This window comes from Saccostrea cucullata, unplaced genomic scaffold (assembly GCF_032062105.1).
Source record: "Saccostrea cucullata isolate Sc308-1 unplaced genomic scaffold, CSIRO_AGI_Scuc_v1 ctg189, whole genome shotgun sequence".
In the NCBI taxonomy this organism is placed as follows: domain Eukaryota; kingdom Metazoa; phylum Mollusca; class Bivalvia; order Ostreida; family Ostreidae; genus Saccostrea; species Saccostrea cuccullata.
Genome location: NW_026927680.1, coordinates 59,883 through 320,104, shown reverse-complemented (window position 1 = coordinate 320,104; position 260,222 = coordinate 59,883). Strand labels below are relative to the sequence as shown.

Here is a 260,222-nt window from a genome sequence, read left to right as displayed (position 1 = left end):
CAGATTGTCCCAAAAAAAATAGGATTTGTGCTACAAGTGTGGGAAATTTGGCCATTGGGCTAATAAGTGCCCAGAGGATGAGGAGGAGGATCAACAATTCGTAAAAGATATAGAAAAAGTGAAGAAAAAGCCTCAGGAACCCAAGACTTCAGGGACACACCAGACCAAACCCTTAGTGAAAGAAGGAGACAAAAAGGAGAAAAAGGAACACAAGAGAGAGATTCCAGGCCCCAGCACTACTCACAAGAGGAAACTTCCCTGATAAGTGAACATTGAAGTATACTAGTATACTAGTATATACTTTCAAGAAAATGCACTACAACCCATTTTTTATTTTAAAAAATTGCTATATTATGAATAAAAATGTCCTATTTGGTGTGCGCCTGCTTCTTCATCGGCGAATACTTTTAAAGTAAATTTTAAATTTTGGGGATTGTTGCTAGTTTGTTAGCTTTACAGATAGTGTTTAAAATGTTTTAAGGAGTCACTGTCTAATTAGTACTGTAAACCAAGTATTGTACGCGTGCGATAAATATCCGCGAGTTCCGCGAGCAACCTCTGCTCGCGGATATTTATCGTCGCGAACCAGTTGTTCAATAATCATATTCCCATGTGGAATGATTAGAGTTATTTGCCCTTTTTTGAATACCGATCCCGACGGTTCAATAAGTAATCACGGAAGAACTTTAGTGTACTAGAAACAGTTGAAACTTAATTACAAACATTCAGAAAAATATAAAAACGAATGGCAAATCTAAAACTATTTGTCTGAAAATTATTTAAATGTCATTAATTATTTCAGCTTGTGTTATTATCGTTCATTTAGCGTCACAGTCGAGTTAGAGATAGCCTGGTTAATTACGTCTAATTATGACCCAGTCCTGCTCTGTCCAAATCATTTACAATAATTGTCCTTTGGCTATGTAGATCTAAGAAAGCATCAATTACCTAATTAGTATGAGGCACTTTTACAATTGAGTGTTTTAAATCAACTTTTGTCTCCTAGATTTTTCCCCGATTTTCATTCGAGCGTCGTGAATAATACGTAAGAAATATACTCATGGTAACATTTTACCAACTTTATAGGCGGATATGTGATTTTTAATGGACGCAACGCACAAAATGTCTTGAATAATGTGTAAACAGTACTCATGTTAGGATTTTACGTAGTTTATGGGCGGATATAAAATTTTAATTTGAAACAAAAGATACTTGTTAAAATAAAAAATGTGACCACTTGTTCGCGGAAATAAATCGTCGCGGATTAATTCTATAGCGGTCAGTCGCGAATAAAAAATGACGCGTATAATAATTGGTTTACAGTATTATATGCCAGGACATCAACAATAGTGGGAAACATGGGATAATTTGCATAAAGGGCGATGTCCCTGGCATACTATACTAACTAGACAGTGATTCCGTATATTTCCATTTCATTGTGAAATAAAATTGTAGATTTAGACTTTAAAAATGCAGACATAGATTTAAATTATACGAGGACTCACATCCCAATTTCAAAAGTACTCGCCCACTGACGTCAAATACAACGGCAGCCGCACGAGATTTTCATGCATATTTGGCCTCCGTAGCGTCAGACTCACAGACAGATGCGCACGAGATTTGTATGCATATTAGGCCTCCATAGCTCTTGACCTATTGAAACCGATAAGGCCCAGAAGAAGAAAAAGTAAATTCTGTATTTTCATTCTGAATAATATACAATTATTGCTGGTTTTTGAGGTCAATACAATGATTTAGCCATCTGAGGAGTACAATATTCACCGAGCCCGAAGGGCGAGGTGAATATTGTACTTCGAAGATGGCTAAATCATTATATTGACCGAAAAAACAGCAATAATTGTTTTATTATATGATTCACTGATAAATTGATACAGCTCATTACTTGTTTGCATTTTATTAAGTCCTAGCCAAATACAAGAGAGAAGCATAATTAAAATGTGAATAAACCTTACCAGTCGTATCAATTTGAAATGTATTTTAAATCAACTTTAGTTGCCATGAAAGAAATATATAATGTCAGTTTTTTTATAGGATAGATTTTGAAAGGAAGGAGTATTATCAGGGAAAACTGACTGCCAAAAAGTTAAAAAAAAATTGTTGTTCAGTAAAAGTGTTGGAGGGGGAGGGGTCCCTGCATCCCCTATTACCACCTTCACCAAAAATATATATTCGCTTATGTTTTGTTCACATGAAAATAAAAATCATAGTCGTTTAAATAGCTTTCTAAAACAATTTGTATCAATTTGGAATTTCCCAATCTATTTTTAGATCAATGTAGAGGAAATAAATCCTTGTATTGACCTGGAACGTCACGTGCAGGTCAATACAACGTAATATTTTTCTAACATAGTTGGATCTCAGCCAATCAGAGAGATGGAAATTATTCAATCATATAATAAAATCTGTTATTGTCTGTATTGTGTTGTTATTGTTTTCGGAAAATCCAGTTTGAACTGGCTAGGCTTTGACTGTGAATGAAAACGTGACGTTATAATCACATTCTTGACTTGCTGCCAAATCGTAGTAGCAGCGTTGAATCGTAGTAGCAGCGTAGTAAAAAGCTAGTACAGTGTAAGCGCCCCGTATTGGACATATAGGACTGTGTACTGAGTTGACCCACCTAGCCCCAGGGTTAGGGGTTAGGGTATTAGGGCTGTACTGAGTTGACCCACCTAGCCCCAGGGTTAGGGTTAGGGTTAGGGCTGTACTGAGTTGACCCACCTAGCCCCAGGGTTAGGGTTAGGGGTTAGGGTTAGGGTTAGGGCTGTACTCAGTTGACCTCCCTATCCCCCAGACCCCCAACCTGCACTCCTTTGACTCACCCAGCGGCTTAGTCAATCAGAATCCAGCCTTTTTGACCTCATTTGCATAAAAAGTGCACTCAGTTGACCCGTCTATCTAGGCCGCTTATACTACTCTCACTCCTCCATGGCACTTGATCCAACCGCTGCTGTTTTCGAGGTCCGTGTTTTCTCTTCTCCTATTTTTGTATTGTTTATGGACTTTTGATCTTGAATTCTGTTCGTTATATCCATGTGTTTCATTGAAATCAGCTTTGAATGAAATTTCATAAGCATGATTAGTTTCAAAGCACAAAATTATCCATAATCCAAAAACTTCTAGAAACACTAAGTTTTCTCCTGTAAAACTATATATTTTTTTAAGAGAAGTATTTGAAATTTGATAATAATATTGTAAACTCTTTGAAAAATCGAAATTCGGGTGAAAAATTCACGAGGAGTTTTTATCGTTGTCTGGCTGATGTTTCATTAAAGAAATGTCAACATACTGAGCACTAAGCATACTGTAGGCCTTTCAACTGCCTCTAAGGTTCGCTATTATGAATGATAACTCATTGCTGAAACTTGTTTAGAGCAGCTCCGAGGTCAATCGCATCATCTCAGGTCTTTCCGTCAGAGGTCGGAAAAACAACCTTGAATGTATTAACATCACCGAATGTTAAAAATTTATACATTTCCTGTTTATTCAAATATAGGATACACGGAGTTAGAAGTGCCTTGTATATTATATTTTAGGTAATATCATTACACTGAATAAAGTTAAACTCCTATTACACAGATGAAAGGTCCCCAGGCATTTATTTCAAAGATCGTGAAAAGGGGGAGTTGTCGTGGCGGCTTCCATATACATTCGAGGTCGTTTTTCCGCTAGTCGGAAAGGCCCGAGAAGTTGCGATTGGCGCCGAGGTATCTCACTGTTTCTACGCAAGTCAGTTTTTAGCATTTACTATGGAACGCCGTAACTGCCTTATGTGGAGAACTTTCCTTATATGCTGGTACTTCGTCATGATATGCTCGTACTTTGTCAGTATATGATGGTACTTTGTCATTATATGCTGGTACTTTGTCATTATATGCTGGTACTTTGTCATTATATGATGGTATTTTGTCATTATATGTTGGTACTTTGTCATTATATGCTGGTACTTTGTCATTATATGCTGGTACTTTGTCATTATATGATGGTACTTTGTCATTATATGCTACTACTTTGTCATTATATGCTACTACTTTATGATTATATGATGATACTTTGTCATTATATGACGATACTTCAACATTATATGAAGATAATTTTTAAATAGGTATAACATCGGGATCGGGATACCGTTAACTAGTAAACTAGTTTAAGGAGGCTCATTACACCACTTTTTGATGACGTACTACACAAAAAAAATCCTCGATTGTGTCGACCGTTTTCTAAAACATTTCACTAAAATTAGACAAAAACTAAAAAAATCTGTAAAAAATATTTATGATATCAATACCGCCATCTGGATATTTGACATCTACATTATATATAAGTGGTGCTGTATTGAAATGTAAAATAAACTGTGGATGTAATGAGCCACCTTAAGGGAAAAAATGGCGCAAAATTGTGAAAACGCGATCACATTGAAAAGCATCCTCGAGGAACTAATGATGGGTCCGCAGGTGATCGATAGATTTGTAGAAGAGAGAATAGATGTTGATAGTATTTTAAGCTTGAGCGATGAATAATTGAGCAGTTCTTAGTAACACAAATAAGAATTGGTCATTTACTCGTAAATATATATATATATATATATATATATATATATATATATATATATATATATATATATATATATATATATATATAGGAAGCGTTAAGGTGCACACACAAAAAACATGACATTATATTTTCGTCTTCATAACAATCGTCAAAGAGAGTTAAAAATACTGAATATAGTCTTTTCTCCATTCATTTGACCATGTTATTTTAGGTAGAGTGAAGACATTCTCATTCTTTTGGTAAACACTTTTTGTGTACAAAACAATGTAAGGAACCCTTTTGTGTACATAACAATACCAATGCCGAAGCAGCCTATCTGTCATTCCTATAAATGATAACCCATAAATCGGCACTTTCACACCTGAGTTACCTGTCCTTAAAACATCATCGTACAAGTCAATTACAAATAATTAAACTTTTTAATCATTTAATTAAATGTATGCATAAGTTATAATTATTATCTTTTTTGATAATTTCATGTACTTATAAATCAATCTATGAATTTTTTTTACCATATGTATAACTTGTACAACTAGTTGAAAGGCCTACATACTTAAGGGCAGAACTTATCGTCGGAAACCCACGGTCGGTCTCGCCTCTAAAGAAGTTGCTTTTATGTTGGGTTTCCGACGATGAGCAGAACTATGCTTAACGTTTCCCAGTACTTTCAGTACTTTGATTATGGAGAACCAGCCACTACATCAGAAGTAGACGCTCGGCTGTCTCCGTAAATCTCCGACCATCTCTGCTGGTCGGAGATTTACGGGTACAGCCGAGCGTCTGGTTAAACGAGACTACATGAAAATAGCCTAGTACCCGAGGCCTTCCGAGTGCAAGCACGAAGGCTAGACTGGCTTGTCTGTCTGATCCTCGATATACAGTCGTTGCCCATGGCATCCGGTTTAACCTCGCTTATATACTTACTTCACTTCCGGTGAAATGGCGGCGCCCATGAATAGAAAAGCGTGCTGAAGAAATGCAAGATTGTCGCTGTTAACGGCATAAATAAGCTCTGTGTGAAGTAAATGTAAGTGATTTCTGATCCACAGACCCAGCATAGATAAACTCTAGTTATCCTTGTATGAAGCATAGCTGGGAAAGAGATTATGATGTCAACCACGAGGCAAACAAGGTTTCCGTCAAGGTACAATGACTGTGTTACGGGACAAGAAATTGATCGTTTCATGGATGACGATTCAACTGAACCCAAAGTACATACACAGATCGATGGAAAGACAAACAATATCACTTTTAAAACACAATATTGTGATCTCTGGCAAGCAGCCATGCGTGAACATTTTGAAAAGGTTGAAACTTCAGAAACTGGAAACAAAACAGTCTTTAAAATTTTCTACGATGGGAGTAAATTCGTTAAAGTTAACTTCTACACAACAGGCAGTGTAAACATACAGGGGGCAACATGTCGCATTTTTTATGACTCATATTTTGAGGTCTTAGAGAGCAAAGTTCAAACTATGATCTCTTCGAAAAGTGAGGAGTACAGCAGCCCAAAGCAGATTATTAATATTGACGATGAGCTGTCAACCAGTGATTCAGAGACCAATCCAAAACAACTTGCTCAAGATCTCGAACTATCAACCAGTGATTCAGATACCAGTCGAAAACAACTTGCTCAAGTTCTCGAACTATCAACCAGTGATTCAGATACCAGTCCAAAACAACTTGCTCAAGATCTTGAACTATCAACCAGTGATCCAGATACCAGTCCAAAACAACTTGCTCAGGATCCCGAGAAGAGCCATGGTACATCTGACAACTCTAGAGAAAGTAAGATGAGTCATAAGGATCACATTGAGCCTAAAGATACTGAAACTGTGTGTGACAAGCATAGATGTTCTGCAAATGAAGAAATCTTAAGGAAAGTGGAAACAATAGAAATCACCCTCGTCAAGATCATTGACACTATTTCAAACCTGTGTGGAGACGTTGCGAAACAAAAATCTGTTGAGAAAATCATCAAGATTACACAACCATTGAAATGTCAGCCTGACACACATCAGAATGATTTTGAAATACAGAAGAATTTAGAACGCTCTGAGAATCGTGGCAAAGAATTACAGCATTTGCTAGAAAAGTCAGAACTGCGCTGTAAAGACCTACAGTATGAATGTGGTAACCACCTAATAAAACAGTCGCAACTTGAAAGCCAACTATCAGTTCTCCATGAGAAAATCAACTGTGCTGAAATACAACACAAACATTTATCAAAAGAGATGGACTCCATGCAGGAAGTGATCACAACAAAAAACGAGATTATTATGGATCAAGAAAGGCACATTAAAAACCTAAATAATGAGATATCAAAACTTCATGACTCTTTAATACATGAAAAAATTCATGCAAGTAGAATGGATGACTCCTTATTTGAGCAGAATGTAAATAACAGTCAGAATGATGCTGAACCACATCAGAGACGAGCTGTAAACAAACAAAATCGACCAGATCATAATGCTGAACTGCACCAAGGACGAGCTGTAAACATATCAAACAGACAAAATCTACCAGATGCTGAACCACGACAAGTTGACAACAAACCAAAGCAAGCTGTGAGAAGCCGACAGGAACAAGCAACTCGACACAGAAGAAAACAAGTTCTATTCGTCGGAACATCAAACATTAAATATGTTAGCTGTAGGTATGTAGCAGGGAAGAGATACTATGTCCATAAAGAGACCAGATACACCATTGATGATGCAACAGAGTATATACAGAACTATGACGGAGAGATGAAACCAGAAATCATTGTGTATCATCTACTATGCAACGATGTTGAAAAATCCTCAAATCCTCAGCTATTGAAAAAATGTCAACACTTAATCGACGTAACCAAAGCAAAATTTCCGTCCTGTCGACTTAAGATATCCCTTGGCTTACCCAGAGGAGATCGTGAATTCAACCTGCGAATAAATACTCTGAACATAGATCTTCAGAATCACTACAAGCGTGACAATTCCGTCTGAAGAATACTCGAATTGAATCAAGGTTTTACCAGTTTATTCATGTATACAGGTACATAACCACATGCTTCCACTCTGACGGTCCATGCACGCACTACTCATGCCGGATACACACTGACACCTGACCCACACTACGAACCATAACTCTAGCACACAAACTCTTACACACAAGTGACACAACACAAATTAGATACACTACAATACCCCCTTTTCTAAGAATAAACTTTTACACTTCTCAAAATAAATAAATTACTGAAAGAAATTATTATCCAAAATATTATATTTCCTTGCCGAGATTAGAAAACATTTACAATTTACAGTCTCAGATCTATATAGAAAACTTTCAGTCATTAACATTCACACAGAAATATTTCACAGTTCGAAGTCCTTAAGACGTTGCGGTAGTTTCCTTATACGGGTAGACCTTCTAACGCTCGGAGTTACTGGAGCCGCGGATGGAACATCATCACTATTAGCACTAGACTCAACACTCGGTTCACTAAGATCACTCGGATTCTCCGGAATATCGGACACACTTTCCGGTTCCTGATATTTTTTCACGAATTCACTATTTCGCTTCACTAACACTCCCTCTGGTGATTTAACAACACAGCTGTTTCCGGTTTTCTGTACGAGTGTATACGGTTCCACGTGATATGGTGTATCCATTTTGTCCTTGGTCGCCTTCTTCAAGAGGACTGAATCTCCTAGCTCCAAATCACACTCCTGTGCATCACGTTTTTCATCGATATAAATCTTGTTCCTGTATTTAGAATACGCATCCTTATCGCGCACTAAATAGAAAACCTCATCATAGTCGTTTTCTTGTAGATTTTCCACTTGCGGTAGCTTTGTTCTCAGCTTCCGACGGAACATCAACTCGGCAGGTGGTACTCCTGTCGTAGTATGAGGAGTCGTTCTGTATGCAAATAGATATTTGCGGATTTCGGTCTTCCAATTCTTAGACTCGGCTTGTGCAATCCGAATTCTTTTCATCAACGATCTGTTTTGTCGTTCTACCTCCCCATTTGCTGACGGATGTAACGGTGTAACTGCTCGATGCTTGATACAGTTATCTGTCAGGTAATCCTTGAATAACTTAGATCTGAACTGGGGTCCATTATCAGAAGTTATTTGTAATGGAAGTCCATGTCGACAAAACATTCCCTCCAGCAAATCAATGATTTTCTCACTTGTAATATCCTTGGTAACTTCAATCTCGTAGTATCTGCTGTAATAATCAACAACCACTAACACGTACTGTCCAGATGTTAATGGTCCAAGAATATCAATACCTAATTCTTGCCATGGCCCTGTTGGTAATGGAGTAGGACTAACTGGTTCCGGTTTCGGAAACGCACTGGTAATCTGACATCCGTGACACGATTTCACATACTTCTCCACTTCCTTGTCCATCCCAGGCCACCACACTTTAGTACGTAACTGCTGTTTCGTCCCAACGATTCCTAGATGACCCTGGTGAGCTAACTGTACACACTGCTTCCTCAGATTTCTTGGAATCACTATTCTGGATCCACGTAAAACCACGTATCCAATACAACAAAGTTCATCTCGGAATGGGTAATAATCAACACATGATTTCTCCCACTTTCCCTCTTTGATGAATTTTCGGATTCTGACAAGTTCTTCATCTCTCCTTGAAGCTTCTTCTACTTCTTGAGTCGACAGTGCCTGAGGGGTTGCCTCCCTTGCAATAAATTTCACATATTGCTCAGTGTCTTTTGAATAACTGTTTTCTACAGGTGTCTTATCCACCAAACGAGATAACGCATCTGCGATATTCTGATGTCCAGGTGAATAACGTACTTTGAAGTTGTAAGCCATAAGTTTTAATAACCATCGTTCAATTCTTGCATTTGGTCTGGATGTTCTTCCATAAATCACTTCTAGTGGCTTGTGATCTGTGACTAATTCAAAATCCACCCCGTAGAGATAGATATGGAACTTCTCGCATGCCCATACGACTGCCAAAGCTTCTTTCTCAATTGTCGAATAATTGCGTTCGGCCGCTGACAACGTACGACTGGCATAACTGATGACCCGTGTTTCACCTTTGTTGACTTGAAGTAAAACTGCTCCTAGGCCTACATTACTAGCATCTGTCACTAACTGAGTTTTTTCTGCATCTAATCTGTAATGTCCCAAAGTTTTCACATTTGACAAACAACTCTTTAAAGTGTCAAAGCTTTTCTTCTGTTCGGCTGACCAGACAAACTTCACATTTTTCTTTGTCAATCTCCTGAGCGGTTCTGCCACAGTAGCAAGATTTGGTATGTAACGAGCACTAAAGTTTACAAGTCCGAGGAAACTTTTCACTTCGGATCCATTTGTTGGTTCTTTAGCATTGAGTAACGACTTGATCCTTTCACTAGTTGGTCCAATACCATTCTTTGATAAGACGTGTCCCATGAACGTTATCTTGTTCATCCTAAATTCACACTTGTTTAGATTTAGTGTCAGACCTTTATCTTTGAGTCTCTGTAAGGCTTTGCGAAGTCGCTCATCATGTTCTGCTTTGTCACGACCATAGATTACGATATCGTCTGATATATTCTGCACTCCTTCACAGTCATGAAACACTTGCGAAATCACTTGCTGATATTTCTCTGGAGCTGATGAAATACCAAACATCAGTCTCTTATATCTGTAGAGACCTTTGTACGTAACGAATGTAGTGATCTCCCTTGACGACTCTTCCAGCTCAATTTGATGGTATCCACTTCTAAGGTCTAACTTACTAAACACCTGGCTACCATTCACCATGTAGAGTATGTCATCCACTGTCGGAATAGGATGCCGTTCACGAATAATGGCAGCATTGGCTTGTCTCATGTCGACGCACAATCTAATGTCACCATTGGGTTTCGGTACAATTATGACTGGACTGACCCACGGTGTAGGATCATTAACTCGTTCAATGATATCCTGAGACTCAAGTTCGTCCAACTGTTCTCCTACTTTATCTCGCAAACTGTATGGAATTCTGTACATGCTTTGAGCTACTGGCTTCACATTTTTGTCAATATGTAACTTCAACTTAAAGTCTTTGAGTTTTCCAATACCTCGAAAACACTCAGAATATTCATGAATAAAGTCAGTTGGTTGAACTGTGTTTACTCCGAGTTTCAAAACTCCCAAGTTCATAGCTGTGTCTTTGCCCAGTAACGCTGGTCCTGTACCATTTAGTACAAAGAACTCCTCTTCTCTACTATTTCCATTTTCATGAATTGATGTTTGCGCTCTGAATTTACCCAATAATTTCAACGGTTCTGTAGATCCGTAAGCAAAAAGTTTTTTTTCACACTTCTCTGAGTGACACTTGATACGGTTCTTCTTAAGATATTCCCAGAGTTCTTTATCAATAATGTTAGCTGATGCACCACTATCAATGACAAATTCTACAGGATTTCCTCCTAGACTGACTTTTACTTTGTCTGATGATGTATGTCCTGTTTTCAAACTAAACACGTATACTTCTGAGTCGGAATCCACTTCAGAATAATCCACTTTGTTAATTTTCCCACCTTTGGTTGGTTTGCCTTTTCCTGGTTTCTTTGTTAAACAACATTTAATAAAATGTCCAACTTTTCCGCACTTCCGACATTCCTTATTCCGAGCAGGACACGATACGTCCTTTGCAAAATGCCCCTCTCGTCCACAACGAAAACACTTCTTGTCCTGAAATCTGTGTTTCTGTTTGTCAGTTTTTTCACGATGTCCCTGAATTCTGTTTACTGACGCCACAATTTCAGTGTCCATATGCCTAGCCTGTGTTTCAGTCATCTCAAATGTAGCTGCTATAGTCCTCAATTGCTCTAAAGTCAAGTCTTTTCCTTTCTCTAACAACTTGGCTCTTATCTTGTGAGACCTGCACTTTTCAATCACTTGATCCCGAATTTGCTCATCCTGATTTGTGAAGTCACAATACACAGCCTGTTGTCGTAATTTTGTAATAAACTGTTCTACTGTTTCACTCTCGGTTTGCAGAATTTTCCTAAAAACATATCGTTCATACGGAACGTTAACTTTATTCTCAAAATGTTTATCTAACGTTTTTACAGCTAACGTATACACATTGTCATTGTCACCTGCTTGTTCAACATTCAATGTATAAAAAATGTCTTGAACTTCGGGTCCAGCACAGTGCAAAAGTAATGCTTTTTTTTGTTCAGCGTCACTCACCCCTTTTCCAACAGCGAAAAGCTCAAAACTTCGGTGCCACCTTTTCCATGCTTGATTTAATTGTGACGGTTCAGCATTTGGATCAAATTTCCCAACTCCGTTGAGTTCTATTAGTGTAGCCATCTTGTAGTTTTCGTTATCCTCGTCGCCAGTGAAGAATACTCGAATTGAATCAAGGTTTTACCAGTTTATTCATGTATACAGGTACATAACCACATGCTTCCACTCTGACGGTCCATGCACGCACTACTCATGCCGGATACACACTGACACCTGACCCACACTACGAACCATAACTCTAGCACACAAACTCTTACACACAAGTGACACAACACAAATTAGATACACTACACCGTCGTTCTTTGTGACAACAGCAATTTATTCTACAGAGGCATGCCACTCAGAGGCATCTTGCGTGACCAGAAGCACTTGTCCAAACAAGGTGTTTTCCTTTTCTCCGAGAATCTCCGAGAAGAACTTGATTGTCTAGAATAATGCGAAAACTTTTAAAGATTGGAAGTTGGAATATAAATCAACTGAAATCTTCAGTTCACAATAAATCGAGAGATAAATATTTCCTTGCAGAGATTAGTAGATATGATATATTTGGTATATTAGAAACAAAACATAGTAAAGATGACCACTTTGACTTCGGTCAAGATTTTAGCTCTATTTATTACCCGCCCTAAAGAAGAAAAATATCCTATATAGGGGGGATCATAATTTTGTTGAAAAACTCTATTAAGCCAGGAATCAAAATTATCAAAAATACCAGTAGTGAAATACAGTGGATTAGATTAGCTAAGGAATTCTTTGGCTTTGAAAAGGATCTTTACATTTGTTTCACATACTTTGCCCCTTCTAATTCATCATATGTCATAAGAAACAATTTGGATGTCTTACAAATATTAGAACATAATGTCACAGAATATAGCCAAATTGGGAATATTATAATATGTGGCGATTTTAATGCAAGGACCGGGACTGAAATAGAAAACACAGATTTTGATTCTTATGTTCCAACTTCATTTGACCATGTTGATTATCATTTGCCTGTTAGATCTAGTCATGATTCTTTTGTTAATAAGAGGGGAAGAGATCTTATTGATTTTTGTATATCCCATGATTTGCATTTTTTGAATGGGAGAACTGTTGGAGATTTAAGTGGAAAGTTTACGTGTTTTCAATACAATGGTAATAGTATCGTTGACTATTGTATAATATCAAATTCACTGTCAAACAACATTTTGTATTTTATGATTCATGATCATATACCAATTCTCTCAGACCATGCAAAATTAACATGCCAGATTAAAGCCAATTTTCAGGAGTTTGGCAAAGAAAATCATGTATCGAACTCGAACATATTAATTCCATCCTCTTATATATGGAATAAAGAATCTATTATACATTTTCAAGCCGCGCTGAATAATAATGAAGTGCAAACAATGATAAAAGAATATTTGGAAGATGATTTAAACATAATTAATTATAAATCTGTCCATCCTTCAAACAGCTCTTGTAACGAGCATAAATCTGGAAGTGATCATGCATTAATGAGATTTAATGATATTATTAAAACAGCATGCAACAAATCGTTAAAGACATCCCTTAAGGTTAAAGTAGGTGTGAAAAAAGACAAAATTTATAAAAATAAAAAATGGTTTGACTATGATTTACACAAGATGAAGTTAGAATTATTAAATAAAAGTAAATTGTATTCTAAATATCCTTTTGATCCGATTATAAGAGTTCTTTCTTCAAGTATCGTAAACATTATAATAAACAATGCAAATATAAACAAAGAGAATTTAAAGCAAGTATTATGAAAAATTTAGAGACATTGCATGCGAAGGATCCAAATTCATACTGGAAATTAATCAAAGAATTAAAAGAAGACAATGACGAACAAGACCCTTCAACAAGAATATCTCATGATAAATGGATATCTCATTTTTCAAACCTACTTTCAATAGATCAGAGGTTTACTCCACAAGACTTATACTTTAGAAATCTTTGTGATCAAAGTCAAAAGAGTAAAACCTTTTCACTCCTTGATTGTAGAATTACAGAAAAAGAGATAATTGATGCAGTAACTAAACTTAAAAATAACAAGTCAGCTGGCCTTGATGGAATTAAAAATGAAATGATTAAAGCTGGATTATCCCAAATAGTAGGATGTTTGTTAAAACTATTTAATATAATTCTTTCTACAGGAGTTTATCCCTCTGATTGGAAAATTGGGTACTTAAAACCATTATATAAATGTGATGATCCATGTGACACCTCAAATTACAGAGGATTAGCAATTATGTCTTGTCTCTCCAAAGTGTTCAATAGTATATTAAATGCAAGACTTCAAACTTACCTAGATGACCATAAAATTATCAATAAATGCCAAATAGGATTTCAACCCAAGGCTAGAACATCTGATCATATGTTTGTACTGAAAACACTAATTCAAAAATATAACTCCTCTAACTCAAAATTGTACACCTGTTTTATTGACTTTTCAAAAGCGTTTGATACAGTACTTCACTCGGCCTTATTATATAGACTATCTCAGATTGATATTAAAGGTCCTTTTTACTATGTCATTAAGAGCATGTATACCTCGAATAATTTACATATTCGAATTGGTAATAAACTTACTAAAAGCTTCATCCCTGAATTAGGGGTAAGGCAGGGGGATAATTTGAGTCCAAACTTGTTTAAAATCCTTATTAATGAACTACCAGATATGTTTAACAGTGAAGATGATCAAGTATATTTGAATAATGAACCTCTTAGTTGTCTTCTCTATGCTGATGATCTTGTTTTATTATCATCTTCTCCAAAAGGCCTACAGAATTGTTTGAACAAGCTGGCCACTTTTTGTTATAAATTTTGTCTTACTGTAAATTTGAAAAAACAAAAGTTGTAATCTTTTACAAAAATGCACGACTCACAAATTTACATTTTATATATAAAGGTCATGAAATTGAGTGTACATTGTCATATAAGTATCTAGGGGTTTTATTCAATGCATCTGGTTCATTTGCTCAATGTCAGTATGATTTATATAAGCGTGGTTTGAGGGCTTTCTTTAAATTGGTAAAATGTTTTGGTAATACCAAACCAAATGCAAATATCTTGTTACATCTTTTTGATCATACTGTAAAACCTGTTGTTTTATATGGAAGTGAGATCTGGGGCACTATAAACACAGAATCTGCAGTTGTTAAAAGGACAAATTATGAAATAGAAAATTCCTTTAAAAATTTATTTAGTGATAAACTACATATCAAAGCTCTAAAATATATTTGTGGGGTTCACAAGAAAGCTTCTAACCATGCTGTTATGGGTGAATTAGGCAGACATCCATTGTATATTGAAATCTTGTATAATTGTATCAAATATTTGCAACATATTTATAAATCAGATAGTACTTTACTAGCAAGTGCACTACAAGAAAATATAATATTGAATAATAATAGAAAGAGCTGTTGGTTGAGTAGTATTCATTTTATGCTGGAACAATTAGGAATATCCTGTGACAACATCTTGGCTAAAAACCTTCCATCAATAGTTTATAATGAACTAAATAGAAGATTTACTAATATATGGCAAAATAATTTATCAGAGTGTGTTAGAAATGAAAAAGGCAAACTTCGAACATATGGATTATACAAAACAAGACTAATAAAAGAAAAATATTTTTCTATGATATCAAAACCAGAAGGTTCTTAAATGTTTTACAAACTTCCGCATTAGTTCACATAAGCTTGAAATTGAAACTGGCAGAGACAGAAATGTGCCTGCCATGGATCGAAAGTGTAAACTTTGTGCTTCAGACTCTGTAGAAGATGAAATCCATTTTATATTTGAATGTTCAACTTATAAACTATATAGGCAAGTATTCATTAATCATATAAGTGAAGAAAATAAAAATTTCTCCTCACTTTCAAATAGAAATAAATTTATATGGCTAATGTCAAATGAAAGTAGTGATATAATAAATAGTTTTGCAGAATATATATTTAAATGTTACAATAAAAGATCCAATGTTGTCTCAGGATGTTCCTGAAAGTTGAGAATGATAATTTATAATATGCAGACAAGGTAGATATCCAATAAAATTTCTGCATGATGTGGCATAATGTTTGCGTTTGTGTACTTTTATCATATATTATACATATTCATTGTTGCATATGAATTCAACTATCATTTGGATCTCTTCCTCTCTTTAGCTTTATATTTTATTTATCATTGTTTATGTTGTATTTTTCTTGAATGCCCTTCATGGGCCCAAAATTGGAAATAAATGATATTCTATTCTATTCTATTCTACTTACTGCGTGGACCTCAGGGTCCACGCAATTATTTATTTTTGCATTTAGATATAAATATTGTTGAATATTCAGAATAAATGAAATAAATGCTGCTGAATGTGTTTTGTGTTCATTACAAACATTCAATTATTGTATCGAAAAAAAACTTGTACTTTATTCATTACATCTAAGCAAATTATTCTAAAATACAAATGTATAAGATTTTCCCAATCGGAAAATTTCAGAAAGTTATATTCTTTTTAAGTCAATCAGGCACTTAGTTACAGAGGGGCCGGGGGGGGGGGTTGTTCCCCCTACTATTTTCCAGACATAACTTTTTACTATATTGAAATGTTCATTGAAAGGCCGGTCCCCCCCCCCACACACACACACATACTTTCAAAATCGATGCTAAATCACTATAGATGAATTAATTTATTACTATTTTATCATAATTAAGTCCATTTGGGTCGCCAATTAAGGTCAGACGAGACGTTCCTCAAAATCTGTTTTGTATATCTTTGTAATGTATGAAAAATATTCAAAATTTTGATAACATTCTGATTTCTAAATCAGTTTCTAAACGTTTTTAAAAAATCCAAACACTTTAAAATTTGAAATTGGAAAATTATTTTTCTTCCCCAAAGGATTATATAAGAAAAACTACCCCTGATATCTTTCAGAAATGCCTGGTAAGGTACCTCAATTTTTTGTGAGTAAACATGTTAAAGTAGCTATACTTCTATGACAAACTCTTAGAAAAATTTATCTATTATTAAGGAACGTCTCGTCTGTCCTTAAGTCCATTTGGGTTCGTTTGGGTTCATTTGGGTCCATTTGGGTAAATCTGCCAGTCTAACATAAGAACTCTTCAATGTAAGAGTCGCTTTTTGTATAACTTCCTGTTTTTATTTCTCTTTGAGTCATAAGACACTTTCACGATTTATTTTAAAATTACGATGGTCAGAAGCTAAAAATGAAATAAGAAAAGCAACTAGGATTTTATAGATTATCATTTTTTAATCGCTTAATTATTTACACCAGTGTATGTAAACATACAGGGCCTTATAATGCCGTTTGAATGTGAAAAAAACTGAGTGTATTTTCATTTGAAGTTTGCTTAATATGACGAAGTATACTCATCACCATGTTGCAGTGTTTCTGCTTACATTTTTAAGGTATCGTACATGTATATTTATTTTAAAAAGCCGCACATTTGATTTCTTGGGGGTATGAAGGAAGTAATGAGCTGATGAACTAGAAAGGACCGATACAATCAGCATATTTAAGCATTAGTTTGAATTACCTGATTGTACAGGTCCAGTACAATTTACAATTTAAGTCTTTATTCAGCTAGTAGGCTTATTGAGCTACTCAGAATAGCTTGATTTAGCTTTTTTCATACTTTTTTCTTAAATGTGAAATTACCTCAGGTAGATTCGAGATCACATGACGAAAACAATCCCTTATTTTTACTGCACCATTTGCCAAGGGTTCATGAGGAGAGTACTGAAAAGCATATCCGAATCCTTTGATTAGTGAATATGTAAAATATAAATGTCAAATAATATATATCAATAATACTGATTAAAATGAAATTTCCCCAGAAGTAATTATTGGTTTTCTGTAATCATTGATTGGATTTAAGAACCAAGGAATTGTGATAAGATAAAAGACACGGCAATTTGTCTAATTAATGATAAGCTTTTTTGTTATCTAATTCTACATGTTCTTGAATTGGGTTTTATTACTTATATTAGTTTTTAAAAGGTATTCAGTAATAGATATTTTAACTGTATGCATACATTATTTCAGCTACGCATTCTTTCATGCAACAAGGAAAACATTCAGTAATGTTAAATCTACAATATCTGATGAGTGGAGTCCATCTTATCACAACAACACCATTAACTTCACCAGGCCTGACAGGGTTAGTAAAGTGTAACTTGGCACTTCCAGATGTTGTTCTGTATTCTTAAATCTTGCCTAATTCAATTTGTCTTTGAAATGTTGTATGATACAGAATTCTGTCTATAGTATATTTTTACACTGTGTGTTTACAGATGTAAGTGTTGGCCATGGTCAAAGACCTAGAGTTTTAGTTGTAAACAGGATCAGTGCTCGAGCTGTGATTCGCCATTGTCGCCAATTGCGAATTTTTTTCAAAAGTGGCGAAAAGAAATTCGTAAGTGGCGAAAATGATATTTTTTTAGATGTACCATGTACAAAATTTGTGTAGTCCTAGTAATAGCTCCTTTGTTTATTCAATGTACACAGATAAGTCCCTTTGTTTACTTAATGCAGTAGAGGTGTGAAAACTGAAACCTACGTGTAGGAAATCATGTCTAGCTTGAACGAACACAGCTGACTAGGTAATTAGCCTGGAGCAATAAAGGGTTACAAAATTGCTTGAAATAATATAATTTGGATTAAACAAGGGGGGATATAGTGTTATTAGGAGATGAAGTTAGTAAATAAAAGATTTTTATCAACAAAATCTGGATCTATGTAGATAGGTTTTTTTTAACCGAAAATAGGGGAACATGACGAAAATTGTAAAGAATGGCTTCAAATTTTACCTATTAAAAATTGAAAAATATGCACATTATACCATAAACTGACAAAGAGTGAAAAAGGTATTGGTTTGGAAACAAAATTATCTTACTAGTAAATTACACTGAAATATTTTCAAATATATGAGCTTGCATAAACCCAGCAAGTGTTCAAGTTGTTTAAATTAAAAGTCAAGTTTTAAACCTAATTTTCATTTACTTTTTAATTATACTTCTTTCCTCATTTTTCTTAATTAATATAATGATGAAAATTTCCATTTTTAAAAAATGTCATACAAATGTATATGTTTTCTAGGTCTGTAGCCAAACCCCCCCCCATCCCCTTCCCAGGCAAAAAAAAAATATACACAAGAGGACATTTTCTGTTAAGAGTTGACTGATATCAATTCAATATCAAATTAATTTTATAATTCCAACATTTTTTTTAAATGGTTACTATCATAGGTACAATTTTAAATCAATGTCTGTGATAAAAAAAAAAAAAAAAATTGAATAACATAAAGTGCATTGCATTGTCGAGAACTCAGATGTAAGTATGCTTTTCCTTTTGTCGCAGAAAGTGGCGAAAAATATTTTCGGTCCAGTGGGAGCCCTGATTACAGGATTTACACATGTATAATATATTAGATGAAATGAGTATCTTTCCCCCCTCAGATTTGGAACACCCGTCATTTGTTTGACACAAGAAAAGATGCGGAACCATACTTAGGAATTCTAGATGCTGTGTTCATGATTTCATATGCTGTGGTAATTTTTTTTTTAATTTTACTTTCGTAGACTGAAATTTTTTCAATGCATTTTTAGGTTACCTGAGTCACTCAGGTGACCTATTCTATCTGTTTTTGTCCGTCGTCGTTCATCGGCAACTTGACGGCAAGCTGTCATAAACTTTTAAACATTTTCAGCTTCTTTTCTATAGCTAGAGCCAATGAGCCAATTTCAACCCATTTTTGCATATAACATCTATGGGTGAAGGGGAACAAAAATTATGAAATTCATGGCCCCTGCCCCCCTGGGGGCTGAGGGGCAAGGCCAGAACCACTTAAATTAATGCAATCTTTAAAAATCTTCTTTGTTACCCCTGGACATCAGGCAGTCAAACTGTTGGCATGATTATAATAAGCATTGAGTCCTCTACCAAAATTGTGATTTCATGGCCCCAGGGTCAGGGGCTCTAATGCTAGGGCTAGACTATATAGGTTATATATTGAAAATACATAAATTCTTTGAAAATCTTCTTCTCTGCTCCTGGGTATTAAGCAAACAAAGTTAATGTATAGTTATGATGAGCAAGAGTATCTCTTCCAAAATTGTGAATTTCATGACCCCAGGGTCAGGGGTTCTGGAGTTAGGACGAGGATATATAGATTATATTGTGAAAATGCATTATTTCTTTGAAAATCTTCTTTTCTGCTCCTGGGCATTAAATAAACTAACCAAGTACATAGTTATGTTGAATAAGGCTGTCTCTATTTTGAATTTCATGGCCCCAGGGTCAGGGATTCTGGTGTTAGGATGGGGTACTATTTATTATACAGTGAAAATGCATAAATTCTTTGAATATTTTCTTCTCTACTTTCTGGGTATTAAATAATCTAACCAAGTACAAAGTTATGATTAGCAGGAATGTCTTTTCCAAAATGAATTTCATGACCCCAGGGTCAGGGGTTCTGGAGTTAGGACGAGGATATATAGATTATATTGTGAAAATGCATTATTTCTTTGAAAATCTTCTTTTCTGCTCCTGGGCATTAAATAAACTAACCAAGTACATAGTTATGATGAGCAAGAGTGCGACAACCAAAATTGTGAATTTTATGGCCCCAGGGTCAGGGATTCTGGTGTTAGGATGGGGTACTATTGATTATACAGTGAAAATGCATAAATTCTTTGAATATTTTCTTTTCTACTTTCTGGGTATTAAATAATCTAACCAAGTACAAAGTTATGATTAGCAGGAATGTCTTTTCCAAAATGAATTTCATGGCCCCTGGGTCGGGAGTTCTGGTGTTAGGACGGGGATCTATTGATTATATAGTGAAAATGCATAAATTCTTTGAAAATCTATTCCTTTGCTCGTAGATATTATGCCAGTGATCTAAGTACATATTTTTGATGAAGAAAGGTTCCTTTTCCAAACTGATTAATTTCAGGGCCCCTGGGTCAGGGGTACTTGGGGGGTCACGGGTGGGGGTGGGGTACTTAGTCTGAAAGTAAATCAGTGCTTTGAAATCTGCTCTTTGGTATTAATCAATCATTTATGATGAAATAAAATTTATGATAAAATTTGAAATATGGGCTCTAGGGTTAGTGGTTCCTGTAGGGCAGTGTTCACAACTGGTGCATGGTTATAAAGTGGAAATGCATTTTCTCTTTGTTACTCTGATCTACCTCTGGGTATTAAGTAACCAAAGATAGCATGTTAAGTGTATAATTATGATAAACAATGGTACCTCTTTCAAAATTGTGAATTTCATGGCTTTTTGTTTAAAACACGAACCAAATTCAATTGCTGGAAAAATGTTACCCGGTACATGATACTCAGGTGACCTATAAGGCCTGTCGGCCTCTTGTTAAATTAAAATACACAGCCACATATAATACAACTCCTGTATAAAAACATTCAATATTGTTTTCAACAGTAACTGTATGATTCTGGAAAATTTCTGAGGAGCAATGCTTAATACTAATTACTGTTCTCTAGCTGCCTTTTACATGCACAGAAAATTGCTTGGGATCTGCAAGGCATTTCATTTTACTCTAGACATTATACAATTACAGACTCTTTTGGTGTTGAATATGGTTCTGTTATTCACCAGAAAAATATCAATATTGATTGAGGTGAAGCCTCATGTTCTCTTATTTCTTTAAACATTCATTTAATATGGTATGTTATATAATTTATCCCCTGGCTATATCTTTGTAGGGTCTCTATATAAGTGGAATGATTGGAGATAGGTAAGTTTATACACAAGAATAAATTGCTCAGAGATATCATCATAATATATTTGCATACATGGACGGAAAAATAAACAATGAACGTCTCAATTTGTACGGAGTACATATGAAACTTGAATATCCACATGATCAAGGTCTTATAGAATTAATTTACCGGTATTGGATTCAAGCCATTTTTTTCTAAAATAGATTTTACTAAAATTGTACTTTCAAATTCATGGAAGGGAAATTGATGTGAGTGACTTTGATCCATTTTTAGATTCAACATGCGGTTGGTGCTCTCTTTTGGAATGTGTTCATCAGCAGTCACAGTAAGATTACGTTAAATTCATCAATATCTATTACAATTTTTTGAAGTCAACTATTCATAATTGCTATCCATTTTCTCTTATCGGTGTGAAATACTGATGCTTAACTTTTGAATCTACTATGTTCAGAGTTTTTTTTTAAGTTGGACAACAGATTTCTACCAATTTTAATAGACAGAATGCCAATATATTTATGTATTTAATGACTTTAAGTTAGCACACTTATTGAAAGCATAAAATAATTTTTACAAACTTCTATAATAAAACAAATACACTGATATAGCCAAGAAAATGATTTTTATTGGGTCATTTTGCTTTCAAAATCTATGCATATAATATACCGATAACAACAAGTTATAAGCTTCTCACCTTATTGTGAAAATCCCCACCCCATTCCCTTTTCCAGGGCATGCATGTAATCAAATATTTTAAAAATCCCTTTTATTAAAGCCTTTACTTTGAATCTTCTATGAGAAAAATCATACCCTCTTTCTGACTGAATTTCATACACTTGCCTTACCATTTTTTTAGCTGACATTTTTCGATGACAAAAGTATTCTATTGATTTTTAGCTCACCTGAGCCGAAGGCTCAAGTGAGCTTTTCTGATCAAAATTTGTCAGTTGTCTGTCGTTGTCGTAGTCGTTGTCGTTGTCGTCTTCGTTGTCGTAAACTTTTAACATTTTCATCTTCTTCTCAAGAACCACTGGGCCAATTTTAACCAAACTTGGCACAAAGTATCCTTGGGTGAAGGGGAATCAAGTTTGTTCAAATGAAGGGCCACGCCCTTTTCCAAGGGGAGATAATTATGAATTAGAGAAAAATTAATGGCATTTTTAAAAAATCTTCTTCTCAAGAACCACTGGGCCAGGAAAGGTGAAACTTATGTGGAATCATCCTCAGGTAGTGTAGATTCAAGTTTGTTTAAATCATAACCCCGGGGGCAAGGGTGGGGCCAAAATGGCTAGGGCTGTATCAATATATCGATATATCGATACGTATCGATATTCAAGAAAAATATCGTATCGAAAAGTAACTTCCAATACGTATCGGACAGACATTTTTTCTTCAAATTCTGTTTAAAAGATGGGAATTTCAAACACCAAAGATTCTATTTTATTTTTTGAATTAAAACCTTCAATAATTGTATAATTTTTAAGGAAATAACAGTTTTTATAATTGTCACAAAATACAAAGAAAATTTTTTTTTAACATGTTGATTTTACTGTTATCAAAACTTTTAATTGAAGTGTTATTTTTAAAGACAATGAGACAAGAACTTTAAAATGGGTAATAAAACACTTAACTGATATGAAATGTATGCATTAAAATGATTTAGAAGCCTTTTCTGATGGACTTGTTTCAGAATCCAATATATCGCATATCGCTTTAAAAAATCTTGTATCGTATCGTATCGAAATTTTTGGCTCAATACACAGCCCTAAAAATGGCCGACCCAAGTTTTACATAGGAATATATAGGAAAAATCTTTAAAAATCTTCTTCTCCAGAACCACTGGGCCAGGAAAGATGAAACTCATGTGGAATCATCCTCAGGTAGTGTAGATTCAAGTTTGTTCAAATGATGACCCCCGGGGCAAGGGAGGGGCCAAAATGGCCGACCCAAGTTTTACATAGGAATATATAGGAAAAATCTTTAAAAATCTTCTTCTCAAGAACCACTGGGCCAGGAAAGATGAAACTCATGTGGAATCATCCTCAGGTAGTGTAGATTCAAGTTTGTTCAAATCATGACCCCAGGGGCTAGGATGGGGCCAAAATGGCTGACCTAAGTTTTACATAGGAATATATAGGACAATATCTTTAAAAATCTTCTTCTCAAGAACCACTGGGCCAGGAAAGATGAAACTCATGTGGAATCATCCTCAGGTAGTGCAGATTCAAATTTGTTCAAATGATGACCCCCGGGGCTAGGATGGGGCCAAAATGGCCGACCCAAGTTTAACATAGGAATATATATAGGAAAAATCCTTAAAAAATCTTCTTCTCCAGAACCACTGGGCCAGGAAAGATGAAATTCATGTGGAATCATCCTCAGGTAGTGTAGATTCAAATTTGTTCAAATGATGACCCCCAGGGCTAGGGTGGGGCCAAAATGGCCGACCTAAGTTTTACATAGGAATATATAGGAAAAATCTTTAAAAATCTTCTTCTCCAGAACCACTGGGCCAGGAAAGACGAAAATCATGTGGAATCATCCTCAGGTAGTGTAGATTCAAGTTTGTTCAAATCATGACCCCTGGGGCTAGGGAGGGGCCAAAATGGCCCACCCAAGCTTTACATAGGGATATATCTGGAAACCTTTTAAAATCTTCTTTTCAAGCACTTCAAAGCTATGATTAGTGTTATTTATGTGGAATCATCCTCAGATAGTGTAGATTCTAGTTTGTTCAAATGATGAACGCCTGGGGGGGGTTAAATTCAAGCCCACTGTGCTCAGGTGAGTGCTGTGGCCCCTGGGCCTCTTGTTTAATGAATGTTGTATATAACAATGTACATGTATATGAAATAGGTGTTTCTCTTTGGAGTGGTATTTGAGTGGGCACACTTCTACAACAAATACGTCTACGTGATCGTCTGGATTCTGAATGGCCTGCTACAGTCCATGGGTTGGCCAACGGTGGTAGCCATCATGGGAAACTGGTTTGGAAAATATAGGTATATCATGTCTTTTTTAATGTCATGTTAGATTAGTATATTTAAGGTCTTCCGTTTCCAACGGAAGACCTTCTACTGATTCTGTTGGTAAAGATTATTATTCTTTTTTTTTCTTCTACTTCCTAGACCCCAACTTTGAAGCCTCATATCTCACTCATTTCTCAATTGATTTCGCTCAAATTTTCAGAGGTACTAGAAGTTACTAAACTCTATCAGAATGCTGTCTAAAATTTCAAGAAGTCACTTCCGGTTTTGAGTTATTTCCCTTTAAAGGAAAATTTATAGGCTTTCGTTTCCAGACAAAGGCTCAGAGACGGCTAAAGCTGAAGCAGAAATTCTACTGATTTTAGATAATAGAAGGATTGAAGTTGTGCACATCGGTTTTTGTTTTTCGATTTCTTTATTCAAAATGGCGCTATATAGGGGTCAAAAATTAGAACGCTTAAAAGAGCCAAAAATTACTCATATTTTGCTTTTTATCTTCTAAACTAAAAATATTTTGTTAAAATATATAGAACATAATTTGTGCAGAATTAGAAGATCTTTCAAATGATATCTCGGAAAAAGGGCTGACCCCTAAATTTAGGGATCTAGAGGGGCCAAAAGTTTTTCCAGATATCTCAAAAAGTATTGAGAATTTGTTATACATCAAAGAAGCAAAGTTGTTGAAAATCTCGGGTAAAATCTACTGATATCATCAAAATATGTCCTTTGACGTCACTTCCGGTCAAACCGGAAGTAGTTTGAAAGTACATATTTTTGCCGTTTTTGACATGTTTGGGGGAAATATTTGTCACTGGAAGCATATTAAACTTAATTTTCCGTCCATCGACGTCACTTCCGGTCAAACAGGAAGTAGCAGAAATAGCTTACTTTTGCAATTTTCAACATAGATTTGGAAGATTTAAATCATTAGAGACATAATTTCTCTCTTTTTTTAAAATAAAAGTTACTTCCGGTCAAACAGGACGGAAGACCTACTCGTTGCTTTGCAATGAGCTTTGCTCTAGTTTTAAACAATTTTTATGCCCCCCTTCAAAGAAGGGAGGGCATATTACTTTGCTGCTGTCTGTCAGTCAGTCTGTTGGTCCATGTAGTTTCTGTTCATTTTCTTCACAACCATGACAACTGTTGCACATACTGTAATGAAATTAGGTATACAAATTTTTTAGCTAAATACCTAGGCAAATTCTGTTTTGGGTATGATTGCACCATTTTTAGCTCTTCTGAGCCCAAGGCTCAAAGAGCTAATGCTATGGCCATTTGTGCGGTGTGCGTCGTGCGGTGTGCGTTAACTTTTCAGAATATGGGCCATAACTCAAGAACCCCTTGGCCAATCATTGTCAAATTTGTCACAGGGTATCCTTGGCCCAAGGGCTACCTTTTATACTAAAACAAGGGTTGGGACCCTAAAACAAGGGGAGATAATCAGGAAAATGAAACCGAAAGTACTGGTTGCTAAAAAATCTTCTTCTCCAGAACCACATGGCAGATTTTCACCAAACTTACATACAAGGGTCAGGATATGTTGAAGATTAAAAATTGTTCAAGGCATGACCCTGGGGCAAAGGGCGTGGTCTCAAGGTCACTTCAAAGTTAACCAAAATTTTCACTTAATAAAAACGTTGATATTTTGCTTACTATAAAGACTAGGATCATCAAATCTTATAGGTTGATGCATCTTAGGACTTCACATCATGTTAACACAAAAGTAGGTCACGGTGACCTACTTTTTAAATTTTATGGGCTTTTGTTTTCAAATTGATTTGGAGGCATATTTTGGACACTTTAAGGCTTATGATCATCAAACTTTGTCAGTTGATGCATCTAAGGACCTTGAACAAGGTCAACTTATAAGTAGGTCACCATGACCTACGTTTTGAATTTTATAGCTCATCTTTTCTAAAACATTTAATTCCATTATTTCAGACACTGAGAGGTCTAGAATCACCAAATCTTGTAAGTTGATGCATCTTGAGGCCTTAAAACACTGTGACCTACTTTTTGAATTTTGCAGGCATTTGTTTTCAAATTGTTTAAAAGGCATATTTTGAATACTTTCAGACCTATGACCATCAAACTTTGTCAGTTGATGCATCTTCGGTCTTTGGAAAATGTTGACTAAAAAGTAGGTTACGGTGACCTACTTTTGACATTTTATGGCTTTATTTAAGTATCTTTGGTACTTTTTGGCTTAGAATCATCAAACTTTGTCAGTTGATACAACTTGGGTTTTCGGAGAATGTCAACCAAAAAGTAGGTCACTGTGACCTAGTTTTGACATTTTATGGCCATATTCAAGTATCTTAGGTACTTTTTGAATTAGAATCATCAAACTTTGTCAGTTGATGCAACTTGGGTTTTCGGAACATATTGTCCATAAAATAGGTCACTGTGACCTAGTTTTGAATTGTATGGCTATATTTAAGTATCCTGGGTACTTATTGGCCTAGAATTGTCAAACGTTGTCAGTTGAGGCATCTTGGGTGTTTGGAGAATGTTGACCAAAAAGTAGGTCATGGTAACCTACTTTTGACATTTTATGGCTATATTTAAGTATCTTAGGTTCTTTTTGGCTTAGAATCATCAAACTTTGTCAGTTGATGCAACTTGGGTTTTCTGAGAATGTCAACCAAAACGTAGGTTACTGTGACCTAGTTTTGACATTTTATGGCTATATTTAAGTGTCTTAGGTACTTTTTGGTTTAGAATTATCAAACATTGTCAGTTGAGGCATCATGGGTTTTTGGAGAATGTCGACCAAAAAGTAGGTCTTAGTGACCTACTTTTGATTATCTCAGATACTTATTGGCTTAGAATCATCAAACATTGACAGTTGATGCATCTTGGGTGTTCGGAAAAGGTCACGGTGACCTACTTTTGACATTTTATGGCTTTATTTTAGTATTTCTGGTACTCATTGGCTTAGAATCATCAAACTCTGATAGTTGATGCATCTTGGGTTTTTGGAGAATTTCAACTATAAGAAGGTCATAGTGACCTACTTTTGAATATATGACATACATACTGGCTTAGAACCATCAATCTTTGTCAATTAATGCATCTTGAGTCATCAGAAGTTTCAATCAAAAAGTAGGTCACCATGACCTACTTATGGTATTCTATAGCTATACTGAAATATCTTCAGTCCTAACTGGCAAAGAATCATCAAACTTTGTCAGTTCATGCATCTTAGGATACTTAGAGTTAAAGGCTTCAAATAGAAGTGATAGATTGTACAATTTATCAGAAGAGCGATTCAAGGCCCATGGGCCTCTTGTTATCAGAGTTATGCCCCTTGGATTTAGAAAAATTCCAATTATTTGCAGTTTCCGTTCATTTTCTTCGCAGAGGTTGCACATATTGAAATGAAATTTGATACACAGATTTATCAGCTGAGTGTCTAGTTCAAGTTCTGTTTTGGGTACAATCGCACCATTTTTGTCAGAGTTATGCCCCTTGGACTTGGAAAAATTCCAATTTGGGGAAGGGGGCATATTAAGTGTTTTACAAAAATCTTTTGTTTGTTACTGCAGAAATTCAGAATTATCAAATGTCTGTATAAATTTTAATATTGACACAACTGTATGAGAATAATAAAGCTCTTTTCTGTCCTAGCTCCTTAGATATACAGTAAAACTTGTTTAGTACCAACATGGATATAGCAAATTTTCCAATTGCCAATGTTATTTTTGCGTATAACAGAAAATGCTTTAAAAAAAAATCAGGTAAAAATGGTATACATATACCACAAAGTGCAAAATATGGGACAAAATCTTAAAAGATTTTTTTTAATAATGATCGAAGCATGATGATTTATAAAATTTTGGTTAATTTTTTTTGTTACATTAATTTTACATGCAACAGAGAGTAATGAAGTTGATTAAGCTGATATTTTAATGTCGTCAAACTTTCCTAAATCATTGAAATGTGTAATATCTTACAATATTTCCATTTTAAATTTTTTTCTCTGTGATACCTCTTTGAAAGTTAGCAGAGTTAATTTCTTGATAATTCCACCAGAATGTAAATTAGGCAGGTCGATAGGTCAGGAGCTAAGGAGGCCTAATATGCATGCAATTCTCGTTAGCATCTGTCTCTGTGTCTGACACTGAGGAGGCCAAATATTCATGTAATCTCATGTGGCTGTCTTTGTGTTTGATGTTAGTGGGTGAGGATTATTGAAATTGGCATGAGAGTCTTTGTGTAATTCAAATCTATTAGTCTATATTTTTAAAATCTAAATGTACAATTTTATTTCACAATGAAATGGAAATATAAGGAATCACTGTCTAGTTAGTATAGTATGCCAGGGACATCAACGATAGTGGGAAACATGGGATAATTTATGCATAATGGGCTTCGCCCGTTATGCAAATTATCCCATGTTTCCCACTATCGTTGATGCCCTGGCATACTACACTAACTAGACAGTGATTCCTTAAATAGAGTATTGATTCATCTTTAATATTTTCTGACTTTCAGTCGTGGTCTGGTACTGGGTCTTTGGAGTGCCTGTGCGTCTGTTGGTAATATTATTGGGGCGTTTCTGGTGTCTGGAGTACTGGATTACGGATATGATGTAAGAAAAAAAAACATTCATTAGACTGAAAAATGTATTATAACTATACAAGAATCAGGCACTGAAAATTAAGTTTAATATTCCCCATTGACTGATCAGCATAATAATAACTTAATAATGTATTTTAAGCAAACCCATTAAATGTATTTGTTAATGGACAAAAACATTATAAAGGGTGCTAAAAAATGATTACCATGAAGTAAAATAAGTACATTTAGTAAATGTATTTAATGGCTTTGATTTTCAGTATTACATTTGCTATAAAATTGCTGTGTGTAATATCATTACACCATTTTGAATCTGACCTTGACCTATTATAGTATGCTTTCCTGGTGACATCATCTGTTCTGTTTGCTGGGGGAGTGGTCAATTTTTTCGGTCTTGTCAGCACCCCTAAGGAAGTAGGTATGTACATTTTCACCCCTGAATCTCCCAAAAGTTCAGTGACAGGTAATATAATCAGTCTGTCTGACCTCTAGAACCTTTCAAAAAAACCTCACACCTGGCTAGTCCACCTTCATAATCTATATCTCTTTATCTTTATTTTTAGTGAAAGGTAGAGTTATTGTGTATTTCTGCAAATTTTGAATGCAACCCTACAGAATAAATACAGCATTATCACCTTTCTAACATGTTTATGCAAATAAAAATGTCTCAATACATGTTGTGTATATATATACTATTTCAGGACTTATGCTCCCTGATGAGGATGCTACCATTCATCCAAGAGAGTACTCGGTCTGTGTTAATGGGTCGGATGGAGATGGTAAATTTGAATACCTTTAACATTAGATACACTTGTACATGAAACATATGGAGATAACGAACAGTTCTCAAGATCAAAAGTCCATAAAACAATACAAAATAGGAGCAGAGCAAACATGGACCTCCAAAACATCAAAGGTGGGATCAGGTGCCACAATTAAAAAAGATGTCAGCCAGGGGTCTTTGGCAAATGACTAAGTTGAGACAACTCATAAAATGAATAGTTTGTGATTCCAAGCATGGGGGTGTAAGTATTTATGTCATTTGTCGAGAACATTTGATTAAAGCAGAGATGTAGAAATGCATGTTTATCAATCGGCAATTTTAAGGTCTTTTTTAAATCTTGACATAAAGAGAATTTTTTTTTCCCTAAATATTTTTTTACCCCTCGCTTGAAAAGTGGGGATTTATAGAGATGGGGATGTCAATATAAATTTGTGCATTATCAATTATTTTATGAACGGTGGATTAAATGTCCTTTTTGATGTATGCTAATTAATCACAGTTAAATTGCTCTTAACAGTAAACAATTTTTATGCGCCTGATTGTGCTACTATATAAGCCATTCGAGTACTATGCTTTGAAACGTATATAATTATTTGTCACTAGGGGTGCAAATTTGCTTTTAAAGTGCCAGAAAAGCAAACCATGTTTAGTATGCTTTTTTTTTTTTGTATTTTGATGCATGAATCTGTAAAATACAACTAAAACTTAAAATTTCATTGAATTAATTCCCTTTTTTACATGTATGTTGAATTCCCATATTTTTTCTCTTTACAAATGTCAAACTTTGAAATTTTTTTCATAAGCATGATTGTAACAAATTTCTTTTGCCTTCATCATTTTCATCTTTATTCTTTTTCCAAGTCTTCTTGATGCAATATGCAAGTGACATTGCCATGCTATAGCAGGAACTTTGAACATTATTTTCAGAACCCATTAATTTGCCCCATGTTTTATGCAACCAAGGTATAGTGTATATTCACATATAACAACAATGTTGATGTGAGCATGCTTTAATGTTTTAAGTTTCAAATCCCCAAATATAACACAAATATTGCTTTATTCATTCATTTGCTTACCTTTATTAAGAAGATAAACTGGAAACATCTTTGTACAAGGCATTTTTGATTTGTTTTAATATACTATATACTCGGTAATTCTTAGTTTCTGTGAATTGAACACCATGGAAATATATTCATTCTTTCCTTTTCTAATATTTCTTTTTAAGCTCATCGGGATAATTCAGAGGATCCTTAACTCTCTTATAAAATTGTGAAATGTTAGAGTGTCATCCATCTGTCTTCGATGAATTGTGTGTCTGTCTAAAAAAAATACAAAAATGATTTCTTTTACAGCTTCCGTTAAAATTTTTATAGACTAATTTTTTATTTAATTTTTTGGGGGGAGGGAAGTGGGGGGGGGGGGGTTATTTGTTTCCAAATTTTATGAATGTGTTGGAGCTAGCTATTACTAAAGATTGACTATGCTTGTTCTGATCTATGTTAGATCAATATTATTGCTCTTCTTAAGGGAATTCAAAAAGCTTCATCAGACATGAGAAAAAGAATATTACCGGTAGTAAATAGGAAATTTTGTGTGATATTAAACTTACTAGTTATAATGTTGACATTAAAACAATATGTGTTCTTGACTGTTTACAGAAATGAACAGTCACTGTACATGGCTTACAAAATGCTTTCTTTTACAGCTTTAATTGAAATTGAATATTAGCAGCTTAAATTGAGTTTCCTGAAGTTAAACATTTTTGTTTGATTTGAAACCTGCTTTATTGACCCTAAATAATGACTTGCACAGCAAATAACATGGAATGTTCTCTTTTTGCAATAATATTTTCCTTTTGCTCAAAAATGCACATTAAATGCATGTTAATCAAAATGTAAATTGCTTTTATTTTGTTATAATTATAAAAGAAAGGTTTTGTTTGATGGAGAGAGTTTCCATATTAATTAAGATTTATATCTCAGTTAAAACATGCCTACCCTTCAGAGTTCAGTTATAGTCTCTGGGTCATTCAAATGTTACTTTTTTATCAAATGGGTTACAGACATTATATACATGTATATATTTCTTATTTGAAAGTACATGTTCAAAAGAGACCAAATATTTTTAAAAATTATATCTGTCTTTTGTGACATCTAAGAATCGTGATAGATACTCAGCTATCAGAAAACGTTCAACAGAAAATGCATTTTTAAAAGAACTCATTACATTCAATATTGTACTAAGTCTTTACAAAATAATAAATTTTTTCTGTCTTTGATATCAAAAAAGGGGACAGTGATTACTTTATGATAGACATTATTCTAATTCTAAGCACTCCTATAAATTTAAACTTATTTTATTTGTAGAACATTTGATTGAAGATGATGACACATCGACACATGGGGCTGTAAACAGAGCAGAAAGTGATGAAGATGGTATTGTTGTTATTATATATTAAGTGTCATGTGTTAGATTTTAATGCGTGTTAGAACAAAAGCATCCAAACTAGGTCAATTGAAATGAAAACTATTTGTGCATATGTTAAGCTTTTGCATTACTTGCATGATGCAATTTATATATTTTATTATATAGCTAATAAATAGTCTTTAATATAATACTACCAAACATCTAGAGAATTTTAGCGTTCAATATCTTGACGTTTTCTTGAATGCTGAGTTTGAATTGCGTATAAGAGTATGCCCGAAACATTCCATATATGAGCGTTCAATATTGAACGCCCTGTTGTAAACAAAAAAGTCGTCTGGTCAAATTCTCAGACCTTATTTAAAGAAATAAAGAAAGGAAGTTGCATCTAGGTAAGATGTGTTTATTTTTACACAAAAATGAAATTATATATTAAAAATTTAGTACGTATTAGACCCATTAGAACCTAAATAAGCAAATCATAACGCTCGGTAGGGTCATCGGAATGATGCGATATTGAACATGCACTTAGAGGACAGGCATTAATTTGAATACCGATACTAAAAAATCATTAATTTGAGTTTTTTAGTTGGAATGATTATTATAAATTATGAGGAAATGTTTTAGCTATATAATAAAGGAGTTATTGAACTTATATTGGTGAATATTGGCACTCGTTGGCTATACAAATGGACTTGCAAGCTCGTGCATTTGTACAGCAAACTTGTGCCAATATTCACCAATATAAGTGCAATAACCCTATAATACGTAATGCTATTTTAACATCAAAATGTTGAATGGATAATTTATAAGATATGTCCATGTAGCATTATATCATATGAAATAGAATTAAATTTGCATTGTTGATTGATATGAGTAAATCTCAACAAAAATAATAATTAAGTCCCCTCATTTAGAAAAGAGATGTGGAAACTGAACTAGTGGTATTTTGAACTCAATACTTTGAAGTTAACTCCGGGGATATAGTTAATTACTTTATTTTAGCATGGTCTATCCTCCTTGTCTATAAAGTATGATTTATAATGACCTTTAAAACCTTGCAAGACAATTATATAATCTGACACTGTGATAAAATGGGCTTATTTGTAAAAAAAAAAAATGGTTTAATTATTAAAGTCTAAAGTGTTTTGTACAATTCAGACACAGAATTTTCTTCTCAAGGTATGGAAGTTACAAAAATAGTATCAGGTGATTGAATATTTTATCTACAATATGCATAACAATGGATATATTTCTTCAGTTGTAGATACATGTATTGCTTTTAATTAATCGATGTTATACAAGTTATGAGTTTGCATGCCTTTTGTTGTGGCTATGCAGAAAACTTGATTGTCCTGCATGGTAGACTGACTGTACTGTCTGAATCCTATCTGAATAACGATTTCAGATTTCATTTGTACAGCATGAATTGATTACAAGTGTGCACTGCATGAAACAATTACTTTTTCCAACTGCACATCTTCTGCCACTCATTTTTCAGTCTCTTCTGTCATGTATCACATGACCAAGTATTTATTCACTAAAACTTTTATTCATGATTCCTCAGCTGAAGTCCATCTCAACATTTCATTTTTGTAAATGGGGAAACATTCTTCATAAAACTACTATAAAAAAGATTAGTTCATGAACTTCAAATGATGTCAACGATTTTAAAACTGTAGATATTTGGATATATGTGAGCTAGTGAGCCATTGTTATACATTCTGATTTTGATTTCCTAGCTCCACTCCTTAAATCCACTGAGAAAGCAATCAACACCTCCAGCTCTGAGGATAGACCAGCAGCCATAGGCTTCTGTAGTGCCTTACGTCTACCAGGGGTAGCATTAGTAAGTTTCTTGTTTATATAGTGACATTCTTTTTTTATATTCAAATGTTTTATGTTCAAATAAATTGGCTGAAACCTAAATAAACACAAAATACGTCAGAACAATAGGTCCTTGTGCACTCTTCTCTTCTTCAAAATGGTGACCATGTTCATGTAGTGACGTCACAGGATATGCGCCCAAAACAGCGCATTTCAAAACCGTTCAGGTATGAAACTGAGTTTTCTGGCATTATCTCCGCTATATAAAGTGGACGGATTTTAATGAAATTTTTTTAGATATTATTTTTTAAAGAATTCTTTAACATGATAAAACATGGAGTTGCATTGCATATATCCATTAATCATTTATAAATCAAATTTTGAATTTGTTCTTTTGTTTGGTCCTCCCCCTGACTTATTATTATGTAGATGATGCATGTGAATATTGAAATATTTGTTCTTGAGCAAAAGGCTCAAGTGAGTTTTTCTGAATGAAACTCTGTTACAGTAAAACTCGTTTAGAATAGGAACACAGATATTGCAAATTCATGAATATAGCAAAGTTATCTTAGATCCCCAGCTATATAGATTTAATAATGACCAATGAAAAAAATGTTATGTTTAAAGCTCAAGTCTATGAACATACATTTTACTTTTCATTTAAATCATCAAAAAGATCTTTCATCATGCTCATGTTCCACCCTCTGCCTGAATCTTATATGGAACAGTACTTATACATATATAATGAATTAGGTATAAAGCAGTTATTTTTTAGGTCCCAGTGACTTTATTATAACCAGCAAGTTTAACTGTATTATCATTGTAAACTGTTCACATCTTCACCAGCCAGTAGGCATATTTGAACTAAACTTGAAAACTAATACTAGTGCTCTTTATTTTTTTCAGTATGCCTTAGCCTATGCCTGTTTAAAGCTAGTCAACTACTCCTTTTTCTTCTGGCTGCCCTACTACCTCCACAATAAGTACAGGTGGAAAGAGACAGTGGCTGACGATATATCTATCTGGTATGACGTGGGGGGAATCATAGGTGAGTAGAGCATGTTTCTTGTACACCCTCACCCCAACCTTTTGATCAGTAGAGCATATTTTTGTACACCCCACCCCAACCCTTTGATCAGTAGAGCATGTTTCTTGTACACCCTCACCCCATCCTTTTGATCAGTAGAGCATATTTTTGTACACCCCACCCCAACCCTTTGATCAGTAGAGCATGTTTTTTGTACACCCCACCCCAACCTTTTGATCAGTAGAGCATATTTTTGTACACCCCACCCCAGCCCTTTGCTCAGTAGAGAATGTTTTTTAGCCCCATCCCAACCCTTTGATCAGTAGAGCATATTTTTTAGCCCCACTCCCACATAGCTGATGATATATCTCTCTAGTATGACGTGAGTGGAATCAGTGATGAGCAGAAAGAAATATTCAAGATAATAAAAACCCTCCAGCATGTTTTATATTGCTATTTATTCATCCAATCACGTTGTGAATTGTTTAGGGGACGTTTGTTTTGACCAAAATATACATTTTATTTTTCAGGTGGAACAATATTTGGTTTTATATCTGTAAGTTGAAAATAAAAATCATTATTGATTTTTCTCCTTGAATAAGTAAAATTGGTTACCCTAATGAAATTCCATTAACTAAAATTCAAATAAATTTTTTGTGACATTCCTGATTCAATACTTCATACTAAATGTATGTGAAATAAAAATACTTTTCAATGCTAAGGAAAATTTTATAAGCTCACAGAAGTTAATTGATCTGTTTTGAACTGCATTACAAGCCTGTTTTTCCTTGTACAAATTCCAGATAGCTAGGAGATATATAGTTTTACTGATCTAGTTCTGAATGACTTACTTCAATCTTCTTTTTAGCAATATTGTAATGAAAAAAATAACCTACCTGGGTAATAATTTCTGATTGTAGGACAGATTCCAGCATAGGAGTGTTATAGTTATACCAATGCTGATCCTAGGCATTCCAGCTCTGTTTATCTATAGTATGTAACATGATGTTCACTTATTTTTAATTTGTCTGTTCATAACTTCCATCTTGTCTGACATAAAACATTGAAATCAAGTGTAATAAGAAGGTCAAAGTTATGGAATTCTGTTTTTGTATAGACAACAAGCAGTATTTAAGTATGGAATTATGAAACAACAAATTTATTTTCACTGCTAAACCTAGGTCATCATTCTGATTTACGCAACCTACTTATCAAGGGAAGATTGTTTCAAATCCTTCAGTACTACAAAATTTTTTACTAGATTAAATGTATATTTTTGTATTTCCCCTTTACAACAGATTCCGATTTAAGCAATACCTTGACCATGAACGGTCTGTTGATGGCGGTAGTGGGATTTTTTATTGGGGGCGTGGCTAACCTAGTCAGTGCGGCAATCTCTGCAGATCTTGGTGAGTTTAATAGCTGTACATAAAGAAAACCTTTGAGAATTGTCAAAAAGGCATAGTTATTGAATTTCATTGCATCCAATTTAAACAGTTCTCTATGTAAATTAAAACTTTCAAAGATCTTAACTAGAGTATAGACAGTTAAGTACTGTAGAACACTAAATTTTCGCGACACGTTATTTTCGCGAGATAGTCATTGACTCTTTATTAGCGAGACATAATTTTCACGAATTATTGTTTTTTTCTCTATATAATTGTAGGGAATACTTTTAAACGCGAGAATGAAATTTTCATGAGCTCATTGTCTCGCGTAATTACGCGAAAATAAAGTTCTCGCGAATAAAATGTGATTTACAGTACAGTGGACCTTCAGATATCCGGACCCCAGATATCCGGATGCTTCAGTATCCGGACGCTTTTTCGTTGGCACGGAATTTTTAAATGTTATATTGTTTTGTTTAGCTGCTGATTCAGGTATCCAGACACTTCACATATCCGGACAAATTGACTAGGAACCAAAGCGTCCGGATAAATGAGGCTCCACTGTATTTGCAAAAATAAAGATTTAATTATTAGACGATGTTATTGTTAAATTACATAGTTATTCTATAATATCTGAATCATGAGAATACTTAGGTGAAACAGATCTCTATAGATACTTGCAGAAATTATTTCCATTCACTATACATGTATAAATAAAAAATTCAAAAGCCAGTTTTATTGCTGTCTTTAGTACATATGTATTTATATTGTTTTATTCATCTTAGTTGTACAAGTGTACTTTTCAGTTTTCTCATGAAAAAGGACATGAATAAACACACCTTTTCAATGTTTTACTTGAATAAACTCACCTTTTCAATATTTTGTTAAACAGGAAAGCAGGGACCAGTTCAGGGAAACAGCGAGGCCTTAGCTACAGTGACGGGTATAATTGATGGAACAGGAAGTGTCGGGGCTGCCATTGGACAGGTTAGAATTAGGTGTTATGCAACAGTGAAAAGTTGATGTGACATTTCTTAGTTCTTTCTGAAATTGATTTTTTGTATATTTGTCATAAATGTTTCCTTGATGTATTACAACTTTTGTAATAGAGGCAGATTTAGTCAGTCAGTCTGGAGAGGGCAGGTAAAGAAGTTCTTCTTAAAGATGGCTATGTCCAAAATAATTCCTCTTTCTCATCATGGTTTTTGTCATTTCAGATTCTGGTACCTCTGATACAGGATGGTTTGGGATGGAGATCAGTGTTTTATCTGTTTATGTTGATGGTAAGTGATCGATACTGTGCTGAAAAATAATTGTGTGTCTCCTTGAATTGTAGCAATTGTAATACCAGGTGACTTTTGAAAAATGATCCAAGAAAGAGAAGCTCAATTGTTAACCTAATACATGTCAAGAGCACATGTATGTGTAGATTTACTGATTACATCAAGATACTTCATTATATTTGTATTCTATTTGTTGAATTTTTATTCTGGTGAACAAATTTCAATGGGTATTAATTAAAGATAGAATGATTTCTTAATTTCTCTCTCACATATCCAACTACTCACCCTCCAGTTTTGATTTGATTTCAGTTAAACTTGGATGGTACAAATTTAGAAAACAAAAAGATACATGTCTCTGTAAATGTTAAAGAAATTTATTTAAAGCGTATGTGCAACATTTATTCCAATTATAACAAAAAACTGTTAACAAGGAGAGCAACAGACTTGGCCAAGACTCCTGATTCATTAATTTTTCACTTTCTCTTTTTTTAATGCAGACACTTCTGACTGCCCTGTGTATTCTGCCTTTGTTTGTGAGTGAAGTGAGAGACCTGTACTCCAAGAGGAAAATCAAGTATTCATGGTTCACAGGGGCCTCTGTCTCTAACAGGAATGAGGACACTGAGGAATTGTTCAACTGACCTTGACCTATTTACAGACTGACCTTGGCACACTTAATGTGATCATAACTTGGTCTATCTACACTTTTGGTATGACCAATTGTTTTATGCATCAGCTAGCTTTTAAGAACCACACAAAGTACATAATATACTGTATGACAGTATTGAAAGGTGTCTAAAGAATGTACATTTGTTTTTGTCTTCCTGTCCGATATACTGGGCATTTGTATATACACGTAAGAAAGAGATTAACATTGCAGTTACTATTTGTGATATTTAGTTATTTACATCATCCTGAATACGATAACTTACATTAGAGAACTCTATTTCTAGACTACGCAGCCTGAATATTTACCAGTTGTTATATGGGATGCATATTATAGACCATGATGTCAAATTGTACATGTAGTATAATAGTCCATCAGATTCTATAGAACTGTTTTTCTTCATTAGATTATTTTTCTGAAAATATAACTTTTTTTCATTTTTCATTTTTTTAAAAGTATATTCTGTGGTGTAATACAGCTTTTAAGTATTCTAGTCATTTTTGTGTTGAATTTTCATTTCTATATATTATATAACATTTTATCAGCTATTTTATTGCTTATAATATTTTACACATTAAAACTTATGGGGAAATCTGGTTAGTCATTTTTATCAGAATTTTTAAGTCTTAAGTGTATGTTTGTTTTAACTTAATAGATTTAAAATAGTAACGTACATGCTAGGATTTTACTTTTCAAATTAATCAAACACATTTTTTTTCCAGTTTTGTAGTTGATGTGATTGATTGAACATATTTTATTACATATATGTATATCTTTTATTTCTTGAGATGAGTTTGTTTTAAGCAAAGAATGTATATTTTTTAATTGATGTGTAAAATAATGTTTTTCTTTCTTTTGGGAGATGGTAGGATTGAGAGATACATGTATATATCCCTTTTCTAATTGCAACATCAACTGAGTATAACTGAGTTATATTAGTATACAAATTCCATGTAATGTTTGAGAAATAAAACAGTGGATTGATTTATTTTTTTTAATTTTTCACATAAAATTGGTACATACTTTCTTAAAAGGGTTTAAATTTAATTTTTATTGATAAATTATGAATAACGTTTTGATGGTAATTGTTACATGCACACGTATGTGCATTATATCCATTTTATGTATATAATAAAATGTTTATACTAGTGTATTTTTAATCCATGAATCTGCAGGATGAATACAAAGATTTTCAATTATATTTTTAATTATGATTAAGAAATATATTCTTTTTACATTTGTTGTTAAAAAGCATGCACTTTAATTCTTTAACTTTCTGTTCATACAGGTATATTTTTGAAATTAGAGAAATTACCATTTGTGAAGTTATTTTCTGTGATAAATTTCAATATTATTGTGCCATTATACTTTAATTTATTCCTGTTTGGCATTATACATGTAGTCGGAATCCATCAAGATGTTGTCTCTGTTTATCATCAAGTTATTTTCATTGAATGTTTAGTACTGTAATTATTCTTATACATGTACAGTAATATGCATCAAGCAGATCATACAGGCCATGGAAAAAAAGGGAATAAAATAAGAGTTAAAGGAGCCTTATTCTATTTATTTAATAAATGTCAGTGAAAATACTTTAATTCTTTGAAAAATTTTTTTTCTGCTCCTGAGTATTAAACAAACTAACATAATTACGATTACCTCTTCCAAATGATATTAATTCATGGCACTAGGGTCAGGGGTTTTGGTATTAGGGTAGGGCTTTAATGTTTGAAAATCTCCTCTGCCTCTTGGTATTGATTCCACTTTCACTACTGGTATATTTAATAGCACCATGCCCTAACAACCCTCACCCTGACCAGTAGGGCCATGGACTTCACAATTTTGGAAGAGGCATTCTTGTTCATCAAAACTATAAACTTTGTTTATTTAATACCCAGGAGCAGAAGAGAAGATTTTCAAAGTATTAATACATTTTCACTATCAAATCATTAGAATCCCGCCTTAAGAGCAGAACCCCTCGTCCTTAGGCCTTGAAATTCACGTTAGGAAGAGGTACCCTTCTTCATCATAACTTTGTACATACAAGCTGTATTACATCCCCCAGGTCACTGGAGGGGGGGGGCAAGAAATTCACAATTTTTTTGTTTCCCTGCACCCATAGAGTATTAAATATACCAAAATTGGTTAAAAATATGTGTTGTGTGGTTTCAGAGAAGCTAAAAATGTTCAATTGTCAACGCACGATGCATGTCGATAAACGAAAAAGATGGTAATAGATCACCTGAATTAAAAAGGTCATAACCTACTTTTGAAATTTCAAGGTATTATCTACATACATGTGGGATACGAAGAGGCTTAGAATAGAAGTGATACTGATTGTATAACTTATCAGAAGAGCAATTTTAAGCCCGTTAGCCTCTTGTTTACTTTTCTTTTCCTCTGGTTTGTGCCTCCTTTCCATACTTTCAATGTTGCTTAATATGACCTGCGTATTGATGCATTCAAAATGAGTAAAGTAATTCATAAAAAATACGAGTTTACTAGTATTCCCAAACGTTAAACAAAACATGCAGAATATGGACTAAAAATGAACACAGGTAAATGACAGAACACGTTTTCTTTCGTATTCGAACGTTTTGAAAGAATATCAAGATTTATATTAGGATATATATGGAGAGGGTTGTTCGATGTCAAATTTTGTCCAACACTCACACACTCTAACACTGCATTTTATAGTTTTTCAAAATGTTGTGACTTTGGAGATGTGTGTAGACGTTTTTTCACTATCGACATCTGTGTTGACAGACATGATGGAAACAGTCTGAGCAATCTCACCGGCTCCACAAAACTCTTTCATGGACATGACTCCAAACTTGACCTGCTCCACCCCCATCACCACCCCCGCCTTGACCTTACTGGCAGCCTGGCTACTGGTGTCTTTGACCGTCTCTCGAAAGAGAATCACTTGACTACGGACTTTCTTTATTTTCTTCCCCAGCTTTGTTTTGACGCCTGACGTTGCTGTGGCGGTCTCACCGTCATGTGAGGAGTTTCTGTCGTCTGCTACATTTGCATCCCTCAGAAGAGGATCCGCGTCTGAATATTCGTCATCGCTGTTTTCTGTGGAAACAATCAGAGAATTGGGCTTGGTAGCCTCGTCACATTGACTCTTAGGATGTGTCTTTTTGAGCTGTGGTTGTGCACAATCACATTTGCATATGTGCACCGCGCACATCTTTATAGTTCCAATAAATATACTCAACAGAAGCACACTACCAGCGCAAACTACCCCAAAGAACACGCACATCCACTGTATCTCGAATAATTTTGTCATGGATTCCAAAACGACACTGGACGTGACATTTCCGTTTTCACTGATAAAATTACAAAAATACTTCCCCTGGAGACCATTAACAAAATTCTTAATTGTCAAGGTATTATTTTCAGAAACTGTGATGTAAGATAATTCACTGGATCTTGAGGACTTGTAGTCTATTTCTGGAATGGCTGTAATGTTAAGTTTCAGAAGGTATTGTATGTGGTACTTGGATGCTACTTTGGCGCCTTTGGATGTCACCCAGTACCCTGCCCCGTGGGTTTCTGTATGGCAATATAGAGATATCTCGGATCCAATGATAGCCACGCGAGAAGCAGAAATGTCTCCAATCAAAGGTTCGTCACATTTTAAGTCCTTGTTGCTGAGATTTAAAATTCTTGTGTCTTTAAGGCTTTTTGGATGAGAACACGTCAACAATTCTTTATTAGCTGTCGTGTTTCTGTTTGTTTTTAAATATTCTAGAAAGCCAGTAATTTCACAAGAACAGTCCAAGCGATTTCCGAAAAGTGATACATGTTCCAGTTTTCCAAAGAGAGGCAGCCATTGCTTTGGTATCGTCCATAATTTGTTGTCGCTCAAGTTAATGGATTTCAGACGAATCAAGTTTTGAAAAATATCTCCAGCAATCCAGTGCAATTGATTATTTCTCAAATTCAACTCTTCCAACATTTTCAGTTGATCAAATATACCATCTGAAAGTCCTGAAATCCTGTTAAAACTAAGATTAAGGCGTTTTAATTTTGTCAGATTTTGAAATAATGTGGCGGAAAGTTCTTCTATCTTGTTTTCGCTGAGAGAAAGGTCTTGAAGACTTTGAAGTTCATCAAATGCAGTTGAGGATATGAATGTTATATCATTGGAACTTAAGTCTAATAAATTCAATAATTTAGGATTTTTTAAATTAAAAATTATCATTCCTTGTATAGAGTTTCGACTGAGGTCTAGATTTTTAAGTCCTCCAAGAGATGCTAATATTTCATTTGGAATGGCATCCATTTCTCCAAACAAAGTTAATGATATAATTGTGTAATCTCTAGGAATATCCTTTAACAAAAATCCCTTGTAATACGCAGTACAGACTGCCTCTTTACGGATTTTATCACAGATGCAGTAATTTGGACACTCGTGGAGAGACTGTTTTGTCTCTTCTATGGATGTTTTTCTATTATTAATGTAGGCAAGATGCGATATACGTATAGTAACACAAAACTGCAGTGTAAAGAGAAGAGTTTTCATTGCGAATACTAGTATTTCACTTGGAAGGAATCTGAAAGAAAAAGTCAAGATCATTTGTTAAAGCCAACCTTTAAAATTGTTGTTTGTTAATTTTATCTTGTGAGACTCTAACAATCATTACTGTTTTGAGGTCAATGCAGTGACTTAGCCACTTCAAAGTACAATATTCACCGAGTTCGAAGGACGAAGTGACTATTGTACTTCAAGGGTAGCTAAATTATCGACTGAATCAGAAATCTCTCACGAGACTGTAGCTCTACTGGTTTGTATTGGACTTGAACTATAAGGCAGAGGCTAAAACCAGAATAATGGTCTGTTTGTGGCAAGATTTATTGCAATCGAACTAAAACTGTTGGTAGAGTAGCCTTTTGAAAGAATTTCAAAGAAATTTCAATTTTTTAGAATGTATATGGCAGCATCGTTCATCAAAATTAAAAAATGGTAAAAAGAATTGTGTACATAATGTATCTATAAAACTATATTCCTGAAAATTATGCTAGCCTATAAGAAGTCGGTTGCAAGTTAAATAACTTTTCAGAACTAAATTTATGAATTTGGAAGTTCTAAATAGATGGTTCAAGTCCAAAATAGAAATTAAACTAGAGGATCACGTACAGGTGAAAATCATGCACGTAGTACTTTTTTAAACCAATTATTTAGTATTTGCATATACACAGATGAGCCTAAATGTACCTCGTTCTTGACGATCTATTTATCCGTTTGGATTAAAAAAATGTTTAAAGTTTAAATACTATATTCATTCATGCAGTAACTACTGCGATATATTTAGCGAATTTAATATTGAAAGTATATATATATTTTTTAAAAAAATTAGATAAATCGTTCTAAATAAGATATAATAAATACTGACTTTCGATCATACCTAATCAAATCGTGTAAAAATATTCCGAATCACATGAAGACAGCTCTGCTCGTACAATCACTTCTCTTCCACTGGTTTGGCATTTGTTTATGGTATTATGATTTGACCGTGAAAAGATATTCACGTGTCTAGTACCTTTGGCCTTTATTAGTATTTTTAAATCACCTATACTTGCAGGGATTAAGTTTTGGGATAGCCTACATTAGTTGTTTTGAAGAATAGTCTACATTTAATTAAATCCTCTCAGCAGACAAATATTAACTTTTACCAATATGACTCATACCAAAAATTGTGCAGAACATTTAAAAGCGATTTCTGAACAGTCATTTAAACAATATTTATCCTGAATTCGATTTTTATCTCCCCCTTTTGATATTGATAAAATTCCCAAAGCCTAAAACTGCACCAAATAACTCCTCCGTGTCATGAAAATCAAAGCATTTATAGATATACTTACTTAACACACACAATCATTAAGATGCACTATTTGTTGCTTTGAGAATTCTTAGCCGTTCAGTGAAAAATATAATTAAAAATTGCATCAGTTTTTTTTTATATATAGCTGAACTTTTTTAAAAATGAATAGCCTAAAAATTCATGTTTGATGGTCCTAGGCCGCGAATAGAAAGGTCAAAAGAGTAGGTCATTGTGACCTAGTTTTGAATTTAAACATTAGAGTGCCGCGTGACGAATCAACTCTCAAATGGTACTGTAAACCAACTTTTATTCGCGTGTGAGAAATTTTCGCAAAGTTCGCGAGAACCTCTTCATCGCGAATATTTCTTGCCGCGAACCGGACCTTGAAGTGTATGTGTCTATTAACCACAGATCCAAAAAGGTTTGATCGCGAAAATTAATCGTCGCAAACTAGTTTATCCCTGATAAATCGCGAAATAAAGTCGTGGCGAATAAAAGTTAGTTTACAGTAATGTACAAATATTTAAGAAGGTTAAAAGACAAAGAAAAAATAAATAAACTAATATTAAATATGTGCACGAGTCAACGTCACTGTTTTTATGGTAGGTATCCCCATTAGCCTCCTATAATTCAAAATATAATTTAGCCGTTTTGGAAATGAGAAGCCACAAAATGCATGGTCACTTGAACCTTTTTGCTTGGTGCACTCCAACTCAAATAGTTTTCTGAATTAACCTGACAAGGTTTGATGATCTTCAGCTTAAATCAACAGTGGCCTGGATATTAATTTGATAAAAATTAGAAAATCCATAATGTACATATAGGTCAATATGACTTATCACTGGAGCAACTTATCTTGAGGTCCCAAGAGGGTTGGCAAAAAATACTTAAAGAGGCTGGGTGGTCGTGGCCATTTTTAGACTATTTTGATCTCCTTTAGAAGAGCTCCATATAAAGATATAATAAAATGATCAAAATTTAAAAATAAAATTTATGAAATTTTTCTTTTGCAAATGATAGTTGACAGCTTAAGATATCATATCGCAAAATTTAAGTTATATCCGGTGGTTAATAAAAAATAATTTGTTGACCCCCTAGCCTCCTTAATTCCCTGGACATGTGCAGTGGAAATAGTGGTATTTCCCAGGAATTACTCAGGGGTATTTTCTGGGAAATAACTTGGATATTCTAAATAAATGTTACTGACATTACTTTGCTGAACTGGAAATTTTATTTTCAAGTTTTCTCCTATACACGTTTTACTGGTACGTAATAGTTAACCAACCTTGACCCAAAAGAACTTGAATCATCTCTATAAATGCTTATACAGATGCAATGTAAAATCGGTATAATTCACTGTCATATAGTCCCTGCTACTTATAAATCCCATTTTATTCCAATGTGCATTCAAACACATTTACTTGAAGTAAGTATTCAATTTCTTACCAATATTTTCATGTAATTATGTAAAAATCTGATAACCAGAGGGGACCCACACAGACCTTAATACCATACCAACCCCCAGAACAAGATTTGTACAAAATTCAATCAGAACTCTCTTGGGATGTTTGCATTCAACTTATCATGAACTTGCTTTTCTTATGATTAATATTTTTTATCTTTTTATTTCATATATTCCTTAGTAAGAGTTAACAGTTGGAAGTAATTACTGTATACTGCCAAAATTGCAGGCTTTATACCCTTGTGTCATTTCTAAATTTCCTGATAGTAATAAATGCTCACAATGGATATCCTGATTAATTCTGAATTATCTCCCCTGTGCTATACGTAGTCCTTCAAGAGATAAAGATTATCAAAAGAACTCCAACCATTACATAACACCACAAATCAAATCTCTTTATAAAATTTGTTTATTGAACATCAATGAATCAAAAATACAATGAATACTTTTATGTTGGGTATGAAGTCTTAACCACTTCCTCTCTTAGTATCAAATCCATTAAGATTTGAAAACTTTTTCTCAGTGTTGGAAAGTTTGAGATAAAGTTTGTCAAGCTTACAAATGTGGAGATAAATAATACTCTGATGACCATATCTGTTTTATTGTCAGTACATCATGCTTTGTTGTACACTTTTAAGGACAGTCAATGCTGCGTTTCCTCTATCTCAGATTTTCTGGCTTTTCGTTTGAATTTTGATTTCTTTGTGGTTGCCTTCCTCACTATAAAAGAAATAATTATGAACAAGTTTTACAGAACTGTAAACACTTAGCTTATAAAACAAATTAAACCTAAAAATAAACAGATCATCTCAATGGTAAGTTAACAAAATATAAAGATTCAGACAGATTTTTTAAAATAAATTAATCTTCATTTCCCTTAAAAATTAATATGACATACAAATCTATTAATTTATGCTATGCTTTCAAGGAAAGCTGTCTGATAAATCTTGACCTATCCTATCTTACCATAGTCAGCTGCCCAGAGAGTTAATGCCAGCAGAAAACATCCCGAGGTAGCCATTATGGTGATAGTGACCGCTCCAAAGTACACCCGGTCATCTGGACTGACCACTGGTGTTGTTACTTCAGCCTGTCAAAGTAAGAATCAAGTCTTTCTTAGACTTCATGTTTAATTATTATGTAGTACTGTGAAATCACAAATTTTCATTGGGGTCTAATTTTTGTCAACATCTGGATCTGAAAAATTTCACTGTAAACTGATGGTAAGGGTGCATTGGGCTGTATACGTGTACTTATGTATTCAGAAACTATATGTACTTTTCACCTGATTGGTAGATGAGATAGGACTCTCTGTGGTGATTGGTTCAGTATGTTTTACCTGATTGGAAGATGAGATAGGACTCTCTGTGGTGATTGGTTCAGTATGTTTTACCTGATTGGAAGATGAGATAGGACTCTCAGTGGTGATTGGTTCAGTATGTTTTACCTGATTGGAAGATGAGATAGGACTCTCAGTGGTGATTGGTTCAGTATGTTTTACCTGATTGGATGATGAGATAGGACTCTCAGTGGTGATTGGTTCAGTATGTTTCACCTGATTGGATGATGAGATAGGACTCTCTGTGGTGATTGGTTCAGTATGTTTTACCTGATTGGAAGATGAGATAGGACTCTCAGTGGTGATTGGTTCAGTATGTTTTACCTGATTGGAAGATGAGATAGGACTCTCTGTGGTGATTGGTTCAGTATGTTTTACCTGATTGGAAGATGAGATAGGACTCTCAGTGGTGATTGGTTCAGTATGTTTTACCTGATTGGAAGATGAGATAGGACTCTCAGTGGTGATTGGTTCAGTATGTTTTACCTGATTGGAAGATGAGATAGGACTCTCAGTGGTGATTGGTTCAGTATGTTTCACCTGATTGGATGATGAGATAGGACTCTCTGTGGTGATTGGTTCAGTATGTTTTACCTGATTGGAAGATGAGATAGGACTCTCAGTGGTGATTGGTTCAGTATGTTTCACCTGATTGGATGATGAGATAGGACTCTCTGTGGTGATTGGTTCAGTATGTTTTACCTGATTGGTAGATGAGATAGGACTTTCAGTGGTGATTGGTTCAGTATGTTTCACCTGATTGGAAGATGAGATAGGACTCTCAGTGGTGATTGGTTCAGTATGTTTTACCTGATTGGAAGATGAGATAGGACTCTCTGTGGTGATTGGTTCAGTATGTTTTACCTGATTGGAAGATGAGATAGGACTCTCAGTGGTGATTGGTTCAGTATGTTTTACCTGATTGGAAGATGAGATAGGACTCTCAGTGGTGATTGGTTCAGTATGTTTCACCTGATTGGATGATGAGATAGGACTCTCAGTGGTGATTGGTTCAGTATGTTTTACCTGATTGGATGATGAGATAGGACTCTCAGTGGTGATTGGTTCAGTATATTTTACCTGATTGGTAGATGAGATAGGACTCTCAGTGGTGATTGGTTCAGTACTTTTACCTGATTGGTAGTTGAGATAAGACTCTCAGTGGTGATTGGTTCAGTATGTTTTACCTGATTGGTAGATGAGATAGGACTCTCAGTGGTGATTGGTTGAAAGGAGCAGGAATCCTTGGAGAATTGACTAGAACAATATTGACAGTCATGGATCTCCACAAAACAGGTTCTAACTGTGTCTAGGACCAGAGCATCGGCTTCTGAACGTGAAATCTGTGAGGCGTTGTAGATCACAAGTAGTTCTGGTCTAATGACTGCAGGTACTGTAATTGTTGTCTGAAAATGTATGTGGGGTGTTTAAAAAACTAATTTGAGTTTATGAGTTCTAAACTATTGAAGAAATTTTGCATGTAAACTATATCTGTCCAGATTTAAATTCCTTATAGTGATATCAAGAATGGAAATTAAATAAACATTAAATCAAGGTTATAGACTTTTTCTCTGAAAGGAGAATCTAAGCAGTAAATGATATTATAAACACTACATACAGTATTTATATGAAGAACTTGACTGCGAAAACAACAAATATCATAAATTTTTCCACGATTATAATATTACATTAGAAATATTAAATACATACAAAGGAGGTGTTGATGCTGTTCACTGTTGTAATTACAGGGGGAACTTTGGAGGAATCTTGATACTTCTCTGGACACAGTCTGAAGTAGAGAGGCATAAGTTAAACAGTACAGTCTACACCATAGATATATTCATTGCTACATAAATATTCTCTGGTTTAACACAGAATAAGCATAGCCCAATTCAAATTGCTCATAAAAATCACAGATTTTCTTCACCAAAATGTTCTACATTTTGTTAATTCATGAACACACAAAAATAAAGACTGAAAAGAGAATAGTGTGGAATTCCAGTCTTCAAACAATTTTCCTCATTTCAAGACAAATAACCTTCTGGCCCACTCTTTGACAGTAAATTATATTCCTTACAGTGTAAATTAAAAGCTTGAAAGAAGGGAACTAACTCTTTGAATGTATTGACTGTGTGCCCTTCTGTGGCCACTATAGGTCTGAAGTTAAGAGAAGGTTACTAACTCTTTGAATGTATTGACTGTGTGCCCTTCTGTGGCCACTATAGGTCTGAAGTTAAGAGAAGGTTACTAACTCTTTGAATGTATTGACTGTGTGCCCTTCTGTGGCCACTATAGGTCTGAAGTTAAGAGAAGGTTACTAACTCTTTGAATGTATTGACTGTGTGCCCTTCTGTGGCCACTATAGGTCTGAAGTTAAGAGAAGGTTACTACCTCTTTGAATGTATTGACTGTGTGTACTTCTGTGGCCACTATAGGTCTGAAGTTAAGAGAAGGTTACTAACTCTTTGAATGTATTGACTGTGTGCCCTTCTGTGGCCACTATAGGTCTGAAGTTAAGAGAAGGTTACTAACTCTTTGAATGTATTGACTGTGTGCCCTTCTGTGGCCACTATAGGTCTGAAGTTAAGAGAAGGTTACTAACTCTTTGAATGTATTGACTGTGTGCCCTTCTGTGGCCACTATAGGTCTGAAGTTAAGAGAAGGTTACTAACTCTTTGAATGTATTGACTGTGTGTACTTCTGTGGCCACTATAGGTCTGAAGTTAAGAGAAGGTTACTAACTCTTTGAATGTATTGACTGTGTGCCCTTCTGTGGCCACTATAGGTCTGAAGTTAAGAGAAGGTTACTAACTCTTTGAATGTATTGACTGTGTGCCCTTCTGTGGCCACTATAGGTTACTGAATGTATTGACTGTGTGCCCTTCTGTGGCCACTATAGGTCTGAAGTTAAGAGAAGGTTACTAACTCTTTGAATGTATTGACTGTGTGCCCTTCTGTGGCCACTATAGGTCTGAAGTTAAGAGAAGGTTACTAACTCTTTGAATGTATTGACTGTGTGCCCTTCTGTGGCCACTATAGGTTTGAAGTTAAGAGAAGGTTACTAACTCTTTGAATGTATTGACTGTGTGCCCTTCTGTGGCCACTATAGGTTTGAAGTTAAGAGAAGGTTACTAACTCTTTGAATGTATTGACTGAGAGCCCTACAGAGGCAAGTAAATGACTGAAGTTAAGAGAAGGTTACTAACTCTTTGAATGTATTGACTGTGTGCCCTTCTGTGGCCACTATAGGTCTGAAGTTAAGAGAAGGTTACTAACTCTTTGAATGTATTGACTGTGTGCCCTTCTGTGGCCACTATAGGTCTGAAGTTAAGAGAAGGTTACTAACTCTTTGAATGTATTGACTGTGTGCCCTTCTGTGGCCACTATAGGTCTGAAGTTAAGAGAAGGTTACTAACTCTTTGAATGTATTGACTGTGTGCCCTTCTGTGGCCACTATAGGTCTGAAGTTAAGAGAAGGTTACTAACTCTTTGAATGTATTGACTGTGTGCCCTTGTGTGCCTCTTTGAATGTATTGACTGTGTGCCATCTAACTCTTTGATGTATTGACTGTGTGCCCTTCTGTGGCCACTATAGGTCTGATTATTTTAACTCTTTGAATGTATTGACTGTGTGCCCTTCTGTGGCCACTATAGGTCTGAAGTTAAGAGAAGGTTACTAACTCTTTGAATGTATTGACTGTGTGCCATCTCCCCTGAAGTTAAGAGAAGGTTACTAAATGTAACTGTGTGTACTTCTGTGGCCACTATAGGTCTGAAGTTAAGAGAAGGTTACCTCTTTGAATGTATTGACTGTGTGCCCTTCTGTGGCCACTATAGGTCTGAAGTTAAGAGAAGGTTACTAACTCTTTGAATGACTGTGTGCCCCTGTGGCCACTATAGGTCTGAAGTTAAGAGAAGGTTGTGATGTGAACAAGTCTGTTTGATCCATGTGAGGTTAAATGACTGTGCCCCTTCTGTGGCCACTATAGGTCTGAAGTGATCAAATAGCTGTTTAATCCAGGTGAGGTTGAAATGACTCCCTGATTTTATCCACTTCCTCTGCCATGTTTACTTTACTCTGTAGTGATTTCTTCAGCTCGAATGAAAGTTTATCCTGAAAATGAATGAACTGAATTGACAATTTGAAAAAAATAAAATATTTACTGATCCATATCTGGTAATGATTATTTTAATGAAACCCATTTGATCTATGCGACATTAAATGACTGGGCCATCTCCCCTACTAAATGAACAAGTACCTATTTACCCAGGTGAGACTGAATGACTCCTACTATGTGATGTGAACAAGTACCTGTTTGATCCATGTGAGGTTAAATGACTGGACCACCTCCCCTACTAAGTGATCAAATACCTGTTTAATCCAGGTGAGGTTAAATGACTAGTCCATCTCCCCTACAATGTTAACAAGTACCTGTTTGATCCAGGACAGATTAAACGTTTGGGCCACTTCCCCCACTAGGAGAGTGTTGACCTGCTGCTGTAGATCTTGGGAGATATCTTCTCTGGTGGCCAGATGAAGGTTCTGTAAAGCTTCCAAGTCGATACTGCTAAATTTCAGGATCACATCTACACTGAAATTCAAAATGCATAGCTAGTTAATATAAGCATGTTGTCTGGATAGTCCAAGTTGTATTATTCAAAGTCAATCACCTAACACTGAAAGTGCAAGAGAAACCTTGAAGTTCCCTTTTCTTGTAAAACAATAGCTACATAAAATGAACCTAATTTCAGTATTGTGCAATATCATGAAACATTCTGTAGTATGCTTGCTAATCATACAGAGAATCTTGCTGAATTATACTGAAACAGTGCATATGTTACATCCCCAGTATTGTTTTTAAAACAGGAACATCACTGTGTTGTAAATTTCGAACACTACTATTACTCTGCAAAATGCACATTCTAATAATCACCCTGTTTTTCTATTAAAGCAGTACCTACTTTGTAGAATCCTTCTTCTTGCGGGGTGCAAACTTATTTGTCTTTGTAGAGGGACCGAATCTGAACCCCTTCGTGTAGTCTACTTCAGTATTCAGTGTGTCCACATACAGCTCCAGGTGGGGGTGTAGTGTCGTGGCATGGAGAACAATATCTGCCCCATCCTACAGACATATACACAGGTTTATATTAAGCAATTGGTGGGGTTTCATTTAAAGAGGGATTTGACTGCCAGAGAAAACTGGGAAATTATACCTCTGAATAGTTTTGTTGGAAAGTTCATTGACATTTTCCTTCAAATTGTAATGGATAGATTAAAGGTGAACTGTATGTCTTCTTCATGATACATGTTGTATAATTTTGTGTTGGTAATGTTATCTCTGATACAAAACATTTTGATACAAGTTCAAGTGTAGGACCTCTTCTCCCTCTCCTAGCATATTGCCCTACTATTGTATTGATTTTAGCAAATTTATACAGTTAAACTTTTTTAAATCTGGAAACCACTGATTCCCCACAAAATTAGTTATATTTGACTTCTCCTAACATATAGTCCTACCTCTGTTATGATTACATCCTGTACGACTTCTCCTAACATACAGTCCTACCTCTGTAATGATTACATCCTGTAGGACTTCTCCTAACATACAGTCCTACCTCTGTAATGATTACATCCTGTAGGACTTCTCCTAACATACAGTCCTACCTCTGTAATGATTACATCCTGTAGGACTTCTCTGAACATACAGTCCTACCTCTGTAATGATTACATCCTGTAGGATTTCTCCAAACATATAGTCCTACCTCTGTAATGATTACATCCTGTAGGACTTCTCCTAACATACAGTCCTACCTCTGTAATGATTACATCCTGTGGGATTTCTCCGAACATACAGTCCTACCTCTGTAATGATTACATCCTGTAGGACTTCTCCTAACATATAGTCCTACCTCTGTTATGATTACATCCTGTAGGATTTCTCCTAACATACAGTCCTACCTCTGTAATGATTACATCCTGTAGGACTTCTCCTAACATACAGTCCTACCTCTGTAATGACTACATCCTGTAGGACTTCTATTGCCTCCCCAAGCAAAGTTTCCAGTTTTTCTCTCAGATCCTGTTCTGCTTCTGTCTTCTCTGAGACATTTAATGTCTGAGTAGTATTACAGGCCACAAATAGGGGGTACACATAACTACAATAGAGAATTTCATAATTAAGTTAAGTACATTTAAATCATAATTTATAATAATTATTCATGTCAGGAATCTCCAGAAACAGGTAATCTGTTTTTGTAATGATAAAACTTTCAGGATGTGTACAAATTCTGACTTGAGTCTTTAATTGCGTCATGATCCCAGAACCTATTTATATGCAATTAATATATCCTGGTTGATTACGGATAACAAGAAAGGTTATAATTTTTACCTGCTTCCCATTAGTTTCTTTTTCTGACAAAGGTCTACATTCCAAGTTCCATTGTAAAAACATCCCAGAGATTTTCTACACTGTGAGTCTGTAGACCTGAAATACATATAATTACAAACTCCATCATTTGTTGGTATCTCAGATTTCTGTAGATCATCAAAATTTTGAGACACAACTAACTACTCTCTATTTGGTTTTTATGGTATTTATGAGCAAGATAAAATCTGGTTATGGCTTTTTTAATTGTACAGTAAACCTCGGTTATAACAAAGTCACGGGGACCTATGAATTTACTTTGCTATATCCGTAATTCATTATATCCATATAAGAAATATGTTAAATTTATATAGCTGGGGATCCAAAACAACTTCGCTATAACCGTGAATTCGCTATATCCGTGTTCGTACTAAACGAGTTTTGCTGTAAAATGTTTGCGAATATGAGGTGATTTGCAGCATCTCTTAATAATCTATTTGTAAATTTGAAGCAAGAAAAACCTCAATATTTAAAGTTACTTGTCAATGATTTCAACAGTGTATTATGAAAAAAATTAATTCCCTCTTCAAAAGTATTTTCAAATTAGTAGCAATTAAAATGTGCATACATGTATTTGAAAGGGGGTGTCATTTTTGCAATTAAAGTATACTAGAACAGTGAATTACCATATACAAACCAGGCACTTCAGAGATCACAAGATTAATTCAAAATAGCCTTTGGAACAGGAAATGACCCTTGTTGATGCAATTTTTAACCATTTTTGTCATCAAGTGAAAAGGAATTTTTATATACTTCCTCATCAATTCATATAGTGAAAATAAACAAGGGACTATCTTTAGACAAGGCCAACACTTTTCACTGTTGAATTTGAGTTCACTTAAACAATTACAGTAAAACTTGCTTTTAAGGAAGTCCTTGAGATAATTCACTTCCTTATAATACAGTTTCTTTATGCCCAAAGATAAAATTGGGACGATATGAGGGATGGAGAAAAGGGAAAACTTTCTCTTAATCGAAATTTCCCTGCATACAATTTCCTCATAAGCAAGTCTTATTGAACATCAGTGTGAACCTCCAACATGTTACTGTAAATAAAGGGTCATGACCCTCTTTGGGAAGTGAAAAAATAACTACCAGTATGTAATAATGCATCACATTTTTATGTTTCATATTGCATATATCAAACAAATATTTGTAATTCCTTACAAAAACACCTCCTTTTCTTTTTCAGAAAAGATTCATACCATAAATGTGTAATTTTTTTTCCACTTACCTATTAAAACAAGAAATAGGACAGTTTCCACCCAGGCTTTTCTGATATACCAGTTTAGTGGGATGAATTCTCCTATGTCCCAGTGATATGGAGAAAGCCTGGAGTTTTAACATCTGCTTCCATCTCTCAATCTCTTTATTTACTGAGGAATTTAAATTGTCTCTTTGAACTTTAAATATGATGTACTTCTACAAGTAAAATAACAACCCTAAAAGTCACCTTAATTATCATTTTTGTGTTATATTGCAAGTTTTTCAGCCTTCTGTATATATACCTCTACCCTCTCCCCCTTTTTTTTTTACTGCTTTGTAAATCTTTAACGTCCAGAGATCAAGATCTAAGTTTAAGGTTCCTCTCAAGAATTTTTCACTAATGGACATGCCACCACTTGGCAGTCTAAAGCTGCAAATTTTGACCTATGCTAAGCACTTATGGCCATTGGGCAGTGAGAAATTTTTTTGTGTCAACACCTACGGCGACACAGGATCTCGGTTTATACAGTCTCATCCAGAGGACCGGTTTCCACGTCCCACAGTGGGATTCAAACCCGAGACGTAAGATCAACTCCTTACTTCGCTAATCTAGAGCAGACACTTTTACCACTGCATCCTACATCAGGCAACTAAGCTTACATTATTTATGATATTTTCAAAATTATTATAATATGACCTTTTGAACCCTTACCGAAATGAAAAGTTTTTTCATTCCTTTTTAATAAAATGTAATTAAAAAGAAATATTAATAAGGCCATTCCAAGTTTTTTCTATGTTTAGCGTCCGCGTGCGCCTTGGTTTTTGACACCCAATATCAGAAAAAACAAACAAAATCAGAAAACCCGATATTGATTATTCTGGTCAAAATCTTTGAATTCTATCATGTCCTGTTAAAATCTGTCTACAATTTTTCATATTTGGTATATTTTGAGCATTTAGTACATGGATTTTGCTAAAGTGTAGATCTAGAAAGGAGAAAAAATATTTTTTTGAAATCAAACCCTTTGAGAGACGTTACTTTTATGACTATAAAGTCTGTGTTTTCTTTTTTGGTCTGTGTGTTTTTTGCGAATAGGTAGGTAGGTTTTTGAAAGATGGGTGGACGCTAAACATAGAAAAAACTTGGAATGGCCTAACTGCTTCATTTGATTCTAGATGTCAAATTTAGATTCTTAGATTAATCCTGACAATTTCTTTGGTACCAATGGTGACGATCCTAGTAATTAGACAAATTTTACTGTATAAAAATTCATTTCTAATTAGATGTACATGTATGTGAAATTTTGAAAGAATTCCCCCAACTTCCTGGTTCTGTGGAGGAGAGTGGCAGTTACTGCACACACTTTATTATGAAGGAAACTAAGGGCTTACATAAAAATTCTTATAATGAGTGACTTTCACTTCCTAATTCAAGGAATGTCCTTGAAAATGAGGATAGGATCCATCCAACCATTCAATGCACATTTGTTCAATGAATAATTTCTTACATAATTAATTGTTTGTCCAGTGAATCAGCCAAAAAATAATTAAGTTTATGACAAAATGGGAATTTCAAAATATTTCTGATAATTTAAGAAAAGGCCTTCCTGTAGCAAAGGTCAGCATATGAAAGTTTAATAAATGCTTTACTAAATGACAATCTCCTATGTCCACTCTATTAACAAAGTATTTATCTATAATTTTAATATTACAGAAAAATCTATTCAATCTGACACCTGTGCAATTCATCACTTTGTGAATTCCAACGTTAAATTTCTTTCAATTGAAATTTTTTCCATGTTTTTTTAACACTGTACAATCTGACTAGTCTGTTCCAATATAAAATTTGTCTCCCCATGCATGTTGAATTAGACAGGTTTGTTGAATTAGACACGTTTGTTGAACTAGACAGGTTTGTCAGATTAGACAAGTTTGTTGAATTAGACAGCTTTGTCGCATTAGACAGGTTTGTTGGATTAGACAGGTTTGTCGGATTAGAAAGGTTTGTCGGATTAGACAGGTTTGTTGGATTAGACAGGTTTGTTGGATTAGACAGGTTTGTCGGATTAGACAGGTTTATTGAATTAGATAGCTTTGTCGGATTAGAAAGGTTTGTTGGATTAGACAGTTTGTTGGATTAGAAAGGTTTGTCGGATTAGACAGGTTTGTCGGATTAGACAGGTTTGTCGGATTAGAAAGGTTTGTTGGATTAGACAGATTTGTTGGATTAGACAGGTTTGTTGGATTAGACAGGTTTTGTTGAATTAGACAGGTTTGTTGAATTAGACAGGTTTGTTGGATTAGACAGGTTTGTTGAATTAGACAGGTTTGTTGAACTAGACTGGTTTGTTGAATTAGACAGCTTTGTCGGATTAGACAGGTTTGTTGGATTAGACAGGTTTGTTGGATTAGAAAGGTTTGTTCGGATTAGACAGGTTTGTCGGATTAGACAGGTTTGTTGGATTAGACAGGTTTGTCAAATTAGACAGGTTTGTTGGATTAGACAGGTATGTTGGATTAGACAGGTTTGTCGGATTAGACAGGTTTGTTGAATTAGACAGCTTTGTCGGATTAGACAGGTTTGTTGGATTGGACAGGTTTGTCGGATTAGTCAGGTTTCCCTGTACCTGATCAAACCAGACATGCTGAATGTCCCTGATGGAGAAGTCGGAGGACAGCAGGCTCTGTAGATGATGGAACAGGTCCACTTTAAGCTTCCTTCTCTGTGGCAAGTCTAACTTGAAAAACTCCAGGTTTGGGAAGAGCATGGCTATCTCAATACTGAAATGACATTAAATGCTCATAACATTACTAAAGATACATGAATGTCTCTGTTTGATTACAAGGAACACACTTGATCAAAGATATACATATTTGGAAAGAACAAACATGTTCGAAACTAAAATAGGCTTTTCTGTTGTTATCACATTTTTGTAGAAGTCTATTGTTGCTAGAGAGGTGCAAAACAGCCAAACTTAACAAACATTTCCAGCAGGCATTGTAAAAGTGACAGAGTATTGCCTCTGACCTGTTAAAATCTTCTACATCCTGCCCCCTGATGTATGTGTTATTGACTACAAGTTGTAGCTGGCCTTCACTTATCCATTTTGAGATGTTGGTAAGAACGTCTAACAATGGGGCTCTTCTTGCAGTTCCTTGGACCAAGAATGTAAAACTATCTCTGAAATCCTGAAGATATATAAAGGTATCATTGATTTCTTGGAGAAAGTTCATCAGAACTTAAGGAATACTTTTATTCAAATTTTCACTCATAACTTTTGCCATTCTTAACCCCATCCTTCTTACAAGCACCCATTCAACATTTTTCAGAACTCTTACATATATGTTGCTAAATTTGAAAAAAAAAATCTGATATTTTCTAATTTTTTTCTAATGTATGATAATAATTTGAGTTTCACCTCCAAAACTGATTCAATTATGAACATTTTCTATTCTTGTGGTAGTTTTAGTAAGACAGGTCTGAGAAAATAAGAAGCCCATGGGCCTTATCACTCTTCTGAACACATTGGCTAGAGTAGCTTATAGATAAAGGTTCACAGATATACTGTATAAAGGGAAATTTTCGCCCCCGTTTTATTTTCGCCCTCTTCCTCATTGGGCGAATTTAAAACGGTGCGAATTCAAATCAAACAGCATAATTTCTTAAACCAAACTATGACTGGGCCAATTTAAAATGGGGCAAAATAGTTCGCCCATGCAAAAGGGCGAAAATAACACGGGGCGAAAATAACCCTGTATAAAGTAGGTAAACTTATTCCGTTAAGACTTACATCCCCAAGGGTAAAAGCCTGAGCCTTAGCTCCTGGAGGAAGACCTTGAATAAATTTATCCACTTCATTTTTAATGGTATCCAGACTTTTATTTCTCTCATCTATGGTCAGTTCTTCAAACTTGGCACAAGGAAATACAACTGTTACTTTTTTCCTACAACACAGTACATCACACTCAAGAACTATCAATTGAAAACTAGTATTAATAATGCACTTTGATAAACATTGCTTTTTTTTCAGTTGATGTAGACAAATGCCATACTACATGTACTTGTAGATTTCTTCAGATCTCTTCAAAGCTTGATATTTCAGAGAAAGCTTTTATTTCTATTTATCTTGAAGATATCTTTAATTTCACTATTTTGTTTTATATGTATAGCAATTCATACATATTTAATTTTTATTCTTAACAAAATCAATGACGGTGCAAAATTATATCAAACATATGATAAGGAAATATCATTTGGAGGTCTCTGAATAACTTCCTAGATTATTAATATCCATGACTAAATGTAATTCCTGGATTATTGATATGTATATGACTATATAATATTACATTGATACTAACATTTCTGGTAGAACCATATCGTCAGAGCACTGCTGAGTGGAATCAGACCAGTAACATCCCGATAGGGTGGAACATGCTGTCTCATCATGTCTGAGGTAAACATTGATATCTGTTAGCATTGTATTATAGAAAATGCAAAATACTGATCAAAATAAAGAACATGACCTTTAATCAGTATTGAAGAAATGTTAATGAAAATCTTTATTACTGCACATGTAGAATTCATTCTATTCTATGATAATAAAGCCTAAAAACTAATGCAATTTTAAAGAAGCGAAAAAAATTAACTGATGACAATTATTTGTTTAAAAAATATTAAAATATTATTGAGCATAGAAAATTCTTCTTCATCCAGTTCTCAAATACATAATGTATCTTTTTATTACATGTATATGACACCCACCTGATTTTGAGATCTTATATTCCACTTACTCATGACCTTTTTTGTTCTTAAACGAAGCTATCATCACAAGCAACAATTCCTATTAAATTCCTTCACACTTTTAACATCCCCTATGAATCAAAAGAATACTCTCTGCTCTATTCTTTTTGAAATCTTTTTAATAAATGAATAAAGAAAATCATTGTGCTAACCCTTCCCAACACTGCCTTGGACACAACTCTCCAAAGCTTCCAACAAAGAAGGTATAATTAGCAGTATACTGCACACTGAACAGGCGGATATTCAACAGTCCCTGGTGAATTATAGCTCTTAGCTGTGAATATTCTTTCCGTAAATCCCTGGGGTCACCTGGTTTCTTGGACACCATGAATTTGACTGAATTCTAGGGAAACAAGTGGCCCACGGGCCTTATAGGTCACCTGAGTATCATGTAACAACTTTCCAACAATTGAATTGGTTCATGTTTAAAATCAAAGGCCATGAAATTCAAAATTTTGAAAGAGGCACTATTGCTTATCATAACTACATGTATACACTTAGTTTGCTTACTTTGGTTACTTAATACTGGAAATTGGAATAAGAGTAACAAAGAGAAAATGCATTTCCACCTTATAACCAGTTAAGCACCCCACCCCACAGGAACCACAGACCCTGGGGGCACATATTTCAAAATTCTGGAAATTTTATCATTAATTTTATATCATCATAAATGGTTAATAATACGAAAAAGCAGATATCAAAGCATTAATTTATTTTCAGACTATGTAACCCCCACCTCAAGTACCTCTGACCCAGGGGCCCTGCAATTAACCATTTTAGAAGAGGCACCTTTCATCATCATTAATATGTACTTAGAACATTCAAATTGGCATAATACCCAAGAGCAAAGGAAAAGGTTTTCAAAGTATTGATGAATTTTCACTGTTTAATCATTAGAACCCTGCCCTGACACCAAAACTCCTGACCCTGGGACCCTGAAATTCATGAATTTAGAAGAGGCATCCTTCCTCATCATAACTATGTACATAGTTCATTGGTTTATACTCAGGAGCAGAGAAGATTTTTAAAGAATTAATGCATTTTCACTTTATGATAAATAGAGCCCCACCCTAACATTAGAGCCCCTGACCCAGAGGCCATGAAATTCACAATTTTGGAAGAGGCAGCCTTATTCAACATAACTAAATGTACTTGTTTTTTTATTTAAAACTCGGGAGCAGAGAAGAAGATGTTTAAAGAATCAATGTATTTTTACTATATGATCAATAGAGCCCCACCCTAACACCAGAACCCCCTACCCAGGGGCCATGAAATTCACAATTTTGGAAGAGGCAGCTTTATTCAACATAACTATATATTCGGTTTGTTTATTAAATACCCAGGAGCAGAGAAGAAGATTTTCAAAGAATTCATGTATTTTCACTATATAATCAATAGAGTCCCACCCTAACACCAGAACCCCTGACCCTGGGGCCAAAAAATTCACAATTTCTGTAGAGGCACTCTTGCTCATCATAACTATGTACTTAGTTAGTTTATTTAATACCTAGGAGCAAAGAAGAAGATTTTCAAAGAAATAATGCATTTTCACTACCTACTTATTTAGCCCCGCCCTAGCACTAGAACCCCTGATCCCAGGGCCATGAATTTCACAATTTTGGAAGAGGGCTCAGTGCTGATTACAATCATGCAAACAATTTGACTGCTTGATGTCCAGGAGTAAAGAAGAAGATTTTTAAAGATTGCATTAATTTTAGTGGTTTTGGCCCCACCCCTCAGGCCCCAGGGGGACAGGGACCATGAAATTCATAATTTTTGTTTCCCTTTTTTTTTGCTTTATACCAAATTTGGTTGAAATTGGTTCAGTGGTTCCTGAGAAGAAGCTAAAAATGTTCAAAAGTTTACAACCGACGTACGACTGACGACGACGGACGACGACGGACGAAAAGAGATAGCAATAGGTCACCTGAGTTTACTCAGGTGACCTAAAAAATATGAATATTTTTAAAATGTTTATTTCTACATATAATTCATAAGATGAATTTAAAAGCTGCAGGATCATGTCATATTGCAACATCTATTACTTATAGGCATTGAAATATAATGTATTTTTGAAAGACTTAGTTTCATAACTGCAATGGTGTGGAAAAAAACTGAAAACTAGTGCATGAGCACATTATGAAAATTTAAAATTGATTTTTTTCCCTTGTATCAGGTAAAAAATATTACAAAATAACAAGCTAATCAAATTTTCCAGTAGTTCACCCTATATTTTTTTTTTTTTTTTAAGATTTTTTATGACTCATACAGATGTGAAAAGAAAATAATCTGTCTCTTAAATTCTACTATAAAAGAACTTTAAACATAATACGTCTGACTCAACCATCAATAAAACCAAATTTACAGCTTTTTCCCTTTAAAATTCCTGATGAATTTGTACCAAATAAATTAAATTGAGCTCAAGCTGTTTAACAAACCTTGTGAAATTGAATATTGGATATTGTCTTGGTAACCAATGGGGCCACTGTCTCCTTGGCAATTCTCACAACTTCCCGGTTTATAGTTTTCCTGGCAGTTAAAGGGTGGCTTTGGAGAAGATCATCAGTTTCTAGTGAGACAAATTCCACATTTATTTCCATGCTGAAAAAATTAAAATCAACTTAAGTATATCTCCTTTATGCAAACCAGAGGACAATTTATACTAATATGCTTTTACTGTTTTTCTGACCATTTTTTTAACTTTGTTACCGTAAGCTCCTTTTAGTGCAGGATCAATGAATAAGGATACAAATTAAGAATTAATATAAGAAGCCTAAATGGTCACCTGAGTATAATAAAATTTTGTATAAAGGAATGGTTGAAAATAAAAAAAATTGGAAACTCAAAACGAGTCTAGAGAAACAGGATCATTTGGCATCAGTCCTCTCTTCTCTCTTTATCTATATATCCCCAAACTTGATGTTTTTCAATAAAACAAAAGAAACTCTGTTTTTATGGATAAAAGAATCTAATACTTAGTTATGTCTTCATAAGTTGTAGGTTGAGTACTGCTGTGGTATGTGTGATTTCCAATTGTTAGGACTAAGGTATGCCCCTTTTCTAGTTGATTCTTTAGGTCCCACCAGATTGCACTAACACGGTTTTGGTTTAAGATTCCTTGTATGGTGAAGTTCATCACTCGGCCTAGTAATGTGTTACTCTGCAAGAAATAAATAGAATTTCTCTCCAGTTCCTCTCATAGAAGAAATATAACATATGGTTACCTTTGCAGTTGAGATGCATTTTGGATTGGAACAACAAAATTTGATGGAATGTGCTTATCATAATAAAACAAGAGGCTCAACTGGGCCACATCACTCAACTGAGAAGTTTTGACCATGCTATTCTTAACCAGATTCCTCCCTTGTAATACTTATTGTGACCCAATCGTACGCCATGGGTCATAATTTGGACAATTTAAAATTTACACTACCCCAGGATGCTTCCACATAACGTTCAGTTTTTCTGGCCAAGTAGTTCTTGAGAAGAAGATTTTTAAAGTTTTTACCCTATATATTTCTATGTAAAAATTTGATTCCCTATTGTGGCCCCGCCCAATCCTCTGGAGTCATGATTTGAACAATTCAGAATCTACACTACCTCAGGATGCATCCCCATGACTTTCAGCTTTTTTGACCAAGAAGTTCTTGAGAAGATTTTTAAAGTTTTTTCCCCTATACATTTTTGTGTAAAACTTTGATTCCTTATTGTGGCCCTGCCCAACCCCCGGGGGTCATGACTTGAAAAATTTAGAATTTTCACTACCCCAGGATGCTTCCACACAAGTTTCAGCTTTTCTGGCCCAGTGGGTCTTGAGAAGATTTTTTAATGACCCCACCCTATTTTTGTCTTTTCTTGATTATCTCCCCTTGTGAGAGGACCTGGCCCTTAATTTTAAGAACCTAAATTCCCCTTTACCCAAGGATACTTTGTGCTAAGATTGGTTAAAATTGGCCCAGTGGTTCTTGAGAAGAAGTCGAAAATGTGAAAAGTGTACAGATGGACAGCTAGACAGACAGACGGACAGATGACGCACAAAATGTGATCAGAAAAGCTCACTTGTGCCTCCAGTTCAGGTGAGCTAAAAAGTTGATACAGATTGATGAATGTTTTCAGACATAGTACAGAGAGACATATGTTGACTCAGGTGAGCTAAAAAATTGAAGTGACCAATACCTCAACCTGTTGAAATTTTAGTACTATCCTGGTTATTATTTTTATATCTATATATCAAAGAAAAAAGTTCACATTGGTCCAATTTTGGCCCTTGAATCTCTAAAAAAAATCAGAACTACTCAGTTTTAGTTGAAAATATCTTAAATTTCACTTGGACCATTGGTGACTTTATATCAAATCAAAGGCCTGAAGGGCCTGCGAGTTGACTCGCTCGAGTCAATTGAGCTTTTTCACATCTTGGCACCATACCTTAATATATTCAGTTTATTTTGCATCTTAAGAGATTGAATATTATATGTCTGATCCATGTGTGTTAGGTTCATAAATAAAGTGTATATTGCTTTTCCTTTATATATACAGGTTGGCACTAATGGGCTTCCGTATTATTTTGACTGCACATTAGCTGAAGTGGTCAGTGTTATGGAATAATTGGGTTAAAGATTCCCACAGCAAATCTGGATTCTAAAAATAGATTTTCAACAACTAGCTGAAGCTAATGAGAGCAGCAGGTGTTTGTGTTAGGGAGTATTCTAGGTCAATTATAAATAAACTTCAGATGGAAAGATTAGATCTGCCTAACATGCTTGAACATATATTCATACGCAGTAATTGTACATCATACAGATATTTAATCAAAAATTTCTTTAAAAGCATGAAGGCATAAATAATGTTACAGTAGGAAATTGTATACAGTTTTTACCTTTTATAAATTTTATTATTTTATACAAGTTTATACAATCACTCAAATCAAAGCATTTTTTGCTAGAACTATAATATTTGGCGTATGGATCACCTTGATGAATGCGTGATAAATTTTACAGCTCTGAAACGGCTATGTCGACAGGGAGTAGCTCGCTACGCGAGCCAACTCAATAAAAATGACGTAATTTTTTTCTCTTGTCCATGTATTATGACTTCTCAAAAATGACCAAAAAATTAAACTGTTTTTTAATATTTTGCATTAAGCCCCCAATGTCTGATCTAAAATGTTTTATTATGTTATGAAAGAACTGTTTCAGAAGATTATAATTCATGAAAAAATTTTTTGGATCGTGGGGTGGGCTCATATGTTTCCCAAAAGTTGAAGATACTCAATTTCAGTATATTTCACCCATTTTCTTCAAAAATCAAGAACATTGCAGTTTCACAATGCCTGAGTTTCCAAACTTGGACTCTCAGAGGAAATTTTTTTAATTGGTATATTGACAGGGCCATTATATGGAGTTAGTGAACCTACCCCTTTATCTAACCATTTTTAAACTAAAAACAGATCTTGTTTTGTCAGCCCTTTTCACCTTTTTTAATTCAAATGAATGCAGTGACTTGTGAGACAATCTTGTCCTGTTTCTGATAGCGCCCTCTAGGTCACTTATGACCTGCTGTTCTTCTCCACTGTCAAGAGGCTGATACAGGCCCAAACAGGGGAGGTAAATACTGGCCTGGACCCTGTGTAGAATACAGTACATCAGTACAACTGCTTCATCTTAAGGAAATCACAGTTTACACACCACAAATTATGAAATACATGTAATAAAGGAACATTGTACTGATATCAATAATGATTGTATTTTATACAGTAACTGTTAGTACATATGATATTTTTGATCTATTATAAAACACTCTGCACTTTTTCCATGAAATACTGAGTTACTCTTAAAGAAGTTTATGTCAAGAAAAGACAAAATCTAATAAATATGGCTACATATACAGGGAAATTTTCGCCCCAATTTTATTTTCCCCCTATCCTCCTTTGGGCGAATTTAAAACGGGGCGAATTAAAAAAAATACAGTATAATTTCTTAAACAAAACTCCAAATGGGCGGCCAAACGGGGCAAAAATAACCCTGTGTACAGTATATAGTACGTGGGAATCAAACAATAAAGACCCACTGGGCTATGTGGGTTAATAAATATAAATTCCTAAAACCCTACAAATTCAATAAATTATGTACATGACATGTACTTCCGATATTTCAGTCTGTCTGACAAAGAAGAACCTATTTTAGCCATTTTCTCTCACCTTTCAGGTAATACAGGTGTTGTGGTACATTCTTGATACTTTTGATCCCAAATACAACCCATGCTTTCTTTGCATTCTGAAAAGCTATTGCTGCAACAAAAAAGAAAATTTATACCACTAAATATGTAGACTTTGTAATAGGATAATATTTAGTTAACATTAATGCATTTAATTTTAATAATTCAATGATATTATTTATTCTGATTTATTCCAGATGACCTTCATCATATGTTCATAAATTTGTTTGTTCAGACTGTTATGTTTTGTGTAGCTTTGTGAAATTTGAATGATATCCCCCATATTATATAAAACTGAACAATATCTTTATTAATATAAAAAAAAGGGTAAAATTAATAATTAATAATTAACCTTTCTACCGTCTTGATTTTAAATTAAATATCATTACTAAACTTATTAATAATATAATTTCTGCATTTAAATATGCGGTGCTTCAAATTATTTCACTTTTAATTAATATGATCAAAGTTTGATTTAAATATTAATTTTCTAATACATGTATATACTTAATATAGCTGTAGGAATTTTAAGAAATGCATATAAATATGATCTTTTTCTTTGTTATTTGACAAGCTTTCAAACACATTATTATATAGAACACTGACACTTGTCCTCCTAGTGACGGGTCATGTTTTACATAGATAGATAATTAAATTATGTGTCTCAGGTACATTAAAGGTGTCAGGCAGCCCAAAGCTAAATATAGCACAGAGTCATTCCCCATATTACAACATGTTTATTTAACTTTTTAGATAACAACTTTCTGATTGGCTGAACACAACTTAACCATCCAATGAAATTGACTGTAGTAAAACAGGACAGGTAAAAATACTCAGGTGTGTCATTCACAGCCAGGAACTCAGGAAGTATTTGTGAATCTTATGTGACCATAATTTGAAAACCCAGGACAGAAATAATTTTTTCAATTATCATTCAATGGATTAATAAGTGCAAAGACAAATTTATTTTGTTTTTAAAATGTGAATTTGGACCTTGAGATTATACTTATAGTCATTAGACTAAGTGTGGTTTACCTGTACAGTCATGTGAATATTGATCACAGAGCTGATAGACCTCAAGACGCTATAATTATAAACAATGCCATCAAAGAAGGACAGATTGCGAGTGTTAGCAGATATCTGGGCCACACCCACTCCTTTTGACATAGATTTTTTTGACAAAGGAGATGAGATTGTCGTCACCACCGCCAAAAAGGACAATGTGGTGGGGTGGTGGCTGGATATCTTCACCGCGTTATACCCCGAACAAACATACCGGGAGAAGAACGAGATGGTCAAAATAAAACCGGCTCCAGCAGTGACCATCAAACTGTCGCGTAAGACGGGGCTGATGAAGATCAGTGGGAAGAACCACTGGCAGTGGATGGTGGACAATTTCACGGAGGTACTGGAGACGGCTAATAACGAGAGCCAGGAGTTAGAGGACGGGATGTCCGTGATCTCCGACAACTCGGTCACCAGATATCTACAGCTGGATAAGAATGATGAAATGGTAGGGTTACAGAGAATTGTATGGGATATTATCAAATCAATCATGCATGTACCAATAATCCCACCACCAAAGTAGGTCACACTTTATTGTTCATAAAATGGTAAATTGGGTGCCAAGCTCAATGCTCAGCTTTTATGTACATGGATATAAACTGATTACTTTAAAATCCTATTTAAGTAAAGTTACATTCTCAATACATGCCTGCTATTTCCATCTCCCTGGCAGCAATTTCTTTGTAATGTTTTAAAGTTGTTTTTCTTGTGTTCAGATTGTATTATCTAGGGATGTTGTTTATAAAATTTATTATTTTATTTTTAAAGACAGTTGGTATCAGGAACATACAAATTATTTAGGTCACTGCTGTTATTAGACATTTATTTTTAAAAGTCGGGATCGGAATTAGATGCGGGTTTGGAATACTTAAAATTCATGACGTCAAACTCAAGGTGACAAGAAAAATCATGACGAGGCATGTTTCAATGTTTACCTCGCACATAACCTCGGACGTGAGAGGTGATCTTCCATCTTGCTGATTCAGTCATGTGATCTTATTTGAATTTCATTCAAATATTATACTTTTGAAATCCGAGTTACTTTGATGCACGCCCAACACTGTGTTCTTGCTTTCAAAGAATACTTACATTTGGTTGTATTTAGTACGAGGAATTGCACAAATCAAGAAACCTTTTCTAAGAACATTAGGCAGAGCGAAATATGAAATGAGTGACAAGGCAGTTTCCGGCGGAGAAATGTAGCGATCTGATGCGTATTCCTCCACCTATCACATCCGAGGTTTGAATGGAGCGAAGCGGAGTCAGCCGAGGATTGCCGATTGGGCATGTTTCGGTTAATTCTCTTGTAATAACCCACTAAATTACCAAGAAATGATTTTAAAAATGTGTTCAATCAATTTTGGAGGCAGAACTCACCGATAATATGCATACAGGAGAGAAAAGGTAAGGACAATCGACCTTGGTGGCGATTAACATGCGAGATCACGTGTTGTGAGCTTTGATCAAATTTGTAAATTAAAGCAAGAACAGAATGATTTTTTTTTTTATAAAATCAAACTGATGAATGAAGAATGCTTACTTTTATCAAGTCACTACGCAACTTACTGCGTCGTCAACTTTTGTCAATGATAACGATTCAACTTCTTGGTTTCTAAGGAGAAGGAATGCGGGTGTCAATTTGCACACTCAGCAAAATTTTCCTTGTAATGGTTTTGACAAATTTATTGAAATTAATTATAACAATTTCGATAGTTTAAAAACATTTTTTGGGGTCTATTCAAAATATTCAATTTTTTTAACCGCTCGTGAATTATTAAAAATATTGCTAAATAATTATGTTTATTTAAACAAAAACATGTATAGACCATAAATGTATATTATCCCACAAAGGGCTGATTAGTTTTTAAGGAAAAATGTTCAAATAAAAATTATATATTTCAAATGATCGAAATTAATTGCATCCTTGTCCTAAAAACATTAAATATATTGACTTCAATGTTGACAAAAAATTGACATTTTCCATACAGCTACCGTGTAACCATGTGTATACCACAAATTATTTAATTGAATAGAGTTTACCTGTATGTATATAATTATAAGTAGGTCGAAACCACTTGGGTACCCTGATAAAGGTATATAGCTTGATAAAGCTATATAGGAGAAGGGGAGTGTCTGCACATTCAGCAAATTTGTAATGAGTTACAAATCTTTATTGAAAGAATCAAAGCAGTAGTAACATTATTCAAAATACAAATTTTTATTTGGAAAAAAGATTGAATCAATATTGATTTTATCATAAAAAATAAATAACTATAAAACTAAAAGTTTAGAAATATTTGAACAGTGTTGGCTTTAAAGAAAAAACAAACATTTTATTTACAACTTATATGCAAAATACTTCTATCTATTAAATTATGTAGAATTTATTTTTTTGTTGGACCTTGGTTGTTATTCTTGTGAGAACATTGTTTACTAGGTGCAGTGTGGGTACAGATGTTACTGCAAGGCTAAATTTAATTGATTGCTTCTATCTTATAAGACATGTATAAAATCACAGGATAAAATAGTCATTTTTCCTCAAATTATGTATCTACCAAATATTTAATTAATTGAATATAAGTTAAATCTTATCAACACTCTAGTTATTTATTATACAGCAAACATTACACTAGCTATTCACACTTGAAATATTTAGCATGAGCCAAAAATTGTTCAGGTCTAAAAGCATGAGCACAAGGTCACATTAAAAAATGTCCCCATCAGATCTTTTTCTACAGGTAATCATTAATAAATCTGTCTCAATACCTGGACGCTTAACCCACGCATGCATAAATATCAAGCTAGTTTATAGCCCCATTAATTGATCATCACTAAATATTGATGACTCGGTAAATAAATGATAATGATATATCAGCTAGTCCAGTAGAAATATGGTATATGTTAATTGGTGAAATAGTTCTCTTCATCAAGTTCATTTTGTTGTTTTACAAAATATTTTTTTACCATTTTTCAACCATATAAAAAACACATGAGATATTTATAGTCACTTTCATTTTTTTTTTAGCCATAATTAATTTGAAAGTAAAATTAAATGTCCATGGTTGTTGATCAATAATATTTATTTGAATTATTTTACAGGTTCAGGACCTACTGGACATGATCCCAGAGGGAGGTGGAATCATGCAGCATGATTTCATCATGAAGCTGTGGAAGAGTCTTATTGATGATTGGTTCGGCTGTGGTGCTGTCGTCTACATAGTTACCCCGCGTATCGATGAGGAGCGCCTGTTTCAGATCTTTCTCCTGATGATTAGAAATAAAGGTACAGCTTTTGGTGCCACACTAGTCATTCCAGAGAAAGGCCCTGGAGGGGAAAAATTCAAAAAGACTCTGGAAACCACCTCACGCATGATGAAGAAAACCCGCACCCCTCGTGCACAGAAACGCTTAGTGTCGGACGTTAAAATGCAGTGGGCTCTGGAAAACTTGAGAGTTCATCACGAGAACTTTTCTACGAACTTTATTGCTGCGTATAAAGACGATGAAGCCGAAGTGCTCACGACGACCGCTCATTTCCATAAGTCTCATTTTCACACCAATCAGAAAGACAATGTGTGTTACAACAAACTCCCCACAGAGGACCTCAAGAGGAACTACCTTCTACCCCTAGGGCTCACCCTGAACTTCTGAGGTTCCGCCTCCCAGCATGTAGATATATCCATTTCATTATCATATTTTTTGAGTTCATTTTTTATCAGAGTTATACATCAATTGCAAGACAATTTGTACATATATATAATGATAATAATGTGCAATTTTGTGTTGAATCTTCATAGATAATCATTTACTGCAAGAAACCTTTAATACTTATGTTTAACAGGGTGTTTTATTGAGAACATTTTTCAAGTAATCTTAGAATTCCAGAAAGGAAGCTCAATAATCAAGTCATTTTATTCAACAAAATCCCTCCCCCTTATATTACTGTGTTTATAATCCCATCGATAGGAATGCAATGACAGTGTTCAGTTTTTGAGTTTACAAAAAAAATTTTTTTTTTTAGCATTAGAAGTCAGACAAGATGGATTTTTTAAGTTAGTGTATTCCTATATATATATATATTTTTTTTTCTTTGTGCCATCATTTTTTAAACAGGTTATGTTAAACTTTACACATGTTACAATACATCGTCAATTTGTATAATCAGTAATTTTTCAGGGACATATTGTACAGAACCATACATAAACTAATTGTAGAATGCTGGGCAAATGTTGAACTTCCTGTGATTATGTAATGGGCTTTTTAACACATCTTCGACTAGCTGCAGATCTGTAGCGTTATGGTTTAATATTTACATTTCCAATGTCTTTGTCCGAGATAAAATTACCAATTGTAAATGTAATTTATTTCCTCATGAATGTTTTGGCGCGGTTCCAAAAAAAAAACCACGTGCAGGGCGGCACAACACCTAGAGAGAAGCAGGCTTGGAGCCCGTGGATTGGCGGAATCAAAGCATGTTATAAGGAATAACTGTCAGATTTTTCAATTCATGAAGATGATCAATGGATTGGCTTGTGTGATAATTTTATGCATAAACGCCTTCGGCGTTTATGCAAATTATTACACAAGCCAATCCATTGATCACTTCATGAATTCGAAAAATAAGACAGTTATTCCTTAAATATATTGGTCTTTGACCATAATGCTACAGATCCCGTAATGCAAAAAAGGTGCAATTTACGGCGCAATATTTTTTGCGCACTTTTGGGAAAATTTCTCCACTTTCAATTAACTACCTTTCGCTCTCTAATTGTAGGCATATTATTTAACTAATCTGTATATTTTATCCATTTCCCAACCCTTTATAGTCGTCTCTATAAGTGATAAACTCGCTTGATAAAAGTTATTTGTAAGATTGCTGAAAATTCACTTCAAGCGAGTTAATTGCCTGTTGAGACAACTATAAATGTTGGGAGGTGGATAAAATATATATATTGGCTACAAAATGTGTCTAGAATTAGGGAGTGAAAGGTAGTTGATTGATCAATGCTACAAAGTGGAGAAATTCTCCCCAAAAGTGCGCAAAAAATATTGTGCCGTAAATTGCACCTTTTTTGCATTACGGGATCTGTAGCGTTATGGTCAAAGACCAAATATAAAACCATAACGCTACAGATCTGCAGCTAATCTTCGACATACTGATGCTGTAACCATACATGTAGTACACATATGCTTGTGCTTGGCTGTAACGTATGCCTTAAAGGTTGTCCAACTTAACAAATAGTGAAGACTAACCCATCTTGGATTATTGGAAGCAAAGTGAATAGGACCTGAACAAAAAATTCTTCCTTAGTCCCTTAACCCTTAAGTCATAAAATAAATAATCAGTAACATATATAGATAAGGAGTTTTATCTTGCATGACCTTACCTTATCTATAAACAGTGTACTATATGGAGAAACCCTATTGTACATAAGGTACATTGTACGTCCTTGGTTCATAAAGCATGTACTACTTAATTCAAACACTTCAACAAATGAACCTCACCTTTTAGAACAAGCTTTCGGACACAGGGAACTGAAGTGCCATGATACAGAGACACTGCTTATGGACACGTTTCTACCAAGCAGGTCCAGGGGGGTGTCTTTGAGGGACCGTAAGTTCCGTTTCAGAGCAGTGAATTTCCCTGGTGTCAGATTCCTTGTTCTCTCCAGCCAGAAAGATATTTTATCCTGGAGAAAAAGGTCAAAATGTTAAAGCAAAGCCCTGTACCTCATGTTTGATTGTAGTTCTCTACTTTATTTAAGTCTCTTTGGTAGAACATGTTACACATAATTTTATTCTAATTTAGGTTATAAACAAAGCAATAGACTGTTTATGAATTCCAAATGCCAATCACATGAAAGGGAAAAAAGTACTTGCAAAAAACTCTGTGGAAAACTCCTTAAACATGTTAAAACACCAGACACTACTCCAATATCCATGACATCAGTTCTAGAATTTCCAAACCAGTTTCTTTTTGTTTTCATGCATAAAATATCAGTTTCAGTGCTGGCATTTGTCAGACTTTTTAATTGAAATATTTTTCTAGGTTTTTTTCCATGTAACAAAGTGCATGTGCAGGGGTTTATTGTTCACATTTCTTTTTTCCCCCTCAATACTGTTTGTACATATTTTAATATCTTTGGCCTTAGTAATAGTATCCTATTACACTATGATTCTGGCACACCTCCTTATCCTTAGGATGTTACTGGGTAGACAAGATAATCAGGAAGTGACTGCCTTAATGTCACTTTATTTACTGCAATTACACCTCTTATCCTGTTTTTAGTACTGTACTTGTAGTTACAAGAGGTGACATTTATCAAAGTCTCGTCAATTTATTCAGGTACTCTCATCAAGGTCTCGTCAATTTATTAAGGTACCTGGTACTCTTTTACGCTGTCAGTAAAATTTACAAGTGACAGTCTTTTTCAATTTCTAGTTAATTCAAGTAAACCTCTTTAATTCTGTCAGAAGATGGGTGAGGGGACTTTTTAAAAAAGTTTTTAGCTAATTTCTGGTTCTACAAGAGGTGTATTCAATATTGTCAGAACTTATAAGAGATGGCTGTCCTTAAATATTACTGATTATTTTCATCTAGATAACCATCCTTGTCAAAACTTTCATTTTATACTTGGTTACTTTAAGGTTGAGAGGGTGTCTGTCAGTCTGTGACCATTTACTCAGACAGTAGAGGTTTCAGGGGGTGTCTCTGACTCTCTGTCAGTCTGCTCATCTTAATTATTTGGAGCTCTTCTCATCAGTACAATTCCTTCTGTACTCAGCTAGTTTATAAAATAATTATGTCTTCAAAAATAGTCTTCCAATAAATAACCTACTTTATTGCTGAAGTTAAAGAATTTGAAAGTATTTAAAATAAGTTTAAAGCAAGTTATTCTTAATTTTAATCGTTTTAAACCTCTAAATGCTGTGTTCCGTGGTCCAACCCCGAGACAGTGAGTCTTCTCTTCTTCCTAATGGAGGGTTCATTATCTCAAACCTCACTAGTCCTACTTAAAGAGGGTTCTTCCCAATTATAATTGTATAAATTCAAATTATACTTTTTTATTCAAGAAAAGGGGGTTGTTGAATAGCATCCATTCCGGAGTAGTTAGGTGTGTGTTGTCATAATGCAGGCTTTAAATAAAAACTTGTACCTCACTGGTATTGCTTAAAGTACCTGTCATTCTAAATTTTAACTGTAGATGTATTCAAAATTTCAAAGTTCTTTGATCATGTTAACAATGACAAAATCTGATTGCAGTAATATATTTAACTTTGTCCACTACAATATAGGTCTTGGTGGATATATATTTCTTCTTGTCAGTAGTGACAGGAATTTTCCATCCTTGTCCAGTATTTTGTACTGAGTTGGTGGTTTTAAGGATATGTTGTTGGCTTTTGATCCTAACCTGAGTTGGTAAATTTTGTCATGACAGCCCAAGCCATCGTGTTGTTTTGTCTCTCTGACAGGAAGTGACCGTCACTATCTAGCATCTGTATTGAGTAGATGGTTATAAGGATATGTTGTTGGCTTTTGATCCTACCCTGAGTTGGTTATAATTTTTGTCATGACAGCCCAGGCCATCGTGTTGTTTTGTCTCTGTCTGTGACAGGTAGTGACCGTCACTATCTAGCATCTGTACTGAGTTGGTGATTATAAGGATGTTTTGTTCTTTGATCCTACCCAGTGAGTTGTTAATTTTGTCATGACAGCCCAGGCCATCGTGTTGTTTTGTCTCTGTCTGTGATAGAAAGAGCCCATCCTTGTCAATTATCTGTACTGAGATAGTATGGATTGACAAGGTGTTGGCTGTCTTTATCCATTTTCTATACTTTAGTAAAAAAGAATATTAATTAACATAATCTTTATCTGTGATAGAAAGAGCCCGTCCTTGTCAATTATCTGTATGGATTGACAAAAAAATTGGTGTTGCAAGGTCTTACGCTATTATAGGAATTGACTGTCTTTATCCATTTTCTGTACTTAAGTGAATAAGGATTAAGTAAACATAATGCTGCAATGTCTCCATCTGCGATAGGAATCGACCGTCCCTGTCCAGCATCTGTACTGAGTGAATATAGACTGACAAGGTGTTGTGACGTCTTAATCTGTGTCAGGATTTTACCATCTTTATCCATGATCTGTACTTACAGAACGTGGATCATCTATAATGAGCATGGAATCGTATCAATGCTGGGTTTCTATGAATAACATACCAGGTTTTCTATTTGTTGTTGTTGTTTGAACTGACCCAGACAGACCCGGTGTTGTCAACATCTTAATACAGGGTCTCTATAAATAAATTCCCAATACCAGACCCAAGTGGTCAAGAGAAGGTTGTTCTTGATATGTAAATTGTACTACGTGTATATATCCAAAATTCTAAATAAAGGGGACTGTTATCTTCCTCCTTATGGAGGCTTTAATCATAACAATAACAATCTGATCGCAGTAATTAATAATTAATATTTCCTCGTCAGTAATGACAGGAATTTTCCGTCCTTGTCCAGTATTTGTACTGAGATGGTGGATATGAAGATGTGTTATAGTCTTTTATGGCACGCCAAATTCACAAAAAAATGAGCTAAACATAGTTTATGGACTGTAAACTATAATTAACTATGTTAATCTATATTTTACATCTGTAAACGGCAGTTAAGAACCGTGAACTATACTGATCCGTGAACTATACTTAACACTGAAAACAAGCATTTGCGATTGCAAAGCATAGATTATCTGATAAATACAGTATCAAAATTTGTAAACTATGGTTTACAGCTCTTACTTTACTTGATAATTTGATAAATATAGTTTCACGATTTGTGAAAGTATGATTAACAACTCTTAACCATAGTTCATGATTGTGAAACGTTAATCTATCATTATCAACAAACTCCATTGTTAACATTTTATTACAGACAGATAAACTATGATTAGCATCGTAACCTATAGTTAACAACTGTTAAATATAGTTTTACAGATGAAAACTATAGTTAACAAATTGTTAACTATAGTTCATGGTATGTAAATTGGGAAACTATATTTAGCTCATTTTTGTGAATTTGGCGTGCCATAGTCTTTTGATCCTCCCCTAAGTTGGTTAATTTTTGTCATTTTTTTTTTTTTTTTGTCTCTAACTGTGACAGGAAGTGACCATCACTATCTAGCATCTGTACTGAGTTGGTAGTTATAAAGATGTGTTGTTGGCTTTTGATCCTACCCTGGTTTGGTTAATTTTTGTCATCTTGGCCCAGGCCATCGTGTTGTTTTGTCTCTATCTGTGACAGGTAGTGACCATCACTATCTAGCATCTGTACTGAGTTGGTAGTTATAAAGATGTGTTGTTGACTTTTGATCCTACCCTGGTTTGGTTAATTTTTGTCATCTTGGCCCAGGCCATCGTGTTGTTTTGTCTCTATCTGTGACAGGTAGTGACCATCACTATCCAACATCTGTACTGAGTTGGTGGCTATAAGGATATGTTGTTGGCTTTTGATCCTACCCTGAGTTGGTTAATTTTGTCATCACAGCCCAAGCCATCGTGTTGTTTTGTCTCTGTCTGTGATAGAAAGAGCCCGTCCTTGTCAATTATCTGCACTAAGATGGTATGGATTGACAAGGTGTTGCAATGTCTTTATCTGTGACAGGAGTTGACCGTCTTTATCCATGATCTGTACTGACAGAACCTGGATCATCTTTAGCATTCTGTCCTGATGTCTGTATCTATGTTAGGTATTTTCCATTCCAGTCTAATGTGTGTACTGATGAACCTAGATTAGACATCAAGATGTTGAATTTGTCCTCACAGCCTAGACATCGGTGTTGTGGTGCCTGTGACAGGAATTCTTCATCACAGTCTTATATTTATGTCCAACATGGACTAAACATCGTGTTGTGGTGTCTGTATCTGTGTCAGGTAGTTTTCGTCTTAAATCTCTACGGTGGTAAACTAACTTGTAAGTTTACCTCAGTAGTCTCTTTAAAAGAAAGTTGTCTTTAATTTATAATTGCATATATAAAACTTAAATACAAGAATAAAGGGGACTGGAAAAGGTGCCAGATTCTTTATATGTTGTTGTCTTGTGATCATACCCACAGTAGGTGTGTGTCGTCATCTGATATACCCACAGTAGGTGTGTGTCGTCATCTGATATACCCACAGTAGGTGTGTGTCATCATCTTATATACCCACAGTAGGTGAGTGTCATCATCATAACTCTCTGGGTAATTTACCTTACAGGACCCATACTCTAAAATTCTAAAACTCGTCATGTAAATTGAGCATAATCCAGAAAAGAAGAAACAAATGGAGATGTCTGTATGAAAGTTACTCCCCTTAATATGATCTCCTGTGGACCAAAACAGAGAATTGAGCTTTATGTTAGGCCACATAAATTTAATTCTCTGGTTCTCGGATCAATTTTCTCCAAAACAGATGAGAGCAGGAGGCATTTTAAAAATCATTTTATTTGGCGATTAAGTAGATGAGGAAGGCATATTTTTAATTTGAATGTTCTGTAAAACAATGATGAAAACTCTATATATAGATATACTTTCCATGTCTGATCAATAGGACTGCTTTATCCATTGCTTATCAACGTGTAAACATCGTAGGCATTGTAGTGAGGATGGAAATTTTTTTCAGTTTCATCTCTGCATTACCCACTCTTTATGTTATCAAGAATATGATAAAGTATAGGATGTACCTATACCTCAAAACGGAAACCTGAGAACCATAATTTTAAATTTTATATAGCCTAGTATCATCCTGCAACAGGCTTCCTGAAGAACAACTCAATTTGATCTCAGTAGTCTTGTTAAAAGTCTGTTCCCAGTTTTATCTTAATTTATTAGAGTTTAACTTTGTCCTCTGTATAGCTTAAGCCAAGGTGAATAAATATTTCCTTGTATGTTGTCAGCAGTATTTTGTAGCAGGAATTCCCGTCACAGTCCAGTATATGTACTGAGTTAGTGGTCGGATATGTTGTCATGTTGCTATCCTGGCTCAGGCCATTGTTATGTCTGTATGTCTGACAGGAAGTTCCCGTCACTGTCCAGTATCTGTACTGAGTCTGGCTACATGAATAATGTTGCCACAGAAATACGAGATTAAAAAATTATATATTTAAATATTTTAACTATTTCTAACATTTCTCTCGCAGAAATACGAGATTAAAAAAATATATATTATTTCAACCATTTCTAACATGTATTAGTTAAATATATGTATATGAATATTTGTTACAAGCTTTATCTGGTGCAGGAATTTATGATTTCCTATTCTGTCTTTTTGTTGGCTCTGTGATTAAGACTCCTTGGAGTTTAAAACACATTTTCTTGAGCAAGATCCCAAATCAATTTAGGAAACTATAGAAGGTACAAAACTGAAAAGGAGGTTCCTTTAGGTTTGGTATTGTTCATTTTCTTGATTATTGTGGGCTCAGTGATTAAGACATCTTTGGAGTTGAAAACTCATCTTCTTTTGCAACTTTACTTTAAATAAGTCAAGGAGTGGTTTACTTACCCAAATCCAGTATGACGTGTTTGACGAGTTAAACGTCCAGTTACGTAGGAAATGTGATAACCATAAAAAAATTGCTAAATATGAAGTATATTTAAAATTTAACCAGCTGGCAAACTTGAAGAGGGCGTTTCTAGGCTATAGCCAGTTTGACGTCACATGGGAAATGTGATGACCATAAAATTAGCTATATTATTATATATAAAATTTTAAGTAGCTGGCACAGTGGAAGAGACAGTTACTTGTCCAAATCCAGTCTGATGACACGTGGGTAATGTGATTACCATAAAAAAATAGCTTTTACCAGTATATTAAAAAATTTTAACACCTGGCACAATGAATTTTTTTTAATACAGAGAAACATCTCTTATTTTTCATTTCTGTGATTCAATTTATCTTGAAGTGCTGAACTGAAACACATCTTTTTACAATTTTCCTACGTAGAGTAGGAAGTAGGTAGTCTTGAGCTGGTTTGATGATACATGAGAAATGTGTTACAACCAAAAAAATCAACATTTCTTATTTTCTTCTCTTAAGAGTTTCTGTGATTCTATTTACCCTGAGGTTTTTAGAACTGTCCCTATCCGGTCTGTAGATACATGTGAAATGTGATGACCAACCCATTCCTCATAAATAAAAAAAATTATTTGCTTTATCAGTAGAAATTAACAATTTTAAAAATAACTCTGGCACAAGTATTATGCATATTGCTTTGCTGCTGTCTGTTGGTCTGTCTGTCAGTCCACCATTAGTTTCCATTCCATTCATTTTCATTATCCCCCTTGTACTTAAAAAAAATCCAATAATTTGCTGTTTCTGTTCATTTTTTTTTCCAGAGGTTGCACATACTAAAATGAAATTTTCTAAACAGATTTATTATAAGAATATCTACTTCTGTTTTGGGTATGATGGGACCATTTTGGACTTAGAAAAAAATACATTTGGGGGAGGGGGGACATAAGTGTTTCAGAAACATCTCTTGTTTTTAACAGGAGTATGGTTTATGATTGAATGGTTAATCTGCATTGTGTATCTTGGAGGGAATTGTACTGACTGTTGCAGACTTAGTTTGTCCATAATCATGATACCAGTAATGCTACATGTCACAATATCAAGTCATCAAGGTCAATGTCAGAAAATTGTGTACTTTTAAATAAGCAAAACAACTTCACAATCATTTAAAGGTGCATAGACACAGATTTGAAGTTGATATGTTCAATATCTATGGACCTTTAAGGATTCTTTCTTTAATAGGTCAATGTCATTGGAATTTTTTCAAATTAGCCAAAAATAACAAATTCCCTTGTCAAGGAGAAAAGGGGTGTGCTAGAATGATTGTGCCTCATTTAAAGACAAGGTTTGAAATTTTTTTTCCCAAAATATATTTTTTTGACATATGGTCATATGATCAGCAAAGTTTACATTAATTTCCATGGATGTACATTATAACAGTGTTCTATTTTTAAAACTACTCAAAGCATTATCAACATGGTTTTAGATAACATTGATAAATAACAAGCCTCTCTCTCTCTAAACAATGCATGCACATTAAAAACTTTTTCAAGTAATATGTAACTAGTAGTACAGTATTATACTGAACCTTAGAATAATAAGCCCTAAAATTATGACTGTTTATCTTATGTTTCTGTGCGCTCAATATAATACATGTAGTACATATCATGTTTAATGAAACATTGTAAAAAGCCAAATAAAAACTTGTCCAATAAATATACATGTAAGTGTTCTGAAATATTTGAATTGATAAAACCATTAAAATTTATAATATGAATATACATGTACTAAATATGCATTGCTTTTGTCAAGTGATGTGATGCCATCTTTAAAATACATTGGTTTGCCCTTTCCAGACTTAGGATTTTGAAAAAAAAAATGGGCTGATAATAATTAAGCTAGGTAAAGATCCCCCTCCTCCCAAATTTTGAAATATACAGAATGATTTTCTTTAAAAAACTGTACACCAAAGTTTTGAGTCAAACAAGTTTTTGCCAGTTGCTTGGGGAAGGACAATTTTTTAAAGATGGCCATTTTTGCTGATGTGTAAATTATATGTCATCTATGATTGTACCTAAGACATTTTTACTGTTCGAAAAATTCTATATTTATATCATTTAGGGTATTTTGAATCACCTTTAAAGTTTACTTTTTGACATAATTTAAAAACATGGTGTTTTGGAAAATTGTTGAAACACTGTCTCTTTTTTGTGACTTGTCTGCTAAGATGAAAATTTTTGCTTGTTGTTATGATTTCCCTCCCAAAAAATTTTGCCCATTTTATTTACCCAAACACAAGTTTATATACAGATGATGTTGTTTCCTTTTAATTTCAAATTCAAATATTATCCACCTTGCAATGAGGGCAAAATTTAAAAAAGCAAAAATTTTCCAGTATATATATAGGATTCATTTTGTCAGAATCAATACTAGTAGCTACGGTACACGTATTAATTCAGGCAGAGCTTTGGAAAAATCAACTTCAAGTGATACTTAAGGTTTCACACTCAATATCCAGACATTGTCAAGATGTTAGAATTTTTATCATATAAATTGATGATATGTTTTATTTTGTTCAGCTTTTTTCCCTCCATTTTATGCATGTATACCAGTTTTTATTTTCTCATCTATAAAAAAGATGAAAGGAAGAAATATGTTTCTTTCTTAGGACCCTAGTCATGAGCTTCTTGATGCATTAAACCTTATTGTAATACATTTGTCACTTAGCAGGTGGCAGAAAATTGTATATTAAATTGATATAACATACAACTAGATCTTCTTTTATTCTTTGCTTAATGACTACATCTATTTCCATGATTAAACAGTTGATGCAGCATCCACTTGCATTTAGGTAAAATATATAAGATATAAATAATATATAGGAAAAAGCACATATAAAAAGTTTACTGTGGGAAATGAACCCTCCTGGGTGTCATGATTTGAACAATGTACAATCTACACTACCTGAGGATGATTCCATTTAAAATAGAAAAATATCACTAAACATGGCTTTGAAGTACTTGAAAAGAAGATTTTAAAAGGTTTCCCTATATATCCTTATGTACAACTTTGGTCAGCCATTTTCGGCCCAAAACTAGCCCCAGAGGTCATGATTTGCAAACTTGAATCTTCACTAACTGAGGATGATTCCACATTAGTTTTTTTCCTGGCCCAAAGGTTTTTGAGAAGAAGATTTTTAAAGTTTTTCCTATATATTCCTATGTAATACTTTGGTCAGCCATTTTGGCAATATGATTCAAACTTGAATCTACAATACCTGCCACATGAGTTTCACAGGCATAGTGGTTCTTGACTAAAGATTTTATATATTCCTTGTAAAACTTTGTAGCCCCACCCTGTTTGAATGTTAAATTAGGATAATTTCATTTAAGTTTCATGTTTCCTTTCTCAATGATTCTTAAGAAGATTTTTAAAAGATTTTTCCTAAATATTCCTATGAAAAATTTTGGTTGGCCATTTTGGCCCCACCCTAGCCCCGGGGGGTCATGATTTGAACAAACTTGAATCTACACTATCTGAGGATGATTCCACATGAGTTTCATCTTTCCTGGCCCAGTGGTTCTTGAGAAGAAGATTTTTAAAGATTTTTCCTATATATTCCTATGTAAAACTTTGGTCGGCCATTTTATATATGATTTAAGAGGATGATTCCACATGAGTTTCAAGTGGTTCTTAAGAAGAAGATTTTTAAAGATTTTTCCTATATATTCCTATGTAAAACTTTGGTCGGCCATTTTGGCCCCACCCTAGCCCCGGGGTTCATGATTTGACAAACTTGTTACACTACCTGAAAATTCCACATGAGTTTCATCTTTCCTACCCAGTGGTTCTTAAGTTTTTAAAGATTTTTCCTATATATTCCTATGTAAAACTTTGGTCATTTTGGCCCCACCCTAGCCCCGGGGTTCATGATTTGAACAAACTTGAATCTACACTACCTGAGGATGATTCCACATGAGTTTCATCTTTCCTGACCCAGTGGTTCTTAAGAAGAAGATTTTTAAAGATTTTTCCTATATATTCCTATGTAAATTTGGTCATTTTGGCCCCACCCTAGCCTTGGGGGGTCATGATTTGAACAAACTTGAATCTACACTACCTGAGGATGATTCCACATGAGTTTCATCGTTTCTGGCCCAGTGGTTCTTGAGAAGAAGATTTTTTAAAAATGCTATTAATTTTTCACTAATTCATAATCAGAAATGGCCCTTCATTTGAAGAATCCAACACCCACCAAGTTTGGTTGAAATTGGCCCTGTGGTTCTTGAGAAGAAGATGAAAATGTGAAAAGTATGAAATGGAGAATTTTAAAAAAAAAATTATAATAGAAAAATATTTTATTTTATATAGTTTAAGGTTATTAATGTAATGAAGTACAGTATAGTAAACGCACAATTTTCTCCCCATAACAAAGTGTTGCAAAAAATACTTCTAGGTCTGTTATAAAATAGATACATAAATCATTCTGTCATAGAATAAAACTGCGAAAATTACTCCTTAAGTGTTGAAATGAATGTTTACAATGTTTTCTATCTAAAATCAACTAACTTTGACATCTCAATTGCTCAGCTATTACGTCATGTAGCCGATGACACTGTGAAAATATCGCAAAAATCTTTCCTATTCCTGAAATAAATTTAATATCCAACAACAAATCATTGAATATCCTCTATGTTTCCCTTTACATCTTGAAAACAAATCATTGAAACAGTAGTCTCAGTCAATTGAAATGTTTAAAATCAGTTTTATTCATTTTTAGCTCACCTGAGCCAAAGGCGTCGTCCGTCTGTCTGTCTGTCAACTTTTCACATTTTCGACTTCTTCTCAAGAACCAATGAGCCAATTTTAACCAAACTTGGTACAAAGCATCCTTGGGTAAAGGGGAGTTTAAATTGTTAAAATATTCCAAGTCCCCTTACAAGGGTAGATAAACAAAAAATGGGTGGGGTCACTAAAAAATCTTCTCAAGAACCACAGGGCCAGGAAAGCTGAAACTTATGTGGAACCATCCTTGGGTAGTGTAGATATTAAGTTGTTAAAATCATGACCCCCGGGGAGAAATCAAAAATTTTACATAGAAATATATAGAACAAATCTTTAAAAATCTTCTTCTCAAGAACCACAGGGCCAGGAAAGCTGAAATCATTTGGCAATATTATGGAGTTTTAAGGATTTTTTACTGTTCATCATAAGTAATCAGCAATATATCAAAAAATAAACTCTCCTTTCGTTTCCCGGAAAGTTGCTAAGGCTACTTGAAAATGGGTTATGTATGCATATCCATTGCTCTTGTTGGAAAATTTCAATGTAAAGGTGATGGAGAGTTGCTGATGCAAAATTTCACTACATTACGCCTCAACAGGGTCTTACGTACCATATGCATTAAGGAAAGTCCTTGTACTGGAAGTCCAAGCTTGGCTACACTGCTCTAAGTTAGAGAAAAGTCGACCAAATTATCTGAAAAACGGGCATTGAAAAATGCCAAAGAATAATTCCTTTGCTCAAATCTCGATATTAATGAACCTAATGTATCTAGAAATTAAGCTGCAATTGATTTTTAGGGAAGTCTTGCATGTTTTTCTTGAATGGCTGGTAGGGGGGGGGGTGTTTTAACAGTCATATTTAACTTAGTAAAGTAAAAGATAAACATTTAACATTTTTATCAAATCTCTGATGATCTGAAAAGTGAGTTTAGCCTTACTTTATTCTGTTTTGAAAACATAAGGTAGAAAAATCAAACATTTGTAGATAACTGCTTGCTGCGTTTCTTTTGCGTGTCAGTATACATTTAAGAAAATCTCAATTCTAGTTTTAAGTCTTTCCATTATATTGGTTTTTATATTCTTTCAATATTTACTGTAGAATCAGCATTGTTCCTGCGGGACCAATTTTTGTAGGTCACCCTTACCCACAAATTTACTTCCCTGGAACGTTTATTTTGTTAACATATTGATTCATTAAATAATCATATTTACGAGTAACCCACGAAATTTTTTTTCAAGCATGCATGATACAGTTTACTATACTGGCAAAAAATACATCTCTGTCTACAAAATACTTTTTCCCATTATAAGATCTGCAGAGTTACCTCCCATGGCCAGAGTCCAGATATTGAAGCAGCAATGTCTGATGTTGTCTTCTTCTCCACAATTCCATGAATCACTTTTTGGATGTAATTTCTCAGAGTTAGTGCTGTTTCCAGCTCTTCTGTTAAGTTCACTTTTTTTAATGTTAGTTCAACTCTAGCACTGAAAATGAAAAGCAGATAAAGCATGAGTGCACTTTAGTACGTCATTTGGAACCTTTTCGGCTACCCATTTTAAGCTTAACATTACAATATATCGCTAAATTAATCTATGATTAATGTGCAAGCATATGCTTTTGATATTTATTTCTAGAATTTTTTGTCATACATATTTCTATAATTACAGAAAATGTAATTGAAAAGAACATGTAAAAGCCTTTTTTGAACGGGACCACTTTCGAATCTATATCCGCAAATAGGCGGAGACATTTAAACCGCATGGTTGTGGAATGTAAACATTAGAACATACGATTTTTTCACATTGCGAATTGAAATGGAGAAGAGAGAGAGATCGTGTTGATTTCATGGTGCACAATTATCAAATGATTCTAATGTTAAGGGATGGGGTAAATGTCTCGCTGTGTAGACCATAATACAGAGGCGACATAAGCCTATACATGTACTTACTAATGACACTGTCAATACATGTACCAGAATTCTTTCAAAACACCGCTAATGAAAAGCATAAAGATAAAAAAGAGACATATTATCTTCAAACCTCTCATAGTTTGAAGTTGGAAGTACGATAGATAATGTCACAACAGAGACTTAAACACAATGAATGTTTCAATGAAAGCGTTAGAGTATTGAACAGCAGAAGGTCACGTGAGAAAGGTGATTATAATATCAATCGTTGTTGCTCAGTGACCGGTTAATTTAGTAGGTATCTCGACCCTAGTTTGGGGACATTTTTTTTTTAATTAGATATGAGACGCAACTTGGCCAACATTGTCCTTTGGATATGTATAAGTTTAAGTTAAAATACATATTCTGTGCAAATAAGAAAAATGGCCAAGTTGCGGCTCGATGTAAACAAAGTCGTTGAAAACTGGTATGCACATGAATAACAATAGAAATGAGACAAAACTGTTTGAACCCTGTCTAAAAAGCTAGTGTCGTTCGGCATTATTTAATACTTCCATGTAATATAATATACCAAAACCTGCTCTTAAGACATTGTTTAATACCTATAAAACATAAATTTAATGAATTTTGGAATTTTATTTTGCGTAAAACATCGGGATCCAACTCTCATAGCTTAGGTGCACTCATTCTTTTGTCTTATATTAAACAATTTTTACCGATTTATTTTTTTGACGAAACTTCTGTATAATCCTGATGCAAGTTGGTTTAATAATTTTATTAACATTTATTGAATAGTTTTAACGAAAATTTTTCAATTATATCCCAAGTTATTTGAAATATGTACTGAAATCTATTCTTTCAGACCAGATATTATTATCCATACAGTTGTCATGTAAAATCAAATTATTCTCAGTTTTTAAATAACTTTATATACTCTGTGGGTTCTGTCCTGTTGGTAGTGTAGACAATATTTCTTGGAGAACCCCTGGAATCATTGAAGATAACATGGACAGATTCACTCAGCTCTGTCAGCCAGGTCTGGGGTACCTCTGTCTCATCAGTGGTCTCCACCTGTAAACACACTCCTCCCTACAAAGACACAAATTCAACCTGTAAAAAAATCCCTCTCTACAAATACATCAACTCAACCTGTAATCACACTCCTCCTTACAAAGACATCAACTCAACCTGTAAACAAATCCCTCTCTACAAAGACACAAACTCAACCTGTAAACACACTCCTCCCTACAAAGAACCAAACTCAACCTGTAAACACACTCCTCCCTACAAAGACATCAACTCGACCTGTAAACAAATCCCTCTCTACAAAGACACAAACTCAACCTGTAAACACACTCCTTCCTACAAAGACACAAACTCAACCTGTAAACACACTCCTTCCTACAAAGACACAAACTCAACCTGTAAACACAATCCTCCCTACAAAGACACAAACTCAACCTGTAAACACACTCCTCCCTACAAAGACATCAACTCAACCTGTAAACACACTCCTCCCTACAAAGACATCAACTCAACCTGTAAACACACTCCTCCTTACAAAGACATCAACTCAACCTGTAAACACACTCCTCCCTACAAAGACATCAACTCAACCTGTAAACACACTCCTCCCTACAAAGACATCAACTCAACCTGTAAACACACTCCTTCCTAAAATCACAAACTCAACATGTAAACACACTCCTCCCTAAAAAGACATCAACTCAACTTGTAAACACACTCCTTCCTACAAAGTCACAAACTCAACCTGTACACACATTCCTACCTACAAAGACATCAACTCAACTTGTAAACACACTCCTCCCTACAAAGACACAAACTCAACCTGTAAACACACTCATCCCTTCATGAACATCAACTCAACCTGTAAACACACTACTCCAAACAAAGTCACAAACTTAACCTGTAAACACACTCCTTCCTACAAAGACACAAACTCAACCTGTAAACACACTCCTCCCTACAAAGACATCAACTCAACCTGTAAACACACTCCTCCCTACAAAGACATCAACTCAACCTGTAAACACACTCCTTCCTAAAATCACAAACTCAACCTGTAAACACACTCCTCCCTAAAAAGACATCAACTCAACCTGTAAACACACTCCTTCCTACAAAGTCACAAACTCAACCTGTAAACACACTCCTCCCTACAAAGACATCAATTCAACTTGTAAACACACTCCTCCCTACAAACTCAACCTATAACACACTCCTCCCTACAAAAACATCAACTCAACCTGTAAACAAACTCCTCCCAACAAAGTCACAAACTCAACCTGTAAACACACTCCTCCCTACAAAGTCATCAACTCAACCTGTAAACATGCTACTCCAAACAAAGTCACAAACTTAACCTGTAAACACACTCCTTCCTACAAAGACACAAACTCAACCTGTAAACAAACTCCTCCCAACAAAGTCATCAATTCAACCTGTAAACACACTCCTCCCTACAAAGAACCAAACTCAACCTGTAAACAAACTCCTCCCTACAAAGACATAAACTCAACCTGTAAACACACTCCTCCCTACAAAGACATCAACTCAACCTGTGGACACACTCCTCTCTAGAAAGACACAAACTCAACCTGTAAACGAACCCATCTCTACTTACTAACAAACTCAAACCTGTAAACATATTCTTCTCTTCAAAGACAAACTCAACCTGTAAACACACTTCTTTTTTAAATATGTATATAGTTGGAATTGGTTACAAATTTATTTTCCATCTTTTACAATGATTTGTGAATAATTTTTCTAATTAAAAGAAGCACATACTGTGCAGTTCTTATTGGAATGATTTGCCCTTGCTTTGGAGTACTTTTTTAATCTCTTCTGAGCAGTCTGGAGAATTTGTTTACCAATCGTTTTCTTTTCTTCCACTGTAAAGCTTTTTGTTTTATTTCTACCACAAGCCAGCTTAAACTGCAACACTTTTCTAAAAATTAAAAAAAATGTAAGGGACACATGTCTATTAATAAACTCCTCAAAATGAAACTAAATGAATGAGATCTTGTTTTACGAAGACTTTGTTTCTGTACATCAGTACTCACTGGTCCTGAACACACTTCTCTGTGCAGAGAGGGAGGTTCTTGTAATGGCCGCCACTACACCAGTTACATCCCTTTGTTGCCTGACATTCTGTTGATCTAGAACTATAAATAAGCATGAGAGGGAGAATCTATAAGCATAGACTTATGTACATATTGCTAGTAAAGGGCAATAACTTGTGCTGTGGCTATCTAATCCTTATAAATTGCTTGAAATAAATTTTAACACTTGTAATTACTGCATAATGTTAGAAATTGGTGAATGATTTTGTTGAGAATTTGGAACTTTAAATACTATAATAAAGAATGCATTCTCAGAAACTCTGAAAAAGACTAGTTAAATTAAAACATGTAGATGTAACTCTTCATAACTCATGCATATAGATATGACTTACATGGCTGTACAAACAGGTTTACATGGCTGTACATTAGTCGATTTATTTTCTTTGTCTGAAGACTGCATCTGCCAGTGTTTATGGGGTCCTAAACCACACAAAAATCAAACAAGCAAAACAATTAATTATATACAGCTTTCTTCTTTATATTCCAAATTACACAAAATATTATGATTCAGTTAGCGTACCAGGGCAGGGTTTGTAGCCATCAGTTTTGTTAATTTGGTGGGTACATCTATCCATATAATTACTGAAACATGTGCAGGGGCACTGAAACATTCAAAAAGAAAGGGAAAACATTTCTACATGTAAATACAGTCAAATCTTGCAGAACTTAGAAAAATAATGAGATTGGAGAGAAGTGTTGTACACACTAAACCAACAATATGATGGTTAAGGTATATAGGACAGCTACATGTGTTACTTCCATATACCCTTGATATTAAGTAATATACTTTACCAAACACTCATTCCATCGGATAGAAAAGTATCTATAGGTTTTGCATGTCTGATATAAAAGGCAAAGAACAATTTTTTTAATTTGGAAAATGGCAGGAAGTGACATCAAAACAATATCAATGGCAATTGTTGGGACATAAAATTAACCAAGTTCAATAACCAGCATCTTTCCACTTTAAATGGCTAAAACTTAAAAAAAATTGTTTATGTACATTTTAAAAAAATGGAGTAAAGTGGTGCGAGCTATATATAATCTATGTTCCAACTTGCAGGCTTCAAGATGTGGAAATGATTCATTCAAAGAATAAATCATGCACATTCGTGACCAACAACTTTCTGTGGATTTATAGAATCTGGTTAAAACCCTCTAAGGGGTTAATAAAAAGTGAGGATTGTGAGCCAAGAACACTGTCTGTTTTTTTCCTACCTGACAAATGTTTTTCTGAAGATGGTCGCAAACAGAACATTTCTCTGTACAAGAGCAAGCTGCCTACAAAAGTACATGTACATGTAGAAAAATTTTCTTATAAAAATATGGAAACGTTCATGTAAATTAAATACATACTGTAAAAGCACAAAAATTTCGTTGTTAACAATATTCAACGAAATTAAATCCCACACGAAAATTTATTTAACTATATATTGAATAGGGTTACTTTCAAAACAACGAAATTAAATGTCCACGAAACTATTTTTGATGACAAAACAACGAAATTTTATGCCAACGAAAATTTGTGCTTCTACAGTATACAAGTATTTGAAACATAAACTATAAAACATTTAAAATTACCTCAAAGACACATATTTTGCAATGAAAATTGTTACCAACCAAAAAGGAAGAATGCAATTAAACTTTTAATTTCTTTCAAGTTAACTTGATTCTGTATACCTGTGTGGTGTGACAGGTAGACAGTGGTTTGTAGATGTGTTAACTTGATTCTGTATACCTGTGTGGTGTGACAGGTGGACAGTGGTCTGTAGATGTGTTAACTTGATTCTGTATACCTGTGTGGTGTGACAGGTGGACAGTGGTCTGTAGATGTGTTAACTTGATTCTGTATACCTGTGTGGTGTGACAGGTAGACAGTGGTTTGTAGATGTGTTAACTTGATTCTGTATACCTGTGTGGTGTGACAGGTGGACAGTGGTCTGTAGATGTGTTAACTTGATTCTGTATACCTGTGTGGTGTGACAGGTGGACAGTGGTCTGTAGATGTGTTAACTTGATTCTGTATACCTGTGTGGTGTGACAGGTGGACAGTGATCTGTAGATGTGTTAACTTGATTCTGTATACCTGTGTGGTGTGACAGGTGGACAGTGGTCTGTAGATGTGTTAACTTGATTCTGTATACCTGTGTGGTGTGACAGGTGGACAGTGGTCTGTAGATGTGTTAACTTGATTCTGTATACCTGTGTGGTGTGACAGGTGGACAGTGGTCTGTAGATGTGTTAACTTGATTCTGTATACCTGTGTGGTGTGACAGGTGGACAGTGTTCTGTAGATGTGTTAACTTGATTCTGTATACCTGTGTGGTGTGACAGGTGGACAGTGGTCTGTAGATGTGTTAACTTGATTCTGTATACCTGTGTGGTGTGACAGGTGGACAGTGATCTGTAGATGTGTTAACTTGATTCTCTATACCTGTGTGGTGTGACAGGTAGACAGTGGTTTGTAGATGTGTTAACTTGATTCTGTATACCTGTATGGTGTGACAGGTGGACAGTGGTCTGTAGATGTGTTAACTTGATTCTGTATACCTGTGTGGTGTGACAGGTGGACAGTGGTTTGTAGATGTGTTAACTTGATTTTGTATACCTGTGTGGTGTGACAGGTGGACAGTGGTTTGTAGATGTGATAACTTGATTCTGTATACCTGTGTGGTGTGACAGGTGGACAGTGGTCTGTAGATGTGTTAACTTGATTCTCTATACCTGTGTGGTGTGACAGGTGGACAGTGGTCTGTAGATGTATTAACTTGATTTTGTATACCTGTGTGGTGTGACAGGTGGACAGTGGTTTGTAGATGTGTTAACTTGATTTTGTATACCTGTGTGGTGTGACAGGTGGACAGTGGTCTGTAGATGTGTTAACTTGATTCTGTATACCTGTGTGGTGTGACAGGTGGACAGTGGTCTGTAGATGTGTTAACTTGATTCTGTATACCTGTGTGGTGTGACAGGTGGACAGTGGTCTGTAGATGTATTAACTTGATTTTGTATACCTGTGTGGTGTGACAGGTGGACAGTGGTCTGTAGATGTATTAACTTGATTTTGTATACCTGTGTGGTGTGACAGGTGGACAGTGGTCTGTAGATGTGTTAACTTGATTCTGTATACCTGTGTGGTGTGACAGGTGGATGTGTTAACTTGATTCTCTATACCTGTGTGGTGTGACAGGTGGACAGTGGTTTGTAGATGTATCAACTTGATTCTCTATACCTGTGTGGTGTGACAGGTGGACAGTGGTCTGTAGATGTGTTAACTTGATTCTGTATACCTGTGTGGTGTGACAGGTGGACAGTGGTCTGTAGATGTGTTAACTTGATTCTGTATACCTGTGTGGTGTGACAGGTGGACAGTGGTCTGTAGATGTGTTAACTTGATTCTGTATACCTGTGTGGTGTGACAGGTGGACAGTGGTCTGTAGATGTGATAACTTGATTCTGTATACCTGTGTGGTGTGACAGGTGGACAGTGATCTGTAGATGTGTTAACTTGATTCTCTATACCTGTGTGGTGTGACAGGTGGACAGTGGTCTGTAGATGTGTTAACTTGATTCTGTATACCTGTGTGGTGTGACAGGTGGACAGTGGTTTGTAGATGTGTTAACTTGATTCTGTATACCTGTGTGGTGTGACAGGTGGACAGTGGTCTGTAGATGTATTAACTTGATTTTGTATACCTGTGTGGTGTGACAGGTGGACAGTGGTCTGTAGATGTATTAACTTGATTTTGTATACCTCTATGGTGTGACTGGTGGACAGTGGTCTGTAGATGTGTTAACTTGATTCTCTATACCTGTGTGGTGTGACAGGTGGACAGTGGTCTGTAGATGTCTTAACTTGATTCTGTATACCTGTGTGGTGTGACAGGTGGACAGTGGTCTGTAGATGTGTTAACTTGATTCTGTATACCTGTGTGGTGTGACAGGTGGATGTGTTAACTTGATTCTCTATACCTGTGTGGTGTGACAGGTGGACAGTGGTTTGTAGATGTATCAACTTGATTCTCTATACCTGTGTGGTGTGACAGGTGGACAGTGGTCTGTAGATGTGTTAACTTGATTCTGTATACCTGTGTGGTGTGAAAGGTGGACAGTGGTCTGTAGATGTGTTAACTTGATTCTGTATACCTGTGTGGTGTAACAGGTGGACAGTGGTTTGTAGATGTGTTAACTTGATTCTCTATACCTGTGTGGTGTGACAGGTGGACAGTGGTCTGTAGATGTGTTAACTTGATTCTGTATACCTGTGTGGTGTGACAGGTGGACAGTGGTCTGTAGATGTGTTAACTTGATTCTGTATACCTGTGTGGTGTGACAGGTGGACAGTGATCTGTAGATGTGTTAACTTGATTCTCTATACCTGTGTGGTGTGACAGGTGGACAGTGGTCTGTAGATGTATTAACTTGATTCTCTATACCTGTGTGGTGTGACAGGTGGACAGTGATCTGTAGATGTGTTAACTTGATTCTGTATACCTGTGTGGTGTGACAGGTGGACAGTGGTCTGTAGATGTGTTAACTTGATTCTGTATACCTGTGTGGTGTGACAGGTGGACAGTGGTCTGTAGATGTGATAACTTGATTCTGTATACCTGTGTGGTGTGACAGGTGGACAGTGATCTGTAGATGTGTTAACTTGATTCTCTATACCTGTGTGGTGTGACAGGTGGACAGTGGTCTGTAGATGTGTTAACTTGATTCTCTATACCTGTGTGGTGTGACAGGTGGACAGTGGTCTGTAGATGTGTTAACTTGATTCTGTTTACCTGTGTGGTGTGACAGGTGGACAGTGGTTTGTAGATGTGTTAACTTGATTCTGTATACCTGTGTGGTGTGACAGGTGGACAGTGGTCTGTAGATGTGTTCACTTGATTCTGTATACCTGTGTGGTGTGACAGGTGGACAGTGGTCTGTAGATGTGTTCACTTGATTCTGTATACCTGTGTGGTGTGACAGGTGGACAGTGGTCTGTAGATGTGTTCACTTGATTCTGTATACCTGTGTGGTGTGACAGGTGGACAGTGGTCTGTAGATGTGTTAACTTGATTCTCTATACCTGTGTGGTGTGACAGGTGGACAGTGATCTGTAGATGTGTTAACTTGATTCTCTATACCTGTGTGGTGTGACAGGTGGACAGTGGTCTGTAGATGTGTTAACTTGATTCTGTATACCTGTGTGGTGTGACAGGTGGACAGTGGTTTGTAGATGTGTTAACTTGATTCTCTATACCTGTGTGGTGTGACAGGTGGACAGTGGTCTGTAGATGTGTTAACTTGATTCTGTATACCTGTGTGGTGTGACAGGTGGACAGTGGTTTGTAGATGTGTTAACTTGATTCTGTATACCTGTGTGGTGTGACAGGTGGACAGTGGTCTGTAGATGTGTTCACTTGATTCTGTATACCTGTGTGGTGTGACAGGTGGACAGTGATCTGTAGATGTGTTAACTTGATTCTCTATACCTGTGTGGTGTGACAGGCGGAGAGTGGTCTGTAGATGTGTTAACTTGATTCTGTATACCTGTGTGGTGTGACAGGTGGACAGTGGTTTGTAGATGTGTTAACTTGATTCTCTATACCTGTATGGTGTGACAGGTGGACAGTGGTCTGTAGATGTGTTAACTTGATTCTGTATACCTGTGTGGTGTGACAGGTGGACAGTGGTTTGTAGATGTGTTAACTTGATTCTCTATACCTGTATGGTGTGACAGGTGGACAGTGGTTTGTAGATGTGTTAACTTGATTCTCTATACCTGTGTGGTGTGACAGGTGGACAGTGGTCTGTAGATGTGATAACTTGATTCTGTATACCTGTGTGGTGTGACAGGTAGACAGTGGTCTGTAGATGTGTTAACTTGATTCTGTATACCTGTGTGGTGTGACAGGTGGACAGTGGTCTGTAGATGTGTTAACTTGATTCTGTATACCTGTGTGGTGTGACAGGTGGACAGTGGTTTGTAGATGTGTTAACTTGATTCTCTATACCTGTATGGTGTGACAGGTGGACAGTGGTCTGTAGATGTGTTAACTTGATTCTGTATACCTGTGTGGTGTGACAGGTGGACAGTGGTCTGTAGATGTGATAACTTGATTCTGTATACCTGTGTGGTGTGACAGGTGGACAGTGATCTGTAGATGTGTTAACTTGATTCTCTATACCTGTGTGGTGTGACAGGTGGACAGTGGTCTGTAGATGTGTTAACTTGATTCTGTATACCTGTGTGGTGTGACAGGTGGACAGTGGTCTGTAGATGTGTTAACTTGATTCTGTATACCTGTGTGGTGTGACAGGTGGACAGTGGTCTGTAGATGTGTTAACTTGATTCTCTATACCTGTGTGGTGTGACAGGTGGACAGTGGTCTGTAGATGTGTTAACTTGATTCTGTATACCTGTGTGGTGTGACAGGTGGACAGTGATCTGTAGATGTGTTAACTTGATTCTGTATACCTGTGTGGTGTGACAGGTGGACAGTGGTTTGTAGATGTGTTAACTTGATTCTCTATACCTGTGTGGTGTGACAGGTAGACAGTGGTTTGTAGATGTGTTAACTTGATTCTCTATACCTGTATGGTGTGACAGGTAGACAGTGGTCTGTAGATGTGTTAACTTGATTCTGTATACCTGTGTGGTGTGACAGGTGGACAGTGGTCTGTAGATGTGTTAACTTGATTCTGTATACCTGTGTGGTGTGACAGGTGGACAAGGGTTTGTTTACCTGTGTGGTATGACAGGTGGACAAGGGTTTGTTTACCTGTGTGGTGTGACAGGTGGACAAGGGTTTGTTTACCTGTGTGGTGTGACAGGTGGACAAGGGTTTGTTTACCTGGGAGGTCAACATTACCGCTACATTGCCAAAAATTTCAACTCATTACCGCTACATTTTTTTCAGATTTTCCACCGATCATTACCGCTACCTTTTTCCGGCCAAAAACAACTCATTACCGCTACATATTGAATCAGTCCAAAACAACTCATTACCGCTACATATCGATTTAGCCAGGTATGGTTCTGTATATATGAGTTCTAATCAACAGAATTCACTCACTATCTAATCAGAATGAGTATACTTATGTAAATAACTCTGTAGTCGAAATTTAATTATTTAGCTTCATCTGAACATTATGGCCACAATTGAGAAGTTTGTTACAAATTGAGGGAATGCCGGCTTACTTATCGATGGTTATAAATTTAGAAAACAACAATATGTCAAGCAAATGGCTTTCAAGGCTTTAGCAATAGTGTAAAAAAACATTTGACAAAACTTAGAACTTTATCTATATGAACAGTGCTTGATTTTCATTTTTTGTGTTTTATGAAATAAAGTTGATTTTAACAATAAAAAAAAATCCTGCTCAAAGTCCTACTTTCACCTCCCCGTGGTGAGCAGGGGAAACGGGTCTTATGCAGTAGTATCTTTATTGGTGTATACATTGCATATATTGCCACCAATATGCATTTATAGGTTGTACTGTACACGCATATGTGGCTGCCTAACGAAAGAGGCAATGTAGCGGTAATGTATACTTTTTTATGTAGCGGTAATGTAAGGTTTTTTGTAGCGGTAATGAAAATTTTGAAAATGTAGCGGTTATGATACGCACCCGATACCTGTGTGGTATGACAGGTGGACAAGGGTTTGTTTACCTGTGTGGCATGACAGGTGGACAAGGGTTTGTTTACCTGTGTGGTATGACAGGTGGACAAGGGTTTGTTTACCTGTGTGGTATGACAGGTGGACAAGGGTTTGTAGATGACAACATACAGGTTGGATCTATTGATAGGGATCAGCTTGAAGTCCAGGCACGGATCAGAAGAACCTGGATCCACCACTGATCCAGAGGTGTCCAAAGAATAACTCAGCTGGGAGTGTCCAGACAGAATATCACTGCACCAGTCTATCTAAAGTAGAAAGTGTGAATAAAAAGTCAGATTATTGAAAATTTGTCCCAAGTCTTATATTCAAAGTAAACCATTTTTTTTTTTAAATTAAATTAAACTTACATATGATTTTGTCTTCTTAACATTTTTCAAAATTAAAATTCACTGACATGTGTATACACAATTGTTTATACACATTGACATAAATTTACTAAATTCTCAGAAAAAAATAGTGAAGTAAGACAAATTTATCATGAAGTAAATTTACAGAATTATGCACATTTTTAGGTCAGTATGTTATATTTAAATGATTTCTCTAAATTCATTCCACATACTGTGAATCACTTTTTATTTGTGAGAACTTTATTTTGCGTAATTACGCGAGACAGTGTGCTTGCGAAAATTTAAAACTTGCCTATAATAGCATTCCTAAAGATTATATACAGCAAAAACCACAATTTGTGAAAATTTAATCTCGCTTATCACGAGTCAACGACTATCTCGCGAAAATAAAGTGTCGCGAAAATTTAGTGATCTACAGTATTACAAATCACAAAATTTACTATGCTGCAAATGCTCTACTCCATAAAATAGTTTAGAAAAACCACTGCAACCTGCACAATGATGTATAAATACACACATAGCAGGTGGTAGTAAAAGACTTGTACTCACCATTATAAGACCTTTCTGTAACAACCAGTTTGCCACCCAGGGTAAAACTTCAGTCAGATGGGCGGACATCTGTACTGGTCCAGCATTATCTAGCTTCATCAAGGTGCTCCTGAATGTAGAGGTCAAAGTATCAGTCAGAGGTCAAAGTAACCAGAGGTCAAAGTATCAGTCAGAGTTCAAAGTATCAGTCAGAGGTCAAAGAATTAGTCAGAGATTAAAGTAACAGTCAGAGGTCAAAATATCAGTCAGTCTGAGGTCAAAAATTCAGTCTGCGGTCAAAATATAAGTCAGAGGTCGAAGTATCAGTCAGAGGTCAAAATATCAGTCAGTCAGAGGTCGAAAAATCAGTCTGAGGTCAAAATATCAGTCAGAGGTTGAAATATCAGTCCGAGGTCAAAGTAGCAGTCACAGAGGTCAAAGTATCAGTCGGGGTCAAAGTATCAGTCAGGGTTTTGCAAAAAATATTCATACAATTACATTGTACTCTATCTACTATTAGATCTAACATACCTGCTACAATGTCAAGCCTTTTAAATACATTGTACTTTATAAAGAAAATTAAAACTTTTATGTTCCAGCATACTGTAAACCAACTTTTATTCACATGCGAGAAATTTTCGCGAGGTTAGCGAGAGCCTCGTCATTGCCAATATTTCTCGTCGCGAAATGATCCTTTTAGTCTATTTTTCTATTAAATCACTTACAAAAAAGGCTTATTCGCGAAAATTAATTGTCGCGAACTTCTTTATCCCCGGTAAATCGCGAAATAATGTCGTCGCGAATAAAAGTTGGTTTACAGTACTTTCTTGAAAAATCAAAATCCCTCTGTTTAAAGCATCAATTCATTTGAGAAGTTATTAAGTTTTCAAACTTCACTACTGTTAAATGCCAACCCTTCATCATCCATGACTATCCAAGCTGAATTATGGCTAATGTTTCTGAAGAGAGCATTGTACAGAAAAGTCATCAGATGCTGTACTGTGATGTCTGCTGCAACCACTCCATGCACCAATTTACTGAAACAGACCAGGACATATTTAATGGTAAGTCAAACCCACTTCCACTGATGATAAGAGTTTAACAAGTTATAAAATTTCCACCCAATATAAACAGTTACATCAGTGAAGTATAACCAATTTCTTTTACATTTATCTATCTTCTGGAGGTTAAATGAGGTTACAAAAGACAAACCTGTAAGTAAAATGCATGACAATTGTAAAATGTGCCATTTAGATGAATTTTATTATTTGAATACTGCATTTTTAGTCAATTTCTGCATGTATTTACGTTGTCAGATTTGATAGAAGCAGCGTTACAACTTATTCAGAGGTAAAAATAGCAACCATGAAATGAAGCATAAAGAAAATATAACTTTTACATAGCAACTCAAAGTTGCATGCATGTCTCGTTATATAATATAATATGCAAAGATCAAATCAAAACAAGAACTTAAGCACTGAAATCCTTAAGATTTTTAATTGGTGGGGGAATGATACCTTTACACTAACAATACCTGGTTTGGTGAAATGCTTTAGCCAGGGTGACGATTGACATGTTCTGGTCAGGGTGAGCAGTAAACATGTACTTGTGAGACTGACCAATGGCGGCCGTGTACCAGCGATCCTCCCGTGGATCATAAAGGATGTCAGGTACCAGGGTCCCCGGAAACACCTTAAACACACCGTTCTCTGTCCCCATGTATCTGTAAATAGAATCAACATTTGTCTAACTCTAAACATCGTCCAAAGATCATTGCTCCAAAAATCATTACACAGTAAGCACTAAGAGTACTTGAAGTCTATCAGTTCTTAATCTTAAAAAAAGCCTAAAATTCTGTTTTCATTATTTTTACAATGATGGATCATTTCAATTTAGACCTCAAGTAACATTAACTGTTTTCAAAAAGGGGAACATGCCTCATATGCCTCTTGTGTACATTATAATAAATTAATACATGTACCTCCATATAGCATCAGTTGGTATCTTCCAGTGTTGATCAATTTTGTTCATCAACAAGACATCACCAGCAACAGATTCTGTCACTCCTGAAAAACAGTAAATCAAGGATGATACAAAATGACCTACTGTAAAAGCACAAATATTCGTGGGATTAAATAGTAATTTCGTTGTTTACAATTATGGACGCATTTAAATCCCACACGAAATTTTATATGACTATATATTGAATAGGGGTACTTTCAAAACAACGAAATTAAATCCTCACGAAACTATTCTAGATGACAAAACAACAAAATTTTATCCCCATGAAAATTTGTGCTTCTACAGTAACACTTAAACACTGTTGTGAGCTGTATAGTTATATGGGCTATTGTATTTGACCTGGGTTGCTCTGTGGTTAGAACACCTGTCATACAAGGTGAAGTGAGTTCCATTCTCAGCCCAGCCATATTTTTATATTCACTTCTCCTTTCCTACCTCAAAACTTTAGGATATGTTTTTTTCATGCAATCAATCACTGCTTCTGAATTACTTTTTCTTTAATTTCTCTAACCAAAACAAAACATATTGTCAATAAGAAATCTAAAATCAATGCTCTGAAAAATTACATTTCTGTGAGAACCTTCACATATCTGTACTGAGTTATCAATTATTTTAAAATAATATTTATCTAACAGTGCTCCAAGTCACACTTGCTCTTAGGTCGCAAAATGGTATTAACACTTTTTTTTGTAACCTGTTCAGAATTTCTGGTATATATATTTCACTCGCCATAAAATAATACATTTTGTGAATAAAACTTGATAATTTAAATAAGGATATGTATTTTATATATGTCTTTATTATATCAAACATTACTTATTACTGTGACTATTAAAATTTGCTAGGTTGAATGAAATATTTTTACTGAATACATGTACCCTTATGGTTGTACAGAAGAACACAAGTAATCTGATTAAAGAAACAAAATTTTATCAAATGAAAATACAAGACAGGTGTTGAGACAGGACTTTGCCTGCTGTTTGTCATGTTTACTTACTACTACGTACCTTACCCATTGCACAGTCATTATAAATGCGGCCAAAACACTCTTTATTAGAATGATTTATTGTTATATGCAAGCAATTGACCAAATGCTTCAATAACAAAATCGGGTCTTAGAAAGTTTACGAAGTTTGGATGCCATTCTATCAGGAACATTATCTATACATGTCTCTGGTTCTATCAAACTTTGTACAGCACAATAACATTACGTGATCTAAGTCCATGCGATGCTTTTTAAAGTGTATTTAAATATATGTCTTCAAACATTTTCTTGATAGAGAATCTTTACAAATGAAATATCAATTAAATTATAATTAAAAATGGACGTAAAATTTTCAATGCTCTGAAAAATTACATTTCTGTGAACCTTCCCATATCTGTACTGAGTTATCAATTATTTTAAAATAATATTTATCTAAAGTTGTTTCCTCCTGAATAAAGGTACTGGATATTTCTATAACCTGCATGTTGAGAGAATCCTGTAGTGTTTTTGAAGGTGCTGTGGGCATCCGAGTAGCTCTTGTTTTGTTCATACATCAGGCTCTTCTCCAGGTCCCAGAAGGAGCCAGGGGCAAACTGGAAGTCAACAAATACTATATTTATTGAATAACTGTAACAACTACAATGTAAAGACTTGATCTGTATGAGCATTTTATGACATATTTCTGAAAATAGTAAATTTCTTCTTTTACTGTGTTTCTGAGCTTTAAAAACTCTCCAAATAGATTTCAAAATATACTTTATGAGTACTTAAAATAGCGGGCTTCATATTTTAGCTGCTTTGCCGCAGACGAGGATGCGTCAAATCATGAATACTGCTAACAATTCATTTATAAATAGAAAAAATGGCCCAAACATGTACACTAATTCATGATTATGCCAACAACTCCATATCCATTGATTGGGCTAAATTTTGAATATGCCTAATTATGTACACGTACAGTATGTAACTAGCAGACTTACCACTGTACATCCTGGATTGAAAATTTTAACTGGAATGACCAGTGATTTATGGTTATACCTAATATTGAAGTACTGTCTGGGATGAATAGTGGTTTATTGTACGATTAGCTGGAATGACCTTTGGTCCTACCTTTGGCTGAGATGACCTTTAGTCCTACCTTATATTGAGATGACCTTTGGTCTTACACCTTTGGTCCTACCTTTGGTGAGATGACCTTTGGTCCTACACCTTTGGTCCTACCTTATATTGAGATGACCTTTGGTCCTACACCTTAGGTCCTACCTTATATTGAGATGACCTTTGGTCCTACCTTTGGCTGAGATGACCTTTGGTCCTACCTTATATTGAGATGACCTTTGGTCCTACACCTTAAGTCCTACCTTATATTGAGATGACCTTTGGTCCTACACCTTAGGTCCTACCTTATATTGAGATGACCTTTGGTCCTACACCTTAGGTCCTACCTTTAGCTGAGAAGCCCTTTGGTCAGACACCTTTGGTCCTACCTTGATCGTGGCATTGGCTGGGATGACCAGGGCCTGGTTGCGCTCACACACCCCATTATGACCCACCACTGAGGTGTTGATAAAACCCTGTCTATGGTACAGAAAGTCAGGGAAACTCTTGGAATCTGCATTCTACAAACAAATACCTGTATAAGCAAATATTTTAAACTGGATGTAATTTTTCTTTTGTATGCAATTTAAGACCATATACTAGTAATCCATTTTCTTTATATTCATTGAAAACAAAATCATTTCTAGTGAACTTGTTTAACATGTTAATATTTAATATGTTTGATGGAATGTGTCATTTCCAAGTTTAAACTTATTTAATTCTAATAAACCATAAAACTAAACTTGTACATGTATATAGCAAAATGGATGTTAGATAAAGTTCCTAGTGGTTCAGTTTCAAAATGTTTAATGGTAATTAGTAAATTAGAGAACTTCTCACTGAACATAAAGTCATTTCCAGAATATCTATAAATTAGGCACAAACTAAACAATAGCTGTGTGAGAACTCTCATTTTTACCCCTTTTTTTCTACATGTCTATCAATTGTCACTTAAAATATTTACGTAACTTGAAGCAAAATAAGACTATCAAATGATTTTCTCCTAAGGTGAAAAACCCCTCAAATTAATTAAGTCGCTGAGTCTGCTGGGATTTGAAAACAAATTTATCTGCGCACCAGCTTGTAGGAGTGAGATGACTAATTGTCAGTAGGATATTGTACCAGGAAGTGAGACTTCACCTGCAGTGTTTTCTGTCTCGTATCGTCTTGGAATATCACTAGGACTACGGTGAAGTTACCACTGAATCCAGACAGAGGCTTGTAATAACATACTGCTGTCTTCACTACCTGCTGTACAGACTTCTGATGGAATAACACATAAAAATCACAATGAAGATTGATGCAAAGCCTCAAATCAGCTGAAAACTAAATCAAGCATTTTTTTTAAAAAGTATGTCACAAGGATAGTGCAAGATTTTCAAAGCTTGAGGGGTAAACATCAGTCTTGTTCACATTGAATACACATGTGTAATATGAAAGTCCTTGCACCCACCTATCAAAAATAAGGCCAAGGTTAGTTTTCAAAAGTGGGTCAAACTCCACGGTCAAGGTCAAAGAAAAATAATACTACCCAAATTTACCCCAAAAAAGGACTTGTCACAATGAATATATGAAAAATATTAAAGTCCAAGCACCAATCATTCAAAAGTCATGGCAAAGGTTTATATGAAGTGTGTCAAACACTAAGATTAAAGTTTAACATGTTAAAGGAAAAAAATTAATAGAAAAATATATGGTTTATGATTGGACATCATTCTTAAAGCAAGCAAAAGCATAAAATACAAGAAATACATGTAGTACCAAAAGTAAGAGACAAAAAATATAAACCGAAGGTTTTTACAACGCTTAGATCTTGATCTCTCTGCTTTAGCTGTCTGAATTTTCTCAAGCAGAGAGCTACAGTTCTGCAACTATTAAAGCAATCAATTTAATAGTTCTTTCTTTTGGGAGTTTTCTTAGAGTTGTTTACCTTGATAACCTCTTGACCTTCCATGCCATTGGTGATGTTATAAATAGCAGCAGGTGACAGCCTAGGTTCCAGTTGATCGACGGTGTAGACTTCCAGGTCCTGTCCGCCCACTGCCAGCTCAGGGTGGATATACACCACACCTATATACACACAAAATACAGGGTGGGTATACACAACACCTACACACAAATACAGGGTGAATATACACAACACCTACACAAAAATACAGGGTGAATATACAAAACACCTACTCACAAATACAGGCTGGATATACACAACACCTACACACAAATACAGGGTGAATATACACCACACCTACACACAAATACAGGCTGGATATACACCACACCTACACACAAATACAGGGTGAATATACACCACACCTACACACAAAATACAGGGGTGGATATACACCACACCTACACACAAAATACAGGGTGGATATACACGACACCTACACACAAATCAGGGTGGATATACACAAATACAGGGTGGATATACACAACACCTACACACAAATACAGGGTGGATATACACAACACCTACACACAAATACAGGGTGGATATACACAACACCTACACACAAATACAGGGTGAATATGCACAACACCTACACACAAATACAGAGTGGATATACACCACACCTACACACAAATACAGGGTGGATTTACACAACACCTACACACAAATACAGGGTGAATATACACCACACCTACACACAAATACAGGGTGAATATACACCACACCTACACACAAATACAGGCTGGATATACACCATACCTACACACAAATACAGGGTGAATATACACCACACCTACACACAAATACAGGCTGGATATACACCACACCTACACACAAATACAGGGTGAATATACACCACACCTACACACAAATACAGGCTGGATATACATCAAACCTACACACAAATACAGGGTGAATATACACCACACCTACACACAAAATACAGGATGGATATACACAACACCTACACACAAAATACAGGGGTGGATATACACAACACCTACACACAAACTACAGGGTGCATATACACAACACCTACACATAAATACAGGGTGAATATACACCACACCTACACACAAATACAGGGTGGATATACACCACACCTACACACAAAATACAGGGGTGGATATACACAACACCTACACACAAATACAGGGTAGATATACACAACACCTACACATAAATACAGGGTGGATATACACCACACCTACACACAAATACAGGGTGCATATACACAACACCTACACACAAATACAGGGTGGATTTAAGGAATCACTGTCTAGTTAGTGTAGTATGCCAGGGCATCAACGATAGTGGGAAACATGGGATAATTTGCATAACGGGCAAATATATTTCCATTTCACTGTGAAATAAAACTGTAGATTTAGACTTTTAAAATGTAGATTAATAGATTTAGATAACATGAGGACTTCCATGCCAATTTCAAGAGTCCTCACCCCACTGACGTCAAACACAAAGGCAGCCGCACAAGATTTACATGCATATTTGGCCTCCTTAGCATCAGACACAGAGACAGATGCACACGAGATTTGCATGCGTATTAGGCCTCCTTATCTCCTGACCTATCAACCTGCCTAATTTACATTCTGGCAGAATTATCAAGAAATAAACTCCCCCTAACTTTCAAAGAGTAATCACAGATAAAAAAAATTAGAAATGGAAATATTTACACAACACCTACACACAAAAGCAAATCTTAACAAAATGTTCACTTGGCAAATAATTCTTTAGAATTCAAGAAGGGAAAGCTTTATTATATTGTCTTTAAGAAACACATGTCATATATAAAGTAAAACTTGGTTATGATGAATAGAAAATTACTCAGGAAATACTTTGAATTTAGCTTCCTTATAACCTAGAATATATACTGAAAATTCCTTATTTTTCACAAGTACTTATCATCGCGAAAGACCTCTTCACCGTCAAATTGCGGGAATAATAATTCGTGAAAGGAGGGTTTCTCAAGAGATTTGCTTTGATTTCAGCACCAAAAAAATAATAGCGAGAAACTTCTTACACAAGTGGTGCCTCTCGATAGCTTACGCGATAATTAATTTCATGCGTATATTTAGGAATTTACAGTACCTGTTGGGGAGGAAGACATAGTACAAGGCATTCTGTAAGATTCCTAAAGGCCTCCAAACAACAGACATCTCCTTATGTGTAGAATTTTAATGTATTTTTATTACCTGAACTCCCCACTAAGAAGGCATAGCTGTCTGTACCAAGATGGAAGTGAGCTACTTCATAGAAAGTCAGTTCCAGATGGACATCTATAGCTGTGACCCCAAAGAATTCCCCACTGCTGTTCAGTGTCGGCATACTTAGGGTCATCTTCAAACCTACAAAGAAATCCATTATTCTTCAATCATTCTTATACTTTTAAATAAGAGAACCTGAAGAACACTTTCCCAATTACAAAATATTATGAGTAAATATCAGTACTGAAAAAACCTTAAGTCTCTGGGAGAATTGTAGCTTGATTTTTTTGGAAAAGTTACCACAAGAATTGTAGCATATTTTAAAGTTTTAAGGGACTCCGATCCTCAACCAGGAAGGACAACTCTTTAATTTAAAATTTAATTCAAAAATTTTCAAAATGAAACTTGAAATTAAATCTTTTCATGCAACAATTTCAATTATGTACCTCTTAATGTGTTTCAAGGTTCTTTGAAGTTCTCAGAGAGGTCTAATTAAAAGTCGAAATTTTTACCCCATGAAAGCATTTTAAAATTACATATATTAAGAAATTGATATTCATTTTAATCTAACCATAGATACCAATGTTTATTCGCATGAAATGAAATTAGAAGTGATTTATGGAGCTTTGCAATGACAGGAGAATCTTTATACACTTTGAATTGTAATTTACTGATAGAAGTAAATAAAAGAAATTAAAGTACATTATACATGTATGTATAAAAATTGTGGAATTTCTTCAAAAGCCTGGTTATCTATGATTTTTATTTTTGAAATGTGTTAATTGATCAAATTTGAATTGGAAAATGCATAGCAGGTGTTTTTATTTGCAATTCCTGAAAATATATTTGAGATTTACTAATTTTCTCTAGATATAATATGATTAACTTGAATGATGAAGTTTGAAGAATTATTAGGGGTAAAACATGTTACTTTGAAAATTCAGAGACATTTTTGTGAGCAATTTCAATTAGTCAATACTTGATTTTCAGAACCTGAGTATTGGAGTACCTTAAATCAAAGATTTATTATCTTTGTGTCATTTGTTTCACAGGTGCTTGAAAGTCCGTCAATATATCGGGTCTCAACAGCTCAGTTGGTAAGAGCCCTGGCACATTATGCCAGAGGCCCTGGGTTCGAGTCCCAGTTGAGACATGATTTTTCACCACCTGTGACATTTTGTCAAAAATTGCACTATATGTATCAAACCGAAAAAAGGCTGCATGGAATTTTTAAAGCATTTTCTAAGCATTTCATATAATATACTGTCATGTCAACCTTATCCCCTAGACAAGACTAGAGTGTCGAGTTACCAGTCCCACCTGTATTGGGCTCCCTCTGGGGGACACTGTAGGTAACACTGGAACCGTTGACCACCGCCTGGAACTGGGAATAGTATTCCCCCATAATCTTAACCAGCTTCTGTCCATCCGAGTTCTCAATAAAGGTCACATTTCCCACCGGCCCTGCAGGCTTGTCATTGTCTTGTTGCTTTGACAGTTTCTGAAAAAATTCAATTGAAAATGCAAAATAGTCCATACATATAGAAGATGATTATACAGGTGTTTCTACATGTATATGGCACATTTAAACTTGCATGACTAAAATTCAAAACAGAATGCCTCTATACAAGTTTATACATATAGCAAATGGTTCAGAATTTTCTTTTTCAGTCATTGTTTACAGAGAATTTCCTGACTTACAGGCCACTTGAGGTCCTTCTGAGGTCCAAACCGGTTGTTGAGATTGAGGTTGTTCTGATCTGCGAGTTGTATCAAGAAATGTTTTGGAGTGTTTGTGTTTTTGATTTCATCCCCCAGGGCATATACAAAAACATGGACAGAGTGGTTCTAAAGAAAAAAATATAAAACTGACATTAAAAAACAGAATGTTTCAAGGCAATGAAAATATAAAGCAAAGAGACCTTGGAAATTTTTTTTAACATTATCTTTTTTTATTACAACAAGCTCTATCTTTTCTATTTTTACCATGAGGGCCTGTCCTAATGCGAGTTCCTCAAGAATGTCCTCTGGTGTATCCTCAGGCATACCATCAGTGAGGAACAGGATCATGTCCAGGGAGTCCTCAAACTGCTTCTGTAACAATCAGAAAATGCATGTATAACATCAGCAGTTGTCATAAATACAGTCCTCAAACTGCTTCTGTAACAATCAGAAAATGCATGTATAACATCAGCAGTTGTCATAAATACAGTCCTCAAACTGCTTCTGTAACAATCAGAAAATGCATGTATAACGTCAGCAGTTGTCATAAATACAGTCCTCAAACTGCTTCTGTAACAATCAGAAAATGCATGTATAACGTCAGCAGTTGTCATAAATACAGTCCTCAAACTGCTTCTGTAACAATCAGAAAATATATTCTCAATGTATATTTGAACAAGTAAATGTAGATTTTATTTAGCATGTTTCTTTATGTTCTTATTTATGTTCAAGACATTTAGCATTGTACTTGAATTAGCGCAAGTTTCTTTCCACCAAAAGCTCTATAAACAATACAAAGCAATATGTAATACATTTACAGCTCCTGTAAAATTTTTAATTTTTAATTTATCACTTATCTACAGATAGGTAATATCATGCTTACTTAATGTATTAAAATTCATTAATGCAACTAAAGCTGATTTTATGGAGCTAGTCCACAAACTTTTTGATAATCCTTCATAAATTACAAATTCTCATCAACTGCATTGCAAACTGCATTGCAGTTGCCTGCATGGCGCAGTTAGAGCGTCTTCTCTAGAGTCACAAAGTAAGGAGTCAATCCTTACATCACGGATTTGAATCCAACTGTGGGACATGGAGACCGGTCCTTCGAATGAGACTGTATAAACCGAGGTCTCGTGTCACAGTAGGTGCTGGCACAAAAAAGATCCCTCCCTGCTCAATGACCCTCGAGTGCCGAGTAGAGGACAAAATTTGCAGCTCTCCACCGGCAAGTGGTGGCATCTCCATATGAGTGAAAAATTCTCAAGAGGGACATTAAACAATAAAGAATCAATCAATTGCATTGCATGACGCAAAAAACTTCTTTTTTATGAAAATGGAAAAAAAATATATGTCAGGTACACTTGTAAACTTTTTACAATAAACTCTCAGTTACATTTTATGAACCACAATCAAACACCACTATACAAGGTAATGTTGATAACAATTTATATAGTTTCGATACCAGGAAGATATCCTTATCCATTTACAGTGATAAACAGCACAGTTGGAGATAATAAAACTCAGGTATACTTCATAGTAATCAATGGAGGATATATACAGGTATATATATAATTTTCTTTTCATTCCCCCATTCTGCACTTTGCAGAGATGAAGGAATTGTTTAAATATTAATATACATGGCTAGTTTATTTATAAATACATTACAACAGCATCATGGTTCCTTCTATTATTATATCATTAATAAATTGTTTGATTTTTTTTTTTTCTTCAGTTCCTTTTCTAACAAGTGGCACAGTCCAAGGGAGAGAACTTTTTATGACATTACCGAAAACAAGGCTACATTGACAGAGTAGAATCCCATTACACTATATATGGACAAGGCCACTGTTTTTGCCACCATTTCCACAGGAGTTAAGCCTTTATGGAGAATGGCCTGTGTGGAAACAGAAGCTTGGGTTAGTGGTGATAGGGGAGTCATATATCGACTTGGCTTAGATGGGACTGTACGAGATACCGTCACCAGCCCTTGTCGATATGGGCTGGAAGACATTTCAGTGACTGGGCAAGGGGAGCTGGTATACAGTGATTTTAACAATAGAACTGTAAACATTGTCAGACAAGGGAGAATTGAGACATTGATTAATGTACCCCAGAACTGGCATCCACGAGGCCTGTGCTGTACCAGATCCGGGGGCATTCTCCTGAATCTGTGGAACGGACCCCAGAACAAAATTGTCTGTTATCAGGGAGGTAGGTCAATGCTAGAAATAGAAATCGGTGAAAACGACAAGCCAATCTTTCAATCAGGGTCATCATTGCTATTTGTGGCAGAGAACAACAATGGAGACATTTGTGTTTGTGATCTTGTTTCTAACACAGTAGTTGTTATGGATGAGACAGGAAGAGTGCGATTTCAGTATGATGGAACGCCAGCAAACAGAGAGAAGAAATTCAAACTTAGACAAATAGCAACAGACTCTTTGAGTCAGATCATAGTGGCAGATGTAGGCAATAACTGTCTGCACATTGTAGATAAGAATGGACAATTCTTGAGATGTGTGGATAACTGTGGACTAGAAAATCCTAGTGGATTGAGTGTGGACAGTGAGGGGAGGCTGTGGGTTGGAATGTGTGATTCAGGAGAAATTAAAGTGATCCAATACATGTAAACATTATATATACCATACAAGCAGAATTTTTAGCTAGGATTCAATTTTGCCATTATTACAAATATTTCTGAAATAGCTAAAATTGAATATCGTTAACAATTCATTCCATATCAATTGGTATAGCTACATATATCTCTCTTTACATTATAAAATCACTAAAACTACTTTTTGTAAAAAATATGAAAACCAAATGTTGTGGATAAATTGCTACATTTGTATCTTGCTAGTTTCAACTAAAAGAAGAGGAGTGGGCAGGGCAGTTGGGATTATTGGTATTTAATATCATTGCAAATGCTCAAAAGCTTCTCCAAATATCGCCTCAAGATGAAAGTTTCAACCACAAAACAGACTGTTTGGATTTATGCAATAAATTTTTTTATTGCAAAAGCTCAAATGCATCTCAAGATATTGTGAGGAAATGAAAATGTTACAGACAGACAGAAATACAGATGGACAGATAGACAAACTGAAATTCATAATGTCCTTTTTGCAAAAGCAGGAACAAAATTAGTTTCTGTTTGTTATGTGTTGGTTTTTTTTAATGGTTATGAACACTAGGGATGTGCGATTTTATCGGTATACCGGTATATCGCGATTTTTTAATGGGTGATACATAACATGATACGGAGACCTAAGTACTGGTATTTAGGTACATATTATAAAGTCCAGAAATTATTGATTAATTGTTCAATCTTTCAAATTCCAATTACAAAAGGTCCAAAAAATGTTGTAAAAAGTGAATAGAACGGCATCTTACCAACCAAACATGATTAATTTCATGTATATAAAAAATTTTTAAAGGTGAAATTTTGTTTTTCTAGCGTATTTTTACGAAAAATAATGACTATTCATTTAAAATCATTGTAAAAATTGCTTGTAAAAATATCACGATATTATCATGATATTTTTAGAAAAAATTGTGATATATCGAAATACCAAATTTCTGGCGATACCCATTAAGGAATGACTCTAATTCTTGGCCAGATTATCGAGTATAATATGGTTTGGGTCAGTTTAAGCTTTATAATACGCGGAGCGGATTATAAAAAAGCGTATATTATACTCGATAATCTGGCCAAAAATAATTTAATTTTAAAATAATTAAACAACTGGGGATGTGAAATTGTGTTGTTTTTATTAGTTCAAATTTACCGCGCAATAATACAACCGTAGTAACGGAAGTGATGGGAAGCAAGGGGAGGTAAAAACTGATACATAGATCTAGCAGCCATGATGCTTGTTTACATGAGGTAAGATCGAGCAACTGTTTGAAGTTAAAGGTACATTCATTAAATCTGGAATTTTTCATGAATCCGAAGGACTGGAAATGAGGGGATTGATGGATACAGATGATACAGCTGGTTGTCAAGGGGGTGTGTCCCCATACCAAACCAGATTATACAAAATGTTATGCGTTCCTTTTTGGAAATCAACCAATGAGAGACAAGAATACAAACAGAATTAAATTATTCCCTAATGAACACTGTAGTTAAAAAAATATTTCGATATACAAAGAAAGTGTAAGGTAGTCATGGTCACTGATTGATCTAAACGAAAACCAAAACTTATTACATGAAAGCCTTTTTCTCATGACTGACACAAGCATCTAATCTTTCATAATCCTACACCAAGGAAATCCATTTAGTTAATCTGATTGTTCTCCCAGGATCTGCCATTTTCCTGACAGAGCTGTTATAAAAATTCCGTAGCTTTGTCATGGATAAATCTACTTACTGGATTTATTTGCTTGGAGTGGCTCAGCAGCTGGAAAGCCTTGGAAAATGCATTCCCATAATATGTGTTACCTAAAAAATAAACTGCATCTTCTCAATAATGCAAAGGCTACATCATATAGTGATAATACAGATTAAAATAACAGCTTAATTTACAATTACTCCTGACAGTGTCACAGTTCTGATAGCTAAGTCATCTATTATGTAGTGTTTATGAAACAATACCTAGGGGAATTAATAAAATCTAGTTGGACTTTTTCATTGATGTACAAACCTATCTTGCATAGGCCTTTAAATTAAGGGAAGAGATACGCATTCGTAAACTACATGTAAGTCATGAAAAAAAAAAATCCTCCCACTCTAATGATCAATTTCTAGAAGCTTTTAGAAGGAAGCTCTAAACACAACAGAAACTGTTTTGTGGATTAAGAGAAAAACATATCATATAAAGATATGCATATTGAGACTTTTTCATTCATTTAGAACATAGGGTACGTGCCTTATTTGCGCAGGAAAAATGTTCAAAGACAATGGACTATTTGTGAGCATGCAGAAATCACTGTTGTTTACTTACATGAGGAAAATTAATGAAAATAATAATAAATCAATTAAATTTCTTACTCTTGGTCTTATATAATGCTAAAAATATTTTAATCTATTATAAATTAGGTAATTAACGGTAAATAAAAATTTCTTTAATCTTACATCTAAGGGCAGATCACTCTAACTACATAAAACTACCCAATAAATAGAGCTCTTTAGAGTGCAGTGTTAAGAGTGTCCTTAAATGTTAAATATACTGGCATTCATTGACCTGATGGTACAGAGCTGTTGATAAGTTCTTGAATGGATTCCATGTTGTCAGTGGTAGCTGGTACCAACATATGAATCCCTTGACTGTTCTGTTGGGGGGAACACTTGGAAGACACTGCAGAACTGTTGAAAATGACCACACCCATCTGATAACGAGACAGACATGGCAAATTATTGAATATTTAATTCATTTTTCATTAACAAATTGAATAATAATTATTTTAAAAGTTAAATGATTTCTTTGCTATTAATTAAGCTAAAGATATTTTAAAAATAGTAAATTTATGCCAAATTATGGAGATAATGCCTAACATTTTCAATGACGTATTGAACATTTTGAAGCTGGATGTGTTACAATGTTGTACACAATTTCCCAGTTGATAAGTAAGTCAGCTGGGCATCACTTACATGATCTGTTGTACTGAGTGTTCCCAGTACCGTCATGGCCGCCTCCCTGGCGATAGCGCTCCTGGTGGGTGTAGAACTCCCCATCCCATTAACAGCCACGGACATGGAGCCACTGGCGTCCAGAACAATGACCACATTCTTTTTGTTAGGAACCAGGGTGTGAACAAACCAATCCCTAAAAAATGATCACGAGTGATAGCAGGATAATGATTTCAACAGTGTCCCTCTGTTGCAGCATCTGAACGAATTTCCCGCGAGATGTGTTTTTATTACTTCAAACGCAGAAGAGTTAACAAAGCAATGGGCGGATCAAGAAGGGGAGACAGAAACTTATAAACTAAGGTGAACTCCAGTAGGGAGAGGGCGAATTTGTGCCCATTCCCAATCTATATATTCATTTAAAAATAATAAGTTCAATTTAATTCAAAGTTCAATATATAGTTCCTGTTTGACAATTTTGATTTTTTTTTTCTCTTAATCATGTTAATTGTAATCTCGAAATGTCTGAAGTTTTGCTGTATTTAGAAGAAGAAGAATCAAATTCTAGGTTGAGTTTTTTAGGGACTCAATTTGTTTTTAAAGATTCTTATAAATGCGAACATAACAATAATTTCTCCGGCAATTAATGTAGATAATCCATCGAATCGTTTAAAAGGTTGCCTTAGAATTTACAGAAAATTTTAAAAATATGAAAGAATCAATTAAACCAATTAAATTACTGAAATCTTGGATCATTCCAAACTTTTCCATCGCACGTGGACTTTTTGGCAGGATACTGAAAATAATTTCCCAGTGAATCTCCATAGTACTGCCACAATAAAAATAGAGATTTCTCCGAGTTTTCCCGGAAGGCATTGCTATGTGTTTTGTCAATGTTATTCCCAAGAGAAGAATCTGATTTCATGAAACAAATAGATTTTGACACCAGGCGGTTAAATTGAAGATCTAACTCCAGGTCCGAAGAATCGACTCGGCAACAGAGGTCTTGGTCTCGGAAAGGCTTGTATTCATTGCTATTGTACGCTTTCTCGATAAGTTTCTTATTGTCGTACAAGATTTCAACTATTTTCGTTAATCTTTCTTCCAGAATTTGGACCATGTCCTCCAAATGAGTCCATGCCGCAAAGTTCAAGAAACTCACAGAGGTGTCGTTGGAATAAATGTGTTCAATGTCCGAAAATCCCAAAATGGCATCCCCAAACATTTTGATCCGCTTCTCAAAGATTTCACCCACCTCTGTAGCATAGTCATTTTGCACACAAATAAATAAGTTTGTCAATAACAGTCCTAAAAAAATAAAATGCATTTTACGGATGAATTTTCTTACAAGTGTGGTACTCTGAGAAACAAATAACTACTGATGAGAATGTGATATTTGTAAAGATTAGGAAAATCACGATTTTCTTCAAGGTTTTTAAACCATTGCCTTCTGAATCTATGCCCAGAGAGGGTTGTGTGATAAAAGGATCTAAGCATGAAATAATCGGAAATTATTATTTATAAATATTCAGAAACCTTCAATTGATCTTCATCGATATTATTTTTTTTTTAAATAGAAATATGCTTGAATATGTCAAATTTATAAATAATTCACCGATGCATTGTAAAGGTTCCCCCGTCGACTGCCCCAGACGAGAATTATACAAACGTCCAAACTTGGTGTTTAAAAATCTGCTTGTTTGATAAAGTGCTATCAATGGTCGTGTTATTGTGGGAGTTTTGGTAAAAGTCATGGATTGCAAAACCACTACCCCCACTGTAACATCCTGGTTCAGACACAGTGAGCCTGCAAGCTTTATTTTATTATTTTATTTGTCATTTTGATTCCTTTGACTTTGTTTTTAAGACTGAAAGCTTTATTTGAAATGTATTTGTAATTTTGATTCCTTTAACTGTATTTCTAAAAATATTGGGTGGGTGGGTATGGAATTTCATGGACTTTTAGGAATTTCAACATTAAACTGACATTACGTTAATTTTTTTTATATGAAATAAAGAATAAATTTTTACTTTAGATTCATTTACCGATAAATATAACAAACAAAATTCATTCTAAAACCGCTCGAAAGAAAAAAAAAACGATCCTGGAATCCCCCCCCCGGGATGAACGAGATTAATATATATAATATTCAAAACAATCTGACAGTGTGCGTTATTACTTGAATGGATATTAAGGGCACTGATATGTAATTTTACCTGTAGAACGCAGATTCAATCTGAACATCACGCGGCCTTTTCCGTCAAGTCGAGAAAAAAAGGAAAAGGCCGAGTGATGTTCCGATTGGGTTAAGATTAACAGCATTATTTTGGGCTTTTCCGTCAGAGGTCTTAAAAACATCATTTTCGGAAAGGCCCGAGACGTTACGATTGGGTTAGAGTTGGTATCGGGAATTGCAGGAGCCAAACGTTCCCCAAGCTATTCTCATCTTCTCATGTTTTTGCGACGATTGCCACAGCTTACAAGATCCCAAGAAGTTGAAATTTCTGGGTTTTTTTTTTTTACCAGTAAAGCGAAAAATTGGTTGAGATTTGCCCAAACAGAAAAGTTTTAGACTGCAGAGCCTTTGACAGAATTTCTTTTTAAAATGTGGTCTGAAACATTGTACATGTATTGCTATATCAAGCTCATTTTCCTCAACTCTGAGACAATCATGATGGTTGTGAACTCTCTAGAATTTTAAACCCTTCAATTTACAGTATTTAGAAAATCAATACTGGAGACCAGGTCTTCCAACAATCTATTGGAATTCCCATGGGTACCAATTGTACCCCGTTATTAGCAGACCTATTTGTAGATTTTGTCAAAAGGCTTATACGTAAAAAGAAGAAAACACTTGCTGTTGCCTTCAACTCGACATTTAGATATATAGGCGACGTATTGTCTATTAATAATGCAATCTAATTAAAATTAGATGTTAGATCCGCTCACATACTCGCTACACTAACATCTATTCTAACAAAATCCCATAGAGGGTCACGTCATAGGTAAAATTCGGAAAAGGTCTAGACTTATTCGCTTTAAGGAGGCTGGGGGGTCAACAAAGTAACGACAACTTAACCACCAGATTTAACTTATTTTTTATATACGGTATCTTAAGCTGTCAACTGTCCTTTGGCAAAGAAAAAATTAATACATTTTAGTTTTAAAATTTGATCATTTTTGTATATCTTTATATGGAGCTCTTCTTTTAAACTGTTAAAGGAGATCGAAATAGTCTGAAAATGGCTGCCACCCCCAGCCTCTTTAACAATATACGATGATTTTGCAGGCGACAATTTGATTGGTTGATAGAGTTTGACCTCTGACGTTACCCTCAATGGGATGCTGTTAGATGTTATTGTAGCGAGTATGTACGGCGCCGTTGGAGGGCCAGGTAAAAAAATATTTTTATTTGTTCGGACAAATTAGAAATTCGTTCGGACAAATTAGATATTCGTTCGGACAAATTAGAAATTCGTTCGGACGAATTAGAAATTCGTTCGGACGAATTAGAAATTCGTTCGGACGAATTAGTTATTTGTTCGGACGAATTAGATATTCGTTCGGACAAATTAGAAATTCGTTCGGACGAATTAGTTATTTGTTCGGACGAATTAGATATTCGTTCGGACAAATTAGAAATTCGTTCGGACGAATTAGTTATTTGTTCGGACGAATTAGATATTTGTTCGGACAAATAAGTTATTTGTTCGAACAAATTAGATATTTGTTCGGACGAATTAAATATTCGTTCGGACAAATTAGAAATTCGTTCGGACAAATTAGAAATTCGTTCGGACGAATTAGTTATTTGTTCGGACGAATTAGTTATTTGTTCGGACGAATTAGATATTCGTTCGGACAAATTAGAAATTCGTTCGGACGAATTAGAAATTTGTTCGGACAAATAAGTTATTTGTACGGACGAATTAGAAATTCGTTCGGACGAATTAGTTATTTGTTCGGACGAATTAGATATTCGTTCGGACAAATTAGAAATTTGTTCGGACAAATTAGTTATTTGTACGGACGAATTAGAAATTCGTTCGGACGAATTAGTTATTTGTTCGGACAAATTAGAGAAATTGTGAACAACTATCAGGACACCGCGAATAATGTGCGGTTTGCACCAAAACGTTTCATTTTATTTTGATTCTTTGCAAAATAACTTTAATGAACAACATTATCAATAAATATTTTGAAGATAAGTCATTTTAATGTTGATCTCTTTCTTATGATTTTTTTATGTACATATTCACTACCGTGCAGTTATTAATCATGACATGTGAATGATTTTTGAAATACATTTCCGATACATATGTCGCCGAGTTGTAGCTGAAATATTGCCGATTCGGCGTAAAACATTAAGTCAATCAATCTGGTACATATGCGGTGTATAAAATGATTAAAAGGTCCTCATTGAGTTTTTAATTAAATATTCCTGTTTGTGAATTTAGAAAACTTCACAAAAATGAACCTGTTCGTATTGATCCCAGGTTGTTCATATGACTCGCGAGCCGGTGAATAACGAGGTCAACCGATCAATCTGGTATACTGTATACAGGGTTATTTTCGCCCTTTCACACTTGCGAACAATTTTGCCCCGTTTTAAATTAGCCCTGCCAAAGTTTTGTTTAAGTACTTATACTGTATTATATGAATTCGTCCCGTTTTAAATTCGCCCGAATGAGGCTAGGGCGAAAGGGGCGAAAATAAAACGGGGGCGAAAATTTCCCTGTATACAGTATTCCCTAGTCCATTGATTTTCAGAGCATAATTATAGCCCCCTCCCGTTTTTGGAGAGGTACATGTAGTCGAATAAACTATTTAATTTCACTGTCAGCATTTCTTATTTTTGTTTATACGCTTTTACAGTTGAGTACCAGTTCGAAGGTTTGATAGGCCAACGACTCACATAGAAAGGGAAATTATGAAAGCAACCCCTTTTACGGGGAAAATAAATCATGAATGAATATCAAAATATTTTCAAGTAACACCCCCCCCCCCTTCCTCTATTTAAAAAAAACGATCGATTGTCTTAATCATTGAGAACCTTAACTTGCATTAAATTATGATGTGTTTTTAAATTTTACTGCACTTTCTAGGAACGTACATGTATTCATCTATTTTTTTTTATCCTTTTCCCGGAAAGGGGCGTGTGTTTAATTTGGTCAATATTATACCTGCATGTTTTAATTCATGCGCTTTTCTGATATTTAAATATAAAATAAAATTTATATAGATACATAATAATAGTTTTTAACGATCTTAGAAAGAATCTATTGGAGATGGACTTATGAGATTCCCTCTTTTTGTTCCTTTATCACAAAATACTTAAATGTGGGAACAGCGGTATAGAAGCAAATCTACAAATGTCCTAGCTAGTAAGCCCCACCTTAAAAAAATTAAGACCCTCGAATAAGAGGCTCGATATTTTGAGTCCGAAGTTTATTCAACATAATACAAAACAGCCACGTAGCATCGTTTTTGAAAGTGGGGGGGGGGAGCCTGAGAAAAAAATAGCTACCTGAAAAGTTGACAAGCAAAAAAAAGGGGGTGACTCAGGAAAAGTTGCCCAAAGTTGACAGTCCTATTTCGTGGGGTGGGGGGGGGAGCTTACTTTTTCAATGCCAATTTTTTCCCGTACCAATTGCCTGCAGTAGGAGTAAAACCTTAAGGAGTGGATCTCATCTTTTCAAAGAAGCGGTAACTGACCACTGGCACCCCAGTGTTAGTCAGGGATGGGAGTGAAAATATGTTTGATAAGAAGTAACTGACCCTTTGAATTTACTAGTGGGCTCTCAGAAAATATACTTTCAGAATGGCAGACTTTAGGCCTATAATATATTATACCGGTATAGATCCATTATTTCCGAATATTTACAATCAACATACCCGACTTTAATATCACATGTCTAGTTGCTACGTGTGTATGTCATGGTCCAAAGAGCTATTTATGTATTAAAAAAGGATGAATCCTCCTGAATAGACAAAGTGTATATCTCTCTTTACAGGATAATTTGTGCAAACATCTAATTTGCCCGAACAAATATCTAATTTGTCCAAACGAATTTCTAATTTGTCCGAACAAATATCTAATTTGTCCGAACAAATAACTTATTTGTCCGAACAAATTTCTAATTCGTCCGAACGAATTTCTAATTTGTCCGAACGAATATCTAATTCGTCCGAACAAATTCCTAATTTGTCCGAACAAATTTTTAATTCGTCCGAACGAATTTCTAATTTGTCCGAACGAATATCTAATTTGTCCGAACGAATATCTAATTCGTCCGAACAAATTTCTAATTCGTCCGAACGAATATCTAATTTGTCCGAACGAATATCTAATTCGTCCGAACAAATAACTAATTTGTCCGAACGAATTTCTAATTTGTCCGAACAAATAAAAATATTTTTTTACCTGGCCCTCCAGCGGCGCCGTAAGTATGCGAGCGGATCTAACATCTAATTTTAATTAGATTGTTAATAATGGTAACTTCCATTCTTATATGAATACGAGATATCCCCGTAAGCTTGAGATAAAAGATACCACAGAGTCTGACACATCTGTTTCATATTTGGATATTTTACTTGAAAAAGACATTAATGGTAATCTAACAACCAAGCTCTATGATAAACGTGATGACTTTAACTTTAAAATCGTCAACTTCCTTTACTTATGCAGCAATATACCTTCATCACCTACATACAGAATTTATATATCTCAGTTGATTCGATATGCAAGAGCATGCTCTACATATGAACAATTTCTAAAACGATGTAAATTATTGACAAACAAGTTGATGAAACAAGAATATCAGCCGTTTCGTTTAAAGTCATCATTTCGTTAGTTCTATGGTAGATACAATGACCTTGTCAGCAAATACATCATTGAGTCAAATCCTGACTGACGTTTTTCATACTAATTCTTAGTCCATTATTTACATGTATACTGAATTGATGACGGATTTTCCTGTTATTTCCCGATCATGAAAAGGAGCACAAGGCGGTTTTGTCAGGTCAACAGGAGATGCTCACTCCTCCATGGCCTCTGATCCCACCTGTGATGTTTCGGAGGTCCGTGTTTGCTCTGCTCCTATTTTGTATTGTTTGTATGGACTTTTGATCTTGAATACTCTTTGTTATCTCCATAGGTTTCATCCATTTCATACATGTTTCTAATCAATGAAAAGTCATTTTGAATACAAAAAACAATCAGTTGTCGCCAAGAGATAAAACAAAAACAAATTACATGTCTGAAAACACGAGGCAAACGAAGAACATACAAGTCAAGTATACTTCAAGCCTTTATCGGAAATATATTGTCATCAGCATTAGAACCCGTCCAGTAGGTGATTTATCCTGAAGCACCGAAGACTATTATATAATACTGTGGTATATTTTGAAACACTCGATTTCCGTCGTTTGTTCCTTTAATGTAAAATTCTTTCGTAACCAGACTTTTTAAAAACAGCAAAACTGAGGAATTCAATCGATTCTTTTTCTAACGCAAAAACACAGAAACTGGCAGAGAGCAGTCACACGACCTTGGTCTCATCAGTTCACGTTCACTGCGCAGTCGCAGCAGCCATCGATTTTTAAAATGATTATACCAAAGCAGAAGGGAGTTGATAGTCATTTCCATTTAGTAAGTGTCGTCTGAATGGCGTGATAACAGAGATTTTCCGCCATGGAACGTTGTGTTTCAGTTTTCCTGCTGCTCTTTGTGACAGTTGGCTCTTTGTGGTCCTTCGCCGCGTCAGAGGTGGGTACAAACATTTTGGCTTTGAAATTCCAATAGAAATGTTCATCTTTAAAATATTTTATATACATACCCTCTAAATCTAGTGAGGAAAATGGTATCCATTGCGCAAAATCTCACACACAAAACAAAAACTGAACTAAAAGATAAAATTTGAAAAATTGTTGAATGTGTTAATATATTCAGTAATTTACAGAATGTGTTCTGTTTGATGTGTCAAAAAACGAAAGAAGTGGTAATAATGGTAAGAAAAGTGCAATTTCAAAGAAAATACTTGGGATTTTCAAAATCAATATACTCCGTATTATATATTTCTGGCAGAGAAGGAAATGGTGTAAAAATGCAGGTACAGTGTATATACCTTGTAATTTTATCAGAGGGAAGAGGATTCAATTTGAGAAAACAAAATAATACAAAAAGGAACACAGAAGGGTAATGATCAAATATTTGTTGCAATCTAAAATATAGTGTTTGATTTAATTGAACTAAAATTTATATCGTTTGAAGAAAATATATGAGACCGTAAGAAAGGATCAAATGCTTTTCATGATTAGCTTTTTACTTCTGAAAAAAATCAAGCAACTGATGCTTTAAAGTAAGCTATGTTCAGTTTCTTCAAGACTTCCATGCAACCCGTAAGGATATTACGCAATTAAGCGTTGTTATACGATGATATCCTTCTAGCTTCGAATTCAATACTTGCTGGAAAATGGAACAAAATATACGTATTTGTCAACACTTACTTATATTAACTGAGATTATCAGATATGTCAAATAGGGATGCAAATTAATTTACCAGCGTTGTTTTTAATTAGGCTTACAACTGTGAATCGAATATCGGAGAAGCGCTTTCATTCGCGCTTATTGATTCAATCTAATTTGGCACAATCAATAGATATTGAAAAAATCCGAGGACGCCGAGAACTTTCAATGGTTATCTGACACAGGGACTTAGCCAGCGTGGTTTCCAAAGTCATATATACTTTTTGGAGCAAAAGGATGGTTCCATATTGTAAATAAGTGACATCAAATGTTATGTTAATGTAATGTTCAGACTCGAACGGCAATAGAAGTACGGTTATGAAATTGAAAACTTCATTTGTTTCATTATAGATCTTCGATATTATACATATATGACATGTGTAGCCATCTGTTAATATTTATTCATAAAATGACACATTAATTCATGGAACCTCAGGTATAATTAAGTTTAAACTGCAAAAAATGGAGAGAGAGAAAAAAAAGAAATTATTGGCCCCTATTGGCGGGCTCGCTATCAGAATCAAGTATAGAATTGTTAAATTTGTGTAAAGTTTCTACTTAAAGAAAACTTAAGTGTTAAGTGTTTGGATCGCCGGGATGGTCCTTTTTTCAACATTTTTTTTCTTTTGATAAACTTAATTAAGATAGAACATCATGTTGGACCATTATTAAAGTTTGATTTTCAGAACATGGGCTACACAGATTGAGCGATATCGATAAAGAGGGAACACAAAACAAAACAAATAAAGCATCAATGAAAAACGAATAAAAACAAAAAATATCATGAGCCAAATTTCATTCTCATTTCTTATTGCCGACTCGAAGAGTCGGTGCTAAACAATAATTATCAATCAAAGAATCATTCCAATTCCCATACGGCCAGACCAGCGTATAGCTCGAGTGTTTGCAGACAAAATTTATCTTTCAAAATTTCAACATGACTGACACCATTAAGAAAATGTTTAATGAAGTCTACAACGACAAATGAAGAATATCGTTTATAAAATCATATTACGTACTCGTAGGTATTACAAAGTAGGTAAAACATAAAATGTTTATTAGCTTTAAAAACCAATGTACTAATTATATTAATATTAATATCAATATTTCTAATAAAACATATTTTGTTTTGTTTTTTTTAAGGATATTTGTTAAACTTATTTTTTAATAATAGAATTTAAGTGGTAAACAACACTATATTAAAGGCCACTGTTGCTTGTCTCCAAGGGGTATAAATTATTCAATTTAAAACAATATATTCATGATTATAACAGCATGAATAGGTGTTCAATACTGGCCTGATCCTAACTCTACATCCTAACATTCAAATTATTGGTATGGTTTACAATGAAATATATAAACATCACTTATAATATAATAATACAATAAAAAAGGAAAACCAGACTGCTTTACACTTACAGACAAGAGTAAAAACCAGCTGATAAAAGCAAGCAAGTAATCATAAAATTACCGAGGTATAAAATATATGGAAATAACGAACAGTGTTCAGGCTCAAAAGTCTATAAAACAATACAAAATAAGAGCAGAGCAAACACAAACCTCCAAAACATCAGAGGTGGAATCAGGTGCCATGGAGGAGTGAGCATCCCCTTCCGTCCGGTCACATCCGCCGTGTGCTCCTTGTCATGATCGGGAAATAACGGAAAGATCCGTAGTCAATTCAGTGTGTACATAATGGACTAACAATTGGTATGAAAAACGTCCGTCAGCATTTGACTCAATGATAAATTGTATTTGCTGACGTCATTGTATCGCCCATAGAACTTTCGAAGTGATTACTTTAAACGAGACTGCAGATATTCTTGTTTCATCAACTTGTTTGTCAGTAATTTACCTCGTTTTAGATATTGTACATACGTAGAGCATGCTCTTGCGTATCAAATCAACTGAGAGATATAAACTCCGTATATGCAGGTGACGAAGGTATATTGCTACATATAAGGGAAGTTGACGATAGAAAAGTTAAAACATCCCTATGGCCATTTTACATAATTAAAGTATATATTTTTCTGGCCTAGTATAGCAGAGGGTACCAAGGGACGATGCTTATTGATCAATCTGAAAAAAATGTATTTCTGAAAAAACTGACTTGCTCGGACTTAATTGTACCCCAAGCAACCAAGACAGCTTATAGTAGGATTTGTTTGACCGTCAGGTTGATTCTAATTAGTAACTTATTGGTTCTGTACTCCATATCGGAGAAATATTATTATCTGTGAAAGTACTTATTACTACAATGTACTAAATTTCAAAGATAAACTGTCTTTGAAGTCGTTCTTATTTTTTTGTCGGGGGAGGGCTCCCATTAGTCTTCTTTTTATCAGAAAGAAAAAAAAACAATTTCAGAACATTCCATTAATTACAGGGCGATTTTATAACCTTTTGTTTCCTATCGAAATACCCGTAGACAGTTTACAATCAATGATTTCTTTACAGAAGCAATTAATAAGGATTCAAACGTTTTTCTTAATTAGCATAGGCTGGTAGTAAGGTAAGGAGTTACATAATTTGATAATGGACTTGTTGAGATGCAAGATTTCAATAAACGAGAATTTGAGACAGACGAGGGAAGAAGAAGAAGAAGAGTTACTGATAGCAATTTTTATTAACATGAAATCGATCTCCTATTGACACTGCAATGTATTTCTGATGGTTCGGCTTCGTGATGCATCAAACAAGGAAATCAATTTGAAAGCCAGGGACAAAAGCGTTTTATTAAAATCAATATAGATATGTAACTGTGTATTTACACTTAATATCAACTTAATATCCTAACAGCGGACTCGTTTCCTTGTATTGATATTTGGAATAAATATTTTATTTTATGTAATAGGAAACCGAACAGGGGGTACTTCATTGAGGTACTTGTATTACAGGGGATTGCCTCTAGATAAATATTAAAATAGCCATAAAAGACCAGATTCTGACAACTGAAGTTTTTTGACTATTTTTTACAATCCAAGAGCTGACCTTGTTGCTTTATTTCATGTAGTTGTTTTGCAAAAGAAACCAAGCTTCGTACATAGAAAAGAAAAGTTTGTTCCATAAAAGAAAGTTTAGACTCCATAAGGAGAATATTAATTTACGAGATGCTTTCTCTCTCTATTTTCTCCCTTTGATGAAAGGTACCTTCCATCTTAAGGTCGAACCTGTTTCTTCCGAGGGATACTATAATTGTACCAAGTTTAGTTATAGGCGCGTAGCATCGTTTTTGAAAGTGGGGGGCCAGCCAGAGAAAAAAATTTTTTTACTAACCTGAAAAAGTTGACAAGCAAATAAAAAAAAAAAGAAAAAAAGAAAAAGTTGCCCAAAGTCGAAAATCCTATTTCGTGGAGTCTGGTTTTCCTTTTCGTATTTCCTATAGTATAAGTAAGGTTGGGAAAAAAAGGGGGGCCGGCCCCTCCTGCCCCCCCCCCCCCCCCCTTGCTACGCCCCTGAGTTAAATCTGGACTGCATTGAAGATCGAAGCAGTTACTTCGTCTAACTCTTGCTAGATAACTAGATCTGTTGAACACCTTTATGTATACGTGTAAATTGTTATCCCTGGATAATATAGGCCTCGCCTTAGCGGTATGTATAGCAGTATGGAACTGCTACAATCTTGAACGCAATAAAATTTAATCTTCAAGTCACTCTATAGCTAGACGTTTAATAAAGGCAAAAACGAACGCTTATGATTTAAAACGGGCTTGTTAATTATTTTCACATTACTACCCCTGGTGATGAGTTGTTTTTTGTTTTTTTTTTTTTTTTTGGGGGTTGTTTCTTGTTTGTTTTGTGTTTTTGTTTTTTGTTTAGATGGTTTGTTTTGGTTCTTGGTTTATTTGTTTTGTTTTGTGTGTGAGGGAGGGTGTGTGTTTTTATTTTTGCTCTTGCTTTGCTCTATTTTCTCTGTTTTTGTTTGTTTTTCTCACCTGACGTTACATACTATTACTTAAAAAACTCTGATTTTTTTTTTTACCAATGGACATAAGAAGACATTAGATTGATCTTCTATCCTTTTGTTTCATGTTCTTTTGGCGTAATCTCCTTCCAATGGAAAATAATTGAAATAGGACAAAATCAGCAATTCCCCTGTCCTACCTTTCGTCATATTTTAGAACATTTTTGTAATTAAGACCAAACATGAAGATAAATTCGATAATTAATTTTCTATACGGTCCCATCAAACAAACAGAAAGAACATTGTAAAGAATACATGTATTCCACTGTTTGACATGTTCCTGAGTTAAGCCTTCAACTCTGTCCAGTTTCAATAGCGAGTCTCGTTCTCAGGCGGTGTAGACATATAAAAGATGCAAAGTTACTAGTAATCAAGGACTCTCCCCCAGGGAAACAGTGGAGTTAATGACACAATGCAGACTGTATTCCTAAAAATAAAAACTTAGAACCATGCACATTCTTTATTTCCTTTTATTTTAATTTGTTTCTTGTCGTCAACATTAAAAACCCTTAGAGCGCAACCACGCACAGAGTAATTGCATCAATTTCAAGGTGTTATTTTGACTAATGAGAAACACTGTAACCATTGCTCAAGTTTTAAGTTTAGTTTATTCTCCCAAACCAAAATGTAAGTACATGTACATGGGGTACATTAATAACATACAGTGTATATTTCAAACAAACTGGTCAGAGATGCCAAAAAAATAAATAGTATACGATACAAAATATGGTACAAAATGAAAAAAGGGACATTACTAAGTACTTCCATCATTTAAACGTTTCTTCTTTTTTTTCGACAAGTTCAATTTTCATTCTCGAAATATAGAGATGGATGCAACAACAGTAATTTCCTGAGACGTAGATTGAATATGCAAGTAATAATTGCTTTGGGATCTTTCGTATTTGTCAGTAATTCAAACACCTGTCGAAGGAACACCCACCTTTTATTGCTACTGTAGATCAATACAATGAAGGATCACATTTTAAAGTTAAAAAGGTTTTAATGAAATATAAAGATAAAGAACATCCAAAGCCATTGAATTATTGAAAATTAGAAGCAGAAAAACACGGACCTCTAAAACCATCAGTGGTGAGATCAGGTACCATGGAGGAGTAAGCATCCCCTGTCGACCGGTCACACCCGCCTTGTGCCCCTCGTTATGATCGGGTATACAGGAAAATACAGTACAGGAAAATACGTAGACAATTACTTGCTGACAATATCGAGCAGAGTACTTGCGAAATGGTGACTTTAACAGATACTTTTAACATCTTTGATTCATCAACTTGCTTGTCAATAGCTTGAATTGGAAATTGTTCATATACATGGATATATGGCTATATATTTAGTTTAACATTCTCCGACAAACTAAAATTTTTGGTCATCCCTGAAAATTTACAGAACTTTCAATCACCAACAACTAATCTCTCAAAAATATAATTTTGATATTTCCTTGATAATACTCCATTAACTTTCGTGTCGTCATTACACATGAACGCGTATTGTTTTATTCCTGATAGTAGATGAGTAGTATTAGCCAATGTTTTGTTCACCTGTTATTAATTATGTCCTATGTAATCTTTCAGATTCGCCCGTTGCAGAAGAGATCTGTGGAAGTAGCTGATCAACTCCGTTTGGAAGATGAACTTAAAAGAGTCAAGCGTCTTCAGGAAGACGAGGAATTGTCCAGAGTAAAGCGTTTTAACGATAAAGAGTTGTCGCGTCAGAAAAGGACCGATGTGCGCAGTAACAATGACGCCTTGTCGAGGGTAAAACGCCTTAAGAGGGCAATTCTGGAGAGAAAATTAGAAAGAGACATTGCACTTCATCGAATGAAACGGGGCGAAGTGGAACATTCCTCAAAACACGCAGCACACAAAGAGAAAAAAGAAGCGAAAAGGCTTCATAAAAAAGTTAATGACAAGAGGGAATTCAAGAAGAAACGCATGGAAATGGCAATGAAGAGACGCGGACAGCTGGGAGAACATCGAGTTATGAAAAAGGGGGATCCAAAATTTCACCGAAAAGGGCACCGAGGCCAGTTTAGGAACCGAATGATGAAGCATCATAGATTTAACAGCAGTGACCGGAAACGACAGATGAGAAACCTCCTTAAACGTCATCATGTACAGCACCACCGTCGAAATGATGTCAAAAAACCAAAACGTCATAACAAAAGGAGCTAGGGGAGGGAAATTTGTACATACATTTTAAACACAGAGTGTTGTTTCTGTTGAAGTCTGCTGTATTTCTGTTTGTTGTTTTTATTTCGTAGAGAGGATCCACCAAGCGCACATGCTGTTATTTAAAATTCCATACATAGAGATTGTTAATTTTGATCCATATTGTTCTTACATAAGATGCAACACCTTTTTGACGTTTATTTACCTTTGTCAGCAGTTTTTCTATACCCCTATACGTATTTTTGGTACCAAGGTCCTTTTATGTTTTTATTTTTACTAATGTAAAATCCATATTTTGAATAAAATTTTGGAGTAAATCTATCATTTTTCTCCTTCATGAAAAATCCATAATGACGCTTTTTGCGAGAAATTTAATGTTTTGTAAATCATCAAATACTTTGATTTACAACACAAAATAGTGTTTGCTTTATACACAGCATGTAAGTATTTTTATTACTCCAAGTCTTCTACATACTAGAGTATATGTATGCCTTTTAGCTTATGATCCTTTCGAATCTCTTTATATTTTAGTGGTTTTGGTGAAAAATCAAGTTTCAACCGGGACTCGAACCCAGGTCCTCTGGCATACCATACAAGCATTTTAACCACTAATGATTCAAAGGCGCAAGTATAACAAAGTTTAAAACATGGGGGAAAACAAGATCTTCCTCTGTCGGAATTTTCCCTATAATAACACCGTCATTCTACACTGTCTGAAGATGAAATACAGAGTATGTATCATAAATACCTACTGAATCTTGTTGCAACCTAACTGGACAAAGAAGAAAAAAACGCACGAACACAGCCTTTATTGATCAGCCTCTGTCTGCCTCCCTTCCAGATATTAATTGAATTGAAGAAAAAAAAACATTCATTGTCCCCCGCTTGAAAAGGGGGGATATTAATTTGGGTCTGTCCGTCCGTCCAGCTGTCATTCTGTCTGTCTGTAACGCTTTCGTTTCCACAGGATATCTCGAGAACCCTTTGAGCTTTTGCAATGAAATTTTGCATATCAACTCCCTATGGACTAAAGAAGAACCCTATTGATTTTGAGGTCAAAAGATCAAAGATCAAGGTCATAATTTTGCATATTCTATCTGTTATAACACTTTCGTTTCCGCGCGATTTCTCGAGAACCCTTTGAGCTTTTTCAATGAGATTTTACATAACAACTCCCTGTGGCCCAAGAAAGACCTCTATTGAATTTGGGCTCAAAAGGTCAAAGTTCAAGGTCGTAAATTTATACATTCTGTCTGTGTATAACACTAATCCCTTCTGAGTGATATTTCAAGAGGATTTTGAGCTTTTGCAATGTAATTTTATGCCAAAACTCCCTAAAACCTCTCTCACCCCTCTCAAAATGTCTGGCCCCGTTTGTTTTATTGGTATTTATTGTATTACATGTCGCTATTTTAGCACAGGGGCATGAGGAGAGTTATTACGTATAAAACTGGTTCTCGGCGGACTTTATATTATTACATCTATTAGAACTGTTTAATAAAGGTTAAATTAGACATCATGCATTGTGTAAAATTTTGACAATATCGAACGTGAAGATATACATGTATGTGACTTCATTTTTAGCATTTAATTTTCTTTTATGTCAAGCAGTTCTGCGGTCTATTGGTATGTCTCTCCCTTCACATGTGAGAGGTGCCGGGATCGAATTCCGGACGTACCATTTTTTTTTTCGAAATACTTTTTTGTAATAAATGATAGCATGTGAAATGAAAAATTTATGAGGTCTGGCTTGCACAAACTCATAATATCATCATTACAGTGAGATAAATATTCCATATAAAAAGGATCTTCTATACACATAATAAAGAATAAGCAATCAAATCTTTATATGCATATTGACATACATGTATTTTATTTGCTTCAGTATACATGTATACATTTAATAATTCTACAAATTCAGTCAGGGGGATCCGACTTTTTCCCTAAGCTGGGGACACGAATTCTCTGAATTAGCTGTTTTCCACTTCCTGCAAGACCGACGCATCTGAGACATACTGTTCTCGAGATAAAGAGAAAACCAAAGGGCGAAAAAAAGTTCACGAAAGATTACTGAAAATGTTCCTGGAAAAATTATCGAGAGAAAGGCCAATCAGTTTCAGAAGGCGCTAATATGAGCACATTATGACCCGCCTTTGTGAGTGTGATGATTCAGAACCCTGACTGAATTAAGGAATGTAAGAACATTTTTAACCTTCAAAAGTGTGAGATTGATACGTCACTACTATTAGTGCTGTAAAAATAATCAGTCCAGAAGTTCTGAATGAGACTAAAAATGGAATGCATGCCTTTGATTCTGATGCTGAGACAACAACTACTAATATATGATAGTGAGAGAAAATTGCAACGAATAAAGAACTTAACTTGGTTTTTGAACTTAGAGGAGATTTTTTTTTTATTCTGTTTAAATCTTGAAATTTCATATTTTCATCTCCTTTATTAAGAATGAAAAACAAGAGAAGGCGTGTTTGTGAAACACGGATATTCCCCCACATGGCATTCAAAACTTATGACCAAGCTTAGGTTTTTTTTTTAAAGTATGTCAAACTCCAAGATTAAGTCAAGAATATTTCCACTTCTGTTCGTTATACCCGCACTTTCTAAAGAAAGTTCGGGTATATTGTTGTTACTCATATCCGTCCGTCCGTCCGTCCGTCTGTCACACATTTCTTCCCTGAACTCCTCCTACATTTTACATAGTAGCCTAGTCATCTTTTTGGAGATGGTTGGTGGTGTCATGAAGATGTGCAGTAAGGTTTTGGAATTTTGATTTTTCCCCGGGGGGTCAAATGGGGGTCGAAAAATGACATTTTTTATGCAAAAAGCCCCGGGACAGTAGCCTAATCATCTTTAGGGAAATGTAGATGTGCAGTAAGGTTTTGGAATTTTTATGCGGAAAAGCCCCCGTCTTCCCTGAACTCCTCCTACATTTTACACAGTAGTCTAATCTTCTTTTGGGAGATGGTTGGTGGTGTCATGTGGTGCAGTGGTGGTGTCATGAAAAATTACGATGTGCAGTTTTACAGGTTTTGGAATTTTGATTTTTTTTGCCCCGGGGGGTCAAATGGGTGAAAAATTACGTTTTTTAAAAAAGCCCCGTGACATTTTTTGATTTTCTTTTGGGAGATGGTTGGTGGTGTCATGTAATGTGCCCCGTCTTCATTTTTTATGCAAAAAGCCCTGTATTCCCTGAACTCCTCCTACATTTTGCACAGTAGTCTAATCTTCTTTTGGGAGTTGGTTGGTGGTGTCATGGAGATATGCAGTAAGGTTTTGGAATTTTGATTTTTCCCCGGGGGGTCAAATGGGGGTCAAAAAATGCCGTTTATTATGCAAAAAGCCCTGTTTTCCCTGAACTCCTCCTACATTTTACACAGTAGTCTAATCTTCTTTTGGGAGTTGGTTGGTGGTGTCATGTAGATGTGCAGTAAGTTTTCGGAATTTTGATTTTGAATTATGTTTTTTTATGCAAAAAGCCCCGTCTTCCCTGAACTCCTCCTACATTTTACACAGTAGCCTAATCTTCTTTTGGGAGATGGTTGGTGGTGATATGTAGATATGTAGTAAGTTTTCGGAATTTTGATTTTGCCCCGGGGGGTCAAATGGGGGTGGAAAAATTACGTTTTTTATGCAAAAAGCCCCGTATTCCCTGAAGTCCTCCTTAATATTACTCAGAAGTCTAATCATCTTTTAGGAGAGTTAAATATTTTGAAAATTAGGTAAAGCATCAACGTCAAGGAGTAAAAAAGCATCGCATGCTGGGAATTATCTTGAATTCTTATGAGTAATTAATGTACATGTCAAATGTGAGAGTCATATCTCTTCTCAATAAAAAGTTATAGGCAAATGCAACATTTTTGAAAAATAGGTTAGGCTTCAAGGTCAAGATCACAGAGTTAAAAGTCATGATTTATTTGGAAAGGTCTTATCACAGGTAATAATATACATGCATTATAATATGAATGCCCTAACTTTTCTCTTTCAAAATGATGAATTTATAACTATTTTTCTTTTTTGCTAGTAGGTCAAACTTCTAGGTCACATGTAAAAAAAAAACCATGCCATTCTCACAGGTAAATACTAGTACATAAGTTTAATATGAATGCCTTGTCTCTTCTCATTCAGTAGATATGACCGTGATGACCAAGATTAAATCTATTGAGACAGATGGACAGTCTGACATACAAATGTACATATTTCTATATGAATTGGGTAAAATTGGCCCAGTGGTTCTAGAGAAGTTAAAAATGTAAAAAGTTTTCAGACAAACAGATGAACGACACGTCACAACAGACGTTATATGATAAGGAAACCAGAAAAACTCAAATGAGTGTTTTGAAAGGGTTACAATATGGTTACAGTATTTGAAAAGCTGTTTTTTTCTTGGAGAGATATGCATGACCAACATATTCATGTTTTATATTTTCTTCAGTAATTTGTTTGTTTGTTGTGAATACATCTCTCTCGGGAATTTTTCCCTCATATGGAGACACCACCAAATAATAATGAAGACAAGATGTGTTTGTGAAACACTGATGCCCCTGTATGGAAGCCTATGGCGAAGGTTGAAGTTTCTCAAATATATGTCAAACTCAAAGGTCAAGGTCAAATGGTTCAAATTGTTGGTATCAGAAGAAAGTCTTGTCACAAGGAATACACATGTGAAATAAGTAATCCCTAGTACTTCCTGTTCAAAAGTTAATTGCCAGGGTTAAAGTTGTTTTTAAGTGGTTCAAACTCTAGGGTTAAGGTCAAACATATTTATACCTGTTGACAGTTCACAATGAATACACTTGTTAAGCATGAAAGCCCTAGCACCTACTGATCAAAATTTAGGTATTTTTGGTATTTTTCTTGTAAAAATGTGTAAAAATCCTAGGTAAAGCGATCAAGAGGTCAAAATAAAAGGTTTTGTCACAAGAAATAAACCTATGAAATGTGGAAGCCATGTGTATAGCCCATCCCACTTAAAACTTATGGGCAAGTTTAAAGTTTCTGCAGACAAATAGACACTAGACAGACATAATATAAACACAAGAAACAAAATATGTATAATTAGTCAAAAGGGAAAAAATCTACTGTTTAATTGGAATCACAAAATAGATTGTTAATTCAGGGACAGGCAGTGGCTAGGGAGATTGGACCCCCCACCCCCCACCCCACCCCCCACCCCTGGTTTTTGCTTTGTTATTTAAACAAGACTATATATATATATATATATACTGAAGCAAATAAAAAATGACTTTGGACATCCTCCCCCTAACTTAGAAAACATTGACCCCACTATCATTGTTTTTATTTTGTTTATTTGTTTTCAGTTTTTTTTTCTCCTGCTTGTCAGGAAATTCTGGGCTGGATTTTTTTGACTGAGATGTGAACCCCTCTCCCCACTCTCGAAAAAAAAATTCTGGATCTGCACCAGTATTGGCAGTAACTGAATGTCACATCGACAATGGGAGATAACTTCGCAATATGAAATTCGTCTAGTGTGGCATGCGATGATCTTTGACCCTTTTTGAACTTTAACCTAATCGTTTGGGTTTATTTTACCCCCACTATACTTAAACTTGTACTTACCGACTGTTATAGGTCTTGTCAACTTCATGAAATATAATCCAATTATAACACAAAATGAATTAATCCAATGCACACCAGACTGCAGCATGTGTTGTTGCTGTACCATTCGGCAAATCTTCGTCGAATCCGTCACCTTATCAGATGAAGTGGGAATCGACCGAGGTGTGCCGAATGGTGTTTAATCTAAAAATTTGATTATATGGGTGACGCAACCCAATGTGATGTAGAATTTTTTCAAAAGGTGTTTACATGTTAACATGTATAGTACAAGAACAAATTTTAAATTAATTCATAATAAACGATGTTTTAAGAAAACTTTTCCATCTAGCGTATTCCAAAAAAAGTATGTGCTGTGTGTTTGTGGTGTCGAGGGGGGGGGGATTAGTAAATTTAAAAGGTCCTATTATGAGCAAAACATTTATCAAAATATAATTTACATCAATAATTAAATTCAAACTGGTAATGAATTAAGCAATCCATGTAAAATACATATAAGAGGTTCTGAGTCATAGGTCACAGAATTTCATACTCAATTTGACGAATACATGTTCCGTGTAAATTATAGAATTATTTTGACTTTTTCCTTGGAAAGCTGCCCAATATGTAGGAGTGTGTATTTAGAGGCAAACACATTAGTGCGGGTATTACTGTCTCATGACAGCATCTAGTTTTCTCTGTTTTAACTCTGAGAAAGCTACTAGAGTTGACTTCTTGCTAATACTTCCGAAATGTAAATTTCGCCAAGCGAAAGGTCAGGAGTTAAGAAGGCCTATTATTATACCTCATTATAAATATTCTGAACAACGCATTATCTGATTGGTTCTAAGTTATCACGTGATCGGGTCGTAAAACTTCATATTTCCCGGCCGTCGGCACGCTTTTTATCATATTCCACCTCTTCGGAACACCTAGTGTATTTTCCCACAATATAGTTCTCATTCGTTGAACGAAAACTCCCGAAAGAAGTAGACGTCACAATAGCCTGGTTTACGTCACAAAACTGATGATAATGTGTTGAACAAAGGGTTTCATACTAACTTTACGTAAAAAGGTAAATGAATTTGAGAGAGGTGCCGAATTTGAAAGTTTATGTTTATTTCAAAGGTTTTGCTTGTTTCGGTATAATAAACAATTCATTGCATGAATGTTCGGGAAACATGAAGACTTATTCAGCCAAATATCATATTCCCCTCGGGCTAATATGATTTTCTTGGCTGAATAAGTCTTCATATTTCCCTCACTATCATGCAATAAATGTATAATATGCATGTAAATCTCGTGCGTCTGTCTTTGTGATTGACGTCAGTGGGCGGGGACTATTGAAATTGAAGTGGGAAGCATCATGTATTTAAATCTATTAGACAATATTTTTTAAAATCTAAATTTAAAATTTCATATCGCAATGAAATGGAAAAACAAGGAATGGCCCGTTTTGCAAATCATCCCGCGTTTCCAACTATCTTTGATGTGTTTGCATACCGAACAGTTTAGACTGTTATTCCTTTTAAAATATTCATATCCGAGGAATGACTTGTCACAAGGAATACAATTAGAAGTATAAAAAAGAATATTTACATTTGCTGTGTTTTTCTACAAAGCCAACTGTGAAATTGATTTGAAAACCATTTTTGTGTATACTCACGCGTAGAAATATTCACGGAGAAACGTGCGTTAACGTGACATCACAATGAGGCTGTAGTGAAATGCAACGATAAAGGCCAGCGAGAAATTCAAATATAAAGTATATTTTAATTGCTTCCAAACATGTAAAATGTTAAAAAAAGGAATGTCTTTAAGTTTAGTGTAAATTATTTAAGGAATCATGCATAAATTATCCCATGTTTCCCACTATTGTTGATGTCCCTGGCATACTGTGCTAACTAGACAGTGATTCCTTATATTTCCATTTCATTGTGAAATAGAATTGTAGATTTAGACTTTAAAAATGCAGACATCGATTTAAATTACACGAGGATTCCCATCCCAATTTCAATTGTCCTCTCACACTGACGTCAAACACAACGGCAGCCGCACAAGATTTTCATGCATATTTGGACTCCTTAGCGTCAGACTCAGAGACAGATGCGCACGAGATTTGCATGCATATTAGGCCTCCTTGGCACCTGACCTATTGACCTGCCTAATTTACATTCCGGTAGAATTATCAAGAAATTAACTTTCAAAGAGTTATCACAGAGTGAAAAATTAGAAATGGAAATATTGGTGTGTGAATCACACAGACTTGCACGTAGGCATATTTTTCGTGAAGCGCGCTATGCCTACGTGACAAGTCTGTGTGATTCACACACCAATAACTCACACAGAACTTAAAAACATTCCTTAAATATACATAACTTTGAAAAACGGCACCAGGAACACGTGGTTTGGTTGATTCTGAGTGAAAACAACACTTAAGGAATCACTGTCTAGTTTGTTGGGTATGACTGGGCATCAATGATAGTTGGAAACGTTGGATAACTAGTAATTTGCATAAGAAGCTCGTTATGCATAAATTATCCCACGTTTCCAACTATCGTTGATGTCACAGGCATACCCAACAAACTAGACAGTGATTCCTGATATCATTTCTGGTTAAAACCAGATGTGAATAAGATTTAAATCTTTGAATCGTGTACACCGATAGAAATCATACTTCATGTATTTTTAGAATTAAATTGCCATTAAAAACTTAATGTGCATCAAGTTAAATACCTACAAATACCTTTAATATCATCGATGTAAATACAAGGGAATTTTCCAATAAAGCCAATCTGGAAAAAAATTCCTAGTAAGCAAACGACTGTTGGAATTTTCCAGCAGCATGAACTCTGAAGCATGTCATTTTTTGCGAACATGGACGAGACTTTGTCGATATAAAACACCGCTTCCGTTGCAAATAAGGTTTTTAATTAATGTAGAACCTTTGAAGATACCCCCAATGGATAATTTTATTTAACATTTGAATTAGAGTCTGGTTCACCAAAGCTTTGAATAGAATTCAAAGGATATACAACAACGATTTAGAATGCATGGACATGTATGATTTAGTGCTAATCATATACTAGTAAAGGGTAAAAATATAAACATTCAGAAGAGAAAACCCACACTTTGAATTCAAAGAATTTTTGCTCTGCTTAGATGTTATTTTCTTTTTAGAGATACCCTAGAATTGAAATAGCTCTTTAAATCCACTTTAGGACATTAATTATACCAATACGTATACATTAAATACTTGCAAATATTCTCCGAAACGTGTGCACCATACTTCATACATGTACTTTAGTTATTTCTATGGCACGCCAAATTCACAAAAATGAGATAAACCTAGTTTCACAATTGATAAACTAGGTTTATCGACTGTAAACTATAGTTTACAAACCGTAAACTATAGTTAACGATTCGTTAAGTACAGTTTTCATCTGTAAAACTATATTTAACGGTTGTTGCGAATGATAATCTAAGTTTATCTGTCTGTAGTAAGCGTTAACAATAGATTTTGTTGATAAACATAGATTCACATTTGTAAACTATAGTTTACAATCGTAAACTATAGTTAAGAGTTGTTAATCATAGATTCACAAATCGTGAAACTATATTTATCAGATCGTTAACTTAGTTAACGGTTTGTAAACTATAGTTTACAAATAAACTGTATTTATCAGATAATCTATGTTTTGCAATCGCAAATGATTGTTTTCAGTGTTAAGTATAGTTTACGGTTGTGAAACATAGATTATCGCGTTATATAGTTTACAGATGTAAAATATAGATTAACAACTATAGTTTACGGTTTGTATATAGTTTACAACCGATAAACCTAGTTTATCGACTGTGAAACTATGTTTTGCTCATTTTTGTGAATTTGGCGTGCCATATATTTCTGTAATATTGCACTTTGTCTAGATAGAGTATACTATGTTTGCAAAATTAAGTCTACTTTCGTTTTCTATAAATATCTAGGAAAATAGCAAAATAAAGAAAGTATGATGGTGGATCCTGTAGATGGATCTATGTTATTGACAATATTTAATGAAACTGTCATCAAACATGAAAAAAGAAGAGAAAGAAAGAAAGAAAACGTCATTACCAAATTATTCAATCAAAATTAGAGTGATATGAAAGAAAGAAGTTATAATAATTGAATAAGGGTACTAAACGCAAGCAAAAATTTGATGCACGGATTGATATATATTTTTTGACTGATTTTGATTTAAAATGACATAACAAGAAAATCCCTAAAGTATAAAGAAATTGTAAGTATTCTTTGGTGCTCCGATCCGGTAGTTTGTTTCTCTTTCTATATATTTGTATTCAAATTTTGCACAACTTTATCAACCAAAATAGAAAATCTTGTATAATTTCCCCACTGTACCTGGTAAATATCAAAAGTCTATAAAACAATACAAAATAGGAGCAGACCAAACACGAACCTCCAAAACATCAGAGGTGGGAGCAGGTGCCATGGAGGAGTGAGCACCCACTAAAGATGTCCCACCTGCCGTGAGCGTCTTGTCACGATCGGGAAATAACGGAAGAATCCATCGACGATTCGGTGTGTATATAATGGCCTAAAAATTAGTATGAAAAACGTCAGTCAACATTTGATTTAATGATAAGTTGTATTTGCTGATCTTTTCATGACAAGATCATTGTATCGACCATCAATCTTACGAAATTATGACTTTCAACGAGACTGCTGATATTCTTTTCATCGATTACTTAGCATTTGCTTATTTACCTCATTTTAGACATATGTTAATACGTATACGTATGCTAGATTACCATTATCGTCTTTTTCAAGTAAAGTACGTATATAACGTCTTTTTCAAGTAAAATATATTACTAGTGTGTATAAATTCAAATATACATGCAGTCTTCTAGTGGGCGGGAACTGTTAAAATAAACACAGTAGGTCTCGTCTATTTTGAACCTTTTATACGGTATTTATTATTTATATTATAACTTTTTTCACATATGAAAATTTAAATATAAGGAATCACTGTCTAGTTTGCTGGATGTGACGGGGACTTCATTGGTGGTTTGAAACGTACGTGGAATAATTTGTGCAAAACGGGCTTCTCCCGTTATGCAAATTACCACACGTTTTCAACTATCTTTGATACATTGGCATATATACCCAAAAACTAGACAGTCATCAACTGGCTGGTTCTATGCTCGGCACAATGATCTATTCAGCAAATGCAATCCATTTTTGCAAGTCAAATGCGTTTTTATACGAAATATTAGGTCATTATTAATATTCACACTGAATGACGGGATTTTCCGTTATTTCACGATCATGACAAGGAGCACACGGCGGGTGTAACCGGTCGACCGAGATGCTCACTCCTCCATGGCACCTGATCCCATCTCTGACGTTGTAGAGGTCCGCGTTTGCTCCAGACTGCTCCTGTTTTGTGTAGTTGGAATGGGCTTTTGGGTTTGCAATTGACTACTTTTCTTTATCACCATATATCACTGAATGAAATCAGAGAATGCGACTGATCATGGATTAGCTGTTCTTCAGAGAAGGTTTTAAAATCCCCCCCCCCCCCAAAAAAACCCTGAAAAACTATGCTCATTAATTCTGGTCTTTTGAAATGATTAATCACGGTTTTGATGCTCTTTTCCTCATAAAATTGTATATAAAACTTTGCCTATTGAGGATCAATCCTATCCCCTGAAAACTGTAATATGCATTACTTTAATTGCATCTTTATTAAATATTACTACAAAACTTTATCATATGCTAAACGTGATGACTTTAACTTTTTTATTATCATCGACTTCCCTTCTTTATGTAGCAGCAATATAAAAATACACTTATCGCCGCATTTGGAGCGTTTGACCCCTAGCTGATTCAATACGCAAGAGTATACTCTACTTACGAACAATTTCTAAAATAAGGCAAGCTATTGACAAGCAAGTTGATGAGACAAAGGTATTAACAGTCTCGTCTACTGTCAACATTTCGCAAAATACTATCATGGTCGCTACAATGACTTGTCAGCAAATATAATCTACCATTCAGTCGAATGTTGACTGATGTTTTTCATACTAATTATTAAGCCATTTTTTTCCGTTTGACCAAAGACATAGAATAACATTTATGGTGCCTGTTCATATCTTTAAAAATGTTTTTAGAGGTCTGTGTTTATTCTTGCTCTGAATCTGACATTCTTCATTGTACTTTTGGTCTTGACTACTGTTCGTTTTCTCCATATTTCATAAGTAAGGTGTGCATATTTATTCACTTCTTTTATCCCTAATATGTATATATACAACAGGTATCAACATCATGAAAGTGATAGTTTTCCATTGAAAGTTTAGCTCTTTCTTCTTGCCATAAAACAGTAACTAACTGTCAGTCTGTCAGTAGAACAGGAATTATTCCGTCAGCCATTTGAAAGAGTTCCTTTCCCGTGCTAGTAAGGGCTTTCATCGAGTTTCTAGTAAATTCTTTTTAGCATAATTTTTTGTCCAACCCCCCTCTATATCTCTCTGCATTTTTAGATTAAGAAAAGGCAAAAACAACACATGTTTAGTTCAAAATATAGTTTTATATATTTGAATCATATAGAACTCCGATAGATTGACGTCATCTGCTATTAATAACACGATTGCTTTTGCTGGTGTAGCCACGCCTGAATTACCACAGGTATTCCCAGGTAAATTAACAAAAGGTGAATAGACTGTATCCTAATTTTGAGTTCAATGGTACGTCTGTAAAATATGCCGGAAGTGTCTTGTCATGGTCACTTTTAGGTGTGAATTTTGCAGCAAGGTATACACAGTTTCCCAAAGTGACTAATGATGAATTAAACAAGAAGGATTAATAAGGGATTAAGACAAATGTCGGGTTTACGGCGAAAGGTAAGTCAAGTGTAAAATGTTTAATCAGCGCATTTGAATAGGCGTCCCCAGTCAATCAGCTGTTCATGACGGTTATTTTTTGTTCCTCGTTTAAAACGAACATGAAGTGTATAAAGGGAAGATGTGATTATAGACGCATTAGATGCCGCCATAATTACAAGATTATACAAAATTTCTTTTATTTTTTACAGAGTACGAAATATTTTTAAATCAAAAACATCAGTTACAAACTTTTAATTGGATATGGATTTTGTGGTAAACCGAAACCATAAGATATTTAACTTTAAACGATTAGCATGATGTGGGTAGCATTAAAATGCTTTTATTTTTCAAGCTTTGATCAACATAATCAATCGATAATCATGTGTTTGTCATACCCTGGACCAACAAAGTCGTCACGCTCTAATTAACAAAAGGACTGTACCCGTAACAAACGAGAAAAAAAGCCTTTGCTTTTAAAGGTTGACTTAAGGACATCGTGTTTCAATTTCCATAAATTTTTGCATTGATCATGTTGATAAGAATATTCTGTTTCATCATTTACATTTATGAAAAAGCTAAAAAAGCAAATCTGGCATGTGGTGACAAAATAAAGCTTATAACCAGGGACTCTTAGTACATGTATATGTGTCCCTGTTATAACGTTGGAAGAATAATAATGGTTGTTTGACCAAAATCGTTTGTCATAAGCTTTAAATTAAATTTGTTTTAAAACTAAACCCCTCCCCCACTGGTTCATCAAACTAGACAATATAAAAATCGAAATATACATGTTTGTATGTTGTTGTTTGTAACCAAACTCGGCGTTGAATAATGCATGGGATACGTCCATGTAATTTGATTACGAATTGTTGACAACGAAAGAGCCACATCACTGATATAACCAAAAAGACACCAAAGAATCCGTCTGTACTGTACCACAGGCCTTTAGATCGCTTAGAAAAAAAATTGAGGTGTTAAAATTTTTTTTTTACACACAATTTTTTTTCAAGCGACCCAAAAGCCTGTGTACTGTACTAACCACAAACGACATTGACCAACATACCTTTTTTCTTATATACAGAGAGAGAGACACAAATAGGTTTTTATTCTGACTGAAAAATTTAAAAAAAATTGTTTTGGGGATTTTTCATAAAAAATAAAATGTGAAATGCACGCCCATCAGGTATGATTTTGCATTATTATTCAATAATATTTGGTTGGCTGGTTGGCAATCAATGAAAATCTTTGAGGCAATATTTTATGATTTCATACATATTATTATTTTTACAATTATTAAAGTTTTATGCTATTTCTGCAATTAAAATTACCAAATATAATACAGGAAAAATGGGAGTCCAGTATGTCGGACGTGACCTCCAACGGGAATGCTGGGGACACGGGAAGTCTGGGTCCCCCCGATCTCATGACCAACAACATCGACCCGGGGATCTACAGAAATAACGGCAAGGCGGCCAATGGGGCTTCACAGGTATGGTCTATTGAAAGGATGAAGATGTATAAAATATCAACTGACCGTACTAGTAAGTTTTATAAAATATCAGGCAAAGAAATCTGGAATCTTCATCAAAGTTTAAGATTATTTTTTGTTATACCCTTATAAATATCGTTCTATATATTTATTACTTATAAAAAGTCCAACAAAAGAACTATTTATTACGTCGGTCTAACAATTTCACTATTGACCGGTCTTACATAAGAATTGTTAGACCGCAACGTCACTCGTCTGTTACGTCACAATTAATTAATCATGGTGAAATATCGGCGACGCGAAAATAGCCGAAGTTAAGAGCTACAAGAGTTGTTGCTAACAGCTAGGTAAGAAAGAAGGGAAGAGTATATTTTGTGATAAATAATTTTTGTGATACAATAGATTTATAATTGATTTTTTTTCTTTCTCAGCTTGATGTTTTATATTTACTGAAGAAGTCATCATTTTCCATACAAAATAATTGATAATATAGCGTGTATTGATTAAATTGATCACTCTTAAGTGAGCAGTGAAGGGTATAACAAAACAGTTATAGACTTCGGGCAACATATGATTTGTTGGACCTGAAGGTGAAAATGTTGCCCTTGGCCTGCGGCCTCGGGCAACATTTTCACCTTCAGGTCCAACAAATCATATGTTGCCCTCATACCCAGTCAATAACTGTATAATGTATTTCAGTTATTTTACTCTTACAAAAAATAACATTACAGGCATTATTGAAACATTTTCAATGGGCAAACAATATCTTCAAATGATAGCCAATTTAATAAAACCATGGAAAAATAAACCTTTCACAATTAAACTTGGACTTTTTCTCTTAGATTCTAAAATCAAATGTAAAGATAATGTAAAAACAAATTTGTAGGTTACCATAGCAACAGAGGATACAGAAGACAGCAGAAAGCAGATGTTTGGTAAAGACGAAAACGAAGAACGCGGAAACTGGACCGGAAGATTTGACTTTCTTCTCTCAATGCTGGGATACGCCGTTGGTCTTGGCAACGTTTGGAGATTTCCCTATTTATGTTACCGAAATGGAGGTGGGGCCTTTTTAATTCCCTTCATTTTGATGATGATACTAATTGGAGTACCCCTATTTTTTATGGAAGCATCGCTAGGACAATTTTGTAGCAGTGGTCCTCTCACATGTTGGAAATTTGCACCGCTTTTCAAAGGCAAGTAAATTTTTATATAAAACACGTGTGTTCGAAAGAGACTCTTTCGTTTGGTGACTAACGAGGGCTGTTCAATAAATAATGTCCTGAACTGTATGACATACAACACAGCTATCGTATGACATTAAGCTTGACTTTCACTCATGGTTGAATCTTTAATGAATTGATATTAGTTTATGTGACCACTTTTCATCTCATATTTTCATTGTGAGAAGCTGGAAAACCAGGGCTATTCGAAACACTGCATTGAAAATGAATGGTAAAGAATCAATAAACTAGAATGAAATTAAACTCTCAATTAAAGCTGCTTTAAAACTTTTTAAGTATCCCAAAGAAATATTCACTGAAATTTATGAAATTTACAGCAACCAATTTCTCTTTTATAGACACATGAGCAGGTGGATTTCAAAAGCAATAATGATATAACGGGCATCAAAAAATGGGCACCGTATTTGGCGACAAGCACTTAAAACAACCAATGTTCTTTTTGTCAAAATTCAACAAATTATCACTTATGATGTTATGATTGACTACAAGACACATGGCAAATTTAATAGGCATCAATTTGGGGAGTTGTTCACACTACATGTATTTGAAAGAATCATTTAACAGAAAAAAGCTTAGCAGGCACTCAATGGTCACCCTTTGTTTTGAAAAATGAGTGAAAACGACAGCGTGTAAGAATATCTAAACAATTATCTTTAAAAGTCAGAAACTGTAGTTACGTCCACATTTGTCTGAAATTCAAACAGATAATAAAGCTTGAATCCATAGCTTTAAACCTCAAAACGAACCAGCAATAAGATGCACTTGACAAAAACAGCAAAGGTCTGAAAAGAGCAAAGAATTACTAGAGGGCAACGACAGTTTTATATGCCATTTTCTTAAATATTAGTGGTCTTGTTGTTCAAATTCATATTCAGGAAGGCATTTCAATTTCTGGAGGAGTCTAGAAAGCAAAAGTTTTGAAAAAAAAATCGAAAGGGTTATGAGAAAATGGAACCAGAATCAGGAATCCAGTACATTAAATTTCTTCATGACAGCGTCCAAAACCACACTCCCAGAAGAGTAAAGGTGTTTTAGGGATAAACAGAAAGTTAATGTCACATCAGTGAAATTCACCAGATCTGTCACACTTTGACTTGGTTAATTTTCCAAACTTGAAAAAAAAACACCTTTCCGAAAGAAGAAACAAGTTCTGGAAATCATAAGAAATGCCATATTCCAGTATACGAAGGGTCATACTCAAAGATGAGTTATAAAACAATCAGATATTGGATAAAAATGTTACAGACATTATTTTTTTTATTAAAAGAGGATATCTAAGTTAAATGATTTAGACTAAATCATCGAAAAGCGTCTTTTGCTTCTTTCCGAGCACCGAGGACAATATACTAGTACTAGTACTGAACAGCCCTCGTATTGTTGGAAGACAAGTACAAGATATACAAAAATATCGCAACTGTTCAACAATTCACCAAACGTTGTTAATAAAAATCTCTGCTTTTTTGAATACAAAAAAGGAAAAATAAGTACATTGTATATACACAATTTGAAAATGGAACGTTATAAATAAAAATACTTCATTAATGTTGTGGCTGACAAGTTTACATCAGGAAAGAAAAGTAGAAATATTGCCAATCGATAAAATACAATAATATGATAATACAAAATTATGCTATATACGATTAAAACGTATTTTTAAAAATTAAAATAATAATTTTAAGAAATAACATGTAAAATATAATAATTTTCATTTGTAGGCGTAGGAATATCAATGGTGGCGGTATCTGCTCTGACGTCACTATATTACAACATGATCCTGGCCTGGTCCTACTATTATTTCTTTGCTTCCTTCACCAGTGACCTGCCATGGATAAAATGTGAAAACAACTGGAACACCAGAGGTAAACGCCCGTTGAAATTATACATTATTGCTTTATAATGGTCCAAACTATTGCTAAAATTGTTAAAGATCAAATTCAAAGTTGGTGTTCATGCTCATAAGTACAATAAAATAACACAGGTTATGAGGAGAACAAACAAGGATCTGGGAATCATCAGAGGTAGGATCAGGTGCCATGTATATTGTTGCTCACAGTACCTCTCCTTAAATTTTTAGGGAAAAAATTAAAATGAAATATATTGAGATAACGAACATCATTCAACCTCAAACATCCATTCAAAAAATACAAATCAAGAGCAGAGCAAACAGAAATCCAAAACATCAGAGCTGGGATAACGTGTCATGGAGGATGAGCATCCCCCGTCACCCGCTCACATCGGCCATGTGCTCCTTGTCTTGATCGGGAAACAAAAAGAAAAATCCGTTGACAATTCAATGAGTAAAAAATGGTTTAACAATTAGCATAAAAGTGTCATCATTTGATTTAATTTTTGTATTACGAGTGTTGTTCGAAAAGTTCGTGGACTGCTGTCATATCTTTTTTTTTATTAAACGTCATATGCTAACAAAATTTGGTAGGAATATTTTAACAATAAATCCAAATTATTTGTATTGAACATTTTTATATTATCATGCTAAATTTCAAACCTATCCAGAATTTAAAACTGCAAAAATCGGATCGCAGAGCAGGTCTAAATTTGGTAATTCACAAACAGAACACGGAATAAATAATTATGGCAATGTCTGTAGTCATATTCTCTGTAAAATGGAGCAAAAAAAAAAAAAAATAAACAAACAAACAAACAAACAAACAAAAATCGTCGACTCTGAAAGTAAGAACTGTTACATTGATTCATTTTCGAAATTATTGCTTAATATTTTGATTCGTTTTTAAGGAAATCAATTTGGGAAGATAGGTAGTTCTCGATGAAAGCGACAAAAATGATGACGTCGTTGAACGTAACAGAGCAGCAGATAACGATTCAATTTTGTGTAATACTCGGGAAAAACCCTGAATAAACTCCATATATGTTAAACGAATAAAAAAAGTCACAATTTAAAAGTCGTGCATGTGTTTATAAATGTACAGACGATATTTGAGTGACGAAGACTGTATCCGACGAGGACAATCTGTGAAGAAACGGTTAATCTGATAAAATCTGATCAAAAACTAAAACATATGTAACGTCATGGAAAGACATAGCGCTTCCGAGTTGCAGATCTTGTAAAAGCACAGCTAATTATAAGTGGTAAAAGAAGGAGATATGGAGATAACGAACAGTATTCAATATCAAAAGTCCATAAAACAGTACAAAATAGGAGCAGAGCAAACACGGACCTCCGAAACATCAGAGGTGGATCAGGTGCCATGGAGGAGTTAGCATCCCCTGCCGACCGGTCACACCCACCGTGTGCTCTTTGTCATGATCGGGAAATAACGGGAAAATCCGTCATCAGTTCAGTGTATAAATAATGGACTAACAATTAGTATGAAAAACGTCAGTCAGCATCTAAGCATTGACAAAGAAAATTTTACAACGAGAACAATTGTCATAAAATGAATTTCAAGTGCTAGAAAAGGGTTTTTAACAAATGATTATTGAACTAAACTGTTGAAATATATAGGGTTAGTATTTTTAGGAAATTCTTGAGGCTATGTTTAAAACGTTACACCGTCGGATGCTCTGCGGGTACAAAACATGTTGATTTGTAAATGAAGTTAATTGATTTCTATGAAATCGAATGAAATGAAACTTCACTCATCAACAAAACAAATATTTTTATACATCATATTGAGCTTAATTTAAATTTCTTGAAAGCAGCATAACGAATTTAAGATTGAAATCGTCCACGAACTTTTCGAACAACCCTCGTATTTTGCTGCCAAGGTCAATGTATTGACCACAGAATTAAAAAAAATTTTAATTTTGCATCCTATGATACATTTATTGCAGACTGCAGTACAAAGCTACCTTTGACAGAATGCACCACTGGGCAGAAATATACTAACGGAACTTGTTACGATGGTGACACTTTTGTTGGATTATGGGATGCTAAAAAGTTTACCAATGCAACCGGCCGGAAGCGGAAACTAGCATCAGAAGAATACTGGGAGTAAGATTACATATAAAATGTTTATTCTATCTGGCATAGATTGTTTTCTTAGATAAGTAGATGAAAATATGTGTAATTTCGTTTCTTTCGAATTCCTGTGGAAGCAGATTTTTTTTTTTTTTCAATTTTAGTTAAGAAATGATTATTATAGTCTTGGCTTAATTATAATCATTTCCCATATTTAAAATATATGTAGTTAAACTAGTATCATTAATAGACCTCGATCATGATTCAGTATATAAATTATTTTTTTTGAAAATATGCAGTAAATCGGTAAAATTTAGGAATACGTGAAAGACAATTTCAACTTTTTATTCACCCGTTTACCAAATCTGACATTTTATTTGCATAACTTAAATTCAAGCACAATTTTTGAAGCATAAGACAAAAATGCAGAGGCTGACAAGAATACTCGATAACCATTGGCCAGTTATCCGAGTTTGTAGAGCACCTAATTTATAGGGAGAAAGGAATGAATCCTGGCCGGGTCCACTTTTATCCCGTGCTGTTTACAGTAGCCAATATTGAAACAAGTGCCATGGGACACGATTTGAACGAAGATGGTTAAATCTTTACCTCCTTTTTCAGAAAAGTTGCTCTAGACCAGAGTTCTGGAATTGAAGAGTTCGGTCAGCCTAAGTGGGACCTGGTGCTGTGTCTTATGTTTGCCTGGTTCATCTGTTTCTTATGTCTCATAAAAGGAATCAAATCTACTGGAAAGGTACTTACCCACAATGCATTTCTCGGAAATTTGAAGTTGTCGTCTTGACAAGTCAAAAATAAAGTCGGCATTTTATAGAAAAAAGGACAATAATTTTCTTTTAGTTATACTTTGTGTTTCATACTTTTTGAATTTAACAAACTCTCCTCTGATATTCATTTAATGAAATGATATGCTGGAGATTGTACCAAAATTTGGTTTTGAAATCATATATTTTTCATATATTTCGTAGTTTTTGTTCATGAAAGAAATAATATACAGTGGAGCCTCATTTATCCGGACGCTAAGTTACATTTTAATGTTAACATTTAAAAAATCCGTTCCCAAAAAATCGTAACATTATATGATCCACTGTAAATTATTATATATGTTATAAGTAACATTATATGATCAATTTTATATATTATTTTATCTTAAAAACCACAGCATTAAAAATATATTTAAAAAGTATGTTTCACCTTTCGTCCTCTCTTATGCAAAATTAGCTAAAAGAATTACTACGTATTCAAAAGACTTATTTGTACAGGTTGTTTATTTCACCGCCATCTTCCCTTATGTGGTCCTGTTGATCCTTTTCTTTAATGGTGTATTCCTGAGTAACGCTGGAGAAGGCATCTATTACTACATAGTGCCAGATTTTGAGCGGCTTCTTGACCCCCGGGTAAGTGGATCATATGTGATGCCTTATTACATTTAGATCACTTGTTAGATGGATTCATCTGGGTTATCCATTCAGTCCATTAGCGATGCATCTGTCAATGAAGACAAGTATATGGTGACATGTATATGCTGCTGAAGTTAATAGATTACTTGTATGAGTTAATTACTGGTATCGTTGCTGAAATTTTAAAGATACAATGCTCTTTAGAATGATTCGAGCCTATCTAGATTGTTTAAGAAACAAAGATTTGGAAATCACAATAAGGATTATATTAAAATACTGCATCTGAACCTTTTCCCTAACGAAACTTTACATTTGTTTTTTAATGGTCATGGCCAGAATTTAGACAACTTATTTAATGTTATATGTCAGGTTTGGAAAGATGCAGCTGTCCAGATATTTTTCTCAATGTCCATAGCAGGAGGAGGGCTGGTTACACTCTCCAGTTACAACCGATTCCATAACAACATTTTAAAGTAAGTAACACCCTCCTTAAGATCCATATCTGATGCACCTTGATTTGCTCTAATCCGAAAGAATTTTGTGACCTTGAAATCGAAAAAGGTTAACAAAGTTAATCTTGCTCATAATGCTAGTATTTAAAGTAACTAACATGGATTCGCCCAAAGAAATCTATTAATTCGAAAAAAGTGTTTTATTCTAATTCAAGGTCAATTGAACAATAATATATAGGCAGTGTAAAAAAAAATAACTTGGTTTCGTTCTCATATGTAAAATATGAAGTTACAGAAATGATCGGTAATCGTGCTCAAAATTCAATTGAAATAGTACAATTGTGCACAAAGGAAACATGAACCTCGATAATTACAGATGGTGCCTTGATTGTTGATTTGTTAAACCGGAGAAGCGCTCTTTGTCGTGATGGAGTAAACAGGGATATCCAAAGAATATAGAATATATGATATACATGTACATGTATATACGAGGGTTGCTCGTAAAGCTCATGAACTCATATCTTTTGTTTAAGTAAGATGATGATGATACAAACAACTTTTTTTTCTTTAGAGGAGACTTAATATCGTGTGCCAAGTTTAGAAAAGTGGAACTAAGAACTGAAAAATGAAATAGACTTGGAAAATATTAATTTCAATATCATTACAAATATGGACAAAACACACTCAGGTTTACAGATGAAAACAAAATTCAGAATATGTTACCTTGGTGCTAAAAGTGTAATACAAACTTTAGAAAAATATACCAAGCCAGATGAATTTTATTAGGGAAAGCAAAATGGTAAAAATCAGCCTATATGATATTGCTGATTTTTTGTCATTTTGTTTCTCCTTATAAAATTCATTCACTATTTTTCTAAAGTTTTTATTACACTTTTAGCACCAAGTTAACATGCTTTGAATTTTTTTTCACCTGTAAACCTTTACTGAGTGTTATTTTATATTTGTGTTTTTATTGAAATATTACTGATATTTTCCAAGTTTATTTTATTTTCCGGTTCTTAGGAGAAGAAATTCTAAGAAGTATCCACTTTTCTAAACTTGTGACATGATATTAAGTCTCCTTCAAAGAAAAAAAATTGTTTGTATCATCTGTCCTTAATGTCACGTGCAATCCAAATTTGGTAGAAATATTTTAACAATAAATTCAAACGATTTGTATCAGAAACTTTAAAATTATCAAAAAGTTTTTTCAAAGCTACCCAGAATTTAAAAAACTGCAAAAATCGGACCGCGGAGCATGCAAGTCAACTCTTAGTCAGTCACAAACAATACACTAAATAAAATATCTGTAGTTATATTCTCTCTAAAATGAAACAAAAATGAAAATAAATCCTATAAATCCTACACTTTTAAATTAAGAATTGTTACATTGATTCATATTCCAAATAATGGCTTAATATTTTGCTTCGATGAAAAGAAATCGGTTTGAGGAGATAGGCAGTCCTCACTGAAAGCGAAAAAAAATGACGCTGTTGAACGTCACGGAGCAACCAGATATTGATGCAATTTTGTGTTTGAAATATATTAGGAGGGAAATCCTGATAAACTCGAAAAATGTCAAAGGTGAAAGAAAATATCACAGGTAAGCCATGCATGTATTTATAAATCGTACAGGTGGTATTTGATTGACAGAGATTCAGTATCGTGCGAAGACAATCTGTGAAAAAAAAACGGTTTATCTGGTAAAATCTGAAAAAAAAACTTTAAAAAGTTGGAACGTCATTGAAAAACATAAGTGCTTCGAATAGTTGCTGATCTTATGAAAGCACAGTTAAGTGGTAAAAGAAATTAATACATCGACAAACGAAATTATACAACGAGAACAATTGCTAGAAAAATAAATGTCAAGTGCTAGAATATGGGTTTAAATAAGTGATTATTGAACATACTGTGTGTGAAAAAAAATAATGGTAACATAGTATGATATTGTCTCGAAAACAATAATGGTAACAACGTGTTATATGGCCTTGAAAAAAAAATTATGGAAACAAAGTGTTACATGGTCTTGAAAAAAATGGTACCAAAGTGTGACATGCCCTTGAAAAAAGAAAAGGTTACAGGGTGTGATATGACCTTGAAAAAATAGTACTAACAGAGTGTTATATGGCTTTGAAAAAAGTAATTATAAAAGAGTGTGATATGGGCTTAAAAAAAGTGAAGGTAACAGAGTGTGATATTGCCTTGAAAAAAATAAGGTAACATAGTGTGATATTGCCTTTAAAAAGTAAAAGTAACAGAGTGGGATATGGCCTTGGAAAAAAAATAATGATAACAAAGTGTGATAATGCCTTATCAATGTTATGATTACAGAATGTGGTATTGCCTTAAAAAGGTATTAATTTAAACAATATTTTATTCACAGATGTTGTCGTGAAAAAGGTATGATAACAGTGTTATACTAGTATTGCAATGAAAAGGTTAATGATAACAGAATATGATATACCTTTAAATAAGAAAGGTACTACAGTGTAGTAACGACAAAATATTGTGCGTGGATAAGGTAATATTAACAGAGTGCAATATGTCTGAAATAAGTAATGGTAACATAGTGTGATATACATCCATGGTATTGAGGAATAATACAGACTTCACGATTTATTGTAGAGATTCCATCATTGTCAGTGTTGGAGATACACTAACCTGTATATTCGCTGGATTTGTCATCTTTTCTTACCTTGGTCATATGGCGGGTGAACTCAATGCCAAAGTTGGAGATGTGGCACAAGACGGTATATAATTTTGTTTGTATAGATACGTGTTGATTTACAATGCACAACGTTCATATTGTAAATGATACTGCAATTTATGAAAACAATTTTAATTGCGAGCACTAAGGAGGCAAACAATCTTACTTTACAAAAGTTCAATATATTACTTACTGCGTTTATCATCTTTACACATTCAAAACCATGATGAGTATACCATAATCTCGGCTACATCATATTCATCCTAAAGGTCGCTTTGTCCCCTTTTCAGGTGCTGGACTGGCGTTTGTGGTTTATCCCACAGCTGTGGCCAGTCTTCCCGCCTCGCCGTTCTGGTCAGCCCTCTTCTTTTTCATGCTTATTACATTAGGACTGGACAGCCAGGTACAATCTTCAGTCAAGTTTTGAAATGAGAAAAGAAATTACTACAAATTATACATGTATATGAAAGTGAACCATTGAATTTTGAACAATTTCGTAAGACCCAACACTACAAAGGTCCTCATGTTTGCACTTTATTTTATACTGGTATCTTAGGAAAAATACATTTAAAATGTTTTCGAATGTTTAAAATAGTATATGCTTTATTGTTTTCTCCCAAAATTTCAATGAGCAAAAACATACAAATAGCTGATCATGACTCAAAGTAAATGAAAAAAAAACCTTACGGACATATTTTGGTACTTTTGACAATAATTATACACTCTGAACAGTTCGCCATGTTGGAGACAGTGTTGACGGGAGTCATGGACCAGTATCCGGTGCTGAGGCCCCATAAAACCCTCGTTATTCTCGTCATCTGTATCGTCTTCTTCATCATCGGATTACCTCTCTGCTGTCCGGTAAGTGTTTCGTGATCTTGTGAATTTGCCTCTTGATTGGTATACTGTGGTTCGATCAATATTCGTTGAGCACCAATTTTCAAGTATTTCATTGTTAAGCAGATCCACAAATTCAAATGTTCATTGAATTAAGAAAAATGATATTCATTTGTATAGACAATGCTTTTGTCAATTGCTGATTGACGTTTTTCATACTACTTTTTAGTACAGTATATATATGAAATTATGTATCTTTGAAAACGTCTGTTTTCCAAAATCCACGAAGATTTATGCCAAGGAAAACTGATGAAACCACAGTAATTGTTTCACCTGTCTGTAACACAAAATTGAGTTAGCAAAAAGTTATTTGCAGGTTCTTATATAGAACAAATTAATAAAGGACTTATGTATGCTTTATACTACATGTAGTGCATTGCTTCAGTTTACAGTTAGACCTCTCTACTCAATAAACTTATGTTCATCTGAGAGTAAATTTAAATCCATATCAAATTTGAAAGAATGTTCTCTTTCAAGCATTATATGACAGAGGTACAATGTACTTTCTTCAATGATTTGTACTATATTCTTTGAATAATTCTTGAATGAGACACTTGAGGAATTATAATATGATGATGAATACATATATTTTTGAATGTATCCTTTTGATATTTAGGGAGGTGTGTACCTGTTACAAATACTCGATAATTATGTAGGAGGATGGACTCTCTTAATTATAGGATTTGCAGAGTGTATATGTATTACGTATATATATGGTAGGTATAAGTTTCTATTTCCTCTCGCTCTCACTCTCTCTCTTTTCAATGGTAAAACAATTATTGTTTCTATGACATACATGTATCTGCCTAAATAATTTTTTTACAGGAGTAAATAGATTCATAAAAGACATAGAGCTTATGTTAGGATTGAAGATGTTCATCTGGTGGAAAATTTGCTGGATGATTTTAAGTCCCATAGCATTAGTGGTGAGAATAAATCATATGTGTTATTTTCAGACCTGTAAACATTGAGAACAGACGCCGAATTAAAAAAAAAAGGAAAAATGTCAAAATATATCAGATCTTTTGATTCTTATCTTTCTCTACTTCTACTTGAATTTTTTCTAAGTTTTTTTGTTCTGTTTTTTTTTTCGTGACGCTGTTTAGTTTTTGAAATGTTAAAAACTAGCGCATGTATCATTTAAATACTAAGTATTTTATTCGATGAAGAATTAATCTAAATAACTACTTTTCTGATCACTTTTAGGAATTACTTATAATTTGTTATTATTTATTTTTTTTTAAATAAACATTTTTATCAAATATAAGATTTTACCATCTTATTACTCCTTTTTAGTTAATATTCATCGCCACTTTTATTGACTACGAGGCCTCGACGTACGGGGACTACACGTTTCCGGCCTGGGCGGACGGTCTTGGCTGGTTCATGGCGGTAGCCATCATAGCAGCTATCCCCATCACAATGTTGTATCAGATCAACAGGGAAGACGAGGACACGTCAATCTGGGAAGTCAGTTTCAATTGGTCTTTGATTTTTTTTTTTCAAAATCATAAACATGAATTCACGATTGAAATTTTCGGTCCCAATAGAGAGTTAAGTTAAGAAGAATGTCAATTAATTTTCGCTTTAATTGATATAAAAAAAAATATGTTTAAAAAAAAATTACTGAAGTTTTACACTTTTGTAAAATATTTTTTTCACTAAAGTCAAAACGATATTTTGGTTGTGCAAATATGTAGCTCTCTTTTTACATGAATAATATGCAGAGGAAGAGAATGATATATTCAGTATGTTCTAAACAAAATGAAGTCAATGCAATTTTGACAAAGTCCTTCAACTATCTGGTTCATCGTATTTTGAAGAATTGATTGTTTCAATTCATTATTTATTTGAACTAAAACATAACATGAGAATTATAACTGCAAAGACAGTAATGTTTATGACATTAAATCTGATGTTCGAAATGTTACTAAAGCACTTCATTTTCATCACTGATTTTAGAAGATAAGATAATTATTTTTTAACTTCAGAAAATCAAGTTACAGTGCACGCCGTCCCGTGAGTGGGGCCCTGCCTTGGTTCGTCACAGAGAACTGGTGAACTACATCGACGGCTGGGTGGATGATCCCTGGGCAGAGAAAGGAGCCTTCGTTAATTACGCCTACAAATCTGACAGTGAAATTAGGGTAAGAATTACATAGTTATCTCATAGTAGATAATAAATTTTAAAAGTTTATGTTATAATAAGATATCTTGTATTTCATCTGTTTTTATATGTTACATTTTGGGGAAAATTTTCCACTTACATTGAGTTTTCTAATGAACTTTAACGATCATTATAAATTTTAAGCAGGTCTTCACAATTAGTTTTTAACAAGGTTTATCTCATACATTTGGAGTAGGTAGAACAAATTCGGTATTAGTATACGTAATTGTCATTTATACATATATTTTTAATTTTCGCAGACTGGAAGTTTAAAGTCTTTAGAAGCAAGTAGACTCTCTGCTAGAATGAAAAAGTCCCTCTCTGACTCAAATGGATCAACGAAAACCGGAATCTCGTTTGAATCCTATGTGTAATTAAGTATATTGATTGGTTATATTTTCAGTATATGTAATTTATAAGGATTTATTGTCACCCTTTCATTTTCCTATTCAGTATTAGACGTGTTCGTATATTTCATTAGCCATACCTTTTGTCTGCCATGACAATATTTGCATATGCCTTTATAAGTCAAATAAAATATCATGTACAAAAAGACAACTGACTTACCTGAAAATTCTGGATTTGTAAATATGAATAATGCAATAACAACATGTCATGATCAGCAATACTTGAAATGTTTACTCCATTTTCTTTTGTAATGAAATAAAATGGATGGAAAAGTAAAGTTCCAACAGTTTAAAAGAAAATGAAGGTAATGAATAGTACATACATATTTAATTAAGATGAAGGCAAAGAGAGTAAAAATATTTTTCCCTTTTTATTTCTTACTGTATGTCAAATCTATGCAAATATTAGTAAACATTCTGAAAATCTCAGTTGGTTCAAAATCTTTTTGATGAAAGAAATACTACTGTGTTAAGGAATAAATACATATTTCATTCATTATTTGAAAAAGGTGTACGCGGTATTACCGGTATTTTAACTGAATCAAATGCATTTACAACCTATATTTAGATTCCAAAAATCTCATTTTATACAAACCGGTTTTTATATATTTTTAAATACAAACTTTTTTATTAATATACCATTGTAGCATTTGACTGTCTTTTACAAACCTTTTTTCCACAATTTTATGCACTTTTACTATTAAACCTACAAATCATTTGTATGTATATACATGCTTTTATTCTGGATATTTTTACATGGATTTTTTTTTAAAAGAATGACATTTTAAGAATGTACAAGAGACAATAAAAGAAGGAAATATATTTTGGATTGTCATTTAATTCCAGCTTTAGAGGAATTCACTTGATGTGTTTAAAGAGAAGCTTTATCATCTTTTATGTGTATTTCTCAGTCTATTATTTATCGCTGTCTATTTCTATCACGAATTTCAAAAGATTAATACCTTTTTCTGAAAGTTAATAAATTCTCAACTTTGGAGTTTTTACTTCTCTGATTCCTTTGCTTATAAAATTCCAGAGTTATAGTTTCCATCACAAGTTTCATTTGTCTAGAATATGTTTTACTTATCTGCTCCCTCTTGCTCCTTTGTCCCCTTGCTTTAAGTTTTACTTTTATGTCTATTCTCTGGTCTTTCTTATGTCTTTTGATTTTCTTTGCTTATCAATTTTGACATTTCTGTTATCATTTCTCTATTATTAAAATTCTTAACCTTGGTCATTACTTTTGATTGGTAAGAACTAGGGTTTTCAGTTTCACACTTGTTTTACTTGTGACAAGATCTTTCAGTAGGTTCTAACAAATTTGACTTCTTGACCATGACCTTAAAGTTTATCCTTCTTTTGCAAAATGTAACCGAAATTTTGCCTCAGCATAATTTTTGAAATATTTGTGAGGCTTTCAAACTTCACTTGTATAGTTGCTATGACAAGACCCTTAGTTTGAGTAATAACATTTTCGACATGAAATTTGACATTCTTTTGAAAAACATTAACCATGGTCATATCTTTTCAACACTTCCAACAAGGACTTTCATACTTCATTTCTATATTCATTGCGTCAAGACATTTCCCTTTTGTACGGTTGATATTAATGTGTGCATATATCACTTGTATATTAAGGTCAAGATCTAGTAAATGAAAGGTGCCTACATATTTATCAAACTTGAGAAATAAATTCCTTTTTTTAATGCTTTACAACTTTAGCTTGGTCAAATAAGGTGTTTCGGGGCATAATTTGTAGGTAAACAAGCTGAAAAACTGTATTTAAAACTGTCATTTTCAATGAAAAATTAAGAAAACCAGTCATGAATATGGGAGTTTTTTCCGTATTCGGCAAAGGAAATGTATCCAGATTGCCTACAGTCTCTCAAAAAACGGTAATTAGTATGTTCATGGCCTCTTCTTTAAATCAATAGCAAATTTAATATAGGTATCCGGTTTACTTTTTATATGATTTCAAATTGAATTCCGTGAAAATATCCCGTTTTCTTCATAATTCTGCTAAAGCCGTAAAGTACGGGAAAAAGAAAGTTGAAATTGATTATGACGTCATAATGGATCTAGCACCAAAAAATTAGTCTCGAGTTATTTACTAGATCTTGACCTTAAATGTTACAGAAACTCTCTTTTTGATCTAATGACTTTTTGACTTTGGAAATTAAACTACTTTAAAAACTCTATCGTTGAATTGGTAATGATATTTAAACGCTTGATGCTAGGGTTCCCGTGTTTTACTCGTGTTGTTCTTGTGACAATAACTTTCTTTGAGTAGCAACAACTTTGACGGTTTGACCTTAAACCTGAACTTGGACCCTCTTTTGAAAAACTTTAACCTGGTCATATCTTTTGAACAATTATTCTAGGAATTTGATAATATTTCACATGTTCCAGGGTTGTCCGTAAAGCTCAGTGAAATTTTAATAAAAGTTGTGTCATTGATATTTATATTAGCATGTGTATAATCCTTCACTAAATGTGAATTACATAATGTAAAATTATATTTAATTTCAAATGTATAAAAATACCATTATGCCTTCATTATTAAACTTGGGATGGTGACCCGGACCACCACAAAATTTTAATTAAACAAATCTATATATTCCTGGTAATAAAACCTTTCCTTTGGTACCAATAATTTTGAACCTGACCTTAGGAGTTGTTTTACAAAATCCACGAAAATTGATGCCAAGGAAAATTGATGAAACCACAGTAATTGTTTCACCTGTCTGTAACAGAAAATTGAGTTAGCAAAAAGTTATTTGCAAGTTCTTATATAGAACAAATTAATAAGGGACTTAAAATATTGCTTTTGCCGAGGCCGGGATATAGCTTTATACTAGTGCATTGCTTCAATTAGACCTTTCTACTTAATACACTTATGTTCAACTGAGAGTAAATTTAGATTTATATCAAATTTGAAAGAATGTTCTCTTTCAAGCATTATATGACAGAGGTACAATATTATACTTTCTTCAATGATTTGTACTATATTCTTTGAATAATTCTTGACACTTGAAGAATAATGATGAATACATATATTTTTGAATGTATCCTTTTGATATTTAGGGAGGTGTGTACCTGTTACAAATGCTCGATAATTATGTAGGAGGATGGACTCTCTTAATTATAGGATTTGCAGAGTGTATATGTATTACGTATATATATGGTAGGTATAAGGTTCTATTTACTTTCGCTCTCACTCTCTCTTTTTTCAATGGTAAAGCAATGATATACAATTATTGTTTCTATGACATACATGTATCTGCCTAAATTAATTTTTTACAGGAGTAAATAGATTCATAAAAGACATAGAGCTTATGTTTGGATTGAAGATGTTCATCTGGTGGAAAATTTGCTGGATGATTTTAAGTCCCATAGCATTAGTGTTGAGAGTAAACCAAATGTGTTATTTTCAGTATATAGTTTTCACCGGGAAGCATCAATGTGACATAAAATACGCTAATGCTGATTCTTGTAATCACATTCTTCGCCTTTGAAGTCTTTACGAAAGTCTTGTATTTATTCCACCTAGGACTTATAAATATTGAACGTGGTTATTTTTTTTATTATTATTTTTTTTTTTAATTTTTTGCCTTCTTGGTACCTCCGTCCAAAAATAGATGATTTACACCTCCTACAATGTAACTAAGAAAAACAAAAACCCATTAATTATAATAACTTTTTGATTTGCAGTTATACAAATACACAAATTCTGATTTACTCGATTTATCAGCTTCTTTATATATGTTGACAAACTTTAAGTTCTCTTTATATAGCATTAAAAAACTCACCTCTGATGTTTTTAGAGATCTACTTTGTTCGATCTGCTCCGGATTTGTATTTCTCATAGGACTGTTGAGCTCGCCTCCATTAGATATCCTGACATTAAATTTGAATTACCGTATACTGGACTGCTCAGTTACATGAACATCCTACCAAACATTCATAGCAGGTTCCTGCACATGTCCTTCCAAGCTTTTTCTTTACTACCTGCTCAAATATATTGGTGAACTTTTAAGAAAATTTAAAATCACAAAATTTTACCAAAATCAGTCATGATCAATAAAATGAAAACATACGATTGTTCAAAACTTAAAGTAAAATCAGATTCATTTGTTTAAAAATATCAGAGTTTTAAACTTCATTATATTATAGTCAATAGATAGCTCGAACTGAGATAGAGAATTAACGAGTCGTCAACTTCTCAATAGATGATATCCTTAGATATGATTTTTGAAACTGAATTAAGCTAATTCTTTATATTGTCTTTAGTATTATTTATTCTTAGTTAAACTTACACTATGAAACACAGTGGTTAATCCAGAAATTCATATGGGAAGGGGTCCGAAGGGGTAGGGTGGATGGAAATAGGGGATCCTCCCCCGAAGAATCATGTTCATTTCTTCGTTGATTCGATATATCCCTTTGAACTCAAAATAGAAGTTACCACAGTCTGAAACATCTCAATCTGTTTAATACTTATATATTTTAATAGAAAAGACATTTATGGTATACTATCAACTAAATTTTAAACGTCTTGACTTTAACTTTTCTATCGTCATCTTTCTTATTTATGTAGAAATATACACTTATCACCTGCATATAAAGTTGATGTTGGAAATTCTTATATGATTCGATACGCAAGAGTTGTACGTATGAACAATTTCAAAAACGAAGAAAGCTATCGTCAAACTATCGTGTTTAAAGCCAACATCTCTCAAATTCTTCTTTCGTTACAATAACCTTGTCAGCTAAAACATTCTCTCATTAAGTCGAATGCTGACTGAGATTTTTTTTCAAAACAGAGTCGAGTCTTTATCTAAACATTGAATCGTCTACAGATTTTTCCATTTGCCCTATCAAATCAGGAGCACAAGTGTGACCAGTCGACGGGGGGATGCTTACTCTTTCATGGGTTCTGAGCCAACATCTGATGTTTTTAGAGGCCCGTGTTTCCTCGGCTCCCATTGTGTATTGTTTCAAAAGACTATAGAGATTGATTACTGTTCATTATCTCTACTTCATTCAGTAACCTCGGTTGCTGGGAATTTAACCTTACATTAACTTCGGGTATACAGTTCTATCTGCAAGAACTTAATTTACCATGAGAAAGTAACATTGACGAAATGCATAATTATCGGTAAAATTAAATAGATCTTTAGAAACATTCGGACCCTTTGTTTGGCAATGGATTATTGATTATCTAGGTTCAGTGCGTATAGAAACCCCTTGAAGAGATTACGGGAGAATTTATAACTTTTTAAATCTTAAACAATTAATGTGAACAAGTCGATCAATGTATGTTCACATGCACAGTCATTCATAATTTATTTAAGTCGTTACATGATTAATTTCCTTAAAAGAAATGTAAGGGTGAAATAATGCCGTCTGCTTTAACAGGAAATCGATGATCACGTGACGACAACAAACTGGCATGGTACATCTGTCAGCGTGGTCGTCTATTGTTGTGTATAGGATGAACTAGGAAGAAATATGACGAATATTTATTATCATAATGAGATAATTAAAGGTAAGAAGTATATGAACATCAAAGAGATACGATGCATAATTATTGAGAAAAAAATATAAATTTTCTTTAGAGTTCAGAGGGAAACTCCTTTGATTAAGATAATAGTTCTACAAATGATACCGGTGAAACGTGTACCTGTTTGTTAAATTAAGTGGCTTGCAGTAGAATTATGCATAGAAAGGTTCGTGTTTACTAGATTGATTATTTTGAGTAATACAACGTATTACAAATACCGAGACACAGAGGATCATGCAGAATTGTATAAATCGATTCTGAATGGTAACATACATATCGTTTAATGAAAAGATTTTCGCTTAATTCAATAAACTATACATATACGCAGTGCTTATTAATTGATTTCTATTGTGAACTATATAGTTTTAAAAGCGAGAGTGTGTATTTGCACCTTTAAAATACAAGGTTTTTGTGTTTACATGAAAAAAAGAGAAAGAAAAAAAATTGAAAGGGCGCAAACGAGATAAGCTTAACTCTGAAGTCAGGCATGAAGAATGCCAATAAAACGGATTTTAAAATATTGAGGACGACTCAAACATTCGTATGCAGAATACCCAATACCACATACACTTGTGATCTAGATTGAATTTGAAGTGTTTAAAGAGACAGAATAAAGATTAAAGACGTCCGCGACCCGATAAGACACAAGATGAGTCAATTAATGTTCTCATAATCTGTCAATAAAAACAGTTTATCGTAGAGTCCCCGAGTTTTGTCAGTCATGTTACATGTTACCTATGGCAAACATTAAGGTGTTCTGTCAATAAGTCCAGAAGATAAGGTCAAAATATCTGTTTGACCAACTCTGCACTGCTTAATGTGATGTCGTGACACCCCTACAACAGTAATTATCACATTTAATTGTTTGTAGAATTACCGTCAAAGATGTATCGTGGAACAAGGATGTGAAAATACCTTTTGAGGAAGACCTGGGAAACGCAATGAATCATGTAAGTTTTTTTTTAAAAAATGACTTGGTTTTATTTACGCCTTCGTGCATTTAAGTGACGTTACCTATTATTGATTAAATGCTTAAGGAAAATAAACGGCTTCTTGCATAACTGAATTGTTATTGTGTGCACATTCTTTTAAGTTAGACAAGATCACATTCCTACGCGATCATTAAATTTGTGAAATCGCCCGTACAATTTAGTTTTATAACGAAATTTGTTTTTAAGGCCAGACGACAAATCATTAAAAAAAAATTTCCAAAAGAATTTGTATATCTGCTTTGACAAATTTACTTAGAAAAAAATGAAGTACCTGACCAAACATTCATGCAAGATACAGGGGGATTATGTTTTAAAAATCACAGGATGAAACGTTGAGTATTAATATTTTTCATAAGAGATGCAAAGATATTCGAGAAACGTTGCATTTGTTTTTCTCAAACTACGTTTTTCTCTGAAAATTAAATGCAGTGGCTACAAAAAGTTTACAAAAGCAAATACTTTCTCCCGAACGGTAAAAAAAATGTTAGAAAAGTTCTTTTTATAATTAAAAAGATATATCTTTAAAAACAAGGAATTTTGCACCGCACACATTGAATATACCAGGTTCACCCAGGAAGTTATTTATAACAATAATGTAGTTTACTAAATAAACACTATTGTACCCACTCATCGAAATTTGAAACTTTTCTACACAAACGAAGTAATTTTTTGATTGAATTGTTAATAACGGAATTGTTAAATCAATTATGATCGCAATTGAATATTTTTTAAAGGAAATGAATAAAAAGACATTTCTGTATACTAGTAACTATGATAAAGGACTAAAATGCACTAAACGGGCGCAGAAAAAGTCTTTTTTTCAATAAGCCAAATAGAAACTGCCACCGGACACGCAACTATACTTAAACAAACCTAGCGTTGTCATGGAGAAGAAGAGATTTTCAAAGAATTCATTAGACCATGGCGAAGAAGAGATTTTCAAAGAAAAGCATATATTATTAATAGGTACAGTCATGACAATATTGCAATATGTACATCTTCGGTTACGAAACATTTCTCGACATCAGATATGTTGAAGAGTGTGGAAGGTTATTCAATTTCTAAATATGCTTAGAGATATTATTCCAGATCCAATAATGGTACCTTATGCCTATTTTCATAGTTCGTGTACTTTTCATATGAATAATTTCAAATATATTACATGCTCCTTTCCCATGTACTGAAAATTATACAATTTTATGCATACAGCTTTTGAAAATTGTTTTTGAGTCATTATTTCTTAAATTTAATTTTATCAATTTTTACAGAAATCGGAAGCAAATGAACAGAATTTCAACCTATCTACCACAACAATACCGTTATATAGTGATTTCGAACCTGGTCCCAGACAGGCAAGCTCTCCTTTAACACCGGAATCTCCAAAGCAGTTCCTGAACCATGTTGACCGCGGGGTGTACGTCATCAAAGATCTTTCCAAAGATCCTGTGGTAAGGCACCAAAATAACGTAAAGTTTCTAAAGTTTGAATTTTATATTTAAAAAATTAAGTCTTTACATGAATTGTAAAAAAAAAATTGTCAGTTTACCTGGTATGGATAATTAGTCCAAGGGAATAAAATATTTTGTATTTAGCCTTTAGTTGAAAGACTACCTTATACAACGCCAACTCGTCCTCGGGATATTTCTTACTCGACACCAGATGATAATCGACTAACGACTCCTGTACAGGAGCAGGGACAGCCAGAATCTCCTCATGTGTTTCTGAGTCCTGTAGATAAAGGAATCTTTATTATCAATTCAACCTTGGACTCTTCTCAGGTGAACATATAAATAGTGATACAAGATGCAATACGTTGTAAAAATTTCATTGAATTACTTACATTTAGAAATGAATTGCTTTCTTTATGAAATAAACAAATACGTATCGGTAATAAATTGGAAGAAAAACAAACTAGAAAGATAAAATAAAATTCGGTCAAATATTGCCATGACGTATTGTTTTTCTGCATCTTTTTTCTAAATGTACAAATAAGAAAATATTCAAGAAATTAATTATATCCTGTTAAAAAGCGTTTAAAAGGGGAAAGTCTATTGCAAAAAGAGCGACTTTCAGACATTTGATTTGCAAAGTTTAACATGGATCAACCCATAAACCTGAAGTAAAATATTTTACAGACGTCTGTTCCACAAAATAATGTCGGACATATCAAAGACGACAGCAACAATAAGAATTCAAACCGAAACAACAGAAGCTTAACGGAAGACGTCAGCAACGAAAACGAGGCTTCCTCCGAAGAAAGAAAACCTCCAGACAGACGCCAGATATTTGGCGTTGATGAGAACGAAGAGCGAGGAAACTGGACAGGGAGGCTGGACTTCCTGTTGTCCATGCTGGGGTATTGTGTAGGATTAGGGAACATCTGGAGATTCCCTTACCTCTGTTATAGAAACGGAGGAGGGGCGTTTCTGTTGCCATTTATTATAATGATGTTTTTAGTTGGCATTCCACTCTTTTATCTAGAGGCAGCTTTAGGACAGTTCTGTAGTCGCGGGCCAACAACCTGCTGGGAGTTTGCTCCCTTATTCAAAGGTACAGATACCCTATGAACCTAACATCTACGATGTATTTATATAGTTACAAATAAAACAACATAATTTTCATAATCTTCATAGCAAAAAATACATGGATAGTAAAATGAAGACAATGTATGATGTTTTAAGCAAAACAAACTTGGGTGTCAATGTTAACCACACCTAATTTAATGTAAGATGTAACACATGCCTAAAAAAAATGAAAATGATGTTAAAACTAACAGAAATAAAATGAGTAAGTGCAACAAACCTTTTATTCACGTTTTTTTCTTGGTATTATAAAAATGTATTACACTTGTAAAGAAATGTTATAAGGAGTTACTATTTCGGTTTGGATAACAACAACACACTACCATTACTTTTGGTGTTGTAGGTCTTGGTATTGCAATGCTTATCATGTCCGGGCTAACCAGTATTTATTACAACGTATTAATCACGTGGGCGGTGCTCTATTTCTTCTCTTCCTTCACCAGTGATCTCCCTTGGAGCACCTGTGATAATAAATGGAACACAAGAGGTGAAAATATTAAAAGATATCGTTAAATTAAAATTCGATTCTCATGAGGTTGAAGTTTTAATTTTGTTGATTTAGCTAAAAATGTCTTTTAATCAAGAGTATCATTTTTGTATTGGTAGATTGTAGTTTAAAATTACCAACAGTTATTTGTTCACGGAACGAGCAAAAATTTCCAAACGGAACCTGTTATTCTCAGAATGTCTTCAAAGGAATCTGGAATGAAAAGATTTTCAGAAATATAACCGGAAGAAGACGCACATCTCCCACAGAGGAGTACTGGAAGTAAGTGTTCTTTTTTATAAAATCTCACATGCTAGTAAATAGAATAATTATGATAATTTCTAGTCTATCTGTGTGAACAAAGCTTTTTCAAAATGAGACTTTTAAAAAATCCATTCAGTGATCAAATACCACTTTCATTTATTTTGGTGTTCGAATCTAATATCTATTTGAAATACACCTTTTTCCACCTTGAAAGAAGTCTTAACATTAGCATTTACCATGTATTCCAACTGTTGAATACATGACTTGTATACATCATCAGTTAAAAAACATAATTAGAGAAAAATATTCAAATATATCCACGTTTTATATGTATGTCATCTCATCAAGATACTCTCTAATTGGAGTTTATATTGCTTATATTTTTAATTATACAAAATGATTTGTAAGCTATCAAAACACTTCATTTGTATTAGTTTATTTCAGCAACAAGTTCCTGAGTATCAGCAGTGGTATAGACAATATGGGAGAACCTAAATACGAGCTGGCTCTTGGTTTGTTGTTTGCTTGGATACTATGTTTTCTCTGCCTTATGAAGGGAATCAAAACTACTGGAAAGGTTTGTTATCATTGAAAATTAGTATATTGTCGTTCTGTTATTTTATGTCATTGTAAAATATGGTATTTGATTTTTTTTTTCAATTTTTGAACTAGTATGATATAGATTGACCATCTGATATGATACTGTTATAGGAATAATAAGATAATTTTGAAATTTTAATAATAATTTAATTTTTTTATTGCAGGTTGTATATGTGACAGCAATTTTTCCGTATTTAGTGCTTTTTATTTTATTTTTTCGTGGAATTACCCTTGATGGGGCTGGGAACGGGATCTATTTTTATATTGTGCCAAATTTTGAACGCCTGCTTGACGCAAAGGTATTAAGATTTTTTTTAATACGGGGATGGGGTGGGGTGGTAAACAGCAAAAACATATGCTTGTAAATAATTCGAGAACATGTGTCAATGAGGTATATTGCATGCACTTCAATACATTTATTGACTGGCTAAACAATCCATATTATGTAGGTGTGGCGAGATGCAGCTGTTCAGATATTTTACTCCATGGGGCCTGGGTGGGGAGGATTAATTGCTTTGGCGAGCTACAATCGATTCCACAACAATGTGTTCAGGTAAGCATCTGTACTGTCATACAATGTGTACTTTCAGTACTTTGATTAGTAAGAATTACAAACAGGGCTATGTTCAGTCAAAATTTGAATAATAAAATTGTGTAAAATCAATTCTTTTCAGATGACAGAGACAGATAAAAATAGGTTATATATTATGTTCATATATTTTTATAAAGTATGTCAAATATGTATATTGTTTGAAAGTTGGCCACTACCTACATGCATGCACTCTATACATTGAAAGTTATTTTGCTCACTTGGATAAGTTGTCTTATAATTTCAACTATCCAATGATTTTCATATTCAAAATGAAGCAATTATTCTACATTTGATTATTGATTTTAGATACGACATATGGTGGTATATAAATCTATCTGATACCAATGTTTCAGTGAAATTGAATAATGTCATATCAAATTTTCTAAATTTTATTCTATAACGATAAAAACATTTTCATGTGTCAGTCATTTTCCTTTCTTTTATGACAGGGATTCTATCATAGTGTCTGTCGGGGATTGCGTCACAAGTATTTTTGGCGGTTTTGTCATCTTTGCTTTCCTTGGTTACATGGCGTATAATATGAATGTAGATGTAGAGGATGTAGTAACTAATGGTATGAAATATATCCTATAAAGACTTACAGCTCTATCATTGATAATAAGATCAAAAGTCACAAGCGATAAAACACTCCCTAACATTCTTTATTTTTAAACAAAAATATATGTTCAGTAATGTAAGGAGTGAAAAAAGGTGTTTGAAATCAATTATGCTCAATATACAGAAACAGTACAATTCAATGTTTAGAAAATCCAATATGAAATGCTTATAATATAATACATAAGCATTGATATAAAATAAGAAGCAATAGTTTTAACACAATTTATGATTTTTTGGCAATATGCCAAACCAATATAAATACAATCAAGTATCAGCTATAGTTTTGGAAACAAATAAAAATAAGACTACAAAATAAGCTATAAAAGACAAAAAAAATCAGATGAAAAACAATCTCTTACATGTTTTCCCATACAGGTGCTGGTCTGGCGTTCGTGGTGTACCCTGCGGCTGTGACAAGTCTTCCTCTGCCCACTCTGTGGTCCATTCTCTTCTTCCTCATGCTCATCACGCTAGGCATTGACAGTCAGGTCAGTCCTCTCACTGCTCATTACATTATTGTTTCCTTCTTTTTTCTTCAAGATCATCAAGTACCAATTGCAAAGTCGGGTTCGTAGTAAACTTAATTTTTCAAGAAGAGAAGTTAATCTTCTTCACACGGACATCATAGGAGAAAGAAATTCAAGAAAATCCTTTCAATTCTAAATACACACTGTATCATATGACATAAACCGGAAAGGAAATCTTTCTTGGGCATCACATTAGGGTTTCATGGTCAAGTAATTTTTCTCAAAAGTCATAACAAATAAGGATTGACAATCCATCTTCTTTCTACTCATTACAATAATAATTTACAGTCAAACTCCTTCATACTCCTTTGAATAATTTTTGAAAGTCAAACGTCTGTTTTCATACTCATTTCAATAGTTATTGAAAGTCAATCTTTTTCATACATGTACTTATTTCAAAAAGGATTGACAGTCACTCTCATACATGTACTCATATTCATACTGACAAGATATCTTTTTCAAAGTGTAACAAAAACCAAAAAGATCGGTTTTGCTTGTGTGAGTACTGAGGAGTTTCTTAAATGAGATATTCATTTACTATTCTATAATTTTTGTTTGACAGTTTGCGATGTTGGAGAGTGTTCTAACCGGCATTGTTGACTACTTTCCATCCTTACGTCCAAAGAAAACCTTAGTTATCCTGGGTATCTCCTTTGTTTTCTTTCTCCTGGGACTGCCAATGACTACACCGGTAAATGAAGCATGTATTTAGATACATTGTATACATTATAGCTCACGCCTTGACTATACACCGGTAAAATTTATGGTGCATGTATTTTATAGATATGTATTATAGTTCACTCGTTGACTATAGCTACTCAATGGCTCATGAGTTTGCAATGTCTTGTAACTACATTACAAAGCTACATCATACTTACATGTACCTTATCCACACATGATTCGTTACCTTCCTTTTTATTCAGGGAGGGATGTACATCCTGCAGTTGATGGACCATTACGTGGCGTCCTGGTCCCTCCTTATCGTGGGTCTTATAGAAATCCTGGTCATCAGTTATGTATATGGTACGAAACCTGAAATTAAAGCTTATTCAACACTATTTGAATATTTAAACATCATTTCAAATATTAAACAATGAATAAAATTTGATAATTCAGCCTAACTATATTAAATTTGAAAACCAACCTTTTAACTTAATTGTTTCAAATGGTGTCTAGTAGAAAGGAATGATATTTTACAATAAGTGAGTTTTCGTCTTTCTCTATGTTTAGGAATTAATCGTTACTTGAAGGATATCGAGATTATGCTTGGGAGACCACCTTTCATGTGCTGGAAAATTTGTTGGATGTTTGTTAGTCCCGTGATTATATGTGTAAGTGTTTGTATTTGCAAATTATCTGCTTAAGAAAAAAAATCATGATAATGTTTCCAATTATACAATATTGAAAAGCTATAAGGTTTTACTATCAATCATAAAAACTAAGAAAAGGATATCTTTGAGACATTTATATGCCTAGATATATATACTGAAAGGAAAAAGAATCGCAGGGTAGCATGATATTGGAAATTTTTTTGACCCCATGGCCGAAAATTAGAGAAAATTAGTCAGATGAGAATATTAGTTATTATACACCGTGCACCAAAATCCGTGTTCAGAATTACTCAACCGTAAAATTTATGACGTCACGTAGTGAAAACGCCAAAAGCCCAAAACACGTGCAAATTGATATCCACAAGTTGTTGTACCATTTGATGTACCTGAGGTATACACACACTTTTTCAAAATTTACAGACGATATGAATTTCGTACAACTGACGGAAGTTTCATGGGGTCTGGTTTTCAGATTGCCTAATTAAGGATAAAGGCATCCACGGGTACTGAGCAGTTTCTTGTAAAAAATTCTTTCATTCAACGTGTTACCCGTTGTTAGAGAGCGCCTGGAATAATTTACAACCAACTGTGACGATGATGTTGATGCGTACAGTACCACTTTAAGATCGAGTCATGTTTAATCGCTACTTTACTACCACAAAAACCGCTATTGATAATCTTTAGACTTTCATAAACATTACATTCACCCCAAAACTGAAAGAAACCAATTGCGCGATTTGGATTTTTGAGCCGGTCAACTCTACGTTGGTGTTCCTCTCACTGGCGCATGCGCGCGTCGATATTCTAATTTTTCGGCGTGGTTACCCACGCCCAATATTTCTAGGGTTTGAAAGAAAAACACTCTTCTGAATTCCATGAAAAGAAGAATCAAGGCTGTGACAGATGCGCAGGGGAGAAATTGAAGATAATGAGAGTTCTCGATTTTCACTTTTCGGGGGTATCGTCAGATGAGTTTTAATAACTCGTGAATTATAAGACGAAATCAAATTGGATTTTGGTTGCATTTTGTTTGAAGATGATTTTTAAAGTTAGATTAGAATACTGGAAATATAAAAAAGAAAAGTAAATTAAATTCACCTCAAAATTTTACCTTGCATTTCTTTTTCCTTTCAGTATAAAAGCTTCGTAGTACCACATAAGTATACGATATCTATGAATGATATGTGTTTGGTTCTTTTTATGTGATTACCAAAGTCAAAAGATACAGAGCAGTGTGAAAATTCTTTTGGTAATCATGCATTTTCTACATGTTATTCAATTTCAAAACCGTTTATTAATGATTGTAATTTCAGGCAATATTGCTGTTTGCTTGGATTGACTATTCTCCTGTCCAATACGGTAGCTACTCCTATCCGGACTGGGCCGAGGCTCTGGGGTGGCTGATGTCTTTTTTCTCCGTGATATTCATTCCCATTGTCATGTTATACAAAGTCAACAAAGAAGACGAGGCAAAGGGGGCGTGGGAGGTAATGCATAAAATATTTTCAATGATTGCTTCAATGCGTGCATTATAATGCATTACAGTGGTTGAAACTTCATTTTCCAAATAGATATACTGTAGCACTGAGTAGCACAGACAAATTTTAAAAGAAATAAATCAAGATGCCACATTGATTCTAATGTATTCAACAGTTCTTAAATGTATAGTTTGGAAAAGATGTAGAATTCTCTAAAATTAAGTTTTCATTATATGAATACTACTTAGTGATCTAGCTTTAATATTTTCATGTAGAAAATCAAGTTACTGTGTACACCAACTCGTGTGTGGGGCCCCGCCTTGGTCCGCCACCGACAACTTGTGGATCACGTGGAAGGATTCGTGGCGGACCCTGAGAGTGAGAGGGCGGGGCACCAGTATGTCAACTACGGCTACGATACATCTGTGGTACGTATAGAAAATAACCAGTTGACATTATCCTAGTACTCAAGAAAATAGGACTGAATGTTTTAACATATAAAAGTGCATTTCTTATTTTCGTATATTGAAACTTACTGCTAAATTTTACACTAAGTACTAGTATGGAAATGAATGTAATCTTAGCATTGGCAAAGAGCAAATGTGTGCACCGAAATTAATAATTTCAGTGAAAAGTGAAATGAAACATATTGTTCTAATTTCTAGGCAAGCCATTCCACTCCCGATGTAAGCCGATATTCCTGGGCTTCCGGTCACACCCAAACTTCCCATGTCTCCTATGAGTCCGCAGTTTGAAAAATTTGAAATCCTTAATCTATAGTCCCAGAAAATATCAAAATTTGTGCAATACGACATGTTTAATAATCAAATACCTGTTTATTCTCATATTCAAAATAATCATTCCATGTATTTGTCGATATGTACAATTATAACATGTAGTAATTTTATTGATATACTCATTTTGTAGTTTTTTTAACAGGTCAGCAAATGTTGACCAAATTTTTTAACTGTCTCCATGTACAATTTTTACTTATTTAATTTGTAAACATGTCTTTGTCTTTTGACATATACACATGTACTCTATATCATTTATACAATAAAGTGTCTGAAAACATTTCCAAGTTGCTTTGATTGATTTGGTTGACTTGACTTTGAGATAATATACTTAAAGGTACTTGGACGCAGATTTGAAGATAATATTTTCTCTGTAATATTACGACTGATATATTTTAATAGTATTTCACACAAAAATTAATTAAAAATCTTATTTCATTTAAAAGTTATTAAAACTTCAAATTTTTTGGCGGGTTGATTGACACATCCTTGCCCTTTCACAAATTTTAACTTTATTCTTAGTCCTTAGGAAAAGTGGCAATCTTGTTGTGTATTAATGAGAAATATTAAAACTTTAATCCAGAAAAAATAAATTTATTCAGAGTAGAAATGTTAGAATGCAAAACTCCTTCACAAGTATCGTCATTCCGAGCGTGTTGTGTACAGAGTTTAGCAAATCGAACACACTCGTGTTATGTACACAGTTTTTGTTAACAGGGCACGAGCTCTGTTATTGTTGATGTTTACGATTCAGCGGGTGCGTTCAATCGTCAAAGTCTGCTCACCACAACTGCACGGACTGACAATATACGAGGGCTGTTCAATAAATAATGTCCTGAACTGTATGACATACAATACAGATATCATATGACATTAAGCTTGACTTTCTCTCCTAATTTAATCTTTAATGAATTTATAACAGTTTATGTGACCACTTTTCATCACATAATTTCATTGTGAGAAGCTGGAAAACAAGGGCTATTCGAAACACTGCATCATAAATAAATGGTAAAGAATAAATAAACTAGATTTAAAATAAAAGCTTCATTAAAGCTGCTGTAAAACTTGTTAAGAATCCCAAACAAATATTCACTGAAATGTGACATTTACAGCAACCAATGCCTGTTTTATAGACAAATGAGCATGTGGATTTCAATGATAAAAAATTATGTAATGGGCATCAAAAATGGGTACCGCCTTTGCCAACAAAAAAATATAACAACTAATGTACTGTTTGACAAATTTCAACAAATAATCATGATGATGTATGATTGACTTTAAGACACATAGCAAACTTGATAGACATCATTTCGGGAGTAGTTTACATTGTTTTTAAGAAACGTTTGACTGTAAAAAAGCTTAGAACTCAAAGGTCACCCTATATTTTGAAAAATGAGTGAAAAAGACAGCGTGTACGAATGTCTTAACAATTATTTTAAAATATCAGTAATTGTAGTTATCCACGTTTGTCTGATATTCAAACAGATAATGGAACGTGAATCTATTGCTTAAAACCTTCAAAACAAAATTTACCATGCGCTGCACTTGATAAAACATGCAGCGAAGGTCTGACAAGAGCAAAGATTTGCAACAGCACAAAGACAGATTTATATGCAATTTTCTTAAATATTGGTGGTATTGTTGTTCAAATTCGTATTCAGGGAGACAGTTTAACTTCTGGAAGAGATTAGAAAGCAAATTTTTTGCAAAAAAAATCGAAAGGTTTATTAGAGGAAGGACCCAGAATCAGGAATCCACTACATTTCTTCATGACAGCGTCCAAACCCGCACACCCTTAAGGTCAAGATCTAGTAAATAACTTGAGACTAATTTTTTGGCGTTAGATTCCATTATGACGTTATAATCAATTTCAACTTTCTTTTTCACGTACTTTACGGCTTTAGCAGAATTATGTAGAAAATGGGGTATTTCCATGTCATTCAATTTGAAATCATATGAAAAGTAAACCGGATACCTATATCAAATTTGATATTGATTTAAAGAAGAGGCCAAGAACATACTAATTACCGTTTTCTGAAAGACTGTAGGCAATCTGGATACATTTCCTTTGCCGAATACGAAAAAAATCCCACATTCATGACAGGTTTTCTTAATTTGTCATTGAAAATGCCAGTTTAAAATACAGTTTTTCATCTTATTTACCTACAAATTATGCCCCAAAACACCTTATTTGACCAAGCTTAAGTTGTAAAGCATCAATAAAGGAATTTATTTCTCAAGTTTGATGAATCTGTAGGCACCTTTCATTTACTAGATCTTGACCTTAAGAGTAAAGGGGTTTTCGGGATAAACAGAAAGTTAATGTTTTTTCACATTAAAAATATTCGCCAGATCTCTGACCTTTTGACTTGTTTCTATTTCCAAACTTGAAAAAGCACCTTTCAGGAGGAAGAAACAAGTCCAAGAAATCACTGGATCTGCCATTTTCCAGTATACTAAGGGTCATACCCAAAAATGAGTTCTAAAAACAATTACAAATTGGACAAAAAATGTTACGGACATGTGTTTTAATTAAAAGAGAATAAGTTAAATCATGAAGACTAAATCATTGAAAAAGGTCTTTTGCTTCTTTGCGAGCACTGAGGACATTATTAATTGAACAGCCCTCGTATTGTGTGTTTGTTTTTCTTTCGAACATGTCTACTCTGAATTATCTGGACTATAGTATTAATAGTTTTCTTTTATACACAAGATTGCCACTTTTCCTAAGTATTAAGAATAAAATTAAAATTTGTGAAAAAGCAAGGATGTGTCAATCAAACCCGCCAAAAAATTTGAAGTTTTAATAACTTTAAAATGAAACAACATTTTTAATTAATTTTTGTGTGAAATGCTTTTAAAATATACAAGTTTATCTTTTAAAAAATTAGGTGAGCTAGCGCCATGGCAATTTTTAAACACAGAAAGGAAGATCCGTGATCAAGTGATTTATTTTGCTGAATTCTTTAATTTTTATCGAGGCTGGAGAGTGATAAAGTTATTATCCATTTTATAGACACATTGGTAAAGAAACAAGGGGGTGGGTGACCTATTGGAGTTTTGGCGCAACGGAACATATATGACCTTTACTGGAGGGGGGGGGGGCTCTATATAATATGAAGAAGATGCCGATTGAGATATTGCATGTATGGGCTGATTTAAAGAAGAGAATTTCTTGGCAATTTAGCAAAGAAAATACATGGGAGTTGAAAGGAATATAGAAAATAACCCCAAGTGTATGTTGTGTAAAGAGTCCAGAGAGTTTGGAACGCATGTGAAGTAGCTTAATTGGTCCTTTGGGTCATCTTTATCAAGATATGTTAGGTTAAAAGCCATACACATTAGAATTTTTTAAATACAAATAGTGGATTTATTCGTTATTTTTAGTGTAAATTCTTGCTTCTGTTTCTGGAATTTGTAAGATTGGCTGAATTGACCAATCAGAAATTAGAATAGATCTATCTTTGGTTGTGCTTAGATTTAAAAAAAAAAATCCCTTGTCATTGTTTAGAACAATCGGATAATGACTCGGGCTTTTCCGTCAGCAACCCCCCCCCCGAATTTGAAATACTATAAATATGAAGTTATCTTTAAAGTGTAAGCTACACAATAAATAAACAGTTATTTCATGCTACAACATGATACAACGAAATTGTTATCGTACGGTCTATCTGTAGCAGTTTTCACAGTTTTCCCAGAATGCACGGCCATGGCGGCCGAGCATGCGTATTCAAGGAATTTGGACTAACGTCGTTGCTAGCGCTCGAGAGCGCTAGCAATAAGTCGTAATACTATAGAGAAAATATTAACTTCAAATATGTGTCCAAGTATACCTTTAAGTACATTTTCAATTTCATGGTCCCAACATTTGCATCCTCAAAGTGTTAGTGGTTCTGAGAGAAGATTGACGTTGAACCGCCCCCTGACAAAGAAATAAGCTCACACAAAACGACTCTGCCCGTAAACTTCTTATAATGACCTTTTTTAACATCATTGACAGCTGGTTTTTTTTTTAAATAAAAATAGAACTTGTAAATTACCTTGTGATTGGTCCTTCGCAAAATTATTTTGTTAAAAAAACATTCCGACTGTACACACAAGTCCTCTGAAGTTGATATTTGTGTTTCTGATTGACAATATCTATGTGGCTTTTGGATACCTGGTCTTCCAACAATGTATTGGAATTCCCATGGGAATCAATTTAACCACGTTATAAGCAGACCGATTTTTGTATTCATATGTAACTGAATTTGTTCACATACTAGTTTTGAATGAAATTTCTACAGAGAGAGAATTTATTAAAAATGTACATAATTTTAACCAAATGTATACATTTCTAAATATTTTTTTTCCTTTGCAAATTAGAAAAAAAAACGGTCCTTCTTATGAACATCAGACGTCACTGATATGATAATATGGCAAGTCATCAGATAAATAACGTAAATATTTAAAGTCATATACGCTATATGAACGCCGAATTTTGTGTGAAACAAAATGATTAATGATTTAAAACACATGAAGTGTAATGAAAAATAATACTTTCCACAAAATTGTACTATAGATGTCGTTGTAATAACAAAACAATTAAACAATATCTAGGAATTAAGAACTCAGTCTTTTCATGAATATTGATGAAGGAAGTGCGTAAACAGTAGGCCTATATATAGAAACACATGTCCGCGGGAAATCAGAGACAACGAGGTATGTTACATTTTGACAACGATTATTAATATAAGGTTAATATGCGTAACAGAGAAGATGGTTGATACTGAATTCAATACATTAAAAGATAAGTACCATTAAGTAAGACGCTTGCCATCCAGTCAAAAGTGAGTAGTATCTCAAACGGCCTACCTTGTTTTCTTTACGCCACGTGTGTTTATCAATCTAAAAGTAGCGACGGCGTCACGTGATGGATTTATTTAAAAATAGCTATTTTTCTTTCCTTGCAGGATAATAAAAAAATTAAAATTTGATAACTTTGTAACGCGTTTAATTTTAATGGTGTAATTTACAGTATTTTCGTAACTTTTATTGATAAACAAATTATATCAATTTCCAGTCGTATTTTAACTGGCGCAAGTTATAGCGTGTATACTTTTAACGATTTAATTTAAGAATTCGTGAGGTACATGAACATGATGAACAACGATGCTCTATCTCACCGGAAAAGATTAAGATAATTTATTAAACTAAGAGACCGAGTAAAGTTGTATCGGAACAATGCAAGGTTCTTTTTTTCACCAACGCTGTATATATCCAAGATGCATAGAAAATTCTATACTAACAAAAAACAGTGTACCTAAATCCTTACACCCCCTCCCCTGTACTTCTGTGCAAAAAAAATCTTGGAACAAAATTGTCGCTTATTCATCCCTTTACTTTCGAAGCAATCAATTGGACACAAAAACAATACAAAAAATAAATAACATGTTTATGCAATATTGAATACAAATATTCAAAAAGTACACAATAATTCAACGGGACTTGGGAGGGGAATACTGTTTTCGTTCAAAAAGCATCAAGCATCGGAAACCACTGCATACACGTGAACAATTTCGGTTCCGTCATTTCTCTCTTCTTGGTAGATGATACGATCGGTACCGTACATAGCTGCCAGGTTCGCTGCTGTTGATTCAGAAATACCGCCATCTTGATCAAATGCGATTTCTGACAGCGTAGTTTCAACGTTTTCGCTCCCCGTTTCAGTCTGGAAATCTTGTGTGGATATCACTTCTTCCGTGATCTGTTGCAAAATGTCGTCTGAAGAAGTTTCTATAGGAATGTTATCTGTCGTCTGCGTTCCAGGTGGCAAAGTGAAATAAGTTTTACCACCATCTGTGGTTGCTATAATAACCTGCCCAGTGGGATTTGGGTCTACGACTTGTGAGGCATCAATCAGGCGGAGCTCTGTTGCGTTTTCAATTTGCGAGGGAAATTCACCAAGAACAGGACCTTCGGATTGCGTGGCCGGAATTTCATATGATGGAGAAACAATGTGTAAAATGGATCCATCTTTCTCCTGAATTGTTGTCATCTTTTTAGGAGTAAGTTGAACAGTGCTGCTTTTCTTAGAAGGCGAAACTATTGGAGTACTTATAACATTTGGATTCATCGCATTTTGATTGCTGTTCATGAGACCACCAACATTCTGAATTATAATATGTTTTCCATCGATCTCCGCGTGAATTTCATCCTCGGTGATGTGTTTCGTGTTCAGATACTTCGATGGACTATCTGTGGATATTTCTTCCACTGGTACGGACTGAAGCTGGACAAAATATCCATCTTCAATCTCAATAAGTCCGTGCTCTTTTACCAAATGATCCGCAAATTGTTCCTGATTTTCGTACGTCCCAAGACAAAGTTCGCACACATTTTCATTCTCACTTTTATGGTCTTCCACTGTGTGTTTTTCCAAAGCTTCAACATCTGGAAAACTCATCATACAAATGTCACATGTATTCAATACACCATCCTCATCTTCGTCCTCCTTTTCCGGTTCAAGAGTATTTTCTGATTTTAATGATGGGTTTTCTGTCACCACTATATTTACAACCTGTTCCATTTTCTCTGTAGGGTGTGCAACAGACACGTGTTCCTTAAGCTCATGTTCACTTGGAAATTCCATTTCGCATTTGGAACATGTGAAGGCAATGTATTTCTGCTCATGAGTTGCCATGTGTTCTTTGCACATTCGTTTGCTTATAAAACATTTTCCACAAGTGTCACACTTGAAAGGCTTTTCACCAGTATGTTTGCGCATGTGCACAATCATAGTGATTTTCTGGGAGAAACAAGCTTTGCAAACACTGCATTGGAAAGACTTCTTGCCTGTATGACAGCGCATGTGTTGATTCAAGCTGCTTAACTGGTAGTAGGACTTGTCACACATGTTGCACTTAAACGATTTCTTATTCAAATGGGTGAGCATATGGCGCTTCAGGTCTTCGTTCTGAAAGTACCTTTTCTTGCAAATTCCACACACAAAATTACGGACTTGTGAATGAAGGAACATGTGGCGACGGAGATGAGTGGCCTGAACAAAAGCCCTTCCGCAGACCTTACAAACAAACGGCCTCTCACCACTGTGGATTCGCTCGTGGTTAATTTTTCCCGCCTTTTCAGTGAACCTCTTCCCACAAATGTCACAGGAGAATGGCTTTTCTCCCGTGTGTCCCAACATGTGACGACTGAGGTGTCCCATGCTTAAGAAACCTTTGTCACACTCCTCACACCTATAGTTCTTTCGTTTCATCTCTTTTACATTGTGGAAAGCAATGAGGTGTTTCTTCAAAGTTTCTGGATCCTTGTATTTCTTATCACAGTGCTGGCAGTCATAGTTCCTGTCCATTACGTGGACATACATATGACGCTTCAAATGACCCTGTTGGAAAAATCTTTTGTGGCAGACATCGCACTCAAATTTTCTATCCTCCACATCAGGGTGCTGTTTCATGTGATTCTGGTAGGCAGAAATTCCAGTTAACACTTCATTACAGTACTGGCATTGATAGAGTTTGGGTGCATTGGGATCTATGCCATAAGCTAAATCTTCCTCATGCCTTTGCTCATGTTTCTTCAGGTATCTAAGAAGATGGAAGCTTTTTCCACATAAGGTGCACAAAAACCCATTCTCATTATGGAACATTTGTTCGTGATCTCTCAAATGGAACTTGAAAATGAATGTCTTGTCACATTTATTGCATTTGTGTTTCTTTTCTGCATGCTTGGTGTACCAATGAACTTTCATTTTCCTCTTCAATGGGAAAGTCAACTCACACTCTGGGCATTTGAAGGGATTTTCTTGGGAGTGACATTCCTCTAAATGTGCTATTTTCTTTGTCAAATTCAGGGAAACAACATCACAATAGTCACAATGTAATGGTGTTTTCCTCTTTCCAGAAGAATGAGTCCTATCTCCAAACAATGACACATCAAATTGATCAGGCTTGTTTTCATCTTCTGGAGGCCCAACCCTCCCTTTCCCCAACTTTTTGTATCCATGACATTTCATCTGATGAATATGCATGTCATACTTTCTCAGAAAACTTTTAGAGCAGACTTCACAAATAAAAGACTTTTCCCCTAAGTGTATCTCATAGTGTCTCTTAAGAATGGCCAGTGTTTTAAACTTCATATGACAGTCTGGACATTCTGTTCCTTTCAGTGCCTTGATTGGATTAAATGGCTCCTCTTCCTCCTCTGATTCTGGGTCACCTTTCCTCTTCTTCCTTTTCACTTTCTTCAGTTTTGTCCCTGGTGGTACATCCTCTGGCCGTACAATGTTCCCTGCTGCTATTTTAACATAGCCATGAATCGTGACCATGTGATACTCCATATCCCATGCTCTTTTGAACTTCTTTACACAACCATCAACTTTACATTCCACACTTTTTCTTGCATTGTGATATTCAACATGCTTCTGAAACATGAGTTCATTCTTCATGGTTTTGTCACATAACAGACATTTAATTCTACCATCCTTCAAATCCTCCCTGATGTCTTCATTCTCATCTTCACTGTCATCACCCTTTTCTCTCTTGATATTCACCTTTCTTTTGGCATTATCCTTCAGATTTTCCATTGCCTGCTCAATATTCTCTGCTCCTTCTGTTTCATCCTTCACTTCACCACTGTTTTGTAATTCATAAGGTAAATCTGATTCATCTACCTGTGTACTACTCTCCAAACCTATGCCCTGTACCTCAGCCAGAAAGTCATTATCTGCAACAGCATGAAGTTCCAACCCATCATTTTTCATGTCTTCATTTTTATTTTCAGCAACTATCCCTTCGCTTGCAATTTCTGTTTCCATCTCTTTAGAAGTTTCCTCATCATGAGCTTCAGTCTGATGTTGAAGATTTACTGGGAAAGTCTGCTGCCTAATCTCACAATCCAACTCCTCATTCTTAAGATGAGACGGATAATGCTTCTTCAGCTCCTGGACATCTTGGAATTTTTTTAAGCAAACAGGACAGACTGGATTCTCCTCCACCTCGGGGGAGATCGCTAGGGCCGTCTCCACTCTCTTCCTTTTGACCTCTGGTTTGACAGCCTTGACCTTCTGGGGGGATTGATGGTTCTGAGAGTCATAGAACTCCTCTTCATATGGCTCACCTCCAAAACACTGGTACCAGTCCATAAAAACGGACTTCTGCTGGAATTTGGCATTTGGGATTTCTTGATCTGAAATATAATGAAGAAAAAATGGAGTAACTGTTATGAAGGTGAAAAACTCAATACATGTATTTGTTGCAAGGGATCATGCCAATAAGTGAGTTTATGCCCATTTCAGAAATTGTATATTTTTAAAAAACTTAGAACTCTCTGTTGAGACTGTAGCTCTACTGGTTTGTACTTATAACGAAGGAAGAAAAAGTAGCAGTTGGACTGGACACATTACAATATCATAAACAGAATAAAATCCTTGATTTCGTCTCTCTTTTGTGGCAAGATTGCAATTAGATTAAAACTATAGGAGATGTAGGTTTTAAAAAGAATTTAAAAGAAATTTGGATTTTAGTAAAATTGGCAACATCATTCATCAAAATCATAAAAGGATAAAGATAAAATTAGCTATCTAAGTCTAGTCTCCTTGCATGCCATGTTATATTAAAATCAGACCAATCTCTAGGAGTAATAATTTCATAGAAAACTCTATCTCTAGTAACCATGGCAACACCCTTCATCAAAAACCAATGCACTAAATAACATATCTTGGTGTAGTCTGCTTGTTTGCTAAATGATACTGAAACTGGATCATATAAACTGTAGCAGGAGTAGTGCTGAGAAGAAATTGCACAAAAAATTTATTTTTAGTAACTCTGGCAACACCGTTCACCATATCAGAAACCGATGCACTTAAGGGGGCCGACTATAGTTTCCATTGCGCAATATTTCGTGCATCATAGTAAAAAAAAGTTGCATATGAAGCGTATTTACTGTTTTAATGCAACTTTTTTCGCTTAATTATTAAAATTAAACAAAATTAAGAAATTATAGGTACAGAAATGTAATGAGATTTTGATATAACTGATTTTTAACCGATTTTGCAATTGATAGGTAGGTTGACGTCGTTGCAGTGTGTTTTTGATGTTAAGATAATCTGTAGCTCTTAAAGAAAGGGGTAATAAAAATATTATTAAAGAAAAAGTAATAAATATATGCTTTTGAAATTTAAAACATATAAATTTGAGATAATCTCCAATATTTTTATGACGTTTTCACGTGAATCCATGGTGTACGTCATATTTTGTAATACTCTATAAAAATAATAAAATTTGCTAATTTTTTGCATTTTGAGATACCCCCTCTGGTAACAAGGCGTAGAATTTTGTGTTTCTTATATATATTGTATAGTATAGCATTACTCATCAAATATTATAGTTTGAACAAAATGTCTATTGTAGTATTTGTATAATTTGCTTTAAAGTGCTAAAAATTGGCATTTTCCTATATAATCCTATAGTAAATGTACCTGTATTTTGAGATGGTCCCTCAAAAATACCTGGATGGTAGATTTTCCCCAAACTTTGCATCTACACTGGAGTTAATGTAAGTTATATATGGTATAAAAATGAAGAGTTTCGCTATTGTAGTTTTCACACAATAAAACTATAGTCGGCCCCCTTAATTACGTACCTTAGTGTGGTCTACTTGTGTGCTAAGGTATACTTCTATCAGACTAAAACTGAAGTTGTTTACAGACACCTTACTAACACATAAGCTCTTCTGGATTATTCAAAATATTTGTTACTGTATGATTAACAATACATCTTTAGCAAATCATCCACTTGGTATTAATTTATAAATACAAAATTACTATATGAATTTTTAAGATATGCTTTTAAATAAGTGCCTATCTGCAGAGCCATACTAACTTGAATAGATGTCTCCGCCATACCTGAACAGTAAGCCACAAAGAGATTCTTCAGCTCCACTCGGTCTCCGAGGAACTGAAGCCCTTTAGTAGACCCCGTGAATCCAAAATCCTCCATCCCCATCACAGAGGTGAGCACCAGACTCTCCACGCCAACACAAGACAGGTCTGACACCTACCACAATAATTCTATTTTAATTAAAACAATTTTTTTTCACATATTAAATTGAGTTGAATGATAAATGTTGAATAGCAATTACAAAATATTTTAGGCTTTCTCTAACTATATGTCAATAAAAAAATCATTAAAAAATACATTAAATAAACACTCAAATATTTCAAATGAATATCAGGCTGAGGTATTCAATTAACATTTCAATAGTTGAGGGATGTGGAGATTGGAGACTGATCCTTTGGATGAGACCATATAAACCGAGGTCCCGTGTCATAATGCTGGCACAAAAAAGATCCCACACTGCTCAATGGCCCTTAGTGCCATGCGTAGAACAAAATATGCAGCTCTCCATCAGCAAGTGGTGGCATCTCCACATGAGTGAAAAATTCTCCAGAGGGACATTAAACAATGTAGAATCAATCAAAAATTTCCAGAATTTTAAGTGTTGTCAATGTGAACTGCAGGGTTGTTACTTAAGATATCAAATAATCTTATTTTTGTTGAATAGCAGAAAATGTATTTTATCCTTTTAATTCTATTACCGGTAATCTTTGAATGAAAATTATCACATGTTATTTCAAAACTACATGCATCTCCTACACATCAGATTGTAAGTAAAACAAGCCCTACCATGCTTTGTAGCTGTTTTTCCACAATCTTCCAGATAAACTTGGAGTGCTCTCCCTTCTGAGATTCTTTCATCATTTCACCTTTTATAAGAAAAAAAATGAATGGAACTCTAAAATCTCAAAAAAATCTCAAAAAATCAAATATCAAATCAAATTGGTGTGAAGATACTAAATATTAAAACATTGCTTAAGCTTTTCTTTTTTTCTTAAATCAAAAATGCATACTTGTATGTAATGAATCATATACAGATATACAAATAGCAAATAGAGGATTTACTTTTCTAAAATAGATAAAAGTTACATGTTGAATTTCTTATAATTCATGTAATGAAAACAACGATTAAAAGTAAATAAACTATATAGAGGTACAACGTTAATTCACTGAAAATAAACCCATTAAGATGATACTTGTAATCCGTCCTCACCCCTGTTATTTAGAACTTGATTGAGGAACTCCTCTGTGAACCCCACCCTCTCCTCCAGGAACCTGACCCCCTTCTCTGAGCCGTTATACTGGAAGGTATACCCCCTCAGCCAGTTAGTTATAAGTAACACCTCAATTCCAGCCTCCTTTAGGATATTCACCTAAAAATATTCAAGTTTCTTTTATAATTTTTGAAGTACAAAGGAAACATCTACTATATGAATTGGTTTGCTTTTGTATCATCAACTTCCATAACTGTAAACCAACTTTTATTCACATGCGCGAAATTTTCGTGAGAGAATTAATCGCCATCACGAATATTTCTCACTGTGAATCAGTCCTTAAAGTTTCTGTGTCTATTAACGACAGATCCAAAAAAGATTTAATCATTGCGAACTAGTTTACCTGTCGTAAGTTGCGAAGTAAAGTCATCATGAATAAAAGTTGGTTTACAGTAATCTATCATTAAATTACAAATGACTTCAATACATCTCTCTCTCCCTCTAAAAACTCCACCATCTTATAAACATTTCAAAAACATATTTGTCAAATGTAAATACTGAAGATTCCTAAATATATGCGTGGAATTAACTATCGCGTAATTTCGCGAGAAGCACCACACGCGAAATAAAATTACTCGCCTTTATCTTTATGGTGCTGAAATTTATGTAAAATCTCTTGATCAACCTTTCATTCGCAATTATAATTCTGACTCGCGATTTGCAATTGAAGATCCCATTCACAATAATAAGTACTCGCCAAAAATAAGGAATCTACAGTAATCAAAATAGTCCACTTTGCAACTGAGCCACAAGTAAACTTAAAAATAGGTATTTTAAAACCATATATCTGTAATAAAATATAGAATTACCAGGGTCAGTAACTGAGGTTGAACCGACTCCCACATGCAACTCTTCTCCAGATTGTTCTCATCTTTGTCGTATGCCCCCTGATCAGATTTCAGTTTTCTTTTCCTCCCTCTTTTCTTTGGGGTCTTTTGAGGAGTGGATGTTTTACCAAGATCTTCTGAGGTAGATCCAAGATTTTCTTCACTTCCTGACTGTTTTTCTGTGGTGGATCCACTGTTTAAAGCATTAGATAGAGGTATCTTTCTTGGCCTGCCCCTCTTTCTTTTTACGCTTGTTTCTGCTGTAGCAACTGTCACTGAAAATTAATATATATATTTTACACAAATAAGTTTAAATGCATCATAATCTGCTGAAAATCTGTCAAAAAATACCATTAAATCTTTTTCTCTGAAATTCTTCCAGGAAAATATGTTCTAAGCAAACAATATTTAATATCTCCAAGATTCAGGGGCAGCTTAACTTTTGTATTTCAAACAATGTTATCTCAAAAAAAACCATGGATATATTGAAGTGAATTGGATGTCCAAAACATTATTTTTAAAGCATTTTACTCTTGATATCTCAGATCCTTCGATATCTTAAAGTTTTTTCTTGGTCCCATTGAGTTTAAGTTCATGAAGTCTGCCTTTAGAATTTTTTTGTTCCCCCAATAGCTGTCTAAGTGATAATCTACATGTACTTTCCAGTTTCCAATAAAACTTATGATGATAAGAGAGCTGCACTACACAAACACATGGATAGTTAGGCCTTGATACTGTAGAAGTACTTTTTTCCGCGTGGTTTTAATTTACGCTATGTATGCGGTCACAAATTTTCTGCGGAAATTTGTCCATGCGTACTTAATATAAATGAAAGGCATATAGTGAAAGTCTAAGAAATCCGCATAATTTTCAACCCACGGATTAAATGAAAATTGAGATTCCGCGGAATTATGACCCCGTGGAAAAAAGTACGGCTACAGTAAATAGTGTGTTGCCGGTTCCCAGCCCAAACCTAAAATTATATATGAGCCGACCCTGAAAAATTTGTCCACCACTATCTTTCCGGATGTAAACAATTCTTGTTTTGCTATTAGAAATCCTAACCTCAATCACCTCTGTGTACGAAAAAATGCATATCATATGCACATAAAGCAAAAATGTTTATACTGTGATTTCCACAGTAAAAAAAATTACAGCATGCTTGCCAATAAAATGTTAAAATAAAATAAAATGTTTCCCTACTTACCTACCCTATTTTTTCTCAGGTTGGAATAGGAAATACTCTATTTATTTATCTTGGCCTTATCTTATATATTGAAAACTTCTTAAGGGTTTTATTAAATAAAACGTACACTTTACTGCACGAACCATTTACTGACTTGTCTGGTGATGACTTTTCCCCAACTTCCTCTCCATCTGAATCTGATGAACTTTGACCTTCGGAATCTGCATCCTCTGACCTGTTGACCTTCTTTCCTGTTACATATGAGGAATACTTCTGGTTTGGTTTTGGTGTTCTTAGACTCCTTCTGCCATTTCTGGAAGCCATTTAATCTAAAAGTGACAGATATTATAATTTTTTAAAAACAAATTTATAAATAACATATAACTGCTCTTGTAAGAATCGCCTGAAAATGTCATAAAAATAAAGGAATATTTCTTGTACATGCGTACATGTTGTATGCTGAAATATTGTTTATTTAAGAAACAAGGTATCATTTTCAAACATCTATAGGGATATAAATACGGGTTGGTCACGAGATCAAATTCCATAAAGCCAGAAGGTACATATGTAATTCCTAACACGAACAAAAAGAAATGCTCATGCACGTACAGAATCTTGCTTGGTTTAGCAAACACCTAACTTGCATTTTTATTATATTGCACATAAAACTTGCATGAGGAAATCTTTTTAGTCTAGTCCTCATGTGAGCGATGCTGATGATCAAATTGTGAGAATGGTTTACAGGCGCAAAACAAAAAGTGGTACATCGATGTATTATATGGTAATGAAACAAAAATTTCTGTACATATGGTTGATCATAAACTCAGAATCAGAACACACACTGAAAAGGTTCAGGCTGCATTATTAAAATGAAGAACATAGCATATAATGATAAGTGTGTTTCATGTGCCGATGTATTTGAGATTTTACGTTAATTGCAAATATATTAACATCAGTGTTTTCCATAAGAACCGACTACAAGCCAAATTGACCATTTCGATTGACAAAAATGCTGCTTTGAAATAAAAATTAATTACAAGGTCCACAGAGACTCTGTTCATAAACCTCTGCCCCTAGCCTGTTACAACTAATCTCTAACCCTCTACTTTGAAATAAAGGGAAAACACTGAACATTTACCATGTTTACAGAAATTCATGAATTCATCTTCTGACACAAGAAAAAATGTAGATAAATGGGGAAAATATTTAACCTTACATGGAAAAACCAATGTTAATTTAATGAACATGAAAACAATGGGAATTCGTAAAGTTACAAAAAGGCATGCAGGTGCGCAATAATTTGATTTTTTTTTAAGAATAAATATTTTCCGTTTGAAACCGAGTCTTCCTGTGTCAAAAGTATCCGATGTTCATTGATATTTAGGCTTTTATTTGATTAACGATTACATTATGATTGAAAATGAACCAAATCTAATTTTTAATCAAGCATTCTTGCGTAAAAAGCGTCATAAATCATGAAAAACAAGCATATAAGCAGGAAAAATAATTTTGAAGAAAAATGGCGGACTCGGTTCAAGATGGAAAATATGTTAATGAACTGAATTCTGGAAACATTTCAATTCCATACATTGCAACAAAAAATGTGCACTTTTCAATTTAAACTAAAGAAAATGTAGCGTACATACGAGTTTGCAGAAAGACAATGATAAATACTCACTATTTTGCAGCTTTGAAGTATATCTACGACCCGGATGACAAAATTTGTCCTTTCCGGTTTTTGTAAGTAACGAAATGAAATGTCCGTTTTAATCCGGAATGTCTTTGCGAATGAAAAGATTTTTTTTTAATTAAAAACTATTTGTTTGTTTGTTTGCTTGTTCTTTTATCTATTTATTTATTTATATGATTGTGTTACCCGTTATTAAAAAAGATCAGAAGGGGTAGAAAATAAGCTTTAAATAGGCATATTTATATGAGGCGCCGTTATAATATTTTTGAGGTATTTTCTGATATCGAAAAAGAAATTATTGATATCAATAATTCGAATTCTTGATATCAAAAAATATTTTTTGATATAAAAAATAATTTTTGATATCAAAAAATAGATTTTTTGATATCAGAAATTCATATTCTGATATCAAAAATTCGAATTCTTGATATCAAAAAATGATTTTCTGATATCAGATAATCGAATTTTTGATATCAAAAAATCTTGTTTATATTCTGATATCAAAAAATCTATTTTTTTGATATCATTAAATGATTTTTTGATATCAAAAAATAGAATTTTTGATATCAAAAAATCATTTTCTATGGAGTGCCATATACGACAGCCAACTGCTTACTGCCAACTGTCAGCTGCTTACTGCCAACTGCCACACATATTTGAATAAATTTTATATTTATATTGATATTTATATGAATTTTCAAAAAAAAAAAAAAGGCGCGGGACGCGGGTCTAGGAATTAGATTGACTAAATGCCATTATGTTTTAATTTATGTAATATTCAATATACAGTGTATGCCATTGATAAAATACATTGTATATTTTTATTTTCTTATTTGAAATACATGTAGGTAATAAAATGACTATTTTCTGTTTTTAATCTTAAAAGAAGTAACACCCCCACCCCCGGAGACAACAAAACCTTTGAAGAGAGAAAATTAAAAAAAGAAGATTTGTCGTTTCGCAAGATAAAGATGTTTTGAAAATAAATTTATATTTTCCATTATATTCTATATAATTCCCTCAAATTAAAGATGTATATTTTACGGGATGATTTCGTCCGTCTACTATACTGATTCTGGGTCAACCGTGAGCTTTCCTCTTATTGTTGAACCCAGATTCTTTAAAACCTCAAGATACAAACACGAGTTACTAATTTTTTACTTTTATATAGAATCAGCAAGGAATATACTTTTACATGAGTTTGGGATGTGTCAGCACCGAAGGTCTGATTCCAACTGACTATAATTTTTCAAACAATTATTGAGCGAATGGTGACATTTTAGCAGTATGTATATAACAGAATTAAAGATGAAAGATTAAGTGTCAATAAATATAAACAGATGTCAATTAAGGAATTAACTGTCCAATCTCTGACTATGCCTCAGGTGGGATTAAGGCTGTGCGGAATTTATATTATTGATCACATTTGCCGAAACATAAGAAAAGTTTTGACAATAATTTATACAAAGTCCGAAAAGTTAATTTACACTTATTTAAAATAAGTCCAAAAATGTTGTATTTTACACCGTAACACATGCTCCGTCTTCGCGTAAAACACGTCCTCGTGTTTTGAATTTTTTTTCCTCAATAAAATCGGCCTCTTCTTGGTCTTTCTTGACATCTCCGGGATTGAAAATGGCGTCGGTTTTCTAAAATGATGGATTCTAGATGATCTCTTTCGTCCTGCAATGATTCAATGGTCTGCATCAGGGCGTTGTTTTTTCCCCTACTTGTTTGGTTGTCTTCTCAGCTCCTTGTTGAATTTTCATTACGTATTGACTATAGTCCTTTCCGATGTCGTTTAATTTCCTCTGCATTAGGTCCATAATCACTCTATCACCGTGCGCGTCTTCTTCTAATTTACGAATTTTCTTAAGGTAGATGTTGTCTTTTGAATTGTTCAAATGATCCTGCATGTTCTTTTCCATTTTGATATTTTCATTTTGAAGTTTTTCTATATCAGCCTCGGAATTTCTGAGTTTAACCGACATACTCTTATTTAGTTCACTAGACTTGCGGAGTTGAGCTTTTAGAATTTTCAGCTCATTTCGTAGATTGCAAGAGGTATCACACAACGAACGAAAATGACTGTCTCGAAGAGAACTAAACGGTAACTCTCTCAAAATCCGTTTGTTTTCAAGGTAACTGCACAGTCGTTTCATGTCTCGCGCTTGTTTTCTGCTCGGAACTGGTCCTTTATTCACGGGTTTTGGCTCTGTTTTCTTCATCTGTGTCTAACACATCCTTGAATAGTGTCCAATTCTGTGACATCTGTAGCATTTCTGGTTAAATGCAAATCATGAAACGTCTGGGTGCATATTTCCACACCTTCCGCACACTGGATGCTGACATGAAGGGAAGTTGAACTTTTTCTGTCTCCACTGCGGTCGGAAAGAATACTCCATAGCTGATCCTAATACGTCCGCTTCATCTGCATCTGCACTGTCAATTCTGGGGAAACTCGCTATTAAGCTCTTGTAGAGGTCCAGGATCTGACTACTACAAAGTATATGTAGCAGCCCCGGGTGTCGTTACCCTTAGGGTTCTCACACCAAGTTTTACGGAAATGATTTCGTCCTCTACTACTGATTCTGGGTCAACCGTGAGCTTTCCTCTTATTGTTGAACCCAGATTCTTTTAAACTCCAAGACACAAACACGAGTTGCCAATTTTGTAGTTTTATATACGGAATTAACATGGAATAAACTTTTACATGAGCTTGGGATGTATCAGTACCGAAGGTCTGATTCCAACGGACTATAATTTTTCACAACAAAACATGCATACTGATCAAAGACAGATTAAAATAAAAGAATTAACGACAGTTATATAGAAATCAAGTATCAAACAATTATTGAGCGAATGGTGACATTTTAGCAGTATGTATATAACAGAATTAAAGATGAAAGATTAAGTGTCAATAAATATAAACAGATGTCAATTAAGGAATTAACTGTCCAATCTCTGACTATGCCTCAGGTGGGATTAAGGCTGTGCGGAATTTATATTATTGATATTATTGAAACATAAGAAAAGTTTTGACAATAATTTATACAAAGTCCGAAAAGTTAATTTACACTTATTTAAAATAAGTCCAAAAATGTTGTATTTTACACCGCAACATATATCTCTGTGTGTTATAATGTTTCACATGCAAATATCTTGGGGGTGGGATGGGACATTTAAGATTTGTACAGTCATGGGTTAATGTATAAACTAAACGAACTAAAACTGATCTTGGACCCTCCACGTAGAAAACGCCGATCAAACATTTATATTTCTTTGTTTTTTACAAATATGATATGTTTTAAATGCATAGATCTAGAGAGAGAGGTCCAGACCACCCCTCTGAAATCTGTAAAGTTATTTAATGCACAAATTAAACCAACTAAAAGTTATTCAATGTATAAATTAAATCAACTAAAGGGACTTTAGACCCCCCCTCCCCCCGAAAACGCGGTTTCGTGTTAAGTTTTTATATAACAAATGTCATAGACATAAAGGTATGACGCATGAGAACCCCCTCTCCCCAGCCGAAATAAATTTTCACATTAAGGAAAGGACTTTACGTTTTTTTTCCTGTCAAGAAATTTCTGGGTTGGATTTTTTCTTAACATGAGTGACCCTCTTGCAAAAAATGTTCTAGGTCCGCGCCTGTTTTTTTTTTTTTCACAAATTCACATAAATATCAATTTAAAAATAAAATTTATTCAAATATGTTTGGCAGTTAGCAGTAAGCAGCTGACAGTTGGCAGTAAGCAGTCAGCAGTTGGCAGTAAGCAGTTGGCTGTCGTATATGGCATTCCATAATTTTCTGATTATCAAAAAAGAATCAAGAATTCTTGACATCAAAAAATACATTTTCTGATATCAAAAAATACATTTTTTTTTTATATAAAAAAATAAACAAGATATTCTGATATCAAAAATTCGAATTTCTGTTATCAGAAAATCATTTTTTGATATAAAGAATTCTAATTTTGGATATCAGAAAATGATTTTTTGATATCAAAAAATGATAAATATTTTCTGATATCACAAAATCGATTTTTTGATATCAGAAAATAAGAACCAAGTAAAATCAGATCTACTTAATGAATGCACCCCGTGATGAACATTTAGCTTCCCGCCACACAATTTAGTTGCAAGCGCAAGTGCCGTCGGTTTTTTTTTTGTGTGTTGTTTTTGGGGGGGGGGGGGGGGGGGTTGTTTGGGTTTTTTCAGTATTGACTATATTTTTAATCAATTCACAAACTTTATTGATAGCTCAGGCTTCACCTTGAAGAATGAACTTCTGCGACCACACAACGAGTATACCTGCTGGTCAGCTGTGATGTAACATCACTTTGCACAAAATCAATTGGGGAGGCTAATGGCTGCTGTCGATAGGGGTTACAGAGAAATTCTCAGTCTAAGCCCGACCTTTAGGCGGTCCACTACGCTTCGTGCATGACTTCAAGCAGTGTTGTAGTGGGAGTAGTATAAAAAAATACTAGTATATGTTAGAAGCACACAGTTTCTACACGTAACGTTTTGAAATATACGGAGTCCCGGGAAAATCGAGATTCAGTGCATTTTTTGTGCGCAAATTTTGAAAAATATACACTTTTTTTCAATGGAGGCAATTAAGCTCTAGCGTCTTCCATCCCATTTTTATTCAGACCACCGAGCTTCAGATCTGCAGTTGACATTTTACATGTGTATTTACATACTACTATGTGATCTTCCCTTGGGTTTCCTTAATTTTAACCCCTAGACCTTGACAGTTGAGCCATTATTAAACAATTTAAATCTTTGTCCGTAATCTTCAACAGTAGGACTTTCCTGTTTCACATATGTGTTTCCATGGGCTACCACTGGAGAGCGTTGGTGTTTCTCAACATGCTCAACACGTCTTGTTATGCGCCCGAATCGATAGATCCGGGGCGTATATATTGTTTTTGTCCTGTCTGTCTGTCTGTCTGTCTGTTTGTCTGCAAACTTGAACCTTCGTCATAACTTTTGAGTCATTAAAGATAGAAACTTTAATATATTTGTATGCATACTCCACTAGTGAAGCTCTTCCAAATGACACCAAGGTCAATGACCTTGTGACCTAGATTGCGACCTATGTGCTAAAATGGCTTTTTTTCTGCAAACTTTAACCTTCGCCATAACTTTTGAACCATGAAAGTATGGCACGCCAAATTCACAAAAATGAGCAAAACATAGTTTCACTGTCGATAAACTATGTTTATCGATTGTAAACTATAGTTTACGGACCGTAAACTATAGTTAACAACGTTCATCTATACCAGGGTATTTTACATCTGTAAATCATAGTTAACGCGATAATCTATGTTTCACAACCGTAAACTATACTTAACACAAAAAAACAATTATTTGCGATCGCAAAACATAGATTATCTGATAAATACAGTTTCACAATTTGTAAACTATGGTTTATAACTCTTAACTATAGTTAACGACCGTAAATTATAGTTTACAAACGTGAATCTATGCTCATCAACAAAATCTATTGTTAACGTTTTATTACAGACAGATAAACTTAGATTAGCATTCGTAAACTATAGTTAACAACCGTTAAATAAAGTTTTACAGATGAAAACTATACTTAACGAATCGTTAACTATAGTTTACGGTTTGTAAACTGTAGTTTACAATCGATAAACCTAGTTTATCAATTGTGAAACTAAGTTTAGCACGCCAAATTCACAAAAATGAGCTAATCATAGTTTCACAGTCGATAAACTAGGTTTATCGGTTGTAAACTATAGTTTACGGACTGTTAACTATAATCAACAACGTTAATCTATATTTCACATCTGTAAACCATAGTTAACGCGATAATCTATGTTTCACAACCGTAAACTATACTTAACACCGAAAACAATCATCAACGTTAAACATTTTACATAGATCTGTAAACCATAGTAAACGCGATAATCTATGTTTCACAACCATAAACTATACTTAACACCAAAAACAATCATTTGTATGGCACGCCAAATTCACAAAAATGAGATAATCATAGTTTCACAATCGATAAACTAGGTTTATCGGTTGTAAACTATAGTTTACAAACCGTAAACTGTAGTTAACAACGTTAATTTATATTTCACATCTCTAAACCATAGTTAACGCGATAATCTATGTTTCACAACCGTAAACTATACTTAACACCGAAAACAATCATTTGCAATTGCAAAACATAGATTATCTGATAAATACAGTTTCACGATTTGTAAACTATAGTTTACAAACCGTTAACTATAGTTAACGATCTGATAAATATAGTTTCACAATTTGTGAAACTATGATTAACAACTCTTAACTATAGTTTACGATTGTAAACTATAGTTTACAAACGTGAATCTGTGTTTATCAACAAAATCTATTGTTAACGCTTTATTACAGACAGATAAACTTAAATTAACATTCGTAAACTATAGTTAACAACCGTTAAATATAGTTTTACAGATGAAAACTATACTTAACGAATCGTTAACTATAGTTTACGGTTTGTAAACTACAGTTTACAGTCGATAAACCTAGTTTATCAATTGTGAAACTAGGTTTATCTCATTTTTGTGAATTTGGCGTGCCATACATTTGCGATCGCAAAACATAGATTATCTGATAAATACAGTTTCACAATTTGCAAACTACGGTTTACAAATCTTAACTATAGTTAACGACCGTAAATTATAGTTTACAGACGTGAATCTATGCTCATCAACAAAATCTATTGTTAACGTTTTATTACAGACAGATAAACTTAGATTAGCATTCGTAAACTATAGTTAACAACCGTTAAATATAGTTTTACAGATGAAAACTATACTTAACGAATCGTTAACTATAGTTTACGGTTTGTAAACTGTAGTTTACAGTCGATAAACCTAGTATATCAATTGTCAAACTAGGCTTAGCTCATTTTTGTGAATTTGGGGTGCCATATGAAAGATAGCATCTTCGATAGCCAAGGGTTTCCGATCCGAAATCTACTCTACAACGTTGTAGAGTAGATTTCGGATCGGAAACCCTTGGCTAACGAAGATGCAAATACATGTATAAACATGTTCATAAATTTTTCGTGAGCTAGAATGAAAATGACCCCACCCCCCTTCTTTTGCAGGTTTGGACGTCTTGAATTGATTTTTTTACTATAGAAAATATATATTTTCTGTATTTCGGATTGAATTTCCAAAGCCAAGTAAATATCTTGGTTGACTGATGTGCGGGGGAATATTCGTTATTTTGTGTTTCAAACGTCTTAAATTATCCCCTTTCTGTCGACTAGAGTAACGTCATAAGGTCATAAATAAAACAAAAATATTCGTTATTTCGTTATTTGTAAGCTGAATATTTCAAGGTTATAATTAATTAACATATATTTAATTGAATCAATGACAAGGTTAACCACATATATGTGTGTGTGTTCGTGCTTGAACGCAATGTTAGTTTAAAGAGGCTATACAAAGTAAACAGGAGAGTTTAAAACGAAAACAAGTGATTTCCTATTTGCACCACCCTTCCCCGGGGCCATGTTTTAAACTATTGAGAACCTACACTACCTCAGGAAGTTTCACCATTATTCTGGCCCCTTCTTTAGAAGATTTTTAATGGACTCACCCATTTCTGGTTTTTCTTTATTATTTTCCTTCGGGAGGGGCATTTGTCCTTCATTTAAATAATTGAAACCCTCTTCACCAGAAAATGCTTTGTATCAACTTTGGTATAAATTGGCCTATTGGTTCTTGAGGGGAAGTTGAAAAATGTGAAAAGTTTACTGACGGATGGACTGACGACGGACAATAATAACTTGTGGATCAGAGCCTCATATGCGTAAAAATTTTCGAGCAGTAACTGCTATGTTCCCCTACTGGTGAAACCGGAGGGACTATAGGTTTCCTCTGCGTCTGTCCCTCTGTCTGTCAGTTTGTCCCACTTGGGTTTTAGATCTAAAGTACTTTTTTCTAAATGCTTGTAGATTTTGAGCTGATTTTCAAATGTAAGTGTATTTTGATGAGTTTGCATTTTGTTACGCTTGATGATACCCCCGCTTGAAAAGTGGAAGGGTACACTGTGATCGGTATGTCCGTCCGTCTAGCTGTCTGTCCGTCCGTCTGTCTGTTAAGCTTTGGGGTACCCATCTCTTATCCGCAACTCCTCTTATACCACTGTTTGAAATTTAATGAAACTTTCACAGAATCTTTATTATATATTGCCATTGTGCACCTCCTATTTTACTTTTTGATCCGACACATATTTTGGGTTTCCCGGCCACAGCAAAACATGGACTTTGTCATTATAACCATATGGGAGGCGGGGGCATCATCTAGTGAGCTCATTGCTCACAGTACCTGTAGTTTTTAAGAGTTTTCCGCATTTTTTCAGCTTGCATATATTGAGTACTAGTACCTACGGAAGCGTATTAGTGCCACTTGCACACTTTACTTTTTTTTTAATTTCGAGACTTTAATCTGTAAATTTTACACTTTAATTTGTAAATTTTACACTTTAATCTGTAAAATTTACACTTTAATCTGTAAATTTTACAGATTAATGTGTAAATTTTACACTTTAATCTGTAAATTTTACACTTTAATCTGTAAAATTTACACTTTAATCTGTAAATTTTACACTTTTATCTGTAAATTTTACACTTTTATCTGTAAATTTTACACTTTAATCTGTAAATTTTACACTTTAATCTGTAAAATTTACAGATTAATGTGTAAATTTTACACTTTAAAGTGTAAATTTTACACTTTAAAGTGTAAATTTTACACATTAATCTGTAAAATTTACACTTTAATCTGTAAAATTTACACTTTAATCTGTAAATTTTACACTTTAATCTATAAAATTTACACTTTATTTGTTTATTCACATAGTCAATTTAGCATCTTCACACATCCTCAGTAACACATTTTTAAGCCAACAGACCATGTTTCGTGCATGATAAAATTTAATTCTGATGTTTTATATTAAAGTAAAACTTTTCTTTGAATATAAAGTGAAGAGCACATCAAACATACATGCACATATTCCCGATCACAGGTGCTTGAGGACCCCTCCCCCCCCCCCCCCCCAATATAGATTCCAGGGCCTATTAGACTTTTTTTCACATAAATAATATATGGATGACACAATTGTGATATAATCTATAAATCCTATCAATTCAGAAAATTTGCTTAAACTAACATTTTATTGGCTTACAAATGTGTTACTGAGGATGTGTGAAGATGCTATATTGACTATGTGAATACACAAATAAAGTGTAAAATTTACAGATTAAAGTGTAAAATTTACAGATTAAAGTGTATAATTTACAGATTAAAGTGTAAATTTTACAGATTAATGTGTAAATTTTATAGATTAATGTGTAAAATTTACAGATTAAAGTGTAAAATTTACAGATTAAAGTGTTAAATTTACAGATTAAAGTGTAAATTTTACAGATTAATGTGTAAAATTTACACTTTGAAGTGTAAAATTTACAGATTAAAGTGTAAATTTTACACTTTAAAGTGTAAATTTTACACTTTAAAGTGTAAATTTTACACATTAATCTGTAAAAATTACACTTTAATCTGTAAAATTTACACTTTAATCTGTAAATTTTACACTTTAATCTATAAAATTTACACTTTATTTGTTTATTCACATAGTCAATTTAGCATCTTCACACATCCTCAGTAACACATTTTTAAGCCAACAGACCATGTTTCGTGCATGATAAAATTTAATTCTGATGTTTTATATTAAAGTAAAACTTTTCTTTGAATATAAAGTGAAGAGCACATCAAACATACATGCACATATTCCCGATCACAGGTGCTTGAGGACCCCTCCCCCCCCCCCCAATATAGATTCCAGGGCCTATTAGACTTTTTTTCACATAAATAATATATGGATGACACAATTGTGATATAATCTATAAATCCTATCAATTCAGAAAATTTGCTTAAACTAACATTTTATTGGCTTACAAATGTGTTACTGAGGATGTGTGAAGATGCTATATTGACTATGTGAATACACAAATAAAGTGTAAAATTTACAGATTAAAGTGTAAAATTTACAGATTAAAGTGTATAATTTACAGATTAAAGTGTAAATTTTACAGATTAATGTGTAAATTTTATAGATTAATGTGTAAAATTTACAGATTAAAGTGTAAAATTTACAGATTAAAGTGTTAAATTTACAGATTAAAGTGTAAATTTTACAGATTAATGTGTAAAATTTACACTTTGAAGTGTAAAATTTACAGATTAAAGTGTATAATTTACAGATTAAAGTGTAAATTTTACAGATTAAAGTGTAAAATTTACAGATTAAAGTGTATAATTTACAGATTAAAGTGTAAATTTTACAGATTAAAGTGTAAAATTTACAGATTAAAGTGTAAAATTTACAGATTAATGTGTAAAATTTACAGATTAAAGTGTAAAATTTACAGATTAAAGTGTAAAATGTACAGATTAAAGTGTAAATTTTACAGATTAATGTATAAAATTTACAGATTAAAGTGTAAATTTTACAGATTAATCTGTATAATTTACAGATTAAAGTGTAAATTTTACAGATTAATCTGTATAATTTACAGATTAAAGTGTAAATTTTACAGATTAAAGTGTAAAATTTACACTTTAAAGTGTAAAATTTACACTTTAAAGTGTAGAATTTACAGATTAAAGTGTCGAAATTTAAAAAGAGTAAAGTGTGCAAGTGGCACTAATCCGCTTCCGTAAGTACCGGTATGTTACTTGACATTGATGAGTTGTTGATCAAGTTTGAATTTTGTTCCGCTTCAATGAATTTGAATATAATTCTGGCATTTTTAGCTCACCTCAACGAAGTTGGGGGGAGCTTATGTGATACCCTCGGCGTCGGCGTCGGCGTCCCGGGTTAAGGTTAAGTTTTTTGGAGCAGTTTTCTTTTCAAGTACTTCTATGTCCTATATTGATTAGACATGCATGGAAGATGTTTCTAGTGTGTTTCATTGTACCAGTCAAAGTTTCAGATGCTGCAATTTCAGCAAAGGAATGACCAGGTTAATGTTTTTGGTGCAGGTTAACATTTTTGGTGCAGTTTTTGGTGTAGGTCTCATTTCCGAGTAACTATAAGCCCTATGTTGACCAAACTTACATGGATGGTACATCTTAGGATGCATACTACCAGACTTGCTTCCGATGCTGAATCTGACCTACATTTTCTGGTTGAGTGAACAGGTTAAACTTTTTGGTGCAGGTTTCATTTCGAAGATACTATGAGTCCTATAATGACCAAACTTGCATGGATGGTACATCTTAGGATGCATTCTACTAGACTTGCTTCGGATGCTGAATCTGACCTACATTTCCCGGTTGAGTGAACAGGTTAAAGTTTTTGGTGCAGGTTTCATTTCCAAGTTTCTATGAGACATATAATGACCAAACTTGCATGGATGGTACATCTTAGGATGCATACTACCAGTCTTGCTTCGGATGCTGAATCTGACCTACATTTTCCGGTTGAGTGAACAGGTTAAACTTTTTGGTGCAGGTTTCATTTCCAAGTTACTATGAGACATATAATGACCAAACTTGCATGGATGGTACATCTTAGGATGCATATTACAAGACTTGCTTCGGATGCTGAATCTGACCTACATTTTCCGGTTGAGTGAACAGGTTAAAATTTTTTGTGCAGGTTTCATTTCCAAGGTACTATGAACCCTATAATGACTAAACTTGCATGGATGGTACATCTTAGTATGCATACTACCAGACTTGCTTCGGATGCTGAATCTGACCCACATTTTCTGGACGAGTAAAGAGGTTAAACTTTATGGTGCAGGATTCATTTCCAAGTAACTTTGAGCCCTATAATGACCAAACTTGCATGGATGGTACATCTAAGGGTTCATTCTACTAGGCTGGCTTCAGAAGCTGCATCTGACCTACATTTTCCGGATTAGTGAAAAGGTTAGTTTTTTATACAGGTTTCATTTCCAAGTAACTTTGTGCTCTATGTTGAACAAACTTGCATGGATGATACATCTTAGGATGCACACTAATGGACTTGCTTCAGATGCTGAACTTCACATACATTTTCCAGATAATAGACCTCGTAAAAGTTATGGGTGCAGGTCTATCACCAAGAAACTATAAGGCTTATAATAACCAAAGTTGCACAAATGATGCATCAAGGGATGAAAACTCTCAATCTTGCTTCAGATGCTGGATTTTAATTACATTTTTATGATGAAGAACTAGTTTTAAGTTTTTATATAGGTCTATCCCACAGTATCAAAATTGCATAAATTTTGCATTTTTGGATGTACACTTTTTGTTGGTTAATTGTGTGACTTAATTTGCCTTACTTATACTTAAGGACAACATTCGTTGAGGTGAGCTCTGTAATCTCTGATTACCTATGTTCAATTTTAGTGGAAACAGGATTTCACTTGCCGGTAGGGGTACTAGTATAATGTTGATAACGCAATACTAAGTGCTCCTCCGGGGGCCCAAATTGGACTAATATAATTCTTGTATCTTATATAGAAATAGGGGGTAGGTGTGAAAACTTAAATTCTTTATTGATCATCACTTTAATGCTAGATATTATAACTAAATTCTTCATTGAACAACAATTCAATATACATGTAACTTTTGATTCGTGGTCAAATCTAAATACGAGACGTAGTTTCAATTTGTGTATGATCATAGTCGGGGGTACCAAAATATCAAAACCCTCGGTAAACGAAAAAGCAATGATACAGGATAATCCGCAGATTTCTAAATCGACTGAAAATAACTTAATTATAAGGGGATGTCCCAATGAGTTAACGAGAACCTTTGTATCTGAACAACAAAATGAATGAAACGAGATTGGCGGAGCTCGTCATTGACATCATCACAGATCAGAGAAACACGTACGAGTTGTGTCTTCATTTGTGGTTTGTCTTATTCATTCAAATCCTTCTTAATTTTCCTTTTGCTGTCATTGGATTTGATGTATGTATCTAACTGTAATTTACGCAACAATCTAAAATTAATCTTTAGAATTTATATAAAATGCCACACGTCTCACTAACATAGTAGATTAGGACATATAAAAGTGTGACATTTTACAGTACATATATTAGAAGTAATTCCTGCAAGAACCAGAGGCGGGTTTTGGGTTAATTTATTTTTATTGAAGTTTTTTATTCGTTAATTAAGTTTTACTTTCATTACTTTCATTCACCATGAATCTTGGACTGTGTGTTTTAGTTGCTACCATTTGGACGTATACTCTTGCTTGTAAGTCTTAAATATTTTCATTTTTGTTTTTACCGGAATTTCTTTTAGGTGCTTTTTTTGAGGGGGGGGGGGCAAATAATCATTCCAAAATGTTCAGAAAATAAACAAAAACATACAGATTAAAGAAAAATATATAGGCAAATTAAAAAAGAAAGATTGCAATCACTTAGAATTCCACAATTATTTGCAGGATATATTTTAAACGTGTCTTATGTTTAAGAAAAAACGAAAGATCTTGGAAAAAATCTTTTTTTATTTTATAAATGATTTATGTGAAAAAATGTCTTACTTTTATATTACAGACCCAGATCCCAAATGCCCACCAAATAATGCAGTTAAATGTAACCCCCGATTTGATGTTCCGTGTCAATCATCGAAGGAGTGTAGGGGAAAAAGAATATGTTGCCCTGATGAAGGAGGTCACCCCGTTTGTACAACCTCACGTCCCGGAAGTTGTCGACGGGTAAAAACACGGCATTGTGGGTACCGGAACACCGATACATCAGAGTGTTCCAGGGACGATCATTGTCCGTTACCCGCCAGATGTTGTCTAACTGTTCAGAATGGTCGGTGCAGAAGAACATGTCAGTCGGGAACCGATCTCGTTTATACCCGTGGATACTTTGGGTAGAGAGTTCAAAGGTCAAAATAATCTTATAGGGGAATAAAAGGACTCGATCATTGGTAGATAATAATCAATGATGTTTTATTTTGATTGAATTTTACTGAAATGACTGCGATGAAATTACGATTGAGACAAAGGCAATGATAAGGAAGAGATTTTTCCGAAGAAGGAAATGTGTCAGATATTTTTTTGTAAAGTTTGATTGATCATGTGCATTTAAATGTGATATTAATTTAAATACATTTTTGATGACTAAATCATTGTGTGTTTGATATTAACATTTCTAATTGCCAGTAGAGGATTTATCATTTAAATTTAGAATCGTTACATTTTTAGGTCACCTGAGTCACTCAGGTGACCTATTGCTATCTGTTTTCGTCCGTCGTCGTCCGTCGTTCGTCGTACGTCGTTCGTCGTTCGTCGTCAATCGGTCGTAAACTTTTGAACATTTTCAGCTTCTTCTCTGCAACCACTGAACCAATTTCAACCAAATTTGGCACAAAGCATCTATGGGTGAAGGGGAACAAAAATTGTGAATTTCATGATTCCTGCCCCCCTGGGGCCTGAGGGGTGGGGCCAAAACCACTAAAATTAATGCAATCTTTAAAAATCTTCTTCTTTACTCCTGGACATCAAGCAGTCAAACTGTTTGCATGATTGTAATCAGCATTGAGTCCTTTACCAAAATTGTGAAATTCATGGCCCTGGGGTCAGGGGTACTTGTGCTAGGGCGGGGCTAAAAAAGTATATAGTGAAAATGCATTATTTCTTTAAAAATCTTCTTCTCTGCTCCTGGGTATTAAATAAACTAACTAAGTACATAGTTATGATGAGCAAGAGTGCCTCTACCAAAATTGTGAATTTTATGGCCCCAGGGTCAGGGGTTCTGGGGTAAGGGCGGGGCTCTATTGATTATATAGTGAAAATACATGAATTCTTTGAAAATCTTCTTCTCTGCTCCTGGATATTAAATAAACTAACTAAGTACATAGTTATGATGAGCAAGAGTGCCTCTACCAAAATTGTGAACTTTATGGCCCCAGGGTCAGGGGTTCTGGGGTTAGGGCTGGGCTCTATTGATTATATAGTGAAAATACATGAATTCTTTGAAAATCTTCTTCTCTGCTCCTGGGTATCAAATAAACTAACTAAGTACATAGTTATGATGAGCAAGAGTGCCTCTACCAAAATTGTGAATTTTGTGGCCCCAGGGTCAGGGGTTCTGGGGTTAGGGCTGGGCTCTATTGATTATATAGTGAAAATACATGAATTCTTTGAAAATCTTCTTCTCTACTCCTGGGTATTAAATAAACTAACTAAGTACATAGTTATGATGAGCAAGAGTGCCTCTACCAAAATTGTGAATTTTATGGCCCCAGGGTCAGGGATTCTGGTGTTGGGGGGGGGGGGGTATTGATTGTGCATGTATAGTGAAAAAACATTAAATCTTTGAATATTTTCTTCTTTGCTCCTAGACTTTAAGCAGATGAAATACCTATATAGTTATGAGCAAGGGACCTAATCTTCAAGAATTGTAAATTTCAAGACCCCAGGGTCAGTTGTACCATAGAGGGGGGGGGGCTGTACTTATATACTAAAAAATGAATGAATTGTTTGAAATGTGCTCCTTGGTATTTATCAAATATTTTTGAAAAGCAAGGATGCCTTTCCAAAAATTGTGCAATGTGTGGATCTAGGCCTAAGAGTAAAGGGTTCATGTGTAGTAGCGGCACAACTGATTATTGCTGAATATTACTGATTTGTTGAAATGCATTTTTTGTTCCCCTACCATGCCTATGGGTATTAAGCAACCAAACTAAGGAACTGTTAAGTGTATAGTTATGATGACCAAATTGTAAATGCTATAGCATCTGGCTTAAAACATGGATCAAATTCAATCACTGGAAAGTTGTTGAATAATGCTCAGGTGACCTATAAGGCCCATGGGCCTCTTGTTTAAATAATTCGTTGATTTTTTTATGTGAAACTGGAAATAAACTTAACAAACATACATGTAAATAGTTGGATATGTTTAACTGTATAATCTTGTTGTTAGCATGTATAGAAGATTTCTTTATTTAAAAGTGTGTGAGGGGTTCGTGTGTGGGAATGTGAGGGGATGAGTAAGGGTGGGTGTGGGTGTGTGGGAGGGTGGGTGTGAGGGTGTGTTTTATCATTATTATACGAAATGCACACAGCATCGAGAGTTATAAATATTTTGTAATAAATTATCATATCTATTCTTTTTTTAAGTCATAATGATGCAGTCACCCATACAGTAAAGATAAATTAAATGATCTGATAAGGCGCAGAATATGCTAGTATTAAAAAAATATAATAGTAATAATAATGAAATTTTAGTATGCGAATTGAAGAATGTTCTTTTTATTAAAAGATATGAAATTATGACAAACAACATTTTCTCCTGAAAATTTGGTTGGCAGAAACAGGCACGTGGCATCAACTTTGAAAGTGGGGGGGGGGGGGGGGGGGGGGGGTGTCAGCCACACAGGCAAACTTTTTTCACTACCAATTCCTTTCAATATCCATTTTTTATGCTTACAATACTATATTTCTTTCATATTATTTTACTTTAGTTTAAAGTGGGGGGGGGGCAACCAGCCTTTCAATGAACATTTTCAATAGTGAAAGTATTGTCCCCCCCGTTGCTACGTCCCTGAGAAATTCTACTATAATGTAAAACTTGCATTTGGCGAGGATTGAATCTTGTTAGATATCACTGACAGCTGCTTTTTCAATAATGATGGAGCTCGCAAATTTATTTGCCTTGTCATTTGTCATTTGCAAAATTATTTTGTTAAAAAACATTCTAATTGTACTCACAAGTACCCTGAAGTCGACATCAAAAAGATGCTTGAGTTTCTGTTTGACAATATTTATGTTGTTTTTGGAGACTAGGTCTTCCAACAATATATTGGAATTCTCATGGGTACCAATTGCGCTCCGTTATTAGCAGACCTATTTTTGTATTCATATGAAGCAGAATTTGTGCAAAATCTTATGCGTGAAAAGAAGGAAACACTTACTGTGATCTTCAACTCAACATTTAGACATATCGACGACGTATTGTCAATTAATAATGGTATAGTAATTTCCATTCTGGCCGTTGGTAGGAGAGAGCAATGTGCGGACTCCGAACCGTGGCTTGAGGCGAGGTAAACAGCTAATCTTACAATATCACATATTATTTCCTCTATAATGCATAGCAGAATTAAGTCCACAGTAAATTAATTCGTGAAAGTACGACATCCTATATGTAGCTGGCAGGAAAAAATAGCACATGTTTGTAAAATTCCCAACTAATTGTCTGTAATGTTTTTGAAAATATTTCAAATCCTTTCATTTTTTTATTCTACAGTATTTCACACTGCAGACTACATTTTAAATGAATTAAGAACAGAAAGAAAGATTTTTTTTTTTTACCAAGACCAAAGATGATTTTCCCTGCGTTTGTGAACGTAAGTTTATAACTGAGTAATGTTGGGGGAGGCGTTCGATCACACGTACATGTACCTTAATTATAGAAACCCCCTCTTCCAAAATATGCTAGATCCGCTCCTGCCTCAAAAGTTTTATAATAAAATACCCTAACGAAGAACCATAGACCTAAATTCAATTTAGGTCTATGGAAGAACAGAGGACTAAAGTTTCGAAATTTTAAATTAAAAAATTAAGTTTAATAAGTGAAGTGAAGTCAAAACAGCTTATTCTGTGAAATTATTAAGAAATTTTAATTGTATACTGGGTGCATGAATGTTCTCCCTCATTGCATTAATTTATTGAAATATTCATTAATCCTTCATTATATCCCCTTTTCTTATTTATTCTTCTCTAACCACCCCCCCCCCTTTCCTCATTAAGACGATGATGCGTCTTTTATCTTGTCGACTTAAAATATTGGCGGATCCAGGAATCCAGGCAGTTTGGGGTCTGGGAAGGGGCCCACAGCCACACACACACACAATGATTTATTAAATTTTTTATGTATTTTGTACACAAAAGGGAACACCTGGATCCCTCTCTAAATCCGCCAACGGAAAGGAGTTGTAGATCCGCCAAGTAGGCCTCCAACAAAATATTTTGATCACGTGACAAATAAGCGGAAGTAAGAGAAAATCCCAATGCGTTGTCAAACCTACTTGTCTCAAGTGCAGTCTTCCTATTAATCCAAGTAATTAGTGTGACACAGTAGAATATTCGGATGTAATTATCTAGCTCAAGTTAAAATGTCAGATTGAAAGACTGGAGTTACGAAATGAACCCTTAATTTGAAATGGAATCAGGTAAGTTTTTTCCCATCTGTAATCTGTGATGGAATGTTTGAATTTGGAGCCTTGAGCTAGAAACAGTGATTAATATAACGTAGCTTATTTAATTTATAAATAAACTAGAAATTTAATTTTACCCCCACTTAATTGAAGTTGAGATTATTGTAAAGTTTAATAAGTGAAGAAGGTCCCTGATAGAAAATTTCGAATTTCCTCAGTTGCTTTTTCATGTACCAAACATGCCTATTTCTGTTGACAAATCCAGACAGTCAAAATATGCACTAATTTCCCAGGAATTTAATGAAGGTTAATAATGTTTATGCCACCGCAGCCCTTGATACCACCAAGACGGTATTAAGTTGCAGTTTTGCAAACAATACCTTTTATTACATGAATTAGGATTAGTCTGTAGTTGCAGTGGGCTCACTGAATGTGTAGGCTTCATTAATATGTATTCTTGGTTTATTATTTACTTTTTGTATTTTGTTGTGTGGGTTAGGCCTAAAACTTAATTTTATACTGTATAAAATGATGATAAAAATTATACTTTGTCTAATAGTCAACCTTAAAGTTTTCAAGTTAAGTTTAATTAATTCACCAAAATCAAAATAAGGGGTACATTAATAACATAACAAATTTTATACAGGATTGTCACTATTAAGGTACATCTGATCAACAACTAGATCATGTACATGATGTGGACTGACTGCTCATATGGAGAAAATGTGAACCGCATAATGAAGTATAATACAATAATATCCTATCATGTATGAGGGTTCAGCTACCACAAAAGACCTGTTGATTTTGTCATTTCTTTTGATGTAAAATGCACAATATTGAAACCTGCAATCTGTTTTATTCATTGTAAAAAGTTGTAATTTAAATCAATACTTCATCCTACTTCAGTAGTTGTCACTTATAATATTGAAGAGAATTACATCAATAGGCTCCATTCATTAGAACCATGAAGGAAGCAAATTTATAAGTGAATATTGAAAAATGAACAAAGAAGGATATTAAAACAATGACGTCAGGTTTTTGAATGCTCACACTCACACATACAAATATTTAAACCAAGTATTAAAACAAGAGTGACACTTTGAATATAAAGCTAAAAGTCTTTGAATAAGCTCATTTTATGTATTGAGCAATTTGAAAAAAAGAAATACATGTACAGTAATCATTGGTAAGATAATTTTTAATGCATATTGTAGGTCCATGTGTATTATGTGTAAGAACATAATACTCATTCACCTACAATGTGCATTAAATAATGTATAAGTACATTAACATAGATATTTGCCTTGTGATTTTATGAATACATGCATTACAGTCTAATTATTATGATAATAAAAGTACATGTATGTGTATATAGGCATTCTTAAAAAAAGAATTAAGAGCTAAGCAATACCTTGTCATGCTCAACTCTAAAGATATAATTTCTAAAATCATAATTTCAATGCTATCGATTAGGGCTGGGTATTGGCCCGAGATTTCGTATTGCGATATATTGCGATATTTTAAACTGTATTGCGATACGTATTGCAATATTTTCAATGTAATAAAAATGGCAATTTCTTATTATATTTATTTTAATTTACATGCAGAATGTACATAACTATGATAAGTAACCAACACGAAAAAAAAATCTTGTTGATTTCCTTTAAGTTATACTCTGAAATGTTCCCCCAAAACAACTTCTGTCTTACTGTTTGGCTTAATAACAAACTTTCATAAGTCCATTTTTATATTTAATGACAAAATTCCTTAATCTAAGTATATTGCCAATATATCGATATTACAAAATCGTATTGCGATACGATATTTTTTGTCACTGTATTGCAATATATTGAAATATCGATATTATTGCCCAGCCCTACTATCGATCTGTGCACTTGTATAAAATACTTGTGTATGTGGAACAGTCCAGAATTCTTTTTAAATTCAACATGTTTGGTTGTTAAATCAATTAATTAATCATCCTAGCCTAGTCTGTCTGAATGATCAGTGATATTGAATGGAATGTGCAGTTTTGAATTTTCAGTAGAACCTAATGGCCTTCTTTCTGGTTCCTGCTCATCTAAAAGTCTGGTTTGTGTATATATATTAACCACAGCTGCTTTATACAGACCAGGCTGGTTGCATGTTTTTATTATCTTAATTAAAATAACATGCAGACAGGAATGTAACCAAGTACAGAGGTTCTTCACAATATTCAGAGAAGGGTCCTGGGAATAATAAAAACCTTAATGTAGCAGATAGAAATCTATATTTTTAGACACAAACACATGAAAAATATTCTGTAACATGAAATTACACAGTCATATATTTATCTTAAACAATGTTTTCAAGAAGGCTAAGTGATTCAAAGAAGAAAGGATCTTTTCTTCTGAAGCAGATATTGATATTCATGATAATTGTCCACAGGTCATCTGACAAAATTAATGTTAAACTTTAAATAAGGACCATCTCTACACTGCACCCTGATTTCAAGGTATTTTTGTGTAGTTAGACTGATCGACCCAACATTTGACATAAAATAGAATAAATTTGTGATTTGAATTGTATTACACTAGTATTACGTAATTTAAAACGAATCCATGCTCACTAAACATTGTTAGAGCATTGTAGATACAGTAGTTTAACTGCATGTTTTTTCTCCATTGGAGAAAGTAAAGGAATTTTTCTTTTCATTACTTCAATAATCCTTGAAAGATTTTTCTTTTGACTAATATCAAATAATGCTTTCTTTGGTTGTAAGTACTGTAAAACAGGAATTTTTGTAGTTTCATTTCCTTTGAGTTTGAACAATGTCAGTCGAGGACCTGGTACATTCCAATAAGCAGCTGACTCTCTGGTTAATGACAGTAAACTGTCAGGGAAATATACCACACACTGTTAGAACTAGGCCAAACTAACTATGTCATTCACACAAGTAGTTTACTTGAGGAACACTATTATTTATAAAAGTAGAGGAAGTGTATATAGAGAGAGGAGATTGCCTTTTATACTTTGTATTATTCAATGAATCATGCTGTATGCTATTGTCAGAACATATAATGTTTTTTTCCACTTTATCTTCACATGCTCTGCAAAACGATTTCATTCATTTTCGCTCCACTGATGGCGACAGTGTGCACAGAAAACCCACTTGACTTTCCTTTCGTTTTTCTCAAGTGCCGGGGATAGAGATCGCCAAAACGTTGGCTTCTGAGGCTTGTTGGACATATACCGGTAGTCAGAGGAAATTATGTGTTCTCAAGTATGAGAATATAAAGACAATACTTTTACAACTGGAGTTCATTCATAAGTTAGGAGTTAACATTGGGACTCATGTAAAAGTTGAGAAAATAAAACATTCTGTGGGATGAAGAATTCTCTGAGTTTAGTTAAGCAAGTGTGCTCTCAGAAAGGTAAAAAGGATTTTAATAAATGGAATATTTATAATTTATTAAGCAAGATCTTTTTTGTCAGTCACATGTTAACTGTACAACTGTATTGTAATTTACAGTGATGCATCATTAACTTAATATCTGCACTTAATGTACTATATATACTGGTATATAATACATCCGTTAGGTTTTCTGTACAAATGTTAAAGATCCTAATATGTTAACACTGCATTGGAAGGTTCTAATGATATTTTATGTTACTTTATAATGCACAGTCATTAATTCATTCATTTGGTATAGTATACATGTTTTATAACAGTATATACAGCCTGCAACATAAATAAATCTAGATGTTTGGGCCCGGATACAGTTTGCTTTTATTCTAATTGATTTATGCAGATACATGTATTGAAAATATTTGCAAGCATGATACTCAACCCATTCCAGATTTGCAAAAAAATTTTGTTTTGATTACCGTTTTACTTGGACTGCATTAGGTTATACTGATTATAATTAAAGATAGCTAGATCATTACCAATATCTACAAACTAAAATGTGTAAGATTAAGACTGAAATTTATTTATAGATGCCTTGGGATTCAAATTTCAATCCGTAAATTTGCTTCAGCGAGATAAAATTCTTCTTTTTTTATAAAGGCATTAAAAGTCATTTGTTACGATGAAGAAGAAAAACATGGCGGTTATTATCTATGGTGTTGTTTTACATGATTGATTTTACGATTTGCAGCACGTGGTATAACTTTGATAAAATGTGGCTAATTGTATAAAAAACTGAAAATTTGAAAGACATAGATACACCTATGGTGTGAAAGGTTGAATTATTTCAAAAGGATTTTTTTGAGTTTTTTTTGCACATGCTTTTTGATAATTCTGGTATGTTTTGTAGCATATCTGAGGCTAAAAGTCTGAGTTACCCCTAAAAAATTGATTTTGAGGAACTAATGCAAGGTTGTAGAAAACAAGCAGAAATTGTATACAATCATGTACCGCATTGACAAAAGGTGTTGCTGCAGATTATTGTGTATTGAAATGGGAAGCCTGCATTACTCAGTACTATTACAGTACATCATTAAATATTGATTTGTTTTTGTTGTAGACCCTGGCCCTGTGAGTCAGACTGATACCAGTGAAGAAAGGTGAGTAATTCCTTAAAATAGAAGAATGAAGTTTCTCAAACATTGGGGACATCTCGGGTTTCTTCCTTGGGGAATCAAAGGAAACTTCCTACTGTATATAATAATGGGGCATCTCCAAGAATGTGTCATAAATGGAGTCTCATCAATTTCATTTTGTTCAAAGGAGGTACATAAGTTTATAACAATTTACAACCCCTCCCCCCAACACTTTTCAAAGGGTTATTAAAATACACACCAAAGTAAACTTACATGTATGAACATACAAGTATGAGCAGTAGCAATCCAACATGACAAAAGCGTGTTTCCATATTTTACAAGTCCTTGTATTAAACCAAAGCTCTGTCATTAAAACTGTAGGATTACCATGCATTTACAAGATTTTTTACTTTGTTCTCTATGTATAACATATGCCTTTAATATGTTTTGGTTTTAGTGTTTATGACTAATTAATACTGCTAAACATGAATGATTTATTTATTTTTTGAAGTATGGAAGGGAAAAATAAAGATTTTTAAGCATGTTAAGTGGCCAGGTTAACAACATTACATGTTTTCACTTAAAGTATTAACCTTTACAAAAAATGCCATTATTAAAAATTATTTCAAAATAAAATGCAGTAAGCATTCAAAGAAGAAAAACAAATGACCATCAATTTATTAAAAAGAAGGGAAGAAAAGAAGGAATGTTCTTTTAAAGTTAACAAACTTGTATTGTAAACAAAGGAAAAAAAGGTAAATGTAAATGACATATTTTTCTCCATGATAACTATCTACATCAAGTCTGTTCAATGAAAAACCATGGGTACAGTGAGTTCATGGGGAGGAAAAATAATTTGCTACGGGTCCCTGTCAGTGAATTAGCTGAGATGTATATTTCACCCTGCTGGGTTGGGTTTGGATAGAAATGTATGGTAATGCACCTGGTACCAAGCTTCTGTTATCGTACTTATCTCTGAGAAAACATTTTCAATTTCCCCTATCTTGATTAGCAGAGCATAAATAAATTAAAGTAATGATCAGATATCTAAATTTTAAACTTTTGACTGAGTCAGTTTAGTATATTATTTGTTTATCAAAACTTGTGTTTTTCCTTGACATTTGGATTATGCATACCACTACAGTGTTCACATGATATAGCATAAAAATTCCAGATGCCTGTGCATTGATTTATCCTGTTTTTGCATTATATTCATTTAGTCATCAGTATCTGCTAATCATTAACAAGATTATTGCCTTTGACCCATGTATTTCAGTACATGTTCAGATGTATTAGATTAAGTTTTTTCTGTCATTTTAACCAATAAAATGCTGTGACTTTGGGGTGGTTAGTAGGTTTACATTAGAAGTATGTATGGTTATCATTATATGCGATAGTTTTGCAACAGGTGAGCATTATAGTCCTGAGCTTTCTGTAGGGGTAACACCCATAGAAATTAATTACCTGATCTCTGATTTGTTTACTTAAGGTCACCTTAGAGCTAAGCTTAGACAAAGAGGATTTCTTTAAGAAAATGTAAATGTTTACTTCTGTTCGTTCAAAGGAAATAAAATATCTAAGAAAATAAAAGCAGAGAGCCATTCTGCTGTTAGGATCTGTCATTTATAGTGAAAACAAATACATGTTGTTTTTTCTTCCAGACTCCCAAGATGCAAGCCACCTGTGCCAAAGAAGCCATCGATCAGTCAAAAACCTGCAAACCTTACACAGTCACTGAGTGCCTCTCCTAAGAAAGGTGAGTCATTGTAAAAAATATCACGGTTTTCAATCTGGCATAGCAAGAGGGTGCACATTATTGTATGATGGAAATTTTTTGGGCTAAAAAAAGATAATTGAAAAACATTTTGGTCAGTTTCTATAGCTGTTCTGTAAGTCAGAAATATGCTTATTGTTGGTTTTGTTCCTTGTACAATTATTGCAAATTGTGTGATATTCACTTGTAATAATGTTTTATTGCACATTACCCACCTTGTAGTTTTGTTTAAAGAAATAACAGTCAAAGGAAATGAGCAGAAATTTAAATCTCGTTTTGGAATAAATTGTCTGTTTTAGATGCAAAGTCACAGAAAATACCCCCACCGCTACCCAAAACCCCACCTAATAGTGGTGTTAGAAAAGCAGAATGCACAGCAACTGTCAGCACAGCACCCAGCACAACAGTGCACAAAACCAACACAAACCATGCACTGGCAAATGGCAACTGCATATCAACTTCCATTGAAACCACCTTAAATGGGTCATTTGATGACTCAAATTCGAATGTTGACCAACCATATTTCACCAATAGCATTTGTGAATTAAATCAAAATACACCATCAATATCAAATGAAGATTTAACAAAACTGTCCAAAACCCAAAGTTTTTCTACATCTCCTAGGCCAAGGCTTCCAAGAACTTCCTCCAATTCAAGTGTAAATCAAAATCGCAGCCCAAAGGCTTCAAATTCTAATTCTCCCAATGTAGTCAGAAAGTCTAAGGTTCAAGGGTCAAAGAGCACATTTTATGATGATGAAGACAATGCAGAGGAAACTCACTTAGGACAAAGCTGCTTCTATGTGACATCTGAGGATTCAGTGAACTTTTCTTCTGAGCAGTCACAAAACCAGAATCCTGATAAAAGTGCAAGTTGCTCTGGTAATACCCACACAGAAACACTAATAAACCCTAAAGGAACTGTGTTTGGAATGGAAAATTCTAGTTCAAAGTCAGTTAAGAAACCTATCAAAACTCCACCAAAAGTTCCTCCTAAAGTGAGTTCAAAGAGACATGGAGACCAAAAGGTCATTTCTAGTTCTATTGATTCTCAACCAAAACTTGAAAACATATCAACTCCATTATCAAACTCTGAGTCTCCATCACTTTGTATAGATTCAGATGTGAAGGAATCTCTGACATTGCTTTCTGTGGAAGTGGAGGGTGACACATCAACACAGGATATAAATGGAAATTTTGAAAATGCCAAATTACAGCCAAGTCCTAGAAATCTCAGCAGTGGTCATAAAACTCCTTCTCCTAGGCCAAGGCCAATGCCCAAGCCTAGAAAATCTGTTACTCCTAGTCCAAGGAAGAGAAGTGAAGCAACGGAGGAAGAAAAGAAAAGTGGTGCTAATGATTCAAAGGAGCTTTTTGAAAAAGAAACGGAGGGATCATTTCAAGCAGAAGCTGATGTGAAAGAATCCACTAAATGTAATGTGGAGGTAACTGTAGACACCAATAAAAAGGATAATGTAGAAAAGGTGAAAGTCTCCACTGAATGTAATGTGGACAATAATGTGAAAGACTTCATAGAAGGTAATGTGGAAAAAGTGAAATATTTCATGGAAAGTAATGTGGAAAAAGAGAAAAACAGTGTGGATAATGATACAGTGGATCAAGGATTACTGTCAGAACTCAGAGAGGAAGTCAATGTTACTGTGATGGAGGCATCAGAATCAGTGGTTGAAAATTCACAAAAAAGTGTTAAAACAGAATGTGATGCTAAGGAGAAGACATGTGAAGAAGAAAAGCCAACGATCTGTGATACCTCAGACTCTAAGGAAGTCACTCGTCAAAGTTTCCAAGACAACGTGAAGCAAGGTCTAGATTTAACAAGTGGGACTCCACATGATAACAGTACATGTTTTGTCCAATCTGATGAAATTACAACACAAAAAATGCTATCTCCCATTGCAGAGGACAAACCCATCACTGTTAAAGACTTGGACAGTGAGTCCAGTAAAACCGTGTTAGATATGGAGGCAGAACTTCCAGAGACTTCATCACTTTTAGATGAAATTGAGAAAATTGTCACAAAGAGGATGATCAGTCTTGAGAATTCACCCGAAGATATTTCTACTGAGAAAACCGCAGATGTGCCAATCAGACCACCTCGTCCAAAGAAAGAATCCAGAAGAAAGTCGTCCATGGGAGAGGTTTCATCCATGTGTTTTGACTCAAATCAGCCCAGTTCTGATTTCAGAGGATCATCCACATCATTAAATGACATGCCACCTCCAGGTGGTAAAAAAGTGCAACCTCCCAAACCTAAGAGACACAAAATCAACAAGAACATTACTAGGAGTCAGTCAGATATTTCTGGAATTCGTCCACAAGGACTGGAAATGTGCAATAAAGGAATAAGTATTGATATCAGTGATGACGAAGGTGGAAAAAACCACCCTATATTACCACCTAGAAAAGCACATGGTAGGAATGTGGGCAAGGGTAGAAGTTTGACTGTGGATTTCTGTGTTCCGGCCAACCAGCATGCACTGTTGAGGGAGATAGCTTTAGCAGATCATAGGAGAGAATTAGAGACTTCACTTAGTCCTGAAAATCAGAAGTCCTCTCATGCCTCTGGAAACACTCACTCTGTAACAAATTTGCAAAACACAAAACGCCAGATTCGTCCCTCAAGAAAAGCACCCCCTCCTCCTCCTTCAGCTAGTCCCATCCCCAAAACTAACAAAGATTCTTCAGAGGATGTTCCTAATCCCACACCTGGAGTTTCCACTAACAAAATTCACCAAGGTTCTTTTTCAGCCCCTATTCACAGTGACGATGACTCGAGTAATGTCGACTCTCATGAATATCATTACATCCCCGAAGATCTGATTAATCCACCGTCTGACTCCACTCTCCACAAAGAAAAATCTCCTTCTCCACCTGATCTTCCACCTCGGACCTACAACACCAGTTTCTCCACGTCGACCTCCGTCCTCAGCTCAGACTCTGATCGTCCAGTGAGTGTGGTCAGTGTGTTCAGTAGTCAGTCAGAAAGTGGGTCATTTGGTCATGGCAGTCCAGGAAATGACGAACTGAGTACAGACGACTCCGAGTGTGAAAATGAAGAAGACAAGGTAGGATAGTTATGTGTTCTTAAATGTATTTACTGATATCTAGTAGTATAATAATAGAATTTTGATCCACTCCCGAATGTAATTTTTTTAATTTTTAAATGCTTAATTGTTCTATTTCCTTGTTTTTCATGTTTTTGGACATACAAATTTTTAAGTATTTTACTCTCAATGTATATTGACCAAATTAATTTTTATGTTTTGTGATCATAATCCATTCATATTAAATATAAAACTAAATCAGGAAACTAACAGTTTACAACATGTTCCAAAAACAACAAAATTCTTGTAGAGCTATGAATGTAGATATGGTAGAGGTAATACTTTGGTGTTTCTGATTTTTGTTATATTCATCTTAAGTTTATTGTTTCCATAAATTTCCATTTAAAATTATTATATTAATTATATCATTTAACCGCTTAAAATGATATTTTTCTCTGTAACATTCCAAGAGCAAATGGCATTGAATTCTTAGAATTTTGGATTGTAAATAAGACTAATTTTTGAGCTGTTTTTGTTGTAACTTGTTTATTGAGAACTTGATCTCTAAATTCAGATTGCCAGAAAATGGGCCAGAAAAATTTTTCACATCGTTAAGGAGATCTGTTCATCAGAGGAAGTTTTTGTTGATGTTTTAAGACTTCTGAATGTGGTAAGTTTATATTGCGAGTCAGAAAACCCTCTAGATATAAACAGGGGGTCACTGCCAGAGTTGTTTGTGAGAGATTCACTGTACTAGCTTCAGGAAGTTCGAGCACTAAAAAAAAAGATTGCGCACTTCTCGAAATATTGTATATGTATTGAAATGCAATTGCAAGCAATTAATTAATTTTGGTTTTACATTTAAAGTTTGTATATTGTTCTCTTGAGTAATGAACTAAGCATCGTTTGTTTATGAGCTACTAGGCATGTCAAAAGTCCAGGTGTAATTTTATTCCCATGCAGGTCTTTCAGGAGAAGGGTAGGGGATGGGGAGTGAATAAAAGGTGTTCCAAAATAAAAACCAAAAAACATATTTTCATCATCATCATGCCTTCTTATTGGATCTGGATTTTACTAACAATAAGTAATTGTACTCATAAAATCTGTAATGCCTGGTCATATTCCATTTGTAGAATACATGTATAGTATGGTGCTACTTGTAGATGTTAAGATATCATATTCTAAGGAAAATTCTTGTAGTTAAAAAAGACAGAACTTCAACTTGATAAATATGTATGGTATATTGTTATGATTAATTAAGATTACAAGGATAAAATAACTACATGAAATTGCTATTTGTACTTATAGAAACATCTTTAATATATAAATTTTGTTTCATACATTCAGATGTTCATGTAATAACCTTAACCACTGTATTTTTAGGATTTTCGAGTGTTCATTTCTCAAGCCACAGAAGCGAATGGCAAACCTGTGATTCCAAATGAAATCCTCAATAAAGTCCTGAACTACCTGCCACAGTTACAGAACTTAAACGAGGAACTGCTTAAAGACCTACAGGAGCGACTTAACAAATGGTAAGTGTGTGTGTGTTGGGAGGTAGAGGTAGTAGGGGAATATAGGCTAATGAAGGGGGATAAGAGGCTCAAAGAGGGGGAGTACAGGCTGAAGGAGGGGTATAGAGGCTCCAAGATGGGGGAATCTCATGGAAGGTGGGATAGAGGCTCAAGGAGGGGGTAGAGACTTACTTTTCTTGATTTGAGTGTTGAGAGTCTTCCTTGAGAATTCTCATTCTGGGGTACAATATGAATAAACAATTTTGAAAATTTAAATAAATTTTCTGATCTCAATTCCTGATTGGTATATTAACTAGAGACAGAGAATTGTGACATAGACTAAGATGCCACATACATGTACACTGTATCTAGTCATTACTTTCAGGGGGTAATCTTAATTTGTAAATTTGAGCAGCTTTCAAGTATATCAAGTTCACACTTCTTTGTGTATTATAGAGAAACGGAATCAAATTATGTAAACAGAGTCTTAAATACCGATATAACTACAAATTAATCAAAATATCTAACAGCTGATAAATTTATAGCCAAGTGAGCAGATAGCAGGTTTCCACACAGTTTACAAATTTTATCACAAAAAACACTACTGGTATGTGGCAATTAGGCCTAGAAAAAAAATATGTTTGTTTCCGCTTTCCCAACCGACCCTAATTTATAGTGCCGACTCTAAATATTTTTTTAATATATGTGCAAGATTTCAACCAGAAATTATAGTCCAACTTTGCAAGCTTTTCATACAGAAAGAAGTTTGGGTTACCTTGAAAACACCATTTCTTTTGTCATTAATGTTACTTCTATACATTTATAAAGGAGCAAAAAAATTTTTTTCAAAAAAAAAAAAATTGCCTACCTACCTACCCTATATTTTTCACAAAAAACAAACATATTTTTTTTCTAGGCCTTATTCAAAAATGTACAAGCTATCAATTAATGTTGAATGAAGTTCCACTAGGCATAGCTTTTACGATATTATTAATTGTGTAAAAAAATAGAGACCTAGCTTATATAAAATTAAGTACTGACTCTGCAGAATTATGTTGATAGTTCTAGCATGCAGCAGAAGACCAAGATGCATAATGAATATCAATCTTGTTAAATATTGAACTTTTCTATTGTTTTATTTTAAAGCCTGTTTACAATTGAACATTTTATTCTCCAGGGATGAGCTGCCTCAGGTCGCTGACATTTTTGTTAAGAAGGGACCGTTCCTGAAGCTGTATACATCCTACATAAAGGACTTCTCGGAGGCGAACGAGATTCTGGATGAAGCATGTAAAAGACATCCCTCATTTCTCACAGCGGTCAAACAGTTCGAGGTGGGAGTTTTTAGAGGGCTGGGTGGTTGTGGTCAAATCAAAGTCTGAAACAATGATTGTAATTAGGTATATTTCTTGATGATATGTATATGGTGTTATTTGAAAGGCAAAGTAAGTTGCTAGAATAAGCCCCTTTTAAAAGATTTTCTTTAAAATGCAATATGAGGACACTTAATATTTTATGTGAACAATGATAAATTAACAAGTGTCCATTATTTTCAAGCATTAAATAGCTTTCATTATATAAATATTGTGTATGTATAGAAAATACATGTTTTTGTATTGCCTTAAATATCAAACATATAAGAAAAAAAGTATGTGTTGATTATATTTCTCATGTTATAATTATTACAGAGAAGTCCAAGATGTGCCAGTCTGGCATTGAAACACTACATGTTAAAACCCATACAGAGAATACCTCAATATAGACTACTGCTCCAAGGTATCTGATACAATAAAATGCTCATAACAAAGTGTCAGAAATGGGCAATTTTGCTTCGTTATAAGCATAGTTCATTTTATCCATTATGTTTTACAATTATTTTTAAGTCATGAGGAATGAAAATCACTTAAAGTATTTAAAGCAACATTAAAAAAAAATTTCAAAAAAGAAAACAAAAAGATGAGTAATTTTATGAAATGATTCAGAATCAGTCAGATCACAAGATGACTTGTATACATGTATGTTAGGAGTAATATATATATATTCCTTTTTTTATTTCTAGATTATCGGAAACACTTGACCCCTGATTCGCCTGATTATAACAATACTTTAGGTGAGTGTATGAGAATTGTTTTCTGTAGGGTTTTATGTGACACAGTTATACAGTGATATTTGTCATGTACTTCATACATGAACTATAATTGTATTTTGAAGTATATTGGAAAATGCTTGAGATATAAATGATATTTTTTTTTGTTTAATCTAAAGTAGAAATGTTTTTTTATGAGTTTGAATGATATCTGAATTGATGTGCTTCATTTAAGTATAAAATAATTAAAAAAAAGATTGCAATTAATAACTTCAGTGTTATATTCAAACTAACTTGCATGTTAATAAATTTTTTGTTGTTAAAAATGCATTCAACTACACATGACTTCTAGCACATAGTCACATGCTTTATAAATGGCAAAATATTAATGGTCTTTGCTGCTTGGTACTAAAAAAAGCCACAGTCATTCAGATTGCTTCAAGTGCCATACTGGGGATAAAAAATACTATATCCCTGGAATGTCAGTTTAATTAAGCGATATGAAGACCAGTGAATGAAGCATGAATAGTGCATAGTATTGCATATTATATCATTTTATGCTTTGATCCTTAGAAGTGAAATAAATATGTAAAAGAACCCCCCCCCCCCCCCCCCAAAAAAGCATTTTTATATTTGGCAATTCAATATGCCAGTCAAGAAGCGAGTGAAATATATAAGGTCAAATTGGGATATTAATTATACAGAAGGCATTTTAAGACCTTGAAATACTCATTTGTGATGAGCAGGCATACATATGGAAAAATATGCCTGAAACAATGGTTCTTACTGTGTACACTTCATTGACCAAGATTGGGTATAAGAGGTGCATTATCCTTTTTTCTGGCTCTTATGTACATTTATGAGACAAACTCTTAACACAGTAGGAATGTTATGTAACACTTGACCTAGTGAGGACAGGAAAGTCTGGTCTCCTATTGATGTGGTTATACTGACTTAGGGGGCACCCAGGTCATGTACATGTGTCAGAGGAGGGAGCTACTTATGGAGTGTGAAGGACGTAGCTGTCAGAGTTAGAGAGGGTGTGGTGTAGACAAATATAATTTGTCATAATTGTGGTTTGATTGTTTTAACCAATCAAAATCTGTGTCTAAGTTCAGGGATTATACAATATCAGTAAAATGTAAAATATATGCATTTTGTACGTATGGTGAAATTCTGAGGAATTGAAGGTACACAAAGTACAAATAGTAAAATTGTACTATATTTTGTTAGATCCTTATAAATTAACATTTCTACATTGGGATCAGATTTGTATGAATGTTTAATATAACACATTAAAGAATTGGTAATCAACATGATTATAGATCATAGATTTATTTGTAACTTGATTCAGTGATGTTTCTAATTTCCTGCACCCTTTTGACATTTTAAAACGAATGCTTCATGATGTAATTATCAAATAAGTATGTGTTCATACTGCACTTTAAACATTGTACAAATGTACTAATTAAGAATTATGTTTAATAATATTGAAGCATACGATAAAAATTTTATATTCTTAATAGTTTAAATTTTCATATAGAAATATTTTAGACTGCACATGCATAAACCATTTTTTTCAAACTTGATACCTTGAGTTTTATGATTGTTCTTTTTATCCACAGCTGCCTTAGAGATTGTGTCTAATGTTGCCGACCATGCCAACGAAAGCATGAGACAAGGGGTCTGTATATTAATGGCTTTGGACAATGTTCAAGAAAGATTTCTTAATTATTAAAAGGATATATTCTTAGACAGGATGTTACATAATTGTCAGATGTTGAAAGCTTAATAATGAATAGAATATTTCCTCTTAACTTACTCAACAGATGATCAGAGTATGCAGAACATCAAATGTTCATTGTTATAATAATTTTCTGTGAGAAGATTAAAAAATAAACATAGAGCTTTATAAAATTAATGTGTATAAACAGTGAGGTATAAGGCCCAAAAAAATTAATCAATAGTTTCTCAGCACCCTTTTTAAAAACTGACAATTTTAACATATGAATAACCCAATTTTCTATTTTTCCAAGTTGAAAAAGAAAATCGAGTTATTGTCCTTTTCATAAATGCTAAGATAGACGTGTTTATTAGAAAAACAATAGCTTTCTTCTAAATCTACAGTATTTTATAAGTTGGAATAACATTATTTAAAGTTGAATACATACATACATGTTAACTCTCCCGAATATTTAAGCATGCCTACCTATTTAATTCTGAAATCTACCGCTTTTACAAAAGCTGCGTCTAAAGTAGTTTTGGTTTTTGGGTATCCATTTTTGAAGCCACTCTCATAAAATCTCGCTAGATATCGCATTTGACTCAGAATCATACAAACGCTTTTTTGTACATAGATTTGACGGATTTGACAACGACAACAACATAAGACTACCAGTGATTACATTGGTTACGATAAATTAATCAACATCCCTGCCATGAAAAAGGAGATACAGCTTTTAAGAATTAGATGAAAACATTTGACATCGTCTTTAAAAGCACAGAAGCTCACAACTTTATCAATAAAGTCAATAGAAATCCCTCGATTGACCAAGCCATGTGGCACATCTCTATCATCGCGGGAAATCTGATTTATATAACGAAAAATACGAACTTGTTTTAGATCTAGATTAAACCATGCCATCATTTGTTTTGTTTAAAAACTGAATGAATATTCAGAATTATTGCTTCTAGGCTATTTCAGCAAAGATCACTCTTCAAAAGGCTATAAAGCAGCTATTCCAAGCAAAATGATCAGCATGAAAATATTTGAATTTGTACAATTTATGTCAAACTTAGGGTGTTTCTGTCTTCTTCTTTGCTGTTGATATTTAAGATTTATTAGTGTAGGTACCTGATTTCATTTAAGGCTTATAATATACATGTATATTACATGAAAGATATCGATAATCCAAGCGTTAAACAACGCGCGCAATGCTACCGCTTTTGAGGTCTGAATCTCCCTCTTTTTCATCACAATAGGTTAACATGTATGATACATATTATAACTAATTTAAGAGAACAAAAGTTGAGAATTAGTAAATATTATCATTTTATTGAACAAATGACTTTTAAAAAAAAAAGGTGTAGACTAAATCCTGCTTCAAAAAAAAAAAAAAAAAAAAAAAGCCTGCCTGCCGCATTGAATTTTGATTTTTTTTGGCCTGAGAAACAATTTATTAATTTTTTTGGGCCTAAATGATGTTTTTTTTTTTCAGGACCATGTACAGAAGATGTTGGAGATCCAGAAGTCCGTGGAGGGGAATTATGAAGTCATCAAGCCGGGCAGGGTAGGTCTGGATTTCAGAGAAACACGGCATCTGATCATTCTCCACTGAATTTAACCACCTAAACTAGAAAACATTCTTCAGTATACTATGATATCATTGATTTCTTGTGAAGCTGTGATTTGCATTGTATAGCCCCACAAAGGAATATAGGAATAGTTATGTTAATTTTGGAAAATGCAATATTATAATTCTCTACAACCATAAAATCAAATCTCCAATAATGATTGTTTTTTCATCAAAAGCACGAAAATTTGACCCCACTAAAATAAGGAAAAGTTAGGGATTTTACAGTACACATGCCAGATAACTTAAATTAAAAGGCTAGAGTATGACTTTGCATTGAGATTTTACATGATTTGATAATATAGAACTATAAAGGTTTATTATTAAAGCTATTCTCTTGAAGACATTTTTGAAAGAAGGAGAATTGATGAAGCTGTCAAGAAAAGAAATGCAACCAAGGATGTTCTTTCTGGTAAGAGAAATAAAATCATTTGTAAAGTGAAAAAAAATATTTTATTGGAACATTTGTAAAACAGTTTGAATTTCTGACATGCTATAAAAAAAATCATTTAATATTAAGGTTTATAGAAGAATTTATCTTTTTCAGTTTAATGATGTCCTGTTGTACACGTCACCAATAGCAACAGGAGGCTACAGATTTAATAATGCACTGACCCTTGTGGGAATGAAAGTAAGCAAGAACAGATAACTCCTATCAAGATACTTTCAAAAAAAGGTACAAATTATAGATTATTCAATGATTTCATTTCCCTGTTTCTTTTTTAGGTGAGCAAGCCCAAGAGAGATGATCTGAAGACAGAGTTCAACATCATTAGTATACAGCGGTCGTTTATGGTGGTCGCTAAGTAAGTAATGTGACAAGGGAGGCTACTTGTGTGAAGTATTTCAGTGTGGGTCTTTTTGTTTGTACTAAAATAAACTTTTTTTTAATGTAAAATGGTACAGATAAGTATATACCATTATTTTTTAAGTATAAAGATAATCTATCTGTCATACAAAACATTCTCTGCTAAAATAAGTTCACATTTTAAGGTTCCGAAGTACATTTATAAAACAATGGTACTTACCATCTCTTTAATCTATGGTATATATGTACATAATGAAATAGAACTGAATTGTTGTAGAAATCAGGTGGAGAGAGACAGTTGGGTGGACACACTACAGAAGGCTATTGATGACCAGGCTCAACGCAGGAACACGTTTGAGAACGGAAGAACGGGAGGACAGGTGAGAATTCTAACCTGAATAGTTCTTCCATAAAGCTTTCGTAATGCACTCTTTCAAAGAAGGGAGGGCATATTGTATAGCTGCTGTTTGTCGGTCGGTCTGTTAGTCAGTACAGTTGAACCATTTTGGACAGAGTTATGCCCCTTGGACTTGAAAAATTTTCAATTTTTAGGGGGGAGGGGGCATAAGTGTTTTTCAAACATCTCCTGTTTCAACCGGGTCTTGTGTGAACAAAAAGTTCCTCCTATGGAGCCTTTTTTTTTTTCAACATTGCATATCGAAATGTATAACCAACTTTTATTCGCGATGACTTTATTTCGCGATTTGCCAGGGGTAAACCAGTTCGCGGCGATTAATTTTCGCGATAAAGCCTATTAAGGTTTCTTTTAAATAGACACATAGACTTTAATTTTCCGGTTCTGGCGTTGTGACAAGATCTTTCTGCTATGACGATCTCTCTCGAACTTCCAAAAATTCAGCACAGCAATGTTTTGGTTTACAGTATCCAGTTGTATATAGTTGCCAAAGTTTAAAGAACTCTTTTGATTTTCCCCAAATTCGGTTTTAAACATTCAAAAATTATTTTATGGGTGTTTTGTCTGTCTGTCTGTCTCTGTCCACCCAAATTTGATAGTCTGTCCCCGTTTTTCAGTCTGCCCTACTTGGTTTTCCATTGAAATATTTCTTGTAAACGCTTGCATATTGAACTGAATTTTGTGTATGTGATTTCTTGATTTTCACAGATCAAGTTTGAATTTCCTCCGCTTATGGGAATTGATTTTTGTCAGAATTATGGCATTTTAAATTTTTCACTTTCGTTTAATTAATATTTTCATTACAGTGGTAACTTCCGATGGTCGACATAAATATGAAGCGAGAGATGTTGGATGTTTGAATTTTCGTATTAATGTGGATTATTTTATTAGGTTTAAGTTTAAGGCATTCACAACCTAAAAATCATGCATCTTTACCTTTCCATAACTTTTGCATATTACAAAATGACAATCCTCAAGGAAAAGGGGAACAGCAGGGGACATTTTTTATGCAATACTCTCAGAATGCTTGTTGGTAATGTGCCGGTACATGAATATTCCAAATTTCTTATAAATGATATATGTACAACATATCACATTTAAGATGTACAGTCAATTCTCGAATTATCGCCATTCGATTCATCGCCATTTTCACGATACCGCCATGATTTCCCAAGAACGTTTTTCCTGCTATATAAAATTCTCTTTATAACGCCAAATTCGCATACCGCCATCCGCCACCCTGTTTTCACAACAAACGTCCATTTTAAGTGTCAATTATCTCGATAATACCGTCACAGGTGCATGTGGTCAAAAGCGCGGCTAATCGGTTTAAAAAAAAAAATCCTTGTTGTAATTAAAGCATGCAAAGCCAGTCAAGGTACGTGCAATTAAGTAAACAATAATTTTAACATGAACTGTTAGAATAATTTTGTTTTCTGTTGAATAAAATCATTTATAGTCAAGGCTTCTCCACGAAAGCGGTCGTTGTAAAGTACGTCGATAATGATATTATTTTGATGATCTCTGCTTTTAAAAACAATGCAAAGTTTGCTTTAAAAATAATTATTAGTCAGAAATTGTGAATGTTTCATTTACAATGATTTCATAAACAACGAATATATTCAAGAACTTATTTTACGTACTATAGGCAATATATCACAACGATCGACCCAGCATTTTTTTTTCAATATCAGACGTGCAGATTTACCACATGCATACACATGTACTTGTCTTAATTCCATAACTTAATATTTTGTTTTAGCAAAATTGTACATTAAAAAAATTACTTGAAGTATTTTCAAATTTAGAAATATGTTTATATATACATGTACATGTGATAATGAGAATAGAATCGCTAAATGGTATTTCTAAGAACGATAACTCTACGTCTTATTTTCTTAAAAGATGGAAAATTCAATTCATTGCCAAATTCGTTATACCGCCATGATTTCTAAATTACAAAAGGTGGCGGTTTATCGAGAATTAACTGTATTTTTCCCATTCTGGCGTTGTGACAAGATCTTTCTGCATTTATCTTTTTTCAGACAGTCCAGTGTGAATCAGAACACACCGATGTTTTGGTATCTTTAAAGTTTGATCTCCTTTCACTGACTTATCCTTATTTTGTTTTTACAATCAATGTAGCACAGATTTTCAACAAATTCATTTTTAAACATTCAAAAATTATTTTATGGGTGTTTTGGTTCAGAGAGCAAACGCTTACCACCACAAAATTGATAGTCGTGGAGTTTTTTCATTCTAACTAAGTGGTATCACATTGAATTAGCTCTGTGTGTACATCATGCTGTCTCAATTTTGTGTTTATTTCTCAATTTTCACAGACTCATCTGAGTACCTATGGGACTTATGGGAATTGAATTTGAAGTTTTGTCTGTCAAATTTTATTAATTTGATAACAGATAATTTATATTTTCATTACAATGGTAATAACTTGTACATAAAAGTTTATTAGGGTAGGGATGTTTGTGGGTGCATTAATGATAAGCTGCTTGGGTACATAGTCATTATTCAAGAAAAGCATTAGAACCATTTATCTTCAAGCATTTCCAAGTTTTGGAGATTCAATAAATCACAAAATTATTAAAATCTGTTAAGAACAGCTAGACTATTTAACTTGGGTAAGCTTTGTGGCCATTGGGCCTTCTGTTGTTGATGCCTCAGTATTTAAGTGCTAGTGCCTCTTATTTTGCAGTCGTTCTATGATATCTATGACGTGAACTATGAGCTGGGTTCTAAGGCCCCGATCTGGATCCCTGACACCAGAGTTACCATGTGTATGATCTGTACGTCGGAATTCTCTGTAACCTGGAGACGCCACCACTGTAGAGCATGTGGAAGGGTAGGCCATTTTCTCCTTTTTGAGAAAAAGAGTTTGACAAAATTTAACAATGAAACTAAAAAAAAAAAACTTTGAAATCTGAGGAATCAAGGGTTTTGGGGAAAATTATAAAGAATTATAATTATAAAGAAAATGTCACCAGGACTTGACAGTATTTATGATATGAGACATTGAAGCTTTTAAGTAACGTGTTTACTGAAAGTTGATTTTAAATATGTGTGATTTTCTGTCATTTCATCTGTACATATGTAACTGATGGCTTACTAATTTCTAACCTTTTTTCTGTTTGTAGAAATTCTAACATGATTTTAATCATTTTTACCAATAGGTTGTGTGCTCTAACTGCTCTGATAACAAAGCCCCCTTGGAGTACCTCAGGAATAAGCCTGTCCGAGTCTGTGATGAGTGTTTCGAGAAACTCAGGGAGGGTAGGTTAAGTTTCTTAATGCTTCATCATTGCCAGAAACCATTTTCTGTTCACATCTCTCAGAAGTTTTCACTTGCCAGTGATTATAAGAAAGAAAACCAATGAGATTTTAAAAACATCCCAAAATTATATTCTTCAGTATATGTCATTAATTTTGAGATCACGTAAATGTCAGAATAGAGCCTTACTGCATATTGCACAAGTGAAATTTGTGAGTCCTTAATGTAATGAATTATATGCCTGTATGAAAAAGAGGTTTTGCTTCGTTTTTTTCAGCTTTGGATGAGAAAGAGAAGGTACATGGGATAGATGAGAAGTTTACACAGGCTCAGGACGGCTCGTTTCTCAATCTCGGGAATCTGAAAGAGAGATTTCGTCAGATCCGACGCAGTGCCAGATTTACCCACCAACCAGCCACAAAACGACCCAGCAGACTGCAAATTGTAAGTCAAAACAGTAGACCAAGCAGACTGCAAATTGTAAGTCAAAACAGTAGACCCCAGCAGATTACAAATTGTAAGTCAAAACAGTAGACCCAGCAAACTACAAATTGTAAGTCAAAACAGTAGACCCAGCAGACTACAAATTGTAAGTCAACAGACCTGTGAAAGAAATTGTTCATTCTTTGAAAAATACTGTACATTCAGTAAGCAATTACTGAGATCAGCAAACTTGTTTTAATGAGTTAGTATATAATTGCAAAATTATAAATCTTAAGATAATTTTTAGAAGATATTTAGAAATGCTTCAATTTTTTATAAAAGATTTAGACATGCATTTATTATGGCCCCGCAAGGATTTGCGGGTGCCCTATAGTACCGGGGTAATCACTCTGTCTGTCCGTCTGTCATCTCTTCCGTCCACAAATTTTCTGTTTTTTCCTAATAACTTTTTTTATGGTTGCCCAATAAAGTTCAAATTTGGTATGGTAGTTCAGTAGGCAAAAAGACATATTTTGATGCTAAGTTTGTTTCTCTATGTCCTCTGGTTTGGAGCTGGGGTGGTGGGGTCCATTCCATAACTTTATATAAGAATGAATTCAATTTGGCAAAGAGAGATAACTTCTGAAAATGTTCCCATTGTAAACTGAATACTGCAATGTATGAGTCCCTTAGGATTAATTAGCTTTCCTCCTGAAGAAAATCAAAAGCATTATCTTTATCTGTCACATTGAGATTAATTACCACCTCAATGTCTGCAAATGAAGTTTGTTTTGAAGTTAAGTCCATTTGGAATGCTATGGACACTCTGAAATGTGGATTGAAGTATAAATGTTTTTACTTTATTTTTGTTGAAATCAAAAATGAGTTCTGATTTCATTGAATTCTAAAAACAAGAAATAGATTATAGAAGATATATATATTTTTTATTTTTATTTATTTATTTTTTTTTTTTTTGGCTTCATGAAAATTCCAGAATATTATTATTAATTTTTAAGGTAGTAGGATAAAAACCTCATTCTATCGTTACTGAAAAAGTTCTTATTATAAATTAAGAAGAAAATGATGAGAGAGAAGTACAATTAATCGCTTGGGATTAATTATCTAGTCTGCTGCAGAAAGTTTAGAAGGCTTATCTTTATCTGTCACTTTAAGATTAATGAAAACCTTTGTTTGCAACTGCTGTTTGTTTTGAAGTTAGGTCAAGCCTTCATGAATATATGTATTTGCATTCATTGAAGGCTGGCATTTTATATAACACAAGCTTCATTATTGTTTAGATATACATTCAGTGTTGAGTTGTTCGTTACTGCATTATGTAAATACAAGGATATTATTTACAGGTTTTTAGATATTCAGGAATTATCTTGAAATTTTAAGAATACAGTTGCTGTTTCTTATTCGTCATATATTTTTGAATCATTCCATAAGCTGCACCCTTATAATTCTACCCCATGGCGGGGCCCTTGCTGACTGGTCAGTTTTCTAGTTTTTTTATTGCAAAAGAAGATTTAAAGTTTAAATATTGATCACTTTTATGGTGTATTATTCTTCCAATCTTTTCTTTAGCATGCCAATGACCCAGAAGCTACCATAAGTGGATATCTTTTCAAGTGGCACAAAGAGAAGAAGTGGAAAAAGTACTGGTTCTTAATGAAGGACAATGTTCTCTATACATTCAGGGCTTCTGAGGTAAGACTAAATACTGTATACAGGAAAATTCTCGCCCCTGTTTTATTTTCACCCCTTTCGCCCTCTTCTTGATTGGGCGAATTTAAAACGGGACGATTTCAAATTACACAGCATAATTTCTTAAACAAAACTATGACTGGGCGAATTTAAAATGGGGCAAAATTGCATGTAGTTGCAAAAGGGCGAAAATAACACGGGGCAAATTTAACCCTGTATACAGTACCAGGACAATGTTCTCTATACATTAAGGGCCTCTGAGTAAGACTAAATACCAGAGAATTTGAAACACTCATGGCTAAGATATACATTTTTATATGAATTTTTTTTTATGCAAATATATATTTCATGAAGTCAAATAAGTGCCTCAAATATCTCTATTTTTCACATGTCAGGATATTTAGAGTATTATGTACATGTAACATTTGTAATGTTGATATTTTTGTATTTAGACATCATTTAATTTTGTTTTAATGTAAGTAGATTTTTAGGATATATAAAAGCTTTATAATCACAATGCCTTTCAATTTTTAAGTTACTTGAGACTCATTTCGTTCTGCTTAATCTGTCATTATAGGTAACATTTTCAGCCTCTTCTTTGAAATTGCTGAGCCAATTTCAACTAATTTTGACTAATTATAGTATATGGGGGAGGGTATCAACACCATTCCCCCTGCCCTAAGGGGAGGGGCTAAAAACCATCAAAATTTATGTTAACTTTTAAAAGTCTTCTTTACTTCTGGAGATCAAACATTGAAACTGTTTGAATGAAAATGCATACATTCTCAGAAAAAAATTCTCTGTAAAATTATATTTCGCAGATAAAACTAGGTATATACATGATATTTATGAGTAAGGATTTCTCTCTCAAAATTGTGAAAATGTTGGATCAGGGTTCTAGTCTTAGTCATGACCTCTTGATTCGAAACTTTGGAGTTAAAATATATATATGATCCTGGACATCTGAGAGGCTAATCAAGTACAAAGCTGTAATTAGCAAAGATGTTTTACTAAATAATTTTGAAATTCTTGACCACTGGGTTGGGGGTTCTGGTTTTAGGATAGGGCTCTCTTGAACATAAAGAGAAATTTTTGTTTGATTTTTAGAGGAATTATTTCCTTTTAGAACAAGATTAAAGTCAACACAGTTATTTTACTCAGATGACTGTTATGGACCTTGGGCCTATTTGAATGTTTATTTTTGCATTAGTCTATAGGCAACATAATCCTTAATGCTCATATTAAACTATTTGCTATTCTTCTTAATGCTTTGTAAATTTTATTTTTTTTTGTAATCATGAAGAATGTATGTTGTACCTTGTAAAACTGAAGTTAATACTTATTTGTTTAGTATGTATTTTCTGTTTGTTTGTAGGACGTGAATGCGACAGACAGTGTCAGTATTGTTGGTTATGACATTGGACACTACGAAAAGGTAATAATCCACATTGAAGTTGATATTTTGATTTTGTTTAATTGCATATTTTGATTTTCTTGATTCACTTATATAAATCTCTAAGTTTATTTAATACATGTCTGTGAATGCTCATCTGAGAGGTTATTTATGTAAACATATACCAGGTACATATACATGTTGAAAACAAAAGTCAGTATTGAAATAATATTTCTTGAAAGAATTAGTTTAACAAATTATATAATATGGAGTTGGTTTACTTTTATAAGAGTGTAATGAGTTCTCTGGAATTTTGTATGGCTGAAATAAAAGAACAAATCGTAAACTTAACAAAAAAAATTTATTTAAGAAAATAAACAAAAAAAAAATAATGATAATATTCTCTCTCCCTCCTTTCACACCACACTCAAACTAGAAATGCAATGAAACAGAAATAAGTTTAACAAATATCTGATACAATATAAATAACTTTAAATCAACATTACTTTTGTTCAATTCACGTATCAGCTATAAAGATAAACAAATAGCTGTTCTTTATTAGAATTAGAAAAAGTTCACTTTAATAAACAAACTGTATGATAGTTTTTGGAATTTCCTTTCTCAAATTTAATTTAGAAACACAAATCACTGAAATTCACTATTTACGACACTAGTCACGAAGGACTGAAGCCACCACACAATCCGCCCCTAAAACACACATACGGACAATCGCCTATATTGATTCACCACTTAGCTGGAGGCCCGGATTTTACCCTCCGGCTTGATAAGAACGTCTTAGGTCCTTAAAACCATACACCCGCAGCACCCGCATGACCATGATACTGTAGAGACACCACGTAAACATAGGTAGTGTAGAGGAATTACAGTAAAACTCCTCACGCTTCTACAGTACGCAGAAAATATCACACGTTTAACTAACCCTATAACTTTACAGAGAAAAACCCAAACAAAAGAACATTTTACAAAAGTGAAAACTGACCAACAAAACAAATACGCTTACCGGCTAGTGAGATAGGGAAAACCAAAAATATGCCAGTCCAAAAAGCCTTCCTTATTCTAGACCAGTCAAACAGTCCAATAAAAAGATACACCCCAAGAACATATAGGACGAGTAAGTTAAACACCTGGTGGAGAGAAAACAAGTTGTAAAATATGTAACCGGTCACTTTTATCCTATGTCTCATCTAAAAATAAAAACACTATACCCTTCTATGGAAACCCACTACCGTCAAAACAGTCAACAAAAAATAATAAACAGAAACTAAACAACCATGCATTCACACAAAACTAAACAATAATTGAATCAACTTTATTACAAAGAGGAAAGTAAGTTTCTTAGATATACGTGTTAAAAGCCCTTAACTCTTTGATAGTTTCTCCTCATACAATTATAAATGTACAAAAAAATGTTTTTATAATTACAGGAAATGTCATTATTTCCCTAGAAGTATTTCTTTCTCACTCAATTTATATGTATTTTTTATGATAAATCTTCTTTTTGAAGCAGTACCATTACGGTGATAAATTTTATATTTTGTGTTTAAATGATGTATGTTTGTGTGCAGCCTACTTACTGTTTGATTGATCTTCCACTCAGAGGATGAAGCAACCACACAAAGGTTAAAATAAAACTCATTGTAATCATTTGAAAACTTGAGAAACAGAATTTTAGATGATAGAGAAGGAACAAACACCTCATAGAGAATTGAGGTAGAGAACCAGTAAACATCTATATAGAGTGTAGAGAACCAGTAAAACACCTTTATAGAGAGTAGAGACCTAGTAAATCACATTATAGAGAACAAGTAAGACATTTAGTAGAGAAGATGGAACTAGTATTAAAGCACCTTATAAAGCATAACATCTGATAGGGTGTACAGAACAAAAGAACACCTTGTAGAGAGTAGAAAACCAATAAAAGATTCCTAAAGGAGGATGGAGATCAAGTTAAACAAAACAAGTAGTAAAATTTGTAATTTTACCTTTAATCCTATGTCCATCAGACAAATTAAAAATAAGCCTCGCTGCATGTTCATAGGTGCCAGAAGTTATGTTTCGTAGCAGCAACCTTAAGGGGGCATGGACACAGTTTCAGCTAAAAATTTTCAATTTTATTTTTCCATTTTTACAAATATTTAACTAAGGTCTTTCTTATGATCATCAGATATTGAACTTCAGTTGTTGAGGTACAAGACAGATTTAGAGCTCCAAACTTTTGTTATGTAAACAGAAGTTTTTTTGCAGAGATTTTATACTATATATGTTCTAAAGCAGATAATTTGAATAAAGAAGTTAGTTCTAACTACAAGTAGACAGTTTCTAGTGATTTGCTGAATTTTATTTTGTTATAAATATTTTCTATATGTATACAAAAACAAGTCACAAGCCTTGTTTACAATTTAAAGAACGTTATCTGGTATCTCTGTATCTCGTTTGTTAATCAATGAATTATGTTCAAATCTTTGCTTACCATTAGATGTTGCATTAGCTAGGAATTGTAAGCATTAAAATTGGTTTAAAAAATTCAGTTGAAACTGTGTCCATGTCCCTTTAAAAACCATTCATGTATTAAAAAAAAACAAAAAACATAGTGACTATATGTACATTATCTAAAAAAATAATTTGAGGTTTGCTCAGCCTCTTAAACACATTAAGTATTTGTCAAACAAAATATTCAGCATTATATAGTTAAGGAAAATGGAAAAAAAATTTATTTTACTTAGGCTATCTAGATTTAATTCCCTGGTTCTCAGGCCAATTTTCTCTAAAACAGATGCGGGAGGGCGGCATTTTATTTTTCCTTTTATTGGCAATAAAGTAGATGAGGGAGGTTTTTTTTTTAATTTTAATTTCAAATTTTCTTTAACATGAAGATAATTTTTTAATCACAGATAAACTTTCCATTTCTGATCAAAATTTCTGCTTTGTCCATTGCTGAACAGCGTGTAAACATCGTAGGTAATGTCCTCGAATGTATTTTCAAACGAAGTATCCAAAATCTCATTGTAAATGGCTACCGGAAGTGATATTTGAATACTAAAGTAAAAACAAATGGGTAAAAATTAGTCTCCGCAATACCAACTTTTTATTTTATCAAAAATACAATAAAATCGGCAATGCGGCTACCTCAAAACGGATGCGGGCGGGCCTGAGAACCAAGATTTCAATTTTATATGGCCTTACCCTGAGGTTTTAATTGTTGAATTTTTCCACACAAAAAAGCATACTCTATTTAATTTAGTGAATTTGTGTGCAATCCACTCATTTCTAGTTTTCTTGAATTTGTCAGTTTGATAGTAAATTATTTGAAAGCCATTTGGTATAAAGTATTTGGGATGAAAAATGTCCCTTAAAATAAGAAAATATAAATTTATTTTACAGATGGTTAATTGCCATGCAGGAAGCTTCACAACTGAAGACCTGACCATAGAGAAAGGGAGATAACTCAGAAGAAGTTGTGATTCTAATGATCTCAATAACCACCAAACCTCAAAGACAACTCCTGGTAGTGCCACCTTACACTGGCATTGTTGGTGGTTGCAGCACACACTGGCATTGTTGGTGGTTGCAGCACACACTGGCATTGTTGGTGGTTGCAGCACACTGGCATTGTTGGTGGTTGCAGCACACTGGCATTGTTGGTGGTTGCAGCACACTGGCATTGTTGGTGGTTGCAGCACACTGGCAATGTTGATGGTTGCAGCACACTGGCAATATTGGTGGTAACAGCACACTGGCAATATTGGTGGTTGCAGCACACTGGCATTGTTGGTGGTTGCAGCACACTGGCAATGTTGATGGTTGCAGCACACTGGCAATATTGGTGGTTACAGCACACTAGCAATATTGCTGGTTGCAGCACAGTGTCATGAGTACATGGAAAAAATCTAACTGATTATGATGTTTTTTCATGAATAGAAAGAGCTTGTCAATTATAGACATTTCATAATAATGGAGTTTATATATGTATGTTGGGTATATGTCTGCTTTCATCCAGTTAACCAAGTGTTTAAGTAAAACTTCAGCTCTCTGTAAACTAGCTAAGTAATACTGCTTTCTCTGCATGGTGATTTATAGCCTGCTTCAGATTAGGTTTAGTAAGTCGTATATAGAGATGGTCAACTACTTGTAAATTTGAAATCTGCTAGTTCAATGTACATTTTGGATATGATTTAGATAAAGCATGTGAGATGAGAAATGTAATTTTTGGGGAGGGGTTGGGTTGAGGGAGGGGGGTATATCAGAATGTTAAATGGTTAGTTACACCAAGTTTTTTGTCTGTAATAGTGCCATACATTTATACATTTACATGTCTACATTATAAGTCATTTGTTTGGTGGTGTTTATTTATTTGTAATGAGTGGATATTTATCATAGGATATTACTGATGGGCAGCCCTGTAAGGTCTAGAATTTTGTTATTTTTTTTAATTGTAATAAAAGAATTGACTTGATGTGATAGTAAAATGTGATTTTATTGTTGAAAAAATTTGTGAGAAATTTTGTTCTTTTTACGAGTCTTAAAACAAGAACACCTATTTGAACCAAACTGCATGCAGTCTTTCTTCCTTAAATGAATGCTTAAACACTGCATAAGTGCCATGAAAAAAAGTTTTGTTTGTTTTTAAATTATTGCATATGTTAAGTATTTTTATTGATATTCTGTATTTCTTCTAAATTTAGATGAATGGTTCCTTAAGCTTCCTGTCTGGAATGTCCTGTTGATGCATACAATTACATATACACATAGATGCATATATACATGTTACACATAGATGCATATATACATGTTACACATAGATGCATATATACATGTTACACATAGATGCATATATACATGTTACACATAGATGCATATATACATGTTACACATAGATGCATATATACATGTTACACATAAATGCATATATACATGTACATAGATATATGTATTTATACCATTTCTTTTCAAAACAGTATTATTTTTGGATGAAAAGGGTGGATTTTATTGTTACAAACCCTTACAATGAACTGTAGTTGACTGGGCTGACATTATACATTCTTTTATTTGCTATCTACCGTTGACCAATCATTTTCATTCATGCATTGGTAGCCTGGGTCATATAAATTTTTTGTAAGACTATGTTTAATTCTCTTTGTTGTATGAGCTTATCATGTGCAATATGAAATTATTTCATATATAATATTATATATAACACAGGTGTGTGGTTTTGTATTTTTAAAAAGTCACTTTGGAAAGAAAAAAAAAGAATTACTATGGTGAACATCTTTACTGTGTACTGGAAATTTGCAGTGAAGTGAAATTTGAGGAGTATTCTGTGAATACTGGTCAATTTAAAGTATTTTTTTTTAAATCTAAAATTCATGTGCAGTTAAACTTTTGAATGAAGAACATCAATATCTTATGCCCTGTTCACACGGAGAGTTTAATTCGAATTAAACGTAAGTTTACTGCGAATTAGCTTCGCTTAGCGTTCACACGGAGAATTTAACGCGAATTAGTTGAATTCAAATTACAAGTTGTAATTTACTGTGCATTAAATTACTTCGCATTAGGTCCATATGAACGCTAAGCGAAGCTAATTCGAATTAAATTTTGGGGCATGCGTAATGGCGAAATTAAGTCAAATGCATCATGTCGGTGGTCAGTTTTCAGTACTTGTGCTATTTTTAATTGAAAAACCAAAAAAAAATGAGTTAATCACTAAAATATGTCTCCAGACACTGTGACATTATGTCAAATGCATCTGCTTATGCATAAGGTGACGTGATTTGCAAATGACGTCATAATAGACTTACTGACGCCTGACTGTAGAAGAAAATTTTTAATTCGCATTAGTTTACTTCGCATTAGCTGTCGTATGAACGCAATTTAATTCGCATTAATTTGATTCGCATTAGTTTACTTCGGATTAATTTACTGCGAATTAAACTCGTCGTGTGAACAGGGCATTAAATTTTGAAGTCTGAAACCATTTTTTCTATATATATTTTTCTGATATTAGATTCATGTCACAATTAATTCATATAAAGATACTGTTTGCTTTTTAGATTTACATTTATTGCTTTTTAGATATATTTTATAAAACACTACATATCATGCTACCATTAGAAAAAGAAAGTATTTCACTGACCAAGGAAAAAATATAATTTATATTTGGAATCATTTTTTGAAAGACACAAATTTTTGTAAATCATTGATGTATATTGGTTTGCACAAAAATTGTTCAAATACCAATTTTATTAAATTAATGGGTTGAAAGTGCTACATTTTAAAAACTTTTTAGCATTATATCTACAAATATACATCACCTGAAATTTGCTCTGATCGATTAAAACTCTGTGCTTACTTCCCTTACAATTGGCATTACATTCACACAATTAAATATATTTACGAAAAAATAAATAAAATGGTGATGTATATATATTTTTTTTTTTTGAAAAATGTGTACCAGTTGTTTTAAAGGAAAGGCAAATTAATGCTTCCGGCAGGTTTTTTTGTACATATTGATTGTTGAAAATAATGTAATTTCTCTGGCTAACCTATAGTTTTTTTATTACTATACCCTGTGTAGTTATACATCATTTTGTTGAGGTTTTGTTATAATGTTGTTGTCTACAATACACGAATATAGCTCGATTTTTAAAGAATGAATGGTATAGTTTTTGTACCAAGTTATTTGGTGAATGAAACCAATTAATTCATGTGTCGTATAAAATTAAATTAAATTAGAAAAATGAAACTATTTTCGTTCTGTGTGAATTAAGTTTTGCACATGTACATGTATTATCTTCATCTATGCATTGTCCATATTATTTATATAAATGGTCCCTATTGGAAAAAAGTGCCATATTGGTTACACCCATCAGTTTGTTGGACATTATGTAGACCAGCAATCCATTCAGCCAGCATTTAGCAAAACAATGGCAATGGTCGCAATAGCTGATCAAAGTTTTGTATAATATAAACTTTAAAAAAAATTGAAGCATCCTCGTGTATTCCATGAAAAGGAGTGCGCTGATAGAAATATCTTTATGTCGACATGCATCGGTATGGCTCGTTAACTTTGGTCTATTACTTAGACATGCACAGTTAAGGAAGAATCAGAATACCGTTTTTCTAAAAATGGTCAAATGTCTCCATTTGTTACAATAGGCAACAAAGTCTATAAATGAAATCAATGCATTTTTCCGAGTCCTCGTGGATTGATTTTCCAATTTACTCTCCCCTTCCTTTCTTATACAGCGCCCAATTATTTACACGCACGCTTTATGGTCTTCATAAAGTTTTTCTGTCATCAAGGTTCCGAGAAAAACTCTTGGAATCTGTTTGGAAATTGTTTGAACACGAAATAAAACTGATTTGTCCCTTCCGTAAATCAATTATAATCATTCTCCGTGAGATCAGGGGGCTGGCGAGAGACTTGTCGTAGTCGTCGGTGTTGGGGACCAATTACATATATGGCGTCCGACAATGGGGTAATTTTTACCTAGAAATGGCAATTTTTGTGAGGTCTGCAGTAAGCAGTAGCCTTTCAAAGCATTAATTTATTTTCAGACTATGTACCCTCCCCCCCCCCCCCCCCTCCAAATACCTCTGAAGTGAATATTTTAAGAAAATATTAGCAATTCCGACAGTTAAAGCATCGTTAAAGTTAAAGAAAATGCAGAAATTATAAGTAAAAATAGTTACTAGCAATTGAAGGTGTTTCTAAATTTATGCCTCAAAAGTAGTGAAAAATATTTTTAATAGAGAAGGGAAATTGGTGAAAAAAGGTATAAATATCTTCTCCACAACCATCTGTGATGAACATCCTTAAAGGAATTTAAATTAGAAAAAATCAATGGAACTCAAATTCATGCCTTTCTCAATGAAAAAATAAGAAACAATGTATTCCCCATTTATAGCATCATTCAAATGACCCACTGCTATCTTCTGTAATCCGTCGTCTACTTGGTGCACCCAGCGTCTTTTGTTCAAAAACTTGAAAAGAAAACTTCGAAATTCTGCAAACGGCTGAACCAGACTGATCAACGGGTTAGACCAAGGGTACTAGAAATAAGAAAATAGAATTATTTTTATGCTAAAAAAGAAAAGAAATTTCAAACAGAAAAACATTACAAGTATTGTTGAATTGTTGATAATAAAATAAAAATGTGAAACTTTCCAAGTCATACGAAAATCTTATTTGTACATGTACAGTGCACAAGACATACAGTGCACAGGAGGCTCAGAACTTTCAACATCTGATGATCGTTAAAGATTATCAGTATTTTGTATCATCATGTAAGCAAACAAGGTTTCAAACATGACTTGAATCGTACTTTCTGCATGAAGAAAACTTGGAATTACATGTTTCTGATTTGATACGTGTACATGGCACGCAGATGTGTGCAAAACAAATTCTTCAAACTACCTACGTGTATACATCCAATATGGCTGCTTTATATTCTTCCTGTTTTGGCTCTCCGTGTATGTTGTTTTTCCAGATCAATTTGTTAAAGAACATGATTGAATCATTCCTGTATCTCGTAAGATTGGAAGGGACTTCCAAATTGGAGCGAAAAGTTAATTTCCCTGAGGGGGGCATGCTTAGCATCATGTAGAGTGCTACATCATTAAATAATCAGCTGATTTGGCTACTTCGGAACAAGAACTTTTTCCTGTTCGCTTCATAATTTTATTAAAAGTAAGATGTATTAGGATTTTCTGAAAAAAAGAGTGGAATTTTCCAGCGAATAATGATGCTGACAACATCAAACATTTTTATGCTCCCGTGATTGAAGATACATGGGTATATAGTTTTTGCCCTGTCCGTCCGACTGTCTGTCTGTTTGTCCGCTAAAACTTTATCTTTCCCAAAACCTTTCAGTGGGTTAAGATATAGTTTTCATATTTCACAGGTGTATTCCTTGTGACGATACCTTTTTTAGGTATCACCAAATTTTCACCTCTTGACCTTGGAGTTTGACCTACTTTTACAAATAAATACGTACAACACTTCAACCTTGCCCATATAACTTTTGAATACTAGTAGTTGGTGCAAGGGCTTTCATACTTCACTTCGTATATTTGTTGTGACAAGACCTTTCGATGGATATAAACATTTTTTACCTTTTGACCTTGACCTTAGAGTTTGACCCACTTAAAAAAAACCTTTAACCATGTCCATTACTCTTGAACAGTTAGAACGAAGGTTTTCAAAGGGATACCTGTATTCCTTTGACAAGATTTCCATTTCATACCAACAATTTTGACCTTGACCTTTGGAGTTAGACTTGCATTTGAGAATCTTCATCCCTCGACATTAGCTGTTACGGGGGTATCGGACATTTTATTTTCTATTTTTTGGCTCACTAGTATGTTTGTAAGGACGTCAATGAGTTCTTCAAAATCTACATGATATTAAACAGTTGTTGCAAGGGCTTTAAAGCCCATGTGTATTTCTTATGACATTGCCTTTATCTTGTTTTTTTTTTAATTTGACACTTTGACCTTGGAGTTTGAACAACATTTAAAAAGCTTTAACTTTGGCCACAACTCTTAAATGACAAGTGCTTGGGCTTTCATATACTTGTCAAAATTTCTAAGTCCCCACTTTTATTTTTTCTAAAATTCAAAACCTTAATATCAATGTACTAGTTGCTTATAATTTTGCCTTTAATTTGCAATATTTACCTGTCAAGGCTAAAAAAAATTGTAATCGAATGCGTAATTACTCGACTGTGACCGATTTTGTTAAAAAGCATGAAGTTCGAGTTCCATGTGTTTTTCGGGTGTATTCTTCATAATTTTTACTTACATGTATTCTCCATCTTTAATTGATACGGAAAAACAGGAAAAAAAAAGTTTGATTAAAATGCGTTGTATGTCCACACAACAATGTGATAGTGAAGTTGAAATGGCCCAAGCTGGTCGTAGTTAACGAGAGTTCTGTTTCCTTTCCTTTCACTGTATGACTGTATTTTAATTAAAACCTTTATAATTACCGCCCAAAAAACCTACAAAGCATACCTGAATTCCTTTTAATCATAAGAAATCGCTAGATTTTCAACAAACACAACAAAATCATCCTAGAGTTTATCCGGAAAAATCAATGGAACCGGAACCGGAAGTGCCCTTCCCTCAATGTCAAACTTGAGGAGTTGGGAATACATGTAATGAGACATTATGTAACTATTGTCAGTAAGGCACAGCACTTTCGGTAAGCCCCCTTGTCATCCTAATCTCAACCCTAACTTTCATGTATGGAAGAAGATAGACCGGAGTGTAAAACAGCTTTTCCAGCGGCAGAATCTAGCGGAACTAGAGGACGACCTAGTCTCCACATGGAAAAACATTCAATAAAAGAACTTTTCTTAAATAGTGTGAACTCTTTGAGGAACGGTTGTCTTGCTGTGAATTCGTTTGAATGGAGGATAATGCAGTATTTAACGATGTGAATTTTTAATTCTAGGGTGCCTTAACGTTTCTGTATATTGTGTTATAAGTGCTTCAATGGAACAAATTAAGTGCGAAAAATTGTTTTGCTACTTTTTTATCCTGTATACTTATTAAATTATACTGTTAAAATAATTCATTATAAGAGCGGTGTAAAGCAAAAACTTGCCTGGGGACTTAGAAATTTTGACTAGTATATTTCACAAATATATTCATTTAGACAATTCCTTTCTTTGGTTACAACAGCATTAAAATACACCCCTTGACCTTGAAGATTTTGAGAAACTTCAACCTTCGCCAAAGCTGTCATACAGTGTTTCAGAAACAAACCTTTTTTTGCAGTTGTATAATATTATGAACAAGTATCATGAAAAAGTTGCATTAACAAGATAGTGAGCACATAGCAGGTTCTCTTTGCTTTCATTCATCCATGTTAGGGTTAAAGCACAAAGTGCAGATAGACCTGTTGTGACATCAGAGAATTTAATTTCTGTATAAGATGCCATGCCCTCTTTCACATCAAGATAACGTGAAAAACGAGCGCGTCATTCCAAAATCAATAACATTTATTCCGCCAAAATGGATTGTTTTAATTCTTATCAGCGTTTAATATGGTTAACTGGTCGGGATCGGCCGACCGTAATGCCAAACACTAGAGCTCCAAATAAAGTGATCTGGCATATTCCATAACACCGAAGCCTTATCGCAACTCGCTGCATTGCGTAATAATTGAACGAACAATCGAATGAGACATTTACTTTTTTCATAGAATGCTTTATTATGTCAGAAATAAAACCTTTTCTCTTGGTCTTTTCCGTGCGTTAAATGTGTCGATTGTGTTCGAAATTGGGAAACTGAATCCTTTAACAAGAAGATAATGTAACTTTGTTGTTTGGTTATGCACCTTTAATTCTCATTTGAATTTTACTCACGAAAACTCTGATAAGGCATGTTTTAGTACAATATTTTGCACATTTCTCTGCAAGGAATAAAGTTCAACGGGATCATGTTGTCTGTTCTTGTTTTACGAAACGGAAACCTGGGGTTGTCATGCATTGCCCATCGTTATGTACAAAAAAGTGTGTCAGAAAATGGTCCGAAACCGAGTCACTAGCTTTTTGTCAAGTCAGTGGATGTTAATGACACTTACATAAATTAGATTTGTTAAACAGAAAAGCAAATATTTCTTCATCTGGTCTTTCACATAATTCTGAACCCGGCTATTCTATTAAAAACTTCACCAAAAATACCCGCCTGTTTTGACATACAATTCAAAAGTCAATATATCATGTAGCAGAACACAAAAAACCCTTATGTATATAAATGTATTAAATGATAAAGTGTAAATGAACATTGACAGACCCCTATATGTTGATCCCCAGCAGTTAGAGTGTCAACTTCAGCACACCACGTGTCAAATCATGATTAATAATATAAAATGCATTTCTTAATCATTAAGTAAATGTAATTATACCCGAAACTAACTCATTGCGTTCTATTCGATTTCCATCTATGTAAAATAAAATCGTGGAAACAAATTAATTCAAATCGACAGACTTGACTGGCTTTCCATTTGTTTCTGTAAAGCAATACATGAAAAAACAACGGCTAGGTTGATCTAAATGTGATTCTAACTTGAAGACGAGGAGTAATTAATTGCTGGTACATTTAGAAATCATTGAATTACAGTTTCGTTTGACATAAACCAGGATGAGCTGCGATATATTGCAAGAATCCGATATCAAATTGCACGTTTTTAGCAATAATATTGTGATATGAAATTATTTTATACGACAAAACGCGATTGCGTTCATGATTATTTTCTCACCATGTTCCACTTTTAATATGATAAATCACAGATCTTTGAAATGAAAATTATTGATTCTGTTCTCTCTAAATCACGGTGAATTGAACGTTTTACGTAGAAAGCCTATCATTTTCGAGTTCTCTTTTTCAGTTTCCATGGTATCTGTTTCCATGTGAGGCCAGTATAAATTCCTGTCTCGTTAAATAACGGCTTGTGGAAATTAATTTAAACACAAGAAAGAGGTAGTCCTAATGAGAAAATTGTCTTAAAGTTGTTGAAATATTATTCCTAGCATCGAGGAACAAGCTGGGCTCGTAAAGTATTGTTTATTTGAAAGTGGGCGGGTGGGTGGCAATGTTGTTGTTTTATATATAACAACTTACCCGGTGATTTGAAATAAAAAAAATTCTCCTCTATACCCACCTCTTTTTTAACCTGCGTCGGGATTGGACAAACAAATACTGGTATTTTTTAGAAGATGGTCTTAAATAATATTTGCATGTCTTTCGAAAAAAGTAAGGCAATATATGTAATCTACTGAGTCCATAAACTGAGTACGGTATTGGTTAATTTAAAAAAATCTAATTAGTATAATAAAACAATATTTTAATCAAATCTTGTATTTCTGAACTCAGATATAAAAGATATAACATTGCGCTTTTCCCATTTCTGTTGACTGAAAACGATAGTAGTATCCGAAAACTCTTTTGAACGAACTATCAACTTTTCATTACATGTAGCTGTGAGATTTTCCATAAAATGACAACATTCTAGTTGCCATTGTTAAGTGGCCATGTTTTCTATCAGAAAATATCCTCCGACAGCCAAAGCATTCCGTTCTCCCATTGCGATACTAAAAGGAAAAGAAAATGTCTCAGCATGAAAGAAAAGTTACTAAGAATAATATTAAATGCTTGAAAAACGTTAAAAATAATTATCGTTAGGCAGTGAAAAGTGGGGAATTTATTATTTTAAATGCATGCCAGAACATCATTCAAACTCAATAAGTCGGACTGGCATTCCATCATAACCCGCTATGATTCATATCTGTCGGAAATTCGTATAATAAGCTGAGAGGAAGATTAATAGAAAACACTTATTACTTTTGGGAAAAGTATTCATTTCTTTATGTCATTATACTTCTGTTAGAAATTACTTTTCATTATTAGAGTTTGGTAACATCTTTCAAGATTGATGTGTACCAAAGCACAGTTTAATTTTTGAGAAAAAAAAACAATTATCAAGTACTTCTTGGAAACCAAGTAGTGTTTTTCATATACATGTTTGAAATTCATAAATCCACACCCCTTTGATACAACTTTGTATATATGAAAGATACATTTTTCTTGTTGGCTCTTTTGAAGCATTTGTAGGAAGAATTTCGAAAAAAAAAATCATTTCGTTTATGAAATAAGATGTGGATCTTCTATTAAGTTATGGCGAAGATTGATGTTTAAAAAAATGGTCCAACTCTGAGATCAAGATCAAATGTCCAAAATTACACGCATGGAAAGGTCTTGTCAAATGAACAAACATTTGAAATTCGAAAAGCCCAGCACCTACTGTTTAAAAGTTACGACCAAGTTAAAGTTTAGTAATTTTTTTTGAAAAAGTGTATTAAACCTAATAGTCAAGGTGAAAGTGGCAAATACATTCAATGTTTCCAAAGAAATGTCTTGTCACAAGGAATACACCTGTGAAATATGAAAGCCATAGCTCCAACCAATCAAAAGTTATGGGCAAAGTTAAATTTTTATGGACAAACACACAGACATACGAACAGGACAAAACTAGATACCCCGGATCTTTAATAGTGGGGCATAATGAATGAATAATTTCCCCCAGAAAACATAACCTGATGTGGAATTTCTCGAGGATTCATTTTAACCTTGGGGGGAATACTACTCTAAATTTATACAGTTTTTCGGAGGGAAGATTTCTAGAGGAGAAAGATGACTTTAGATCTGTAAATAATTATCTTAATCACTGGAAACAATAACTAGTGATTTCTTCTGAAGTTCTCATAAAAATAGTACACATATGTGTAAAAATATTAAATATCTCCCGTCCTTCAAATTTAAAAGACTGAAAATACAAGATACAAGATATTTTAATTACCAATCAAGGGCCCCGAGGGGCATTTCAACATACATAAATATACAATTCAAACATTCTTTTTTTTTTAACAATATATTTTTTTGTTAAACAGTTATATAAATGACCAAGTTACATAATAATATTGTTCTCAGTGTCAATGATCATACAAGTGTCCAGAAGAATGTCAATGATCACAAAACAATACAAAAATGTGATGCTATACATGTATAAATTTAAATGGCTTAGCATGCATAAACATGATGACAGAATCTATGTAATTATACATTGGTTCTTTTACCATTTTCAGAAATAAATTTTCCAAGTAAGCATAAAATTTCTTTATTTTCATTATTCAATATCCATATAAGTTTTTCAGCTGGTGTCAAAGAAGAGAAGTTTGGGTTGATTTTTTATATTGTTTCCATTAACTGCAACCTTTCATTTCTGTATTTTGGACAAATGAGCAAAAAATGTTGTTCATCTTCAACTTCCTGTATATAACATTGAGAACACTTTCTAGATTCAGGGGGAAGTCCTGCATATCTTCCCCTTTCAATATTTAATTGATGTGCAGAAATGCGAAGTTTATTTACATTTTTCCTCTGATCATAGTTATTGACAATGTGGAGATAATGTTATCTTCCAAAATTGGTTTTGAAGATGGAATAAGTTCTTAGTTTACCATCATTTTGCTGCCTATTTTCTCTGTACCATTGATTTATAAAATATTGTCTTATAATACATGATAACTTCTTTTTAAATGAACTAGTACTATATTTTGATAAGTCAATATTTTTGAAAGCAGTTAAATGACCCAAAATTGTCTCAATGGATGCAAACCATGATGGTTTATTTTCTAAAAAGAGGCTTTTTGAGACGGAGTGTGCTTCTTTGAGTATGACAAAAAATGGATGCAATGTTTCTAGTCGAAACCAGTAACTTAGCATAGCTTTAATAACTGAATAATACAGTGGAAATCTACTTAGCTCAGATAGAACTGCAAAGTTTGTTGACTTTCTATGCACTCCAAGAATACATGTAGCCTTGCAATATTTAATGAGCATTGTTTCACATTTTAATTTGTTAAATATTTTGTCCATTGTAATATCTTTGTTTTGAAATTTAGAAGCAAAGGGGTTGAAAGCCCCCCAAATTTCACAACCATACAGGAGAATAGGAGAAATGGTATGATCAAATAAATGAAGGTTAATACATGTATTAACATTATGACAATTGGACATAATTTCTCTCTCTAATTTTGAACATGCTTTCAAGGCCTTCTTATATAATTCATTTTGAGCAAAGGTAAAATACCTGAGTTACAAAAGTAAATACCAATATATGAAAATATGAATTAAACTTAGAATTGATTTTACACAGAGCCTCTGATTTAATCATAAGCGATTCGATTTCTTTTTCTTCAGTTCTAAATTCCTCAATATCTTTTCATTAATTGTATGCTTTTATGATGATTTTATGGTTTCACTAAAGCTAAGTCTGTAATTCATCTACGATAATGCCAAACTCATTCTCTGTAAAGAGACACTGAATGTTCATTAGTAAGAACGCAGCTAGTTAACGGAGACTTCTTAATGAAATACAAAATCAAAGAATTTTGCACCGATGAACTTTGATTCTTAATTAAATAATTTATCATAAGAATACTTGGTCTGTTCCTTTCTTTCCTCCTTTAAAGCGCTCGTCACGTCATGCTACTTTACATGTAGATTAGAATGGCCATTAATGATTACTCCCTTACACTTGACGATGTGAATAGACACTAATGACTACTCCCCTTTACACAGGTTGATCCCCTTCAGAACATGACAGCTCAAAACTTACTTGATGGAGTTTGTTGGTTCCTCGATAAAGAAGAGTAATAGTAAGAGTAATATCTTTATGAATAAAGTTGAGAAAATAAAAAGTCGATCTTCTTCACCAGTACGTCCTGCGGTCTGTCATTGTAAATCGACATTCTTTGTAATCAGCTGGTCTCATAACAGGTCTTGCTTTTTGAGCATAAAGTAAACACGTACCCAGGTAAAAAAAATTGATTTATAATTGTAATTTTGTGAAAGATGTTCTTGCAGGATGCTTATTTACAACATCAGTTAAAATTCTATATTTTAAACCACAAACAAGCTAAGTCTCAATAAAAAATACAAGGAAATATTTTATATGCATTTATTTGCTTCTTAAATATATGTCTAATTAAAAAAACACAGACACATTAACTAGGTAAATATCTGCAACCATATACTAACCTTTACAATATATTCTGCCATAAATTTTAATTTGTGAGCGTATTTTCTCTCATATCTCTCATGTGTATTTCTTGTGACAAGGTCTTCTTTCCTTGCGTATCAACATATTTGACTTTTTACCTTGAACTAAGAATTTGACCCACTTATAAAAAATCAAAGTACTCATCGGAGAGCCGGGCTAACAAGGTGGATTTCTTGAATCACGTTTATATTCTGATGAAAAAATTATTTTAAAACTAACAATATAAATGATAAGACACTGATAGTGAGTTTTTCAATCCTAATACCACGGTCCAGAATTAATCTGGTACCGCAGCTGAATGTAAACAAACAGGTCAGTCTGGTTCCCTCTCCTGCTTTACCTCGTATGTGTAGAGAACTACGGTAACACTGATTATCAAAAATCCTTACGCTAATGAACTATGTTCTTTGACTTATGAAGTTTTCAAAGTCATTACTACTAATGTTTATTTTATATAGATAAAACTTCGTTTTATTTTTGTTGCTATATTTAGCGTTTGTATTATCTCAAAAGCGGTTGAGAGTAAGAACTATATTTTTGCACGTAACTTTAAAATGGCGACTATGGGGTCAACATCCTGCCTTGAACAGGATCACATAAGCCGGCAATTGCTCTTTGAGCAATAAGCCCGGCTAATGAACTTGGCGATCACTTTTGAACAGTTTGTAGTAGGGCTTTCACGCTTCACATGTAAAAACATCGAAATAAAAGTTCTTTATAATCACATGGTAATAGTTTTTCAAGTGCATCTTTTTATTCAGTTACTTCTGACTCAAGATCATAATCTTAAATAAAAAGGTCTAATCTATTATAAAGGGGGTTAAAATTCAAATTCTCCCAAAACAATATATTTCATTGTACAGACTACAGAGAGATTCAGCGCTTCGAATTCATCATCCGAATATACATGAGGTATAAATTGATACACTGCATCTTAGAAGATAAATCTTTTCTGAAGTTTCATTTTTTGAAATTGAACTCTCAAAACAAATCATATGAATTATAAAGCCCTTTGATATTGGATAACCTTATTTGCGTAGAATATTACGAATCTGTTTGTTGCATGCATGTATATTTCCTTTGAAATCGACCGGGTATCAGAAAAGAAACAAACAGGGTGATATATTGCGGGTCTGATATCTATCTAAAGAAAATCCAATTTACACAAGAAGATTTCTTCGATCGCTTAGAAATAATGAACTTAGCATCTCATAAAAAGTGACGGGCCCACGACAGAATCCAAGTCAGAGATTCAGTCTGTGTAATTGGAGACTGGCATCTTAACTGGCTAGTATTTGTACAGAGAAGTGTTTGATTATTCACTGTCCATTGAAGCTTGGAAAGTCCTATTATTGTTGTGAGGTAAGAAATTGCTTAACGTGATCAGATGTATACTTTATAAACACGACAAGATCAATACAAAAAAACTGGTAGTATTTATGTTTGTTCGAGAACTACATGTATATTTATCGTTTGGTGGTGATTATATACGGAACAGGTATATATATGAACAAAATTAATACATTCGTTACAACTGTACATGCTTAATAAAAATTTATCATATAATATTGAGTAAGTGCTGTATAAAAAGAATGAATTACAGTGCACGGCAGAACATTTTTGTTTTCATCCAAGAAATTGTAGACAAGAAACAAACTAGTGCTAATTGTAACGGGGACCGTTACAGATGTTCCCCAAACGCTCCCCAACTCCCTTTTGGTGCGATATTCCCTGTAAGCTTCATTAAATAAGACAAACTCTGTGCATTTTGACTTTAACAACGTTTTTTTCAGAAGGATACCAATTATATTCAAATTTTAGCATTGCACCCGTGCGCATGTGAATGCATGTCCGTTATGATCATATCATCTTGTCTACACTATCTACATATTTTAATATACAATATATTAAAGCATTCAGTCCAAAAGTATGAAAAATCACTCTTTCAAGTGTATTTTTCATTTCACTCGTTCCAAATGCACGCATGTGCGTGCACGTGCATGATGACCATACCTTCTTGTAGGAGTCCCTTACATCTATCTATGTTCTAAATCCCATCCTGTTTGGTTGAAAAACAAGGGAGTTATAGCCATTTCAAGTTTAAGCCAATCAGATTGCAGCACACGTGCATGCGCGTGATTTCATGATTTTTTTCTATATCATATTGTAGGATATCCTAATGCATGTTAATGTTTTAAATTTCAAAGCATTTCGTCAAAAAACAAAGTAGATATAGCCATTTAAAGTTTCAGCCATTGAGATTGCAGCACGCGGGCATGCGCATGCTTTCATGAAAACTCTGATATATCATGCTGTAGATCTTCATAATGTAGGTCTATGTTCAAAATTTCAAAGGATTATGACAAGAAACAAGAAAGATATTGAGACTTTAGTTTCAGCCAATCAGAGCGAAGCACACGTGCATGCGCGTGGGATCTTGCTATTTTGACCATGTCATCTTGTGCATACTACTAATATATACTTATAAAATGAGTTTCAAAGCATTTCATCTATAATTTTAATAGTTACATCTGTATCAATTATATTGGACATTTCTCGTGTTGCACGTGCGAGCTCTTGCAAGCACATGTGCATGCACATGCTTTCATGAAAAATCTTATATTACAGGTTGTAGATCTCCCTAATGTATGACTATGTTCAAAATTTCAAATGATTTTATCAAAAAACAAAAAAGATATTGAGACTTTAGTTTCAGCCAATCAGAGCGAAGCACACGTGCATGCGCGTGCGATCTTGCTATTTTGATCATGTCATATTGTGCATAATACTAATATATCCTTAGATTATGAGTTTCAAAACATTTCGTCACAAAATAGAGAAGTTACTGTTATATCCATTATATATTGGTCATTTTAAGTTTTGCACGTGCGCGCTCTTGCAAGCACGTGCGCGCAAAATGACCTTGTTTCCGCAAATCTACATAACATGCCTACTTACCCTAAAAAGGTTTCACCTAAGTCGGATGTGTAGTTTACAAGATCACTCGCGGAAAAGATTTTCCCAGGAAGAAAAATAATAATAATAATAATAAGAATAATAACTAGTGCTAATTGTAACGGGAACCGTTACAGATGTTCCCCAAACGCTCCCCAACTCCCTTCTCGTGCCATATTCCCTGTAATTTTCATTAAAGAAGGCAAAATCTATGCATTTAAGACGTAAACAACGTTTTCCCAAAAGTATACCAAGTATTTCAAATTTAAGCAATGCAGGCGTGCGCATGTGATTGCATGAGCGTAATAACGATATCATCTTGTCTACACTATTTTACTCATATGCACGTGCATAATGACCATACCTTCTTGTAGGAGTCCATTATGTCTGTCTATGTTCTTAATCCCATCCTGTTTGGTTGAAAAACAAGGGAATTATAGCCATTTAAAGTTTAAGCCAATCAGATTGCAGCGCACGTGCATGCGCGTGTTTTCATGACAATTATTATATATCTTATTGTAGGACATCTAAAAGTATGCCTATGTTTTAAATTTCAAAGCATTTTGTGAAAAAACAGAAAAAATATAGAGATTTTTGTTTCAGCCAATCAGAGCAAAGCGCACGTGCACGCACGTGCATGTATGTGAATGTTGACCATACCATCTTGTAGGAGTCCTTTATGTCTATCTATGTTCTAAATCCCATGCTGTTTGGTTGAAAACCAAGGGAGTTATAGTCATTTAAAGTTTCAGCCAATCAGATTGCAGCGCACGTGCATGCGCGTGATTTCATGAAAAATTTTATATATCGTGTTGTAGGATATTATAATACATGACTATGTTCTAAATTTCAAAGCATTTCGTCAAAAAACAAAAAAGATATTGAGATTTTTGTTTCAGCCAATCAGAGCGAAGTGCACGTGCATGCGCGTGAGTTCGTGCTAATTTGACAGTGTCATATTATCTACACTTGAAATATATCCTTATATAATAAGTTTCAAAGCAATTCATTAAAAAATGTAAAAGTTGTGGCTTTATTAAGTATATCAGTCATTTCACGTGTTGCACGCGCACGCACGTGCAGGCGTATGCGCGCAAAATGACCTTCGTTCCGCACACCTACACTACACACCTATTAACCCTAAAAAGGTTTTAGCTCAGTTGGGTGAACAGTTTCTGAGAACACTCGCGGACAAAAAAGTACCGGAGAACAAATAAGAAAAAAAATAATAATAACTAGTGCTAATTGTAACGGGAACCGTTACAGATGTTCCCCAAACGCTCCCCAACTCCCTTTTGGTTTCTTCTTCCCTGTAAGCTTGATTAAATAAGACAAACGCCATACATTTAAGACTTTAACAAAGTTTTACCAGAAGTATTCAATTTAAGCATTGCACGCATGCGCATTTGAGCGCATGTGCCTAATGACCATATCACCTTGTCTACACTATTGATATATTTTAATATACTAAATATTACAGCATTAAATCCAAAAATATGTTGAATCTAGTGTATTTGGAATTTTACTCATTTCACGTGCATGCATGTGCATGATGACCATTCCCTGCTGTAGGAGTCTCTAATATCTATCTATGTTCTGAATCCCATCTTGTTTGGTTGAAAATCAAGGGAGTTATAGCCATTTAAAGTTTCAGCCAATCAGATTGCAGCGCACGTGCATGCGCGTGATTTGATGAAAATTATTATATATCATATTGTAGGATATCCTAAAGCATGCCTTTGTTTTAAATTTCAAAGCATTTTGTCAAAAAACAAAAAAGATATTGAGATTTTTGTTTCAGCCAATCAGAGCGAAGCGCACGTTTATGCACGTGCAAGTATGTTCATGATGACTATACCTTCTTCTAGGAGTCCATTATGTTTGTCTACGTTCTAAATCCCATGCTGTTTGGTTGAAAAACACGGGAGTTAAAGCCATTTAAAGTTTGAGCCAATCAGATTGCAGCGCACGTGCATGAGCGTGATTTGATGAAAATTCTTATATATCATATTGTAGAACATCCTAAAGCATGCCTATGTTTTAAATTTCAAAGCATTTTGTCAAAAAACAGAGAAGATATTGAGATTTTTGTTTCAGCCAATCAGAGCGAAGCGCACGTGCATGCGCGTGAGTTCGTGCAAATTTGACAGTATCACATTATGTACACTACTAATCTATCCTTATATAATGAGATTCAAATCATTTCATCAAAAGATGTAAAAGTTATAGCTATATTAATATATCAGTCAATTCACTCATTTCACGCGCACGCACGTGCATGCGTATGCGCGCAAAATGACCTTCGTTCCGCACACCTACACTACACACCTATTAACCCTAAAAAGGTTTTAGCTCAGTTGGGTGAACAGTTTCTGAGAACACTCGCGGACAAAAAAGTACCGGAGAACAAATAAGAAAAAAAATAATAATAATAAGAAACAGAGTAAAAACAATATGTTCCCAAACTCCGTTTGGGGAACATAACTAGAAACGATCTCGTTGCGAGCAACGAGTAGGTCTTCCGTCCGAATTTTCGATAAGATGAGATATGATTTTGATATGATACTTGTTAAAACATAATGATATCATGCTTTCTCTCTTTTGATCAAATCCTTTTGATTTAGATTATATCATCAATGAGTTATAGATGAAATTCTTTTGGCCCCTCTGGTCCCTTTATTTTAGGGGTCAGCCCCTTTTTCTTCATTTCAAATGATACGGCTTGTAACTTTAATGGTTTTTGTTCAACAACTATTCTGAAATTTCTTTTCGGTTTTGAGCTATGCATGATAGAAATATATAGAGGCCAGCCCTTCAAGTCCTTAATGGGGCCGTTTGGCAAAAATTGAATTGTTGTATATTGTTTAAAATACGTTTCTAAAGATCTTTTATATAATACTCCTTATCAAAATATTTCTCCCTTTGGAGATAAAAAGAAGCAAAGATTTCAGCATCTTGGCTCCTTATGGCCCTTTTTTACGTAACGTATGATCAAACTTTTTCAATGTTTTGTTGTAGATAGTTAAGAAAAACATTTTTGCTTTTAGAAATATATAACAGAATCTTGATAGTTAAAGAGTAATGAATTGAAACGTTATTGTCCCTCTAGGCCCCTTATTTGAGGGGTCAGACCCATTTTCTTCTTATTAAATGAAAGAACTTGTTATTCTGAACAACATTTATTACATATCTGTTAACCAAATTTACAGGTACAAAGATATCAAAGAAAACGTATCAAATTTTGCGAGATACTTGTGAGTCTAGTTTTCGAGCCCAGGCGAGCTTCAAATATGACACAAGTGTGCATTGGAAAACATTGGTCACGTTTTGTACTTGCTATAAATATTGTTTTTAAAAATATTTATTATAACTATGATTTAAGCAATGTGTTTCCGTGATGCAAAACAACCAGAAGTCTCTGTCGAGACTGTAGCTCTACTGGTTTGTACTTATCAAAAACCATTGCACTATTTTATGTATCTTTGTGTAGTCTACTTGTGTGCCAACTTATTTTGAAGTCAAACTAAAGTTGTAGAAGGAATAGCGTTTTTAAGGAATTTTACAGATATTCTATTTTTAGTAACCATGGTAACACCGTTAATCGAAATAAAAAAACGATGCACTATTCTATGTATCTTAGTGTAGTCTACTTGTGTGCCAAGTAATATTGAAATCAAACCGAAACTGTAGAAGGAGTAGCATTTTAAAGAAATTTCACAAAAAATTCTATTTTTAGTAACCATGGCAACACCGTTCATCGAAATCAAAAACCGATGCACTATTCTATGTATCTTAGTGTAGTCTACTTGTGTGCCAAGTTATATTGAAATCAGACCAAAACTGTAGAAGAAGTAGCGTTTTTAAGGAATTTCACAGAAAATTCTATTTTTAGTAGCCATGGTAACACCCTTAATCGAAATAAAAAACCGATGCACTATTCTATGTATCTTAGTGTAGTCTACTTGTGTGCCAAGTAATATTGAAATCAGACCAAAACTGTAGAAGGAGTAGTGTTTTAAAGGAATTTCACAGAAAATTCTATTTTTAGTAACCATGGCAACATCGTTCATCGAAATCAAAAACAGATGCACTATTCTATGTATCTTAGTGTAGTCTACTTGTGTGCCAAGTTATATTGAAATCAGACCGAAACTGTAGAAGGAGTAGCATTTTAAAGAAATTTCACAGAAAATTCTATTTTTAGTAACCATGGCAACACCGTTCATCGAAATCAAAAACCGATGCACTATTCTATGTATCTTAGTGTAGTCTACTTGTGTGCCAAGTTATATTGAAATCAGACCAAAACTGTAGAAGAAGTAGCGTTTTTAAGGAATTTCACAGAAAATTCTATTTTTAGTAACCATGGTAACACCCTTAATCGAAATAAAAAAAACCGATGCACTATTCTATGTATCTTAGTGTAGTCTACTTGTGTGCCAAGTAATATTGAAATCAGACCAAAACTGTAGAAGGAGTAGTGTTTTAAAGGAATTTCACAGAGCACCCTTTTGGTGCCAAATTCTATTTTTAGTAACCATGGCAACATCGTTCATCGAAATCAAAAACCATTGCACTATTCTATGTATCTTAGTGTAGTCTACTTGTGTGCCAACTTATTTTGAAATCAAACTAAAACTGTAGAAGGAGTAGCGTTTTTAAGGAATTTCACAGAAAATTCTATTTTTAGTAACCATGGTAACACTGTTGATCGAAATAAAAAACCGATGCACTATTCTATGTATCTTAGTGTAGTCTACTTGTGTGCCAAGTTATATTGAAATCAGACCAAAACTGTAGAAGGAGTAGCGTTTTAAAGGAATTTCACAGAAAATTCTATTTTTAGTAACCATGGCAACACCGTTCATCGAAATCAAAAACCGATGCACTATTCTATGTATCTTAGTGTAGTTATATATTGTGTGCCAAGTAATATTGAAATCAGACTAAAATTGTAGGAGGAGTAGCGTTTTGAAAAATTGTTTACAGACAGACGGACAGACAGACAGACAGACAGACAGACAGACAGACAGACGGACGGACGCCGGACGCATTACTATCGCATAAGCTCTTCTGGTCTCTGACCAGTAGAGCTAAAAATTAGTAGATATGTACTTAATTTGAACATTAATTATTTTCTATTTCTACTTTGAGAAACAACCAAAACCAATTCAAAAAGACTTGTAAGGATACCTTGGATTATAAATGTAGTTTGACACAGAATTGCAACGAACCTACGACGTGACAATCCAAGTATCCCTACACATTTCATTGCTCCTTATGTAACTTTCGTTCAAGCAAACGCTCGGCTGCCTCTGTAAACCCCTATTGCGAAATGTCGGAATTGACAGAGACCGCCGCCATTATGGTCCCGCTTCAGACTTTTGAATGTTAATATCTCGAGTTCGAATTCAGCAATTTACAAACAAATTCTATATTTAGCCTAATAATAAATGTTTCTATCAACCATACTAATATCATTTGACAATATTGAAAAACAAAAAAGTTTTAAAAATTCGACTTTTTTCTTTGCATGCCGTTACGACAGGAAGTAGAGACGACGTACTAAAGATCGCGTCTTGGATAGTACTTATCACGATCTATAATCCCTGAAAGTTTCACAGTGATATCTTTTACCGTTCTTGAGATTATCCGCGAACAAAATGTCATTTTAAAATCAGAAAACTGTCCGTAACTTGGCACCAGAAAGGAATTTCCAAAAAATCTCTCGGATAAAATAACTTCAGATAACAACACATTGTTCCTGCAAATTTCATGAAAATCCATCCAGTAGTCTTTGAGAAATCGCGTACACAAAATTAGATGGTCAGAAAAATAACAATAAAAACGAGCTCAGACAAGCTTCAACGCTTTATGCGCTGGAAAGATATAAACTCAAAAAAGTAATTCAGCAATCCTTCCTCTACCATCACTGAAAATCTCAAGTCAATATCTTCATTCGTTTTTTAGTGATTGCCCGGACAAGCTGACCCTCTTAAAATCAGAAAATCGTCCATATCTCACGACCGGAAGTGACGACGTACATATAAAAAATTTCCAATAAGGTTCAGACCAATATCTATAAGATCTGAAAGTTTCGTGAAAATCGGCTGAGCCGTTTCCGAGAATTCGCTTGCACAAAAATCGGTAAGAAAAAAAATAATAATAATAATAATAGGGAAAAAGAAACCGAACGAAAACAATAAGGTCTTCCGTTGGAAACGGAAGACCTTAATTACAAATTGTCGCATAGGTTCAGGTCAGAATATGGCCGACGCAAAATAATTCCTGAATTTTCCTCTTTAACTCGAGCATTCCTGCATTGGACAGGTCTGATGTTTGATATGAGATGATAAACCATGTGTAAACTTTCTTAGTTTAGCGGAATCATGAACATTTTCGGCGTGATGAATGAATTGTTTACAGTGGCGATGAGGCCACCGCGCAGCTGCGTGCGGATCCAAGGATTTATGAATGAATTAAAAAAGATGGAAATAGAGTTCGATTTCTTTTATTTTATTTAATGACATTATTCATATGCAAGTAAAAGATATACAAGAAAATGCGAGATGCTAATAAATGCAGCTGACAATCTTTATTTTCTCAAGATAAAATTTTTTTTTAATGAAATAATTATAAATTCTACAGACAAAACATAGGAAGAATGAATGATAGCAAATTATCAGATGACATCAGGGGAACTTAATTTTTTTATGAATGAAACTTTTAAAACGTTACTTGTAAGTTGTATATGTTATATCTGCGAATTCTACCTGGCTGCGCGCTTCCAAGGGGGGGGGGGGGGGGTGTCTTGAATATAGACTTGTAAATTACCATTATTTTGTAGAAAGAATTTAGCCCTATCATTTTCTTAACTTTAAGAAGAGTGCCTTTTTATATAAATGTCAAGGTCATTTTATGTAGAATGTAAAACATTAAAGCGGAATTAGCATTCATTTCAATAAGTGAGAAAGGTGGGGGCTAGGTTTCTTACAGTTTTCAAAAAAAAAAAAAAAATGGGGTATAAGATGCACACACATGATATATGTTTCTTACATTTTGTTTGCTAAAAACTCGACTCTGTGGAATCAGAGAAGGTTTTCTACAGGTCCATTCCCCATCACGGGGAAGACCTTTCCTGCACAATGGCACCATGTGTATTATCCGCGCAGCCTATTTATGAGAAAATGAAATGAATATTTTTTAGTGTTTAAGGAAACGTTGAACCTACGCTTGCGAAAGTTCTAAGACATTCAAAGATATTTAATTTCTTCTTTATCAAATCAAGAAACTGGTTATACGTTAAATCAGCAAATAGGGGCCTTTACTTATGCCATGAATATCACAGAAAAAGATAGAAAGAAAGACAAAGAAATTTAAAAAATCGACTTTTAATCCCTTTTTTCGTGACGACCGGAAGAATTGACGACGGACAAAATGTTGTTCGACACATGTTCAAGTCATGATCTATGATATCCGACACAGTAAACTTTCATATCTTAAGCTGTTCGGGAGAAATGGACCGGACAAAGGTCATTTCCAGAAGTTGGTCAATACGAAAATAGTAAGAATACTAGAAACTCTTGTTGCTACAGCAACAAAGAAGGTCTTCCGTTCTCCTCTATTTATCTACATGAATGAGCTTTTATCTAAAAATAATCTTAAAAAGGCATATAATATTTTAGATGATTTCAGGAAAACAAACAGCCAGAGGTGTAACTTACCTAGATTCTTTACTTTACTTTAGACAATTATAGTCTTAATAACATGTACAAAATCATTTTCAACTTTTTTATCACTTCCTGTGACGACCGGAAGTGACGGCGGACGCATTTTACCCTATATTTGTTGCCTAATCTTCATGGTTTTTTATTCATATAAGTTTAGTGTCTTGATCTGTTACAGTTTAAGAGATCTTGTAATATTATCTTCTCATTTTCAGGACAAAAAATCACGTGACCGGAAGTAAATTTTTGAAAAGATATTTGAGGTTACTCTAGACTCTAGAATAACATGTCCTAAAATCATTTCAAATGCTCTTTTTAACAAAAATATTTATGGGATAGTATGATACTAAATTTATGATGCATTTTTTCTTTCAACCGGAAGTTGTCGATTTTGTTTCCAGTGGGACTGACATTTTTCAAAACTGCAAAAAAGATGCTATAACGTATTACTAACAAAGATTCCATAAGAAAAGATTTTATTTATTTGTTCACTTCCTGTGACAACCGGAAGTGACGGTGGACAATCTTTTCCTAACTGGTTTTTCCTACTCATTAATATCTACCACTTGTAAAAGTTATGTGTATTAATCTCTTACCCTTTACGAGATCTAGTTATGATAACTTCTCATTTTGAGGACAGGAAATCACGCACCCGGAAGTGAATTTTACAAAGATATTTGGCGTTACTATAGACAGTTAGAGTCTAAATAACATATCCAAAAATCATTACAAATACTTCATCTATAAACAATATTTACAGTAATGAAAAATACTCAAAATATGTATTTTAGTTGTCCTTCTTTGTTTCCGGCGTTACTGACGAATTTCAAAACTACAAATAAAATGCTATTATGTGATGAAAAAAAGTTTCCATAAAGAAAAGTTGAATTTTTGGACTTCTTTGATTACTTCCTGTGACGACCGGAAGTGACGGCAGACTATCTTATCCCCAATGGACCTGTCTACTCATCAAGATATACCACTTGTAAAAGTTTGGTGTCTTAATCTCTTACCGTTTACGAGATCTAGCTATGATAACTTCTCATTTTGAGGACAGGAAATCACACGCAACCGGAAGTGAATTTTACAAAGATAGTTGATGTTACTGTAGACATTTGCAGTCTGAATAACATATCCAAAAACCGTTGCAAACACTTTATCTATAAAAAATATATATTGGAAAGAAAATACTCAAATTATGTAGTTTTTCTCATAACCGGAAGTTGTCGTTCTTTGTTTCCAGTGGGACTGATATACTTTGAAACTACAAATAAGATGCTATAATGTGATTCAATAAACGTTCCATAAAAGAAAAGTTAAAATTTTAGATTTCTTTGACCACTTCCTGTGATGACCGGAAGTGACGGCGGACAATCTTATCCCATATAATTTTGTCATCTTATCTAGATCTACCACTCCTCTAAGTTTGGTGTCTTCAACTCTTACCGTCTCCGAGATATAGCTATGATAACTTCTCATTTTGAGGACAGGAAATCACACGACCGGAAGTGAATTTTACAAAGATATTTTTGGCTTACTGTAGTCATTTCCAGTTTGAATAACATATCCAAAAATTATTACAATTACTTTATCTATAAAAAATATTTATGGGAAAGAAAAATACTCAAATTATGTAGTTTCTCTCTTATAACCGGAAGTTGTTGTTTTTGTTTCCGGTGGGATTCATATATTCTAAAACGACAAATAGGATACTATAATGTGATGCAAAAAAGTTTCATAAAAGAAAAGTTGAAATTTATATTTCTTTGATCACTTCCTGTGACGACCGGAAGTGACGGCGGACGATCTTATCCCTAATGATTTTGCCTACTCATCAAGATCTACCATTCCTATAAGTTTGGTGTCTTAATCTCTTACCGTTTACGAGATCTAGCTATGAAAACTTCTCATTTTGAGGACAAGAAATCACGCGACCGGAAGTGAATTTTACTCAGATATTTGACGTTACTGTAGACAGTTGCAGTCTGAATAACATCTCCAAAAATCATCACAAATACTTTATCTATAAAAAATATTTATGGGAAAGAAAAATACTCAAAATATGCAGTTTTTCTCTTATAACCGGAAGTTGTCGTTCTTGTTTCCGGTGGGACTGACATATTTCGAAACTACAAATAAGATGCTATAATATGATGCAAAAAAAGTTTCAATAAAGAAAAGTTGAAATTTTCGATTTCTTTGATCACTTCCTGTGACGACCGGAAGTGACGGCGGACGATCTAAACCCAAATGGGCTCGCCTACTTATCAAGATCTAATACTCATATAAGTTTGGTGTCTTAATCTCTTACCGTTTCTGAGATATGACTATGACAAAATATTTGTGAAAAAAACGGAAATCGGACAAATCTGACGACCGGAAGTGAATTTTGAAAAAATGAAAAAAACGTCTGAGCGTATTTTCATTCTGCACCATCCCTGAAAATTTCAAGAAAATCCGTCCAACCATCTCTGAGAAATCCGCCTTACAAGAAAAGGGGAAAAAAATAATAATAATAATAATAATAATAATAAAAAGAAACAGTACAATCACTATAAGGTCTTCCGTCTGAAACGGAAGACCTTAATAAGAAACCGAGTAAAAACAATATGTTCCCAAACTCCGTTTGGGGAACATAATAATAAGAAACAGAGTAAAAACAATATGTTCCCCAACTTCGTTTGGGGAACATAATAAGTGGTATATATCTGTATCTATGTGCCTGCCTTTCTCGTTTGTTTCCTTTCGCTTTTCAACATGCAGCTCTAGATAGATAACATTACATGAATAAAAATTTCACGAAAAAAATTTTAAAAAAGCAATGTAAATTTCAAGTTCTCGGGAATTATTGAATTAACACTGACATTGGATTAACTTATTCAAATTAATTTAAGGTGAAATAAAAGTAATTCTTCAAGACCTTTGTGGTAAACTCTCGTTTTTATAGAGAGAAGATTATAGGCATTTATGCCTGCTGTTCAATCCAATTCAATGAATAAAGTATATTTTAAACTAAACTCTCGTTTTTATGATTACGCATATCAAAAATCAACATTTACGAGAGTTGTTCGAAAAGTTCGTGGACGATGTCAATCTTCGTTACACTACTTTCAAGAAATTTAAAATAAGCTCAATATCCTGTGTAAAAATATGTTTTGTTGATGTGTGAAGTTTCATAGAGATTAATTTACTACAATTTAAAATCAACATGTTTTGTATATACCTGCAGAGCATACTTAACGGCAATGTAACGTCAAAAACATAGCGTCAAGAATTTCTCAAAAGTACTATCCCTATACATTTCAACAGTTTAGTTCAATAATCAATTATTAAAAATCCCTTTCTAGCACTTGAAATTCATTTTTCTAACAATTGTTTTCGTTGTATTATTTCCTTTGTCAGTGTTTTAATTTCTTTTACAACTTAGCGGTGCTTTTACAAGATCAGCAACTCGGAAGCGCTATGTCTTTCCATGCACCATGACTTCCCAATTTTTTAAAGTTTTTGATAAGATTTTATCAGATAAACCGTTTCTTCACAGATTGTCCTCGTCCGATACAGGGTCTCTGTCACTCAAATACCACCTGTACAATTTATAAACACATTCACGACTTAATTGTGACATAATTTTTTATTCCTCCAACATTTTTAGAAATAATTCAGGATTTTTCCTGAGTATAACGTTATCTGCTGCTCTGTAACGTTCAACAACGTCATCATTTTTGCCGCTTTCAATGAGGACTACCTATCTTCCCAAATTGATTTCTTATCAACGAATCAAAATATGCCATAATTTGGAATATGAATTAATGTAACAGTTCTTAATTTCAAATTTTAGTATTTTTTCCGTTTTTGCTCCTCTTGACAGAGAATATGACTACAGACATTGCCATATTTATTTCGTGTGTTGTTTGTGAATTACTAAATTTTGACCTGCTCCGCGGTCCGGTTTTTGCAGCTTTAAATTCTGGATAAGTTTGAAATTTATCTCAATATATTAAAAAAAATTAATACAAATCATTTGGATTTATTGTTAAAATATTTCTACCAAAATTGGTTAGTATATGACGTTAAATAAAAAAGATATGACAGGAGTCCACGAACTTTTCGAAAAACCCTCGTATGAACATGCGTTCAGGGGCCCGTTTTACAAAAGGACTTAAGACTTGAGACCAAATTCAATTTTTCAAATAACTTTTTAATTAACTTTATATCGAAAATCATTTTCACTTTCTTTAAAGGAGTGTGGTAAGATATTTTTACACAAACAATTTCAAAGAGAATCATTAATTTTGAAAAATTTTACAATCATCTGATGTTTTTGGTCTTAGTCGTAAGTTATTTTGTAAAACGGGCCCCAGGACCTTAAAGCATGATTACATTTCCTTTGTTCAAAA

The 260,222-nt window shown here is 34.1% G+C and overlaps 12 protein-coding genes, 1 long non-coding RNA gene and 1 other non-coding gene across 20 annotated transcripts; 9 read left to right on the top strand and 5 right to left on the bottom strand.

The window, feature by feature from the left end:
- Nucleotides 1–7,925: 7,925 nt before the first annotated feature.
- Nucleotides 7,926–11,879, bottom strand: LOC134275182 (uncharacterized protein K02A2.6-like). The gene has a single exon (XM_062757434.1). The coding sequence runs from the start codon at nucleotides 11,877–11,879 to the stop codon at nucleotides 7,926–7,928; it is 3,954 nt and encodes a 1,317-aa protein (XP_062613418.1).
- Nucleotides 11,880–16,984: 5,105 nt separating this feature from the next.
- LOC134275192 (sugar phosphate exchanger 3-like) lies at nucleotides 16,985–38,971 on the top strand. 6 transcript variants are annotated; one of them, XM_062757447.1, is made up of 20 exons: nucleotides 16,985–17,244; nucleotides 17,882–17,996; nucleotides 19,294–19,386; nucleotides 21,566–21,597; nucleotides 21,857–21,908; nucleotides 24,437–24,582; nucleotides 29,068–29,164; nucleotides 29,485–29,569; nucleotides 29,853–29,930; nucleotides 30,863–30,898; nucleotides 32,302–32,370; nucleotides 33,521–33,568; nucleotides 34,102–34,208; nucleotides 35,093–35,234; nucleotides 35,744–35,769; nucleotides 36,134–36,206; nucleotides 36,512–36,622; nucleotides 37,494–37,588; nucleotides 37,819–37,884; nucleotides 38,382–38,971. In XM_062757447.1, the coding sequence occupies exons 1-20, from the start codon at nucleotides 17,192–17,194 to the stop codon at nucleotides 38,523–38,525; spliced, it is 1,668 nt and encodes a 555-aa protein (XP_062613431.1). In that variant the 5' UTR covers nucleotides 16,985–17,191; the 3' UTR covers nucleotides 38,526–38,971. The 6 variants fall into 6 exon arrangements, with proteins under 6 accessions (XP_062613431.1, XP_062613432.1, XP_062613433.1 ...); XM_062757448.1 differs by having other exon boundaries at nucleotides 33,521–33,541; nucleotides 38,382–38,969; XM_062757449.1 differs by lacking the exon at nucleotides 30,863–30,898 and having other exon boundaries at nucleotides 38,382–38,969.
- Nucleotides 38,972–41,252: 2,281 nt separating this feature from the next.
- LOC134275181 (trophoblast glycoprotein-like) lies at nucleotides 41,253–43,087 on the bottom strand. Its single transcript, XM_062757433.1, has one exon. It carries the CDS (start codon nucleotides 43,083–43,085, stop codon nucleotides 41,253–41,255), a length of 1,833 nt encoding a protein of 610 aa, XP_062613417.1. The 5' UTR covers nucleotides 43,086–43,087.
- A 3,153-nt stretch (nucleotides 43,088–46,240) lies between these two features.
- Nucleotides 46,241–49,354, bottom strand: LOC134275180 (uncharacterized; the record flags this gene model as incomplete). The annotated part of the gene is made up of 5 exons (XM_062757432.1): nucleotides 46,241–46,567; nucleotides 46,814–46,937; nucleotides 48,374–48,592; nucleotides 48,897–48,975; nucleotides 49,299–49,354. Coding segments are annotated over 5 exons (555 nt in total), but the record flags the coding sequence as incomplete, so codon positions are not given.
- A 1,844-nt stretch (nucleotides 49,355–51,198) lies between these two features.
- LOC134275179 (uncharacterized) lies at nucleotides 51,199–113,609 on the bottom strand. The gene is made up of 40 exons (XM_062757431.1): nucleotides 113,125–113,609; nucleotides 112,406–112,589; nucleotides 111,999–112,143; nucleotides 111,186–111,256; nucleotides 107,080–107,187; nucleotides 106,795–106,941; nucleotides 106,414–106,594; nucleotides 105,082–105,234; nucleotides 102,851–102,990; nucleotides 102,061–102,183; nucleotides 101,310–101,441; nucleotides 100,301–100,415; nucleotides 98,797–98,881; nucleotides 98,350–98,538; nucleotides 97,730–97,852; nucleotides 96,837–96,945; nucleotides 96,003–96,185; nucleotides 89,486–89,548; nucleotides 88,788–88,869; nucleotides 88,600–88,687; nucleotides 88,208–88,309; nucleotides 87,933–88,092; nucleotides 86,059–86,213; nucleotides 84,543–84,702; nucleotides 72,402–72,586; nucleotides 65,815–65,904; nucleotides 65,090–65,240; nucleotides 62,594–62,778; nucleotides 62,057–62,219; nucleotides 59,771–59,961; nucleotides 59,177–59,266; nucleotides 58,609–58,762; nucleotides 57,846–58,006; nucleotides 57,445–57,598; nucleotides 54,846–55,033; nucleotides 53,576–53,671; nucleotides 53,195–53,342; nucleotides 52,149–52,309; nucleotides 51,619–51,778; nucleotides 51,199–51,300 (listed from the first exon to the last, which is right to left on the bottom strand). Exons 1-40 carry the CDS (start codon nucleotides 113,607–113,609, stop codon nucleotides 51,199–51,201), a joined length of 5,862 nt encoding a protein of 1,953 aa, XP_062613415.1.
- Nucleotides 66,861–71,168, top strand: LOC134275191 (uncharacterized). The gene is made up of 2 exons (XM_062757446.1): nucleotides 66,861–67,344; nucleotides 69,996–71,168. Exons 1-2 carry the CDS (start codon nucleotides 66,931–66,933, stop codon nucleotides 70,545–70,547), a joined length of 966 nt encoding a protein of 321 aa, XP_062613430.1. The 5' UTR covers nucleotides 66,861–66,930; the 3' UTR covers nucleotides 70,548–71,168.
- Nucleotides 74,600–79,951, top strand: LOC134275190 (uncharacterized). Its single transcript, XR_009993771.1, has 2 exons — nucleotides 74,600–77,033; nucleotides 77,066–79,951. It is a non-coding gene; the product is annotated as an uncharacterized LOC134275190 (long non-coding RNA).
- Nucleotides 106,173–106,246, top strand: Trnan-auu (transfer RNA asparagine (anticodon AUU)). Its single transcript has one exon. It is a non-coding gene; the product is annotated as a tRNA-Asn (tRNA).
- Nucleotides 113,610–120,017: 6,408 nt separating the features above from the next.
- LOC134275177 (uncharacterized) lies at nucleotides 120,018–127,380 on the top strand. Its single transcript, XM_062757428.1, has 2 exons — nucleotides 120,018–120,153; nucleotides 126,463–127,380. The coding sequence occupies exons 1-2, from the start codon at nucleotides 120,079–120,081 to the stop codon at nucleotides 127,060–127,062; spliced, it is 675 nt and encodes a 224-aa protein (XP_062613412.1). The 5' UTR covers nucleotides 120,018–120,078; the 3' UTR covers nucleotides 127,063–127,380.
- An 11,952-nt stretch (nucleotides 127,381–139,332) lies between these two features.
- LOC134275189 (sodium-dependent proline transporter-like) lies at nucleotides 139,333–154,346 on the top strand. Its single transcript, XM_062757445.1, has 16 exons — nucleotides 139,333–139,527; nucleotides 140,852–140,998; nucleotides 141,885–142,194; nucleotides 143,958–144,101; nucleotides 146,056–146,215; nucleotides 146,804–146,936; nucleotides 147,463–147,597; nucleotides 147,970–148,073; nucleotides 150,678–150,802; nucleotides 151,050–151,162; nucleotides 151,492–151,620; nucleotides 152,273–152,372; nucleotides 152,482–152,582; nucleotides 152,953–153,126; nucleotides 153,648–153,803; nucleotides 154,084–154,346. The coding sequence occupies exons 1-16, from the start codon at nucleotides 139,507–139,509 to the stop codon at nucleotides 154,195–154,197; spliced, it is 2,166 nt and encodes a 721-aa protein (XP_062613429.1). The 5' UTR covers nucleotides 139,333–139,506; the 3' UTR covers nucleotides 154,198–154,346.
- Nucleotides 154,347–159,604: 5,258 nt separating this feature from the next.
- LOC134275188 (sodium- and chloride-dependent glycine transporter 1-like) lies at nucleotides 159,605–170,260 on the top strand. The gene is made up of 18 exons (XM_062757444.1): nucleotides 159,605–159,778; nucleotides 160,665–160,743; nucleotides 162,054–162,233; nucleotides 162,378–162,563; nucleotides 162,921–163,335; nucleotides 163,711–163,854; nucleotides 163,974–164,136; nucleotides 164,563–164,695; nucleotides 164,883–165,017; nucleotides 165,168–165,271; nucleotides 165,760–165,884; nucleotides 166,304–166,416; nucleotides 167,018–167,146; nucleotides 167,379–167,478; nucleotides 167,686–167,786; nucleotides 169,100–169,273; nucleotides 169,540–169,692; nucleotides 169,930–170,260. Exons 2-18 carry the CDS (start codon nucleotides 160,735–160,737, stop codon nucleotides 170,017–170,019), a joined length of 2,454 nt encoding a protein of 817 aa, XP_062613428.1. The 5' UTR covers nucleotides 159,605–159,778; nucleotides 160,665–160,734; the 3' UTR covers nucleotides 170,020–170,260.
- Nucleotides 170,261–175,295: 5,035 nt separating this feature from the next.
- Nucleotides 175,296–184,578, bottom strand: LOC134275186 (zinc finger protein Xfin-like). Of its 2 annotated transcripts, none has more exons than XM_062757442.1 (6): nucleotides 184,387–184,578; nucleotides 183,040–183,332; nucleotides 182,170–182,329; nucleotides 181,746–181,825; nucleotides 180,965–181,115; nucleotides 175,296–179,247 (listed from the first exon to the last, which is right to left on the bottom strand). In XM_062757442.1, exons 1-6 carry the CDS (start codon nucleotides 184,565–184,567, stop codon nucleotides 175,580–175,582), a joined length of 4,533 nt encoding a protein of 1,510 aa, XP_062613426.1. In that variant the 5' UTR covers nucleotides 184,568–184,578; the 3' UTR covers nucleotides 175,296–175,579. The 2 variants fall into 2 exon arrangements, with proteins under 2 accessions (XP_062613426.1, XP_062613427.1); XM_062757443.1 differs by having other exon boundaries at nucleotides 183,040–183,326.
- Nucleotides 184,579–199,016: 14,438 nt separating this feature from the next.
- On the top strand, nucleotides 199,017–201,734 carry LOC134275185 (antileukoproteinase-like). Its single transcript, XM_062757440.1, has 2 exons — nucleotides 199,017–199,231; nucleotides 199,534–201,734. The coding sequence occupies exons 1-2, from the start codon at nucleotides 199,177–199,179 to the stop codon at nucleotides 199,860–199,862; spliced, it is 384 nt and encodes a 127-aa protein (XP_062613424.1). The 5' UTR covers nucleotides 199,017–199,176; the 3' UTR covers nucleotides 199,863–201,734.
- A 2,262-nt stretch (nucleotides 201,735–203,996) lies between these two features.
- On the top strand, nucleotides 203,997–229,299 carry LOC134275178 (uncharacterized). Its single transcript, XM_062757430.1, has 21 exons — nucleotides 203,997–204,160; nucleotides 208,654–208,693; nucleotides 210,331–210,425; nucleotides 210,743–213,528; nucleotides 214,082–214,177; nucleotides 214,891–215,042; nucleotides 216,199–216,355; nucleotides 216,710–216,797; nucleotides 217,081–217,131; nucleotides 218,733–218,791; nucleotides 220,326–220,397; nucleotides 220,804–220,872; nucleotides 221,008–221,091; nucleotides 221,187–221,266; nucleotides 221,546–221,648; nucleotides 224,397–224,543; nucleotides 224,872–224,971; nucleotides 225,247–225,413; nucleotides 226,980–227,102; nucleotides 228,475–228,534; nucleotides 229,129–229,299. The coding sequence occupies exons 1-21, from the start codon at nucleotides 204,151–204,153 to the stop codon at nucleotides 229,297–229,299; spliced, it is 4,710 nt and encodes a 1,569-aa protein (XP_062613414.1). The 5' UTR covers nucleotides 203,997–204,150.
- Nucleotides 229,300–260,222: the final 30,923 nt, after the last annotated feature.

Bases quoted from the DNA above. Each gene is read 5' to 3' on its own strand.
- LOC134275182 (XM_062757434.1), bottom strand. From the start codon at position 11,879: ATGGCTACACTAATAGAACTCAACGGAGTTGGGAAATTTGATCCAAAT.
- LOC134275192 (XM_062757447.1), top strand. From the start codon at position 17,192: ATGACGAAGTATACTCATCACCATGTTGCAGTGTTTCTGCTTACATTT. The intron at 24,583-29,067 runs GTATATCATGTC...TCTGACTTTCAG, and splicing joins AACTGGTTTGGAAAATATAG to TCGTGGTCTGGTACTGGGTC. The intron at 36,623-37,493 runs GTGAGTTTAATA...TTTGTTAAACAG, and splicing joins GGCAATCTCTGCAGATCTTG to GAAAGCAGGGACCAGTTCAG.
- LOC134275181 (XM_062757433.1), bottom strand. From the start codon at position 43,085: ATGAAAACTCTTCTCTTTACACTGCAGTTTTGTGTTACTATACGTATA.
- LOC134275191 (XM_062757446.1), top strand. From the start codon at position 66,931: ATGCCATCAAAGAAGGACAGATTGCGAGTGTTAGCAGATATCTGGGCC. The intron at 67,345-69,995 runs GTAGGGTTACAG...ATTATTTTACAG, and splicing joins TGGATAAGAATGATGAAATG to GTTCAGGACCTACTGGACAT.
- LOC134275179 (XM_062757431.1), bottom strand. From the start codon at position 113,609: ATGTTTGGGGATGCCATTTTGGGATTTTCGGACATTGAACACATTTAT. The intron at 98,539-98,796 runs GTACATGTATTA...TTCTATTTACAG, and splicing joins CCAACTGATGCTATATGGAG to ATACATGGGGACAGAGAACG. The intron at 96,946-97,729 runs GTTGGCATTTAA...CTCTACATTCAG, and splicing joins ATAGTCATGGATGATGAAGG to GAGCACCTTGATGAAGCTAG.
- LOC134275177 (XM_062757428.1), top strand. From the start codon at position 120,079: ATGGAACGTTGTGTTTCAGTTTTCCTGCTGCTCTTTGTGACAGTTGGC. The intron at 120,154-126,462 runs GTGGGTACAAAC...GTAATCTTTCAG, and splicing joins GGTCCTTCGCCGCGTCAGAG to ATTCGCCCGTTGCAGAAGAG.
- LOC134275189 (XM_062757445.1), top strand. From the start codon at position 139,507: ATGTCGGGTTTACGGCGAAAG. The intron at 144,102-146,055 runs GTAAACGCCCGT...CATTTATTGCAG, and splicing joins AAACAACTGGAACACCAGAG to ACTGCAGTACAAAGCTACCT. The intron at 151,621-152,272 runs GTAAGTGTTTCG...TTTGATATTTAG, and splicing joins GATTACCTCTCTGCTGTCCG to GGAGGTGTGTACCTGTTACA.
- LOC134275188 (XM_062757444.1), top strand. The intron at 163,336-163,710 runs GTACAGATACCC...TTGGTGTTGTAG, and splicing joins GTTTGCTCCCTTATTCAAAG to GTCTTGGTATTGCAATGCTT. The intron at 167,479-167,685 runs GTACGAAACCTG...CTCTATGTTTAG, and splicing joins GGTCATCAGTTATGTATATG to GAATTAATCGTTACTTGAAG.
- LOC134275186 (XM_062757442.1), bottom strand. From the start codon at position 184,567: ATGGCTTCCAGAAATGGCAGAAGGAGTCTAAGAACACCAAAACCAAAC. The intron at 181,826-182,169 runs GTGAGGACGGAT...TTCTTATAAAAG, and splicing joins TCAAGTTCTAAATAACAGGG to GTGAAATGATGAAAGAATCT. The intron at 179,248-180,964 runs GTATGGCGGAGA...ATTATATTTCAG, and splicing joins CTTTGTGGCTTACTGTTCAG to ATCAAGAAATCCCAAATGCC.
- LOC134275185 (XM_062757440.1), top strand. From the start codon at position 199,177: ATGAATCTTGGACTGTGTGTTTTAGTTGCTACCATTTGGACGTATACT. The intron at 199,232-199,533 runs GTAAGTCTTAAA...TTTATATTACAG, and splicing joins TTGGACGTATACTCTTGCTT to ACCCAGATCCCAAATGCCCA.
- LOC134275178 (XM_062757430.1), top strand. The intron at 215,043-216,198 runs GTAAGTGTGTGT...TTTATTCTCCAG, and splicing joins CAGGAGCGACTTAACAAATG to GGATGAGCTGCCTCAGGTCG. The intron at 225,414-226,979 runs GTAAGTCAAAAC...TCTTTTCTTTAG, and splicing joins GACCCAGCAGACTGCAAATT to CATGCCAATGACCCAGAAGC.